General features: G+C 39.0%; 39 protein-coding genes and 2 long non-coding RNA genes across 63 annotated transcripts; 22 read left to right on the plus strand and 19 right to left on the minus strand.

The window, feature by feature from the left end:
* Positions 1-233: 233 nt before the first annotated feature.
* LOC130693070 (uncharacterized) lies at positions 234-1,539 on the minus strand. Its single transcript, XM_057516194.2, has 2 exons — positions 1,415-1,539; positions 234-1,344 (listed from the first exon to the last, which is right to left on the minus strand). The coding sequence occupies exons 1-2, from the start codon at positions 1,433-1,435 to the stop codon at positions 877-879; spliced, it is 489 nt and encodes a 162-aa protein (XP_057372177.1). The 5' UTR covers positions 1,436-1,539; the 3' UTR covers positions 234-876.
* A 4,293-nt stretch (positions 1,540-5,832) lies between these two features.
* Positions 5,833-12,968, plus strand: LOC130693067 (uncharacterized). The gene is made up of 3 exons (XM_057516191.2): positions 5,833-5,888; positions 5,957-6,537; positions 12,949-12,968. The coding sequence occupies exons 1-2, from the start codon at positions 5,865-5,867 to the stop codon at positions 6,521-6,523; spliced, it is 591 nt and encodes a 196-aa protein (XP_057372174.1). The 5' UTR covers positions 5,833-5,864; the 3' UTR covers positions 6,524-6,537; positions 12,949-12,968.
* Positions 9,697-12,379, plus strand: LOC130693057 (mucin-17-like). The gene is made up of 2 exons (XM_057516179.2): positions 9,697-9,835; positions 9,898-12,379. Exons 1-2 carry the CDS (start codon positions 9,809-9,811, stop codon positions 12,217-12,219), a joined length of 2,349 nt encoding a protein of 782 aa, XP_057372162.1. The 5' UTR covers positions 9,697-9,808; the 3' UTR covers positions 12,220-12,379.
* On the plus strand, positions 12,735-19,503 carry LOC130693049 (uncharacterized). Of its 4 annotated transcripts, none has more exons than XM_057516163.2 (12): positions 12,735-12,917; positions 12,983-13,594; positions 13,704-14,011; positions 14,092-14,689; positions 14,776-15,031; positions 15,109-15,474; positions 15,540-15,665; positions 15,725-15,951; positions 16,015-16,807; positions 16,872-16,985; positions 17,055-17,285; positions 17,387-19,503. In XM_057516163.2, the coding sequence occupies exons 4-12, from the start codon at positions 14,448-14,450 to the stop codon at positions 19,457-19,459; spliced, it is 4,428 nt and encodes a 1,475-aa protein (XP_057372146.1). In that variant the 5' UTR covers positions 12,735-12,917; positions 12,983-13,594; positions 13,704-14,011; positions 14,092-14,447; the 3' UTR covers positions 19,460-19,503. The 4 variants fall into 4 exon arrangements, with proteins under 4 accessions (XP_057372146.1, XP_059350589.1, XP_059350587.1 ...); XM_059494606.1 differs by having other exon boundaries at positions 14,092-14,385; positions 14,459-14,689; positions 16,872-17,285; XM_059494604.1 differs by having other exon boundaries at positions 16,872-17,285.
* Positions 19,504-30,455: 10,952 nt separating this feature from the next.
* LOC130693055 (echinoderm microtubule-associated protein-like 2) lies at positions 30,456-36,859 on the minus strand. Of its 3 annotated transcripts, XM_059494610.1 has the most exons (22): positions 36,465-36,859; positions 35,040-35,129; positions 34,918-34,973; positions 34,581-34,838; positions 34,348-34,507; positions 34,202-34,270; positions 33,999-34,055; positions 33,827-33,925; positions 33,536-33,645; positions 33,424-33,463; positions 33,255-33,327; positions 33,073-33,174; positions 32,905-33,009; positions 32,609-32,803; positions 32,492-32,537; positions 32,133-32,293; positions 31,869-31,985; positions 31,504-31,782; positions 31,324-31,440; positions 31,147-31,234; positions 30,824-31,050; positions 30,456-30,745 (listed from the first exon to the last, which is right to left on the minus strand). In XM_059494610.1, the coding sequence occupies exons 2-22, from the start codon at positions 35,126-35,128 to the stop codon at positions 30,617-30,619; spliced, it is 2,577 nt and encodes an 858-aa protein (XP_059350593.1). In that variant the 5' UTR covers position 35,129; positions 36,465-36,859; the 3' UTR covers positions 30,456-30,616. The 3 variants fall into 3 exon arrangements, with proteins under 3 accessions (XP_059350593.1, XP_059350594.1, XP_059350595.1); XM_059494611.1 differs by lacking the exon at positions 34,202-34,270; XM_059494612.1 differs by lacking the exons at positions 34,918-34,973; positions 35,040-35,129; positions 36,465-36,859 and having other exon boundaries at positions 34,348-34,502; positions 34,581-34,722.
* A 1,034-nt stretch (positions 36,860-37,893) lies between these two features.
* On the plus strand, positions 37,894-40,835 carry LOC130693058 (ATP-dependent RNA helicase SUV3 homolog, mitochondrial-like). 2 transcript variants are annotated; one of them, XM_057516180.2, is made up of 7 exons: positions 37,894-38,366; positions 38,433-38,655; positions 38,715-39,000; positions 39,069-40,029; positions 40,092-40,213; positions 40,283-40,472; positions 40,541-40,835. In XM_057516180.2, the coding sequence occupies exons 1-7, from the start codon at positions 38,105-38,107 to the stop codon at positions 40,789-40,791; spliced, it is 2,295 nt and encodes a 764-aa protein (XP_057372163.1). In that variant the 5' UTR covers positions 37,894-38,104; the 3' UTR covers positions 40,792-40,835. The 2 variants fall into 2 exon arrangements, with proteins under 2 accessions (XP_057372163.1, XP_057372164.1); XM_057516181.2 differs by having other exon boundaries at positions 38,209-38,370.
* A 215-nt stretch (positions 40,836-41,050) lies between these two features.
* LOC130693066 (large ribosomal subunit protein eL19-like) lies at positions 41,051-42,337 on the minus strand. The gene is made up of 4 exons (XM_057516190.2): positions 42,203-42,337; positions 41,753-41,859; positions 41,410-41,682; positions 41,051-41,351 (listed from the first exon to the last, which is right to left on the minus strand). The coding sequence occupies exons 1-4, from the start codon at positions 42,205-42,207 to the stop codon at positions 41,146-41,148; spliced, it is 591 nt and encodes a 196-aa protein (XP_057372173.1). The 5' UTR covers positions 42,208-42,337; the 3' UTR covers positions 41,051-41,145.
* A 1,756-nt stretch (positions 42,338-44,093) lies between these two features.
* LOC130693071 (WD repeat-containing protein 7-like) lies at positions 44,094-52,072 on the plus strand. Of its 2 annotated transcripts, XM_057516195.2 has the most exons (29): positions 44,094-44,281; positions 44,350-44,473; positions 44,677-44,783; positions 44,856-44,934; positions 45,001-45,169; positions 45,247-45,440; positions 45,569-45,714; positions 46,040-46,130; positions 46,191-46,365; positions 46,429-46,511; positions 46,571-46,709; positions 46,797-47,017; positions 47,085-47,280; positions 47,362-47,534; positions 47,627-47,786; positions 47,845-47,982; positions 48,095-48,163; positions 48,282-48,374; positions 48,702-48,935; positions 49,040-49,235; positions 49,366-49,588; positions 49,655-49,946; positions 50,011-50,211; positions 50,291-50,477; positions 50,623-50,740; positions 50,810-50,962; positions 51,190-51,372; positions 51,453-51,557; positions 51,726-52,072. In XM_057516195.2, the coding sequence occupies exons 1-29, from the start codon at positions 44,235-44,237 to the stop codon at positions 51,918-51,920; spliced, it is 4,491 nt and encodes a 1,496-aa protein (XP_057372178.1). In that variant the 5' UTR covers positions 44,094-44,234; the 3' UTR covers positions 51,921-52,072. The 2 variants fall into 2 exon arrangements, with proteins under 2 accessions (XP_057372178.1, XP_059350590.1); XM_059494607.1 differs by lacking the exon at positions 48,095-48,163 and having other exon boundaries at positions 44,095-44,281.
* An 81-nt stretch (positions 52,073-52,153) lies between these two features.
* Positions 52,154-53,036, plus strand: LOC130693068 (NADH dehydrogenase [ubiquinone] 1 alpha subcomplex subunit 8-like). Its single transcript, XM_057516192.2, has 3 exons — positions 52,154-52,371; positions 52,509-52,684; positions 52,747-53,036. Exons 1-3 carry the CDS (start codon positions 52,243-52,245, stop codon positions 52,961-52,963), a joined length of 522 nt encoding a protein of 173 aa, XP_057372175.1. The 5' UTR covers positions 52,154-52,242; the 3' UTR covers positions 52,964-53,036.
* A 5,039-nt stretch (positions 53,037-58,075) lies between these two features.
* Positions 58,076-62,063, plus strand: LOC130693064 (palmitoyltransferase ZDHHC18-B-like). Of its 2 annotated transcripts, none has more exons than XM_059494615.1 (10): positions 58,076-58,397; positions 58,693-58,842; positions 59,727-59,887; positions 60,086-60,244; positions 60,352-60,489; positions 60,575-60,729; positions 60,836-60,953; positions 61,009-61,067; positions 61,126-61,258; positions 61,664-62,063. In XM_059494615.1, the coding sequence occupies exons 2-10, from the start codon at positions 58,694-58,696 to the stop codon at positions 61,891-61,893; spliced, it is 1,302 nt and encodes a 433-aa protein (XP_059350598.1). In that variant the 5' UTR covers positions 58,076-58,397; position 58,693; the 3' UTR covers positions 61,894-62,063. The 2 variants fall into 2 exon arrangements, with proteins under 2 accessions (XP_059350598.1, XP_057372170.1); XM_057516187.2 differs by having other exon boundaries at positions 58,076-58,284.
* A 2,167-nt stretch (positions 62,064-64,230) lies between these two features.
* On the minus strand, positions 64,231-68,097 carry LOC130693051 (centrosomal protein of 131 kDa-like). Its single transcript, XM_057516170.2, has 9 exons — positions 67,755-68,097; positions 66,638-67,631; positions 66,217-66,531; positions 65,939-65,994; positions 65,569-65,857; positions 65,140-65,493; positions 64,962-65,069; positions 64,586-64,903; positions 64,231-64,498 (listed from the first exon to the last, which is right to left on the minus strand). Exons 1-9 carry the CDS (start codon positions 68,063-68,065, stop codon positions 64,361-64,363), a joined length of 2,883 nt encoding a protein of 960 aa, XP_057372153.1. The 5' UTR covers positions 68,066-68,097; the 3' UTR covers positions 64,231-64,360.
* A 1,895-nt stretch (positions 68,098-69,992) lies between these two features.
* LOC130693056 (uncharacterized) lies at positions 69,993-73,613 on the minus strand. Its single transcript, XM_057516178.2, has 9 exons — positions 72,601-73,613; positions 72,413-72,539; positions 72,184-72,349; positions 71,928-72,111; positions 71,662-71,785; positions 71,359-71,599; positions 71,137-71,293; positions 70,763-71,012; positions 69,993-70,677 (listed from the first exon to the last, which is right to left on the minus strand). Exons 1-9 carry the CDS (start codon positions 73,527-73,529, stop codon positions 70,408-70,410), a joined length of 2,448 nt encoding a protein of 815 aa, XP_057372161.1. The 5' UTR covers positions 73,530-73,613; the 3' UTR covers positions 69,993-70,407.
* Positions 73,614-74,354: 741 nt separating this feature from the next.
* LOC130693201 (ral GTPase-activating protein subunit beta-like) lies at positions 74,355-81,175 on the minus strand. Its single transcript, XM_057516323.2, has 25 exons — positions 81,025-81,175; positions 80,759-80,879; positions 80,545-80,660; positions 80,238-80,451; positions 79,837-80,001; positions 79,531-79,764; positions 79,307-79,467; positions 79,057-79,246; positions 78,576-79,000; positions 78,364-78,509; positions 78,208-78,289; positions 77,996-78,143; positions 77,632-77,904; positions 77,301-77,453; positions 77,012-77,232; positions 76,641-76,953; positions 76,370-76,583; positions 76,074-76,305; positions 75,841-76,008; positions 75,705-75,768; positions 75,384-75,539; positions 75,141-75,317; positions 74,798-74,942; positions 74,621-74,737; positions 74,355-74,547 (listed from the first exon to the last, which is right to left on the minus strand). Exons 1-25 carry the CDS (start codon positions 81,064-81,066, stop codon positions 74,424-74,426), a joined length of 4,401 nt encoding a protein of 1,466 aa, XP_057372306.1. The 5' UTR covers positions 81,067-81,175; the 3' UTR covers positions 74,355-74,423.
* Positions 81,176-81,910: 735 nt separating this feature from the next.
* LOC130693053 (uncharacterized) lies at positions 81,911-89,472 on the plus strand. Of its 2 annotated transcripts, XM_057516173.1 has the most exons (5): positions 81,911-82,171; positions 85,797-86,041; positions 86,201-86,592; positions 86,750-86,831; positions 86,892-89,472. In XM_057516173.1, the coding sequence occupies exons 2-5, from the start codon at positions 85,874-85,876 to the stop codon at positions 88,890-88,892; spliced, it is 2,643 nt and encodes an 880-aa protein (XP_057372156.1). In that variant the 5' UTR covers positions 81,911-82,171; positions 85,797-85,873; the 3' UTR covers positions 88,893-89,472. The 2 variants fall into 2 exon arrangements, with proteins under 2 accessions (XP_057372156.1, XP_057372155.1); XM_057516172.2 differs by lacking the exon at positions 81,911-82,171 and having other exon boundaries at positions 85,729-86,041.
* A 225-nt stretch (positions 89,473-89,697) lies between these two features.
* On the minus strand, positions 89,698-92,670 carry LOC130693063 (motile sperm domain-containing protein 2-like). 2 transcript variants are annotated; one of them, XM_057516186.2, is made up of 12 exons: positions 92,507-92,670; positions 92,237-92,392; positions 92,017-92,172; positions 91,809-91,961; positions 91,539-91,727; positions 91,425-91,474; positions 91,192-91,356; positions 91,063-91,141; positions 90,886-90,998; positions 90,661-90,810; positions 90,400-90,447; positions 89,698-90,332 (listed from the first exon to the last, which is right to left on the minus strand). In XM_057516186.2, exons 2-12 carry the CDS (start codon positions 92,307-92,309, stop codon positions 90,036-90,038), a joined length of 1,473 nt encoding a protein of 490 aa, XP_057372169.1. In that variant the 5' UTR covers positions 92,310-92,392; positions 92,507-92,670; the 3' UTR covers positions 89,698-90,035. The 2 variants fall into 2 exon arrangements, with proteins under 2 accessions (XP_057372169.1, XP_057372168.1); XM_057516185.1 differs by having other exon boundaries at positions 92,237-92,332; positions 92,507-92,669.
* A 564-nt stretch (positions 92,671-93,234) lies between these two features.
* LOC130693059 (double-strand-break repair protein rad21 homolog) lies at positions 93,235-96,886 on the plus strand. Its single transcript, XM_057516182.2, has 12 exons — positions 93,235-93,757; positions 93,820-94,049; positions 94,116-94,308; positions 94,362-94,500; positions 94,568-94,650; positions 94,721-95,081; positions 95,163-95,383; positions 95,481-95,619; positions 95,734-96,065; positions 96,163-96,297; positions 96,364-96,519; positions 96,580-96,886. Exons 1-12 carry the CDS (start codon positions 93,614-93,616, stop codon positions 96,703-96,705), a joined length of 2,259 nt encoding a protein of 752 aa, XP_057372165.1. The 5' UTR covers positions 93,235-93,613; the 3' UTR covers positions 96,706-96,886.
* Positions 96,887-97,269: 383 nt separating this feature from the next.
* On the minus strand, positions 97,270-101,432 carry LOC130693065 (trypsin-1-like). The gene is made up of 11 exons (XM_057516188.2): positions 100,882-101,432; positions 99,581-99,789; positions 99,127-99,245; positions 98,659-98,689; positions 98,477-98,591; positions 98,332-98,409; positions 98,230-98,271; positions 98,102-98,164; positions 97,935-98,047; positions 97,716-97,795; positions 97,270-97,539 (listed from the first exon to the last, which is right to left on the minus strand). The coding sequence occupies exons 1-11, from the start codon at positions 101,063-101,065 to the stop codon at positions 97,434-97,436; spliced, it is 1,140 nt and encodes a 379-aa protein (XP_057372171.1). The 5' UTR covers positions 101,066-101,432; the 3' UTR covers positions 97,270-97,433.
* Positions 101,433-102,683: 1,251 nt separating this feature from the next.
* Positions 102,684-105,018, plus strand: LOC130693695 (spliceosome-associated protein CWC27 homolog). The gene is made up of 12 exons (XM_057516879.2): positions 102,684-102,894; positions 102,968-103,133; positions 103,192-103,235; positions 103,302-103,338; positions 103,402-103,535; positions 103,619-103,648; positions 103,707-103,843; positions 103,914-104,069; positions 104,154-104,282; positions 104,341-104,537; positions 104,608-104,728; positions 104,816-105,018. The coding sequence occupies exons 1-12, from the start codon at positions 102,853-102,855 to the stop codon at positions 104,988-104,990; spliced, it is 1,368 nt and encodes a 455-aa protein (XP_057372862.1). The 5' UTR covers positions 102,684-102,852; the 3' UTR covers positions 104,991-105,018.
* Positions 103,843-148,029, minus strand: LOC130692893 (UTP--glucose-1-phosphate uridylyltransferase-like). 2 transcript variants are annotated; one of them, XM_059494613.1, is made up of 13 exons: positions 147,700-148,029; positions 147,507-147,635; positions 147,324-147,431; positions 147,055-147,237; positions 146,885-146,989; positions 146,714-146,828; positions 146,596-146,657; positions 146,296-146,448; positions 145,935-146,211; positions 145,710-145,876; positions 145,474-145,578; positions 145,298-145,405; positions 103,843-103,852 (listed from the first exon to the last, which is right to left on the minus strand). In XM_059494613.1, the coding sequence occupies exons 1-12, from the start codon at positions 147,727-147,729 to the stop codon at positions 145,298-145,300; spliced, it is 1,542 nt and encodes a 513-aa protein (XP_059350596.1). In that variant the 5' UTR covers positions 147,730-148,029; the 3' UTR covers positions 103,843-103,852. The 2 variants fall into 2 exon arrangements, with proteins under 2 accessions (XP_059350596.1, XP_057371970.1); XM_057515987.2 differs by lacking the exon at positions 103,843-103,852 and having other exon boundaries at positions 145,153-145,405.
* LOC132087855 (uncharacterized) lies at positions 109,528-110,143 on the minus strand. The gene is made up of 4 exons (XM_059494666.1): positions 110,083-110,143; positions 109,958-110,029; positions 109,760-109,899; positions 109,528-109,689 (listed from the first exon to the last, which is right to left on the minus strand). The coding sequence occupies exons 1-4, from the start codon at positions 110,108-110,110 to the stop codon at positions 109,534-109,536; spliced, it is 396 nt and encodes a 131-aa protein (XP_059350649.1). The 5' UTR covers positions 110,111-110,143; the 3' UTR covers positions 109,528-109,533.
* Positions 113,129-123,800, minus strand: LOC130693871 (CLIP-associating protein 1-like). Of its 3 annotated transcripts, none has more exons than XM_059494608.1 (25): positions 123,705-123,800; positions 123,411-123,594; positions 122,754-122,950; positions 122,422-122,527; positions 122,059-122,227; positions 121,810-121,986; positions 121,570-121,649; positions 119,343-119,383; positions 118,482-118,575; positions 118,145-118,308; positions 117,957-118,066; positions 117,753-117,879; positions 117,410-117,663; positions 116,894-117,297; positions 116,682-116,789; positions 116,366-116,597; positions 116,175-116,286; positions 116,004-116,108; positions 115,724-115,930; positions 115,467-115,630; positions 115,192-115,364; positions 114,924-115,126; positions 114,514-114,773; positions 113,895-114,426; positions 113,129-113,820 (listed from the first exon to the last, which is right to left on the minus strand). In XM_059494608.1, the coding sequence occupies exons 3-25, from the start codon at positions 122,928-122,930 to the stop codon at positions 113,455-113,457; spliced, it is 4,365 nt and encodes a 1,454-aa protein (XP_059350591.1). In that variant the 5' UTR covers positions 122,931-122,950; positions 123,411-123,594; positions 123,705-123,800; the 3' UTR covers positions 113,129-113,454. The 3 variants fall into 3 exon arrangements, with proteins under 3 accessions (XP_059350591.1, XP_057373070.1, XP_059350592.1); XM_057517087.2 differs by having other exon boundaries at positions 118,476-118,575; XM_059494609.1 differs by lacking the exons at positions 121,570-121,649; positions 121,810-121,986; positions 122,059-122,227; ... (2 more) ...; positions 123,411-123,594; positions 123,705-123,800 and adding an exon at positions 120,321-121,075 and having other exon boundaries at positions 118,476-118,575.
* On the plus strand, positions 124,002-125,967 carry LOC130692918 (5'-AMP-activated protein kinase subunit beta-1-like). The gene is given in 9 exon segments (XM_057516015.2): positions 124,002-124,148; positions 124,328-124,502; positions 124,569-124,765; positions 124,824-124,917; positions 124,992-125,027; positions 125,099-125,183; positions 125,270-125,343; positions 125,430-125,465; positions 125,524-125,967. Coding segments are annotated over 8 exon segments (837 nt in total). The 5' UTR covers positions 124,002-124,148; positions 124,328-124,334; the 3' UTR covers positions 125,671-125,967.
* LOC130692902 (cytochrome c1-like) lies at positions 128,924-138,539 on the plus strand. Of its 3 annotated transcripts, none has more exons than XM_057515997.2 (7): positions 128,924-129,067; positions 133,450-133,800; positions 133,871-134,074; positions 137,192-137,320; positions 137,431-137,598; positions 137,915-138,031; positions 138,100-138,539. In XM_057515997.2, the coding sequence occupies exons 2-7, from the start codon at positions 133,615-133,617 to the stop codon at positions 138,163-138,165; spliced, it is 870 nt and encodes a 289-aa protein (XP_057371980.1). In that variant the 5' UTR covers positions 128,924-129,067; positions 133,450-133,614; the 3' UTR covers positions 138,166-138,539. The 3 variants fall into 3 exon arrangements, with proteins under 3 accessions (XP_057371980.1, XP_059350605.1, XP_059350604.1); XM_059494622.1 differs by lacking the exon at positions 128,924-129,067 and adding an exon at positions 132,086-132,217; XM_059494621.1 differs by lacking the exon at positions 128,924-129,067 and adding an exon at positions 132,432-132,578.
* On the minus strand, positions 140,438-143,060 carry LOC130692900 (uncharacterized). The gene is made up of 8 exons (XM_057515995.2): positions 142,853-143,060; positions 142,578-142,664; positions 142,272-142,505; positions 141,934-142,185; positions 141,586-141,758; positions 141,104-141,159; positions 140,924-141,034; positions 140,438-140,828 (listed from the first exon to the last, which is right to left on the minus strand). Exons 1-8 carry the CDS (start codon positions 142,874-142,876, stop codon positions 140,713-140,715), a joined length of 1,053 nt encoding a protein of 350 aa, XP_057371978.1. The 5' UTR covers positions 142,877-143,060; the 3' UTR covers positions 140,438-140,712.
* A 195-nt stretch (positions 148,030-148,224) lies between the features above and the next one.
* Positions 148,225-151,729, plus strand: LOC130692889 (DDB1- and CUL4-associated factor 8-like). Of its 6 annotated transcripts, none has more exons than XM_057515978.2 (14): positions 148,225-148,383; positions 148,450-148,677; positions 148,772-148,883; positions 148,949-149,143; positions 149,202-149,265; positions 149,376-149,611; positions 149,689-149,869; positions 149,957-150,043; positions 150,106-150,162; positions 150,234-150,309; positions 150,381-150,457; positions 150,782-150,901; positions 151,358-151,477; positions 151,538-151,729. In XM_057515978.2, exons 2-14 carry the CDS (start codon positions 148,494-148,496, stop codon positions 151,703-151,705), a joined length of 1,677 nt encoding a protein of 558 aa, XP_057371961.1. In that variant the 5' UTR covers positions 148,225-148,383; positions 148,450-148,493; the 3' UTR covers positions 151,706-151,729. The 6 variants fall into 6 exon arrangements, with proteins under 6 accessions (XP_057371961.1, XP_057371962.1, XP_057371963.1 ...); XM_057515979.2 differs by having other exon boundaries at positions 151,541-151,729; XM_057515980.2 differs by having other exon boundaries at positions 151,544-151,729.
* Positions 151,730-152,278: 549 nt separating this feature from the next.
* Positions 152,279-161,299, plus strand: LOC130693200 (uncharacterized). Its single transcript, XM_057516321.2, is given in 7 exon segments — positions 152,279-152,471; positions 154,569-155,023; positions 155,145-158,001; positions 158,075-159,058; positions 159,169-159,171; positions 159,286-159,745; positions 159,747-161,299. Coding segments are annotated over 7 exon segments (6,024 nt in total). The 5' UTR covers positions 152,279-152,311; the 3' UTR covers positions 160,852-161,299.
* A 1,302-nt stretch (positions 161,300-162,601) lies between these two features.
* LOC130693199 (uncharacterized) lies at positions 162,602-166,545 on the minus strand. The gene is made up of 14 exons (XM_059494805.1): positions 166,461-166,545; positions 166,268-166,355; positions 166,121-166,201; positions 165,558-165,642; positions 165,291-165,492; positions 165,035-165,199; positions 164,874-164,958; positions 164,696-164,766; positions 164,394-164,605; positions 164,051-164,219; positions 163,775-163,848; positions 163,519-163,695; positions 163,380-163,445; positions 162,602-163,304 (listed from the first exon to the last, which is right to left on the minus strand). Exons 2-14 carry the CDS (start codon positions 166,353-166,355, stop codon positions 162,602-162,604), a joined length of 2,178 nt encoding a protein of 725 aa, XP_059350788.1. The 5' UTR covers positions 166,461-166,545.
* Positions 166,546-167,794: 1,249 nt separating this feature from the next.
* On the plus strand, positions 167,795-168,954 carry LOC130692909 (large ribosomal subunit protein mL40-like). Its single transcript, XM_057516003.1, has 5 exons — positions 167,795-167,929; positions 168,009-168,113; positions 168,190-168,360; positions 168,425-168,614; positions 168,672-168,954. Exons 1-5 carry the CDS (start codon positions 167,913-167,915, stop codon positions 168,783-168,785), a joined length of 597 nt encoding a protein of 198 aa, XP_057371986.1. The 5' UTR covers positions 167,795-167,912; the 3' UTR covers positions 168,786-168,954.
* A 3,028-nt stretch (positions 168,955-171,982) lies between these two features.
* Positions 171,983-174,501, plus strand: LOC130692915 (neuroparsin-A-like). Its single transcript, XM_057516011.2, has 3 exons — positions 171,983-172,247; positions 172,346-172,460; positions 174,158-174,501. The coding sequence occupies exons 1-3, from the start codon at positions 172,165-172,167 to the stop codon at positions 174,287-174,289; spliced, it is 330 nt and encodes a 109-aa protein (XP_057371994.1). The 5' UTR covers positions 171,983-172,164; the 3' UTR covers positions 174,290-174,501.
* Positions 174,502-175,310: 809 nt separating this feature from the next.
* On the plus strand, positions 175,311-177,592 carry LOC130692899 (replication factor C subunit 4-like). The gene is made up of 11 exons (XM_057515994.2): positions 175,311-175,508; positions 175,592-175,780; positions 175,848-176,024; positions 176,103-176,201; positions 176,265-176,323; positions 176,456-176,493; positions 176,668-176,767; positions 176,835-176,924; positions 177,012-177,115; positions 177,189-177,386; positions 177,476-177,592. The coding sequence occupies exons 2-11, from the start codon at positions 175,662-175,664 to the stop codon at positions 177,560-177,562; spliced, it is 1,071 nt and encodes a 356-aa protein (XP_057371977.1). The 5' UTR covers positions 175,311-175,508; positions 175,592-175,661; the 3' UTR covers positions 177,563-177,592.
* A 337-nt stretch (positions 177,593-177,929) lies between these two features.
* LOC130692903 (TIMELESS-interacting protein-like) lies at positions 177,930-179,237 on the plus strand. The gene is made up of 4 exons (XM_057515998.2): positions 177,930-178,315; positions 178,396-178,477; positions 178,538-178,736; positions 178,803-179,237. Exons 1-4 carry the CDS (start codon positions 178,198-178,200, stop codon positions 179,199-179,201), a joined length of 798 nt encoding a protein of 265 aa, XP_057371981.1. The 5' UTR covers positions 177,930-178,197; the 3' UTR covers positions 179,202-179,237.
* Positions 179,238-180,216: 979 nt separating this feature from the next.
* LOC130692907 (uracil phosphoribosyltransferase homolog) lies at positions 180,217-181,584 on the plus strand. Its single transcript, XM_057516001.2, has 6 exons — positions 180,217-180,434; positions 180,678-180,720; positions 180,780-180,929; positions 181,012-181,156; positions 181,308-181,438; positions 181,493-181,584. Exons 1-6 carry the CDS (start codon positions 180,331-180,333, stop codon positions 181,565-181,567), a joined length of 648 nt encoding a protein of 215 aa, XP_057371984.1. The 5' UTR covers positions 180,217-180,330; the 3' UTR covers positions 181,568-181,584.
* A 695-nt stretch (positions 181,585-182,279) lies between these two features.
* LOC130692914 (uncharacterized) lies at positions 182,280-182,672 on the plus strand. Its single transcript, XR_009420729.1, has 3 exons — positions 182,280-182,411; positions 182,465-182,536; positions 182,595-182,672. It is a non-coding gene; the product is annotated as an uncharacterized LOC130692914 (long non-coding RNA).
* Positions 182,673-182,826: 154 nt separating this feature from the next.
* On the plus strand, positions 182,827-184,103 carry LOC132087833 (uncharacterized). The gene is made up of 3 exons (XR_009420676.1): positions 182,827-182,989; positions 183,052-183,396; positions 183,500-184,103. It is a non-coding gene; the product is annotated as an uncharacterized LOC132087833 (long non-coding RNA).
* A 2,284-nt stretch (positions 184,104-186,387) lies between these two features.
* Positions 186,388-186,885, minus strand: LOC130692920 (uncharacterized). The gene is made up of 3 exons (XM_059494732.1): positions 186,819-186,885; positions 186,621-186,760; positions 186,388-186,550 (listed from the first exon to the last, which is right to left on the minus strand). Exons 1-3 carry the CDS (start codon positions 186,880-186,882, stop codon positions 186,395-186,397), a joined length of 360 nt encoding a protein of 119 aa, XP_059350715.1. The 5' UTR covers positions 186,883-186,885; the 3' UTR covers positions 186,388-186,394.
* A 356-nt stretch (positions 186,886-187,241) lies between these two features.
* Positions 187,242-202,417, minus strand: LOC130692883 (diacylglycerol kinase theta-like). Of its 2 annotated transcripts, XM_057515967.2 has the most exons (18): positions 201,919-202,417; positions 201,488-201,858; positions 199,053-199,132; positions 196,415-196,523; positions 195,992-196,212; positions 195,516-195,672; positions 193,838-193,969; positions 193,640-193,774; positions 193,397-193,514; positions 192,722-192,912; positions 192,390-192,602; positions 192,180-192,314; positions 191,731-192,090; positions 191,371-191,662; positions 191,106-191,261; positions 190,885-191,041; positions 190,695-190,802; positions 187,242-189,426 (listed from the first exon to the last, which is right to left on the minus strand). In XM_057515967.2, exons 2-18 carry the CDS (start codon positions 201,630-201,632, stop codon positions 189,232-189,234), a joined length of 2,904 nt encoding a protein of 967 aa, XP_057371950.1. In that variant the 5' UTR covers positions 201,633-201,858; positions 201,919-202,417; the 3' UTR covers positions 187,242-189,231. The 2 variants fall into 2 exon arrangements, with proteins under 2 accessions (XP_057371950.1, XP_057371949.1); XM_057515966.2 differs by having other exon boundaries at positions 201,488-202,417.
* A 403-nt stretch (positions 202,418-202,820) lies between these two features.
* LOC130692904 (tRNA-splicing endonuclease subunit Sen2-like) lies at positions 202,821-204,533 on the minus strand. Its single transcript, XM_057515999.1, has 6 exons — positions 204,199-204,533; positions 204,060-204,118; positions 203,831-203,983; positions 203,534-203,607; positions 203,337-203,473; positions 202,821-203,263 (listed from the first exon to the last, which is right to left on the minus strand). Exons 1-6 carry the CDS (start codon positions 204,349-204,351, stop codon positions 203,129-203,131), a joined length of 711 nt encoding a protein of 236 aa, XP_057371982.1. The 5' UTR covers positions 204,352-204,533; the 3' UTR covers positions 202,821-203,128.
* A 13,126-nt stretch (positions 204,534-217,659) lies between these two features.
* LOC130692894 (segmentation protein Runt-like) lies at positions 217,660-223,070 on the minus strand. The gene is made up of 4 exons (XM_057515988.2): positions 222,562-223,070; positions 221,878-221,991; positions 219,965-220,162; positions 217,660-218,935 (listed from the first exon to the last, which is right to left on the minus strand). The coding sequence occupies exons 1-4, from the start codon at positions 222,899-222,901 to the stop codon at positions 218,223-218,225; spliced, it is 1,365 nt and encodes a 454-aa protein (XP_057371971.1). The 5' UTR covers positions 222,902-223,070; the 3' UTR covers positions 217,660-218,222.
* A 16,231-nt stretch (positions 223,071-239,301) lies between these two features.
* LOC130692897 (uncharacterized) lies at positions 239,302-242,190 on the plus strand. Its single transcript, XM_057515991.2, has 4 exons — positions 239,302-239,930; positions 240,043-240,156; positions 240,258-240,398; positions 241,545-242,190. The coding sequence occupies exons 1-4, from the start codon at positions 239,480-239,482 to the stop codon at positions 242,051-242,053; spliced, it is 1,215 nt and encodes a 404-aa protein (XP_057371974.1). The 5' UTR covers positions 239,302-239,479; the 3' UTR covers positions 242,054-242,190.
* A 16,389-nt stretch (positions 242,191-258,579) lies between these two features.
* On the minus strand, positions 258,580-262,645 carry LOC130692896 (uncharacterized). 2 transcript variants are annotated; one of them, XM_059494368.1, is made up of 5 exons: positions 261,710-262,645; positions 261,444-261,557; positions 259,960-260,058; positions 259,653-259,826; positions 258,580-259,424 (listed from the first exon to the last, which is right to left on the minus strand). In XM_059494368.1, the coding sequence occupies exons 1-5, from the start codon at positions 262,074-262,076 to the stop codon at positions 258,946-258,948; spliced, it is 1,233 nt and encodes a 410-aa protein (XP_059350351.1). In that variant the 5' UTR covers positions 262,077-262,645; the 3' UTR covers positions 258,580-258,945. The 2 variants fall into 2 exon arrangements, with proteins under 2 accessions (XP_059350351.1, XP_057371973.1); XM_057515990.2 differs by having other exon boundaries at positions 259,960-260,061.
* Positions 262,646-268,418: 5,773 nt separating this feature from the next.
* Positions 268,419-270,916, minus strand: LOC130692887 (zinc finger protein ZFP2-like). Its single transcript, XM_057515970.2, has 8 exons — positions 270,543-270,916; positions 270,108-270,478; positions 269,957-270,037; positions 269,731-269,890; positions 269,458-269,622; positions 269,186-269,394; positions 268,963-269,099; positions 268,419-268,910 (listed from the first exon to the last, which is right to left on the minus strand). Exons 1-8 carry the CDS (start codon positions 270,833-270,835, stop codon positions 268,524-268,526), a joined length of 1,803 nt encoding a protein of 600 aa, XP_057371953.1. The 5' UTR covers positions 270,836-270,916; the 3' UTR covers positions 268,419-268,523.
* Between the last annotated feature and the right edge of the window lie 69 nt (positions 270,917-270,985).

Genomic DNA, 270,985 nt, shown 5'->3' on the forward strand with positions numbered 1-270,985 from the left:
AACAAAAACTGCTCCTCACAATAGCAAGGGGCATTGCGAAATCTCACGGGTTCAAACCCACATACAAGCACGACACGATTGTTCTCACAAACGCATTCATCTGAAATACACGTCGATACGTCCGTAACAGAGAATCCTATCTTCTACACTTTAGACAGGAGAACTGTTTAAAAACTGTAGGGGATTTTTTTCATATTTCTTTTTAGAATGTAACCAAGAAAATGATGAAGGTCTTTCGTCATAAGTGGTGTATTATTATAGAACAGGTACAGCTGGCAAAACAAGGCAAAACAGATATCGGATGAATCTCGGGGATGTATTTCGAGAGAAACTTTCACTTTTTACTTAATAAAAAAACCTCTTTTTTACGTGAAAAGAGAGCTTTTGTACTTCGTGTTCACCGAGTTCCATGACCATATATTATTCACTGCTTAATTGCTTCGTCCTCCACAGTTATCGATCTCATTTCTGTTCTTTCTTCGTGGAGGAGGCCAGAATACAAAAAGGAAAACTTCTAACGTTTTTTTTTAAGGCGTCTTAGTTTATGTAATAAAACGACGCTACACACCTCAAAGAAGAAATCCTCTCTAATATCCCGCGATCAAACAAGAAAAAGAGAAAGGCGTACCATTCAAAAACTATTTTTTTTTTTGAGGAGGAGGAGGGAAATGAAGCGCATCGTTTGCCAGGTGTCAAAAAATGGCTGCCGCGCTCTCACGTTTCCCTTCCCTTCAAAGAATCCCAGATGCTGGAACATCCGTCTGATTCTCCTCTTTCAAAAAAAAAAAAAAAAAAAAAGAGTCTTCTAAAGAAAAGGGTAAACCCACCACGTACATAAAAAAATTTTTTTTAGAAAATAAAAAAAAAGGGGTCCGACTACCACCAGCGTCTGTTTTCACGAGATTCGAACGAATCATTTTCATCGGAATGGCGCACGTTCCATCTGGTTTGTTGTTGTCGGACGGGAACAGCTGCTGGACGGTTCCACGCGTTGCTGCCCTGAAAGTTGTTAGTGACGGAGTGCCTCTGAGCCCGCGGTAAAACGGAGCGATGACGGAACCTGGACTCGGACGATTCGATCGAATTATCTTCGATGGAGTTGTCGAAATTGATCCTCCATCTGTTCTGTTGTTGCGCAGCTGCCGGCCAGCCCCATGCGTTGTTGCTTCTGGCCACTACCGGATTGAAGGCGGAGAACGAGGTGTGTGGCTTGTGAACATTGCGGCTGACGGACGGAGTGCTCTGCCTGAAACGGCTGGCCGACGCAGCATTACGGAAATAGTACGTGTTTTGCGCTCCGACGCCGCTATCCATCAGCATCACGGCCACACTTGAGACGACGAGCTTTAAAAAAAAACAAAAAAGATGATAAGTGAATTAAATGTTTTTAAAATAAAAATTAATATTAGTTTACCAAGGCAGAGTAGCTCAACATGTTGTAGGAGAAGTTCGCTTGGATTGAAATGCACAAGAGGAATGATGTCTTGGTCTTTGGTGGGCATCCATTTTTATAGGATGGTAGGAGCCCGACCGCCGAGACCTCGAAGCACAGCGACACGCAACCTGAAAATATCCTTGAACAAAGAAAACAAAGATTCTCACTCCAATGGCTCTCAACGTTCGGCAACTTCTTTGGCGGGGGCGTGTAGTTTGACATCGAACTCCTCTCTCTTTTTTCTTTTCTTAGCGTTTAGCGTTCCCCTTGAAAATGGTCCGACCTCCTCAAACGTCTTCATTTCTCGTTCATTTCTTGCTCCTTTTTAATTGAATAATCATCAAATATTCATCGAAATGAATAAAAGTCTGAATTTTTAATCGTTGCGTTAGTCGAGCGTGAAAAGCCAATCATGTCAATCTGCCATCCGCATCGATAAACCGCCGTTACGCACTTGCGATCTCGTTAAACGATCCCGATCCAAGCATTGAAACTTACCAGATGTTAAACTCAATCGACAGGTGCTGTTTTTTTTGTTTTTTTTGCATTCAATTCAACTGAAGAAGAAAACAATGAGTCGACGTTGACGGAATGCAATGATGAGTTTCCGTTCGTCTTTTAGTGCTTTCAAGGAAGTTTCCAATCTCGTGCGTTTCCCATTCGCACGATGGATGACCCGAATGCCGAGATGCATGACTACTCATCCTCTCAAGGCCGCGTGAAAAATATATATTTTTTTAAAATCATTTTAATGTCTCTCTTTCCATTGCGGCAATGCTACCGCATTTAAAAAGAGATTACGCCAAAGATCGTACAACATTTGTAGAACACGGTGGTTTTTGATTGCACCGCACAACGATTATGTCTTAAAATTTAAGGCGGCGCCATTTTAAAAAAATACAACTTCAAAACTGAGTTAGTTTAATACACCATTAATTTTTTTTTTTAACGGTTATCTTCAAGGTAGACGTGTGGGGTGATGATAAGTCAATAAGGTCATCCAGTTTCGCAATTGCGTCTAAAAATGGTAGCGAAACAAGTTGGGCACGAGGGGAGAAGGTACATTCCAATTAAAATTGTGCGTACGTGCCTAGTCGATAGCCCTGATGAGATGAGAATTTCATCATTTGAAAGGCGGCAGAGCCTTCCATCAAATAAGCCAGAGATTGTATGTATATATACAGCATATATTACGGTACAATTATTATCTGTACATGTTCAAAAAGGACGTCCTATATAATTAGGACCCCACCCGTCGTTTCAGCTCCACACGTACGCAAAGAAGAAGATTACATTTTTATTCAGGCCACTTTGAATATTCGTGAAAGTATTTCTTTGGGATATACTCAAAATTCTGCTGAATGACAGTCTATTTTACCTGTGTGTGTGTGTGTAATCCAGTTGGCACAACAAAGCCTGTTAACCGGTGTATGCATGTCCTGACATGACATATGCACTGGTCTAGACTGACACGTTCGGAACCTGTCTGAGATGACCTGAATCGAAAAAAAACCACAAGAAAACGATAAAAGGAGGGGAACGTATTAAAAAAGAGATGTGGTACGGATTTGAATGTGAGCGGAATGGGTTTCAATGGTTTTCTTTCTCTAACTCGAAAAGCTATTAAGAGAAAATGTGCTAAAGCTTAGGACACGTGTCGGCTTGTCGTGAAACAAAGGAAAACGTCAAACTTTCTTTCCCTAATGATTAATGTCTCCAAAACGGTTCATTGTGTGCGTCCATATTTGTGCATCTAATGACGACCTGTAAGAGGAAACAAAAAAAAAAAAACTTGCAGTCCCTTCCTTTTGTTCTGTCAGCTCTTTGACGTTAGAGCGGTAGGTGCCCCTATAGATATAGACTTTTGCTCAATCATGACAGCCGACTTGTTTTGGGATTACTTGCCGTTAAAAGTGAAATGCATTATCATCATTGCTGAATCAAATGCCAGAATTCAGGTCAATTGAAATTCAAATCAGACTTTCATGCTGTGTTCTCGAATGATATTTGCACAGAACCTCGAAATTCTTCTCCATTTTTTCATGGTTAGACCTTTGGTTCGGAGTTGACCAATGGGCTTCATCCGAGTGTTCTCACATATTTTTGCTCGTTGTCCTTACACACATCACTCGGGGGCATCCATCGAAGCTCCTTGGCCTTAGAGCATCCTTATTACATGGCGCTACCCTTTTAAACAACAAACGTATTTTTTTACATGAATTTTAATTGTATCCGATGACCTCGGATGGAAGATAACAGAGCTATACGAGTTAAGGATATGGAGGTGACATCCGAAGAAGATTGTGAAGGACATCCTGATGGTGGAGGGATGGCCGCATCCTAAAGGTGAGCAGTTCATCACGACTATTGTTATTCGTAACCGTCACGAATAGGGAAGGTCATAACCAATAAAATTATACACACTTAGATGTGAATATTAGATATTGTCAAAACAAATAGTTTTTGTTTCTTTGCAATCATTTCCGGATTATGTATGTTGCGGAAGGGAGAAGAAAAAAAAAAAAAGGACCAGTTGTAAGGACGGAAATTTAATGCGGAAGTGAAAGTGAATAAGGACAAAATTCAATGAAAACCAGATCCATAATTTATTACCTTGTTTTAATTGAAATGACCTCGTGTACTCAAAGAAAATTCTAATGTCGTGAAATACAAATAAACGATCATTGATTTAAGTGATTTCTCACGTTTTAAATTGTTTTGAAAAAAAAAACTCAAGCTAAAAAAGTGAGAGTTTATAACTTTGGCAATTATGGACGTGTTTTCCTCCTTCAGTCGTAAGGATGAGTTAAAGGCACGGCGGATGCCTGTCCGCCTTATTTTCACTAATGACTTGACGCATCGTCGCTAGTAGTGGACGAGGCCATGGTGTGCCCGTTGCCCAAGTCAAGACCTTTCACTTGCACTGCTGAGTATAGCAATTATGGTGAAATCAGTTGCTCTTCCTCCACCTTCAAAAATGAATAGCCATCACGAGAATGTGAAAAGCAAGTTTTATTTCACCAACTCCGTTTGAATGACAGTGATTGAACGCTCGCTCCCATTGCTTGTAATCAATTATCTTATGCGTACATACGGCTGTGTTCTATTTCGCTTGAACGTTTTGTTTATCTTGCAATTGTGAAAAGCTTTCGACCAACCTTCAACATGTCGTTTAAACTTTCAAGCGATGCTTCTGAAACGGCAGCTGAAAATGTATAGCGAATAGATCTTCATGATGTGAACTCTTCCCATATACGAATGTGAGTAGGGGAGGGTGGGCGTGGTTGGAACACAAAACTTATTTTTGTTCCGTACGATTACAAAAATCGTCCAAGTAAAGTAAAAAATATATAGATTTGTAGCCAGTTATCTCAGCTACATAACAGTATTTTTTTGGGTGGGTTCGGCAAAGTTTAATATGTGCTATGAGTAAAAAACCGGAGGTACCCCAAGTTGTTTCAATTGCCAATTCTACTCGGCAATTGAAACAGGGCGTCTGGGCAATTGAAACGTGGGTTTTACATAAGAGAGCTCCCGCGTTTTACGAAAAAACTAAAATGACGATATCTCAGAATCAGGGATACTCATTCATTGGAACAAGGTGTTCCAATTGCTCCGACCATGGGTCTTCTCGGAGTTTTAATTTTTATAGGTGATAAAGTTAAGCTAGAAAAAAATTAATGTGATCAACTTATAGCTTAATGAATGACGAATGATTGGAGACCTTTTTTAATGATTTTCTCCATCGTTTTCAGTGTGAAAACGAAAAAATTGTCTGCAAAAAAACAACAAATGGGCAGTCAAAAAACAATTTTCTGGGATAATTCGAAAACTTTTAAATTCTAAAGCCTCAAATTTTTTCTAAAAATGTAGAACCCTAATTCCCGTTAGTTCAAATTTTTTAAACAAAATCTCTTACATACTTTAAGTGGTAGAATTTTTGTTTCAATTGCCGCGTGTTCCAATTGCGCCCACCCTCCCCTATCCAGCCGAGTTTGAGGAACGTTGGACATTGATTCATCACACAGAAAAACAACGGACCAAAAGAAAAACAAGGAAACGCGCCTATGCTATTTAGCATGCTTACACACCGTGAAAATCCCCTTGTTTAATATTCAAAAATATTCACGACTATCAACGGTTTTCTCTTGTTCCTGGATATTATGGAAAGGACGTGCTGTGGCTTGTGCCTAGGTCATCGTTAATCATTTCGACAATTTAGCAATCGAGACCAAGACCACTAAAAGCTAGTTCGATAACCTTGCACGCTTGGTTTTGAATCCAAGGTGATTCCCCCCCGTGGCTTAGATTGAATGCTGCCGGATCTCATTGCTCGACCGGAATCAAATCGTATAAATACGTGCATACCCAGACAGCCAAAGTATTATTCACTCAACGTTTTGCAAAGCCACTGGAGCTACATACAAACATGTGCCGACTTACTTCAACAATGGTATACATCTAACAAACAAAACTATTGATCATTATGTTTTTGCAATTTGTTTCATTCTTTTTCCCAAGATTACCGGAGCCTTGGTGTTGGCAACGCTTTGGAAAGAAACCACTTCTTTCACCATCCATCGATTAAACGACGCCTCCCATCTTGACGATTCCCACGAAACGCTTTTCAACAGACAACACACATCAGGTGCAGCTGTAGGGTTGGCCAGTCTAGACGGCCAACTCAATCACAGCTCAGAGGAGGACGTCCACAGCTCATCGGCGGAACATCGATTAACTAAACGCAGCACTGTTCGTCAGTTAACACCGGAAGAATGGCAACTCATCGTCCAGCACGATCGTTTCGATTCTTCGGAAGAAGTGGACAGGCTCTTCCTCCAGGAAAACATCCAAACCAACGCCGATTTCCAAAGATTCTTGGCCAATCGACAGTGGACCAGAGATGTCAGCGACGAGTTGCAGGGAAGCTGGGAAGTGGAAGACGTCGAGCTGTTAAAGAAACTCTTTGGAGATGCTTGGGAGCCGGTCAAGGATAGAAGGTTCGATCACACGTCAGTCGAAGATCTGATGGAAGTTTGGCTCCATCAGAATAATGCGCAACGATTGCCGCGGGATGAAAGGCTTTAAGCTTCTATGTAGATGTAGTTTTGTTTTTTTTAAACATTTATCGACGTACCTGTTATATCCTATTTTGTAAAAATATGGTGTTGTGCTGTACATTCTCTTTATGCAAATACACAGATCTCCCGCGCCTTTCGATTCAAAATTTGACGTTCACGATTGTCGAGTTATCTGATTTATTCAAGAATGGGGGGGGGGGGGGATTTTCTTTTTCAAATAAATCTTGGATCCGATCTTTCTTTCTGGGCCAACGAAAGTTTTCTTTTGCCAAATAAGAAAAGAAGATGTGCCATAAAGGCAACACTTTGCCAATGCTAACTAGGTTGTTTTCACAACCAATTTTCGATTTTGCATATGAAAATTATGCCATTAAAAAGCCGTTATTGCTTTATTTATGTTCATGATCGGTGTTAGAAGGCCCTAACATTGACGAACGTCTGCAACGAGAAAATGTTTTTATAATATATTTCATTGGATTGGAATGCAAATGACGTTACGCGGCATGAAGTTGGCGAATGTTGAGAAAACAAAAGAGAAACACATATATTTCTTTCGGTATAATCGTTACGGTACAGACATTAGCTTTTCATCTACTAGCGGAACGGAATCAACTTACTTTTTATGCTTCAGGGCTATCGGTCAAAAGATTTATATGGGCCACCAACTATTGTGTGATTTTCATTGGAATTTGTATATGTTTCGTTGCGCAACCTTAGACAATTGTAACTAGTCATGGTGTAGCTACGTTGAAATGAAAACAAGACGGAAACAACGGACGTGTATGGAGGAAGGAGTGGCCAATGACGATCGAAATCTGAAAATTGTATTTTCAAATGATTCAGCTATTTCTTTTTGTATGATATTCCCTTCGCTGAATTTCATTAATTAAAAAATAGTTGAGGCCGTATACATTTTCCAAGGTTAAATATTGAATTAAAATGGATGGAATCAAATCGTGCCAGAATCTTCCTTTAAATCATGCATCGAACTGTACCTCTAAATAGCTGCAATCCGAATAGACCTATCCCATAAGTTTTAATTCGATTTGCATACGAAATGTGACGTAACAACGTAACAAAGTTGCCGAAAGAACTACAGGAAATCAAGTGGCTTTCGCTTTCGTTTTCAACCACAAGTTCCAGACATCAGAAACAGATGGCCGATGCTTTCGTACTTTCTCTGGAAGTGGGCGACAATAACAACCTAAACGTCAAACATGTCTCACGATCAATCAGCTGAAATTTACCTGAACGTGTCATACATTTAAAAAAAATTCGAGTGAAAGTGAGTGTGAAATAGAAGAATATGTTTATGGGTTTTTGAATCCATTATATCCTGCGTGAGTAGTCCATCACTTGCCTCGTTTGCATTCTAAATTGCATTAGAATTTGGCCGCATCAAACGGGACTGCTTGGTATTTGATTGAACTCAATTGAATCAAATTTGAAAAACAAAAATTTTGACGTTGGTGGCCTTGAATGCCTCGCGGCCATGCATCCAAAAATACGCGTGAAATAAAACGTGAGCCGATCGTTTGCGTCCTCGGCCGTTTTCCTCCCCGTTAAAAACCGTTCGTGATGTCGATAATAGGGACGTCCATTAAACGTCCCGTTGGAAGCTTCGATTAATATACGAACTTCACGAAACAGATGTAATCTCATTCCAAAAAGGATTTTTCGTCAACAACGTACAGTATCTAAACGGCCATCACAATCAGCCTGCCAAACTCAAATACCATAAAAACGATGATTAGTAAGATAGGGGCCGACATTGTAGCCTAAACAAGTTGGACACCGTGACCAGCGATAAGAACAACAACAGCCACAGTAAGTTTCGTGCATTTGGACAAGTTACTTATATCCGTCGATCAACTTACCTGTATGAATGGCAGCAAGTTGTCAGATGGACAACGCCCATTGCGCCACGTCTTGCATAATAAAATCGTACCTATATATTTTTGGCAAATGATCCGTGTCCTTTTTTATTCGTAAAAAAATTCGGCGTTATTGACTTTTCCTTGCCACTCCCAATACCTGAAATCTGCCAGAGGGTCTCAGTCCCGACCTTGTTCGTAAATTTTCTTTTCACGCCTTTTGTTTTTCAAACGGCGGCATTGAGGAAATAGTTAAAACACATTTATCGAGCATATTTTGCGCATCTTTTCGGCCGTGCTCCACTAACCCAGAAAAAATGTGCACGTGTTTATACAGCCTATAGGTGCGCTTCTACATGCTCACCTTTGACTCTATATACAAATCTCATTTATGTAGACTTGGATGGTTATTTGGCCAAAACGAAAGCTTTGCAGTTTCTATCCGATATTGTTTAGGTCACGGTGTTCCAGTTTCCCTTTCACTTTGTCTTGCCGCATTGGAAGCCAAACTTGTCCTCATTTCCACCGAAAAAAAAAAAATTCAAAACAAAACACGCATGTTTAAAAAGGTTTTAGGCTATGCATTATCGTTTTTTTTTTGAGGACGAAAAGAGTTGACCACTTGTACCAATAACATGTCGGATATCCTTAAAGGTGGGAAAAAATGTCTGTAAGCCAAAGGCAAGTCTGTCGTAAGGATGTACTGACTTACATTCCAGACAGCAAAAACACGTGTAATTTTGTATTCCTCAACAAGGGCGAGGTTCTGATTTCATATTTCACCCGCTTTCGAAGACCAGGTGATTTCCTTTTCGCTACACCTTTTGGAGAGCACACTGAAATGATATGCAGGCCAGGGATTTTTTTTAATGGTAATTAGAACACTCGACTATTGTAATTGGGTTTATCCATTAACTCACGAGTTTAGCATGAAATCATTGGCGGGGGCAAGTGTCAAGTGGGTCGATCAAACAATTATCGAAGAACAGGTAGCGTTCGAAAACGTACCTGACTTTCTTATGTCTCGTCATGTTTGATACCGAACGGTGTCAAGTTCGTCCACGACTATGTATGGAGAAAAAAAAAATAAGGTCTAACGTAACTCGTTTGCTCTTTTTAATGTCTTTATGGCGACTTCTTCGTTACGGAATCCTTTAAAACCTGTCGTAAAGTAAAAGAAAAAAAAAAAAGATTTCGAATTGGATGGCCAAGTCATTGTTCTGTTAAAGTTGTTGTGTGGAGTAAAAGCAAACCGACGTGGCAAATAGCCTTGCAGTAGCCCAAGGTCTTTTTTGATTTATTTGATTTCTCGGCATGGTAGTGTGTTCCAGCGAATCGCATATATAGGTGGTCCACCTGCGGACACTAGCGTTATTCTTCCAGTTTTTGCTAGAGTGACAACTACTAACACAGTCATCATGCGTCTTTTCAGCAGCATAATAATGGTATGCAAATCAAATGTAAATGCCAACACTCTCATCATTTTTGCACATTTTTTCCAAAACAGTGTCTTGTCGGAGTGATGCTTTTCGCGCCCAGTTACACCGATGCCAATGCATTCGCAGCCCGAAGAAACGGTGCAAAAACAGAAGTTGAAAGCACTTCGTCTGCGGCCGTGCCAGAAGAAGCACCGGCTGTTAATCCTAGCCAAACGACGTCGAGGGGTAAGATCAAGTTCCACATGAAGACGTTAGCCAATGTTGCAGAAGTTGCAGTTCGAAGACCACGAATTAATCGCGTACGATCGACCACCGTTCGCCCTAACATCGTGTTCAGAGATTCACTTGAACAGGACGTTTCCCTGGAAGATCTGAACATCAAACCGATCAAAACGATCATGAGGACATCTACCACCCCGAGACCCATTTTTGCAGATTCTCTGGAAAACGATGACATTGCCATTGTTTTGACAAAGCCGGTGGTCAATCGCAATCCAGTTGCTGCTACTCGATTTAATCGTTTCCGAACGACAACTGTCCCGACCTCCGTTACGAGAGATTCATTGGAACAAGATGATGACGCAATTGTTTTGGCACTGAAACCAGCTGAACAAACAAGTTTGCCGGTCCGAGGTCGTTTTAATCGCATCAACTCGGCTTCTAGAGTTTCTGTTGAGAAGAACGATGTATCTTTGGAAGATTTGATTGTCGTAGCCAAACCTGTGTTAAATGGAGCTCTGTCGGCATCGAGAACCAGAGGCAGGATCCAAATGAAGAGCTCACTTGATTCAATTTCACCTAGCACTAGCACTGAAGCTCCAACAACTCCAGTAGATGTTACCGAGAAAATCGACATTTCATTGGATGATTTGGAGAAGACGACGTTCGATATCCCAACAACAACGATGGTAGTTACAGAAGTTGAAACAGCTACCACTGACGAAACTGGAACTACACCGATGCCAACAATCCCAATTTCACTGCAGTCTGATGAACAAGACGATGTGTTGTTCATTACAGATAGAACGACAGTACCACCTGAACCAACCAACGATGCGATCGAAACAACGGCCACTGTTGTTCAATTAACCACTCAATCTGATGAGCAAATGGATTTCGAACGAGTAGAAAAACTGGCTGTAACACAGGACGTGACACAGTTGGATGATCAACTCAGCAATGCAGCCATGACGACCTTAGTTTCCCAGCAATCTGACGAGCGAGATGACTGGACCGTTTCTGTGCCAACGACCACAATGGCCCCAGCTGTAACTCGGTCTCCTCTGGTCTCAAAAGGACGAGGTCGATTGCAATCAGCCACACCCGTCAATCAATCACCCAAGAATCGAGTTAACCGTATACGATTGAATCCAGTCAAGAGTTCCATTTCCACAGATGACCAGCAAATTGGAGTGGTTGCAGAAACCCAAACGGCACCCCGTGCTCCGGTTTCTCGTAACCGATTCAGCCGAATCAGATCGACAACTGCCCGTACTCTGGTTTTGAGAGATTCCGTTGAACAAAACGACGTGTCCCTGGAAGATCTTGTTGTTGTTGTACCAACGACTCGCAGGCCACTCATGGGAAGTCGTTTCAGCCGATTCAGGACAACGACAGCCACTCCGGTTGCCGTAACGGTTGGTCAGGAAGCCCCCACACCAAAAAGCGAAGTATCTATGAACAGGAATCGATTTAGCCGTGTGAGATCGACAACAGCTCGAGTTCCAGTATCCTTGGATTCTATTGAAGACGACATCATTTTATTAACTAATGATTTTAGCAAAATGAAGGCTGGTCAAGTTGCATCGCAACAAACAACGTTGAACAGAGCAAAGGTGATGTCAACGAGCAATCTGGCAATCAACAGAGGTCGAGTTAATCGTAGAAGAACGACAACAACTGCCACACCAATTTTGAGACACTCTGCAGAGGACGTGTCATTGGAAGATGTTCTGAAGGAAGTCGGAAAGACTGGTGAACAACTGCCGGTCCAGCAGCCGGCCATCAGTATCGTCCCTGTCGATCTGGCTGTTACTTTGAGCGAAATTTCTAGACACTCGGACGAACGCGATGACATTGTAGATGTTGCAGTTGGGCCGATGGAAGCCATCGCGTTGGTCGTTGAAGATACTGATGCAGATGTCAGCGATGAAATCATAAGAACGACAACGCTAGATCCAGTTTCCAGCGAGTCTGGAGAAAAGGACGGCTTGACTTTAGTTTTGGTCGATGAAACCGATGTTCCAGCTGTACCGGTAGGATCTTTGCAGATGGTTAACTTGCCCGAGATAAACGACGAAACCTTGCTCGTCAAGGAGTCTGAGGAACTGCCGTTAAGGCAGATGACGAAGCGAGTCAGGATGATTAGAAAGCAAAAATCTCAGATGTAGTAATCTGGAATTTGAACTATAACCGTGTTTCTGTACATGTCTATGGCCTCGTCCTATTGTATACTATGATTCCCCATTATGCGTTTTGTTTAAGCAGAACATGTTTTTCAGTTTTTTTGTATGTGAGATGTCTTGTCACTATTACAAGTACTGCAGCCAAGTTACTCGCTCTTGTCTTTAAACGCGTTTTAGGGGCATTTCAATCGACGATGGGAAAGTTTTGATCATTTCAACCACTTTCGCTTGCTCCAAATGGCAAGTCAAACGTATTACCAGAAACCTTTAATCAACCATCGATATGACATTCTCCATCTTCGCCGCCCTTGATATCTGTGTCGGTGAAGGGGCGGATAAACTGAAGAGATTTGCACCACTTGGAAATTTGATGAACTTAAAACAAACATATCAAGCAGTTTTTGCATAAAAATAAAAAACTTACGATTTCCACCGCCAGGTGAATTCACGGGAAGTGATGGAGCTTAACGGTTGTATCAAACGTTGGTTGTGGTGGTGAATACTGTATTTTATTTCGCTTTCTCTTTGAACGATTTGGTTTAATTTTAATAATTCCTGAGATGTTGCTTAACACTAATCCCTTGGGTAGTCTTAGAATCCAGTTAGGAAACAGTTAGCTCATCCCCGTTAAACGGCTCTTACCATCGACTTACCATTGCATATTTTTGGTAATAGCCGGTTGGGTATGAATGATACTAGTGTGCACTGAGACAGTGTTTAACGTTTTTACTTTTTTATTACCATGTAGACTTCGGTTAATATCGCATGTACGTTATCAGTCCCATCATCCTCCTGCAATGAACATTTGGGATTAGTACCGAAACCGTAATACCATCTAGAGAGTTTCTGAATTCCTGTCAAGCCCATCTCTGGCTGTTGTAACTCACTGTGTCCTTCATCGGAGTTAATGGTTCTCATTAGTTTTCTAGGTAATGAAATTAGTCATGAAGGTTTGTAACTACAATTTTATCTTATGCAAGTGCATCAGTTCTGTATACAAATACTAGTTATTAGGTACCAAATTTTTTATTAATTTTTCTCAGCAGCTGCTCATCAAATTTTTCTATTGAGACCATTTGCCAAAATGTGGATTAATTTTGCTATTGACGTCAGCCCTGCAACCATCTTTTTATGGGTGCAAAGGATATCTAATGTGGATTCTACCATTGGCCACTTAACCTTGGCCATTGATCAGGTGACTGGCCTTGGCTACGTGGATCTTAGGTCACATAGTGGGAGTTCCACCTGGTGATGGTGGTCTTATACATTGAACTTTGGACGTTTGACACTGCACTTTGGACCGTGGACGTCTGTGCCGGCTAAAGCGTATATTCTTGCGTGGATCAACAAGGGCGTGAATGTAAACAGTTTTACGGTTTTAGTACTAACATAAATGTTTATCTTTCAGGTGTATGCATGTGTATCTTGCAGTGATAGATGATGTCAAATCAGAATTTTAATTCATGCAGGGAAGGTTCTTTGGCGGCCGTTTGGGTCAAACAGAAAAACATGATTGTGTTACAGAATCAGGTACGTTAATGATATTGTGAAAAGAAGATGGAAAAACTGATTGGCAATAGCACCCAACCCGTCGTACACGTTAGAAATCTTGGCAACTTTTACACGATCAACCGCCTTGAACTGTTGTCACTTTTTCGGTGTTTCCTGAAAGATTTGCCCAAATTGTTAAACGGCAAGTCGGACGCTGCTCTAAGTACCAACGTGTTGCATCCTTTGTCAAGGTGCCCATTTAGTATATACTTGATGGCGTTTCAAAGTAAGTCTAATTTCTTCACAACAAAATGTATTCTATTTCCGAAAACGGTTGAAAAACTTTTTTTTGTTCTCTGTTTTCAGGTAAACTTTTCGGTAAATATAATTATGATTAACGTTAGTAAGGCGCGTTTTGTGGAAGAATGAGTAAACTACGCAGAGAAGCTGAATTGGAAAATGTTTTATCCGTAAATGCGACGAACTAAGGGACAAACAGCCAATAAGAAAGGCGTTACACTATCTTTGTTTATCACCCATTCTTACGTAGGCGATTTATGTAGGGATTTCGTGATGAAATTCACACGGACATTCTGATAAGGAAACGATACGACTCGTTTGTTCTTTTCTTTCCCTTAAAAGCTTATCCTCTGGAGAAAAGTAGAAGTGTTTCTCTTACCGTTCTTACTTAAAAAACGCAAAAACTTTCTTTTCTGTTGAACATGACAAACAGGTGTGGTGCTGATTCCCCTTGTTTCGATGTTATTCAGCTCAGTTCACAATCTGACGGGAACAACGGAAACATTTTCTTTAGTGAACACCTTGGTGAAACATTCGCTATCAAGAAATTTGCGCTCAACTGCAATGACGTCAGCACAGGGGAGCAACATTGGGAAAAGTTAATTAAATTGCGTTATGACCATCTTGTCCAATATCACCAAAATGACATCCATCAAGACACCAGGTAACGATCTTTGTCCGTAATGTGTTAAATCGTTGTAGCTTGTTAAGAAACGACTTGGGATCTTTAAATCTAATGGCTTTTTGTAGGTACTTGGTCATGGAGTTGTGTCAGGGATCAATGCTGGACTATTGCCGTGGAAACCTGGATGAAAATGTAACATCGCTTATCAAAGGCATCGATATAATGTGGCAAATAACCTGTGGCGTAGAATTCTTGCATCGCTACCAAATTGATTGCGGAGATTTAAAGTTGGAAAATGTTTTATTTTGGAAAAGAAATCCAAAATCCAAACGAATTATCGTTAAAATCAGTGGTTACGGGTACAAGGATTGCCCATCTCAGGTATGTAGACTTTATCAACATTCCAGCCAAAGTAGTTTTCATGTCTTTTTTCGCATTAAATTCATTTTTGATTGAAGGATAACATGAAAACCCGGCTTGGTAGTTTGTACTATGCAGCTGCCACGAAGGAAGAAACCGTTCCAAATGAGCCTATTACGTTTGAAAGTTTAACTGAAATTGATGTTGAACATAGGGCACTCGCATTAGATTTGATTACATTTCCAACTAAGGCTGAATTGAGGGATTTGGATGTGGCTACGTTACTGCGTCATCCAGTTTTCATTCTTTTGATTGATGAAGGTCGATCGAGGCTAATCACGGAGCTGCAAAAGAATAATGAAATGCGTCGAATATGCAAGAATAAAGACGAACTGGAAAAATGGGAACGCTCTTTGGACAAGAGCAAGATCCCCCATGAAGAATTTGATGATTTAAAAGATATTGTAATCATTCGTGATTGTAAAAGGTCAAAGGAACCGTACCAAACTATGGTCTTGTTCATTTTCAGATGCTTTCGGATAACAGTGACATCACCAAACTGGTTGGTGAGGCTTTCAAAGTTACACCAATGTTATTTTCAAAATACATCTGGCACATCGCCATTAGTTTCAGAGTAAAAAAGGACCAAAATCAGGTAAGAAGAAATTGGCCATCCGATTTTAGTGCCGAGTTTTTCAACCATTTCAGTTTCAGAATCATTCCATTGAGATACAAGAATTCTTGGGGAAAGGACAGTACGCTAAAGTTTCAAAATGTAATTACACTGACGGTAATGGAAACACGTATCCGGCAGCATGTAAAAAATGCAGTCCTAAGCCTGACGCTATTGATGTGTTCAATCGAGAAGTCCAAACCCTTCGCCAACTGAATCATCTGTTCGTCATAAAATACCTGGATTTGGTAGAAAAACAATCCAAGAAGTATACTAGATATTAATTGCCTGTTGGTGTGATAGTTTTAACCCTTTATACTTTGCGGGACAGGTTTATCGTCATGGAGTTGTGCGAAGGGTCTTTAAAGGATTACGTTGAAGGAAAGCTGGAACGAATACCTAAACATTCGTTGGAAGATAAAATCCTTATAAGTCAGGTGGCTCTTGGTATTGCTTACATTCATAGCAAAGATATCATTCACAAAGATTTGAAACTTGCCAATATCTTGCTCTGGTGTCACCCATCAAATTCCAGTTTGGTTTTGTCCAAAATTGCTGATTTTGGATTCGCTAAAGGGCTGAAGCCGGATCAATCACAGTTTAGTGACACTACCCATCCTGGAACGGAAAAATACATGGCACCTGAGCTGCTCAACGCACAAGGCTCTGGATGTCCGGCATCTTTTGCTAGCGACGTTTATGCTTTTGGAATAATCATTGCACGGATAGTTAAGAAAGGTGATCATCCATTCGGTTCATGGTCCGTATGGCGAAAAGCGTCTATGGAGCACGGACTTCTTCCGCAGAATCTTCAAGACCTTAGCTGGGATTTAAAAGATTTGATTCTCAGATTAATAGACAACGATCCGGTCAAACGTCCTAAGATGGCCCTAGTATTGCGCCATCCTTATTTCGTCTTGACGAACGACAGGACCAAGAGATATTTTGTTCATCAGCTGTGGGCTGATACTGGTTTGCTTTCGCAAAGTGAAAAAATTAAGGTGCTTAAGAAAATATTCAGCAGTCAGAATTTGGAGGAATGGCACCGTGTTCTCTCTGATGAGAAGCAGTACACCACTGAAGAGATGGAAACAATGGGCAACACCCTTCAATTCTTCAGAAAAGTAAGTGTATGATTTGTTCCTTGCGTATATCCACATCATAATTGAATCAGTTTTAATGTTTCAGCTGAAACCGGACGTTCAAACAGAAACTGTTTATCCTGAGAAAGAATACACGCAAGACATCAAAGAAGTTATTACATCCGAGTACGATGCCATTGTTAGAAGCCAAATTGATCAGGTTTACTTCATTTGCTTTGTAACTAAACGTTCTTCGGTCAGTGTTTTACGTTTCCCGCACATCCTCCAGGTAAACTCAATTCACGGTATTTCCCGCTACAGTTTGGTGAAACTGATTCAGCGCTCACCAAAACTTCTTGTGCCGTATTTATGGTCACATTTGCACGACATCATTAGCCTTACTAAACCGTCGGGGTCATCAGCAAATGAGGAGCAGAATAATCAAAGGAAGGTGAGCACAGCTGGCCGTACGCGACGTCTGTCTAGCAAAACGGAACCTGTTGCGCGAAGGAATCGCCCGGTTTGTTTGCCTTTACTATTTATTTATTTATTTTTCAAGTTTATAATTTTTTTAATTGCTGGTTATTGTTTCATTAACTATAACTATATACCTGCACACAGATTGTTTCTGAAATTGAATGGAGCAGTTTGTTTTGTGAAGATGAGCTCGTTGACGGATTGTGGAATATGAAATATTTGGATCATTACAACAATTCCACAGAAACAGATCAAGAAATCATTGGATTGGTGGCAAACTGTAACATGACAGAACGCGTGTGGTCGGCGATATTAGACCAACCTGGAAGATATGCCCCATCCCTGCTCGGCAAGATAGTTCAAAGCACTGCTGATAACGGGCCTAAATTGACTCAAATGCTTTTGGAACGGCACGGAGATTTCAAAGAGCTACCGTTGCTATTGCACTTGGCAGCTTGTAATGAGGGTGACCGAGCTGCTGAAATAGTACAAGTTCTTTTGAAACATGGAATAAATCCAAACGCTGTGGACACGGTGGGATTGTATCCTATTCATTATGCAGCTGGCAATGAATCTCCTTCGGCCCCATTGATAACCAAGTTTCTTCTACAACACGGAGCAAATCAAAACGCCACATCGACACTTAATGGTTCCACGCCAGTTCTTTTAGCTGCCTCTAATCAAGGAGATTATTCCAGCGAAATTGTCAAACACATGCTCGACCGCTGGGGCACTCCTAATGCGAATGAGCTAGTAGAAGCTCTCAAATTAGCAGTGGTCAACAGTGGCGACTCTGCTTCGGCATTAGTGGATTTGTTGCTCGAAAGAAAAGGAAACGGAATGATACACAATAATGATGGAAAGACGCTAGCTCATATCGCGGTGTCGAACGAAGGGGTGCACGGTTCAAAAATAATGGAAGCAGTGCTTAAAAGTGGAGTAGAACCTAACAGTCGTGATAACGATCGACGTACACCCCTTCACTTGGCTGCTCTAAAACCAACCTCGAAAACATTTGCTATAGCTAAGGTCCTGCTAGAAAATGGTGGCGATCCTAATGCCATTGACGCAATTGGCAACACTCCAGTTCATTACGCAGCCGCCAACAAAGAAGAACATGCGTATGAAATGTTGAAACTTTTACTGAGCAACAGAGGAAATGACCAAATCAAAGGAAACGATGGGCTCACTCCTGTCCATCTGGCGCTGATCAACATGGGAATTTGCGGAGACAAAATGAGGAAATTAGTTGCCGTCAATGAAGAAAGCGCTAATGTTCGCCTCAACAGCTCTGGAGAAACGTTACTTCATCGTTTTGTACATGTCAGCAATGCTCAACTTAATATTGTTCAATCGATCCTCGACCATGGTGGAAATCCTAATGTAAGAGACAAACAGGGACGCTCACCTCTTCACGTCGCGATCCTAAACCACTCCCATACTGGGCAAACCATCTTACAGATGCTGCTTGAAAAAGGGGGTAATCCTAATCTTGCCGATAAAGAAAAAAGATTCACACCTGTACATTACGTGGCTGATAGCCCCGGAGAAAGGGCAGTTGAACTGATGACGATCCTCCTCGAAAACAAGGGAGATGCGAATACACGTGATAATGAAAAGATGACGCCAGTGCATCTGGCCGCCAGGAATTCGGGAATTTACGGGCCCGGACTCGTGAAAATTTTACTCGATCATGGAGGAAACCCAAATGCTGTTGACATCCATCGAAGGAACCCCCTGCATTGGGCCATAAACAATGAAAATGACGCAATTAGGGAAAAGACGATCTTGCTGCTGCTTGAGAAAGGCGGAAATCCTAATGCCGGTGACAAAGCCGGTCGCACACCGGTTTTTTATGTCGTTTGTGATAAACGTAGCAATTCGTTGAATGTATTGAAGCTTTTGGTAAAAAAAGGAGGAGACATTTTCCAGAATGATTGTCATGACATGAATCCAATCCTCCATGCCACTCGAACAGGAAGTAAAGAATACTGTTTGCCTGAAGTAAAAAAGTACCTCACGAAATTGGTTCGCAACACGAAAAATGTTCCGGAATCTAAATGGATGGACGGCCTTGGAAATATTCTTCCTAAATATCTAAAGGTTAATTTTGTCAAGCGAGTTCCGGTTGCGGTTGCAGTTGCATTTGCTATTATTTTTATATCGTTTTTATTATTGCTTTGGTATTCTTTATTTATGTATCTATTTATTTCGTAGTTCCTTGGGTGCTTAATTTGGAGAATCATGCGTGAAAAACTGTGCTGGATAAATATACTGGTTATGTAACATACTCCAACATATTACAGAACTTCACAAGAAGTCGTTTGTGTAATTTGTGTAATGGCATAAAAAGTAAACAAAAAAAAAGGTTGAAGAAACCGTACCTATTGCCAACTAATTTGCTGACAAGGAATTGTATAGAGCTCCACAGTCCTGACGTTATTCCAGTCGACAACAAGGAGGGAAGATTTGCTTCTTCAACGTCATAAAGCGCATTAGCGCGGATTCGGAGTAAACATCGGTTTGGCACTACATTCTGGTATTCGTTTTTAATGGCCTCGTTATTTAAAGATAGAAAACTTACGATTTCCACCGCCAGGTGAATTCACGGTTGGTTGTGTTTCGTTCCTACACCACCAGGTGAATCGTACAGTTGGCTGTGTCAAAGGTTGGTTGAGTTGTTGCGTATTGTACATTGTTTCGCTTTCTCTTTAAACGGTTTGGTTTTATTTTATAATAATTTCTCTGATGTTGCTTGACAATTAACCCTTCGGTTGTCGTAGAAGCCAATTAGGAAACAGTTGGTGAAAAAGTAAGTGCTGGAGTTGAAATGGAATCACATGACTGAATTTCCTTCTTCCCTCGGCTCGCGCCTTTCAGCTGATTCATTATTCTTTTCTCTCACGACGGCGCCAAAGGGTTTCAACAATCTGTCTTGCGTTTTATTTCGTGAAGTGGTTGTGGGTTTCTGATGGAGCATCAATAGTCGTGCAGGTATTTGGGTGTTATCCTAGTTTCACATAATCCAAAATATCTCCTTTTAAAACTATTAGTTTTACCTCTTTCTCTGTTTTGCTTAACTTCATCTGACTGCGCATGAGACTGAAAATGACGTAAGGAAATTCTGCTCTAGTGCAAAGCTGTGTATTTGTAGACAGAGAAGCTGGCATGGTAATTATGCTTTTAGCTGTTTAACCTATCTTAAGCTGGAGGGCTTGCTGCACCTTTTACATGTAAAGGTGGCTTTAATTGGTCCTCTGAATAAGCGTTGTCTTAAAAAATTGCTGGCTACAAATAGCTTGCCTTTCACCTAGCTTGTAGCACAGTGTGTAAGTGTTAAAAATGCAAAATAATATTTAAAAGTATATAAGATAACAAATATATAAGAGTGTTTCACACTGAGCAAAAAACCAATTTCAATAACATTTTTTAATAGTTTTTTTTACACATTTCAAATAAGTTGTACAAATATTATTTTTTATCACAGATTTTCAGAGATTTAAGACATTTCAAAATCGGTCATCATCCAATCAATATTAGAATTGCAGTTTGTAGTAAAAATCAAATTTAGCATTGTATTACAAACTCGTTTTCAAGACCAGTCTTGCCAACTAGAAATATGTTTTGTAATCTCAGGAATCATAATTTTTAGTAAGAAATTATTACTTTTATTGTTTGTCATTATTTTCTTTATTTTGATAGGAGCAAAAGAAAACCCTGGAAAAATGGATCTGATTAACGCCAAAAATTCCAGAGAAAGAATAATGAACTTAAATGTCATTACTCACGTTGCCAATGGTACATCATCTCCGATTTTTAGCATAAACGATGTGGCAGTCGTTGTTAGCTATGGAGTAATTATTTAGATGTTAAAGTGGCTCATTTTGGGGGACTTTGGGCAATTTTAGAAGTACAGTTCCGACTAAGCCATTAGATGGTAATCTTATGTATGTAGTTCATAACAAAGGTTCAGTAATTAATTAAGTAATGGAAAAATCCAAACTTTTCTATAAATCGGTACATTGCTTTTTAATGCAGGAATAGACCTAAACACAGCATAAGTGTTAGCAGTACAACTACTGTTGGCCAAAATTGATTTGGTTTGATGAGATTCCATTCTCGAGGATCTGCTACATGTGTAAGCATAGTCTTCATTAATAATTTAGATTTTGGTTCTTAACAAAAAAAAGCAATTTTAATGAAATTTAAAATTTCTCTTTCTTCAGCAAATTTCAGTGCGGCAGATAAGACAAACTGCTCAGTTTGATGCAGGCTTTTAAACATTCTATTTGACACTTATTACCGTATTAATTTGATATGTGAAGCATTTAGTCGCGAAGAGTTGTAGTTACATTTTTTTATCATATTAAATGAATCAGTACTCTGTATATATAAATACTGTGTGTTAGGTACGGACATTTTTATATGTTTTTTTTTCTTCTCAGGAGCTGCTCGTCAAATTTTTCTACTGGGACCGTTTGCCAAAACGTGGATTAACTTGGCAATTGGCCGCACGAGTCACAACCACCAAGGTTTTGGAATCAAGGATTAAAAGACAACCTCTTCGTACGTGAGTATATGACATTCAACCTGGATTCAACCGTTGGCCAATTGATCTTTGATTGATCAGGTGACTGGTCTTGGCTACGTGGTTCTTAAGTCACATAGGTGGAATGCAGAAAGACATAATTGTAAATCTTTGATATTTGAAACGTCCTAAGGTATGTTTTCATTCGCAATTGATCAAAGAATTTTCTTCGCATGTGCAGTTAACAGACCACAACAAAATTCGCAGTCATGAAGCCTAACCAAGGAAACTCCCGAAAGGTCTGCAAACACGCAACAGAGTAAGACGAGGCTTTGGATGTATTAATGTGCCGTTCGTCATTGATGTTTATGGAATAATCGGTATCGTGATGTCTTTGCTGCTGCTATTTCTGGTATTTTTGCGGTTATCATGTGTATAATGAGGTCTGTACTAGCATACTGCTGCGGTGACAAAATGTGATCATGCTCAATGCGTTATGTAAATTCTGAACAAACAGCAGAAGTTTCCGTTACGCCGCCGGGAATCTCCAACGAATGCGATATGTGCAGGTCCGGAAAAACTGGAAACGGTAATTTTCGAAATTGGATTGAACGTCTCTACCATCACGGACATCCCAGCTATCAATCAGGACATTCCCGAGGTGGTATAAGCTTGTGGGGAATGTTTTTACTCTTGTTGCAGAGGCGTGCAATCACACTTTGATTGTAAATAAGTTGTTTGCTTTGCCGTCAGATTCGCCGTCTGTATCCAAAGAGTTGCTTCGTGTGCTTAACCGCTTTCTTATTCTTTTCTCCTAGCGTTGATATTATTTTTGAATGTCAATGTTAGAAAGCCCGAAAAATGATGCCGTGTGCATGAATTGCCCTGGAGACGGTGAGTGTGAGTTGCATGAATTGCTCTTTATATGCCACTGTTTGAGTACGTAAATTGTTCGAAAGACAGTGATGCTTAAGTTAGGCGAATAATTCGTTAAATGTTGTAATTCTGCAATTCCTCGGTGTGTCGCAGAAATTCCTCGGTAGGCGTTGCTTAAGTTCTACGGTTCCTCGGAAGGTGGCGCTGCTTAAGTTCTACAGTTCTTCGGAAGGTGGCGCTGCATAAATTCAACGTTAATTGCACGAGTGATGGGAAGGTGGTGTTCATAAATAATTGCCAGAGATGTCATGGTGATTTAAACCAACATTCGGCAATTTAAACAGCCCATCGAATATTGCTTGAACTTGTTGCATAAGTTAGGTTTCTACAAGCGATCTAGTATGAAATCATTTTGAAAGTTTGGTAGCGTGAATATACACTGAAAGGAATATGGCTATAATCTCATAAGCAGGTTAGGCACTGCAATTTATTTGTGTTTTCTAATTCTTGGAAGTAAAAGGCAGGTACATATATCAGAATACCGATGTGATTCATTATTAATACGGCTCAGTTAAACTTACGTGATAGATGCCGTAAGTAGACATGACGTGCATGGAACGGCGATTTTTCGGCAGAAATGATGATGAACAATTGACAATCTAAGCAGGAATCTTTACATTAAATTACAATATGAGCTAACAGATCAAACTGTAGTACCTCAATAAGGCGACGGTATTAAAGTCTATGCGTGTTGATCGGCTATGGGAAAAGGTGGAGATACGGTCAAAACAGGATCCAACGACGACGAATAAACCATTGTTACATACCACGAAAAGAAGGTAGATAACTTACCGTTAATTTTCACATGAAATATCTTCTAACTATGGCAATCCGTTTTACATAAAAAAAAAAAAATTTCGCCAAAAAAAAAAAAAAATCACACTTTTTTCTTTTTTTCCGTTACGTAGCCATCTACCGCTCAGACTCGTTATTACTGGCGTAGGCAATTTCAGTCCATTGGATGCCATTCGCAGTTAGTTCAGTAGCGTGGATGGAGAATAACGCGTGGCTGGAGGAACAATTGAAAAATGGATAAGATAATACAACAAAAAAATGGTAAGTATAAACATTATTATATTGGTTTTCAATTATTAATTATTGTTTATTAGATCAAATTATGAAGCTGTAGGCCCAGTTATTGGAACAACACAAAATATTAGATAACAACAAAGCTAAGGATGGTAGGCCTAATACGTAATGATTCTATTTATTTGCTTTTATTCATTTGTGTTTTGTAGCTCAAATTTTGAGTCTACAAGCTCAGCTAGGGGAAAAGAACAAATTGGAACGGAACAGTTTCCAAACAGTGAAAGAGGTTTTTCCAAACTCATCCCTAACTGAACATGAGGATGAATTGGCATTAGGCAAACACAGTCAGGTACCTAAACTTTTCAAATAAGAATTCAAAATAAGTATAGAATTTTAACAAACAATTATTTATTGTTTAGTTATTCAGTCTACCACCTGACAGTGTGTTAAATTTAAATTCTGTTAGTGCTGCACTAAAAGAATTGTTAGTAATAAGTCCATGCAGCGAAGGAAGTGAACAATTGTGGGACCGTATTTGGGCTGAAAATGGGTGTGGTACAGAAACCCAGAAATAGCATGAGTTCAACATAAAACATGAATTAGGTACTTTTCGGTTTTTTGTCTATCGAAAAAGTATTTTTAATGCTATTATTTTGCATTCACAGAATTTTAGTGGGGGATCAAGTCAAGTCTGGAAGTGTTACAGGATGGAAGAGTGAGCCTACAGTTGAAAAACACTGAAAGTGCATTACCATTAAGGTATGAGGTAAAGTAATAGAGTATGCAAATTGTCTAATGAGAAGTACCATCTTGTGTGAATGAATCCTGTGTAACAGCAATCCTTTATAGTTCTGTCACAGCCTGAAGCCTCAAATAATTCTGCTTCTCTTGCTAAAGAACAACTTGTCCTTTACGTTCAGAATGTTGGTGAAGCTGGGTACTTAAATGGCCCTCAAGATGTTTCATTTCGTTGGCATTGCAGCGATGAACATCATACATGGACTTTTTAGGTATGAAAGGAATTTTCTTGAAAATTTTTTGAATTTATGACAAAGCATTTCTCCTGCTTTTTGCCAACCATGTCGAATCTATAAAAAAAATTTCATCCAATAGGAAAGGATTTTCATGTACTGGGAACACAACTATCAACAATGCAACATTCTAGGGGTGCTATTTTATCATTCAAGAGACTTATACAATGATTTTCATCTGCAATTTGTATGGCCTTTCCCAAGCTTCTGCCAGAAGTTGAATCTATAAGTCATGTAAGTCACATGAGCAACAATTGAGATGCTTAATGGTGTTGTTTTTCTTTTCTCAGCATAGGTTAATAGTAACATTGGATCTGAAAAGATTCTTGGTTGGGGCAAGACACTGAATAAATTGTAATGATTGAATGGATGACATGACATTTCAATACTTAATTTGGATTCCCGAGACGGTATCTTATATTTAAAAAATTGAAGTGCATATCTGGGCTCCCTTCTTTTCTGAAGCCCCGTTTCCCCTTGACTTATAATAAGCCCGTAGGGGGTCATGCCCCTACTGTACGGTATATATAAAAACAACATATACCGAGGTTTGGAGGGCTCTGGCCGGAAAGGGGACGTGGGGTGCCGCTTCGTCCGATGATGTGTTCACGGAGGGCGACGTGGCCGTCCACAAATCTGAACTAAAGGTTAATCGCTCCTGTAAAAATGTTCCAAATCTTCAGCTCTTCTTCCGGCTTCTCTTAGCCAATCACCGGGTAATCTCCCCGGTGGGTCAACAAGGCAGTGTCTCCCCCTGCCTGGGTTGACGGCAACTTTTGAAAGGGCTATTGTGCCTTTTTAAAGTTGCAAAAATAATTGTGATATGCAGAGAATTGTCAATAAAATTTTTTTATAAAATATTTTTTCTAAAATTTGTTTCATTCATTGTCTGTGTTCGCTGTGTTCATTCATTACATTTATCAACTTTGTTTTTTTTTCAATTTTATGTCTTGTTATCTCATTTTTATCACCTTTTTTTATTTAGTTGCTCATTCACGTTTATTATTTATACTTTGTTGGTAAGCATTGGGACACGTTCAATGGTAGGCATTGTTTCCACTGGTTTATCGTTCATCTGTAATCATTCAATTATTATCCAGGAATCGAACACTGAATGTTCGGCATACCGCGCCGATGCTATACCAATGAGCCATGAATCATATGAATGTTATGTTAGCTTTTTCTAGTCACTTGCGGACTTGCATTTACACTTTGAATAAAACTGAAATGCAATACTGCAATACTCTTTTCTACATTTAGATAGAGATCTTAATACATCCACTAAGGATTGAACCAAGGGTAACAGTTACCGCAGCTAAATGCTCTACCACAAAGCTATGGATCTCATGAAGGCAATAGAAAGATAAACATTTAGTTGTGAAAGACTGCATTAACATCCTAGACGATAATATATGATATGCGATAATAAAAAATTAATATATATCTCGTGGCTCAATGTTAGAGCATCGGCGTTGCACGCTGAATGTCTGGGGATCGATTCCCATACCAGTAAAACAATATACAAATACAAAATTACTTCAGAAAATATCCAGGTATTACACGTTGTTCCTTGTCTAAGTTCAAGAATTCAAAAAGTGTAATAAATAATAATTGAATACTTACAGATAAACGATACAACGGTGATAAAAACAATAAAGATGAATTGAGCAAGCTAAATAAAAAAAATAGATAAATGTAATATGTGAACAAAGCGAACACAGATAGTGAAAGAAACAAATTTTGCAAAAAACATTTTATAAAAAAAAAATTATTGACAATTCTTTGCACATTACAATTATTTTTGCAACTTTAAAAAGGCACAATAGCCCTTTCAAAAGTTGCCGTCAACCCAGGCAGGGGGAGACACTGCCTTGTTGACCCACCGGGGAGATTACCCGGTGATTGGCTAAGAGAAGCCGGAAGAAGAGCCGAAGATTTGGAACATTTTTACTGGAGCGATTAACCTTTAGTTCGGATTTGTGGGCAACCACGTCACCCTCCGTGAACACATCATCGGACGAAGCGGCACCCCCACGTCCCCTTTCCGGCCAGAGCCCTCCAAACCTCGGTATATGTTATTTTTATATATACCGTACAGTAGGGGCATGACCCCCTACGGGCTTATTAAGAGTCAAGGGGAAACGGGGCTACGGAAAGGAAGGGAGCCCAGATATGCACTTCATTTTTTTAAATATAAGATACCGTCTGGGGAATCCAAATTAAGTATTGAAATGTCATGTCATCCATTCAATCATTACAATTTATTCAGTGTCTTGCCCCAACCAAGAATCTTTTCAGATCCAATGTTACTATTAACCTATGCTGAGAAAAGAAAAACAACACCATTAAACATCTCAATTGTTGCTCATGTGAACTTACATGACTTATAGATTCAACTTCTGGCAGAAGCTTGGGAAAGGACATACAAATTGCAGATGAAAATCATTGTATAAGGCTCTGGAATGATAAAATAGCACCCCTAGAATGTTGCATTGTTGATAGTTGTGTTCCCAGTATGCTGAAAATCCTTTCCAATTGGATAAAATTTTTTTTTAGATTAGAAATGGTTGGCAAATAGCAGGAGAAATTCTTTGTCATAAATTCAAAAAATTTTGAAGAAAATCCTTTCATACCTAAAGAGTCCATGTATGATGTTCATCTCTGCAATGCCAACAAAATGAAACATCTTTAGGGCCATTTAAGTACCCAGCTTCACCAACACTCTGAACGTAAAGGACAAGGTGTTCTTTAGCAAGAGAAGCAGAATTATTTGAGGCTTCTAGCTGTGACAGAACTATAAAGGATTGCTGTTATACAGGATTCATTCACACAAGATGGTACTTCTCATTAGACAATGTGCATACTCTATTACTTTACCTCACACCTTAACGGCAACGCACTTTCAGTGTTTTTCAACTGTAGGCTCACTCTTCCATCCTGTAACACTTCCAGACTTGACTTGATCCCCCACTAAAATTCTGTGAATGCAAAATAATAGCATTAAAAATACTTTTTCGATAGACAAAAAACCGAAAAGTACCTAATCCATGTTTTATGTTGAACTTGTGCCATTTCTGGGTTTCTGTACCACACCCATTTTCAGCCCAAATACGGTCCCACAATTGTTCAGTTCCTTCACTGCATGAGCTTATTACTAACGATTCTTTTAGTGCAGCACTAACAGTATTTAAATTTAACACACTGTCAGTTGTTTGACTGATTAATTAAAGAATACAGTATTGTTTGTTTTAATTCTATACTTATTTTGAATTCTTATTTGAAAAGATTAGGTACCTGGCTGTGTTCGCCTAATGCCAACTCATCCTCACGTTCAGTTAGAGATGAGTTTTGAAAAACCTCCTTCACTGTTTGGAAAGTGTCCCATTCTAATTTGTTTATTTTCCAGTAACTGAGCATGTAGACTCAAAATTTGAGCTACAAAACACAAATGAATAAAAGCAAATAAATAGAATCATTACATATTAGGCCTTACCATCCTTAGCTTTGCTGTTATCTAATATTTTGTGTTGTTCCAATAATTGGGCCTGCAGCTTCATCATTTGATCTAATAAACAATAATTAATAATTGAAAACCAATATAATAATGTTTATACTTACCATTTTTTTGTTTTATTATCTTATCCATTTTTCAATTGATCCTCCAGCCAGACTTGCCGTCCGATTATTTCTTGAGCGATTATCGGTAGCCGTCGATAATCGCAAAAAAATGATCGGCAATCATTCGTCTGTTGAAAAAATTTGATCGGCGATTAAATTTTTTAGCGATTTTTTTTTATTTTTGACCGCCATCTTTACACACAAAAAAATAAAATATGCCATTGTTTAAATTGAAAAAAACTTTAAACAAGTGAAAATTTTAAAAAAAGCGTCTGCTACAAAAATGACAAAGATTGAGTGTTTTCATAATATTCTCAATCTAAAGTCGTTATTGTTCATAGATGTCGCTAAATAATCGAAAAATAATCGCGATTAAAAATTAATTTTTTTCCACTTTAATCGCCGATTTCGATTATTTTAAAATAATTTGATCGCCGATTAAAATTTTAATCGAAATCGCAATCGCGATTAATTTTCAATCGCGATTACGGCAGGTCTGCCTCCAGCCACGCGTTGTTCTCCAGCCACGCTACTCAATTAACTGCTAATGGGATACAATTAACTGAAATTGCTTACATGCCTGTAATAACGAAACCGACTGATAGATGGCTACGGGTAGAAAAAAGAGAAAAAAGTACGATTTTTTTTTTCCGCCATTTTTTTTTTTTTATGTAAAACGGATTGCCATAATTAATATTGGCCTTTTTTTTTTACTGCTACCGCCATCTAACGGTCACGTTTCTAGTTAATTCTCTACATAAACTGACCGAAAAATATTTTAAGGCCGACTATATAAGCCCGACTTTCTGTTTTTTACGGTTAATTCAAAAACTAAAAGCCTAATATAAAAATATACCACATTTTCGTGATCAGCGATCAATTTTGAATCGGAATAATGTAATTTTAATGAAATCTAAGATTTGACGAAAATTGAAAAAGCGAGAAGGCTATATAGCCTTCTTACTTTTTCACTTTTGGCCAAATTTTAAATTTGGCTTAAAATACATGATTTCGATGCAGAATTGAATGGGAAACACGGAAATCTAGTTTATTTTTCAATGGGCCTTATAGTTTTTCAAATAAACGAAGAAAACTACCGTGGGAATTTTCCCACGGCTTTCTCACTCTTGTCGAAATCCGAAAAAAATTAGTTTCATGGAATTGGATGAACTCGCCAGAATAATCAGCGTTCAACGCTGATTCAGAAATATCGCATTAGTTTTTCCGTTAGTGGTGTAGTTTCTGAATAAAATGCAATCAAAGTTATTTTAGTTTGTTTACCGTCGCCAGCGCCATCTGTTAAGCGAAATATCATGAAACAGATTTCTTTGTTGGAAGGTTCTCATTAACTTCAACTATATACCTGCATATAGATCACCTCAAATAAAATGGAGCAGTTTGTTTTGTGAAAAGGAACTCGTTGACGGATTGTGGAATGAGAAATATTTGGACCATTACAACAATTCCTCAAAAACAGATCAAGCAATCATTGGATTGGTGGCAAACTGTAACAGAACGCGAATGGTCGGCGATATTAGACCAGCTTGGAAGATATGCCCCATCCCTGCTCGGCGAGATAATTCAAAGCACTGCTGATAACGGGCCTAAACTGACTCAAATTCTTCTGGAACGGTACGGAGTCATTAAAGAGCTATCATTACCATTGCACTGGGCAGCTTTGAATGAGGGTGACCGAGCTGCTGAAATAGTGCAAGTTCTTTTGAAACACGGAGTAAATCCAAACGCTGTGAACACGGTGGGATTGTGTCCTATTCATTACGCAGCTGGCAATGAATATCCTTCGTCCCCAATGATAACCAAGGTTCTTCTAGAACACGGAGCAAATCAATACGACGGATCGACCCTTGATGGTTTCATGCCAGTTCTTTTAGCTGCCTCTAATCAAGGAGATTATTCCAGTGAAATTCTGAAACACACGCTCGACCGCTGGAGCACTCCTAATGCGAATGAACTAGCAGAAGCTCTCAAATTAGCAGTGCTCAACAGTGGCGACTCCGCTTCGGCATTAGTGGATTTGTTGCTGGAAAGAAAAGGCAACGGAATGATACACGATAATGATGAAATACAGCTACAAAATTAGTGCATTGGATATTATTTCTTTCAAGAATAAAAGATCTGTAAATTAACGTTAAAAATATAGCACAACAAACGTGGCAAGGCAATAAACTTCCCATTTCACCTTCACGTTCAAATTTCATACCCAGGATGACCCTACGAACTTTCTACAGTCCATTGAATTATTGATGAATCTCGGCCTCCAGCCGACAAAACTCGTGTATCATCTGATAAGAAACAAACGCACGAAATGTTGCTGTGTCCTTGGTAGGAATGGCAAGGCGACTGTTAATTTAAAAAAAAGAAAGCAACGTTGTCAATGTCATAATAAAAGGTGGAGAAAAGATAAAAACTGGGTTATACTTTGGGTTGAGATGAAGGATACGTGAATAACTTAAGGCGACCTCCATCATCTCCTGAGACTAAAAGTTTCCTGGAATGAGATGCGCAACATGAATTGACGTCAGTTCCCTCATTTCCTTCGGATAAAACTCCGAAAGAGGTGGGGCCAATTGGACACGTAACTGAGCCCCACTCCATATCTCGCATACTGGACGGTTGCGTTATTTGACGGCAAACTCCTGTATTCCCTAGAAAATGATTGTCGATGAGATAAAATTAGTGATTAGGCCTGCAATAATAGTCATCATATGAAGCCTCATGTCTCGCTTTCTATTTTTACTTACAATATAGTAATTCACAATCTCCAGAATTTGTTTGAAGATGTAAATTATCGCAGGCCCAATCCATTTGGCTGACAAATCCCGTGTGGCCCTGTCACAGCAATTTTAAAATATTTATTATCCACTGGTGTATGAAAGGCAGCAGGGAAAGAAACTACGAAGTATTAAATCATGGATTACCACGCATTTTCCCACTCTATAATATTTTCGATATTTATCCAAGACTTGGTAGATGTAGATTGATGCATCTTTGGATCCTATGGCCAACATCTTGCCATTTGGCGAAAATTTCGCTACCTAAATGGACACAACATGCATTACGATTAACAAAATTTAAAAAAGTAACATCAAATTAGTTACCTGAATTGGCTCAGTGCCATCCATATGCGTTGCATAGATATCTCGGGTCTGTGAATCCATGACAAACCATTTTCCAGAAGTGCTGGCAATAACAAGGACTTGGCCTTCAGGCGAAAAACAGGCTGACTGTATCGGGTCTCCGATATCTTTGCCCCAAATTATGGTACGACTCATGGTGTCCCACAGCTGAAGTCGTCCATCGTAGCCATAAGACAAAAACTGTGACTGTGAGGGATGAACGCACAAGCCCGTTGATTCCTCCGTATGACCAACCATTAACTGTAAATAGCAGCGGGTAATATTTTATTAATAAGGGCTCTCCTCATGTCAAACATTATTCGCGATTCTATCAGGTGATACCGTACAGGTGTAAATGGTATGTCAAAGCTGCCTCTCAATATGCAGTTCCGCGTCGTGCCGACTAAGATGTGCGATCCTTTTCCTTGAACGGCAACGCGCACATTTCCATACTTCTCCGGAATCTAAATTTTATTTCGTAAAAAGTAGGGAAAAATAAAACGAATAAGAAATCGCTGAAATTTCGAATATTCGGACGAAAGGTAATGAGAAGCCTAGACGGGAAGGGTAAGATAGGTCAAAAAAAAAGAAAAAAAGATTGCGGGTATTACTTCTGTAATGTATCCCGTCCTTCGATACGATGGCAAATCCCAGAGAACTAGTTGACCGTCTTTACCGCCTCCGGAGACAAGCCGCCCGTCTTTTAGGGTAAGCAAGCAGAAAACGGGTCCTTCGTGCGCGTTACGAATGGTTTTCTGAACCACATTTGATCCTAAATGAAGGAAAACGTTATCGTTTAGAAAGAATTATTAATAGATAGATAAGAATATTAATTGTCACACAATAAAGAGAACACAAAGGCATGAACGCATATGTAAAAATATTTTCCCTTTACTCTATTAAAGCAAGGGCGAAAAGGAAGCGAACTAAGTAGGAAATAATTTTGTTTTTGTATGTGTGTTTATATTACCTTTTAACCAAATTATGAGAGATCCATTGGAATCGCCGGTAATGCACTAGAGTGAAAAAACAAGAAATTCGAAATAAAACAATGGATATTCTAAAAATAGATAATTTTAGTACGTACGTCTCCGTTATCAGCGAATGCCAGGCAGGTAATATATTTTGGCTTATCACGTGATTCGAAGACGCCTAGCTTGCGGCCTAATGTACCATTTTCGAGGGACCAGAAACACACGTGTCCTTTTCCACTAGTAACAAAGGCGAAACGTTCTCTCGGAACGGGATTCCATTCAACTGCCACTACCAAATCCGAAGAGCACTACACGCATGATGACGACGTAAGTTACAAAAAAAGAAGATATCAGCAATGAATGGGCATATGACAATGGCCGAAATTATTTCAACTAGTATGAACAATACCCTTGTTTCCGCAATCCTTTGCCCTCTTTCCCCCTTTTGCCACTCCCACAAGGATAACGTTTGGTCTGGCGACTCATCTATAATCAGTAACATGCTGCCACCATCCTATAAAAGTAAAATCATTTAATACATGTATTAACTTTGAATACGAAATCGTAGAATATATACCGCTTTTGAAAATGCAACGCATGAAACAGCTTTGCTAAAGTCTCCTTGCCCAAGGACAAAAAGGGTTTGAAGGCTGACTGAATTCCATATCCGAACATGGGGCTAAAACAACCCGAACATGAAATGGTTCTAGGATAATGAATTTCCAAAAAAGGTAATTTGACGATGACGTGGAGACCTACCGTGCCTTCGTAAGGATCACGACCAGCTGTTTGGCCGGACGCAATCAATAACTTGTTGGGATGAACAGCTAAGCTGAATCATAGGGAGAGAAAATATTGACAAAAAAGGGCCGAAGCGAAAGTTACAGATTTTCTTATGAGATTAAAAAAATATAGGTGAAGGTAATACCATTTCACGTCGCCAGTATGGCCAAGATAAAATCGCTGTCCTAGAAATTGAACAGCAGTTAACACATAATGTAAACAAAAATTCACTGTAACATTGCTGTAAAATTCAGTACCGTGCTCTTCGGCGTCGAAAAGTACGACAATAGCCGCAATGCAGTAGACCAGTTCGCCGGTTGGAATAAGATACAAATTTGATCGGCAGTCCTTTCCGCGATATCCATAACTTCAAAACGATCAGAGTCAAGGCGAATAAAATGTGCTTGTTTTCTTAAACTTCAAATAATAACACTCTTATCGGATCGCGTGATTACGGTATAACAAGAAAGATATTGTTATGTAAATAATGGTTTAAGTTTAAAGGCTAATTATTCAGTAGGAATTATGTTTTCGTTTAAAAAGGATACACCCATTCCATTTTTAGTTTTGCATCCGGGAGTGGCAAAGTCTTCGACGACGAATATGTTTCCCGTTGTGCGCTGGGAATGTAAAGATTGATGTTGCGACCTACGTATAGCAATAAGCAAATAAGTTATCGCAAAAGTTGAAGTCTATAAAACGGATGGTGTGCAATAATTTCCTTTAAAGGGAAACTTGACGAAACCTTCGTCACTGCTGTAAACGGCACTGCGCGTCCTACAAACAATTGGAGATAGTGAGTTTTATTTTGATAAACCTTTGATAGGGAAAACATGTTGTCCAAAGTTTTAGTGCTTTAAGTTGTTAGTTAATCTACAAAATTTCGGGTTTCGCGTGAAATTGTAAAATTTGAAGCAACTTACCCATATCTCGTCATGTTTCCAACAGGATTTTTTGCGTTGAGGTTAAGCAACGAATTGGAATCTGATTTTCTATCACAAGGAAAGGGTTCAGACTAGGTTAAAAGAAGCTTGACTACGACAACATAAATGAAGATTTTAAAAATCACCTTGACATGAGACCGTTAGTGGGTACAAAGTCACTGGTTGAACTCCACCGTTTAGCGGTTTGCAAACTATTCGGTGTTGACACAAACGATGTTCGCATAGAAGAATTAGGCGTTCTGGTTCTACCGTGCCCAATATCGGAAATCAAACTGTTGAACTGTACTGATGAACGGAAAACAAACGTAGGGTCTATGTCACGAATGAAGACGCAAAGTTTTTCAGCGGGAGAGTATACCATGTTGTGGCCGTGATGTCGGAGACGGTGACGGTGCAGGCGACGCACTGCTAGAGCTTGGGCATTCGGACACTAGTGACCCATTTGACCGAGACATATTCGAATTCCGGCTGTGTGCGATTGGCGCATTAGCAGAGGATGATTGACGTCGTGACACGTCTCGTGGTATTTGAGATGAGATAGGCGTGTTGCAGTCTGTCAATGAGCTCACGCTTTGAGCCAAACGACGATGAACTGGTTCTTTGGACGGGCTGGGACCTAGAACAGTTAAAAACGAGATTTTGAAGTGAAATGCATCCTGTTTGCAATTAGACATAAATACAGGATGTTTACTAACCTCTCCGAGTTTCAATTGCACCAATTCGACGCAACGCGTCAGCCAAAGTGGAACGACTTGATAAATTAACAAGTTTTTAGACAAGGTGACACAATTTCATAGTAAAATGATTAATAACTTACAGGCACACCATTTCATCATTTTGGTCGTCTAGCCTCTTTTCTAAAGAATTTATACGATCACGGAGATCCTGATCGTTCTCCATCGCCATACTAAGCAAAAGGAAAGAAAAACAAATAATAGAATAAAAACAATTCCAACTGAGATCAAGTTTACAATGAATTCATATTTTTTTTTTTAAGGAAAGGCGGGTCAGAAGTCTCAGAACAGCAGAAACGTGCACACCAATTTGATTTTTGTTACGTAAAACTCAACAGCATGCTAAAAAAAACGAATAAGAAACTCCAACTTTCTCCCTGCTTTCGAGTATGATTTTAATGGAGGAAATCTGTTGTTGCATAAGTACCACCCTACGGTTGCAGGCATACACGTTGATGAATAAGAGGAAAAACTACTTTACAACCAAACAATGTTTAGACGAACACTTCAAGCTTTTTTCCCGCTCAAAAGAATTCGGAATTTACAAGTTTGTTCCTGATAGATCAGATCGGAAAAAATGTCTGTTGGGACTTCCCAACAGCCCTGGTTCGCCCCAATGACTTTGAATTCCATTGGGAAAGAGCCAGCAACCTTCCCACGCTCGCCCTGCCAGCTTCCCAAAGTAAACCAGAGGAGTTTTACGCAGGTTTTCTTCGACGCTTCAATGAACAGCCTCCCCCCAAAAAATTCGCAGTGAATTCTAACTTTATATTAATAGTAACAATCGAGATTCAAAATCCTTTGAGCGTGTTGTATACTGTCAGTACCTCCCTTTTACTTTTCACTTCCTAAACTAAACTGAAATATCCTCATTGCTCTGTTGGCACACCTGTTGCTCCCTTTTATTTAGGTCAACGGTTCGTTGACAATCGCTTGGTGAAGCCAAACGACTAATCGAATGCAACATGTTAGCAATTCAAGCCACAACCTAATGCAAATTTACTATCCATACTTCTAATCATGGTGCAACACTTAGTCTTATAGAAAATCTAGTTTCAAAGCAAAATCACATTTTTAAGAGTTAACTTTATACTTTTAAGACATTGTTTGCCTAATAACAATTGGTAGGCATTCCATGTTTAATTCTCAATAAAATGCGTCTTAAAAAATTAATTAAATCTACAACAGGTATCTGCAAACAGGTGAATACAAGAATGTACTAAAAATGAAAAGAATATATGATGATTCAAGTGTTAGTTATTAGTCTGCTAGAATCATACAGGTTCGTATTCTTTACAGCATCGTCAACAACACAATTTTCCAAAAAAATCGTTCTATAGGATAGAAAACCTGTCTTGCTTTACAATATAGAGAGAGAGGGAGAGAGAAAGAGAGAGAGAAAAGGTGTGCAGTTTAGATATAGCTTTATATGGTAAAGTAGTTAAATGATTGTCAACGAACATAGTGGTGTACTCGCTGTCGCTAACAATCACCGTGAATTGGCTCACCTTAAAAATCAAGCTGTCTGCTCAGTAATCCGTATTCACTGTTTCCAAAAAAGAGGCACAAATATTTCTGAAAAGGGAGACTATGTAGAGCATAACTGCTTCTCAAGACTAATGTACACTCTCTCTTGGATTCCGTCACTCCTCACAGCTCACTGCCGCAGCTACGGCGCACAGACATTGCCCACACTTTGAAGCTTACTAGATATAGATAGCCCGACGGATCCCTATCGCATTTGCCGGTACCGGCAACACCGGATTCAAAGAACTTTTTATTTTCCGATAGTTACACTAGTGGCTCCAATGGCGGCTCTTGCGCGAAACTATTGCCTTCTGGAAACAAGGAACAGGACGATCTTTTTCGTTAAAAAACGATAAGTGAACGGAAAATTTTAAATTCATGCATACACATGTACCAAAAGGCATTACAAATTTCAATTATTCTACTCTTGCTCTGCACGTTAAGATATATTTGATACCTCGAACTTTAAACTATCAGTCCGTTTCCGCTCATTTCTACAGGTGATAAGGTTTTCATCCAATTTTTGTACAAACTGAAGGCGCACTTACTCGTTTTTCAATAAAAATCCCCGCAAGCAGATCAAGGGATTTGAAACTATAACGACTGCTAGCGTATCTGTTATAGTTAAACAATGGAATATTGATCGTCTAGACATTGGGATAATAACTTGAAAAAAATACCGAAAAATACGTAAATGTATCTAAAGTAGTTTTGGACTAAGTACACGTACAAAACTTCGGTTGTTGACAATCAGGAGTGAAAGCTAATGTTCAATAAGATAACCATTGATATAACTACCGATACAACTAAAACCGAGAAGAGGGAAAATTTCAATCTGGCAAAGCTGAAAACCAAACTGATTGTGTAACGTCGTGCGGACCGTGCGGCCTACCAAACAAGATTGTTCGATTCATTCCCTTTTACATGTTCATGCGTAATAGCCACAGAAATTACGCACTTTGCCTACCTCGTACTCCACACTTTACATACCTCCACGTTGTAGTGCTTTTCCTGTTCTCCCCTGATCGATCAGGTCCGCTGTACTGTGATCAGAGCCATGGTTGATCATGAACCAGTTTAGAAAAACCAATATGATTTTGTCACGCCCACCACCATGTGTGGTGGATAGTACTATGATTTATCGCTACTTTATCCTTTCGTTTCATAGGATCATTTTTTGGAAGTTAATAGAGGAAAAAAGAAAATGAAATAAGCCTTGAATCGTGCGACTACTAAAGTGCTCACAACATGGTTTTATAATCCCAAATAAAAATCAACTGAATAAAAAAAGTATAGTCGGTGGTTGATCTAGCTTAGACTGTGTCCCAGCGGTGGTCGTAGAATAAGAGAAACAACGCAGAACCAACAGAAAATCTCAATCAAAGAATTCCCATTACAACTACGAGGAAGTATGGACTGAATGATTAGAAGCGAACCGCAGGGAATTCCCACGTTTACCTACTTTACCCTGCAGCAACTCATTCCACATTTTACTCAAACACTCCCTTCGGAAAATTCAAACATTATTTCTAAGCATGGTTCGAAGCCCGTTTTAGTCGGCTTGTTTACAAACTGAGATTGAAAAGTTGTCTCAGATTCAAATTACCTACATTAAATCACCATGTTTATGAATGGAATCGCAAAGTATTTTGGAAGACGGGTATTTTCCCATACCAATTACCATAGGATTATAAGACAGAAAAAAACGATGCCAACACTTTCACAATTAATAGTCCCGCAGCCTGTAAAATCTGGACCAGACGATTTAAATGTTGGAGCCGAATTAACTGGAAAACTAGATAAAGAAGAAGTGATGAAATGGTTGTCAAAATTTTATCAACGAAGAGAAATTAAAGCTGCTGCAATAGAGAATGGAATTGATAGTGTGTGAACAGGATTTTTCATTATTCTTTTTCCTTGATCAAAACTAACCTAAAAACTATTTTCAGATTATATTTACCATCAAACATATCTCAGCTTTAGGAAGTTCTGTCTTGAAATAGACAAGTTACCAGTTGATTTACATGTCACATTCAGTGATATTATAGCAGGAGCTTGTCATCTAGACAGCTTGCTGCCATACTTTATTCGGCATGCAAAACAAGTGTTTCCTCATCTTGAATGCCTTGATGACTTGAAGAAAATCTCTGACCTTAGGCTTCCGGCAAACTGGTAACTATGAAATTATTTTGTCAAAAAATTAATCGTGACAAGAATGTTTGTTCTATCAGGTACCCAGAAGCAAGGGCATTGACAAGAAAAATTGTATTTCATTCTGGCCCAACCAACAGTGGGAAAACTTATCATGCACTCGAACGTTTTTTTAGCTCAAAATCAGGGGTTTATTGTGGACCTTTGAAATTGCTAGCATCTGAAGTTTTTTATAAAAGCAATCATCGTGGTGTTCCCTGTGATTTAGTTACTGGAGAAGAAAGAAACTTTGCCAACATTAGTAAAACTCCTTCTTCCCATGTGTCATGCACTGTAGAAATGGTCTCAGTGAACACTCCATATGAGGTATGTTTTCAAGTGCTTTGCATAACTATATTTGGGTGTTGAACTTAACTATTGTTTTGGTTCCTAAGGTAGCTGTCATTGATGAAATTCAAATGCTGAAAGACCCTAGTCGAGGTTGGGCATGGACTAGAGCGTTATTAGGCATTGTTGCAGAGGAGGTACATGTTTGCGGTGAAGCTGCGGCGATTGATGTTGTAAAAGAGATTATCTTGAGTGCCAGTGAAGAAGTTGAACTGCGTCGGTACAAACGTCTTACTGAACTAATAATAGAAGAGTCTTCACTTGGAACTCTTGAGAAAATCAGACCCGGTGACTGTCTGGTATGTTTCAACAAACAAGATATATTCTGGGCTACACGACAAATCGAAGCTATGGGAAAAGAATGTGCTGTCATATATGGGAGTTTACCCCCTGGAACGAAATTGGCACAAGCCAAGAAATTTAATGATCCTGATCATTCTTGTAAAGTCTTGGTGGCGACCGATGCAATCGGAATGGGACTAAATTTAAATATTGGCCGCGTCATATTCAATTCCCTGATCAAACCTACAGTTAATGAAAAAGGAGAGAAGGAAATGGATACAATCACCACCTCCCAAGCTTTACAAATTGCGGGAAGAGCTGGTCGTTATGGGACTCAGTTTTCCACTGGTTATGTTACAACAATGAAGAATGAAGACTTACCCACTCTCAAGCGACTGTTATCTCAGCACCCAGAGCCTATCACCCAAGTTGGGTTGCATCCAACAGCTGAGCAAATTGAGCTCTATGCCTATCATTTGCCGCATGCGAACTTATCCAATTTGATAGATATATTTGTGAATCTGTCAACGGTTGACGATTCCCTTTATTTCATTTGCAATATTGATGATTTCAAATTCTTAGCTGACATGATTCAACATGTGCCTCTTCCTCTACGAGCGCGTTATGTGTTTTGCTGTGCACCAATCAATCGAAAAATACCATTCGTTTGCTCCATGTTTTTGAAGTTTGCACGTCAGTATAGCAGAAACGAAGTTCTTTCATTTGGTAAGATAATCTTATACTTGAAACATTATCATAGTTGTATATAACACTTCAACGTTTATCAGATTGGTTGGGTCGACAGATCGGCTTACCGTTTGCTTGTCCGAACACACTGTTAGATTTAGTTCACCTCGAATCGGTCTTCGATGTACTTGATCTTTATCTCTGGTTGAGTTATCGTTTCCAGGTTAGTTTATCGTTTCTAGTTTAAAAATGCAAAATCCTCTTTTTAAAATTTCTTTTTGTTGTTAAATAGGACTTGTTTCCGGACGCCAGTTTCGTTCGTGATATGCAAAAGGAACTTGACTGTTTAATTCAAGCAGGTGTGGCTCAACTTACACGGCTCTTGATCAATTCTGAAACTAAAGTCAGCAGTGGTACTAGCCAAGCAGTCGAGGCAGAAGAAAACCGATCTGCCCTTTTTGCAAAGAAACCCTCATATTCACGTAAAAAATGATGATCCCATTATCTTTTATTATACAACCATGTTGTAATTTTTTACTGAAACTTGTAGATGACCGCAATGCAATGGCCAGAGGTAACCCGCTGTCATCACATGGACGAATAGCCGATCGTTTGCTTTCCGAAGGTCTTTTAACACCTAAAATGTTGGAGGAATTGAAGAAAGAATGGCAGTTCCAGAAAGATTGTGAAAAAGAATCATTTGAGGCATCGGATCGTTTTGTACATAAGTCGAATCCTGTTAAGCACAGCAGGAACGACACGTTGAGTACTAGACGGTTAAGTAGAAAGCGTCGAACGTAGTGATGTTTGTCTGGTCATTTTAGGAATAAATGGTCAAATTGTGATGCGTTTTATTAATGTCAGTGAATATTACCCAAGTTTTAAAAAGTTTTCATCGTTGACGCAACAATGATTGTTGCTCGTGATCGGACAGTCAAATGTTAACAGAACGGAAAACCTCGACACCATTATTAACCGGAATAATTTCCGTAGCATTTTAACACCACATGACGTTTCCAAGTAATACAGTAAATCAGACGTTTCAGTCTAAAACAAAACGTAAAGGAAACCAACTGTATTGTTATCCGACATATTGACGTGCATCCATGTAAACAGAAAATCATATGGCAGATTCAACAATTGAACAGTTCAGTTTCACTTCTTGCCCTCTTCCTCTTTCTGGAAAGCCTGGATCAGCTCTTGCTTCTTAGCAGTGACGCGGTCTTCTCGTCGTTTACGAGCTTCCTTCACCTTCGTTCGTCGAGCTTCAGCTTGATCGCTTAACATCTTACTGCGAGCTTTCTCGGCCTTCTTCTTATGGATGAATTCCATCAATACACGTTTGTTCTTGAAAACGTTACCTAATAGCAAGATAACACATAAAACTAGCTCCAATTTTTGTTCAAAGCAAACACTCACCCTTTGACTTCATGTACAAGTTATGGTACAAATGCCGATCGATTTTCTTGGCTTCCCTGTATCGTTTAAGGAGACGACGCAACACTCGCATACGACGAATCCAGAGGAGCTTTTGGGGCATACGCGCGTTCGCAGTACCTTTCCTCTTACCAAAGCCACAATGTCTTCCTTTGCGGCGTGCTTCGGTGTTCTTACGGACACGTGCTCTCGAATGGACAGCAACTGGTTTCTTGATGATCAAACCATCCTTGATCAATTTACGAATGTTTTGTCCTAAAGATAATCAGTTCATATAATGAAACAATATAATGAAACAAATTAGGCAATTGGTTACTCCACTTACTTGAATTAGCATTTGCTATTTCATTAACTTCGTTGGGGTCAAGCCAAACTTTTCGTTTGCCACATTTCATAACCGAGGCAGAGAGCCTCTTCTGGAGACGTAGGTTGCTGCAACATGAAAGAGAACATGATTAGAACTTTTATCACAACACAACATGATAGACAATGCAAGGAAAGATTCAATAATGCAGTTTGAAAGCTTTTGCAGAATGGATGTCATGGCATCAACCAACGATTAACTACCACTTCCATCAAGAAAACAAAAATGGTACGAGTCCCCTTTTTGACGTACAAAGACTATACGTTAGCTCGTCGATCAATGCCGTTAAGCTCAAAATCCAGTAAAAAAACAAACAAAAATGTTTTCCACAAACACAGTGAGTAAGCATGGTACAAAAATACGATCAAGGGATAGAGAAAAAACTCATGTAATAGCTGTAAACTGCTTTACCTCATGGTGCCGACTCCACTCCTGGCACACCAACAGAAGAAGTGAATGAGAGGACAAAATGGTTGGCATGGGGAAGAAGGCAAAGCGGCAACGTTGCAACTTCCTCCATGATAAATTCACGATTTACTAAATTCTTACTAACATAATTAGGGAGGTGGTAAAGTGCAAAGAATTATACTTAGTTTTTAATGTAAAATATTCTGGAAATTTATTTGAAAACCGAAGATCATTGGCAGTACTAATTTGCAACAACATCGGAGAGAGCGTAGATCAATACAATGTCTGACAGTGTGGAAACAGACGAAAAATACAAAACTGGCTCTGTAGGGATAATTTTAATGTTCATTGAGAACGAATTTTTCGACAACGGAAAATGTTATATCTCCAAGAATGGACAAATGCAAGTAAGGTGTGAACGCAGTAATGGACAGAAATATAACATAAAGTATTCTCTTTTAGCAAAATCTTGCAAGTTAGTGCTGCCATCTTGGCACTAACATTAAACATGCAACATCTGAATTCTGGACTGTTTAGCTAAAACATCTGACAACCTAGACGCTGTTGGTACAAACTTGCCACCATAATTAAATAGTTTCTAATTCGAGGAACGACTAGAATATAGAGGATACCAGGAATGAGCATAATAATGCAGTCAAGAATTTCAGCTAAAAAAGTACTCCATTATAAGAAGAAACAATTCTGAAAGCAAAAACCAAATATTACTAGTCTATCGTTTAAATATACGGCCAACCCAGTGAAATTGTCTGTGACACATTAACATTGCCGCTCTCAGCATCACTATATTCTACCTGTACATAACATCGTGCAAATACAAGCTTGCCATTCGTTAATAAAAATATGCATTAATTTTTGTTTACCCATGTTACTCGAAATACCAGTCAACGTCGGTGTCATAACGTTTAAGAAACGTTGTTCGAATCTTTTTTTTTTTTTTTTCGATGTCCCAATGAGAATAATTTCCCCGATAGGCGATGGTACAGCGTCTTTCCTTCCTTCCTGGTCAAAAAGGAAATTTATTTTGCACGTAACAAATGACAATGTCACTAGGGAACCAAACAATGATATTGATGCAGCAGCGAAGAAGAGTTTTTAAGCAAAATGTATGCATTTATGTTTCTCTCTTAACAAACTGTTGTCCTAGCATTCTTTGACCTTTTGTTCTAAAAAGATGAATCGGTTTCTGAAAGTCACTCCACAAAGCTTTGAAATGCAATGATTACCGCGCAGTCAAGAAGGACCTCACAGTCAGCCAATTCGTCTCACCACGAAGTTGTCTAGTATGGAAGCTCCTATCAATCTGGACGTAACATTTTTACTTCTTGAAACAGCCATCTTTACGCCATAACTAATTATATACAACTTTCCGCCATTCTGAGTGTAGCGTTTAGAACAAACGAAGCATTCTTTTTCATTGTAATACCTGTCTCGTTCGGAGGTTTGCCTTTTTGAGAAATAAATTTCAACCCTAGGATCTTCTTGATTTACACTAGGGATGCATTCTTAAATCTTAATTAATCTAAATTCTTATAGTATCTAAACAGACCAAAAATTAAGTAAAATACACAGAAATTTTTTAAATATAATGCTATATCATGATATTCCCGTATTATCTTGAATTTCATTTGTTAAATCGGAAAGTTATCAAAGTAATAATTTTCTATAGGCACAGTTAGAAAATTTCTTAAGTTTTCATCAACTCCAAGGTAAAAAAACCATTTAAATAAATAAAAATAAATAAAATATGCGATTTGTTACTGGTGGTGAGGTTCAGCGCCTCAGGCCATAGTTATACTGTCAGTTGTGCTCGATCAGCTGTCAGCAAAACATCGATTATTATACAATCCTAGTGCTTGGGAAATCAAGAAACTAGTGCCGAAGGGGAAAAATAAATACTTGATTTTAGCCCGACTATTGAACTGAAAGTTTTAGCTAGCTTCACCATAAAATATAGTTTAGAGTTTATTTGTTTATTTTTTTAGTTGCATGTAATTCAATTTAGAAAGAAAACAACATGGCTGGGCCTGTGTCTCCTCATCTTGTTATTCCCATGATGTTATGGTAAAAAAAAAAATAAGACAGTATTAGTGTTCCGAAAAATCTGTCATAACACTGTGTTTCTTTATTAGGGGAGAGACACCACCATCTCATTGTATCTCAGCAATTCAAATATCTCATGACCATTGCACATTAGTGACTGGAAGTCATGACGGTCAACTATGTGTTTGGGCTATGGATCCCAAAACATACAAGGTACTTTACTGAGAATATTATTTCTCTGGAAGTTAATCCTGGAATGTATGTTAGATTGTTACTTTATTTATTGGCCAAAAGTAGTTTGACTGAATTTCCAAGGTGATAGGTTGCAATTGCTGGTGTATGCACTGTCAAGAGCAAGTTGCAAAATGTGGCCATCAAATTCATATGTTGCTACTAATTTTTAAAAACTGTTTCAGGCTACTCCGAAGTGTTTTTTGGTAGGTCACACAGCTCCAATTGTGTGTCTGGTAGCAGCAAAAAACACACTAGAAATGGAGTGTATTGTTAGCTCCTCTGAAAATGGGTTTGATACTTAGCTAATCAAATATTTTTTTTTTTTTTTCAGTATTTTAATGGTTTTTAAAATTTTATATAGAGAAATGTGTACATGGGATTTAATTGATGGCCAATGTATTGAATCTGTTAAGCTATATCAAATTCACTCCCATATCCAGGTAAAATACTTTGTCCATGATCTATTGAAAGATGCTTGCTCATTGTTTCTATACTGCTCAAAATAGTCATATTCCTTTGGAGGAACCGAAGATGCATCCCTGTTTTGTATTGGAAACTATCCGGAGATCCTTGTAATCGACCCATTTACGTTAGAAATAATAATGAACCTGACAAGTCGCGTGCATCCAGATTGGATGGCAGCGATTCATGTTTTACGCCCGACGCGAAGACAGGGTATACCTATTCCGGAGGTTTATTTTTAAACGAATCTTTGTCGCTAAAATTTATTGCCTTTCACATGTGTCATTCAGATGATGTCGTATTGGGGTTGACCACCAGCGGAGTCGTTAAGGTCTGGACGGTTGGCACCCAGGATTTGAACAGCTCAGGTGAACCTGTTTTGGAGCACGAGAGCAAACAAATTCGTTGTTTAAATGCAACGTCAATGACATGTTGCTTGTATAACCAAAGGACTGTTATTATTGTCAGTCCTAAAAATTGGCAGGTAAAAATTGATTATTCCTGACAAGGAAATTTGTCAATCTTATGCCTTCGGTATCTATTTTTAACAAACATCTCTATTAACACTATCGCGAACCATATTATTACTACTAATTTTTGTATGCACACAAGATTTATGATGCTGGTGATTTCTCGTTGCTATGCTCCATGTCATCAAAACAAGGCGAATCATGGGTTGGCGGAGATTTTTTGGCTACTGACCGGATTATTGTATGGAACACTAAAGGAACAGCCTTCGTGTACCGACTACCTACCAAGTAACTTTGTCTGCCCTTACTTTGTAAAGCTATTGAAACTAAGAAAAGTAAGACCATTGTCATGTTCACCGTACTTGGATATGTCTTAGTTCCTAATTGCTTTCACGAATACTCATTAGGATTGCTAATTTTGGATTCTCTAATGCACCCATGATAAATTATTTTTATTTTTTGGTTTCTCAGCAAACTCAAAGGACATGCATTGCGGTTAGTGTTCATATGATCTTTTCTCGTAAGCGTAGCTTTAAATGTAGCCAAATGTGGACTAGCAACACCAAAATTCATTCTGTTTAACAAAACTACAGTAATGTCTCTACATTTACAGTTGCGTGGTGGAGAGCAAGGACTTCCACAATAAATCTTCAGAAGAAGATTTGCCGTTCCTCTACTGCGTTCTGAAATTATCTGATGAGCAAGTAATGGCTATTTTCTTTTGTTTTTAAATTTATTCATCTAAATTTAAACTGCGAAAATAGAAACTTCCCTGCCCACCTTCCATCCGCTGTAGTTTGGTTGTCAAAGAGGACGGCCGTCTTGTCAAACTTTTGTTACGGGGTGATGCCAATGGTCACGTTTCCGTTTTCACCATTCCAGAGGTTACGGACAATCAATTGGAACAAATTCAGCAGCTTGACTTTGACAATCCGCCAAGTATTCTTTAATGATGCATAATTTCTGTTTTTCTGTTGACGTGATTTTATTTTTTAAACCAAGATATAACGTCTGAGTCATGCAGCAGTCTTTCTGATTCGTGGATGGCGATTCATCCGAAACCAATAGGAATCCTAAGCCACATGGTAAGCTAAATTATTTAAAAAAATAAGTCGCAATATTCACATTTATTTATTTGTTTCAGGATAGTACCATTCCTGTGACGTCTAGTTTATACATCACAACGCAAAATCGTCTCGTGTGCGGTAGAGCAGATGGCTCAATCGTTCTCCTTAATGGCATTGCAACGCTAAAGTTACTGCTACTTCAACAAACCTTTACTGGTACAATTGAAATCTTCTACTGGTTAAAATTAAAATTTTATAATCCGTCAATGGTCTACATTTGATGATGTTCATTTTTCGTTCCAGATATTCCAGATGTGCTCACACTTAATGGGCACACAGGCAGAGTGACTTGCTTGCTCTATCCGTATCAATTACACAATCGCTATGATCCAGCACAGCTAGTTTCCGGTGGCGCTGATTTTACGTTGTGCTTATGGAACATCTCGTCTGGAACGTTACTGCAAAAATTTTGCGTTCAGGTTGGAGAAATAGCGCAATTGCTTGTACCTCCAGCCAATTCTTCGGTAGCTTAAATGTCTTTCACGTGTCAAACGAACAAAGAACCAATGTATTATGGTTTGATCTTTTTAGCCGCGCATACTGCAGTGCATATGTAGCGTCGCTAAGGACCACTCTGTGTCCCTCATTAGTTTAAAGGAACGCAAGTGCGTTCTCCTTGCATCACGTCACCTCTTTCCGGTAACGTGCATCAAATGGCGTCCACTGGACGACTTTATGATGGTCGCCTGTGCAGATGGCACTCTCTACGTATGGCAAATGGAAACTGGTAACAAAGCAGTTCCACTTTGCTTATGGCTAAACGATCCAGACTCTTAGTATAAGTTATTGGAATTTTTATTATCAATAGGCCAACTCGATCGGGTAGTCCATGGCATGTCTGCGGAAGAAATACTAAATGCGTGTGATGAAAGTGTTTCTGTAATTCCCAGTTTTCAAGAAGGTGGACTTGCAAATCCTGCCATTCACTTTTTTCGGGGACTCAAGCATCGTAACATTTCTGCTATTCGTCACGCCGCACTTGTAAGTCAATTTTCTTGATGAAGAAAATTTGCATTCCCGGATTATGTTGTTTTAATAATTTCGTTTTTTTTAAATATTTTCTAACCAAAAAGAGAGGGCTTAATCAACTACAACACGCAAATGCATCAAACAATCAAGATTCTGGAGATCTTTCAAAAGATCGTGGTGTCCCTTTGAGTATACAAGGACTCCGTTCGCATTCGAGTGAGACAGAATTTCATGCTGTTTTCTTTGATGCCGAAGCGCTAGTTGGTAAGCCATTCAAAATTAGATTTATGTTTCCCTACGCTACTAATGCCCAAATATTTAGTCCAACTGTTACATGAGGAATACAGCTTGATGTCACCAAATACCCTGGAGACTCAAGGCCTGATCAACCAAAATGAATATCAAAAAGTTGCGGCACTAACTCATTCGGCTTCCCCTGATGCTCAAAAGAAAATCGCAGGTACTACTGACACGTTCTTTAGAATTTAATTGTTTAAATTTTTACTCCGAAAACTTTGCCGCTAACGTACCTCTATACTACTAATCACCCTCACCAAAAAAACGGAAACTAGATTTCCTTGGCAAAGTAAAGGACAAAGCTGGAGACATGGAAAGGCGTCTTAAAGACAAAGATAAACACGGTACTTGTTGTAGAAACTCTGCATCATGGCATTCTTTTTTTAGTCAATGTTAACAAGTAGAAAATTTTCCAGTAAAAAAATTCCATGAAATTTTATCGGTCATTTCATTCTTTTCTAGGTATTCTCGCAAAAGTTCGAGAAAGTGCGGAAAATATGCAACACAAAATCCAATCCAGGAATGATGGATTGAACGCCAAATATCCGGAGAGAGGTAACACTTTGTTTTTAGTTCTAGCGTTTTTGAAATTTTAAAACACTAAGCAGATACATAGGGAAATGTTTCATTTATCGAGTTAAAATGAATCTGTCAGCATTTTGGCTAGTAGAAGTATTAGTGGAGATCTTGGCTCTTGATCATAACCGGTTCTTCAAAGGTTATCAAGCCATTGGGTCGTTTCCTAGTTACGTGTCGGTAGTACCGTGGTGATAATATTTGTTTGGCTTATGTGAAGAATCTAGAAGAAAGAAGAATTTATTTCATTAATATGCTGCCAGATAAGAAAAAGTTTTTACTGTAATAGTTTTTTTTTAATATAAGGAACTGAAGACGAACGAGATGCTGCCAGTGTTGGAAGTAGCGGAAGTACACGTCAACGTCAAGTTCCCAATTCTTTGCCTGCTGATTGGAGTTTGACAATGGAAATAGCACAGCTCCTTCTTTCATTACTTCACGGTTGGACGTTGGACGAAGATTTGGATCAGGCGTGCCAGAGCCGATTGGGTCTTGCCAAACCCAAAAGCCCTATATGTTTTGGTCTTATATCGCGTTCTGGTACGATCATCTTTTTATTTAATTTTGTTCAAATAGTGTGCTTGTGTTTCTAGTATTTTTTTACAGTGAACGTTTAAATTATTTGAGGATAAATTATTGTTTAGGGCACATGATGCTGATGCTACCTACATGGCCTGCGGGCGAATCTGTCGAGCATTTCACAGCCCTAAGCCATTGGTCAATATCGAGTACCTTAACTACGAATCATCTGCTGGCTATTGTTGCATTATCGAATACCCTTATGTCTATGAATAGTACAGCTTTCAGCGAGGGAAAACTCGTTCGCCAATACCCTCCAAGGTATGAAAGCTTTCAATATTTTTAAGTAACTAAGTCTTCGTGATATATAATGCAGTTGAAATTGGTCTTCTACTCGAATTATGTTTAGTTACATTCCATACTGAAATGGTACAATTTGTGTCAACTTTAGGGATGCCAAGAGATCTGGTGACGACAGAAAGGCGGAAGAACCGTTTACTGTCCACGATGTGCAAACAAAACAAGGGTGGAGCTTAATGGCTACATTACACTGTGTCCTGTTGCCTGATAAAGTCTGCGAATTTCAACATCTACGCAACCGTTCTGGATTAGATACCTTCCGAAAGGCGCAAATAGAAATGCTTGCGCGTCGTTGGCAAGATCGCTGTTTAGAGGTATCTTCTACTTGTTGTCCAGTTTGGCATTTTTCACATTTTTTAACCGCCATGTTTATTCGTTAGATTAGGGAAGCAGCGCAAGCCCTTCTTCTCGCCGAATTAGAACGAATTGGCGTCGATGGCAGGAAAGCCGTGGTCGATCATTGGGCGACGTTTCTACCGACATACGCAGATCCCTTCACTATAGCAGGCCCATCGCACAGCGTTGGATTCAACGCGAATAATCTTACGGGATCTGGTAATCAGAATCTTTCTGTTCCTTCACAGCAGTGGGGCAATGACGGAGGATCGCCAGCCCGTTTAGCCGGAGAATATGAAGCGGAAGAGGATCATGATGACGAAGATGACGGTGAAGGTATAAATCTTGTCCCCATCATTTCCTTTCATGTTTTCAATCGATTGATTGCATATCATTATAGATGTCGCACTTCGTCGGCCAAGCCGTTCTATGGAGCTCAAACGGCGTCAGGCCACGTCGATAGTATTACTTGGTGTTATTGGAGCGGAATTTGGACAAGATGTCGGTGATAGCAAGAGAAAAAGTGAGACGGACCTGCGCAAAAGAAAGACTGTCGAAGGCTTTGGTCTAGGACCCAATCAAAATCTAGCAAGATTGACTAGTGCGTCCCCGCGTTTTTTTTTTAATTCAAAATGCTTATGTCGTGAAGTAACGTGATAATAAGTATATCCCTTTCTCAGGTAAAGCATTGACGTACCTGTTGTTGGCGCCAGCGTCACCAAAGTTACCTATGCATACGTCGTTACGTCGGGCAGCCATCGATTTGATTGGACGTGGTTTCACAGTGTGGGAACCGCATCTAGACGTTTCAAAAGTGCTGTTGTCCATGCTTGAACTCTGCTGTGAGGGCGACAAACTAATTCCCAGGTTAGATTTACCATACATCTGTATGGCGTCCTTGCTTACCCTGACGTCCCCATGTTTTTAAATTTTCCTTCTTGTGGTATTTTTATTTGAGAATGACATTATAGTAAACGTAAGTTCCTATACATTTCAATACTTTGCCGTACAGCATGAGTTACGGTCTTCCGCTTAGCCCGGCAGCAGATTCTTGCCGTACGTCACGCCATGCTCTTACACTTATAGCTACTGCCAGACCTGCCGCCTTCATCACAGCAATGGCACGAGAGGTACGACAATGTGATGGACGAAGTCAGGTATACAAAGTTATGCAATCTAACCAAATTCCATCGTTCTAGGTTGCAAGATACATCACTTTACAACAGAACGCTCAGACGTTAAATGTGAACCTTGCTAATACTACATTAGCAAGAGCTAAACCAGAGATACTAAGAGTAATTGAATTACTAATCGATAAAATGCAAGCTGATATCTCGGATCTTCTCGTAGAGGTAAGGTGTGCGATTGCTTAAATTGGAGTCGCCCTCAGTTGCTTGCCCATACCATACGAAATATGTCTGGTGTACAGTACGACGGGTGGGCGTACCCGTATTTGTTAAATGGTATTAGTCAATTAAGAATTTTGGGAATATTCTATTGTCAATCCTAGAAGTTGGTGCACATTTGTAGTTGACTAATATCCATAACATATATATTTTTTATGATAAACTTGGTATAGGTTACGGATATTGTTTTACATTGCGTGGACCATGGTCATTTGAAAGGTCGCTCGCTCTCCGAAGTATTCCCTTCCCTGTGCCGCTTTAGCCAGATCACACATTGTTCCTCCAGTCGTCGAATAGCTGTTGGTTCTCGAAATGGATCTCTCGCCTTGTACGAGCTCCGCGGACAGAAGTGCCAAGTAACACAGACTCTTTCACGTTTTTCCAATAAGGATATTTGACTCCGATTATTAACTCATTTGTCTTCATTTCCTTCTAGTACATACAAGCTCATAACGCTGAAATAACGGCTTGTGCGTTTTCTCCTGACGGTAAAAATTTGGCGTCATACTCTTCTACGGAGAACCGATTGTCGTTTTGGCAGGTAAACCATTTTATGTTGTCAAACTTATTTTTTATTTATTATTATTATTATTATCATTACTTTTATAATTTTGTTTTAAGTACATGGGCTGTGATTTATTATTGCTAGGTTGTCTTTTATAATTAAATGACAAGGTATTTCTATATTGTAAATTTTTTCTCATTTCAGCAAGCTGCAACGGGCGTCTTTGGATTGGGAGCTGTTCAAACACGCTGTGTGAAAACATACACCACTGATCCGTTACCTCCGTGTGTGCGATCTGGTAGTAGCATACCTTTGCGAATGGCCCGTCTTCAGTGGCATAGTGGGAAAACAGTTGCAATTATGCTCTCGGATGGATCAGAAACTCGCTATCATCTTTAGAAAACGTAAAGATTCAAATTGAAGGAATGAGTTTAAACGAACCAAGTTCGAATAGTCGTAACATTCCTTTCGGTCGTCATATTGGTGTTAATAGTAAATAGTTCAATGTTTCGAAAAGTTATTTGGATGTCTAATACATATTACACAATAAAGCGAAAAAACGTAAAAAAGTGAACACAAACATAATATGTTCAAAATCCTCACAGATGGCGTTTTCAAGTGGAAACAGCTGATAGCCAGCAGCTGATGAGTTTCGTACTCGCTTCTTGTTGGATATTATAGAAAATTGCAGTGAGAGTGTGGTATCCGCCGGACTTTAGTAATGGTTCTCACTAAGGATGTATCCCTTCCGAGTGAAGAAGATTTAACAGTTCAGGAGGTAGAAGTTAGCACACCCGGGTTAAGAGCTGCAGCATTTCATATGGGAAAAGCATGTGAAAATGCAAATAATGTAAGTGAATTCGATTGTTATGTACATGCTCACCACACATTTCTAAAATATGGTCAGGCTGAAACTTATTCTATCCATCCAAGCAGTGAATAATTGCAGGAAAAACAGTGTTTTCATTATGTGTAATTTATTCAAAGGAATTTATGCTTTGTCGCCAAGAATACAAGGACCCTCGCCAATGCTTGAATGAAGGAAAAGCTGTAACTGCCTGTTCGTTGGATTTCTTCAGAAAGATTAAAAAGAACTGTGCTCTGGAGTTCACACAGTTTGCCAATTGCTTGGACCGCTCCAGCACTGATTTTAGCTTTTCACCGTAAGGCCAATATAATATTGAACTTGCACATTATGTTATTTCTAAATTTTTATATTTACCAGGTGTCGTAAAACACAAGCTGTGTTTGACAAATGCATGCTTGACAACTTGAAAATGGAACGTCCTTATTTTGGCTACTTCTCTGAAGTTAAAGTTCATCACACAGAAAGACCAAGACCTGAAGGAGTAAAGAAGCCGGAATATCCTAATACGCCCGTACCCGTTCCCGAAGATTTACCCCTTTCACCAGCTAAATTTGGCAAGCGTGTGTTTTCTTAACGAAGCAATACGATCTCCGTATTGAAGGAAAAAGTAGGAAGACTTGTAATACATGAAAGTAATAATAGTTAAAGTGAAATGTTAATGTTGGCCATAATAAAGCCAATTGTAATTGACTACATAGTACTCATGTGGAGCCAGCAGCTAGGATATTTCACAATGAAGAGTTAGTTGTTCATCCATGTGCACTTGTTCGTCGATGATTCAGCTATTCGTTTTTGAAATATCATGGATTAAGACGGAGTAAAAGCAGCCCTTTGCTAAAGTCTTGAAATTGGCTTCCCAACAGATTTTTTCAGCAGTTGCTTCCTTCGCAACAACCGATTCTGATACCTGAAGTTCAGAAATAAAAAAATCCTTAGTGATCCCATAGCCTGTTAGCGGCTAACAAATAGTTAAGTAAGCGGATGTGTTCTGGATTTCTTAGTTTTTTTGTCTTACCATAGTTACCAAGCAATGTCGAAGTCGTAATGTTAAGTAGTAAATTACGAATTTGGCCGGCTCAGGAAAACTATTAGTATAGAACCTAGTTGTATTGTCATAAAAATTGTTAAAGAGGTTGCAGTGTTGAAGAATTGTTATAGGTTTTTGAAAAACTTAATAGGAAGTTCGTGTTGGCCTTGACGTAGTACATAAGATTGCTGACATTAAATTCGAATTCGATAGAAGGCTTTATGGCCTTCTCAAGTTCGAATCTCGTTCAAGTTTCAAATAACTGTAGTCAGAAATAAGAAACGCGGGGGCTAGAAAAAAAAAAGAAACTTGAGCCATAATTTTAGTCGACGTACGTGGAAAATCGGTTGTTTTCTCACATTCGACTTTTTGTGTCGTGAGCAGAGTCACGGTTTTCAGCTTGTACGAGATAGAATTGTGTTTAACTATAGTGGAACTCTTTTGTGGGAATGCAGCTTTGAAAACTGAAGGCATAGAAAAGAATGGAAAGGAAACAAAATATACTTTCTGAAGGCAATGTTTCTAAAACCCGCGAACGAAGAATTATAAGTATGTTTTCTTAATTCTCGATCCAACTCGTTAGGTTGAAGAAGAAAGTTGTTTAGAATAAAAGTATCACAGCTAGACGCCAGGATGCGAAAATATACTGAAAACTGTTTTTCTTTCAGAGACGTTCATCTAGTGTAAACAGGTTTGTTGCGCACAATTTCATACTGCTAAAACTGCTAAAACTTTTTTATTTTCACGTATGCTAGAAAGCAAACCTCTTACTTTAGTCCAACATGAGATCGTGCAAGTACAAGTGCACGATTTCCTATTGGTAAATTGGTTAGATTATACTCCAATTAATCTTACTAAATAATAAGAACTCTTGGAACTTTACATTTCATATTTGGAGTTTGATCAGGAATATAGGAGAAGAAGGGCAATTCCTGAAAATCAAGTTAGAGCATTTATATACCGTTTTATTAGTCGTAAACACGCAATTCGCATAGAATTTAACTGTACGCTTCTTTTATTTCGACATGTACTTATATTTTCATTGCCTGCGTGCATCATGTGCAACAACAGCGAGGCAACCACTAGTGCCGTTCAGACTTATGTGCCCGTAGAACGGACCATGGTTTGTTTAACCATTAATATGTGGCATTCTTACAACAATAGGCAACAATTACAACAATATCTAATCCCGGCATCTAATCGAATTAAAAGGAAACGATTACTTATGTAATATAATCGATGGCCCGTATACCAGCCAGGCTCCTATATCTAGGAAACGCCCATTGAGCTTTCTTTTACAAGATGGCGTTGCGTCTTCCGGATTGAACGCGTCCCGGCTCCGCAAGAAGAATGCAACTTGGTCTCGGTTACCCAGGCCAAACGGTTGGCTTCAATACCAGAGCTTACCGTTTGGTCTGGATGACTGAGACCAAGTTGGAAAATCGCGAATAATCTTGTCAAACCCGATCGCACGTTTTTCGGGTTGATCGGGGTGAGCGGGCCGATCATATCTGATCTGATTCTAGCCACACCACTGATTATAAAAGAAAATTGTTTTTCGTGACTTAAAAATCATTAAATAAAGAATAAAGAAAAAGTAGTAAAAGTAGTCGTCGCTACATTTCGTTGCGCTGTTGGCATTATATCACGTTTTCCGATCTTTAGTTTTATTTCTTATTACAATGAGAAAAATGATTTTCAGTAAAAGGGCATGTGTCTACATGAACACCAAAAATAAAAACAAGTGGAAGAAAAATTAGCATGAGGGTAAATTGATCTTTCCACTCGTCATCGAAAAATAGAAATGCGCAAAAGATCAAGATTGGGCGGATTAACTAAACGGTAGGGCTCGATAAATGTGGCGAGTTAAGAAACCAAATACATTTCAAATGTTTTTAAAAGAGCGATCACAACCTTTTGCGTCACATAAGGGAATATAAAAAGAATAGGTAAAAAAATTTCTCTGAGTATTCAATTTAATAAAAGTCTAGGAAAACTGAGTTTACGGTGATACTGTAACAGGCGCGAAAGCATATCTTGCAGATAAATCCAGAAAATCCACAACCATAGCAGTTGCGTATGAAGAGAAGACTCAGAAAACAAAGTATGCCTATGAAGAAATACTTTTTAATGACTTCCCGCTAAGAAGTATACATGTCTACCTCATGGGCGGAATATAAAAATTTTTCACGCTCAGTCTTTGATTTGATGAAAATTCACGTGGCGAGTGTTTATTCATAGCTTCGACGATATCAGCCGTGATACTTACACGATCGAGAATACTGTAAGGCACTCTCCCCGTGGGGTGAATGACCTTACGGAATTAAGACAAATAAAAGAAAGAACTCAGAGGCGTTTACCTACAATGCCGAATATAATTTCCTAGGGATAGGTAAAAGAATAATGGAATAACAGATACAAAAATGCGTAAATAAGCGGGGAAACTGGGAAAATAAAGAAGTGACCAATACAAGTCGGGCTTACCACGTTACACCGTAAAGAAGGGGAATATGAGATGGCGCAAATCGGAATGAATAAAGGAACAACATGTGGATAGTCAGGTTTTTTGTTGATAAAGGAAATCCAACACATATTAATAAAGTTGGTATAATTCATAATAAACACCAGGTTACATATAAAAGCATAAAGCGCGGAAACAAGGAAAACAAACACACTGCAAGATACTAATAATATAAATTATAGAAATTTAACTCCTGGGTTGACTTCTTCCTGGCCGATTACATGCAGGGCACACGTACTGTATCCACCAACCCGACGTCATCCATTCCGGCGGCGGTGGATGCCTATACTGCGTATCGAGATCCAAAATTTCTTGCAATCTTCTTATCGCCCCTGCCCAATTTCGGCTCTAAATTGCTCTACTTAGTTCTAGCCGGAGCACCATCGTCCGAATGTTTATGACGCACCGCCCAGATAGGATCTGGATGATGAATGTCGGGTTTCGGATCGACCTGAGGAACGTCCTGTGGGGGACCCGGATTTGGGTTGAGACCAGAAGGGCCCGCTACCGGTTCTTCCGGTTCATCCTGTCTAAGCCCGTGACTGTATGATGAGATCTTTCGGCATAGTGTGGCTGTGGATAACTTGATAAGTTTCTTTGCTTATTTAGAAAACTAAGGATGAAGTGATGTCGTTCTATTCGACAACGTTGGTTGTATAGTGGACTAGTGTTCCCTCGTCAGCTTTTCTCGAAATAAATTTTCCGGAATCGATAAGTAATTCCCATTTTCTTCGTCACTAATGACGTGTGTTATTTCCTTAATAGCTGTTTGTTCTTGATAACGTGAGGATTTCTTATTAGTTTGAGCCACGGAGTCGTTTTTAACTATGGTGGTTTTACATCTCATTGCAATATATATAACAATGCTCGTTGGCACGAGTTGTGCTACATCTAAGATGAAAAATATCTAATAAAAAATTGTCATCTTCAGTCACCCGTATAAAACATTCTTCTTGTGGAAAGAATGACTTTACGTTATTAAGACAAATTAATAATCATAATAATTAATAATAATGAACTCGGGAGGCGTTACCACAATGTCGAATATATTTTATTTATGGCAAAGTTGGGAACAGAAAATAAGAAATGGAGTTGTATGAAATCGGTCTTACCGTCTCACGCCGTGGCGAAGATGGAATTAAGATGACAATCGTTGTAAAGAAAAATACAGATAACGGGCTCGCCAGTCGCACAAGAAGCGATGAGAAGGCACTCACAAAAGTTATTAAAATATAAATTAAACTCATTAAACTTGTTGAATGGAACTGCACTGAAGAAAAGGGTAGAAGTAGAACTGGAACTGGAACTGGGCTAACTTTTGGGAAGAAAAGGGCATTCTTTTATAGATTTACATGGTTGAGGGAAACATAGCATTTCCGACACATGACTCCGGATACAAGTTATTGCGTGTCGCACACGTCGACATTTCATATTCACGGAAATGTATGGCGCGATGTTCTACGCATGTAACTCATCCAATCAGCAACAAGCAGGATGTAAAGTATAATATAAAAATAGAATTCAAGGAAACGTCAATGACACTTGAATTATTAGATCTATAAAATATACTTTAAGATAATGAGCAATAAACATAATACATAATTCGATTGTAAAGAAAACAAATAAACAAGGATATATATTAATAAAGGTATATTTTGGTGACTTCGTTACACCCGCTTGCGAAGAAAAACACGTCTAGAACTATTAAGAACAACGAGTAAACTGAGACTGTGTATTTCGCAGGATAAAATTCGATAAAAAGCTAACAAGTATCCTTTAAATTAATACTAAGCAAACAATTTCCAGAAAATCGACCTCTTTCGATTCTTCGAATTTTTATCACCCCCCGTGTTATGAGTCCGTGTAACTTTCTTTGCGTTTTCTTATCTGGCGTATTCTCCGACTTTCCTTGCCCAAATTCGAATCGGTCGCCTCACACATTCTCTGCTTGCAGGGAATTCGTCTGCTAATTATTAAAAGGAGAGAATTAGTCGCTAGATGCTGCTCCGAAGTATGTCATGGCGGCTTTAAGCCGGCTGTGTCCCATCTCCTTGCCTCTGGGTTCGACTCGCCTCCTGGTTCATGCTTCGTGAATCTGCGTAAAGTTGCTATGCAGCGCCATCTCAGCCAGTGGACGGTACCTCATATCATGTACGCATGACTGCTCTACGGTACTCTGGCTCATATGAACAATTTCTACTTTCTAGTCAATAGGGACTAGGGTACTAGTATAGTCCTATGGGAAAACACTACATGCTAAAGGTGTGCTTTCAAGATTTTGGATACTGGCGTACGTTATCGCCAACCGAGTGACAGAAGGACGGAAATTTGTGGATGGAAAACTTAGGTTACCTATTAAATTCGCTATGTTCGTTATCAGTTACTTTCCGTGCACACCTATATAATTGTAATTGTTTGAGTCTATATTCGTTGCATATATACGTCAACTATTGTTTTCAGGTGAAACATCCGTTTCCGTAAAAGTTAGCCTTTTTAGTTTATGATTTTTTTTCAGCGAGTCATTCCAAACATAGATTAGTGCTAGTAATATACATGTATTCTTAAAATATCGTTTCGTATATTGTGGACCAATTAAGAACTATTATTTGTTTGTTTTTTTTTCCTGATACTTAGGCTGTCATCATGTTTAGTAGTGGTGGTACCAAACTTAGATGCTGTTAATGAATTTTTTGTAAACAAAAACTGTTATTCTTAGTTGATTTACATCCTGGCACAATTGTTTTTTCTATTCAAGTATGCCTCATGCTACAAGAAAGTGGGAAATATATCCAGGACGCAACCGCTTTTGTTGTGAAGGAAGGATAATGATGGCAAAACAAGTTGGAATATTCTATGTTACAGTTGGATTAATAGTTGCTACGAGCTGCACATTCTTTGTATTTGAGTATGTTTCAATTTTTTAGACTCAATTTTTGTAGAAAGTCAGTTTCTGATTTTCTTAACTACTATTTTAACTCAGTAGGGTAACATACTGTAAGAAAAAAGGGAAAAGCCTTAATTTTCTTTAATCCGTTTTGTTACCAGGTTATGTCATCTTACCATTGTTTAGTACCTTTGTATATGTTTGTAGATAGCATAGCTGTTTCACTAATCAAGGCTGGATCTGACATTGTTCAAGCAGTATAATATCGTAACCAACTGCTGTGAATTCTACTACAGTCTTATGTTATGTGGAAGTATCATTCGTAGTAACAGGAGTTGACGGTTTTTGGAAGGGTATAGGAAAAATGCTTGGATTTTCCCTAGTTAAGAAATGTTTTTTCATTCTCCCTAAAGCAATGGAAAATTTACCCTGGCATTTCTTCCAATCCACTATAGTGAATAATGTACTAAACTAGCTAAACATTTAATCTACATGTAGCATAACTATGAAACTAGATCTGACTGTAAAATGGTGAAAGCAACAAATCTTATGGGAACCTCAGTCATGGATAACATTAGTTTTTTTTTTATTTGTGGAAGACAATTTAATGGACTGGTGTCATAGTAGTTATTATGGTTATGGGTATAATGTTAACATAAGGGATTTATTAAGTGTCATGAGCTTGATATTTGGTTTCATCGATTTTTTTTTTGTTATTGTTTTGTTTTTGTTTTTTGTGGGGGGGGGGGGAGGGGGCCGAACGCTAGGACGATTGTGTTGTACGATGGACAAGGGGTTTTATAAATCGCACTAGTAAATGAAGGATGAAATTATTGTCCTGACGTTCAACCATCAGTTACGTTTGCGTAGTGAAATAACTCATTCGATTTTGCTACTTTTGAAAGCTGTCCATTTTTAGCTGTTAAAATCACCCCAGCCATCCCTGCTGTGGGTGGTCTCCTGTTTACGTTTGTCTTAGCTACGTTGTTTCGAACATCATTCTCCGACCCTGGGGTTATTCCTCGAGCCACGCCGGATGAAGCAGCAGACATAGAAAAGCAGATTGGTAAAAGTGTTCTTCGTTGTTTTGTCTCTCCCTACATTTTCCGTACGTTATTCTATCTCCTTTTAGTGTACCTTCCTACTCATTATTTCATGATTTTCGATAATATTTGTAACTGTAAAAGCATGTTCGAATCACTTGTGTTACTTCCTACCTTTCATTAATTAATTTTACCTGTCTCTTTTCGAAAATCTAATGCAGAAGTCCCTAACAGTCCAAACAGTCCAACTTATCGTCCGCCTCCTCGGACAAAAGAAGTCGTTGTCTGTGGCCAAGTTGTCAAATTAAAGTTTTGTTTTACTTGTAAAATATTTCGTCCTCCAAGAGCGTCGCACTGTAGCATTTGCGACAATTGCGTAGGTGAGCATATCTTTTACTATATATTTGAGCTCGTGCCTTTTCGTGCACTTATATGCTGATATGTAGCATACTATCAGATCTAAAACAAAACATTCAAAAATTTTTAGACGGCTTTGATCATCATTGCCCCTGGATCGGAAACTGTGTCGGCCGCAGAAATTATCGCTATTTTTATTCGTTTATTGTCTCTCTAGCATTCATGTGCGTCTTCATTTTCGCATGTGCTATCACACATCTTGTATTATGTAAGATTGACGTTCACATTTATTTGTTTTTAAAATCTTTGCTAACATTTGTTTTCTTTTCCTTCTTCGGTCTAAAAAAAAAAAGTAACTAGAGATGACAAACCATTTCTAGATGCCATTAAGGAATCCCCTGCCAGTGTTCTTGTTGCGATAGTATGTTTCTTTAGCGTCTGGAGTGTATTGGGATTGGCCGGCTTCCACACATACTTAACGACTTCCAATCAAACTACCAATGAAGACGTATGATTATTTTATATCTATTATTTTGATGGTTTTATTAATAATATTTTGTTTGTTTCTTTGACCTTTTGCTAGTTACTAACTAATTTTTTTTTAATTTTCTCAGATTAAAGGTTCTTTCACTGGGAAAAGGGGGCAAGAAAAAGTTAACCCTTACAGCAAAGGCGGAGTTTGTGCGAACTGCTTTTTCATTTTATGTGGTCCGATGCCTCCCAGTTTTATAGGTATGTTGTCTGTATAGAACTACATATGCATTTATTTACTGTTCACATTTTACAGACAGACGTGGTTTTGTGACACCAGAGCATTCCATAGCACCACCAATCGATTCCGTTCCAGTAAGTTACATTAGAAAAATGTTTCCCCTTCTGCAATTGCATCTACTGTTCTCAACAGACAACATCTCCGGCCTCTGCCGTACCTATTCAAGGGAGCAGCGAAGTTCGGCTCCTGAGTAATGGGAAAGGACATGTCACGGTCAGCGTCTCCAATGCCGGACCGAGAAAACAAGCTATTGGCTCTATTCAGGGTAGGTCAAGACTTAAGTAAAAAGTCTATTCATTTTTCTTTTCGTTTTGTTATTGCTTAATGAATCTATTCGTCGTTTCAAGCATCCATTTCCAAAATCTAAGAAAAGGTAACACATTTACTAGGTTGAATCGAAAAAAAAAAAACTATACCATATTCAATGAATGACTAGTTCCCTGAACCACGAAATTTTTTTCTCAAGTGTGCCGCGTTGCCGTTTGCAAATTTCCTTCTATGTGGTTATTTCCTCATTATGTCATGTTTGATCTCCACTTTTATTTAATTTTCGGTTGTGTATGCTTTGGTTTGCCGTCCTATTCTTCTATTTTGAAAAGTGTATTAACTATTATTCGTAATTCTAACTCTTTTTTCTCTCTCTCTTCTAAAACAACAATTGCGCTTACAGAACCCAAACGTCCTGAAATTGATCCAGGAGTATCCCTTCAACCCTTGTCTACGCTGTCCGCCAGCAGTTTGCAGCTACTTCACGAAAGAACAATGATAAATACCGACTTGGACCTTGATTCCCTGGATGAATCGGCCTCTTCCAACCCGTTTCATTTGGAATCGGCCAGCGTGACCAGCAGCCAAACAGGACTGTTACATCCGCTTGTTCCTCGGTATAATGGTTTATAGCTAATAACCAGTCAATCGTCTATCATTTATGTGAACAGTTCGTACCCATCTTATTTTTCATTTGTGGTCACAACCATGACTCTTCGTCATTCCCTAAATCTGTGTATCGTTTAAACGCTATTCGTGTAAACTCCGTTGCTTTTGCGATCATGAGTAAATTGTTAATCAAATTTGTTTTGTCAAAAAAAAATATCGAAGTAGAGATTACTTGATGCGTAACACCTGGCGATATCAGCCAAGTTTGCTTACAAGTGTACACTTTATTATATCTAATCGGAGGATCGATGGGATCTTCTGCAAAAGGGAATCCTCGTGAAGGGCATAAAACTAAGCTTTTGTCAATTTTGTGTCGCCGTGTTTACTACTATAGTTGACCAGGGTATCTGAAACGGATTTCAGGTTTTATGCATGTTCATCGAGTTTTGAAAATCAAAAATTCCGTTTCATTTGTTGTAACATACAGAGCTTTTCAATGGTGGACAGAGCATTACTTCGCCAGCTACTTCCCACTAGAACCCAAGATGGAAACTAAACACGATTTTTGTCTTAAAATATAGTACGCTTCAGACGCAATATTACGCAGCACCAATTTTCAGTTTAGGAACGCCGGGGACTTGACATCGCATTCTAGTGAATAGTTACGTAGTCAAGTTTTCCCGAAAACCCCAAATATGAGCTGTTTGTTGCGCCCTAGCGTTGCTAACTTTATGTTTCCCTTTGCATTCGAGAAACATTTTAGTTTTATAAGGCTACAACACCTAACATAATGCAACGTAGAAAAGCTACCACTTTGAAAATAGCGATGGGGTATGGCAATCCGTTTTACCCAAAATAAAAAAATAAATATTGACCTTTTTTCTGTTTTATTGCTATCGCCATCTACCGGTCACGTTTCTAGTTAATTCTCTACATACACTAACCGAAAAATTTTTAAGCCCGACTACATAAGCCCGACTTCTCTCGGTCGGGCTTATAATTTTTTTCTCAAAAAACTGACACTCGTCGGAATTGGTTGAATATCACAGGATATACTCAAAATTTAATGCTGATTCTGGGAAAATTACTGTTTTTAAAATTAAGTTAATCATTTTTGAAATACACGGAATATTTAACGCAATGCTAGCGCGCCAGTATGCTACAGCGCTAGCGCGATACAGCAGAAAGTCGGGCTTATATTGTCGGGCTTAAAATTTTTTCCTATTAAAAACTAATATCATTAAATCTAGATAACTATATATGATTCTGATTCAAAATTTAACAAGGAACACGAAAATGAAATTTGTTTTTACGTAGAGTTTATGGTTTTTGGATAATCAAAGAAGCTTGATGTGTCACGCTAGCGCTATAGCGTACTGGCGCGCTAGTAATGGTTTCTATTCGCACACACACTAATTTTATATTTTAGATTACTCCAAAACTATAAGCTCTACGTAAAAAAAAATTCCATTTTCGTGTTCCTTGGTTAATTTTGAATCAGAATCATCTATAGTTATCTAGATTTAATGCTATTATTTTTTTAATAGGAAAAAAATTTAAACCCGGCGATATAAGCGCGGGTTTATTTTTTAAGCCAACTTTTACCGTTTTTTACGTTTTATTAAAAAACTCTGAGTCCCACGAGAAAACAACCCTCACATTCGTGATGCCCGTTCAATTCTGCATCGCAACCATGTATTTAAAGTGAAATCTAAAATTTTGCCAAAATTGAAAAAGTGAGAAGGCTATAGCCTTCCCACTTTTGTCAAAATCGGAAAAAAATCGAAATCTCTCGGAATGCGATGAAAATCCCACAGTATAACCCAATTTTAACGCTGATTCAGAAAAACCATTTGTTTTTTTTGTCAAGTAAGCCGTTTTTGAAATAATCGTAATTTAAAGATAACGTCGGGCTTATTTTTTTAGTCGGGCTCATTTTAATAAACCCAACTTCACCGTTTTTTACGTTTTACTAAAAAACTATGAGTCCCACGAGAAAACAACCCTCATATTCGTGATGCCCGTTCAATTCTGCATCGAAAACATGTATTTAAAGCGAAATCTAAAATTTTGCCAAAATTGAAAAAGTAAGAAGGCTATAGCCTTCTCACTTTTCCAATTTTCATCAAATCCTAGATTTCATTAAAAATTCATTATTCCGATTCGAAATTGATCGCTGATCACGAAAATGGGGTATATTTTTATATTAGGCCTTTACTTTGTTAATTAACCTTAAAAATCAGAAAGTCGGGCTTATTGACTCGGGCTTATTTAATCGGGCTTAAAACTTTTTTCGGTTAGTGTATCTAGAGAATTAACTAAAAACGTGACCGGTAGATGGCGACAGCAATAAAACAGAAATTATTTTTTATTTTTATTTTGGGTAAAACGGATTTCCATAATGGGCAAGAAGGACGGCGTTTTTAACGGTAAAGTTTGTTGAAATAAGACGCACGAAACATATAGGCATATCCTGGAACGCCAGTATTGCTCACTTTTTCCGTATAATCAAATCTCTTTGTTGCCGGTCTAATAATTCCTCCAGATGCTGACAACGGGAAATGGCAGTTTTAAGTTTTTCTTGCATCTGTGCCAATGCGTCATCTTTTTTCGCAACGGCTTGTTTAACCTGTAAAGAAAATTAACCGTTATTAGTAATAAACCAGTCAAGTGAATCATGGGGTTAAGTACACGTTGATGGTGGTACATGTCTTACCTTTTCGTGGATGTCGCCTAGCATTTGTTCATGCGTAGCGGACAGATTTGATATCTCTGAGATCTTTTTGTTTATTTCTATGCGGTGTTCGGATTTCAGCCGGCTACAATCTTCTTGGAGCTCCCTCTTTTCTTCGTTCAGTTTACAAAATTCATCGTCCAATTCCTTTTGTAATACCTTCCTTAGATCAGAACGCTCTGCAGAAAATTTTTCTAACGTTTGCTTAATATCTTTGTTTTCCTTTACGATTTGGAAAAGGGTCAGCCGTAAAGCAGCCAGTTCTTCATCACGATCGGTTAAGGTACGTCGCATTTCAACCTAGACATAGATGCAATTTTAGTATGACCTGTGCGCAACGAAAGGAATCCACAAATACCAGTTTGTTGCGCAATTCGAATTCAACTTGATCTAATCTACTTATTTCTTCTGCGTTTTTTTCCCTAACGCGCTCCAATTGTTCTTCCGACATTTTTCTCCATTGTTCCTAGGGAGGTGCATAAAATAATTAATTGTAAGCGTTTCATAAAAGCAAATGTTTCTGTCTGCAATCATACGTGTTGCCGTTTGAGCTCGTCCGCAAAATGAGAGTTCAATTTTTGTGCATCTTCGTCACGTTCTTTTCTTTGGGTTTCGAGGAGCCGCCTTTCACGTTCTTTAGAATCCATTTCCAAATGATGTTTTATAGCTCTAATTTCTTCTTGCTTTTCCTCTTCCCAATTTTTTCTCAGTTGAGCGAGGTGCTCAACATGTTGCTGCTTGAGCGTCCCGATTTCTGCTTGTAACAGCTGCTGAGCTGCAATGTTTTCTTTTCTACGTTTCTCTTCAAGACGACGCATTCTTTCATCATCCTGGGTTTTCATACGGGACTCCTCTTCACTCCAACGAGCCCTCTCCCGCTCGATCTCGATCTCATGAAAAATAAGAAAAAAAACTCTAACAATCATCCGAGTAAAAGGTGACCATCTGCGAACACTTATATTTACCTGCATTCGCTGGCATTTAGATGCGTGAATAGCCTCCATTTCGTCTAATTGTTTGTCATATTTTGCACGCATTATTTCACGTTCTTTGGCGCAGGCTTCTTCACGATCATTGTCCATTTTTTCTCGAAGCGCGTTTAGTTGTTGAGCAGTTTTGTTCAAGTGAGTCTGCTCAATTCGACTGATTTCTTCTTGATGAATAGAGCGCAGGCTCTGTAACTCGGTGTGGTGCTGACTCATAAGTCGCCGCAATTCCGGCTCTAGCCCTCTTGCCGTTGCTTCACGTATGTGTCTTGTTTGGGAGGACGTAAATCAATAACAATATATTATTTTATCAACCTCTTTAGGCATGTTTAAAACTTTTCGTGCTTACTCAGTACGATCAGCCAACCACTTCTCTTGGTGGGAGCGTTGATCTTTTCCCAACGCCTAGGAATTTTAAAACATATATTAGTGTCTTTTTGCTGTAAAATTTGTCCATTATCTTTAATTTTTACATCAAAATACCGCCATGTAACGGGTGCTGAATATTTGTGACTTAAAACGCAAAGGCTTAACCATAACTTATTGGTGCAAAGATTTGAATTTCAGCCGTTATTTTATGTATTTACTTATTTTTGTATGAACTTACTTTCAAAATGAATTGGTTACCTGCTTTAACCGACGGATTTCGGCATTATGCCTTTCGTCGCTCATTCTCTTTTCGTTTTCGATTTTGATAGTTTGCTGTCGCATTTCGGCGGCCAATGATTCACATTTTTCAGCTAACCTCTTCTTTTCCTCGACAAGCTGTTGAATAAACTGAAAGTTGCGACTCGTATTCGTCTCGTATTCCTCCTTTTGAGCTTTACAACGCAAGTTCAATTCACGCTTGGCTGTTTTCACATTGCGTGCCAAAAGTTCTCTTTGATGTTGGAGAGCTCGTTCCATAACCAAGATTTTATTGTCTTTATCCTCAACTAGCATCTGGGTAATGTGAAAAATGATCAAATTTAGTAGTTGTAATTTGATTCGACCAGTTCCTTAAGTGTGTTTGGTCAGATGAGTTACGTAACTAGTAATGATAAATTACCTGAAGGCTTAGGACCTCTTCGATTAGCTCAGCCATGCTCATGCCGTGCAACCTGGTGACACCTTCGCAACGGGGTCTTCTAAAACCTCCTTCAGCATTTGATTCTGTTTCGGAATTTATGGCAAGAAGTGGCGACCGTAAAACTGGTGTGTCACTGTTGGCATCGTCCAAAAAGTTTAATATTTCCGATAACACATTATTTTCCTTTTTAGTTGATTGGTCTTTCCTTGATTCTTCGTTTTTTGCTTCGGGCTCCTGCTTCCGCGTAACAATTTGAAACGATTGATTTACTGGCTTTTCGCTTCCACCTGATGGACTGCGAATACTACTCATCTCATCTACTGAATCGTCAATCAAATTTGATGCTCCGGAAACAGGTGCGAGATTGTCATCCGCGCTAACGTCGACCACAGCAGATGGTCGTTGAATATTATTGGTCTCTACGCATGGATTACAATTGACGTTTTGTAACGTCATAGGTTCAGGTGTAGGTGCAGTAGTACATTGTCTGTTATTTGGTTGTAATTGGTCATTGATCGCGTAAGACTCAGACCGATGTAACCTGGGATCGGCTTCAATTTTCGTGAGTGCATCGGGATGTTTATATTGCGTGCAATCCGAAGATTGTAATTGGCCTGGTTGTCTTGAATTGGTGGTGCATATTATTGGTTTTTTGAAGTTATGCGCTGGTTTTTCTTGTTCCAAAAAAACCGGGTCGTTAATATCTTGCAGTGAAGTGTCGGGCTCGAGGCGTTCGGGGCTGTCACTGGAAGCGCTGCTAAATACCGCAAATGACTGTTTATCTTCGAGACTGTATTCAGTAACCGTGTCGTAACTTCCAACAGTTGCCAGCTCACTATCGATGCTGCTAGACCACGATCGGCGACTGGTGTGCGGAGGTGGAATCCAGTCTCTTTGCGGCTTCGTTGAACGATCTTCTCGAGAAGATGAGCTACTTGTCGCTGGGCGATGCAAGGAAGAATAAGGGTTTCGTCTGGACACAAAAGGGAACAAAAACAATTGCAATATAGTGTGCACGTATTTACGTTTGGAACTGTCTAAGTGTGGTTTCATTGTTTTCGGAAGATGAATTAGGATATTTAAATTAAAGATTTACTTTGATACGAGGGCTGTTGCTGGTCGATCCGACAAAATCTTTCGCGTCGTCAACGTCTCGCGGCGGAGGGAAGCATGCAGACAATCCTCAGACTTGCAACTCGAAATCGGTAAAGGTTTGTCAATCGGAAGCGTCTCGTAGGCGCGGTTTGAGCCGATTCGAAAATTAATTTGCATATTTGAACCCTTCAAACCAAAATCCTGAGACGCATTTGTGAGGTGAACTTGTGACGTAGCTTTATGAATTTTTTTCTGTTTTGCCGGAAAACCGTTACTGTAAGTTTCATTTTTACTACGAAATTTGATAGGCATTTTGCAGAAACAAAGGTTCACTCACGAAAACTTTCAGGTTCAGTTTTACACTAAAATCAAAATAGATTTATATATGGGCACACTGTGAAAATACAACTGGCAGCAAACGAATACCCAACTAAAAGACCCACATTACGTTCCTGCTTGGTCAATACTGTTTTGTCACCATGGGGACAACCGAGACCACAAGTGAGGGTAGAGACGACGAGCCCTAACGAATGCCTTATCGACGCTATGACAATGAAGACGGGCGTTGCACTAGTCTGAATGAGCGTCGGAGGTCATGTATAAACTATGGCAATCCGTTTTACCCAAAATAAAAATAAAAAATACTGGCCATTTTTTCTGTTTTACTGCTAATTTCGTTTTCGTGTTCCTTGTTAAGTTTTGAATCAGAATCATATATAGTTATCTAGATTTAATGATATCATTTTTTAATAGGAAAAAATTTTAAGCCCGACAAAATCAGCCCGGCCTTCTGTTTTTTACGGTTAATTCAAAAATTAGAAGCCTAATATAAAAATATACCCCATTTTCGTGATCAGCGATCAATTTCGAATCGGAATAATGTATTTTAAATGAAATTTAGGATTTTAAGAAAATTGAAAAAGTGAGAAGGCTATAAGCCTTCTCACTTTTCCAATTTTGGCCAAATTTCAAATTTGGCTTAAAATACATGATTTCGATGTAGAATGGAATGCTGATCACGAATATAAAGTTTTTTTTTTAATTGGCCTTATAGTTTTTGAATTAAACAAAAAAAAAACAGAAGGCCGGGCTTATATTGTCGGGCTTAACATTTTGTCCTATTAACAAATAATATCATTAAATCTCGATAACTATACATAATTCCCATTCAAAATTAACAAGGAACACGAATATGGAATTTGTTTTTACGTAGAGTATGTAGTTTTGGAGTAATCTAAAATATAAAATTAGTGTGTGCGAATCGAAACCATTACTAGCGCGCCAGTACGCTACAGCGCTAGCATGACACATTAAACTTCTTTGATTATTCAAAAACCATGAACTCTACGTAAAAACAAATTTCATTTTCGTGTTCCTTGGTTAATCTTGAATCAGAATCATCTATAGTTATCTAGACTTAATGCTATTATTTTTTAATAGGAAAAAATTTTAAGCCCGACAATATAAGCCCGGGCTTATTTTTTAACCTAGCTTTTACCGTTTTACGTTTTATTCAAAAACTATGAGGCCCACTAGAAAACAACCCTCATATTCGGGATGCCCGTTCAATTCTGCATCGAAACCATGTATTTAAAGCAAAATCTAAAATTTTGCCAAACTTGAAAAAGTAAGAAGGCTATAGCCTTCTCACTTTTCCAATTTTCATCATATCCTAGATTTCATTAAAAATACATTATTCCGATTCGAAATTGATCGCTGATCACGAAAATGGGGTAAATTTTTATATTAGGCTTTTACTTTGTTAATTTACCGTAAAAAACAAAAAGTCGGGCTTAAAATTTTTTTCGGTCAGTGTATATGTAGAGAATTAACTAGAAACGTGGCCGATAGATGGCGATAGCAGTAAAACAGAAAAGGCCGAAAATATTTTTTTTTTCTGCGTAAAACGGATTGCCATAATTAACGCTGCGTTTCGCGTGAGGGGCACAGGTTTCGGTCAGCTCATTCGTTTTGTATTTTTAAGGTGCACGTCCGCGAGGGATGATTAGGAAGTGGCACGCAAGATTGCTATTTCGCGCTTGAATAGCAACTTCTGATGTAATTCTTTGCAATAAAATCATAATGCATTCTATTTCAATACCAAAGCGTGCACAGGAGGGAAAAAAGGTGCCACGAGAAGTTTTTATCACATGAAAGGGCACCCAAAGACCTTTGCTAGAAGATCGTGTGCGGCTTGAAGTAACCAATGTAATTTACGGGTAATTTGTTCGGCAGTTGCAGAGAATAAAAAGATCATAAATAGTTACATAAAAGTCTCGTTGAACATTGTACTTCTACGTCACATCCACAAGCCAAACAAGGTACAGCAAAGGCTTCTCACGAAACTAATAGAAACACAATTGGTCGCCAAACAAGACAACACCACCAGAGGAATGTCAAATTGAAAAGATTGATCAAAGTCTAGAAAAAAACTAACTTTATTTTTTTTGTTTGTTTCTTTTTCAACTAGGAATGTTTTGGACAAATGACAATAAGGAGATTCAAAAACTAGCTGCGGACGGATGACGCATTGTAAAGTTGAGAAAAATCTATAATGGACGGAATGGGTGTCACGTGTTAAAATCGAAAACGTTCATACAAACAACTGTAAAAAAAGGCACATTTCTCTTAAGAATCCACTACTCAAGTAGCTCCTATCGCGTGAAACATAATGTTACCATATTAGTGATAACAGCAAAAACAAAAATCATAATCCAAGTCGAGGTGTTTGTAGAGGCACTTGCAAGACGGCACTTGTACATGTCATATCGTGTTGCCTGGTTTGCCACTAAATTCAGAAACTCTGATTCGACTAGTTGTCCGTCGAAATAAGTTATGGCATCTTCGAAAGGGTACTCGTAGCCTTGTTTGCATTCACACTTGTAACCGCCAGTATCAAAGCCTCTTCCCAAAATTGGAACACACTAAAATTTGAACATATAGACATAGAAGAGTCAAAATGTAATGAAAATTCTGCGTTTAACCAAATCAAATGTAAAATGCACTTACATATGAAGTCTTGAGATCACACTTGTTGGTTTCTTTAAAAGCGTTAGGTGTATGATACTTGCCAGGGCACTGATTTATATCTAGAGTTTGCAGATCCATAGTTACGGTAACAACTCCTTTAAATTCTAACTTAGTTCGCAATGAATCCCAGCCAAAAAATGGGGCTGCATAAGTTGAAACCCATTTTTTAACGAAGCCGTTGCAATCGAAATAAGGGCGTGTCCAATATCCATGGCGGAGATCAGCAGCTCTAAAACAAAAAGAAATTGGATAAATAAAAACTGGAAACAGACGAGGCTATCCACTTTATCAATTCTTTGACTAATGAAATCAAATAACGTACACCTTCATAGTACTAGTCAAAGTTGCCTTACTTGTAAGATATCGGAAAATGTTCATATTTCTGGGTATGATCGGCATATTCTTCTGAACGGATGCGGATTTTCAGATAATACTTTTCCAGGTCATCAAAGTTGGTCGACCAACGTGATTTTAAATGTTGATACCAAGGTTTTTTGAGGTACAAATCGTCTGTTTACAGAAACGAAAAAAGTTCGCATCACAAATTCTCAGTATTTTGAAAGATACGGTAATACCAGTAGAATTCAGGCGAGCTAAATCTTCAAGTTTGAACTTTCGGGTGTTCAATTGTTCCTTGTAGGCGTAAGGAGCGAATAGAGTACGATTAGGAAACTTACGACGCTCCCAAAACGTTCCGGCAGCCCAGATTTTGGTATTTCCAAGTACAAGTGCTAAAGTTTCGGCCATTAACTGATCTTCAGTTAGAGGTCGATCAGGTAAACGATTGCCCGAAAATACTTCCGTCGAATCAACAACCTAGATATAAACAATTGTCAATTGAAATAAAAACCTTTTAAAGTGAAAACAAAATTCTCTACCTGCAAAAATGCGCTCAAAAAGTTTGCCAATCGTAGGGCCATACGAGCTTCATTTTCAAATTGTTGTTCTGCACCGAAACCGATGTCGCCATGCAAGATCAGATCGTCCGGTGAAAAAAGCGCTCTAAGACATTAAGAAAAAAAATATCACGATCCTGAACTGAAGTTCTAAGCAAGGCAAAAATCGAAAAAACAAACAATGGATGGATGGAAGAGAATCGAATAAAAAACGAAAAAAAGAGGCCGAAAAACTAACAAACACTTACCGATTATTGCAGTTATGTTCGTTGACCGACCGAATATAACTAATTATATGATCAATATTTTTCGCTTTCGTGTGTGTAGAATTTGGACCTTGGGTAGAATTCATGTAGTTGCTATTACGCTCCAAATACTGAAGGCGTAATAATGGTGACATCTTTCCCCATTGTACGGGCTGTTTTTGAATCCCTGTTTAAGATACAGGCCATACATTATTTGTACGAGAGCAGCTAAGAAATACATGAAAGTGTAATCACTTACATCCAATTTTATCGCAATGAAAATTTTCATTATGCTGTTCACTTGTGGCTCGTTCCAAAATTTCGCCGAGATAAGGTCGACGCACAGTATTAGGCAGTCGATGTCCAGGTTTACATCTACACTGATACCCACCTCGCCGGAATCCATATCCATGAATAGGTTCACACTATGAAAAATTCAAAGCAAAATTCTTCAAATTTGCTGAGCTACTTTTTTTTGGAAACTTTACCTCTGTTGTTTCTTTACACCTAGCAGTATCGGAAAATCGATTAGGGCCATCATTTCCCTGACCTTTAGGGCACTGGTTAATGTCTATTCTTTCAAAGTCCATTTCCATAACAGCTGCGGCGGTGTATCTATGATGATATAAATTATATTATAAAATGTTTGAATACGTTAACGAAAAACTATATTTACGTAGGGTATTCAATGTGGCGAAAACCAGTATGACGTGGAAATATGTCCGCGATTGGAACAACAGCTCCCACGATCCATTTGTTTGATCTTCCACAATCAAAGTAAGGCTGAGTCCATTTAAGTGGTCCGGGGACTTCATCAGCACCGGGCGGTCCATGGAATGTGAAAGTCTCATTTGTGTTGTTGGCGTATCGAATTTTCACTTGATAGGTTGTTTTTGTATCTTGTCTCCCATCCACTTGATCAGGAAGCCAAGCTTGGTACCATTTATTGATACGATAGTAGTCAGTGGTATAGTTTTCACTCTTGCTGTTTTTTGAGATGGCCCCAAGGTCACGAACATCAAACATGTTTAATGTAGAGTATCTTTCAAGATGAATAGGGTCATTGTAATCATCAGCTCTAAAAGTCCGTGGGGCAAATAAGGGGAGGGTTTTGTTAAAAAACGATCTGTATGATGAGGTATAAGACATGTTTGGACTGAAGTAAACTGCACTGCTATTTAGCCGTGGATTTGATGACACATCAGCAACAGTTGAAAGAAAGTAGTACATCATTCCAGGATCATATGTGTCATTGGTGGCAGGTCTAATAAAACGGGCTTGTAAAATGTAACTCCAAAAAAAAGCACGATTGAGTGCCATGTTGTGTAGATGCAACAGTGCTGTTCTATTGGGAAACACAGGATTAATGTTGATATCTTTAATATCAGGTAAATGAGAAACTGCATCTTCAGGCATGTGTAATTCGTTGACATTTTTAATGGGGCAATTTTCTGCGGTAACTGAATCCATTTGATATTTTAGAGCATCAAATTCATCACGAGACTGCCATTCGAACTGGCCGACAACACTATGTTCCCCAAGAATAGCAGCTAATATAAGTAAACATGTTAACTTGGGGAATCGCAAAATGGACTTTTGCCACATTTCGAAACTTAACTGACAAGCATGAACCACTGACAGTTTCAAAACGACACACCCTGCAGACGCTCACCAAATACCAGGACTAGCTAGTAGTAGTGTCTTTACAGTCTTTACAGTTAAAAAATGAATTTTCTCAGCAGAGTTGTCAAATGTTTTTGTTTTTGTTAACTCTATCTTGTTTATCCACAACATTGTTTAGCTTACACTTGAATAACTGATGTAATATTATATTTTGATGTTGCAGTAAAGTAAAATAATAAGGTGATGTCTAAAAGGCATTGTAAAAAATGCTTTGCTAAAATAGATTTTTACCTGACTGTTCTTCCAAAATCAAAATCCCTAGATTTCGTTAGCCCTCGAGGCCAGAACCCCCAGTACTAGTCAAGTATCTGCAAGTACCATGTCCTTTAGGTACCATGCAATGTAGTAGTGGTAGAGATTGGCCCGGCAATGATCTCTGCAAGAGAGAATGATAGAATCGCGTAGTCCTCGAATTGTTTAATCTTGCCACCTTGTATCTTGTACCTTGCGTGCCCTCTTATTTCGTTTGGCACTGGTAGCGACCACGGACGTTTTCCAATGGCGAAAAAAAGCGTACCAAAGATTAAAATTTCTGTTATTTATTGTTGTATTTTTTTCTCTTTAGGACACTTGCAACAGCATATGATTAGAAACTAATGGATACGTGTGCTTACATCCAACGTCACTGAGAAGAAACTGCGTGTGGAAGCCATAATTTGCGAAATTTTTATTTTAGTGTAACTTATTCATAGTAGCAATAGCTAAAGTTAGTGTGCATAGTACTTTCCAAAAGGATCCAAAATGTGGAAAAGTGAAGAAGTACACTTTATTTTTAATCTAATGACAGGATTTTCGAATAACATTTAAATAAAGATTTTAAGGTCCTACATCAGGACTGTAAAATAAGCTTGAATAAAACGATGGGACATCCATTTCCGACCGATACTTCGTCGCAATTTCTGATATTTTCAGTTTACGGCGAATGTGTGGAAGTTGGTAACTATTAATACGAGAAAAGGTTTAAGCTCATTATGTTACAGAAAGTGTTGAACATCACATAAGGCAATGACTACCTGTCATGATCCAGACGTCGGCGTTTTCCAGCATTCACGGTAGTCTGTCTTACAAGTGATCCGAGTGCACGACGAGACACTACCATTCCGTCAACCAACGGCGTAGCAAAATTTAACCTATAAGAACATAGAATAAATAGTCTAGCACAGATGAAGTTCATATAATTAAGTACTTACTTCGAATGAGGTCCTCGCAAATGAATACGGTATAATCCTGACTGCTGCGCATGAATAAAAATAATGAAGCAGTCGCCTACTAATTCTTCTGTTTTCACGTGTCCAACGTTATCACGGCCATTCCAAATCGTCTCCAGCAAGTCACCTTTATTCGAAAGATGTTACTTTGGTCAAGGATTAAATCAACTACTACACTTTCGTTAAGTTAATTATTATTTTTTGTGTGCACACAAATGTAAAAATATGCGAAAGTGAATATTCGTCATATAATTCATTATCAGATGAGAATTTCCAGATTCTGTAACAGTGAATGGTGACAGTTGAATCAAAAGTGAGGACTTACCAATTGGGAAATGATGGTGGTCCTCAAAGCTTTCACACCACACGACGACCGTTTTAACTTCCGAAATGGATAAACTAGCATTTTTGGTGACTCTTTTGGACGGGGATGTTTGTCTTTCTTCGGTTTTCAAATGATTTTCCAACGATTGACACGGCGTCGATGACTGGTGAAATGGTGCTAGTGCAAAATAATACGTTAAAGAAAATTGGTTTGAATTGAAAATTAGAAAGCAAATGTCAATACAAGATACTGATGATGTCAAAGACGAGTTTAAGGCCGGAACACCAAATAAGATTTCGGAAACTCCGTCAGCCCAGTAAAGGTATTGGAAATTTACTTGAAGACAATTTGTTTCGAAGTCTGTTCCTATCCTTTTTTCGAAGTCGGCTTTCACTTGTGCTGCGATGATCAAAATACATTTCATTATTAACGCGGAAAAATTTTATCAAATAACAATTGTAACAATTTTTTCGCTCTTTAACGATACATAGTTAACTTATGAAACAACGTAGTTTTTTTTTCTCGTTGATTAGTCTTATTTACGGTATCCATGACAAATCTTACCTTGAGACCATCCTAAAGTTTGCAGAAATTCCACAAAATGCGGATTCAATGATGAGGTCAACGTCTAGACCGCAAAAGAGAATTATTCGTATTAGAAAAACGAAAAGAGCAATCGAAACAGCAAGATTTTGCCTACCGTATTGGAGAGGATATCGTAACTGTCTTTTTGTCCTGACCGAACGTAAAACACACAAACTGTGTCATGACTACGGCTTCCCAATCGGTCGAGAGAATCCAAGTCTTCTGAAAAATGTGCAGAAGATGCATCTAATCCAATTAATGAACTTCCTCTAATGGAGTTTTCCTGAAAGATAATATAAAAGCAGATATTGAATAAAATATCATTCGTGTTAGGTATAACTAACGTACTTGAAGGCCCTCAACAGAAAGGAAGCCGATATGCGACAAGAATAGCCGGGCTGTTTGAAATTCGTTACAGAGCGGAGGAGATTGGCACTCCAGCTTAGCTCCAGTTTCTTCTTGAACTTCTGAATTTTTTGAAGTTACTGACCCATCGACCAATCTACCAAGTTTGTCTAATTCTGCCGCTATGCGATCGTCGATCATTAATGGCGTGTCCATACTAGGTAGTGTTTTATCTCTGCAATACATATTAAATCATTAATTCGGGCAGGTGATAAGGTTTTTGAAATGATGAATGTTACGCCAAACAACGCCGCACTCGATCCACAGATTCAGGAAAGTACTGCGGCTCAAAGGCGAATACCGGTCCAAAATCGTTCATTGGCAAGGGTCGCCCAGGATTGACCATATAGCTGTGAACTCCACACTTGTGTCGTGGTAAGTGACGTATCTGCGAAGCCCAAACTTGCCGGCCAAATTGATTGCGGATAAGGATTGTAACCATGGGGTCGGAGTCTAGAGATCATGGATATTTACATCGGTTTTATTTGAAGGATAATCGTGAATCCTTACCTAACGTTCTGCTAGGAGACTGCTCCAACACACCAAGTAGAATGGTTCCTTCTGATGCAGCAAAATATCGGAAATGCTGGGAAGCTGAGATGGGAGATTTACTGGAGTCAGTTTTCGGTACACATGATTTTTGCAACAGGTCTTCTTCATTTAAAAGGCAGGATAGAGAGTCAGTTCCAGTTGGGGAAGGAAAGTTACCAACTTGTTCCACCAAAGACGTTAGTAAAAATTCCGCAGCGTCACGAACCCGAAGAGATACAGGCTTCAAGTGTTTTTCATGTTTCAGCTGTAGAATTTCGCCAGCTTTCCCTGTCTGCAAATTCGGTTTAGTTCCATTTCCAGTTATTGTTATTATTTATTTATTTTTTTACCTGCGACTTTGACCCGGAGATTCCCAGTTCTATAACCTGAAGAATGAGATTCATGCATTCGGAGTCCGTTGCCAGATAAGGATGTGCGAACAACCACGAGGCACAACAATTAAAAGCTGCAACTATCGTAGAATGAAGGTCTTTGGAATGTGCCGGTGGTGGGCGAGAACACTGCACCGAAATATACTCGCAAAGAACGCGAATTACTCGACGACTTTCCCCTACATATTGCAAAAGTTTGTAGTATAATACAAACAAGGAAAACAAACGTTACAGAAAGAGAACCTACGTTGATCAGGAACTCGTAGCTTCGCCAAAATCTCCGCCATAAATGCAAGGAGTTCCAGTGCAGCAAGAGAAGTATTTAGATCTGCTTTCCATAATGCAAGAAGCTTGGAAGATACCAGATGGAAGGTGGCGTTCACCACACCATGGAAAGACCCTATCCCACAGCCAAACATTAAAAAAAAGAGAGAAAGAAAAAAAAATAAAAAAAAAAATAAATAAAAAACAAACTTATAAACCGAAATGGTTAATTTTAACTTGCGTTCCACGGAAGGTGTTTCTCTTTTTGATTATAAATTTAGCAAAGCTTCCACAATAGTTACAAAATACCTTACCTAGAGGAAATGTTAAAAGCGGTCCGGTGCAAGACATCCTGTCGGAGTATGACGCATCATGTTCAAGGTGAGAGTCGAATGTTATCTCACTTACACTGGGATACGAGTTAGAACTTGTGCTATGACAACTGTGGGTATCTGAAGTTGAAGACATCATGTTTGATGCACTATCAGCTTGCATCGGGGTAGGATAAGTGTTCGGCGCCAGCGATACTGTACTTTGCTCAGGCTGTTCAAATGCTGCCAAATCTTGGATTAGGCTGGCCAAACCACCTACAAGATGTTTAGATATATTACATGCAATACAAAAATGTTAAAGGATATGGTTATAAAAGTTAAATCCAGTTCCTCGAAAACAATATACCTAAAAGAAGATGACTATTCAAAGAATCTGTTTCCACTTGTAAAGCAGACAGCACAAGTTGCGTCAGGCGTGGGCGGATATTGGAAAAAACTGTCGGTAACGCATTGCGTTCACCAAGAGATCCAGCCAATTCTTTGATTGGTAATGACTAGAGAAAATTTGTTGTTACTTCGGCAAACGAATGACTGAACATTATTATAATTTAAGCCTACGTGAAAATGAAGAGGTGCGGCCAAGATTGATAAAAGCACATGGATAGAGGCCCGTCGTAGATCTACTCGGTTTACACTAGGTCTTTCAAGTTTAACACATATTTTGTACTTTTGAATGTAATAATGAGTAATTATGATTTAGCGAAGGTGCTTTACCTGATTTTGAGATCTTTGGCCAGCAAAATAACTTCCAAAGATTCTATAACTGATGGAATCAGCGTAAAAACGCCATCTAGGTTAACACGAAACAAATCAGCAGAATGCAACAAAATGCTTGCCATGGCTTCACCGATAAACTTTTCCTAAAATTTACGAAAGAAAACAACATAAATAATGAGCCATTCTAAAACAAGCGGGAGATTACGAACCTCTTTAATTTTTAGACCATTATTTATCACCAAGTAAAAGCGAGCAAGGTACTGCGGCAATATTTCTTCGTCTGTACTCTTTGAACAAAAAATGCGACAGAGAGCTCCTAATGCTTCTGCTCGGCCATTTTCGTATCCTTCTATTGCCGTACCCCCAATGGAAGTATCGGAAGGTAGCTCAACAACGGTAGCACTACGTGGACGATTTGATTGGAGTGATGATTCGCTTGTGACACTAACGCTTGATGCACGCGACCTGTCAGCCATGTGCAGACTTGAGGTGTTGGATTCAACGGCCGAAGTTTTAACACTGAATTGGGTCTCACAGTCAATCAGAGCTGCCTCAAACAGCCACGAACCGAACAGATGCAATAGAGAATTACATCGAGCTCTGTGGGACATCGCGTTTGACGGTAATGAAGCCCCTAAAACAGTTCTTGTTAATGACAAATTTTTGAAACATAGATTGTGGGTCACACACCAGCAAAATCAGTTGGAAGTGTCGAACGCCCCGAATTCCCACTAGATGTGGTACGATCCGTCCTTTCATGTGGGAAAACGGAAGAACGCAAGCCTAGGAATGCATCAACCAGTCCAGCAACCCCTTTCATTGCTTCTACAAAGATACTTGGTAATGAAAAAAGACATGGGTGCAGACTGGGATCTGAAAGCTAGAAAATAAAAAAAAATATAAATCTCTGCATATCAAGTAACAACAATTACATAAATACTTGAGAACTGATGATCGTATATTGCAAAAACTTGTGAGTCTGGCTTATTACGCTTGGACGTGCCAGTTGAACAGGATTGCCTATGCAGTGCAATAGTCTATACCAAGTTTGGGCCAAGACCTCACCGGATAATTGGGACGGAACTAGCATATATTCATCATCTACATTTGAGATAAAATGTAAATATAATTATTTCTTTATGAATAGATGATAAAACGGCTTACTTGTAGCGTATTTAAGAAATGCTGGACCGTACAACTCAGAAAGTAATCGCGAAGTTAAGGCCAAATTGATTCGATTCCATTGAGTGATCAAACTCGTGCGATGCCGCCAGGACTGGGCAAGTTCGGTTAAAGTTTTCCACATCCGAGGGGACGGAAAGCTCTTGGCACATGCATGAAGCCAAATCTCGAAAAGCACACTTAAAACGCGGTCACAAAGCTGATCGCCTATATCATCTGCAATAATAATTTTCAATTTACATTTTTTACTGTATGTTAAATAAAAAAACTGCTGACAATACCAATTACTTGGAACAGTAGGAGGAGCTAAAAGGACATCGTTGACGGTCAGAAGTAGCAAAAGAAGCGAATCCCATGTATCCTGGTCAATTATTGAGGAGTTTATAACAACCGATTGGATTGTTCGGAGGACTCTATGACAAAGAACAGCTTGGCGATTTATCAAATCCGGTGCTGGAATAGAACAAGTTTAAAAGAAAATATTAATAAGAAAGACAATAAGCGACGCAAGTCCAAATTAAGTAGCTGTGAATTAAGTTACTTTTTGGTTTGGACCTAATACTAATTTTTGTAAGTAAAATGATAATCATAATATTTAATGAAAAATAAATGAAAAATAATAAGTAATGAATAATGCAAAATAAGAAAAAATATAAAAATAAAGAAATGGTAATTAATCAATACATTACCTTCTCCAGGTCTAGGAATGAATATTTGAAATAGTTGATAAATAATTTTTCTGGAATAATGATTAGGTAGCTTTAACAATGGCAGGGGAACAGCCGACTTTGGTTGAGGCAGTAATGCTGAGAGCCACTCACAGTAAACATGAACACAATCCCGTATTGAATCATGTTCTGTTGTTGCTGTGTTAAGTGGTAAAGTTAATCCATAACCAATAACCTGATCAATATACACACAAAATTTAATGAGCAGGTGCTGATAAGCCTGGAAAACACTTTCAACTGTAAGAATTATAGATGGTAAAATGCTTACTTCCATGCACCAGTTGACTTCCCTGTCAGTAGTCAATTTTGCTGAATGAGGTGATGGATGGGTAATACCTATATTGGCTGCTATTGGCTGCACAACAAATGCAACTATTTGCTTGACTGGTTAGCAGTTTAAATATTGAAGAACAGTAATTGAAAAATTTATTTTGAAAAGTTAATATGTTCAAGAATCCCATTTCTGAATTAACCAAACATACGTGCATCAGGAGATAAAGGTAAAGATGTCAATACAGATCTATTTTCTATGTGGTTGCTTTGGTTGAAGAATGAAAAGGAGGACCAGTCGACATACATCTTTTCTTGATATACCTTGTCCTCCTAATGATAAGTTAAGAAAAAAATAGTAACTGGTGACACTTGATTCAACTCAAACTGCCCAAATAATAAACAAAGATTCTGACTTGAATAAAACTAGTTCGTAAAGTAAGTATTTTTTTCGGAATTATATGAATTTGTGCCAAACCTTTTGATTAGAATTCATGCGGTTCAAAACCCCAAGATTCATTTACATCAACATATTTTAAAGACATAAATTTGGTGAAAAATTGGACCAAACTACACTTTTTCCTCACGGAATTTCCTCTAAAGATTCTTGACGACTTGTTGGGAAGAACGAGAACGACTGGATTTTGATCTAGTACCAACTATTGCCACTGCAAGCGGTAGCTAACATTCACGCTGGGTTTGTTTTTCTCAATTTTATCGTTTGCATGCAAAATTCACCCAAAAACTTATGAGACGTTACCACTCGATCTTCCATGAGGATGTTGCTGTTTCATTTGATTGTTAACATTCTAGCAGTTAGGATATTTCACTGTGTTTTCCGATTTCGAAGTCTGGACGTAAAATGTTCTCTGTAGGTGACCGAACATCCGTCGTTTTCGGAAACCATAATGGGCTATTACAGCGGTGGTTGTTTGTCTTGGGCGGTATACAGGAGGGGAAAAAACTTTATGACGATGAGATTTTTTGCTATTTCCACCAAAATCGGAAGCTACTTCCTATGAATTTTCCTAAAGTTCTGTTATCTGCGGTCAGTGGTCGGCACTCAGGTCAGCGAGTTTCCGCACTGTTGAGTTAGCCATGCTTTGTGTTCTAGCAAGAGCTCATAGATGGCGTTTGCATTCTTCCAAAGTGGGAAAATTGCTCATTTTACAAATTTAAGGTATAGGAACCTTTAGTAAGCTTGTATTTTTTTAAAGCTTCTCTTAATTAGCCCCATAAAGTAAAATAACATAGAAAATCAACATCTTAGCTTTTGGTTTAGTAGTTAGTTAGAATCTACACCGAAGACACGAGCTCATGTACAAACTCTTCATTCCTTCGTAGTTGTTATTTCCTCCACAGTTGTCGTTCGACCGGCGAGCAAGCTAGTAAAGTTATTTGTTTACTGGAACTGGAATGAGAACCCGTGGAGTTACAGTACCTAGCTGAACGTGTGAAATTTTGTTGAATAGTCTAAATATTTCAGTATCAAATTTTTAATTCGACGAAGGATTAATATGAACAAACAACGTTCTGTAAGACTAGTGTTGCTTTTGGCACGTTTCGAAAGAAGTGATAACCACCAGTGAGAAAGTGTATGTGGCAAATTTCAACTGTCAATATTGGTACGTAAAACATTTCTATTTATTAGACTAAGGCAACTAGGTTACAAAAAAACAAAACACAGATGTAAGAGTCTGAATTGGCGTCAGTTCACAGGCTCATTGGAGCATTTTGTTTTTGTTTTTGCGTTTTGTTCAACACACAGAATACTAAACACCACACGCATTTTTTTTTTAAAATCATGATTGTAATTTTGTTTTTGGATTCTTTTGCAATTTTCTTTGTCTTCTTTGGTTTTTTTTCTGTCGTTTTTCAATGGGACATAGCAGTGTGTTAGAGTTTGTATTCTCGTAATGCTGCCTGTCCCATTTCCGTAGCCAAGCAATGAGTTGCTGCTCGCTACGTTCGTTCACCTCCCCATTTTTTAGACGTGCATGACCTAAAAATCCACATAGTGGAACTGTTCAAAACCAACCAGAAATACTAGTTGAACAAACGGTCAAGCATACAATCTATACAGAACATGGAGGGAGAATTTGGCTAGGCAAACCGTATGGAAGTATCCCCTTGTCATCGATATTACGCTATTTATCTATTACAATTCATTATAATTGAGAATAAGGAAAAACATGTAGGTCAATCTTTTTAGTAAGCATTTTCTTAACCTGGTAACTTTTGGCGTAGGAAATTTAAGAGATGAAAATGTCAAATCGTTTCGATTCCCAGTGTTAAGTATATCTCAATCTCTGCATGAAAAAAAAATGGCTTCTCTTAAATATTCCGATGGGTCGATTAATTGATCTAGCCGTTCGTCAGTCAACATGTGTGATAAAATAAAATTTCAAAAAGAGAAAAAAAAACAGGAGACATTTCAAAAAACGTATTAACGGCTAAAATAACGCAGGATGAGAATTTTTATCCAACCTGATCTAACCTCACAAAACAAATTCTACGAATGAAATGAAAAAAGGGAGGTTTTTGGTCGCCTCGATAGTGAACATAACATAATGCGGTTTCATTAGATACCGCTACCTTTCGTTGTGTACCGTACAAAAAAAATTCTCAGGTTTCGATGGTCAAACGCAATAAAACTGTTAGTTGAGCCACAGTACTTCGAGGTCCCTGTTGGAGTAAGTTTAGTTGGCGTAGCCTACCAAACGTGTTTTGAGAGTGAACTAAATATTAGCGTCTTGTTTATCGCCTCTTTCGTGAAGAAGAACTCAATAATTAAAACTAATTGCATTACTTTAACTCCATTAGCATTTCCGGCAGATAGTAAAGAAATGTAACCATTGAAATTGTACTAGACGAATCCGGCTTATCACCGGGATATGGTTCCAATTGTTTAATTTGATTGGGTTGATGAACATTCAAAGCATGTGATGAGTAATGGTAGGCATGCTCAGACATGCCACATTGAGTCCAAAAGGGGAAAAACCCTAGGCCATTAGAGCGTAGTGGGTTGTACCTTCTATTCCTGCGTTTGCAGCTGAAATGCTGACCCAAAAAAGTGGTAGATAGACATGCCTCAGAGCTATTCCGGGTTCTCTTTTTACCGCGCATAAAAGGCTGAAAAGCGGAGAAAGCGACAAGTTATTTATTTTCTCTACCAGTCGTATGGCTGATTCAGTCTACGGCATTCTACTTTACTGGAGATTTTAAAATGTTTTTAAATGAGTCACATCGCTCACCCTTAGATTCAATTGATGCCATACAGTAATCATGGCATCCAAGACTTGGATCAGGATAATGTTTTGGAGTTGAAGTTGCATCAGCTCATCTGTTCTAAACTTTTGAAAACAGTCCGGATGTTTCTTCAATTTGAATGTTCATACGTATTTTAGCAGAGGCAATTAGTTATTTGTACAGTTCCATTCTGATTTTATTCAAGGTTACTGATTCTGAAATTCTAATTCGCTTAGAATAAACTAAAACTAAATCTACGTGAGGTGTTCAAGGAAACTGCTCCTGAAACGTTCATTGATCAAAAAGAAAGGAGAACCTTACAGAGTTGTGCGATCACCCATGAAATGATCCAGATGACTTCAGCGTTCGATACAAAGATAAAAGACTGCAAAGCCATATCCTGAAATTGCGTAACAAACAAAAAACTCTTTAACTGTGCTTGCACAACAGATACCGAATTACAGCTGCTATAGGCTTTGTTTGTATATGTATGTGCACTCAGGCTGAAATTTGTTTAATTTTGATTTTAGTAACTGTGTGCCATCCGTTCGTCATTTCAATTTTCTTCTTGTTTCTTGCTCGATAGACTGTAGAAATTGCTTTGCGAATTATTCATCTTTAACACTTCCAAGTTTTAACGGTTTTAATGGATGCCACACACCAGGATAGCATCGTCTCTATGTTAGTACATCGAAAAGATGATTGGAGTGAAATAACGAACAACATTTTTCTAATACTGAGACTCTCATCCTGTCAAGTCATGTAAATTCCTTTAATTTGGCCAAAAATTATGAAGCGACAGTACCAACGCGCCAAAACTGTTTAAGAACATCCGCCATAGTTGGCCTAAGCATGCCTACAAAACAACTGGTTAAATCATGGGACGCAGTCGGGTGTACTGGGGGAATTCCGGTGAAAGTGAGTCCACGTGCAAGATGAAAGCGACCTGGACAGGGGGTAGGGAAGAAAGAGGGGTAGGATAAAAGCGAGACACACTAGAGTGCTTTGCTGACGTAGATACAGCAGGTAAAAGGAATTTTAAAAAGAGATCCCGGATCTTAACTTTTCCTCTCGATAACTTTTTTTTTTCCCTTTTTGTGTTTTCCCTCTCTTATTTCTTGGTGACCTCAATTTCTTTCCTATTAAGGTCTTGTGTTGTTTCAAGTTCTTTCTGTTTCACGTGGTGGTGCAATGCATTAAGACAATAGGGCTTGTCATGTGAAGACGCCCTACGAAGTGATATTATTAACCACAGTAGACTTGCACTTGCTGATGCAGCAATATTTTTTAAAAGTATCAAATCAATCCGTAGACAACCTCATCTGCACGGTAGGAATTATTTGGGTCACCAATTCCGCTTGCATCTCGTTCATTCTTAATCCCTGCCGGCAGGATCTATGACAGCGTGTGGTTTGGGCGCAATAAAGGTGATGCAATCATGGCATGACACTCTGTCAACCATGTCATTGGCTACCGCAAACTTCCGAGTGTTCGTAGAAACGACTTGTATTTCCTATTGATGTGTATTTAAAACCTCTGATATTCAGCTAAGAGGTAACCCAATATGGCACAGTTTCTTTAATGGGACGTCAATCGGGCCAAGTCGTCGATAAACAAAACCCAACAAACTGTACATTGTAGAAGACGAAACTAAAAGGGGAGGTGTTAGTTACTAGAGAGATTTCCTCTTGCAAGACATCCGGACGTTTAGAAAGTTTGTTTTGAGATGATGAAAGTAGGTCACCAGAAAATTCTTCGTTTCTTGAATCATTCCCCCCAGGCTACTTGCAGTGGGGCTCTTGTGTGTGACCCTCCCCTTTCTTTCATCTCTCAGCGGTTTGGATGTACGCGTTGTTAGAAGCCTCTATGGCCAGTAGCACACCGCTGGTTGAAAGCGAAGGTTCAGCTGTTTACCCCTCTGTTTTTGTGAGAAAGTGATACTTTCTTTTCCTGTGTTATTCCAGACTCGAGTTTGAAATCTTGTTTTCTTTCTTTGATTAGTTGAACACCCCAGCTGATTGCCAAGTGTCATCCTCGTCAAATTCAGCAGCTATTGGTGTATCGACTTTTTCTTCAAAATGCATGTCATTGTGGTGACGTTGCTGGTGAGTTGCGCGATCTCACCAGTTCTGGTGCAATCGGATGACATCATTATCGACGACGCGTCTCTACGGTCCTCCATCTTAAATGATATACAAGCCTACAACGCATCTTGTTTCCCAAAGGACACCTGCCGTACTGATAAGGTCAGTTTGTTCAACTCACTTGATCTCGATCTGCTTCTTTCAAACATGCTGGATTTGGTCTAAGAGCGACGACCTGTCCATTTTTTTTTCATGGAACATCGATGGCCTCTCTTGAGGAAAAAGAAGTATGGCTAAGTTTATTTTAAATTCTTTCTGTAGGTGAGCCGTATTAGCGATTCCCCTGACTGGTCAAAGCGGAACTGCCTTTGCGATGATTCTTGCGCTCATTTCGGGGACTGTTGTCCGGATTCAAAGCGGTTTGAGCTCAACCAACAACGTTTAGCTGGTGCTCGTTTCAGCTGCCTACACCTGAGGCAATACAATTTCAACTGGATTGTCAATAAATGCCCTAGAGATTGGAATGACCCAGAAGTAGCACTGGCCTGCGAAACTGAACCAGCCGAATGGCAAATTCATTTGGATCCCATTAGTCACATGCCCGTGACGAGCCAAGTTTCTGGTATCACGTACAGAAACTTGAACTGCGCCATGTGCCACCAAGATGTGCCAGGCACTCGAGGAAACAATCATCCGTCTTCCCTTCGTTTTTGGTACGTGTGAAAATGATTAGTACACAATTAGCAGAATTAGCAAAACCGAAGTGAGTCGTACACAGATGGAGTTCATTTGGATAACACGTGGTCGGCAGATGATGTAGTGAAACATGCCACAAGAGACATTGCTTTAAACACCCTTTTGTTTTCACAGGAATCCGAGATTAGAATGCAACTCGATCTTGGCCGGAAGCACAATTCTTCAATCGATGACAAAGGATGATCTCGCCTCAAAGGTAAATTTTCCGCACTCATTCATTACTTTTCAAAACGATACGACGTTGTTTCTTTTGCAGATTCAATGGGATAATGAACAAAAGATGTGGGGTCTTGTGGTCGACATCAACGGCAAAGGAGAACAATTTCATTCTTGCTTTGTTGATCCAGCCTTACCAGATGACCTACAGTCTTACTTACGACCATGCCAGCCTTCCGTGAACGACTGCCCTCCAGACTGGATGGATGACGACATTCGCAACAAGTGCTTGTCATACACGTCATTCGTCTATCGTCCGCAAGAAATCTACCGCAACATCCATTGCGCCTTTTGCAACAGTGCCCAGCTGCAAGAGTTGTCGTGCAATTCATCAGGCATCACCTTCCGCAAACTGCCCGATTCACGCGAATTTAATCCGTCCGCGTTCGCGCTCCTCTTCGATCTAAAGGACAACGACGGCAGTGGCATCGTAGGACAAGAAAAGAGTTGCGAAGATGGCCAACTCTACGATCCCTTTTCTCGAAAATGCCGTACAGTTTATTGTTCACAGCCTGGCACCGTCTACAGAGAAGGACGTTGCCTACAAGCGCCCGGCGTAGCGCCAGCAACCACATCCATCGCCGATGGCAATCGACCGGCCACCGATGGGGATGCTATCGTCTTCCCCGAGCACCCTAACGTGGGAGAATCTAATGGTCAATACACAGATGGACGACCTGATGTATCGGTGACTCAGCTACCTGAGCTTCCGTCCACCGTTGTCGATTCATCGTCAACTGGGTCGGCAGTCACGGACAGCGAAGCTGTTCAACCAACGTTGACGAATTTCACTTTGATACATCCAGTGAATATGACCGACAAGAAGCAGATGTCGGCAGAAGGCAATTTCACTTCCTGTCCTAAATTTCTTCTTTCCGAAGACGAAGTACAATGGCTGGACAACGGCACCCTCTACGTTCCCTCCCATGGTAAGCCCTACGATGAGGGTGACTACGAGAAAGATAAAAATGGTGGCGTTTGGATTTGTGCCGAAGGATTAACCATGGTGTCCAAGTTCGATCCGGTTCTCGGATGGGTAACTGTAGCTGGATTGGGTCTGTCTGAAGTATGCCTAGCTCTACATTTGATTGCGTTCGTCATCAGCCCCGATCTGCGCAATTTGTCTGGACGCAATTTGGCGTCGTTGTCTTTAGCCCTTTTTGCTGCGTATGGCTCTTTCATTGCGGCACAATTCGTCCCCACTGGCGGCAACATTTGTATCGGAATTGCTTTATCAACCTTCTACTTCTTTCTGGCCGCCTTTTGGTGGACTTCAGTCCTTGCTTGGGATGTATGGCGCACAATTAGATTGGCTACTGTTCAGCTAAGGTGCTCGTCTTCCGGCCAACAGTGGGGGAAATTTATTTGTTATTCCATGTATGCCTGGCTGTTGCCCGCGTTAATCGTAGCCGCAGCCGTGGTTGTCGAGTACGTTGATACGGACATCCTTTCGTGGATGCCAACAGAATATCGCCCCTTCTTTGGTCGGAATGTCTGCTGGTTCGGCCAACGCAAGGCCATTCTGATTTATTTCGCAGCTCCGCTAGCCGTTATCCTGTCCATCAACCTTTTGCTTTTTATCAGTTCGGCTCACATGATCCGTAGCACGACCGCCAAGTCTCCCACGTCCAGCAATCAGGCCAGTTCCCGTAAACAGCTTGGTTTATACGTCCGTCTTGCCCTTATCATGGGCCTCTCTTGGTTGGCTGGATTGATTGCTGGCGCTGCCGATTTTATGCCGTTATGGTACGTTTTCGTTGCTCTCTGCTCGCTCCAAGGCGTCTTCATTTTGTTGGCCTACACCTGCAATCCAAAGGTAGCTCGATCCATCCGCAACAGGGTTTTGGTTTGTCGAAAAACCAATAGCCGACAATCCACTTACCGTACAGCTCTCGTTGGAGGCTTTAGAAGCCAAGACCTCAAACGGCTGGGCAAGGGAGGCAAAGGCAAAGTCGAAGCCCGTGATTCGCACGATTCACAAGTTTCGCAGACGTCTCAAACTTCCCTGACGAAAACGACCTCGAACACAACAACTCCGTGAATAATAAAACATATTCGCATAAATTAGCATGCAAGAATGCTTTTTTATTTTTAATACTTCAAATGTACATTTTTAAAAAAAGTGGATTCCGTCCAACTTTATCCGTCCGGTTTGCGGATAATGTTATTTGGCTTCGGCGTTCACTAATGGACTTGGACTACAAAATACACAGAACACCCCTATTTCCCTACCCCGCCTTAATTTTCAGAATGACTGAAAATCAGTGTTTTACTTATGTAGTGTGATTATCCTAAAACTTTTGAGTCTCCTCTCTTTCTCTCCGTTTCACTAGTCTTTAGTTCTTTTCGTCGTCTGGATACGCATCTCCAGTGATCGTTTGTGACATATATAAATGCATGCGCCTTTTTCTTTTTGATATCTTGAGTGTGATATATATGTGGAATGTTTGTGTGATTGTACGTATTGTATGTGGATCCGAAGTGGCTTTACCAGGTCTCAATTTTCAATGTCTTATTCAAACAATTCGTGAATTCCTTCGTGTATCAGGATTCTTTTATTTTCACTATATAGTCTCAATCGAACAAACGGCTAACACAGTAATAGACTCACTTAAAGAAAATCTATAAAAATAAAGGTGTAAATACTCGTGATACACCTTTCGTTCGGCCCCGTTGTAATCGTGTGCTGCAATTTCTTAATGTCGTCTTATACAAGTTATTACACAGCTATTAGACACTCGGTACAAAACACGTGTTTCGTCTTGTCATTTAAAAACTATTAAGTTTAAGGTTAAACATTGGTATGACCTATTGGTTATACGGAACGTACTCAGTGTTGAGTCATATTTCATTGAAATATTTTATTTTTATTTCTTTTTCTAGTTAGTAGTTTACAACCCATACAAATGTAAATGAATAACCCGTTCAAAAAATAAACAAAGACCGTTCCCCGTTTGAATAAAGGTGGAAAAGGCTGTTCAACGATTAGCCTAAGGAGTAGATTCGCCATTGCGTAAATATACGTTAGGATCAATCTTAAATCCTCAAACAGAAAACATCGAAAGGAATTTAATTCGATAATCTATAATGGAAGAAACGAACAACGCTTTTTTAAAAAATATTTTTGCCGCGATAACAATTATTGATCTTAATATTGCGTTGCCCCAAAAACTCGGTAAGGCAGTTAGACACGGCAACTAAGGTTACCGGCATCTGGATCAGAATTGTAGAAATAGAAAGGCACTGCCAACGACAATATTATCAATATAAAAAGAAGAGTTCGTAAACTTTTCAACTGCTTCCTCAAGTTCTCTTGTTCGTCCAAAATTTTATTTAGCTGCGGGGCTATATCTTGCAATAGCTTGGCGGTCGCCGCGTTGTTCAAACCTGGCACGTTCCCTGCAAATTCATCGTCTTTGGCATCGCTTGGGGCTACGGAGCAACGCAAGCGATGCTGTTGTATGGTATTCTCGCTCGTTTTCTATAATAGATCATGAATAAAATTTGTAATGCCTTCAATGATTTGCTAGTTCGTATTGAATGTTTACCTTCCATACTTCGGACAACTGCACGTTTGTTAACGAGTCACTTTCGACCTGAATGACCAAGATTTTGAAAGGAACGAATAAATTTTATGAAAAGTGTTAAGAAAATAGTTGGCATGCGAGAATAAAAAATTGGCATTCAGCCATTACTGAGTGCAAAAAATTTTGTCAACCAATAGTTCTGTTTTATGCAACGGATATTAACATGGAATACTTGTTCACCGAGGAAGAAAGATGAACTACGAAGACGTAATAAGTTATTACCGTGCACGCCATAACCAAAAATTTGTCGCGGACGAGTTGAGATGCTGAATAACCGGACTGGATGTGGACTGTAACATTCAATGAACCACCCGTGCAAATAATTCCTGCGCTTGGCCGAACTCTGTACTTATCTGGAGATGTAGTTTTAATCTGAATTGAAAAGACAGCGATATCGAAAAAAATTAATACATAACAAAAAATTTGCAAGTATTATAAAGCAAATACCTTGTAAGCTACATTACAGTTAGCGGTGTTGTTCATGACTAACGTTCCCGTTGTTTCTCCATCCTCGCGCCTAAAAACGATTTCTTCGGCAGGTGCAAGTTGGAGATACTGACCTAAGAATTTATTTAATTTTTGAATTCAGATGAAACCTACATTGTCAAAACTGCTGAAATTTACCAGGGACTGGTTTTTTAACCGATTCTGAAGAATCGGTAGACGTAGTTTCATTTGATGTAGTGCCTTCTGCAAAGTGAACCTATTCAAATGTTCAATAATTTGTGCCTTCAAATTTAAACAGCTTGTTACCTTTTTCCGGGAATCGTCGAATTGCCCATTCAAATTTACAGGACCGGATGCGGGCAAAAATTCGGGTTCGAACACAAAATGATAATTAACCGGACCACCCCATTCTGCCAGTTGTTCACTAACTGGGACAAAATCTTTGAGGTCTGATCTTCCTACAAATTTGACCTATTGTTATAATAAAACCGATTATCATCAACACATTTCAACTGCTCTCTAAATGTGTTTGAGAATACCATATTCACAGACTTTGCAGGCATCCACGACTTGATTACTTTCCAAGCAGCTGCAAAACAATTGACAATGAAGTTCATATGATAACTCATAATTTAGTGTTTTAAAATGGTTACCATTCAAGATCCATGACATTTCAAAGATTATTATGTAATTCAGAAAATAAGGGTAATAATCTCTGAATAGCATGATTAAATACTGAACAAACTCCATGTCCATATTACTGAGTCCAGCACCTGTCATCTCAAAAAAGACAGAAATCTTGCCACCTTTTTCCTGCTTTTCTAGGCGATCAAACCAATATACTAAAAAAGTTGGGGTGAAGAGATTGAGTAAGCATTCAATATGTATAAAAAGCAAATTAGCTTGCTGTGTCAGGTAATTACCAAGAACTTTATGAATTTCTTCTGACTTGTAAGTTCCTTTGACACTAGACTTCACCTTAACAATAAACAGTGGTTTGCCATCCTTGTCCCTGCAATGGGGAAACATACCACCAGCACAAACAATTTGCTGATTTATGTTTGAATGGCTAATATCTATGAAGAGAAATATATGTAAAATCAAGTTAAGTTTAGTAGGCCAGTTTGTTACCATTTGCCCCAAATTTTTGTCTCCATTTTAAGGTTCCAAGTATCATATTAACTGCTTTTTCTTTATCAAGATCATGATGTAATAAGAAACGGCGAATCCAATCTTTATCATTTTTTAGTCTCTCAAGATCTTTAGGGTGAGCAATAGACTGTAAATCTGAAATTAAAATCATCACATTAGAAAAGTCCTTATCATAAAAGATAATTCAATTTTAAGTTACCTTGTTCTGGTGATTCAATTTTTTCTATGGCTCTTTGGCGAACCTCAAGGATGTCTTCTTCACTGGGTTCCATCGCGGAAGACGTTACGTCTGCTGCTAAAGCGAAGACCAAGTTAAATGAAAAAGTGACGTGTCGCAACTTTCACGATTTGATTTCTGTCATAAAAATGCGATAAAAGAAATCAATAGACACTTCAGTTTTACAGTTTGGACAACATTCCCTCATACAACAAATGAGAGGAAAGCTTATAAGGAACCCAAGAAACATACCTCACTTGTTTAAAAGTCACTTTCTTTTTACCACTTTCTAGTAAATTTCTTGTATTGTGGTTTTCCCCTTAGTCCACTGTAAGGACTATTAAGCGATGAGGCCTACCAACAAAACATTTGAGGTAGCAGGACCCAAAAGTCCAACAGGATGAAACAATAACCCTACTACGCTACTGCCTACTCTTTTAAAAGAAAAAGCTATTCATTGGTCTCAAAATTCAAAACAAGATGGCGCTGACAAGTGGTCGAGATTGAATTCCAACTGCTAGGATGTTACTCAACCTTTTACTAAATTCGCGTAATGTGCAAAAGACAGTTTATAGGGGATGGGGCTTCCGTAATACAAAATGGTTTCATTTCTAATCAGCAGAATACTTCAAGACTTTTCTGTTAATCATCTTTCCACTATTCTCCTGCTGGGGGAGCTGAATTGTCAAACGCATCTCAGTCAAAGTTGACTGATTGGAAACCAGGAAAAGGTTACATTTTCAATCAGCAGGATACATCAACTGTAGAGTATTTGCTTAAATTGGTTTAACGCATTTTTCAATTGACATCACAACGCACCACTTTTTCTGTATCGATAGCCTGAATAATGATCAAATCCGTTTTCAAAACAACTGTGCTTTGTTCGTAAAACGCCCACCAGGGACCTCTGGCAGAGATGGAAAACCTTACTCTTAAACCTCTGGCGTCTGGCCTGCATAATTTGGAATACAGTATGTGATCTTCCAACTTGACTGTTGACTGACGCCATTGACTCGTCTTTGTCGTTCGAAGCGTTAACGGTTTTCGTGAAAAGAAAAAGAATTCAATAATATTTTAGTTTATCGTGTCATGTGATTCACACTGTCATCCTCATTCTACACTATGAGAATGTGTTTGCATAGTCGGATTACGAAAGGCAGTGCTTAAATGAGAATTTATTCCTGTGAAACTTTTGACAACCAAAACATACCTTGGCGCCAATTCACTACTAGTTTTGGCGGGCAATTTTTTCTTACCTGTTGTTGATTATACCCGAAGTGTTTATCTGTATGAGCTTCTTCATCTCATTTTTTTGCTACAAGATACTTCACAAGGCTGTGTTAGCCAATATATTTCAAGATGTTTTATGCCCATTTTGTTCTTGCTAAGAAGGGCCCACTTGCCCGTATTTGGTTGGCGGCCCATTGGGATAAGAAACTAACTAAAGCTCATGTATTCGAAACAAATATTCAGAAGTCTGTGGAAGATATTTTGCATCCTAAGGTTTGATTTGATTTAAGTTTCTTTTATCACAGTGCTTAAAACTTGATTTTGTTTGTTTTAAGGTGAAAATTGCTTTAAGAACATCTGGTCATCTGCTTCTTGGTGTGGTCAGAATATACTCTCGCAAGGCCAAGTATCTGCTAGCTGATTGCAATGAAGCTTTTGTGAAGATTAAAATGGCTTTCAGACCTGGTATGGTGGATTTGCCTGAAGAAAATAGAGAAGCAGCTGTCCAAGCAATTACTTTGCCTGAAGTTTTTCATGATTTTGATGCAAATGTTCCAGACTTGAAGTAACTAATGGACTGTTTTCATTTATAAATTGTTACAGTAATTGGCAACTTGAATGATTTTCCCAGTGATGCTGAAATGCAAGCACAGTTTACCCTTAATCAGTCACGAGCTGAAGAAATAACAATGCGCGAGGACTACGGGTGTCAGTTACCACCGTTGAATCATGACGAAGAAGGCTTTGGTGATCTTGGATTCGGCGATTCGGGACCCTTAGAAATGATTCGTGATGGGTCGTCAATTGACCACTCACTAGAACCTGTAAATACCAATGTCCAGTTTCGTAGCTTCTACATCTAATATTTTCATTCTAGGGAAGCTTTTTCAGTGAAGTTCGTGATCGCAATGAATCTCGCCGGAATCGTCCGTCTACGTCCAATCGCCAACGATCCGAAACGGACACACCCCTAAGAGACGATGGTTTTGGCGGAAATCTTGGACATGATGAAATTGGTATAACATACGCGAAATAGTTACCTAGCTTTTGTCAATTCATAGCTACCATGATTTTCCGTGATAGGTGGAGGTCTTTTTGAAGGTGGTGGTCTGTTTGATGATGCCCCAATCGGCGACGTACCATCATTGAACGAACCGTCTGACCTCGTAATAAAAAACAATTCTAATAATTATTCTTACCAGTTTGTATTTACAACATTGGTTTTGCGTTTGGAAGGATATTAAAGTAGGAACGAAAAGTCGAGAAAATCTGGAAAGTGTCAATGGGCCCCATCAAGATTCTGACGATGACGGAATTGATGCTTACGGAGGACCACCATCCGTAGGGGGAAGTAGTTCATCATCACGACCCGCCAGTCCGTTTGGTGGTCCCGTATCTACCAGTATGAGTCACCCTCCGGTGTCACCCAGATCTCCCACACGTGCTTCTGGTGAAATTAATAACCTTGACCAAGGTACTGCCAGCATTCCGGAAGGCGATGATCAAGTACCAGGAGTTAATGCCGACCAAACTACACTTCTCCATAACGAAGAAGAAGGCTTTGCTCTCGCCCCTGTCGATACGACTACAGTCAAGGGTGTGTGAGCTTGCATAAAATTTTGTCCATGGATCAACGACTCATAAAATTACTGAACTTTAATGTTTGATTTATTATCAGGATGGGCTCGTCACAAACGCAAAAGGAAACTCATCGTTGACGAAGTTAAAAACATATCAGGAGAAGAAATGAAATCACAACTCTCAGATACATCCGACATTGTGACTACCCTGGATTTGGCCCCACCTACGAGAAGACTTATGCACTGGAAAGAAACCGGAGGAGTAGAAAAACTTTTTGCACTTCCCGGAAGGTCAATACCAGCCCGCTCATTGTTTAGGGTAATAATTCATAACTACTAGATTTTATTTTGAATTAGAATTCGCCGTTCTATCAAATACCAATAATGTTTTGTTATTTCTATTGAATTGTTTTCAGGATTACCAAAGGCACCTCACTAGCCAGCCAACAGAAAATGATGATTTCGGCCTAACGCCTGAGGTGGAAAAGGAAAATGTTCCGTTGGAAACAGTGCGCTCCACAGAGGTTGTCGAATCGTTTCGTCAAGACTTTCCAGGTACTGTATTAAATCCATTAAAGAAAAATCGTTATATCAGACTAGTGTGAAACTAATAGCCTTAACCGTGTATCCTTCCATGAAATGTAAATGGGATCTATTTTTCTGTTACAGAAGCGCCTACACCTCAACCTGTAAAACGCACAGTAGGACGTAAGCGAAAAGCTCCCGTTGACTTAGAGGCTGAGGCCGAGGAACATCAGAAACGAAGAGAAGTTCAATATCAGAGCTTACTGGCACCATCAACACAGTCATCTCCTGTTCCCACTGCCGTTCCGCCACCAGAAATGGGAGATCATTCATTTCCGCAATTTTCACTTCCCGCTTTACCTGATGTTCAGCCTACAGAGCCATTGCATACTCCCATCCAACCGGAACCAGTGGAATCTTCATTCGCAGAGGCCTCAAGAGCATTATCCGAAATGGAAAACATGGGATACGACCAGGTGTGTATTAACTTTCACTGTTTACTTTTTTTAATTTTTTTTTTTAATAACCACAGCATATTTCAAATTTGTATGTTCTTTGATATTCCCATTTCAGAATATGGGAAATCTCGGCTTAGATGTTACTGAATCTTTTACCAATTTGCCTCCACAAACGCCTGGAGCAATTTCAGAGCGTGCACCCCCCACGCCTTGGCATGACGATTACGAAATGGCACCATCAGTTGGTCCCGTAAGATTACACAAAACACTTTCGATTTAAGATAGTAAGATTCGACTGATACATAATATATTACAGTTAGATGAGCAGTTGGCAGATGAAACCTATGAGCAGTTTGAAGAGCGCGTTGTTAATAAGCGAGCTGCGGCAATGTATCACCTTGTGCGTGCGAAAATGCAGCTAAATGACACGATACCTTTCACGGAAATGGCTTTCCGGAACAACAAGAAACAAGTATGTGTGCAGAAACACGCACGTATCTTATCAGTGTATTTAAAAAATCATTTTCTGTAGGTTGCACAGAAGTTTTACTCTCTACTGGTCCTGAAGAAAAACCAGGTTCTTGAGTTATCACAACCCAAGTCCTACGCTGAAATCATGGTTACACAGGGGCCTAAATTTGATTCGCCGTCCTTGTGATGAAGATCGTTCAAACTAAACTGCGTTAAAGGTGTTCGAAAGATTATGTCGAAAACGTGCCGTGTCCTCATGTTTCTTTTTTCCAATGTTTTGATCAAGAATAGCTATTGTGCGTTTTAAATTCTCTGCCGTGTGGAATAATGACGCGTGAATAATTGTAATACAAAATCGTGGTTTCGAACTTGTTAGTTTGTAGGATGTTTAGGAATGTTTGACCGACATTGGGTTTACCAAGAATATGCATGATGATCACTAGAATGTGGATGGAAACGTGTAGTGTATATAAGCAACTTTCAGTCCACCACTTTGCTTAAAACGGGTGGGCGACAGCACGTAAGCCGATGGGCACGGATAGCGAGTGTATTAAATATCAAATAAAGAGTGGCTATACACCGCCCTGGACGGGCCCAAAGTTACGAGGCTATACTATAGTTCTCGATGGTACGACCCATCGCCATTCAAGTTCTGTTTCGGCGAGAAAATTTCTGTCCCACAATCCGTACAAAAACCTTGAATTGCGTGTGGTAAATCTCTCTATGTTAAGAACTTTTATTAAGGAGAAAGTTAAGGGGTAATTTTTACATTTATTGAAACAAGTACACATAACTGATTGATTTGAATGTATATAGGAAATACTGCATTCTCATCCCTTTGTTTTTGAATCCCAACGATTAACGAAAAAAAAAAAACATGACTTTCGAGTAAAATGTTAACCCGGAGCAGGTGTTCTAAACATCGTGGAAGCCTTCTCCACCTGAACGAAGTTTTCCACGAATCCAGGGAAGGTAATACGTAATCCTAGTAAAAACATCCGGAAATCCAGGTTTAGCACATCTAGAGAAATATAGCGAACATACCAATCAATTAACACTTCTAGTAGAAAAGCACATTAGCTACACAGTCTAAGTGTAATTGTTACAAGGTTCGAGAAGGTTAGATGGTCTAGCAAACATTGTTTCAATGTACATCACAGCTTGATCATAGAACTTTGCTGAAATTCAAAAATTCACCCTGAACCGAATGACGTAATGCCAGCAAGATACCATCGTCCATCAAGTAAGCTGCATTGTAATGGTCCGCCCGAATCTCCCTATTATAGATGTATAGAAAATTATCCATCCAGACGAGTTCACTTGTGAAAATGTTATGGAAATTCCATGGTCAGTCTTACTACTGTGCAGTTCAAGAAGTAGGACATACCAAAATCTCTAAACGGTCTTTTAGCTTACCACGCAGGTTCCCGAAGCTCCATCTGTTATAGGTCCGGCACAAAGATGGTAATCGTTTATTGGTATGTTGTAAATAGTCCCGTACACTTGTTTACAGTGTGAGTTGTCTACCACTTTAAGAAAATACATTTAAACTACTTGCTCTATTCAATTCGTAGGTTACATACCCGGCAACTCAGTTTGATGAAGAATATTCTCTAATTTATTCCCTTTTTTCGATTGTCCCCATCCTTAATAAATTTCAGTAGTTCATGGTAAAATGTTGTTAAATGAAGAAACTTGAAAACCTGCGTACCTGTGGCTATACATCTTACTCCTTGGAACGTGTCAACATTATCTGATAAGAATCTCTTTGATTATGTTTATCCAGGTATAAAGCATGAAATTTCTCTGTTACCTTCTGTTGGTAAGCAAATTGGACGAACACGATCAGTGGCATTTTGCAAACTTTCTGACTTTTGTAATTTCATTAAAGCTTTAAAATTTTATTAGAAAAAATTCAATTAAAACAACATACGTCAGGTTTCTTTTTAAACGCGTACCAATGTCATGATGATATTCTTTGAATCTTTCGTGGAGATAAATTTTGTCTATCATAATTCTTTGTTCGAAGCCATCCTCCGTCGCCCGGTCATGCTCGCCCACAACAGCTGTCCACTAGAAGATGTATATGTATGTCATTAACCATATTAAATAACCAACAATATACACAAATTTTGATTACCAGAGGACTGAACGGAAAATTGAATGCGTCACTAGAAAATGCAGAGGAACAAGGTTTAGTGATAAATATATGTATGATACAGATACAGACATTCATTATAATTATTGTTCAACAGAATTCTCATTTTACACATAATCTAATGATGTCTTTTTCCAGCCCCGTATACAATTAATAATATATCTATTTCAACAAGGATGTTTTCCATCGTCATCGTCAGGTAAAGCACCTTTAAAGGCTAAAGTAAACCGGACAGAAAAAATGAATCGGCATGTTTTTTGGCAGATCTTTGTTCTGTAACCTTTCTCTGTTGTGGTCAAGGTATTGCAACTTTTGCCTAAATTTTGTTTTCTTAAATATAATTGGCTTCCCAATCTGATGTCATTATTCCGAAAGTAGTCCACAACTGAATAACATTTTATCTTAGTACAATATATAATTGTAATAGTCATGGGCGGAGATTCAACCTACTTGGAAATGCAGTGTGCTGCTGTCAAGACCCAATAATCTCCATTCAATCCATTTAGTAAGACACCTCCACACCAATGCCCAACAAAGCCCAATTTAGGATGTAGTAGTTGCAAAGACACCTAGATGAAATTTAAGTTCTTACATTTATAAATAATCATTCAAATATATGAAACCAATAGCTTATGATAAATTACGTTACCGTTACTCTGTCCAGCTACTCAGAACAGAAATGTATACAAAAACGCTACCATTAAAAATACATGGAGTTGACAGTATATGCGCCTGAATAAGTATGTGATAACCTTCAACGTCTGAATTCACAGAAAATGTATCTACCCTCTAATACAAACTACAGGCGATGATTATACTTTATACTACCAGTATCTATTCCAAATACTTAACCGCCGTATTTCTATTTTAAGTGTAAGCATTCAAAACTCCAATAACTACTTACTTGCCAAGGCCATGCACCTGGTTTGCTCTGTTTCCCGTTAATGATGCGGGCATTTTGTGTCTCCCTTTCAAATTGTTCGTCGTGTTTATTACTTATTTTTTTAAATATCGATTTAAGCAAGTAATTTTTATGCCTTGGGCCTATATAGCTAACACCATCTTCAATGTCGCGTGGTCGTCGTTGCCTGTAGAACTTGCTGATCCCGCATTCTATAATAATTAGAGGAAACTTTAAATCATTGAAATCGGCGTTGTTTTAACTAGTGGCGCCTCAAAGTTATGATAAATTCTTTTACTATTATTGACAGCCAAATTTTCTAAGAAACAAGAATGTTCAGTTATAATGCTCAACTATAATAAATTTCATGACAATCTACTCCTTACGGGCAATGACTGGCGTACAAAACTTTTCCGCCATTCGTTCGAAAAGAAAATATTTTCTTTAAAAGATCTTTTGCAAATCGTCCATCCATTTGCCTGTCCCTTGTTATGCGTTTTACGGAAACTATGTTATTCAACCCATTTCTAGATCACCCCTTAAAAATTAGTAGCCTGCATTGGTCGACGATATTTCAAAGTTAAATAAATAAAATTAATAAATAAGTAAACGGAAAATGAAAAAAAAGAAAGGGCAATATATGATACTCAGAGTAGTATCTTAATGAAAAATTAGGGAAAGTGTTATTATCTAGCTACAAGCCAAAATAGTAGGTATCTGGGACCGGAACAATTTAGAGTGTGGTTAACGAGGGAACAAGGAATGGAAAACAGGTTCAATTAAGAAAACCAAAAAGAAAATAAGCATGTGAAAATTGTTAAATACCACAGTGATAATTCAAACGAATAAAAATAATCTATTGAAGAATGCGCAGAATACAGTAGGAATAAAAAACAAGTTATAACTTTCAATGTTGGGAGGAAAGTTATCAAACGCATCCCAAACAACTCCAACTCTCCTAACTTTGAATTACAGCAGAACCGGCTTAAGATTTAAAGAATCAGAAGTGGTAGTCAAAAAAGAATTATTTTTTCAAATTTTTCATAGCATATATTTGGGGTGAAGCCATAATGAATCATTTAAATTTGACGCCGGTCCGAACGCGCCAATAATTCGACAATAATTACTTTCCAAACAAAGTTAAGTAAGCCACCCTTCCCTTGGTCTATGCTCCCTGTTTTCATATATCTAAGCGGTTTTTATTTTGTCCCCCTTTTTTTGTTATGCAATTAACGAAATAAATATAATTAAAACAACTTCATATCGGCTTGGCTGCTAAATTATCAAATAAATTTATACAGTACCATTGGACGGCGCGGTATCAACGTTATCTAATGGGTGAAGAAAATCAAAACTTGGAAAGGTAAATGGTAAACTATCTTCAGGGAATTCCTTGGAAGAGTTTGCACAGCAAACATTGCCAATTTCGATGGAGAAGACAAGAAAAAGAGAAATCCATCGAACGAACACTTTTAACTCCGTTTCCATACTACCGACACTGGATTCGAATGATGATCGATGTTGCAAAGGATGTGGTCAAACTTCGTCGTTTTAAAACAATTCGATTTTTTTTAGTCTAAGCAAAATATTATTGCTAACAGTTAGTTCCACGATGATACCCAGGCAGCGTAGCCTCGTTCACTGAAGAGAGCACTAGGAGCGACGGCAAATAAAAGAATCTGTTGAAAAGATTTCACTGAATGGGGTTAACGGAAGAGCGGAAGCTGCTTGGCAACGCAGGTCTACCACTGAATGAAAAGCACTGCTGATTCATCTAAAGCTGATATTCTATTAAAGCATTTTTCGGCGACTGACGCTGCTTTATCAGGAAGTATTACAAACACGACTGAAAGCTTACTGCTTGCGTTTGGAATCCTATGACTATTCTACGACTATTTTCGGATTCATTAATCGTTACTTTTCTCTTCGTAATCCTTTCATTTGGTCTGCTCTCTCCACACTTTCTCGTGATTTCCGCAACAAGAAGGTTTTTACGTGAAATCGAGGACACAAAGCCTATAGAGCTCGTCGGTTCTTTTCAACCACCATGGAGAAACAGAAATAAAGTCGCAAACTAGGGTGTCCTGTTACTTTCTATTTACGTCGTTTACACACCAATTACGCTCTGTTAGGCTGTTAGGTTAGACAACGATCTTCGTTTCTAAATACTCACTGCTTCTTGTCAACCCTGTGTTCCATAACTCTAAGAATAAATTGATTTAAATTGGGATCACGCTGTACACGAATATGTGAATTTTGTTTGTTCAGTTTTTTTTAAGCTTTTGAAATACAAACAAACAGTGCAATATAATTTAATAGAGGTTATGCAAAAAAATTTGAAAAGGTTGTCAGATGGTTGGGTTTGGCGCCACTACGATCACCAAGCATATGATCGCTTTATGCGCATCACTTTCTTGTATATGCTATGTTTTCTCTGAAAGCTCTGAAAGTACGTCATGGAAGTATGTTTTGTCGTTTTCTTACGTGATAATGAGTCTCTTCGAACGGATAGAGAAAGCAGGTCACAGCTTGGTTGTTTGTGCTTTGTGGTCGTTTGCGTCATGCTTGCCTTCACTTATATGTTGCTCCTCAAATAATAAAAAAAGGAAAATAAAAACAAAAACAAAAGAAAAAAAAGGTTCCTAAAGAGAAAAAATTCGAAACGCTAAATATATCACTTGGGTTGTACCGGCATAAGACATCTACCAAAACTTCTAAAACTCTTCTTAGATTTTTCTCAAACCAAGGAGAGATTGGTCACTGATTAAAAAGTCGCATATCAGGCCAAGAAACTTTCGATTCTATAGGAGAAATATAAGGAATTTTTCTCCAAGTTCGTGAATTTTAAGCCAAGACTCAAGCGTGACTAAAAAATGCGAATTCAAGGGCCGAATCTACGCAATAATTATGGAATCAGCAGCCGATTTCTTTTAAAACCCCCCTAGAAAATAATATAATGTTAGCGCATTAAAAACTTCGTTCCGAAGTTTTAGATATCTAAAATTCGTGTGCTAAAATTGAAATGCGAACATTAAGCATTAGATGGCACTCGTAGAGAGTCCTGGCACACTTGGGTTTCGTATCTCCTTTTTCAGGCCTTGATCAAGAAACTGTAAAGAAAACAAACAGTAAAAACACAAAAAGGCACTGTCTATTTACAATCTTTGCTCTTCGTTTAACGATTTCGAACAAGTTATCACTAATAGCGTAAAGTTCAGAATACTAAATCGATAATAACAATCGATCAGTGTTAGCCGGTTTTATTCGCTCGAACGATGAGTAACATATACGTTCAAGAACCCCCAACAAACGGAAAAGTTAGTGTTGTTTCCGAAAACATGACATCAGTAATTGAAGGTGATATTAAAGAATGTTTTATTCCCCTTTCAGGTTGTTCTAACAACTTCTTTGGGAGAAATTGAAATTGAACTATGGAGTAAAGAATGCCCTAAAGCTTGTAGAAATTTTGTCCAGCTCTGCCTTGAGGAATTCTTCAATGGAACAATTTTTCATAGAGTAGTTCCTAATTTTATTGCTCAAGGAGGAGACCCTACTGGTAAGTTAGCAGTAGCTGTACATAATTTGGTTTCAAAAGTGATATATTTTTATGAAAGGCACTGGTCATGGTGGTGAAAGCATATATGGAGAACCATTTAAAGTAACAAAACATTTTGTTTCTGTTATTTTAATTGTTAATAAAAAATTTTTTAATTTTCCTTTTTAGAACGAAGTTCATTCCCGTCTGCGATTTGTTAGAAGAGGCAGGGAACTTAAGTACTTTTGTTTGATCTTTGCAAATGTTTCCTAACAATTATCATCAACAGGTCTAGTTGCTACTGCCAACACAGGAAATAATGACAATGAATCACAATTTTTTTTCACTTTGGGGGCTTGTCCTGAATTACAAAACAAACACACAATATTCGGGAGAGTTGGAGGAAACACTTTGTTTAACATGGTAAATTATCATTGTTGAAAGACAAAAAAAATTATAATGAATCAACTTAGAAATGATTCATTGAATAAATTGTATTTCCCCAGATTAAATTCAATGATCTGGATATTGATAATGTAAGTATTAGTTCATATTTACTTATCAGACACATGACTTATGATTCAACTCTTACAGGAGGAAAGACCAAGGCATCCTCCTAAGATACTTAAAACAGAGGTTATTAACAACCCATTTCCTGACATAGAACCAAGAATCAGCCAAAAGCAGGTTAAGGGGCCAGAAGAAACCAAACCCAAAGTTAAAAAAACAAAGTTAGTGAACTAAGTAGATTTACCTTGCCAAAATCATAGCATTCTTAACAATCTTTTCTTCATTCTGTAGAAATCTTAAACTGCTTTCCTTCGGAGATGAAGAGGAAGATGAAACTGATGCCCAGCCGGTTAAGACATTTAAAGGGAAATCCTCTCATGATCTAACAGATGATCCTAGGCTTAGTATCATTCCGGCAGTTAATATGGAGACTGGAATCGGAAAAAAGTAATAATGTTTAACTTATTGCCGTGATTAAGGTTAATTATCTTCCTAACTCAATTATTTAGAATAAACTTTTTTTTTTTACAGAAGTGAACAGAAGCAAATAGAATCGGAAGTTGAGAAAGTAGTTGTGCCCCAGAATGAACCTCAAGATTTTGCTGCAAATGCTGATGATGAGGTAGTCGACGAGAAGAAACAAGAAGCGCAAAACAGATTGTAAGAAATTAAAAACATAAGTGTATGCTCACTGCAACTAAAAAAAACTTTAATTTAGAAAAAAAATCAAAGAACAGATAAAGGATTTGAAGAGAGAAATGAAAAATCCTCGTGAAGATACAGAAGAAGAATTAACGAAGAAGCAAAAACTTGATGGTGATCATGTTAAGGATGAAGAAGAGAATGAAATACTAAAGAATTTTCATGAGCAGCACAAGAAATACGCAGTAGTGAAAACGACGCGTCGGGGGAAGGGTAACCGATTCTCTATTGTTAGCGGAACCTCACATTTCCACTAATCTTACCATCACATGGTCTACCGTAGGTGCTGATCGAGAGGCGGAAACACTTGCTTACCTTAAAAAATTTCAGGAAAAGCTTAGCGAAACGCGATTGAAGGAAACAAATGACAGCGTCGCCGACGAAGAATCGGATGACCACACTTGGTGAGAAAATTTCACTAGCCGCTAGGACAGCTGCAGTAATTAATATTGTAATTATTATTTTAATTTAATACTATATTTTTGCTGCAGGTTAAATCATACCTTAAAGTTCGAAGACAACAATCCTACGTTAGCCAGAGATGCCAACACAAAAGGAGATGATTGGTTTGAGATTTCCGATCCTCGTAATCCCCTAACCAAGCGAAGAAGAGAGGAGTCCAAGAAGATTTTGAAACAGAAAGGATCTACTACTAAAATGGTCTAAATTTTTGAATACAAAAACGTTACGTTTTCGCCTGTACTGAACGAATAGGTCATCTTCAAATATACGATCGTCATTTCGATATATTGACATTGCGTAAATAATAATACCACGAGCTGTCGAATATGGCAATCCGTTTTACCCAAAATTAAAACTAAAATTATTGGCCAGTTTTTCTGTTTTACTTCTACCGCCGAAAATAGTAAAACAGAAAAAAGGAAAATATATTTTTCTGTTTTACTGCTAACGCCATCTATAAGTCACATTTTATGGCAATCCGTTTTACCCAAAATAAAAAATACTATGGCAAATATGGCAATCCGTTTTGTATGGCAATCCGTTTTACATAAAAAAAAAAAAAAAAAAAAAAAAAAAAAAAAAAAAAAAAATCACACTTTTTTCTCTTTTTTCTACCCGTAGCCATCTACCAGTCGGTTTCGTTATTATAGGCAATATTGTAAGCAATTTGAGTTAATTGTATCCCATTAGCAGTTAATTGAGTAGCGTGGCTGGAGAAAAACTCGTGGCTGGAGGAACAATTTAAAAATGGATAAGATAATACAACAAAAGGATGGTAAGTATAAAGATTATTATATTGGTTTTCAATTATTAATTATTGTTTATTAGATCAAATTATGAAGCTGCAGGCCCAATTATTGGAACAACACAAAATATTGGATAACAGCAATGCTAAGGATGGTAAGGCCTAATACATAATGATTCTATTTATTTGCTTTTATTCATTTGTGTTTTGTAGCTCAAATTTTGAGTCTACAAGCTCAGCTAGGGGAAAAGAACAAATTGGAACGGAACCGTTTCCAAACAGTGAAGGAGGTTTTTCCAAACTCAAACCTAACTGAACGTGAGGATGAATTGGCATTAGGCCTAAACTTTTCAAATAAGAATTCAAAATAAGTATAGAATTTTAACAAACAATTATTTATTGTTTAGTTATTCAGTCTACCACCTGACAGTGTGTTAAAGTTAAATTCTGTTAGTGGTGCACTAAAAGAATTGTTAGTAATAAGTCCATGCAGCGAAGGAAGTGAACAATTGTGGGACCGTATTTGGGCTGAAAATGGGTGTGGTACGGAAACCCAGAAATAGCATGAGTTCAACATAAAACATGAATTAGGTACTTTTCGGTTTTTTGTCTATCAAAAAGTATTTTTAATGCTATTATTTTGCATTCACAGAATTTTAGTGGGGGATCAAGTCAAGTCTGGACGTGTTACAGGATGGAAGAGTGAGCCTACAGTTGAAAAACACTGAAAGTGCATTACCATTAAGGTATGAGGTAAAGTAATACAGTATGCAAATTGTCTAATGAGAAGTACCATCTTGTGTGAATGAATCCTGTATAACAGCAATCCTTTATAGTTCTGTCACAGCTAGAAGCCTCAAATAATTCTGCTTCTCTTGCTAAAGAACAACTTGTCCTTTACGCTCAGAGTGTTGGTGAAGCTGGGTACTTAAATGGCACTAAAGATGTTTCATTTCGTTGGCATTGCAGCGATGAACATCATACATGGACTTTTTAGGTATGAAAGAAATTTTCTTGAAAATTTTTTTAATTTATGACAAAGCATTTCTCCTGCTTTTTGCCAACCATGTCTAATCTAAAAAAAAATTTATCCAATAGGAAAGGATTTTCAGCATCCTGGGAACACAACTATCAACAATGCAACATTCTAGGGGTGTTATTTTATCATTCAAGAGCCTTATACAATGATTTTCATCTACAATTTGTATGGCCTTTCCCAAGCTTCTGCCAGAAGTTGAATCTATGAGTCATGTAAGTCACATGAGCAACAATTGAGATGCTTAATGGTGTTGTTTTTCTTTTCTCAGTGTAGGTTAATAGCAACATTGGATCTGAAAAAATTCTTGGTTGGGGCAAGACACTGAATAAATTGTAATGATTGGATGGATGACATGATATTTCTATATTTCTATACTTCATTCGGATTCCCGAGACGGTATTTGATATTTAAAAAATTGAAGTGCATATCTGGGCTCCCTTCCTTTCCGTAGCCCCGTTTCCCCTTGACTCGTAATAAGCCCGTAGGGGGTCATGCCCCTACTGTACGGTATATATAAAAACAACATATACCGAGGTTTGGAGGGCTCTGGCCGGAAAGGGGACGTGGGGTGCCGCTTCGTCCGATGATGTGTTCACGGAGGGTGACGTGGCTGCCCACAAATCCGAACTAAAGGTTAATCGCTCCTGTAAAAATGTTCCAAATCTTCAGCTCTTCTTCCGGCTTCTCTTAGCCAATCACCGGGTAATCTCCCCGGTGGGTCAACAAGGCAGTGTCTCCCCCTGCCTGGGTTGACGGCAACTTTTGAAAGGGCTATTGTGCCTTTTTAAAGTTGCAAAAATAATTGTAATGTGCAGAGAATTGTCAATAAAATTTTTTTTATAAAATATTTTTTGCAAATTCGTTTCTTTCATTGTCTGTATTCACACGTTACACTTTTTATATTTAGCTTGCTTATTTCACCTTTATTGTTTCTGTCACCTTTGATGGTAAGCATTGTTTCCATTGGTTTACCGTTTATCTGTAAGTATTATTTATTACACTCTTTGAATTCTTCAACTTAGATTCAAGGAACAATCTGGATATTTTATGCAGTAATTTTGTATTTTGTTTTACTCGTATGGGAACCGATCCCCAGACATTCAGCGTGCAACGCCGATGCTCTAACATTGAGCCACGAGATATATTTAAATTTTTTATTATCGCATATCATATGTTATCGTCTAGGATGTTTATGCAGTTTTTCACAACTATATGTTTATCTTTCTATTGCTTCCATAAGGTTCTTAGCTCTGTGGTAGAGCTTTTATCTGCGATACCTGTTACCCTGGGTTCAAACCTGAGTAGATGTGTAAAAATGTAGAAGAGTATATTGCAGAATTGCATTTCAGTTTTATTCTAAGTGTAAATGCAAGTCCACAAGTGACTAGAAAAAAAAGCCAACAAAATCATATGATTCGTGGCTCATTGGTAGAGCATCGGCGAGGTATGCCGAACATCCAGGGTTCGATCCCTGGATAATAATAGAATGCTTACAGATAAACGATAAACCAATGCCCGTCACCTTACCACCAAATGTGACAAAAACAAATAAATCAAAGCCAAAAAAAAAAAATTGATAAATGCAATATGTGAACAAAGCAAGCAAACACACACAATGAAAGAAACGAATTTTGCAAAAAATATTTTATAAAAAAAATTTTATTGACAATTCTCTGCACATTACAATTATTTTTGCAACTTTAAAAAGGCACAATAGCCCTTTCAAAAGTTGCCGTCAACCCAGGCAGGGGGAGACACTGCCTTGTTGACCCACCGGGGAGATTACCCGGTGATTGGCTAAGAGAAGCCGGAAGAAGAGCTGAAGATTTGGAACATTTTTACAGGAGCGATTAACCTTTAGTTCGGATTTGTGGGCAGCCACGTCACCCTCCGTGAACACATCATCGGACGAAGCGGCACCCCACGTCCCCTTTCCGGCCAGAGCCCTCCAAACCTCGGTATATGTTGTTTTTATATATACCGTACAGTAAGGGCATGACCCCCTACGGGCTTATTACGAGTCAAGGGGAAACGGGGCTTCAGAAAAGAAGGGAGCCCAGATATGCACTTCAATTTTTTAAATATCAAATACCGTCTGGGGAATCCGAATTAAGTATAGCAATGTCATGTCATCCATCCAATCAATACAATTTATTCAGTGTCTTGCCCCAACCAAGAATTTTTTCAGATCCAAATGTTACTATTAACCTATATTGAGAAAAGAAAAAGAACACAGTTAAACATATCAACTGTTGATCATGTAACTTACATGACTCATAGATTCAACTTCTGGTGGAAGCTTGGGGAAGGACATACAAATTGCAGATTAACATCATTGTATAAGGCTCTTGAATGATAAACTAGCACCTGTACAATGTTGCATTGTAGATAGTTGTGTTCCCAGTACATGAAAATCCTTTCCTATTGGATAAAATTTTTTTTGGTAGATTAGACCTGGTTGGCAAAAAGGAGGAGAAATTCTTCGTCATAAATTCAAAATTATTTGAAGAAAAATCCTTTCATACCTAAAGAGTCCATGTATGATGTTCATCTCTGCAATGGCAGCAAAATTAAAACATCTTTAGGGCCATTTAAGTACCCAGTTTCCCCAACACTCTGAACGTAAAGGACAAGTTGTTCTTTAGACAGAGAAGCAGAATTATTTTCTGAGGTTTCTAGCTGTGACAGAACTATAAAGGATTGCTGTTGTACTGGACTTATTAACACAAAATGGTACTTCTCATTAGACAATGTGCATTCTCTATTACTTTACCTCATACCTTAATGGTAATGCACTTTCAGTGTTTTTCAACTGTAGGCTCACTCTTCCATCCTGTAACACTTCCAGACTTGATTTGATCCCCCATTAAATTCTGTGAATGCAAAATAATAGCATTAAAAATACTTTTTCAATAGACATAAAACCGAAAAGTACCTAATCCATGTTTCTTGTTGAACTCGTGCTATTTCTTGGTTTCCGTACCACACCCATTTTCGGCCCAAATACGGTCCCACAATTGTTCACTTCCTTCACTGCATGGGCTTATTACTAACGATTCTTTTTGTGCAGCACTAACAGAATTTAAATTTAACACACTGTCAGGTGGTAGACTGAATAACTAAACAATAAATAATTGTTTGTTAAAATTCTATACTTATTTTGAATTCTTATTTGAAAAGTTTAGGTACCTGACTGTGTTCGCCTAATGCCAATTCATCCTCATGTTCAGTTAGGTTTGAGTTTGGAAAAACCTCCTTCACTGTTTGGAAACTGTTCCGTTCCAATTTGTTCTTTTCCCCTAGCTGAGCTTGTAGACTCAAACTTTGAGCTACAAAACACAAATGAATAAAAGCAAATAAATAGAATCATTATGTATTAGGCCTTACCATCCTTAGCTTTTCTGTTATCTAATATTTTGTGCTGTTGCAATAATTGAGCCTGCAGGTCCATAATTTGATCTAATAAACAATAATTAATAATTCAAAACAAATATAATAATGTTTAGACTTACCATCCTTTTGTTGTATTATCTTATCCATTTTTCAATTGTTCCTCCAGCCACGCGTTATTCTCCATCCACGCTACTGAACTAACTGCGAATGGCATCCAATGGACTGAAATTGCCTACGCCAGTAATAATGAGTCTGAGCGGTAGATGGCTACGTGTCGGAAAAAAAGAAAAAAGTGCGATTTTTTTTTTTTTCCGCCTTTTTTTTTTTTTTTTTATGTAAAACGGATTGCCATAATATTGCCATAGTATTTTTTATTTTTATTTTGAGTAAAACGGATTGCCATAAAATGTGACTAATAGATGGCGTTAGCAGTAAAACAGAAAAATATATTTGCCTTTTTTCTGTTTTACTATTTTCGCCATCTACCGGTGACGTTTTTAAATAGCCTTCTTACTTTTTAATTTTTGGCCAAATTTTAGATTTCGCTTTAAATATATGGTTTCGATGCAGAATTGAATGGGCATTACGAATATGAGGATTGTTTTCTCGTGGGACTCATAGTTTTTGAATAAAACGTAAAAAACGGTGAAGTGTGGTTAAAAAAATAAGCCCGACTTTATCTTTCGGGCTTAAAAATCTTTCCTGTTAAAATATAAGATCATTAAATCTAGAAAACTATAGATGCTTCTGATTCAAAATTAACCAAGGAACACGAAAATAAAATTTGTTTTTACGTAGAGTTTATAGTTTTGGAGTAATCTAAAATATAAAATTAGTGTCTGCGCATCGAAACCATTACTTGCGCGCCAGTACGCTACAGCGTTAGCGTGACACATCAAACTTCTTTGATTATTCAAAAACCATTTTGAATTTAAGGATCCTCCTACTACCAGAATATTTGTACTGCATCGCGCTAGCGCTGGATCGTACTGGCGCGCTAGCGTTTCGTCAACTATTCGCTGTATTTCAGAAACGATTAACCTAATGAAAAAAAATTACAATTTTCCCGGAATTAGCATTCAATTTTGAGCAGCCCGACTGATAAATAAGCCCGACTTTCGGCTGCATCGTGCTCCGAAAGTCGTTCATTCTGTCAGCAGAGCTGAGACTAGGTGAATACCATCACAGCAGGAGTTCGGATTTTATACCTCCTACGCCTCGCTTTATATTTAAAAGCTGAAAAAATGTGAGAAAGAGGAAATGAAAGCAAAAAGTTTTGACAATGTGGGTTTAACCAAACTTTTTGCCAAAATAAATTATTTGCTGGACGTTTAAATTGAAAACTTGTAAAGATAACGAAGGAAAATGGTAGACTAAAGAAAGTTACATTATTTAACATAGAACATTACCTACGTATTTTAATCCAGTATATTTTTACTTAACCATAATTGCAAGCGTAAATTCATTGTTCTGCTCCTGGTGTGGGTAGATGACATACTAACAACATTAGCTGCCAATTTACGATCCAATAGGGTAATAAAAACTAAAATTAATACGTAAGGGATCAGAAAAGAAAGCTTTTTGAACAGTGCACTGAGGCCTTAGCATTAAGCCGAAGTTCAGAGAAAATAGGCTTTCAAATGCGACAGGAATACGTGAGAGACAAAGAGGAAAGATAGTATACGCCTTTATTGCCGGAGATGATTCGATTATTCACACGAGATTGATCCCTGAAATAAGGTGGGACACATTTGTTTTTTGTTGTTGACGCTTCCAGTCTTTAGCACTTATGTGGTGCTAATCAGGTTAACTACAACAAATCCATATGTAAAAGTGAGCGGCATCACTTCGGTTCCCCACGTATAAAAGTGAATCGGGATACACTGGCATACCGCAGTCAGGTATCCGATAGCCAGCACCGCATTTGCATTCTCGTCCGTCTCCTTCTTCCCGAATAACTCCATGATGCGCCCCAGTTTAATGATCGTTATGGTCTGTTTCGTCTTCATTTTTACATTCTGGGGACAATTAGTCGAGGGCACTCGCAAGCTGCCGTTCAACGGTAGCATTTTCGGAAAACGTAGCAATCCAGGTATGTTATTATGTTTATCGTTACATTTATGTGATAATAAATAACTTTTAAAGCTTCATATATGATTACATAATATTTCAGATTAAGTGTATATAGTCTACGCATATAGTCTGCAAATTTGATTGTTGTTTTTGTGGCCTTTGCTGCAAATATTTTTGCACTCTGTTTGGCTCTGTTGGACTGGCAACTTCACCCAATGTTGCAATTATTTGCAGCTAACATTCCAACGATGATTTCTGTCAATCATGCAGGCACAGGCAAGCACGCTGCATCACCAAATTTCCAGCATCTTTGCGACGCGGCTATGAACGCGTGCAGTGACTGGCTACCTATTGGCTCCAAATAGCGCCGGGACGATACAGCTCTTTTTCATCAATCAAACGATACGCCGTACATAAAATAGTAACTGTTTTACCCTCATGAAGTTCCTCTTTAAAGATGGATGTACACTAATTAATAGGACGTGAATAAACATATAGTTCAATGTCCTTTTTTCTCCAAATCACTCGCTTATTCGTCGCTTGAATTAGCCTGATAAAATTTCATTGAGCTAGTCAAATTGATCGTTTATTTTTTTGCCACGAAAATGGGTTTAACTTTTAATAAGTGTATGCATAATTGCGTATAATATTATGGTATGTAAAAACAGATGAAATAAAAACCAAAGTTAGACGTACGTGTGCTTGAGGCTGCTAATTAAATCAATGACAGAAAACATATCGCGATCTGTTATACAACTAATGCGGCGGTACAATGCAAGGAAGATTAGCAAACGAAAGAATCAGCTCAGATGGGCATTCAGTTATTAATGCTAAAAAACATTTTGTTCACTAATAGAGAAGTATATCGTAGATATATCTAGTTAAGTATGGTTATCGTATGAACAGCTCACACAAAAGAGAAGACAAACTTGCATTTAATCGCATGTTAGTAGTATACTGACTGTTGCATGACATCCAACTTACAGTTTTTGGAGTTGCTAATGTTTGCCGTTATTTTTTTCCCAGAAGCTCAATTTGACAAAGCGTAATCATTTCCAACCATACCCATTATAAACCGTTAGACACGTTCACTAACATATTTCAATAGATGTATTAGTTTGAAAATTGGGAAGTCCATAGTAGTTCACTATTATTAGGAATGCATAATCGGATTAATTGCCAGAGAGCAGTCACAATTACTGAAGCTGTAAGTTGGTAAACTGCTTACAAAGAACGCGAAAGATGTTGCTACTTTTTTTATTGTCTTGTCTTTTATTGTCTTTTTTTGTTTATTTTTTTTCTGTAATAAGATCGAGAATAAGAATCAAATAATAAGATAAGCGGCTCACTAGATGGTCACGCGTATAAAACGAAAACGCCGTGAGAAGATGGACTGTGTCTGATCAATAGGTACGGGTCTACGTGGGACCGGCTCGTTGGATGTAAACGTTGATCAATTTCATTTTGCTGCTATTTAGTGATTCTAGGTACGGTTTCAATTCCTCGGGCGCTCGCTTGTAAATTTCAACGATACAGAAAACAGCTGCTTTGCGCACAATACTTTCGGCATGGTCGGTGGCACGCAAGAGTGCAGGCATCATTTCGGGTAGAATAGTCACCGTGTCTTCATGTGGGCGCTGCTCAACTAGTCGAGTCAATGTTTTGATCGCAGTATAGTTTTCAGGGTAATTATCACCAATCGCATGTTTTAAAATGCGAATAAGCTTGTTCAATGAAAGAACGGCAGCCAAAGTTTTGGCGCAACTTTCAGCCGAACGTACAACCTGAAGTTAAAAAGGATAAACAATGAAGTTTCTACGCAACGATACTTGATTACAAAAGAATTAAACCACTGTACCTCTCTCTCTTGGTCACGTTGTGCTCGAAAAATGTTGACAAGAATTAGGTCAGCGTAGTTCTCCATCTCTTCCAGCAACCTGGGCGTTGAAAGCATTGTTGCCCAAAGATTAAATACTTGGCGGCGTACAAAAGAGTCAGGATCTTCACGACATGAAACTAAATGTTTGAAAACTGGGCGGAAATTGTCTTCAATTAGGTTGCCTGCTCCCTGATGCATCAACTGTGTTAGCATCCTCATAGCATCCTTTCGTGATTCTGAATCTTCTTTTCCAAACAGTGCAAGGATTCGCTGCATTGTAGCTCTATCAGCTTGTTCCATTGGTGACATCAAAACATCGGTCCCAAGAGAATTAGGCATGGTTTTTTGACGTTTCTCTTCCAGTGGCAATGGCTTGGCTTCCCCTTTATTTTTTTCAAACGATAAATGCGAAAGCTGTGATATTCCAGAATCTTGTGATGTCGAATCTCGCTCTAAAGACGATTTTTCAAAGCTGTAATTCTGGATTTCTGCTGTAGTTTTTCTGATGGATCTTAAAATGAAATTGTTATTATTATACATTTGTCGTATAACGTGTTGAGGGCGATATTAAATAGGGAAAATTTGCTATTTAACATACTTATAAACTTCCTCTGGGTTATAATGCTCATTTTCGTCATTTTCCAATGACCTGGATGAAGAGATTTTGGAAAAATAAGTAGGCGTGGATGGTTGCTGGGAAGATGGGTTCGGTATTTGAAATTGCGATTGCGGGGTGACAGGTGATCTTAAAGGTGACGATCCAGCAACAACCGACGTGGGAGAATCTGACGCTCTGTTTAAACTAACATTATCCATAGTTCTGTTCAACTGAGATTGAATGATTTGTGACGCGCTGTCCTATGATGTTACAAGAGGACAAAGTATTAGCTTCGCGGAAAACCACGCCTGAATTCTAATTCCTTTCGGAATTGGAAAGGCATGTAGGGCATCTTTTACTTAATTAATTTAAATTTCATCTATTTAATTCAAAAATGTTTTAATCATTACCTGGCACACTTTTGGGAGGGTATTGAGGATTCGCGTCACTTCAGCGGGGTGTAAACTGAATAAAGTATAAAGCGCATCTTGCGAAGCCTTCCGCACTTCAGCAGATCTAATATCGCTAGTCCAAGCGACTACTTTTGCAACAGATGCTTCAACCAGTTGCGGAGACACTGAAGCGCCAACACCCGCCATGCCCATCATTAAACCTGGCATGATAGAAAACCAGCTCTGTAAATGAATTGAATTTTCATCGTTTTTCAAATTAACGCACCTGGCGATCCAGATTGCGACGTAACAGCCATCAAATCAGACGGTTGCATGTCGCGTACTAGAGCAGTCAAATAATTCAGCAAAGCAACTTTTACTCGAGAATTCGGTGTTTGTGTGTTGTCCATCATGAATCGCAACAATAACGCCATTTGTAGGGAATATGGAAAGCAGTATCTACAAGTTAAAAAAATAAAACACATATATATACTGATTGCAAGACGGGAAAAAAAGAGTAATAAATAAAATGAAAGATTAAGTTTAGCCATTCAAAATTACCGGACTAAGTCCAAGGTTTTCAGAGTTTTGGCTTGAACAGATCCCAAAAGGTCGGCACCTAATTTGTTGAGCAGGCGACTCATCAAGAAATACAAATTTTCATGCATGTCATCCTTATGAATCTCAATCAATACTGTTAATGCATCTAAAAACAGGCTGAAAACCTATAACGAACAAAACAAGAAAGAAAATTTTAGATATCACTCCAACCTCTTAATTTGAGAGAACATTTTTCATGGAAATAGAATAGTTCCTACTTTGGTATGGGCATCGGTGAACATTTTCCCAAGAATTTCTATCAGTTTACGTAATTCGTGCGATGGAATCAAATTGCCGGAGCGCAAGAAAGCTTGAAGTCCCATTAATCCCTCTTTTCGCTCTGACCAATGGGTACTGGAACACGCACTGATAATATCATAAATATCCTTGTGAGGCGATTCAAGCCAATTTTCACGAAAGTGGCGCTAAAAATATAGTCAATCAGATAAATAAATATTAGATTTGGCAATTGGATAGACAAAGCGATGACAGGCTTACATCGGAACGACGATTTACTGAATCCATGGAGCGTTCCGAACACACGCTCGAAGTTTCACTTTCATCGGAATGATCATCATATCCACCGACACGAGGAGGACGAGTCTTATGAAATAACAATCTGTTTTTTTAAATTCGTTTTTCTCAAAACAATGTAGATAAGAACTATACCAGCGCATCGGAGAGGGCAGATTCGGCTTCTCGGCTTTGCTGGAGAATTTTCTGAGCTAGCACCGGGCGACTAGGCGTACCTTTTTCGCTACACCCAGACTGCGAACGAACCCTAAAACCAAAAAGGTTTAACTTTGAATATCATAGTTCATCATAGTTGCTTTTGCCAACCAGGGAAATGTTAGTATTACCTGGTAGGCTTAGATAGCACTGAATGATTTCCACCACGATTGGGACTCGGTTCACGACTCGTATTACTACTTCGAGGTCCACGTGGTGGTGTGGCGTTAGCTACCATTCCACTACTGGACAAACGCCTTGGCCGACCTAGTGTTGAACTTTCTACATGTCGAACAGGTGTTCCAGACGGATCGTATGTCTTGTAAGAATATCTGGATGATGGCGAACCTGATCGGCTTCCGGCTATTTAACCATTTCAGAATACAAATGCAATTTTAGGAAAATGTGCTTTGAAAAGCCCTGGCCGAGTGTTGCCAAAATACATACGTTGAGACTGTGAAGATCCCGAAGTTCTTGAGCGAGTCCTAGAATTCCGATGATCAGGGGATGTAACGGAGCGAGGATCCGACGAATTGCTATCTTTTTTGGATGGTGCTGATTTTTTCGCCAATGAATTTGCATCGCCATCATTTATAGATGAAAAAAGAAATAAAATTTAAAACGAAAATTCGGAGATGTCAAATTTCAAAGTAACTTACGCAATGGAGCAACGTAACCTCCTCTAATGTTACGCACGGCTCGATTTGCCGCCTGCAAATCGATGGCACTATTTGAACGCATACCAGTAGGGACCGCTGATCCGTTAGCCGTGCCAGGTCGTGCACCGTAACTTGGCATGCCAACTTTTCTTGGCGGGATTCCAGGGAGTCTACTTAAATTCTCAGAAGAGCCAACTTTTAACCTTGGATGAACCGGAAGCGATGCAGGACCCGAGTTGGCATTTGTCGGTGGCCGAGCAAGTCCAGCTGATTGTAGTGAATGGCTTGAACTGGAATTAGAGAGGCTTGCCTCTCCATATAATAATTTCTGGTATGAGAGATCCAACGAGTGAAGTAATGCATCAGCTTGAGCAGGGAAATGGGAAGCAAATCCCCCGTAGGCCCTGAAAATGACGCGACAGAAAATGAGTTAAATAAATACGACGAATGATAATAAAATGAAGAAAGTTAAAACTTAAAAGCGGCAACACTAAAACAGAAATTAATGGCGCTTACTTTCTGGAAAATGCACGAGCATCCGGATCTGCATCTTTGATACCGTTGCTTACAGCACTCTGAATGAGGGCGACATGTTTTTCAAGAATGTGTGTGGGCCACGTATGCAGGAGTTGATCTAAAAATTCACACATGGCACGGCGGATATCCTTGGATTTGGAAGTCATGTGATTAGTTAAAATAGGGATCAATCGAGCACTGTGAGTGTGTGCAATGATGAAGCGAATACAAACAGTGCCAGCTGTAGCCATGATCTGTAACAGAAGCGTTATCCATTAGTACGATCTGATGCATCGATATCCAATAAGTACGCGCCAAGAAGAGAACAGGTAAAGCTTCTTACCTTTGCACTGTTTGGAATCAACAAAATTAATGGATTCAATAAAGCTTCCGCAAAATGGTCCAATTTATTTTGTAGCTGTTGTGACATATACGCGATTGACACGCATGCTTCTCGGACAACCTGTGATCTACGAGGAAAGAAGCGAAATTTCGTATTTAAAAGCAAACATTTTTTTTGTGTGTTTTCACAATATTTTTTTTTTACCTTAGATCTTTCACGCTGGTTACAAAAGCTGTTTCCAAAAGACGAATATGCTGAAACAACTCATCGTAGTTGGCTGCACCAGCTATCAGCAGAGACCGTATCTTTTTTAACTGCGATGCGAATAAAAAAAAAACGGGATGGTAAACTACAAATCCTGAAATGCACTGGGTGAAATCTGTTTTACTCACTGTTTCGGCACGTTTAGCCCAATCGTTATTAGGGTCTTGGATAATTGTTCTCATGCTGACCAGATGCTCTTCCATTTCTTTGGCTGAGTAGATCTGAATTTTGGGTACGTCTTCAAAGGCTCTCATGAATGTTTCTTCATCCATCCCGCCTCCTGCCGCCGGACCTAATAATACAGAATTAGCTGTACATCCCATAGATAATAAAAACAACCAAACACTACGTTTGAAAATTGTACACGGCAGGCGTATAATAGTACAAATACGAATAATTTTCTGCTCGATTAATTAGGTAATTAATCTTTTAAAGTAATAAAAAAAATACAATCAATACTTGTACCAGCAACAGATGATGTGACTCCTTTACTTAGGGGTGGCGCCATTAATTTCCGTACGGCGGGGGCACTGGTAGCTCTTTTGGAACCGGTCATTAACTGCATGTTATGAAATGAGATTTAGCATTGTGATTTTAGGACATTCGCTTTATCGTGAAAAAAAAAAAAAAAAAAAAAAAAAAAAACGCGAAAAGTATTCTTGGACAAGGGTAAGATGACCCCCATTTGATTTCCCTTTTATGGCGCAACTATGGAATATAATCTACACTCGTTTAAATTCTTCTAAAAATGCAATTCATATTTGGAATACAATAAAATAACTTAAATTCCCCAGGTAGAGATGCAAAACCTTCGTCAATAATATAAAAAGAAATAACTGGATTGTTGATTGGAATTCTTGATTAACATCCGCAATTTTATCCCTGTTAAAAATTCGAATTCTTGTTCTCTTTTTTTCCGCCCAAAACTAAATCTTTTACCAGTTTATCGCTTTTGAGAATTCAAAACGTTTTATCTCATGAATAACTCAGAATCGAGCACCCAAGGCAACGGAGCTTACAGCTTTCTAGTCGACGATAAAACGCACAAAAGCCAAAGCAATTTGGTCTTCACGCAAGAAAGTTATGATTTTGCATACTTGAGTGACGACTTTCATTCCCCATTTCCACCTATTGCATCCCTTCCGTCACCATTCACGACGAAATGTCGAATACAACAAAGAGAATGGCAAACACCATTATGTTACATTTGAAAAGGCAATCTTCTTTTCAAACGAGATGGATATTTTCCGTTTATGGTGAAGGAGGAACACCTACAAGGTTACGGCGAAAACTGCCAGACGTAACAAATGACAAAATGGAACTTACCAAAGAGCGGTCTGGTTCATCTTCCGTTGGTTTGGCAATACCTACAAACATAATTAGTTTAGAAATGATAAAGAAAAACATGTTATAACAATACATTAAGTACTTGACAACGTTACTCTAAGGGACTACCGATAGGAGTTCAATTATATCCCGCATTATTCGAAAAATGTTCGGTATCGCGCAATCAACACGAGTCGACGACTCATTAGTTACAAGTGATGTTTAGAGATTCGTAGCACGTTCGGGTTTTGCATTACCTTTTCAGGTTTGAAATCGAAATCATACGTACGTAAGCGAACACTCAGCCTTTCTCACTCGTTAATGTCGGGCGTATCCAGTACATTAATCTAAAACCTGTACGTGAGGAAATGACGAAGCTTCACGTGACCTTCACTGTAACTAAATCGGTGGAAGGAGCGGTGAACGGGAATGTTGTTCTCTATGATGAGTTCACCGTCGCACCCAAAGTTTTAAAACTTTCTCTTAGAGATAAAAAAAAAAATCAAATACTAACAAAGCATCGCCTGCAGCTGCACCATGACTTGGTATGCAGCATCACTGATGTTTTCCTCCCAGAGCTATCTTTACTGTTAGCAGCAGACTAACAACTAACGTTCCGTATCCCAAGCGGTATTATCACAGAAAATAACTTTTACCTTTCTGGCTGCATTAAAAGCCATTTGAAAGATGTGTGACGAAATACAAGAAAAAAAGATAAAAACTGCGGCGCCTATGACATTCTCTTTGGGAATAAACTATTCGATAAAAAAAAATGCAGACACGGCAGCCCTATTATCGATATTGTCCAAACAAACGGGAGATAAAAAGAGGCACCAGATAGGACGACCTAATCAGGTTGCTTTCCGTTATGAAAAGCAAATAACCCAAAAACGGTAATGTTAGCTCTTGTAAAGGGGAGCTCGCTTCACACGTTCGCAACACATTAATAGCAAGAATTGTTGAAAAAAAAATTTTTACCAGGGTGTTCAGCACTCAGTTGTCGGTTGTAACATGGAGGCAAGGACTTTGATTCAAGCAAATTGTCATAACGCATAATCCACTCGGTATCTGGGCCCCAATCAACATCCGAACGGGATAACGACCACTTTCGAAATCGAAGACTAGATTTTTGACTGCTGATAGGAGACAACCCGAATTGACGTTGAATATTAGCTTGGGCTAGGCGGTTCTGTGTTTCGTATGACATCTGTAACGAAAATTTTTTTATCGGTGTTGGCCTCCTGTCCGGTATCAAATAGGTAGGGAACCGTTCATCGCTGCCACTATCCAGGCTCTGATGTCGGACTAATACAGGAATTTTAGCACTTGCGATAGCGGTAGAAGACGGCTGTTCGTTCTTCGTGCAGTCTGTCGGTTGGTCTGATAATAAAGGGGCCATCTGACTAGTGTCCACACAGATAGGCTGTGATGTCGGAAATTTAATAATAGTTTCTGATGGTAATATTCCATTGAAGTCTATATCAACGTCACTTGTGGTTGAAGGCTGTGTTTTTGTTTCTGAGTCGCACATGGTGTTGTTTGACAGTTAAAAACTTCGATCTCCTGCACTGTTTCTAACGACGTAAATTAAGCACCGGTGAATTTTTCATCATTTCCGTCGACCTTTCGTCGAAAACGGAAAGAAACGATTGAGAAAGAAGACATCTTCTCTACACGGGGAAGAGCATTTGACTAGCAACCGCTGTCTGTGAGTTCTAGCAGTCGACTGAACGATTGGTCACCTGACCAGCAAAAGTGTTATGCTAAACTGTGCTGTGTAACGAGATAAGATGTCTTACTATTTTAATCAATTTTTCGGAGCCGCACAGCTTTGACTATTTCAAACACCCGTGTTTTTGCTTGCGTGGAATGCGAAATTCCATCTGGACAAAATGGCAATTTACCGGAAAACCAGCAACAAAGGAACTTAAATTCAACAACGCCATCTGTCGAGGTACAGTACTTACAGGAAATGGAAAATTGTAAAAAGTGCCCACGTCTTCACAAACAATTAAATCATTAAACCCTTAGATTGAAAACGGCCACTCTTCTCTAACGTTTGTTTGTTAGTAAAACGGAACTAACTTGTTACCAGTTCTTACTTTGGGAGGAAAACATAACAATTTAAATTGTTTTGCGAAGAATCAAAGCGCGAAGGAAAAAAAACAGTAGACTATTTAAGCGCGAGGATAGCCATTCTAAATAATGAATTGAAAAGTTGACTTACCATCAAGCGAAAGCACAGCAGTCGGTAGCATATCTCCCGCGTCCCGAACTTCATCAAATTTCGCGAGCAGTACGTTCAATCTATCAAACAGAAACATGTTCAGCTATATTAAAGAAAACCAAGGATCGTTATAAAAAAAAAAATTCCAACAGAATGGCATTGAACTTGTCAAAAGCGAACTCTTGAGAACGTTGACATATTGGCTTCTCATTGTAGGGTATTTCCAACTGACACACTTACTTGGCAGGTGGGACGTTTCCTCGCTTTTCTAAATCAGCGCGAACCTTTTCACCAACATGTCGGTAAATTTCAACTAAAGTCTGAAATGCTGCATCCCGAACAGCAGGCGTTGGATCGCTAAGACATTTCACTATGGATGGCACAAGCTTATTCAGCGACAGAGAGCAACTCCCATACCTTTAACACGTTGGTGATAGTAACGATTAAAATTTGAATGTTAGTAATTTTATATCTTTAATTGAAACTTACGAATTTAAGGTGATGACCAATATTTTGTGAATTTCTTCTCTTACTTTATTATTTCTATGAACAAAAGCAGAGAGTAAACGTTCCCATAAGAGCTGGGGCTGTATGCTCCATTCCATTAACTTTAAAATGAAATCTTCGGCTTTTTCACGAACCGAGTCCTTTGAATCGCCTAAAGTAAAAAATTTAAACCAGAAACTGTGATTACAAAACGCAATGAATGAAGAACGACATCTATATATACGCCTATTACATGGCAATATGCTAAAGCAAATAATCAAAATTACATTGTGAACGCCAAACTGACGAAAATTGTGTAAAAATAATGACGAGTAAACGATAACTGGATCATTATTGCGTGCATACCTAATCGATCAATCACGGCATGAAGAATCGTCTGAATATACGGCCGAAAGTCCTCTTTCAGCCTATTCACAAGAAGACTTAAAACTTCCAGCCCATTTTGACATACCTGCATGTAAAAAAATTCACTTGAATGCTGAGTTTTCATCCACACGCACATTCTGAGTAAAATGGTAATATTCACAATGTTATGATAATGTACGAGTTACCAACAGCAAAGCAGGTCAATTAAATAAATTAGGTTCTTATATTAATCTTTTTTATGACATGTGGTACATTAGATGTTAACTTATAAAAACACTTATAGTTGTTAATAAAAGAAGCAATAATATCACCTTAAAGTTGCTGTTGTTGATCCATGAAACAAGGCCATCAATAAACAAACCAATATCTTCACATTTTGGAGGGTTATCAGGTGAAGTAAGGTAGGTGATAATGTCATCACCAATCAAAATCTTTTTCCTAACATCAGTAGTCCCCAGTAATGGTAAAAATAAATCCAAGTTGGACATTTGTCTGGTGTTCTCAAATCCTATAACAGGAATAGAAGTTAAAAAAATTTTAAACAAATAAATAAATAAGCAATCCACGACAACCAAATTTCAGACAATAACATCTACTGCCATAAAAAATTTAGCATCTCATTACGTTTCTTTTCTTTCACTAGATAAAGAACTTAATAACTTACAGTTGAAGGAAGGCATATTTATCTTGATTCAGTTAGAATTTGTTTTGTAATATGCCACACCTGACAGTGCCAACAGAACATCAAAGCTTATAATTCATTTTTGACAGAATGATATACTACTTGCGCCTATTGGACAATTTAAGACAAAACGAATTGCCGTGAACAGTCCAACTGAACGAAGACAAAATGGTAATTCTATCGTTACGAGAAATACATCCAGTTGTGCGGTTTATTTCTTGTTGTGTAAAATGGCTCCAGTTCACCATTTTGTCTACGTTAAATTGTAGATTATGGAGATAAATACTTGCATCAATCTATAGTTTAAAACATCCAGCGAAGACGACGTAGTAAAGATAGATTTAGCCGTGAAGAAAGGTCGTTACAATTATGACGTCCAATCTCCAAACAATTTTCTGCTTAGATTGATGCGGCAAAAAGTGAAAATATCTCTGCTGTTTCGCTGCTAGTACACGTTCAATGTTGCCAAACTGTTTTAAAACACCAGAAAGACAACACTAATAAACATGGGAAGTTAACAATTACAAGACCATGAGAATGGTTCATGGGGTGCGCACAATAACAGTCATGGAATCCGTACCAGATTTTAACAAAGATCCCGATTTAAACGCTTATCGATAGAGTCATACAACTTTATTTGCAAATCACATGTAGTCCCCATCGAACGTCCCTCGCGGGCGTAACGCTATGGCACCTTTTCATCTAAAAAGAGTTTGGGTGACAGCGCCCGTGGTGACTATGTAGCGCAGCGGACCACAAGAGATCGGCCTTCAAGCTTCAACAATCCAGAACGTGCTATAACATCCTAAACAGTAACGCTAGAGGTCTCCGGATGTCGGTTATTTCTGCAAACCCCATCTTGATTATGAAAATATGTAGTATTGCATGCTACATAATAACAGCTTAGTGTAAAAAAATTTCTATAAAAATTTCTTTCTTATGATCAGTCTTGCAACGTTAATTGAAGAAGCAACCAATAACCAATTCGTTCGTGCGCAAAGTAAAACGTTTAAGTTTAAATCTGGTATTTGAATTTCTTCATTTTATGTTAATTCCTATAGATAGAGTGAACCCCTAAGGTGGTCAATCTTTTAGTCTTGGAATCTCCAGTATTCTTGTAGCCAATAATAAACTAGTTAGATGATTTAATACTTTGTTCTAATTATGTTTTTAAATAACCATTTTGATTTCCCAAAATCTTAGCTGAGCAATGGGACAAGCAAATAGTTCACGAGAACGTCATAAATCTGGAGAAATTCAACCTTGTTCTCCAGGTAAAGATGGACAAGCATTTGTTTTTGATAAGAAGCCAAACAAACTTCTGTATCAGACCTCTGGAGAAGATGAAGATTATCTTAACAGCCAAAGTATGTAACTGGTGCATTGAGCCTTTTCTTAATGCTTAATTTTACAACAACAATAAAAATTTCTCTTGTTTGCTTAGGGTTTTGAAATATCTGGCACACCAGGAAGTATAGATTACAATCATTCAGCACTAAATCCTTCCCATGAAGATAATTTTGGGATTGAAGAAAGCTCTCCTAAAGTTCTTCCGACTGTTTTCAAGTGGGATGGTGGTGGTAAACAAGTTTATATTACTGGTACCTTTTCAAACTGGAAAACAATCCCTATGGTTAAGAGGTAAGTGGCACTTACAGGTGGAAGAATGTCATGATAAAGTAGCAAATAATTTATACAGCCATGGAGATTTTGTGACAATTGTTGATCTACCTGAAGGAGAACACCAATACAAGTTTCTGGTTGATGGGGAGTGGATGCATGATCCAACTGAGGTAATAAATATAGATTCATAAAAAATCTAATTACTCTGGATGAAAGATGAGCTTTAAAAAAATTTCTCTTTTAGCCTGTTACAGATAATGGAATCGGATCGAAAAACAATGTACGTCATAAATTAATAGTCCACACACTTTCGATTAAATAATTTTTTATATTGCTGGTCATGTTTCATAGATTATTTCAGTAAAGAAATCGGATTTTGAAGTTTTCGATGCTTTGGATATAGACAGCAGTACTGTTTCAGGGTCTCAAGGTTCAGGTGAATAATAAGTTCCTAGACAACATGAAGCTTAAACGTCATATAATATGTATTTTTTAATGTGTTGTGGAACGGTCCAACGACAGAAGACTATGGTCAAGAAGTGCCGATACCTCGACCACAAGAAAAATTTACGCCTCCAATTCTACCGCCTCATTTGGTAAACACTATTTATTAAATAATGTTTGCCTTATTGTATAAGTTTTTCCGATACTTTTACTCATATGCAATCATCGAACGCATCAGCTTCAAGTTATCCTCAATAAAGATACCCCATTATCGGTGAGATTACTTTTCTACACTTACGGTGGACTTTCATGAGCATTTCTGTCCTTTGCAGTGCGAGCCTACCTTGCTACCGGAACCCAATCATGTTATGCTTTGTCATTTATACGCATTATCAATTAAAGATGGAGTGATGGTTCTTAGCGCGACTCATCGTTACCGAAAGAAATACGTAACCACGCTTCTTTATAAGCCCATTTAAGGAGGAAAAAGTTAAGTAATCGAATTCCAACTCGGTTATTCTCCTTGTGTAAATCAAACTGCGTGTGGCTAGATATCATGGTTCTTATTCATTTAGAGAGAAAAACTATTCAACTACTTCTACCTATGAAAATATGGTTGAAATGATGTCTTATTATTTACGATTAAGACATTAAAGAGCTTCTCAATTTAGCGCTTTATGTAGCTATTCGTCGTATAGTTTGTTCCGTTTTACCTAACCCCTGATAATACAGTCAGTCGGACTATCGCCATCTTGAATACATGTGTATACCTAAAATTTTCTTGATCGTGGAGTGAAATCTATTCATACCGTTTTGTTTAATGTCGTTGCACAGTTATTAATTAAAAACAAATATGGTTTATACGGTGCTGAAAAGAGCGCTGGGCATAAAATGCATTTAAAGTTGAAGGCACGACCTTTTGGTCGGGTCAAGTTGTGGAAAAACCTAAAGTTACTTGCTAACCAAACACTAAGAAATAATCTGTATTCGTCATGAGCTGATCGGTTTCACGAGGCTATTAAAAATGTTTCAACGCATGTTTTTCCCCCACATTGAAAGTTTCGTGATGCTTCAGCGTATCAACATGGTTCCATAAATTAGATCTGGGTTTATTTAAGCTAAAACTACAAAAAAAATGTGTCGTAAGAAATGGCCTAAACATTAAAAAAACACATGTCGCAGAAGTGAACACGTACGATAAGAGGAAAAAAAATTGCTAACTTTGCTATTAAAGTTTCATAAATAAATGTTGTTTAGTTCGGAAAGAAAAATCGTATTCAGCAAAAAAGCTATTAGTAATTTGAAATCATTTTTGAAATCAAATTTTTTCTTATTTAAGTCAGATTTCCTTGAAAAATTCAAAAACACGGAATCAGAAACATTTAACCTGTTGTGTCATATCTTAAAAATGAGCTAACAAGTGATAACAAGGAATACGAGTAAATATGGGACTAAAATTCACTGCAATGGTAATTGGGGACTCCCTATTCGTTAAGATATTTTCAATCAATCTGTCCGTTTACACATTGTTTACCTGAAGTATGGAAGATAGGTGGGCACATACCAATCGCGCTGTTAAGTAAATAATAGCTCAATGTTTAAATAAAGAACAGCGGAAGCTTATCTAGAAAAAGAATTCGTAAGCCAATTTCATTGATAATAATTTATGACTGTTTATTTATTTTAATACGCCGTGGGCCTTGGACAATTCCCAAAAGTGGAAAAATCGAGTAACGTAAGGCTTGTGGCGTATAATGATTATATGATTTTATATGATGTTGAATAATAATATATACGATTTTCTAAAGGATGTCATTGTTAAATAAGAACTGCATTCTCAGAACTATTTGGCCAGATAAAAGTTCAATATGACTCTTTATCAGTTCCGGTGTTTTGGCTGAGAAAGAAACTTTCGTTTTTAGGTTTCCCCACTTTAAGTTTACGGAAACTTCGCCCTTATGCAGCTTAGTCCCATACATAAAATATTAAAGCTGAAGGTAAAACCGATAACGGACGACTTTGTACTAAACTGAGGTCAACTGTTGAACTAACTCACAACGAACGATCCGGAAGCGCTGTTAATTCACGAATGGTTCCTTAGAAAACGATTGCAGCCATTCAAAGCTCCAAGCGGTCCCCTTCCTGGAAACTGCGTTAATTTTGTTTGCTGCTACGTGATAAGAAAAAACGAGGCTTACAGTGAAACAATTTCGAGAGCATATACTGAATAATTGTGCATAAATATGGAAATACATATAAAGCATTGAGGACATTTTACAAGAATCCATCTCATTACTAATACTTCATACCGTACAAATGCTCATTGCTTTTTCACACTAACCAAATTTGTTGCATTTCCGAATCTACGCTAACCTCTTGCTATTGTTTAGTTACTCGATGGTAAATTTGAAAATTGTCTCTGTCCACTTCGTTAAATTGCCTGCGTGTACAAAATTTAGGCCTCAAGGAGAACCAGCCGTGTATTTTACAGTACGTTTGGCTTCGCTGCATCCTACACAGCCTCTACCCACCGTAACCGTGTGATTCCAAAGCTTCTTAGGGAAAAAAGGCCATGAGGATTGGCACAGAATGTGTGGCAACAATTCCTTACCTAACGTTGCTTAACGCATTTAATTGCATTTCTGGCTGCTTCCATTTAAGGTCCGCTGTCTGTACGATGAGCTGTACACTTCATGCAGTGAAATCAGGAAAGATTAACTCAAATTCACTAACCTCTACCTCCCCTGACGCCGGTGAATTAATTCACAGACTTTTTTCGCATAAACTTATGAAAATTCAAATTTATTCGAAATCTAAAAGAGCAGCTAATGAAGTTTGTCGCAAATTTGAAGAGACAGGTAATTCAAATCCTTTCTGGAGTCGATGATTATTTTTTTTTTCAAACCACATTTAGCGAATAAAAAAATATCCATGTAAACAAAACATTTTACTATTGGAAAAAGCAAAAAAAAAAAAATGCCTATTCAATGAAAGGGCAACAAGTGAACGCGGTCGTAGCAAGTAGAACTTGGTTGCACGAAAGCCGCAAGCTGCACTTATAATGATTCTCGACCCATTACAATCGCGTCCCAAAACCTAAGAGATTAGTTAAAGCTTTTTGCCTGTCAGTCCGGACTATCCCTTTAGTAAACGGAAGAAAACCGTCGTATTTTTCAGTACTGAACATTGTTCATAGATTAACTGGTTGAAGAAGGGATAGGTGGGGAAATTTTATTGTGCCAAACGGCGTAAATCGCAAATGGCGTACCGCTGTTAGTGAAAAGTTGATACTTCAGAGCTTCACATTCTTAACATGACTCGTAATGAAAAAAGAAATTTTCCCTTTACGAAACGACCAAACTTTTCGTGTTAAAAGGAGATAGAAAAAAATAAAATGCGATCAGATGAATACTTTTTCTACGTTCCTTCGTTTATTTAAAATTATTATTGGAAAGCAAATTCTGTTTATTTTATAATTTTTCGTTGAAACACATTGGCATGTATGTCCACGAATCACTTCAATTCAACACATAGATCCACGAAGGGAAAAAAATTTTAACTTTGCAAACCAAATTAACTAAGCGCGATAAACTGAGTGAGTTGCTCGTACAATTTTCTATTGAAATAAAAAATATACATATATTTTTTACAAATAAAATTGTATACGAATATCAAATTTTTTTTTCATGATTCTATTTTAACCTTCTAGATGGCGTTCACGAACTGAACTGGAAGCGATACGCCAACCCTGAGCGCCAAAGCCGGCAAACGGCGGTACCAAGTACCAATTTAAGCGCTGGTAGGCTTGGCTTTGGCTTTGAGAGTCTTGTTGAAGTGGTTCTTGCGTGTTCAGTAATCGAAAGTTCCCTTGTCCCGGTAAGTTTTCAATCTATTTCACTTTACATTGTATTAAACTGCACATCGATGTATGTACTTAGTTTTTCAAAGATGTACGTTTCGAGAAATCAACATATTGTTCGAAAAGAAGTGTCGAAATCTTGCTATTGTTCCCTGCCAAAAAAGAAAAAAGGAAAAAAGGGGGGGGGGAGGGGGTATACACAGACAGTGAAGCAAGTCTATTGCCCGACAAGCATGGGTGCGTCACATCAGCAGATCGAGGGGAGTAAGAAAAACGGAAAGCACAAAATTGTTTAAAATTTTGCCAGTCTTTTGTTTAAATGGATGCCACCTCTTGCTCTTTAGCTAAAGAAATTTCAAATGATGTCGGTGGTTGACACTTTAGTTACATTTCTTTTTGCCCGTGCGTAACTTTTGACGTTTAGTCAAGTCTTACGTTTTAAACGTAAATGCAAAAAAAGTGTCCAAAATGGCTCCTTTACCTATCTAGCCTCGCGAAGTTGGGCAAAAATCGCTGATAACGGTAAGGTTTGATTTCGTTAGGACTTGACAGTTGATCAAGCGTGCTAGGAAAAGGTATTTAAAAGTCTCACGACTAGTTTTTTTTGCCGCCATATTTGACCTGTCACGTGCGCCACTGTTCGAAAGAAAAGGTTTGTCTTATTTATTCTTTACCAAAGCTTATAACAAGACGTAATTTGTGTGCGGGAATGACGGGCGTCATGCCATAATGTCATCTAGTTTTTGATGATAGCTATCATAACGTAAGCAAAGGTCGAAGAATACATAATGAAACAAACGAAAATCTCGGAACAAGTTGGAATTGCATTCCAAAGTTTTTTTTTTCTGTTCATTTTCTTTACAGTTTGTTTGAGTCTACGATTTCCTTTAGTGTTCCCCCTTCTTGAGCTAGATTTAGTTTTTATTTCAACCCCTACCCTTCAGGCTATAAGTATGGCGTCAAGAGCAAAGGAGGGGGGGGACGAATCGTTGGAAAATCGTAGCGCTAGGGGGAAATGTTGGGAGTGGGGGGGAGAGGCAGTTGGGTGGGGTCGCTAGACTAAACAGACGCCACCGGTATGCGCACAACAAAACTGACAACGCCGAAATGGATGTTTCGCGATTTCTTTTCTTGTAGCTGTTTTTCTCTAGTCGGTGGTTGTAGGCGTAGGGTTATTTAAAAGTTAATGAAGGAAGTAATCGTTTTGTTGATAAGATTCTTTTTTTTTCATGTCCCCGAGATAAGGCAAACATAATGCCCGAAATGCTTCAATGTCCCGCTATGTGTTGCTTTACTTGTCATAATTATCGGTATGAAGCTTGGACTGTATCTTATCTAGTACTATAGGCGTGTTGAAACGTTTCGGTCTTCTTTTTATGATAGCGTATCCTTGTTCACATGTAATTTACGTCAATGAAGCAATGTACGGAAAATGAGACAAATGATAAATATGTGAGGCTGTTGCTAAAGTTAACGGCGAATGGAAGTCAGAGAAACGATCAATACGGATACCGTGATCGTAACTCTTTCAAGAGAACCCATGTCTCTCTCCCCTCCCTCCCTGGTTGCCGTTGGAAGTGAGTAATCCCGTAACCATGTGGTGTGATGGTTGCCGTCTCGCACATGTTGCTCTCGGGTTTTTGTCTGTTTCAGAAGGGCCTGTCGGTTTGCAAACACCCTCTCACACAACCCCACGTTTTCTCTCTTGTCGTATCGATTTTTGTCACGCACACGCAGACTGGCTCTTCCAGATGGGGACGGCGTGTGCGTGCCGGGGGTTGGGGTGTAATACGCCAAACATTTGTTTCTCTCGCTAATTCTTTTCAATTTTTTTGACGTTGATTGTGCTATCTTTCCTGCTTGATACATTCTCAGGGCCGGTCTTAACCTTTGCCCGCCTTTCCCTTATGAGTCATCAACTTGCATGAGCGATGTAGATCGATTGTTAATCCTCCCACCCAAATTCATTTCTTAAAGAAATGTCTTTATTTGTTGGAACCGGATTCGAAGAGTTTTATTGAATCCTTTTATTTGTCTTAAATGACTTTCGTTTTGATATGCAACAATAGAAAGATGGGTTGGATATTTGATAGTAGCCTCTTCTCCAATAGTGGACATTTGCAATTGCGTCCTTGAAAATTAGCCTCAAGCTATTTGACCTTAAGGCGAAAAATCTTTCCTTGAAAAGAAAAGGGAAAAAAAACTAGCAGTATGTTCCTGTATCCCTGTGGGTCATCGTTCTCCATTAACTTTTTTTTTTTTTGCTAGCTGGACTTATCCGGCTATTAGGTAATCCTCTTTTAAGTTCGTAGTGGGAATTAAAAGAAAAGAACTTGTGAATCTATTACAATGTAGAAAGTGATATTTTAGTTTTGATTTCAATCCGGTTCCAAGGTTGTCGCGTTGTAGTTGACAATCTGTTCAATTGAACCATCATGCGGATTCAATTCAGCAGAATTGTTTGTCTTCCTCAAGGCCATCGTTTCTATTCTGCCGTCATGGTGATAGAAAAATATGACAAAAAAAAGGAGCCAGTTTGATGGGAATAAAGCTCAAACTATTATCTGCTTTTGAAATGGTGATTCAAGGCAATCATTCAATTCTGTCGCGTTGTAACGTATTTTTTGTTTTTTTTTATCGAAAACTGTGATAACATTGTGTCTTGTCATTCAAATTGAACTTGATGATGCTAAAATGTGTTTGCAAAAGAAAGGCAGAAGGTGAGACTAGACGAAATATCGTAGCAACAACCCTTATTATTTGGAAGGAAATGAATCAGCGAATCGCCCAAACAAAGTGGGTGGAGTAAAGGGGAGGCGTCGCTGTGTTGCCAGGTTTTTTGTTCTGATCTTTTTTCCCAGAGCATTCACCCCGCTGGCGGTGTTTTCAATGTTGGAAGGGGGAGAGAGAGACACTCACCCAGTCTTGTCGTTCACCTCAAACCATTCGGCATTGAAAGTCGCTTTGGTTTCTCAGTGGCATTCTGTTATTTTTTTTTCTTGTATTTTTTTTTTGTTTAATCTCTTCGTCTTTTTCAATCTCGTAGCGTCGGTGAGATTTGTGTGCCGCAGGCATAGTGTGTTCTATCGCTTCGTCTTGTGTAGAAAAAAAAGAATCTGGCCCGTGTCTCAACAATCGGTGTGGACCAATGCAGTTTCTCTGAAAAGGTGAATCTTATTAGGTGACACGTGACGAGAACCACGTCATGTGTTGTTAGTTTCTTCTTCATCAGACAGAACTCGAGGCGGTAAAAAGAACGGTTGAAAAACACTGACACCTGGCGGTATGTTTGTTAGTCGAGTTGGCCAGCAAATTGCATTTGCTACATCTGCCGCCTTTTTCCTCTATTCAGCGAAAGCGCGTCGGCTCCCCTGTAGCGTCGGTTGAGAGGTGGGGCATCCAGTCTTGCTTACTACACATTCGTTTCTTTTTTTTATTTTTCTGCCGAGTACGTGCGTGTGTTTTGTGTGATCGGCAGTCCGGATTCATTCAACTGTCGTATCAACTTCACTGTGGCAGTTTATTAGCGTAAGTCACTTGTCATCGCTGTTTAAGTAACGGCATCCACTTGAAATTTGTTTCCGTTACGTTGTAGACACGAGTGCACATTTTTTTTTCGTTTGCTTTAGAAATTTGTCCTTTCATCCGTTCGAGCCACGACGCAAAAAAAAAGCTCCTCGCGTTAGATGACAACCACGTAGAACGTGTCTGCTTTCGGTTGTGTCAGTGAATTTATCGTCCACCATTTTGTATTTGCTCCTTTATTTTGTAGGGCGATTTTTCAGTTTAGGCAGTGCTTTGTGGTTAGGGGTATAGGAAAGAAATGTCTTTTTTTATTAGTCAACGAGCAGGTGCATGTTGAACAGCAGCTCTGAATACGTTGACTCATCGTGATACGATTTCGACTGTGACGTGCATTGATGTCTTTAACAGCGCAGTCGCCATGTACGACTCAGTTACGAAAAATTTTATTTTTTCCACGTATTTGGTCCGACATACTGGTCGATAAGGATGGCCCAGTCCAAGTTCCTATTGGCTTGTATGCTTCATTTCCGTTTTGGGTATTTGGTCATCACCCACCGGATGCGGCCAGCACCACGTGGTTTTCATTCCTCTCCTTGTACTCGTCTTTCTTTAGCCTCTTTTCAAGTCGGGTTCATTGCTCCATGTCGGCTCCTCAGTAACACCAATGCACGCACGAGTTACCCAGAAAGTACTGATCGAGACCGTGTTCTGTTTTTTTATTTTTACTAGACTACGAACAAAAAAAAAAAGCCGATTCTCCCATCAACTTGTGTTTAGCTTTAGGCGTCAAGTCTACATCTGTAGCGAATCACTTTTGTGTCTTGTCTGTACAGGTTGTCTTGTGTTTCTAATTGTGTTTTTTCTTTTGCTGTAGGTAAAATTTGGAGTGACGACAGCGAGACGCCCGAGCGTGACGACGACACCAGTCGATTGAAAATACAAATTTTGGAAGAGCGTCCGTGCATCGTTAACCCTCATCTTTTAAGAATAAAAAAGAAACCGTCTTTCGTTAAACGAACAGAAGAAGAAAAAAACAAACATGGGTTTGAGACAGAGCAAGCGGTCGGTTGATATTTCCGGGTCACCTAAAAAGGAGGCACCTGCTGCCGTGGTTGAGAAAATTCCACAATCCAACGATGCCCCAAATCAGACAATAGAAAATACTGAAGAAGAGGTTAAGACTCCCATCAATGGCGAAGCCAAGACTACAGAGCCAGCTGATTTGGTAAATACAAACAATAATAAAACATCAATTGATTTTGTCTTTTGTTGTTACCAATTTGTTTTTCTAATAGGACAAGAGCATTCAAGAGGACGTCAAGGATAAAAGCGTGACGGAAGCAGCGAACGATAGCAAAGTCGAAGAATCTCCATCATCTCAAAAGGACGAGAAAAAAGAAAAGGTCAAGAAGAAGCGATCGTTCCGAACATTCAGCTTCTTAAGACGAGAGAAGAAAACGAAGGAAGAAAACAACAAAAATGGAGATGTTGCTAAAGAGGTAGGTCAAGATTTTCTCTTTTTTTTCACCCTTCTTAAAGCGTATGTCAATTCGAGCCTTTCCTGTCCGATTTCGGCATCCTCCGTTTCCATCTTCTCCGGTTTAACTTAAACTATTTGTTCCTTATTCTCCTACTGTAACTGGAGCAAGTGCCTTCCCCTTACTTGTCGAAGTAGATTGAACAAACGGCTTTACTGCACTCTTGAAGGATCAGGTTTCCGTTGTAAACATTTCGTTTTGAATGGCAGTTTAACAGCGTTTGACACAATATCCTTTACGTAGTAATGCCAAGGGTAACTTGTTTCTCTAAAGACGTTAGGCTACGAACTGACCAAAAGATGTCGCGAAAGGGTTTTTGCGCACACGTTTTTCCTTTTTTTTTTTTTTTTTTTGCGAAAAGAGTAAAGTATTGATTTATCGAGAGTATGCGAGGAAGTAGAAAGCGTGCGCTACTTGATGTATCGCGTGTCGAGAAATTGTCGAGATCAGTAAGGAGAGCAAAAGAAAAAGAGTGGGGGGATTGGACGAACGTGGGTAGCATTTACGACTTTGGCTAGACGCGTTTATTGATCGCGTTGCGGAGAAGAGTTAAGTTGTACTCTTGAGTTTAAACGTGCTCTTGTATCTTCGTCGCTATTGCCAAAATGATCTGTATGACGTTGTTGGCATATTATTCTTCTCGTGATTGCAATCACGCTTATTCACCCGTGCATTCCGTTGGATTGTGGCAACTTCCTTTCACATGGAATTTGGCATTTTTTGTTGTTTTTTGCACAATATGCGGTGCATTCCGCACCGTGATTGTCCCACCCACGTTTGTATGTTTCCAGTTATGGGCTCTGGTTAAGTCTGGTTGGGCGAATGAAGTTGATTGGCCGACCATGTGGTGCCATCTGCAATCGGTATTGTCTGCTGGGCCGAAGAGAGGGTCATTGCGATGCTCTCCTGCTAATCGTTTCGTTCACTTACTGCGTCAATCAATTAAGATCCGCATTAACTAACGTAACTAATGATTGTCTGCAATGAAGCAGTTTGGCTTTTACGTTCTTTTTCTTCTTCTCTCCAATTAGATCGAGTGAGTTCTTTTTCGGTGCAACGGCTATGGCTTTAATGCACCTGCAATGCAGGTGCACGAGGCAGTTTTTATTCATTTATTTTTGTATTTCGCCACTAGGTAGCTAAGGGACACGAATTCAAGCACCAATATGGTGATGAACTTTGGACATCTTAAAAAAAAACTTTCTTTTGGTCAAGGTGTAAAGAATGTTGGTTTTTAAGTTGTAGGCTTAAAAAGTCGAAACACGGGGCATTGTAACGGTTGATATGAATCAAACTAAGCAAAGTATCCCCTCTTATTTCAAAAGTCAATCCATAAAAGGAGGGCTAGAATAGAGGGAAAAAGAACCTTTCCTGATACGCGCCTGCTGTTTGTGGCATTTTGAAAAATATCGGTGTGCGCACAGGTGAAAGCGCCGACATTAGGAGAGAACTTGTTAGGAAATTGGAATGCAGCTGAAAATTCCTCTCGACGTCTCGTGTTGTCTATTATTTAAACAATAGATCCAAAGTTTTCGTAGCGATTTCCAGGCCACGTCCTTGGTTGAGAACGTCGTTCGAGGTTAGCCAAGACAAGTCTAGACATCTTCCATCGTTCAGTGAAATCGAAAACGAATTGTGACGCGGGCAAGAAGGGGGGGGGGAGAAAGCTTATACTATGTACGGATTATCGATTGCCGCGGTAGAGACAGAAAAAGAAATCGTGAGTTGATGCAAAAAATAAAAAAAGAAAGGAATGTGACATGGAAGTTTTTTGTTTTGTTTTTTTAGTTTGGGGGGTTGGGTTGGCTGACGTTGTCCATTGGTGTGACCAATCCGTTCGTTTGTTACGTCGGGTTCGGTTGAGTTGGACATGGCCAACGTCCGGCCGAATCATAAAAGGTAATTGAAAACGGCCTTGTGCGCAGTGAGGCCAGTGTTGCGGGATGTTAGAAAACGATGGCGGACTCGCACAGTCCCAATATGAATGAATATTTTTGCTTTTTTAAAAGCTTTCGGCGTGTGTGTTTTGTGCCGCGGGAGATGCGGTGGAATGCAACACTAGAACCAAGGCCACACTGCGCAGTTTATATTTGTATTTTCCTTTTTGAAATCGTTAGGGACGAGTCGAAAGAGGTTTTGTCCAGTTGGCCCACAGGCTAATAATCCGTACGCGTGTGTAGACATTGGAGCGGCCTGTATGTGTGTGAGCCACTTGACTCGGCCATACCAAACTTTAAGAGGCAGGAAAAGGGTGATGTGTCTATGGAGAGTTACTATACTCTACAACGACCGTTACGCTTTTGGAATGCTGAACGTCGCCATGTTGAAATGGGAACTCTGTCGTTTATCGTTAGAGGGGATGGGGGGGGGGAGACTAGTAGATGAGTTGTATCCCCATAAATAGACCCCGCGCTTGCAAGAGGAAAAAAGAAGTTTGAAAATAAAAATTGGTTTGACCACTTTAGACCATATCAGTCGGCAAATAGTTGCAGGCTGTTTTGCATGCCAGACGTGACGAATAAACATTAGTTGAGTGTTCTTTGCCGAATTTTGCGTTGCGAACAAGGTGGAAAATGTTGAACAGAAAAATGTCATCGAAAAATACGTTTAAACCTGGGGATTATAGACAAACGACTAACGGATGAGAAAAGGGTCAGGGCTACTCGGTTTAGCTTTTTTTTTTAAGGAGGGTATTCAGTGTGTGTGAGAGGCTTTGGTTCTATTCCGTACTACGCATTTTGAACACGGTATCGAGGTCTTTGAAACCGAGCTAAAGGCATGTGAGGATATACGTAACTACAAACCTTTAGAACACACCCCCTTTTCTTCCTCGCGTTGCATACAGCGACGCACATAGCGAACGCGACGCGTTCTCCGACTGCCAGTCGCTTGTCTCAGTCAGCATTCGACCTCTTGTACAAGCACTAGCTATTGCCATTCACTCCCTTCTTAATACCTACTTCGAAATGGAATCGGTAAAGTTTAAGTTCATTCAGCTATTCTTCAATGTCTCTCTTTTAAGATTTTGAATTCATTGTGTTTCGAGTACAAAATATTGAATTTCATTTCGTTGTTTAGCCTAAAACCGAAAATGCTGAACAAGTTGCCGATGTTGCACCCGTCGCCGCTGCCGAATCGACTTCCGTGGAAGAACCCGTTGCAGTCGCAGCTGAAGTTAGCTCCGAGGAAACGGCCGCTCCCGTCAAGGTATTTTTGGGCCTCATTAGCCAACCTGAATCGTATACCCCCTTTTGTGGTGCCAGCAAAAGATGTCACACGCTACTTCCTCATATTTATATTTTTCTTATTGAAATAAGGATGACTCTGCAGCCGTAGAAGAAGAGAAACAGGAAACCACACCTGATGTTGCCCCGGCTGCCGAGGAAGTCGCAACGCCAGCTGCTGAAGAGCCCAAACAGGAGGAAGCGGCAGCTCCAGTCGAAGAAGCTGTGGCATCTGAAGTTGAAACTCAACCCGCTCAACCAGTAAGTTTAAAAGAACAAGAAATAATAAAAAAACCAGACATGGGTTTTCGGGTGTGGTGAAAGACGGTCGCCCTCGAGTGGCGCAGTTTTTACTCGTCTGTCGCCATCTTGAGCATTTCACACCGCGCACCAAGGGCGTTTGCCTTTCTCAGAAAATTCCCAATCGATTCCGATGAATAATTTTCTACAATGTAAATTCGATCGAAAATTAGTCTTTGGTCTAAAGAGAAAATGGCGATGTGGGTGAAGAAATTGGGCAGCCTCGAACTGGGGTTTAAAATAATTGTAATTAAATGTATGAAAACTCTTCTTTTAGGAGGCAGAAGCTAGTGATCCAGCACCGGCTTCTGAAGAGGCTCCTGCTGAGGAAGTTGCCGTTGAAACAAATGAACAGGAATCTGCTCAGCCCATTATTGAAGCCGAGCCCGTCCAGGTACTGACTTGCAATAGTTTCATCTGTGTGTCTATCCTATTAACATTTGAATTTTCATTGAATCGTAGGAAAGCGAAAAGAAGACAGAAGTAGCTTCCGAAAACTCCGAAACGGTGCAAGCTAGCGAAGAATGAAGCTGTTCAACTTCACCGGATAGCGTTCATTTTAAACAAACAAAAAAAAAATAAATTTTACACATACTCCTCACCCTTTCCTCTCCCTACTCTGATATTTTGTTTCCTGATATTTGGTCAGTTTCTGTATCCCTGCCCTTCTCGATTCTTTTTCCCTTTCCACCACCTTTTGTATTACTTCCATTATTAGAGAATAGTTTGCCGCCGATTTTGCCAAGTGTTCTGCTTGAATGAAGGGAAGTATTAGGATTTTAAGAAGAGAAGTCCCTCTTTTTAAAACTGATTCGAGATCATCATCGTATGTGGGTTTTTTTTTTTTCTTTGGCTTCATTCGCCATTTTAATGGTAGAAATAAAGTCAGTTGTTTCTCGCAACACATTTAGCGCCCCCCTCTGATAACGTTCCGTGTTCGTAGTACTTCCATCTCCCTTTGCTCTGAGCTAATAATCCTATTTCCGTTCGAAAATTTATGATTTTTTCTCTTAATATTGTCGTGGTAACATACGTTTCGACAGATATCGAAGTAACGCAATCGGAACACTCTTGTGTGATATTGGTTATCAATTTCTCATGGTGCCGATGCCTAAAATTGAAAAAAAAAAAATGAAATTAAAAAAAAATTGCGCATCGTTGTAGCACCAGTGATGATGGGTGCTTTGAAAAGAAAAAAGAAGGCAGCTTTTTGTATCCGAGTAGAATGATAAGAAGAAAAAAAAAATCTTTTGATTTAAACGCTTTTGAATGAAGCTACCCGCCCCCCTCCCGCTCTCCGCATAATATTTTCTTTCTAAATGTCAGACAACACGGGTCGCTCGACCAAATGGCAAAATGTCCATACTCTCGCACATCTCGTTTTACGCTTGCAAATTGCTATCTACTATCTAAAGGAAATCTGCCTCTACGCTTCCATGGTTTTCATCTTTGCTCATCTTCAATACAGCCTTGGCTCGAACAGTATTTTCTCACAAAGGTTTGGGCTTCAGAACACGGAATTTATGTCTTCTATCGTCTACCTACCCATCCTTCTGAGAGACATAGGAACTACACTTCCACCCTTGAAAAGTCTTCACTTTCTTTTGTTTACTTGGCCTTTTTGTACCGCTTGTACCAACGTCTGCATAGCCAATACATTTTTTGTATATAAATAACTTTTTTGCCATTGCATCGATTTTCGTGTTTCCTACTAATTTGCTGGTTTTTACGATATGTGGTCGTTAGTTACAAGTCCATTATCTGAAGCTATTCTTACTTTTCCTTCATGTCGGCTTTATCGTCTGATTATTGCCAAGTCTTTCACAAAGTAAATTTTTATGCAACCATTTTTCTTTCGACCAATTGTGTTTGCCCTGGCCAATTTTTTTCCACGTGTCTCGGAATGTTGTTTGCCCAGGGGAAAGCGAATTTGCAGTTGATTCGGAGCAAAAGATATTTTTACAAACGGCAATTTCTGCTCAACGACCGCCTCGCGTGACAAAAAAGAACGTACGAAATCATTAATTTACGCCTTTCTTGTAGACGTCTCATGTTTTATCAATGAGAGATTTTTACAACTTAACCCAAACTTGTGCATTGTCCTTAACAAATCGCCATTTTTGTTTTGGAAATCGGGCGTTGCCTTTTCCACTCGACGAAAGAATTCTCGTAATTTTCAACCTGTTCTCTAATGTAAATATCACATTTTTTTCCTTATCCCGATGCAGGCGGACTGGCACGTCAGGTAATTTCCATATTACCTGCTAGCTTGATCGACAACGTTGTTGGAATACGTAGAAGGTGAGTCATCGTTTTGACGCAGCGATACCAGGCATTTTTGTTGTTGTTCTTCTCCTTGTGTATCTGCTTTCATTGATCCAATTTTCCTATTAGATTAGGACTAAGCGTTTGATTACGTTAATATTTGTTACAAATCTTGCATGACTCCTTGTCAAAGATAATGAAAAGCTTGAAAAGAACCACAGGTAGTTTCAGTTTGCAGCGAATCAATTGAAGACCTGTTCCACTCGCAGCGGCACGTTTCCACAACTCACGAAAGCAAATAATCGTGAAATGATATGGAAAACCAAAACAAACTTTCGGCACCTTTGGATAAATCACGGCATGGCCTAACCACGTGTCACTATTTATTTTTGTACAGCTTCTCTGTTGCTACTTGTGGGGCTGTGTCTAAATCGCAGCAATATCTAAAAGTGTTTGCGTAACACTTTCAAGTTGTGTACACGTTCCCTTAAGACGAAACTAACGGAGAGCTTAAAAATAGTAACGAGACATTCAATTTGATGAACTGAACTGTACCAGTACTTTATTGGATCGGGAAAAAAAAAGGGAGAATAGAAAAACATCGGAACGATAAATTAAATAAATTAAATTGAAGTCGAGATTAATTTAAAATGATACCCCCCTAAAAGGAAAACCGAATAGTGACCTCCCTTTAGCCGAATATGGCAAGTAAAAAATAAATAAATAAATAATTCTAAAATTGAAACGTCAAAAGAACTTGTCTTCTTGAAAACTTAACGGGAAAATGATTGTCAAAAGCAGAGTGCTTTTCTAATCGAACGCTGCCTCTGGCATCGGTAAATTATGATTGATCATGTCGCTGTTGTTGTTCATGTCTTCGTTAGCCACCGTGAGACGTGCTACACCTTCTTCAAGCGAGGTGAAACCTATATGGCATTTACAGAAAAATGTAATACATTTCCAATCAAATATTACGACGTGACCTTTTTCTGTATTTCAAAATGAATAAAAATTGTTTTACCTAGTTCCTCGGTGCTATTGTAAGAGATCCGTCGATCACGCCAGTTTGTTATATTTTCAGACCGCGAACTTGGTACGGATGACTCTCTCCTCAACGCCGGCCGTCCAGATCCTCGTTGGTGAATTTTTTTTAAATGTAAATTTAAAATAAGTCTGAATACAATTTTGAATTGGTAATTACTTCGCGTGACCGGTGAGGTAATTGAAGTTTCCGATTCGTTTGCATCAGATGCCACCCTGTTTTAAAAAAACATTCGTGAATATAATAAGGACATCATGTGCAGTTTTTCACTTAAAATGAAATTCCAAGTTAAATACTGAAACCAATTTAGAATTTGTTGATTGTGCACTGGTTGATAGTTTTACATATTCTAATCTAGAATCCCATTGGCATGATTTTAATTACTTTAAATTTCGTTTCCAATCGAAGTTTAATGACCCCGTTTCCTCATGGCCTTGACTATTAGGCAAAACGTCAAAACTTTCAATACATGTGAACTGTATGTTGCTTAGCTACGTTCAACCTGAGCTTCTTTTAGACTCTACGAATACGTATGGCTATTGTTTAACGTGAAAATATAAATAGAAAAAATGGGGAAAAGCTTGGCGCTAGTAATTAGACGAGAGACAACGGAAAAACAGATTTAAATAAACAAGAATTACGTTGCTGGTTTTTCGGGTTGGCGGTTACGCGTCGTGTTGTTTTCAGACGGTTTTTTGGCATCTTTGTAACAATTACGTTGATTGTTGCCTTGGTTAGGCCAAATGTCATTCTCTCTGGTTTCAGACGAAATCATTTGCTCGCTCATACGTCGGTTGCGCACATAATCGCGGCACTGCATACAACAATAATGAGTTAATGAAAGTATGGCCGGAAATAGAATTATTCTGCCGCAACTAGCGCTGCTTTCAAGTGTGGACTATCACTCAAATTTTACAGCCAATAAACTCGAAATAACTCTCGTTTAAAACTCGCGTGAAACGATTGTTATTTATGGTTGTGCTACTTACTGCCGAATATTTTCTGGGTGGCTGGTAATTTGCGAAACCGCAGTACTTTGACGACGTATCACTTGTCCATGATGAGTTGGATGTCGTTGAAGTCCTCCTAGAATTGTTGCTACTGCCAATACTCATTTCGCTACCCTGAGATGATGTGCTGTGCTTGCGACGCGCTGCTGGACTAATAGGCGAACAAAAGGCTCCCTCACGTAGCCGATCAGTTAAATAGGAAAACACTGGATCGGGTGGAGGCAAATCATTCTGCCAGGAGTTTAATGTATATTTTATCAATTTTTCAATTGCTGCGTTATATAAATTTATGAATTGATAAGGATGATTTGTCATACCTCTGATAGCCGTTGTGGACGAAAGTCAGTTGTTACAGGCACGCTAGGGAGTGTGACTGGCTTAATTCTGCGTGATTCTTTAGCCGCACGAGCATTTGCATTTGTTTCCTTTTGGCTTGTTTCGGTAGCCGTACTGCTATTTTTTTCTTCGTTCGCTGGAGTAACACGTGTCTTTGTACGTTGCGTGGCTTCTAAGCTGAAATTCTCAGCGTTCTTCTTATCATTCTCGATTTCCTGCGTGTGCCGCACAAAATGAATTGACTGATATGGCTAGAAAAAATAATGTATTTAATCAATAAAACTTACCTGATACCGTTGTGTTATAGAAGCGTTTTTCCGGCGCATTTCTTCTATTTTCTGATTGATGGCCGCTTCGCGCTCCTCTTTCGACATCTGTACCAATAGACATCAAATTAAAAACGTATTACTTTTATAAAACTGTTGGTCCTTGCACCGCTCCCATTCATTCGTGAATGATCTTATTTACATAATGCATTTCAAAAGAAACCAAATCAAGAAACAACAGGCGTTTAGGTGAAGCTACATTTTAAGGTATAACAAAAAAAATGGGATGAGATTACCTGTGGTGCTAATGCAACGTGCATGTTGGATGTCACTCTAATGGAAGAGGTCTTTCGTCGAGACGAGAGCGAGGATGTATTGTCACTGGGCCGTATCCCAACACGAAATGAAAGAGAAGTGAACAGTCCTTCGCCTATCTTCGTGTGACCCACTTTGCTGAGTGTTGATCGTGTGGTATTTACCTTCTCCAACTGAAACCAAGGTTATACAATGCACGGCAATGGGGCTCCGTCATCTCGGTTGCCAACATCCACGGTAATGGCGCACCACCTATGGCAGTCACGGCCACTGTGTAACACTCCACCCGTTCGGATTGAATTGTATTATTATAATCGTCGTAAAGGAAATTTCAATCCAAATGTAAACTGGAATGCAACATCAGTTTGATTTTCTGTTCATACATTTTTTTTGTTCGTCTGCTTATTTAAAAGCTCTAATTTCTAAAACCGTATCTCAGTTTCAATCAGGCCGGCATTGTTGTGTCGTGACTTTAGTGATATTATAACCAATAACGAATGTGTAATACAAAATGAGACCGTTGGTCTACCTTATCGTATCATTTCTCTATTCAATTCAAATAGGCTTATACTTTATTGTACGGATTTTAAATCACTTTGGTGTAAATTAAAAGCATTAAAGTAAAATATACTACTGAATAAAAATAGCATTTTTTAATTGGTCAGAGCTACCAATTGTACTGGCGCACGAACGTACGCTTTTGAACCGCTTGCAACTGTGGAAGAGATCGGAATGGCCTTGCGAGCAGTTCAGCATTGGCCCCGTTTCTTTAACCCATATTCCGGTCGGACCAAGTCGTTTTACTGGTTGAACGATATTTTGAAGGACTTTTGTGATACGAAACTAGTGGGTAATTTTGAAACTGATGGCTCATGTTTTGATCGTTTTCAAACTCAATGAGCAATGCATACGACAGCAAGCGTAAAAAATCGACCTGTACTATCGCTATGTCCTGTTGCAACAAACGCAATTGACATCTTCTTGGAAAAATCAATAGAGTAACTAATGTCGGCCTGCAAAACGAGGACAGCCCTGGGTTTTCAAAGATTGCCACATACTAAAGGCACCCACATGTGCAGTGCCTTTGTGGTCATAAAGACAAAGATGTTTAAGCGCTATGCATTTCGTTGGCGAAAGGGAATTACCGGAGTAGACGGATGGGTTAACAATCCAGCCTCTTCATTTTTTAATACTTCCTTCTCCCCACAAATCTTGGTACTGCTGTCGCCAATTGTCAGCGGCTTAACGATTGAGGGCGGGGGCTCCTATCTTTATGACCGTCATTTACCATAGGTTGTCGCGTCACGCGTCGGTCCCGTTGATGATGTCATCATTTTTGAGAATTCATGGAGAAAAAGAAAATGAGCAACAGGCCGAAACCCAACTTGCAACTTTCAAAATTAGTGTTACTCCTCTTTGTGTGCGACATGCATGCTGCGTGCATACGTAAAAAGCTTACGCTTCAATAGGTAATAGCACCTTGAAAATGTGAGGGAAAATCTCATTCCCAGTTTCCGTCGGTAAAAATGTTTTCGAATCAGGTCGTTCCATGATACATAAAATGGCGCCCTTGGAGACTTTCGCTTGTTGTCGCTGACGAGGCGGGCAGGAAATTCGGAGAAAAATACTCGCGAAATGAATTCAAAATATAAGCTAAGAGGGGTAAGTGGTTTATTGGCTTCATCGTCAAGAACATTGAATGGCCGGTATAATGATGCTGAAGAGATACCTGCGATTGGCTGGCACAGCTGGAGTCTTGGCCAAAAATTAAGAACGTCATTTGCTGACGCAGTACTAAAGGGATTCCTTTGATGTTTTCAATGCAAAATGGGTGTCATTTTTACTGTTGTCTTTAACGGTGTTTTCAGAGTCATCGTACCCCTACGTATTTACCTTGTCCTGGTCTACGCAAAAGCAAGCCTGTCAAAGGCAGTTAATCGACAAAAAAAAGGGGGTTCGAAACGAAAAATAAACAATAATGGTATCGGTAGCTTAAATAAACATTTACATAATTTACACCATGTTAAATCACATATAAATTTTAGCACAACCCTTGTTTAATTACCTGGAAAGAAAAGGAATTTATTACGATGCTGTAATTTTTACAGTATCAAGGCGGAACTTCCTTGATGAATTCCGACTTTCGGAGGGCTCCACCCGACGACGGAACTGATTTTTCAGGACGAATGTGCTAGCATGACTTAAGCGCCAAAATATGAAAGCCCTATGCAAAACTATTATACTGGTGTGAAGCATGAAATTTCTACAGGAAATGGCAGACAATGTTTAATAACTTTAATGAATATATTCCTTTTACCAGATAAGCAAAACTCTTGCTGCGTTTGCAATCCTAGCAAAGACTATCTAATTACAACAACCGTATACTCAACTATAACAACAACTCTCAAAACATTCATTAGTTAGACTTAATGATCCAATATGCGCAAGTTACCCGAGACAATTTTATTTTCCAAAATTGCTCCTGAAGGAATATCGATACGGTCTCCGTGATTAGCAATGATAATAACCGTCCCCTAAAGAAAATTATAATTATATCAAATAACAAGAAACCAAGCTTTCATAGCGGGACATTCGTAATTACCTTCAGAGAGACATGGCGTCCGAAAGTAACATCACCCGAAACAGTTAAGTGATCCAATTCTAGTAAATCAGGAATTGTGGCAAACCGCTTCAGAAATTCACGGACCTAAAAGACACCACATTGTTGGTAATACAGAACATTGTAATGGAACACGTGAGCGAACGTAGTTATAAAAATCATAATAAAAAACAAGATGAAATAGATTTAAAATACTTCACTAAAAAGTTTAGTCTCACCTTGGCAAAATGGTTTTCTCCCAACTTGATGAGCGGTGTTGATGGAAAACTCCTTAGCGCGCTCATCGAAAGGCTTCCATTCTTCAAATTGTACAGGTTGCTCATTACTAAAAGCAAATCGGAAGTCTTTTTCACAGGCAAGAAACGGCTACGAGGTACATTCAACCCTGTTTAACGAAGATGTTCCATCAGGCTGCTATGCATATACGTTCTATACTAACATACCTATCGATCCCTCAAAACACTTCATGGCAGCACCAACAGCAGTTTCTAGTTGGATAACGTTCATTCCGTTATCTAACGTTTTGGGATTGACTATAACTTCCATATCTAATGTGCCATTCTCGATAATTCGTTTGATAGAAGGCAATTTCACCCACAAATTGTTAGTATTGAAGAACTTAAATGTCTTGACTGACTTGAAATCTTCCACTTTCTCTTTAGGGACTTGAGCGATTTCCAACAAGCGTAGCTTATTTTCGTACTGAATCAAGGTACCACCCTAAACACCCGAGAGGAGAAAAGTAAACAAAGTTAGATAAAAAAAAAAAAAAAAAAAAATTATGATTCATTCTGTTTCATGTACCTTCACGTCAGCTCGTGTTTTATCGGTAACCTCCATCAGGAATTCCTTGGGCTTGCTGGAATTTTCCCCTGGGTTTAACAACATGTTGAGAATGTTTAAATCTACAGTTGCGCCCAAGTTGTCGATATTCGAGATGAAGCAGTATTCTCGTCCCTAAAGCATTAAAAACGGATCAACTCACACTATTTCTTAGGTACGAAAACGAAATAAATTTGTAGGTATAGGATTTGTGCGGCAATCCGAAACTTTGGAAAGATATAAGTCGAGAGATCGCACCAAAAAGATTACGCGCTTGATTACCTGTTTGATAAACTCTTCCAAAAGACCAGAATTGTAAAATGATTCGTAAAAATCACCGTGACCTAAGAAGAAAGATGTCAATACAAAGACGTTCCATGTACATCAATATTAAAATTACCAGGCGGATACCAAGCTTCCATGTCTGCTGAAGTGTTACAAGATCTTGCTATGGGCATTAGAGATTCCTTGTTGATTCGCGGATAATTACTTTGATTAAAAGTATGGATTTGGATCTTAAGGGGAAAAAAGATTATACATAATACAGTTTTAGACTCCTTAGACCACTTACTTCAAATTTTGTGTATTTCTGAATGACGAGTTGAGTTTCCTCATCTGTGTTGAACGAGTTCATCAAGACCAATGGAACATTTGCATTATATGTCTTGTTCAAACTCTGTATATGTTTCAGAATAATTAAAATATGGCTTAAATAGAAATGCATTCATGGTGCTTAGATACCTCAATTTGTTGGACAGTCAAATCAAGGAATGTAAGATCATTCCGCACAGAAATAACTGATTTAGGACCTTGACAGCCCATTGATGTTCCAAGTCCACCATTGAGCTTAATTACAACAAGTTTATCCAACATTCCTCGTATTTGAGTGAGTGGAGGAGTTGGTAGCGTTTCATAGTCACCCACCTTTGTGAAATATGGGGAAAAAAATAAGAGGCAAAAAACAACAAATATATTAAATGCAATGTTTGTATCACTGAAAGTTTACTTACTGATCCATCAGGAAGTTTTTCAATTTTTTCCCACTGAACAGATGAAGTTGGATCCAAGAGAAATCTAACAAATAAACGACGGAATCCAGCAAATTCTCTTTCGATTCTCTACAGAAAATATTACAATAGTAAAATAAATAAGTTTTAATGGTAACGGGCTGAAAGTTTGCTGTGATCTCCTACTTCATGGGTTGCTTCTGAACATGTTCGAATAAGTTTTTCAAGTTCAACTGCTAACTGAACTTGAGCATCTCTCTTTGTTAGTTCCTTAAATGCTGCAGAATCGGATCCTTGTCTTTGATGTCCGTACATCTGAAGAAAAACAAAAAACAAACACGTTACAACATAATAACTTTGATGTATAAAAACGTCTTACCGCCTTTTTTTCTAAGTGCAACGACGACATATTTTCTTTTGAAAAGCAAACACTAGCTTTACCAGCGTAGTATCGTAGCTGAACTAAAATGTCGATCCTTGATGTGCACTGCTAAAACGTCAACTTGTCAGATGGCAGGCAACCGTATCCCCTGAAACGATACTATCGGATCAGTAGATTAGTTTCCGTGAAGTGCAGATGTTCGCGGTTACGTTTCAAGGTCGTTTAAGGTTGGTATGGCAATACAAGGGCACTCGTTTTTCTTTTGCTCAGAGCGCCTATAGCGAGTTTTCAGCGCACCACATTTGCACGTGCTTATGCGGCCCATTTCGATTTCGAAAATTAACAGTTTAGGACATTAATGCCGTGGCCATTTCGAACTCCTACATACTAAGATTATTCACAAGCAAATTTATCCACCACAAACAAGTTTTGTATGGGAGTTAATATATAGGATTTTTGAGAGTCCCGCTCACCGAGAAATGAAACTGTGACTGGCCTAGTATTCCGGCCTGGGCGGAGTGACGACTGAGCGCTAGTGCGTCATAAACGTTTGCCGGGGCATTCGACTGTTCATCCTCATTCGTGAACAGCTGATTGACTGGTTGTATTATTCTTGTCTCTTGTGGAGATTCGCTTGAATGTCGTTTGCTCTAAACCAAGTCGTTGTGAAACTTTTATGGGGTTTGTCAGTTACGAGTATTAACAATTTGATCCTCAGGAATACATTATATTTATAAATAGTTCAAGGAATATAAGTACACTGTCGCAATACTTGGGTATTATATCTTAAAATGGACGATTCGAGGCAACATCTCACTGAATCGGAATCGTCTTCTACGGAATCGGACAGTCACCTGGAATCAATTAGAATCATGGATTTTGAGGACAGTCAAGATTCGACTTCTACAAACCAATCAACATCAAATACAACAGTTGATTCCCACAGACAAAATCCTGAACTGGAAGTTGATAGTGGTAACATTGTACCCATTGTTATTTGAGAGTTTATGACTTGATCTGTTTTGGTGAAATGAACTGCATTGCTTGTTTTTTTTAAATATATATAAAGATGGAACACCTTCTATTGGAAGCAGTGGGAACATGGATGATGAAACTTTCTGTGGAGTAGGAAAGCATAAACCAAAACATAAGTGGCATGCGCTCAAAGCTTTTACTCAACGGTTAGAACCATCACTCTTAGTTCAAAATTTTATTGTTAGACAATTATCATTACTTCATTCTTTAGGGGCCTTGGGATTTCTAGTCATAAGACCATGGACACTGTGTTTAATGCACACTGCTATGGATCTCTGCGGTTTGTCCAACGTTTAGAACTAGCTTCAAAAATGGATTGTCATAATGGGTGTGTGAATGCTCTTCACTTTAACTCAAGTGGTACAAGACTTGCTAGCGGATCAGATGACCTTAGCATCATTATCTGGTAATGTTTAGTAAACTGAAATATGTTATGGAAAGTTTTATATTGCTACATTGAATAGGGACTGGAGCCGAGCAGAACCGGTCCTGAATTATGACAGTGGACATCGAGGAAACGTGTTCCAGGTATTATAATTGTCTCGTGTAGCTACGTAGCATTTAAATTAATGTAATAGGTTTGCCCTGCAAATTTTAGTCTTTGTTTGAACTTTGAAATCTAACTGATTATTCAAAAGGCAAAATTTTTACCGTTATGCGGCGACACTCACATCGTTTCTTGTGCTCGAGACGGACATATAAGACTTGCAGAGTTGTCACCAAGCGGATCGTTTCATTCCACACGCAGGCTAGGCTTGCATCGCGGTCCCGCCCATAAATTAGCCATCCTTCCAGATACCCCTCACGTATTTTTAACGGCAGGAGAAGATGGAGTCGTTTTTGAAGTAGATGTCCGGCAAAGCAAACCTAACAAGTATTATTATTTTCTTTTTTTTTTTTTTTTCCATTGTAAATTATTTTCCTCGCTTTGACCCGTTCTTTTCCTCCAAGGTTACTTACAGTAAAACATAGCGAACGCAAAATAGCGCTCTACAGCATATCCGGCCATCCAATCGATACAAATGAATTCTGCGTTGGTGGCCGAGACCAATTTGTTCGTGTCTATGACAGACGTTACGTATCCACGGATGCTGAATCATCCCCGGTTAGCAAATCATGTCCTCGGCATTTGGTTAGTTCACTTAATACATTCTTGCAATAAGCGTTCCGATTACAGTAAAGAATGTTTACCGTGATTAAACGACCTTTTCGTTTTCAGGTCGATTCCTCAGTTCGCGCACATGTAACCAGCGCGGTTTACAACTTTAATGGGTCCGAGCTCTTAGCTAGCTACAATGATGAAGACGTAAATCTATAAATTTCAGTACAAACTTCATGGTCGCATAAATTTAATGGCACAAATTCTAGATATATTCCTTTTCGTCGAAATCTGTTGAAGGAGCAGATGCACTTCATCGTTACAGTGTATGTAGACCAATGGTCCAATGATCCAACTAAAGCACTACGTTAATATATGTAAATTTTTTTTAATGCAGGGACATAGGAACAATGCAACTGTTAAGGGAGTGAACTATTATGGACCTAGGAGTGAATTTGTCATATCAGGTTCAGGTATGGTCATTTTAAGACTTGTGTGTATATATTTCGAATCACCATTGGAAATCATCAATAATATTGTGTAGATTGTGGAAATATTTTCTTCTGGGACAGTTCTACAGAAGCGATCGTCCAGTGTATCCCCGGCGATGAAAATGGAGTGGTATGATTCCTTTTCTTTACTAAGATTTAAAACAATTGGTGCAGAATTGCGTAACGATGCTGAATGTGCTCTGTAGCTGCCATTCAATCTGTAAAAATTTGCTTGGAGGTGCAATGGCGAATGGTATTCGCTTCTCTTTTCGGTCCAGTAAAATGTCTGCTGCATTCGTATATGTATACGATACAGCGGTAATGAAAAGTTACGATTGCATTCATTCAAGTAAATGGTTAGAGACTATTATATCAAAAAGAACGTTATACGCTGTTTGTAGCTATTGTGTCTGAAATATGGCGTACTAAATTTTTATCATTCTTCCTGCTTTAGGTCAATTGCTTAGAGCCACACCCAAGCATTCCCGTCCTAGCAACAAGCGGGTTGGACGACGATGTGAAAATTTGGACTCCAAAGTGTTTCGATGAACCCCAATTATGGGAACTCAAAAAGGTATTTCATAATCTCTTTCGGCAGCATTCATCTCATATTTTGCTTTAATTCAGTGTGCACTTGCCGTATAAAGTCAGGGATGATTTAAATGAATTCTTTCATAATGGTAGTTTTATATCAATGTTGACATGCCTTTTTATCATTAGATAAGGGAACTAGATAGTTGTAACTGATTCGCCGAAAGGGTACTGAGCATTTTTATCTCAAGTTCTTGAAAGGAGCTCGAGGTTTTCAAAGTCCTATCAGTTATATCTTTTAAACAGATTTTTTGTTTTCCCCAAAGGTTCAATAGAATTATTTTGGTCATTCAACCCACCTTAGAAAAATTAAAGAAAATGGGAAAATGTCGATTTTGGCTATTGTCCAGTCGCAAAAATAACCATAATGTTCTTTTGTTTCTTTTTTTGTTTTTTTTTGTTTCTCTTCCTCTATGTGTTTTCTCATGCGTGTTGGTAGACGGTAAAAACAAACCAACAAGAAAGAGAAGAGGAACGACGCCGTGAGCCAGACACTATTTCGGGCGAACTTCTTTGGGTACTGTGGCGTCATGTTCGTAGAACCGAGAGGAGAAGACGGGTATAACATGAAATGTTCAAATAAATAATAAATCGAATTGAGCCTCTATTTTGTGTTTAGCAGCAGCAGCAGCAGCAACAGCAACAACAGCAGCAGCAGCAGCAGCAGCAGCATCAACGTACACCAAGTCAGGAGAGGAATGATGAAAATGTGTCGTCCAGTAGTGATGAATCCGACGTATCGGAAAGTGATGAAGGTCCGCGAGGAGTCCAATGTGCACCGTCATGAACTAAAGCAAAAAAATCATGCCTATATTGTTCTTCAAGTGGTATCACAGAGACAAGTTATTTCTATGAGAAGTACCCGGCAAATGAAATATTTGTTACTGTTGGAGTATTTCAAAAAAAAAAAAAAAAAAAAAAAAAAAAAAAGAGAGAGAAAGTAAGCCGTCTGTAATACCTATTTCCCTAAAACCGATTCCCTGTTCTACGTGCGTTAATACGTAAAAATTCGTTGTTATTGTAGGCGCCCCGATTGAAATATATCGCAGGAACCAAACATTGTTAACATTGTACACTACTAGCAGACGAAATTCTTCGTTATTTTCTCTTAAGGTTAGAAGGAGATAACCATTAACCATTTCATATTTTATAGAAATAAGTGCGTTCAATAATGTAGACAAAAACGTACGCGTTGCTAAGGATATCGTGGTTACAATGTTTCGTTGCGCAGTGCGTTGCGACCTATTCCTGAAGTAACCGTTTGTTCCTGAACGGTTTCCATGGCAACCCTAAGTTATAGACTGCATATCCCAGGCATGGTCAGGCCGGGTTTGTGTTCTTCAGACGCTCGCATCACTTAAAGACAAGTGCGACCTTTTTAATTGGAATTACAATGGAACAAGCAAATTTGCTCTGCCATAGAATGAAAATTCCGGAAACATTAGACCATCTGATGTACTGTTTAACGAAAGAAATTCTTTGTAAACAGCCTGATAACGTGTATGAATTTTCGACGAAATTTTTTCACCAGCTTGTGGAAGAAAGGGATGGACGTAAGTACCAAAAGCTCAATACCTTTTTACGAAAAAATGTGGGTTACTGCGTGTAAGAATGCTAAATCTGCTGCTACTTGGTTTATTGTTCGTTGTATGTGTTTTTAAAATACTTATTGACATGAGTATCCTACTGCAGCAAACTCTAAATGGCCAAAATTGCCTACAGTAGCTAAACAGTTGTCATTCGTTTGGAAAGAAACGTAGGAGGATCATTTGGGTTTTCAAAAGCGAAAAGCTGATCGTTGACGGTTTTCTTCTTAACTAACGGAAAAAACTATGCACATAAATTAAACTTCAATCCTCGGTTTTTACATTTCGTCTGCAGAGCCTTGAATTTTAAAAATCTAGGAAAAACAACAAATTAATATCGTTTTCGGGAGTCACTCTTTTTTGGTTTTCAGAGAATTGCAACGACTTGCTTTCATTCATTTTGCTGAAACAACAAGAGCATTGATAGAGTTAAGCGCAGCAGCCTTTCACGCAAAGTCATATCATAGGTGAAGGTTTTCTTATTCCATTTTTCACTGCGTGTGCTTTTAACATGCCTTGGCGGAAAGTGCCTATGATGCTGGTCAAAATTTTCTAGGTGCTCTTTTTGGATGCTTGCCATATGTATTTTTATCAATGCATAATGGAGGCCGACATAAATTTACTTGTTTTACTTGTATTTTGTCTGAAATATTGCTAAAAGTTCATCTTTGGTGCAGAGTGTGTAGGAATGTAAATGTAATTGACTAAAAATTTCTATTTTCGTTCGCCCTTACGGGTTTGATTTCTCGTTACACACAAAACGATTTTAGGATGTATATTTGCGATAATTAAGGCTATGGCGCGTAATGTTGCTGAATCCTTTGATGGCATTCCTTTCGTTGAAAGCTGGTGAGGCAGTAGGTGATCGGCAGTGGTCGAGAACGAACGTGGTAAACCAACTGGCAGTGTTTTATTGAGGTCTCGTTAAGCTAATAAAAAGGGGATATCGTGGACGTTTTCAGTGCTCCGCTCTACGTTTCGATTATTACTATGTTTTTAAAGATTTAAAAAAGCAAACATTGCTGAAACCGATCTGTTGTTAATTGCCAACGTTGTATGGGCTTATATGATGCCGACCACAGTGGCGACGGTGGTTAATGACGCACTAAAAACCTAATAACACCAGAATTTTTGGCACAATTCATCAAATGTTCGTCACTCACATTTCAGCTACGAAATTATACGGGAAGCAAATTTTATCCACTGAGGCGGTGACTTAACTAAGCCTGTGGTTCCAAATACCGTGTTCGTCAATTGACTTTATTCTATTAATAGAATCAGCGGTTCTTTTGTACCTGAAAATGGGGAGTGGTATATCTGTGTGTTGTAGATGTAAGTCGAATTCTTTTCTCGTCTCATTTTCTGCTTCGTGCGATAGTTGGTCGTAAGCAATGAAACAAGTTGTTTGTAAAACAATACCTATAAGTTTAAAAATATGTGATTATAATTGGCTAACGTCTCTATTTTTCGCACTGGCGGATTAGATCTACACGCTTGAAAACGTACGACAAACTACGCACAAAAATAAGTTGATTTTGGCAAATGTTTTTCTTTTGTTTACTGGAAAATGAAATCTTCGACGTTCAAGCATACTTGGACGCTTCGTTGCCGTTCTCCTGCTATATTTGTGCTTTGTTTATTCTTATGTAAAGTAAACTAAGTGCAAAATGAATGAAAAACATTTTGACTTCTATTAACAACCAAACGAGTCACGCCCATTTGCCCTACCAAAATGGCGATGTTGACATGATGCCCAAAGTACGCGAAATATAGGTGGATGCGAAATTTTATAGCTTTGTGCTATGTTGAAATCGAAGATGTGAATCTTGTACCTCAAGTAGGCCCAAGGGTAAAAAAAATTTTATTGATTACACAGAATTACAATCAAAATTTTTTGTTGCCTGCTGCAAATGTCGAAAGGCCTGCAAATAAACGAAAAAACCATTTTGATGTCTTAAGTTTACGTGCAACCTAAAAATCGATCTCTATTGTTAAATTGTTAACGATAAAGATACCGATCCAGTGAGCGCTGACATTTGAAATCGATATTCTTTTTTATTTCAGCTAACCGGACTCCATTCGTAGAATCACTCAGAAGCAAATCTTGTAAACCAAGTTCATTAAGCATTGTTGATGCAGGGACGGGCCTCAGAGATCTGCCGAATGAGGATGGTGAAATAATTGACGATTTCGAAAAAGAACTGGAACAGTTAAACGATGAGACACTCAGAGCGGAGGACATGTCCCCTCCGCCAACCTTGGACGACTCGGTGTCCGACAATGACACTTCGGTTACGAAGATTGCGGCCATTGTAACCTCGAAGGCGCGAGAATCACCACCAAACGCAACCTCTACGTCCATAAGCCGGGCGAACAGTAATGGTGCAATAGAAATCCGAAATAGCCCGGAAAATGCTGAAGAAGCCATAGAAGCCGTCGAAGCCATCAATGCGTTTGCTGATGAAACATTTAAAGAAGACGCTCTTGATGTAGATGCATTGCCGGATTCCGTTACGGAAGTAAGTAAAGTTATAATTTTCCCATACTTTTTTCCCTAATTAACGGGTTACAAGCTCAAATAGAATGACATTTAAAAGATTCTCTTCCGTTTCAACGTGGATGATATCAAACTTCTTACAGGTATTAGATGAAGGGCAACCTGAAGTGGCACAGTCCACCCCTGAAGAGCACGTAGAAGAACCAGAGATCACGACCACTCCAACTGAAGAGACCAATGATGACCCACATCTGTTAGCAGATTCTAATGGCATCGAAGAAACTGAGCATCTTGAACCACAGGAGATGGTCATCGAGGAAGAAGCTACGGAAAACGAATTACAAGAAAATATCGAAGACGACAAACCGCAAGAAATCGACGAAAATGAATTAGAAACAAATGGAACTGAGAACGATGTATTAAATGAAGAATTAGAGGAAAACGAACCAACACCTGTCGACATGGTGGACGCTATAGATTCGTCACTACTCCAAGCAGAAGAGGAAATGACAGTAAACGAGGAACTTCCGAATTCATCCCCATTGGACGATACAGAGGAACAAGAGGTTATAGCTGATGGCGTGGAAAATTCAGAGATTGTGGCGAATCACATTGAAGAATCAGAAAATGCAGAAATTGAACCTACAAATTTGGTGGAAAACACTGACGCACCTGAGGCCACCGATTTACCAACGGATGCAGATATGGAAGAGACCATCCAACTTGAACCAAGTGAGATGGTTGCAGAGGACGAAACCAACGAAAATGAATTGCAAGAGAATACCGATGAAGACAAACCTCAGGAAATTGATGCAAATGAATCAGAGATCGATGAAATTGAGAAAGATCAATCAAATGAAAACGCAGAGGAAAACGAACAAATACCTGCCGATATACTGGTTGATCCGCCAATGGCACAAGAAGAGGGAGAAACAGCAGATGTCGAGGAAGTTTTGAATTCGGTAACATTGGAAGATTGTTCCGAAGAAAGAGAAACGGAAGCTGAAAACGTGGAAAATCAAGAGGTTCTCACAGATCAGCTAGACGAATCAGATAATGCAGCAGACACACCAGCAGATTTGCTGGAACATAGCATTGACGAAGAGCAGCATGAAAGCAGCCATGTACCTGAAATGAATATTCGCGTGCCTCGTTCAACGGAATTTATTGATATGGAACAAGATTCCCCTGTTGAAATGAATGAAGATGATCATCTAGATATAGAAGAAGTCGGATCAAGTAGCGTTGTCAACATCGAAGATGAGTTATCTGTTGCACAAGAGCATGACGAGGAGGTTAAGCAGATCGAAAATTCAGATCTTGAGGAACACATTCAAGATGAAAACGAGGCAATTGAAGTTAGCGAAAACATGGAGGGAAATGACAATCATACTGAAGAAACTGAAACCGAAAAACTTGATGAATCGGAGGTTTTTGCAATTTCGGATCTCGTAGATGAACAGCCTAGTCAACTTGAAAATATTGAAGAGATTCTGCCTGAAGTTGAAAGTGAAGACGTGACAAACGAAACACCTGATGATAATAATCTTCATCAGGATGCGTCATTCACAGAAGAGCAGCCATTACTCAGCCCCGTAATTGAAGATAGCCCTTTTGAAGTAGAAAATACAGAGGAAAACGTTTGTCAAGCTTCAGAAGACAACGTATTGGCTGACGAAAACGCCGATCAAAACAATACGCTTGAGCAAGATGATGCATTAATCTTTGCGGAAAATGTAATGGACAGTGAATCGGCGATAATAGAGGAACCCGAAGCTGAGCTAAATGAAACAACAAGTCACGTAAGCTGTGATGATACACAAGAAAACGGCAATTTGCAAAGTGAATTGGACAATGAAAAACCCATTCCCGATTTGAAGGAAAATGGCATTTCAGACGAAGATTTTAATGAACTTGTGGGCGAGGGTGACAAAGAAGTGTCAAACGATGACGAGGAAGAGATATGGAATAAGTTACAGAAAGACTTGGAGTTGGAAGAAGAAGAACAGCGAAACCTAGCAGCAATAAAAATTCAATCAACATTCCGGGGATACAAGACCCGTAAAGAATTTAATGAAATGTCAGAAAATCAAAATGAGACTGAAGACGAAATAGATATTGTCAACGATATTGTCGAAAACGTTCCTGAAGATCAGCCTTCAGTTCTTTCACAAGAGGAAGAACCTTTAGAAAATAATGATGACGACAAAGAGTTAACAGGAGCTTTGGCTGGCGTAACAGAAAGTATTGCTACAATTGCTCTGATTTTAACTGATACTCCTCAACAAAACCCTCCGTTACTTTCTACAGGTGAAGATCATAATGATGATGAACTAGATGGCAACTTGGGAAGCGAGAATGTCATAGATGCGCTTGACGAATTTCTTTCTAATCAGAGAGAAGTAAATGATGTTACGGAAGAACCAATGTCAAATGGAGAAGAAATTCATGACGTTCAGCTCATTGAATCCTACGTGATTACATCATCAGTAACAGATAATTCTGCTAGTCCAGAAGCCACAACAAATTTGGAAAACAGTCAAGATAATGAATCGGTTTCGGTGAAGGATATTGATGATGGTGCCAATGAAACAAGCAATTCAGAAGCTGAAGCCGTAGCTTCTGATCCTGGTGTGGTTTTCGAGCTTTATGTGGAGTCGAACGAAACAACGAACGATGGCCTGTTGGAATCGTATTGTCCACAGAGAGAAGATCCGTCAAGAGAAAAACACGTAAAATATACAGAAAATAGCCCAACTGAAAACACCGGAATTGGCAGTGACGCAGCTGAATCTCTGGGTGAAATAACGCCATGTAACACAAACGGATCTATTCAGCAAAATCAGTTAGATCCTTGTCTGCTTGAAAGGGAGAATCTTGCAGCTATTAAAATTCAGGCAGGTTATCGCGGACACCAAGATCGTAAAAGAGTACAGAATTTAAAGCATCAAATAGCTGAAAATGTTTCCTCAACAGGAACTGACATAGACACACAAGAAGGTAAAGAAAACAATTTTCGTTTTGATTGTAAAATTTTTTTTCTGTTAAATGCAACATATTTTTTCAATATTAGAACTTAGAAATGCTGCTGCCACTAAAATTCAGGCTGGTTTCCGTGGACATCAAGATCGAAAACGAATCCACAAAGCAAAATGTCATACTACTGAGACTAGTGGAACTCTTCAAACGCATTTTAACGTTGTCGACGAAGAACGCCAGTTCAACCATTCTGGTCAACAAGTGCAACCAGATCCATGTTCAATGGAACTACAGAATGCGGCCGCAACGAAAATCCAGGCCGGCTTTCGGGGACATCAAGATCGAAAGCGGATAAAAAATTTAAAAGCCCCTACTATTGACCATAATGTGAACGATAAAGTCAAAAGCTGTGACGAAAGTCTCGTATGCGATGATGAGGAATGTTTCGAAGAATTGGGAACAAGCCCAAGTACGATGGATTTACAAAATGCTGCAGCAACTAAAATACAAGCTGGATTTCGCGGACACCAAGACCGTAAACGAGTTAAACATCTGCAGCATCGCATTGCGGAAAAGGATGTCAAAGAAAGTGATACGCTACAGTGTATGGATACCAATGATGCCCCCGAACAATCAAATGGTGAGCAAAGCAACGGAAACCTGTGCTTGACAGAAAGAGAAAACGCTGCAGCCACAACAATTCAAGCCGGTTTTCGTGGCCACCAAGCTCGGAAACAAGTAAAGGATTTGCAGCGTCCTTCCACTAGTAATGATGGTATTGAAAATGGTGAGTCGAAGTGTACGGATACTTTTCATGAGGCTAACCAACCGAATGTTAAACAAAGTCAACAAAATCTATGCTTGAAAGAACTGGAAAACGCTGCAGCGACTAAAATTCAAGCTGGCTTTCGTGGATACCGAGATCGCAAAAACGTAAAACATTTAAAAAAACCTGCCAAAACAAAGGATTTGATAAGCCATAGGGAAACAAATTTTGTAGAGGAAGATTGCTTGTTAGATGGCGACGAATTCATTCAAAACAGTGAAAGAAATGCACTTGAAAAAGAAAACATGAAATGCACACCAGGATAGAAAACGAAAAAAAAAATACAAGCTGGCAGCATCCCCGCAGCTTCAATTATGACGAGGAAGAAGCTAAAATACAAGCTGCAGCCACAAAAATTCAAGCTGGTTTTCGAGGACATCAAGATAGAAAACGAGTGAAAAATTTGAAGGAATCGATTAATAAAAGAAAATCGGCGACAGCTCAAATGACGAGGAAGAAGCTTAAATGATCAAAACAAGAAATTGAATTTGAACAAAAAAACAATGCAGCCACAAAAATACAAGCTGGTTTTCGAGGACATCAAGATAGAAAACGAGTGAAAAATTTGAAGGAATCGATTAATAAAAGTGAAATCATCCCCGGCGACAGCTTCAATTATGACGAGGAAGAAGCTTCACTTCTGGATTATGATCAATCAGCGGAAGAAATTGAATTTGAACAAAAAAACAATGCAGCCACAAAAATTCAAGCTGGTTTTCGAGGACATCAAGATAGAAAACGAGTGAAAAATTTGAAGGAATCGATTAATAAAAGTGAAATCATCCCCGGCGACAGCTTCAATTATGACGAGGAAGAAGCTTCACTTCTGGATTATGATCAATCGGCGGAAGAAATTGAATTTGAACAAAAAAACAGTGCAGCCACAAAAATTCAAGCTGGTTTTCGAGGACATCAAGATCGAAAACGGGTTAAAAAATTTGCAGCATCATATTGCTGAGCATGATAAGTCGGAATGTATGGATGACAATTTGGACCCTGACCAGTTAAACACCGAACGAAGTCATCAAAATGAATATTCAAATGAACTCGAAAACGCTGCAGCAACTAAAATCCAAGCCGGTTTTCGTGGATACCAAGATCGCAAAATCGTAAAAAATTTAAAACAAGAGGCAACATCAAATGAAACTAGCTTTACAAAAGAAAATGGCTTGTTTGATCGAGACGATATCATTCAGCATGGTGAACGAAACTCACTCGATGAAGAAAACATTGCAGCCACTAAAATACAAGCTGGATTTCGGGGACACCAAGACAGAAAACGGGTAAAACGTTTAAAAGATTCCACTAATAGAAACGAAACCATTGACAGCGACAACGCCAGTTATATCGAAGAAACCTCGGTCTTGGATCAATCCGCAGAGGCAACTCAACTCTACCTAGAAAACGATGCAGCTACAAAAATTCAAGCCGGTTTTCGCGGACACCGAGATCGGAAACGAGTAAAAAATTTACAGTACCGCGCTATTGAAAATGAAGTCGTCGATAGTGGTAGGGCGGAAGATACGTCTGATCCTGACCAGTCAAACATTGAACAAAGTCATAAAAATCTATGTGATGCAAATGAGCTGGAAAATGCAGCAGCAACTAAAATTCAAGCCGGTTTTCGCGGATATCAAGACCGAAAAAATGTAAACAATTTAAAAAAAGAGGCTGCAACGAAAGATTTGATCAACACAAAGGAACCAAACTTTATAGAGGATGATGTTGATGTTCAAGATAGTGAAAGAATTCTACTTGACCAGCAAAATTCTGCAGCAACCAAAATACAAGCTGGATTTCGAGGACAGCAAGACAGAAAACGGGTGAAGTATTTAAAAGACTCCGTAACTAGAAGCGAAATTATCGATAGTGAATGTTGTGACGAAGAAGCTCTGCTTTTGGATTATGATCCATCTGCAGAAGCATTGCAAATTGAACACCAAAACGCTGCAGCTACGAAAATTCAAGCCGGTTTTCGTGGACATCAAGATCGAAAACGAGTTAAAAATTTGAAAATTTCTGCTGATGTAAGTGAAACATTTTAACATATTGCGAAGTTAAGTATTGCGGTGGATTAATACGCGTCATGCGGCAAAACAAGTAGGAGGTAAACTTAGAATCAGCTGTGTAGGTTGCTTACCGTGCCAATATTTTAGTGGTTGAGGTCGCCAGTTCCGGCACAGTCATTCCATCGATTAATAGATCATGTCTGCTGACTATCTATAACGGCGCGGTTAAAGGTTCTTTGTTACTATATAATAAATTCATTTTAATGCAGAATAATATGTTTCAAATATTCGTACTCATACTAATATTCTAATCTTGCGGTAAGACATGTAGAAATTAAAATTTTTGACAGAATTCCTATGAATCTCAATCAACCTAACCGCGAAGAGAAATTTTTCGAATTGATATTAAACGCAGCTCTGTATAAGATTTGGGAGGCGACGGTGTTAAGGAATAAACATGAATACACATATAACGGTACCTTGATTGGTTTTTGGATACTTTTGGATACTATACTTTTTTCTCGGCTATTGTATAACATAATGAATTCCGGATCTCAAAGACGCGTACTAGAAATGATGGTATGGTAAAACAAAAATGTGCATAACAAGCGTTGTGTCAGACTTATTCGTCAGAGGCAGTGGATCGCATCCTCGGGATGAATTGGGCGAACTCCAAAATGTTTTAGTGCTCGAAGAGCCCGAAGTTGTAGAGCTGGTAGGGATGCAAACATTGGACCAGACTTGCCGCGCCGATCAATTTTCCGATCTCGATCGCCGATCCGATCAAACTCAAAAGTTTGACCGATATTCCAGACGTCTGGAATCGGGCCTTAAATTTCTATCGTGCCTACTTTTATATTTAAAATAACTCAAAAACCATGAGATCTACATAAAAACAAATTTCATATTCGTGATTCTTGTTAAATTTTGAATCAGAATCATATATAATTATATAGATTTAATGATATTGCTTTGTAATAGGAACAATTTTTAAGCCCGACAAAATAAGCCCAACAAAATAAGACCGACTTTCTGTTTTCTTTGTTTAATTCAAAAACTATAAGGGCAATTAAAAAAAATTTCGCTTGAAATACATGGTTTCGATGCAGAATAAACGAGCATCACGAATAGGAGGACTAAAAAAAAATAAGCATAAACTCTATAATCGTGATAAGCATTCAATTCTGCATCGAAATTTTCGTATTTTTGAATTTTCGCTTAGCTCACATGGTTTCGATGCAGAATTAAACGAGCATCACGAATAGGAGGACTGTTTTCTCGTGGGACTCATAGTTTTTGAATAAAACGCAAAAAACGGTAAAGGTTGGGTTAAAAAATAAGCCCGGGCTTATATTGTCGGGCTTAAAACTTTTTCCTATTAAAAAACAGTAGCATTAAATCTAAATACCTATCGATGATTCTGATTCAGTGTTTCAAGCCAAATTCGAGATTTGGCCGAAAATGAAAATATAATTATATAGATTTAATGATATTGCTTTGTAATAGGAACAATTTTTAAGCCCGACAAAATAAGCCCGACTAAGAAGGCATATAGATTGGACTACCGCCGATATGGTGCGATATGACATTGTACCTTCTCGCAGCCGTACCTTCTCCCAAATGTCATTTACTTGCCACATTACGTAAATTCTCCTTATCTTTTTAGCTACTTTGATACCACACATTTTTTTTGTTTAAAGCGCAATTTCGGAATAGAAACTCGATTGTACTTTACATAGGCAATAAACTACTCCGTGGACCATTTAAATAGATAAATAATGTGTGTTTATTTTTTTTCAAGTGAAAACATTCTCTTTATATGATGTTTGGCAACGCAAAACTTTTCACAGGCAAACAAAGAACCATGGAAGTTACAAGCGCAATGTCGAATCGACTCAAGGCGATTTTTAATTTTAATCATAACATCTCTGCTTTCGTTTTTAATTACGTAAACCGGTAGGGAATGGTCAAAGAAAGAATTAATTTGATCCCCTTTTTCTAGAAACTCATTGCAAATTCCTCTGCAATACAAATCAATGTACCTCTCCTCCCACTGAATATGATTTTTTCTTACGAAATTAAATAAACAAGTTTTTATCGCATAGGACGAGGGTTTCGTTTTTCTAAATGTGCTGTTGTCATCAGTATGGGCAACGAGTAAAATTAATAACTTTAAAAGGCAATAACAGCGGGTGATTATCGGATCAAAATGACGAAAGGCATCCTTTTCAGCAATAGGGAAAGACGGTTTCCAGCCACTAATTTCGATGCCAGAGAGTTGTCGATGTGGCACCAAAAATTGGTCTATTTTCACGTCCGGTGACTTGTTTGAATACAAAGGTGATGGCAAAGGTTGCGCAACGGCGTTGATTGCCGAGCGAATTACCGCGATTGTGATGTCGATACTTAATTTAAAAGAGGAGTTTTCGGTTCCTACAGGAGGCTTACCTCTGTACAGGCAATCTAGAGTAACGCATGTCTCTGAAAAGCTAAAAAGGTGGGGAAAAAATCTGTTTTAGTGTTAATGAAGTTTAGTCTAATGTTTAAGAATCGCAATTGGTTACCTTAAACTGCGGGAAAAAATGTGCATATCGTTCATCTGGTTCATAGCGTGCGCCATTAGCATGTAACTAATTATTTTAAAAAGAGAAAACGTTTTGTTAGGTATGAAATTTAGTTGGAAATTGCGCTCTAATATCATACAAATAATAAAGCAATTTGGCCGATGAAACACCACGGTCCGATTCAGTTTGAAATGCAACCGATGATTCATTTCCTGCCTGCTCAACAATACCACGCGTTTCGGCTTCTTTGAAATGGTTCAACACTAGCATAAAATCAAATTCGTCTGGCGAAAGAATTTTTGTGTTTTCTGCAGAGCTTAGCAAATTATTGCAAATGTTGGGGAAATCAGCATTGAAATAAAATTTAGAAACTGAGAAAAAATTTTTATCCATACCTTCCATACCGAACTATTTCACCTTCAAATCTATTGTCCAATACAGCTACTGTATCTAGTAGTTGACGCACGTACTAGAAATGGGTAACAACAAAAAAGAAATTCAAAAAAAAAAAAACCATAGTGAAGTATAAACAAGAAGGCTACAGCGCAACTTTCACCATTAAAACCTTTCACAAAATGAAATCACAAGGCTTTGATTGCAAATTAGTACAGTAGCTATATAGCCCTCATGAAATTTCACTAAGATTTTTGAAAAATATCACGATTCCTTACCTGTTCAGCAGCCTCGGAAACAGTGCACCATTGGCAATTATGTCCAGTGCAGGACTGGTGGGTGTGTTCACGTAAAAAATTTAGAAATATATTCATTTCCAAACTAGATTCATTTGTCCAGGCATCCTTGATGATACTCCAAGCGTTTCCAGTAGGTAGTTGAATAACACTATAGTTGTTTTTGAAAAATGTATGCACCAATTGAATCTCAGGAATCACGTGTAACAACAGAATGTGAAGTTCCGTACCTGTTTGTGTTGTTCGTTGCAATTTGCATCAGCAGCCATAAGGGTTAAAATTGTCAAAATTAACTCAACAACTTGTGTTTGCTTGTGTTTATTACGCATCTCGATTGGTGTTGGTAAACCCATAGTCGATTCGTCTAGGTATTGCGCCTTCTAAAGCATTCCTATTTATACCGCGTCGGGGTGAATGATGAGGGATTTTGCTATCCAGCTCGTCACGAAATCCCTTAGATAAAAAAGATTCCATCCGCCGGCAACAGAGGCATAGTGGAAAGGATTTAGAGAAAATCTTGTTTAAATGATCCACAACCTAGGATAACATTTAGAAAGAAATTAAAAAAACAAACAAATTCTATGTTGTGAAACTCGATTTTCTAATTAGTTCTGTTTTTGTACTTACATTTTGACCGAATGCATCAGTGATGCTTGTTTTTGTGTAAGGCAGAAGCAAACTAACAGTTTTTACACAACCTGTCGCGGTGTACAAACATCGTTTCAATAACTTGGAAGATATAGTATCATGGTAGTGATCAACACCATATCATCTATATCATAGCTTTTTTAAAAAATATACAAACCTAATTTGGCTGCGTAAACCATTGCCGTTGAACCATAATAATCAAGGCGATCAACCATAGATTGGCATTTGTCCAAAATTTTTTCCTAAAAACGATTGGCATACATGAGACATGGTTTGGTTAATGTCCAAATGGTATTGACAGATTTGAGATAATCGTACCATAACGCCATGTAAGTCCAAATCAATAGCATATTTACATAAAACATGCAGCAAGGTTTTGCCATTGGACGAGACTATGTCTACACGAGCCCCAGCATTGATAAACAGTTCAAAGATTGCGTTAAAGTCAACCGTTCGGCAGTATCGGCAAACTAAATGCAGTGCCTAAAAACAGGACAGTGAGTACAACGTGACAGTGTTCTCGTTATCCTACGATAAATTAACGGGAAAAGATCTGATATTGAATAATTCTTACAGTGTCATTTTTATTGGTTTGAGTATTAATATGAATATTATGCCTTATCAAGGTCGACATCACTCCATAAAGCTTCTCTGCAAAATTATACTTGCAAAGTTGATGAAGACAATTCCAGTTGTTTCTGGTAGTTGCATTGACGTTGATGTTACTACGCAATAAGGTATCGACTATGGAAGCTAACTGGGTCGTGCAGTTATATCTGCGTAAATCAAATTAAATGTTCGCATACAAAAGTGTTTCAAAAAAGATTCGGTCAACGAGTACCGACAAGCGAAGTGCAAAGCATTCCACCCAAAATCGTCCGTTAGATTTACGTCCGCGCCGTGGTCCAAGAGAATTCTTATTTTATCTAAAAACAAAATAAACTAAATGAATTTTGCCTCGTGTGCTATGCAGCTGTAATAATGCCTTATTACACAGGGTTTCTTCAGACGTTATCACCTTTGATAGCGTTTCAATTTTTTTTTGTACTTTATTTTTGGTTCGAAGGGAAAAAAGGCGTGTTCTACCAACGTAATTACACCAAGTTTCCAATTTTCACTACTTTGGCTATCAAATTTAAAAATGCTTTATGTAGTATGATTATTAATGAATTACGTTATCTGTGGTGAAATTCAGAGCGGAAGAGTTTTTTTTAACTAGCATTTTTGTCAACAAATTTCACAGTCAGTCGGTAAATGAAGCGAAATATTAGAAGAAATCACACATATCATTGTACGTCTCATATCATATCAGAATCTTAACGTGAAGTACTGATGTCCGATTTAGTAAGTATAACACTAGGTTATTATTCAACCTGGTTTTATTATTCAAGTTAATGAACTTACCAGTAACATCATTTTTCTTGTATTTCCAGCATACAATCATTAGTGGTGTTCGGCCTCCAAAGGTTTTTCCGTTCACATCAGCTAGTTTTCAGTTAATTAAACTTCTTGCAAGCAATAAAAAAATAAAACGAATTAAATTTTAAGAACCTCCTTGGTCAACCAAATCTTGGATTCGCCTGGCACAAACAGTTTCTGAATTGGAGTTTTCCCAAAGGGAAATCAACAGGTCCTCCATCTGCAACACGTAGATTCTGAAAACAATTTCACTGTACGTTATTCCATGAAATAATGGTTCACTTTCGCAAAAGCCGTGGTCGGATTACCTTTAAAAGCCTCCTACCGCTCTTTTTATTCGTTGAAAACTGTTTGCAAATAAGACACTTTCTAGGTTTACAGTTACAGCTTCCCAGCTTTCATCGAAAACTGACTAAAAACACGGACTTTGGCTGCTAAAGCTTTAAAATGGAGATAAATGATACCCGGTTAGATAACAGCTCACCTGGAATGGTATATAGAACAAAGGATGATTTGAACGTCAAGGAACTGAAGCTTATCGTAAACATGGTTAGTTTACGTTCAAATCACAAATGAACAGTTTGCTTAAACTAAATATGCCATGGTATTCTACTAAGTCATTTGCCGTCGGGCAAGTTCCCCACGGGTAGCAGTACTATTTTGCACAAAGCCTTTAAAATTTCGACTTTTCATTCCTAATGTTGTACAATTTCAATGCGCTTCCATTAGAACTTCAATGCACATTCAGATTTCGATAATGTTACATGTTGAATGCCTACACACTTCATGCAAAACATGATTTTATAGACATGTCTTTTGAGATGATCATCCAAAGATGATTTTTCAAGTTAATCGGATTGATATTGTGCGAGTTTAACAAGTTTATCTTTGAATTTGGATCAGTTTCCTGCTAGGAATTCTTTCAAAACTCTATTCCCTTGTGCTCATGGCCAACACGGATTGGCGCTACATTCAAGGGGGTATCGGCACAAATTTCGTATGCGTTTTTTTTATCATCGATGTTGTGCCAGGGAAATGGGTATTATCTTGTAGAGCAGATAACGATGCAGTGCCACGTCGAGTTTCTGTAAATAACGGGTGAACGATGAGCAATCCAGACGACTAACTCCAGATTCGGTCGCTTTTTTCATCACAGGAAATAGCGTTTTTGGGCTAAACTATGAAATAAAGAAGACAGCGAACTTACTTTTTAGGGCGTGGTTTCGTGCGTCGCCTGGCAACGGACTCTTGTTTTATGGCCATGTTATTCATTCCAATTATTAATTCCAAGCGTAGTCGAAATCAGCGTTGAAGTTTGATTATGACCTTTGACCTATGATGGGATGACTATTGACCTAACCGAGAAATAGGCTAGATGCAACAAGGCCGTTTTTTAAATGAACGTTATTGTCGTCCTAAATGACCCACATAAAACACCCAATTCAAAGATGGTGATTTCTAAGGTACCTAATACGTAGTCAAAGTTTGAAGTTTATAACATTTGGCCGATAGTTAAAACTATGTCGCAACTACACAATAGAAAATTCTAAAAAATTTACTGCCTCCCGTCTGACTCTGTGATTGTACCGGTACAGTAGATGAGTTACATGATGAGACACTGCTAGCACACCAAGCAGACTAACTTTCCAAAGAGTTGCCAATAGTTTCATTACAGTGAGTTGCTGTCTGCTTGGCCATTGTGTTTTTGTCCTATCTTTGCCTCTTTTTATTACTAGGATATTATTCAGGTAAAAAGTATCGATTTTCAAGAGCCGCTATGAACAGTTTAATAAGGTAACGTTCAATATCCGTATCCCTGTTCTGTAAGACCTAAAATGATTCTAATCAGTTTTCACCTCCGAAATCTATATAGAAAAATTTCAATGGCCATGCCACTAACGGAAAGCCTTATGTCGCAAAGGACAATTTGTACAAACATCCGCTTCCCGACTTTCCTACAAGTTTCTTCCCCGCTGCTGTAATTATTCAGATAGCTTTAGTACATAAAAAAATAGTTACCACCTTGCAGTTTATACGGGAGTTTTCACTTTTAGTGCAGAGCCTTTAAAAAAAAAGAAAAAAATGGATCCCCAAATTCTCAAAGCTAGAGAAGAACGAAGAAGAAAAAGGCTTGAAAAGTCCATTAAAAAACTTGAAAAAAACACTAAACAATTGAAACCTATAGAAGAAATTGAATGGCCTATTAGCCTACAAAAACAAAAATCGTAAGTAAATAATGTTGTAACAACAGTAATAATCAGTCAGTATACATTTTAATTTTTTTATTAGGTTACGTGAACGAACAGAAACTGTATCACAACCACAACAGGGGCAGGAGATTCTGAAAGCTTGGCGCAGTTATAAATACCAGCAATCTTTGCAGGAAATGAAAATGATTGACCGGATTTCCTCTTCACAGATGCAAGCTCTAGAGCAGTTAAGGGCTATCTCCGAAGATCTTTACATTAAAGCAATACAGGTGAGAGTACCATTACATATTATGATTCATTTAATTCCATGTATTACCTCAATTCAGATGGATGACTCATTGTTGCCTTTTACTGCTGTTGGACCTAGCAGCACACCTCCAATTGTTGGTTATGACATACTAGATGGAGAGTACATTGATGAAACACCTAAGTGGAAATAACATCAGCTGGTGATGAATCCCCTTAGTAACACTCTTTCCCATGTTATCCAATGGCATTAAGATCATTTTTTCTGTGAAATGGTGTCTTGAAATGAAATGGAAATTACCATTAGAATTCAATTTTGTATTTTGTTGTAGATTAACATTAATACATGGGAATTCCTTAGTATTTCTACATTCACGATTTACAGATTTAATTTCTAGTTTGTAGAAACTGTTGTCGGCGTGGGGCGAGGGAAATTTTTCAAATACTACTATTTAAAAAAATAAAGAATCATTGATTTAGTTTATTCTTTTTTGTCGAATAATTTAGTATTATTCTATTCCTTATTTTGTTCGTTTGGAACTCGATTTTTTTCATGTTAAAAGTTCAGACTTCCAATCAATTTTAAACGCGATTTTGAATAATTCTTTGTTTTCTCTTTCTTCATTCGCTAGGCGTCAACGCCGGTTGGCTAAAACCCATGAGGCTCGGAGTCCCGCCCTAAACAGTTAAGGCAACCCAGAAAACTAATTCCCCATCCGGGTAGATTGGGTCGGCTTTATTGGGTCAATTGGGCCCCGGTAGTACCTAAATGTTAAATTTCACCAAGTTGTTGCATTTCGGTCGAAATTTGATTCGGTAACTCAATATTTGTTATTTTCTTCAAAAACACGAATCAAATGCCCTTTTTTCGTTATTCTTTATTGCTATCCATCTCATTTTTTTTAAATCCTGTTTTCCTTATTCGATAGCAAACTGGTTAGCATCCTTCAAAAGTTATTGAAATGACGATAGAAAAAAAAGACGATCAAAATTTAATTGGTTATTCGAGACGGCATCACAGCGAGAAAACCGCTCAAGCAGTATCTTTATCGAAATTGCACGAAAGTTGACATGCCGACAGTAGCTCAACTACCGATATGCAAGACTGCTTATATTTACAAACTTTTGACCTACAAGGATAGATATCTTTTCTCTAATTTACATCTGTAGACGTTTTGTAAAACCTCGGACGGAGCTTGTTAATACATTAGCCAGCACGTACACGACGATTTTTTTTCTCCAGCTGTATTGCTCAACGAGCAAATTTCGAACTCTCAGGGCACGTAAGGGCAGTACGAGAGTTAGAATCATTTTGAACTGCAGAATAAAGCTTTGGGAAGAGTACAAACTGAAAGGTAACAAGTGGTTCACATGAATTTCCTATATAACTAAACATTGGGCGACAGCCATGTGCTTTCATTGTACTTTTATGGATGCTGGACTTTAGAAATCAACAGCACGTGTGTTGTTGACAAATATTCAAAGGTGTAACTGAACAGCAATACGTGGCGTGAGAATGAAAGTGGAACTTTTGCGCTCAATTTTTAGAAGGCAAATTTGATTTTGGTTGGCATCACGCTACATCACTTCACGTTGCTCTGTTTTTCTACTGTAACTTGCATCATCCAAAGGAAGGGAGACGCCAGAAGGGTTCTTACCAAATTAAAGCATGACAAACATAATGACGACAGCAATCTTCGCAATATCTATACGACTAATCAACGGCGATTTGGGGTCAAAATCTGCAAACCGCTGGAATCACCTTTCACATACATCTTCTATGCTAAAAATAACTAGCAAGGATTGTATTTCTTATGTATACATGTACTGTAGATATCGAACTGTAAGCTTTCCTTGTGGAGTAGGTTTGAATTTCCCGCTCACGTATTCAGCATCCAACTTGCCGATTACTTGCTAAAGAAGTCTTAAGAAGCGATAGAAGGTCAAAATTCCATTTTCCGCACGTACTCATAAGAGATGGATACATAGTTTTAGATAATGTTTGTTTCTTTCTGGTTTGCGTTGCCTGGTTACAGCCAAACGGATGCTGGTAAATGATAAATATGGTCAACGTTCTTCAAAATGTAAATGAAAATTCATCTTAAGGTTAATCTGAGTACACAGATAACATAAAATATTCTTTGCATTAGATTTCCTGTATTGCTTTGGATACTAACGAAAGGAAGATGGACGTAACCTAAAAGATGATTGTAGGATAGATTATACCCTTTCGATATATATTCTTACGTGGAGATTTCAATAAAAATACCTTGAAGTGTTCTGCCAAAATGACAGGGAATTTGCATTCGTGCCTTTGTCTTCTAACGGTGCAAGATAAAGGACGAGCCCCGGAAAGTCCAATAGGACACTTCCAGAAAAATCTCACGTTTCACGGTTGAATAACAACAGCTTTATACAGATGAATACTAACGGCAATTACTGTGGTTTATCGAATAGGGAACCTCCCCTGTGGCCTGATCAAACCATGCCACAAACCCTACATGTTTTGTATAAACATACCGAGTTGAAGCCATGGAGGATCCTTAAAGTGTACCTTTACTTCAAGTGGTTAGCCCCTAAGCATCTAAAAATCAATTGCTGTATCATTTAGTTCGATTGGACCTGTATGAATGTCACTACTTGTGCCACTTTTGTTATATTTCGTGAAAGATGATACGTTGCGTGTTGCGCTCACACAGTTTATCTTAAAAACTAAATGTCTGCGTTTTCCGCGCGTGAACTCCATGACTCTGGGAAGCATTATAAAAAAAGCCGAAAATCTTGTTAATTTTGAATAAAGCGCATTTTTCTATTAGCCATCAACTATAGCCTTCGGATTTTAAGCAAGTCCATAGTTCGTAAATTGCCGATAAAAAATCGTTTTTTGTGTTTGAAGTCATTAAGAGCAACATGAGCCTGCTGATTGATAAATTATGTTGATCCCGAGCAAAGGTCTCACTGAAGGTCTAACACACTGGCGTTGAATGGAATGTAGAACCAAATGGGAAGTACAAAATCTAACCCAGTGATTGTGGAGAACGCGACGTGGCAACTAGAAACTGAAAAGAGATACTTTGCAGTACTGGGAAACTGATGATTGAGAAATAGTATTGTGCAAACAAAAAATAGCATCTCAGAAGCAAAATATTAAAAAACATTCTGTCGTTGCTAACTGGTTTTTCTTAATCAAGGTGAACACAGAACACGACAAGGTTAACAACGCCAATAAAACGTCATCACACGGACAAGTGGTATTACCCAAATCCGTTTCGAAATTCTGTTAGTCATTTCGGCACGCGCACACCACGTGCCCCATCGGTCGACCCCCTAGATCATCGCAACGTTCATCTTAAACGGCAAATAAGCAAATGCCTGGTTAGCAACGACGTAACATTCAGTCGGTAACGTCACACTCTCAGCAGTTCGATTTAATAAGGCGAGCGCAATAGGAATCTGTGCGCTCACTCTTTTATCAGCTTTCAAGCTGACATCACGTCACATGCCAAGGCGTTCACTTTTTACATGAGACGGGGTTATACCTTTTAGCATCATAGGCGTACCGTTACACTTGTCATGCATCAGAAGAACACGCATCCTTTCAAAAGTGCCGTCTGGCCTTTTTTCATCTCTGCGTTTTTCATTGTTTTTGTTAGCCGGTAGGTCACTCAAATCTGCTATATTGTATATCGTGTTTTTAAGTTTAATATTCGTGGTGACTCGTTTTAAATCATTTTGTTTATTTGCGTATTTTTAGTGCCCATGGTGCTCCTCGGTGCACCGCTTGTGCCGACAAGAAGGACTGTTTGCCTCCCAAGAATTGCATTTATGGCGTAGTTAAAGACTATTGCGGCCGGGATATCTGTGCAAAAGTAAGGACAATTGATTTCTTTTTTCGGAATGTTATGGGTGTCATTGAGTTTATATCTTTTGCACTTCGACTCCGGTTGCCTGTGTTAGATTTAAGGGCAGGTTATTTCTCCAAGTTATTAGATTGTAGATAGACAAACATGGCTCTGTACATGGGAAGTCCTTACAAAGGGATATACTCCCATCAAGAAATCCCAATGGAATTCGTTACGTTTGGTGACGTGACTTATCACTTGGTATAGTTAGTTCACTTAAATCATGCACGTATGCCACGTATTTGAAGACGTCGTACAGTATTTAAACAGGTGTGTGAAACGATCGGGAAATTAAATATTTTTCTATTTACCGAGAAGGTGACGTTATATTTATTTTTTTGCATGTCTGAAAAGAGGGCACGCGACTAACTACCCTCATTTGATTTTTAAAACCACAAGTATCATGTAGGTCACATAGTTGCAATACTGGAATTTTCCAGGAGAGTAGTGTACGTATTATAGCAAACAACTAACGAACACGAAGTTCGCATCCAATTTCGCAGATCCGCTGTAATGCTAAAGTGAGGGGGGTTCCCCACTCAAATTTGAATGAGACGAAACAAGAATCTCTTAACTGCTTTGCGTGCATTTTTCCCAGCATGTTAACCAAAACATTGCTCTACGTATTTTGTGAATATGAATGGAAAACTGTTTTTTTAACTTACTGTTCACCAACCGCTTGGCCAGTCTATCGTTTTATATCAAGGGTTAGTGATAGAGTAACTTAAAACCTCTTTTGACGCTCGTGTTTGTTTGGGTACCAGACAAAACTCAAGTTGCTGTAGAAACCAGACAACCGTCTACGAGCTCAAATTCTTCCATCAGACAAGGCTAGCAAAATTACCACAAAATATAGCCAAAAACAAGTCAAAGTGTTTGAAAAAATAAAAAAAAAATTAACAAAAGAGGCTGGACTAACATTTCTTATTTTATTCAAAATGTTTCAACGGCTATATTTAGACGCCTAACCAATTAGGGTAATCAAAATGGGTTTGCTCATTTCGGTAACTGGCAATTTTGTTTGTCGTTATTTTAGGGACAAATTGCAATAGCATGAATGTACGATGTCTACTGTCTGGTATTGGGTACTATAAAACAAACTTTGTGTGATTTAGAACGTTAGGCAGCTTCTTCTGCTGTATCGCGCTAGCGCTGTAGCGTACTGGCGCGCTAGTATTGCGACAAATATTCGTTGTATTTCAAAAACGATTATCTTAATGAAAAAAATAGCAATTGTCCCGGAATCAGCATTCAATTTAGAGTATATGCTGTGACATTCAACCGATTGCGATGAGTTTTAGTTTTTTCCGAAAAAAAATAATAAAGCCCGACTTTTATCAGTCGAGCTTATTTATTTGGGCTTATATTTTTTTTCGGCAAAAACTAAAACTCACCGGAATTGGTTGAATATCACAGAATACACCCAAAATTGAATGCTGACTCAAGGAAAATTGCTATTTTTTTCATTAAGTTAATTGTTGTTGAAATATGACGAATATTTGACGCAATGCTAGCGCGCCAGTACACTACAGCGCTAGCGCGATGCAGCAGAAATATTTGGTTCATTGTATGTTGATCGGCTCTTTAAGGCTTATAGAACGCTAGGCAAAACGCCCTCCTTAATTCAATTTCACCTCCAATTAACTTTATATGTTTTGTTTCAGGGACCAGGTCATCGTTGTGGAGGAAAATGGAATAGTCTTGGGACGTGCGGAGAAGGACTTTTTTGTTCATGCAACAGGTGTGGAGGATGTTCCTTGATTACACTAGAATGCTTCAACCTAACATGCATTTAGCAATAAACCGCAAAAGCCAACCAAACCGTCAGCTACTCAGTTCCACCAAATATTACTCCGTCACCATTCTTGCAAACCGTCCTCGGATACTGTTCGCCTAGTAACGAGACATGTGATATAATATTTTTTTATTTTATCCACATTCTGCATTATGCTTGTTCTCTATTCTATAAGTAATATTATATCAAATAAAAAATTCAATTTCTTACTTGTGTCCTGTTCAGTTTTTTTTTGTTTGTTTTTCTTCTTCGTTTTTTCTTTAACCAGCATAATGGATATTTGTTTCATGGGCCACTTGAAACGGAGATGTGCATGTTAGACGTCGTGCTGTTGCAACTTATCATATCACATTTCATGATGTCACGTATATTTCACATATCATGATGTCACATATCCTGTCACATACATATGATTAACTATCAAATTAACTACGTAGCCAAGTGATTTCTACTTGGACGTAGCAAATAGTTAAATGCAATTAAAGAAAATCCAAATTGGCGGCAGTTGAAAAGAGTCGTCCAGATAAAATGGATAAAATAAAAACCTAGTTTTTGATTTTGCCACCGCATAACGTTTCCGATTGAGGCATACAGCTCAGACTTGAATTTTGACTTCTTAAAACCATTACACAACGGTGCTGCTTTTGTTATCAAAAAGGGGTTTTCCGATCGAATGAAAGATAAGCGTGATTTCGAATGAACCCAAACAGGTATTCCTTATTCTGATCTTTTTTGAATTTTTTTCTAATTTAAAATATGAAAAGAAAAAGTAAACATCCCGGGATCAACCAATCACAACATGTCACGAGTATAATGGCCTCTTCCAACGAAAAAATTTTCCATAGAAATTCCCTGGCGATCGATATCTAATTTTGATTATCTTATATCTTGATTTTTGTCTGGGAATTCCCAGTCAACGCAGGAAATCGGTAAAGCGTCCTTAGTTTGGTTTTCTGTTACCATCTTATGTGGGAAAAGCCCCTCAGTACTGGTCGGAGGCTAGTGCCAAATACAAGCAGTGTACGCTAGCGACATAGTGGCTATACGGCGATACCTCAACGTCAAAAAATAGATATTTGGCGTGACGGGCCGCCACAGTAACATCCATAAAAACGCGCGCCAGAATATTCCGACTAGCCATACCATCACAACAGTGTGCAGAATCTTGCAGTTTTGCTCATTCGGTTTTGTTGTGTAACAGACGTAAATTAGGCAGAGAGGTAAGAACTAAAAAGAGCAATAAAAATTGCTAGCTCAGAAAAAATTAAGTTTTAAAAAATTCCCACAACTATTTCCACTTTAGCAGAAAAAACCACATTACACCATCCCCAGACCGTGTTACTTAGCAAAGGAGCGAGTTTCTGACAACCAGAATGGATGCATTTTTAAAAACCGGAAAGCTCTCCAATCAACCGAAGGAAAGTGGAACATCCTCGGCTTCTGAGTCTCTACAACGGAAACGAGGTTCCTTAATACCTTGGGTGGAAAAATAGTAAAACAAGTTTTTGGTTTCAAAGCTTAAGACGAACAATTGTATGCAATGTGTATTTGTACCATAGCCGTCCTAGAACAATCAATGAAGTTTCATACCAAGAGGAAGTAGTTGCTGTACTTCAGAAATCCCTTCAAGGAGCTGATCTTCCTAATCTCCTGTTCTACGGTCCTCCTGGTACTGGTAAAACTAGCACAATATTGGCAGCTGCTAGGGAGCTGTTTGGTGACATTTACAAGGAGAGGTTGTAACTGACATTCCAGTCTCCTAATATTGTCTTCATAATTGTTTGTTTTCATTTGGATTTTTCATTTGTTTTTAGAGTTTTGGAACTGAATGCATCGGATGAACGAGGTATTCAAGTTGTAAGAGAAAAAGTAAAAAATTTCTCCCAGAGGACTGTTAGCTCAATGAGACCTGAGTGAGTTAACAAAGGAACAATTGCTGGAACAAATTTTATTATGTAATTTTTACCATTTCACAGTGGAAAACCATGCCCTCCTTTCAAAATCATTATTTTGGACGAAGCCGATTCCATGACAGGTGCGTTAACTTTTATTTAAAAAATCCTTTAAATAATTGCATAATGGTAAATAAATAAGTTTGCTTCTTTTCCTTGTATCAGAAATATTGTAAAATTTGGTTAAAGGGCCCATAATTTACGTTTTCTGATAGGTGCTGCACAGGCGGCTCTTCGTCGTACAATGGAAAAGGTGAACTTTTCTAAAGTTTTAATACTGTGAAATTTTTTTCCTTGCTGTAGCTTTCACTGCCATCTAAGAATTATTAAGTAGATGACTTAGGGCATTACCTTTATTTAGTTCTTTATAGAATTAGGTGGTGTTCTGATAAAAAAAACGTAACTAAATACTTATCGTTTTCTTTAGGAAACGAAATCTACGCGATTTTGCCTTATCTGCAACTATGTTAGCCGAATAATAGAACCGTTGACATCACGCTGCTCCAAGTTCCGGTTTAAACCATTGCGTATGATTCTGTAGAAACAGACCCGTTGAAAATGTATTAATAATTTATAAATTTAAACTGAAACTAGCTCGCGATATTCTGGTAAAAAGGTTGGGCGAAATATGTGAATTTGAAAGTATGGCTTGTACAGGAGAAGTTTTGGAAAGTTTGATTGAAGGTACGAAATATTTTCTCCATAAAAATCCTTTTGTACGTTTGATTACTTAATATTTCCTTTTATTGAAATCACTAACTGTGTTAATAGCATCTGAAGGAGACCTACGTAGAGCAATAACTTTTCTTCAATCAATCGCAAACGTGACAGTGGAAGCAGGCCCAACCATTGAAGATATTCATGAAATTACTGGCGTAAGAATTTTTAATGCCACTTATTTTTAAAATTTTCTATTACTTAATACGGTATCTGTTGATTGTTTTAAAGAGGGTACCGAACCACTGGATCGAAGGCTTACTGGAAAAATGTGCTACCGGATCATATGATACGATCCAATCATATATTTGCAAATTCTCGGCCGAAGGATTTTCAGTTTCTCAGCTTCTTAATCAGTTGCATGAACGAATCATCTTTTCAACCGAGTTTTCCGCAAAACAGAAGAACTTGATTTGTGAAAAAGTGGCGGTAAAATTAATTTAACTAAGAGAACTCAGTGTTACTTGCTTCTCACAGCCTGTTATAACGCTTCTGTTAATGCTTGGTGTTTGATTTAGATTTGCGATCATCGTTTGGCGGAAGGAGCTGATGAACAACTTCAGTTGTTGGATCTTAGCTGTACTATTATGATTTCTTATCAATAGATGTTTACAATAAACCAACTCTGGCGGCAATGTTTCATTAGAATTATTTGTAATTTTGATAACTTTTTATAATTCGAAAAAGAAATGCAACAAAAGTGTTTTTCTCTGCGCAGTTCCCCACAATGTTTTCCGGGTTATACGCTTTCAAAAGTACTCGATTTACTATTGATAATCCCCCATTTGCCATTACTGTATTGAATCGCAAGAAAAAGCCCCGCCCGTTTTGGGAGGGACAAGACCATTCCACGCTGTTGCTCCACGGTATACAGTCTCCTCCATAAATGTCGGAATCCACTCCTCCAAGGGCGGCAAAGTTTTTGTGCCGCTGCTATGTTTGCAAAACGTTGTTTTCTACCCTCGCCCAGCGGCTTACACAAAAAAGAGTAGGCTATTCCTCCATGCCGTTGCAGCTAAATTAACCGTAAATAAAAACTGCAGCGATCATAAAATTTTCCCGCCATTCGGAGAGGTTCAAGCTCGCATGTTTACAAGAGGCAAGTGGACCAGTACATGTTGTGCCGGAGCCCAGGTGTCTCGTGATTACCGCATCCCGTTGAACCGTTCAACTGTATTTATAATTGGAATTGGAATTTTGTGGCTGTACCATCGACAGGTTTTATTTTCATACCGCTACCATGAGTGATCTGGATAGTGGTGACGACATATTTGGAGAAACCAAAAACACCTCAAATTGGGATAAGGAAAAAGATCCAAACGGCTTGAACGAGGAAATAGATAAAACAGATGTTTCACGTAAGTCAATCATGCAAATGTATTTAAGCATTTCGTGTCGATTGCTTTTCATTCTGTTGTTCTTCAATCTATTTGATTAGATTCCAAAAGTGAAAAAAAGGACAACTCAACCAAAACAAGGAAACTTGTCAGAAACCCACAGTTAAAGCTTGACACAAGCAGGTAATACCAGTGCTATTATTATATTGTTTCAATATTATGTTACGTGCTGATTGTGAATAGAATTTGTGGTGAAAGAGGAATAAAAGCTGTCATGGCTGATTTTCGTACAGTAAAGCTGGGAGGAAAAGGATATGAAAAATCCGATCTTGAAACCATTCTCTCCAAAATGGAACATTGGGCTCATCGTTTGTTCCCAAAGCTACCCTTTGATGATTGTGTGGAGAGTGTAGCAAAACTAGGGAATACTAAACATGTACAGGTGATATTCTTCTAATTTTCTATGTTATAAGTCAGCTTAATAGTTGTTTTATTTTCACATGCCTAGGTGTATATGAAGAAATTTCGCATGGAAGAATCAGAAATTGAAGCAATGGTTGAGGAAAGTGTGATAAACACAGATTCACAGTTTGACAATATCATGGAACAGGCAACCAAAGAATGTAGTACCGTTTTTTCTCAACCTTCCCAGTCAGTCATGAGGACAACTGTAACTGAAGACCAGCAGTTGAGAATGGCTGAAAACAAAAGAAGGGCAGAAGAGAGAAGAAAATCAAAGTTGTTGCAAAACAGCTTGTTGTGTAGTGACCAGTGTCAAAGTGAAAAGTCCCCTTCAGAAGTGTTAACCACATCAGAACAGCCAAAGGATAATCATATTACTGAAATTGCTGAAGATAGCAGTGAACTCCTGGATGTTGATACATTTCTTGAAAATTTGCCTCAATAATTGTCACTCTTTTAAAATAAAAAAGGTAACTGCAAATGTTTGTGTGAAATTATCAAAAAAAGAAAAACTTTACTGTAGGTTTCTATCAAGGATTGGCTTGTGTTACGTAGACTCTGACACATAAGAAATCTGTGATGGGGATGATTTTTAACATTCTCTAGCCTGGAGCTATACCAGAAAGCCTCATCCTGTATGTAAAGTCCCTTAAACAACATCTGAACCTGCAAATTTTACGTTTGCTGATATGGAAGAAGGAACTATTTTTTAGGAGCAGTTGGTTTAAGGTTTTTCAAGCTATTCTTTGATATCTAGCACATTTTTTACCGTTGTTCCCAAAAGGCCAATATACCCCGTTTGAAGCCATTTTTTGCATTCGCCTACCCAAAGGTGCCTCCTAATGTATGCCTTGGGTTTGCGGGGTTCTACAAGAGAAAAGCACATGTCTGGATATTATGTAATGTTATACTATAGATATCTGAAAACCGATTCTGTTATAACCCAGATGTCAGTCTGTGGTGGTGTTGAAATGGAAATATGAAATCAAAAGATATGGACATCAACCAACTGTGAAAAGCGAGCACTCAGCTAATACCTTCAAGTGGAAATATTAGATTCGGTAACGAAACTTGACTTGAATGTGACTCGTGAAACTGTTTGTACAAAAATGACGAATTTGTACATGACGAATCCTGATTTTTCATAATACGGCGCAATTCTCCATCAACAAAGTGTGGTTGCACCTGATAGCCACTCGGTGGCTACAAGCAATCAGGCTAATCAAATTTCTAGTCTGTTTTTCTTTTACCTTTCCATGACCGTAAAAATACTAGATGACTATTTTGTAAAAATACACCGAATTTACGCAGCGTATGGAACTTTTGGTGTTGTTGGATACAGACATTATTTCCTTTGTATTTTGACCGCTGTTTAGAAATGGAACCTACAAGCACAGCGAAGTCCTTCAAGTGGGAAATCAGACGAATCAAGGATTCATCCGATACTCAGGTTGGCCAAGGTATCGAAGAGCGATAGCCTTGCGGTGACTAGTGTACCGCATTAGTGACACGGGACAAACATCCAGGATAAATAACAAAGAACTTGATAATTTTGATCCTTCCTTCATTAAGTAATGTCTGAGCTGAATTCAGTTGTTCATGAGGATTTTGGTCCGAATTTTCGCGTTCTCAAGAGGAATGACCAGACATGTGAACTACAGACAATAATTCGTGACAGGTGTTTATGTTTCTATCGTTTTTAGAAACTTTAACTGTTTAGTTTTCATAGGATTATAGTGGACTCTGTGTGAACTAAAAATAGTTTACAATTTGTTGCACAATTAAGAACTGTGCCACTTTTGTATGTCAGTACTGATAACCCATTTAAGAAGTTTCTTCAATTTCTACATTCAATATTCAAATTCTGCAATTTTTTCAGCCAACTAACAACTATTTATTGTTTCGTTCATAAATCTTATAGGAACACTAGTCGGAATGATTTCAAATTTTATGCTGACAGATTGGTACACAAAGCTTTCATTTAGATTTCTGGACATTCTCATCTCTAAAATTTTCTGTATAGATTCGTCTTGTGATTGAAGAAAGTTTGAACCAACTTCCTTACACACCTTGCACAGTTGTAACTCCCATAGGTTTTCCATATGATGGCTTGCAGTTTGAAAAGGGAAACTGTGGAGTATCAATTGTCAGAAGTGGAGAAGCAATGGAACAGGTATGTATGTCCAAAAGCTTATGAAGACATCTTTCCTATTTTTGTAAATTTTCTATTTTAATAGTTTGCCTTTCATTAAAAGGGACTTAGGGATTGCTGTAGATCAATGAGAATTGGGAAAATTTTGATCGACTCAGATCATGATACCCATGAAGCTAAAGTTGTTTATGCCAAGTTTCCTGAAGACATTGCCCAAAGAAAAGTTCTTCTTATGTATCCAATCATGAGTGAGTATTTAAATATTAATGGTATGCCTATTAGTAAAGTACTAGTAAAAACAGCCTATGTGGTTTGAAATTGGTGTTTGCATAATCCACCCTACTTTCGTGCTTTACCGGTTAAAAAATTCTAAGAGTAAATCTATATTCATCTTACCAGGCACCGGCAATACTGTCGTTAAAGCAGTTAGCGTTCTAAAGGACCATTCGGTGCTGGAGGAAAATATAGTCCTTGCTAACCTTTTCTGTACTCCACCAGCTACCCAAACAATAGTAACAGCCTTTCCTCAGGTAAATGTTGAGATACATCTAAATTTGAACAAACATTAATTTCTGTTCATATAGATGAAAATCTTGACTTCTGAAATTCATCCAGTTGCACCTAATCACTTTGGACAGAAATACTTTGGAACTGATTAAATACAATTTGACAAACACACTCGAACAGTCTGTTACAATTTTCTGTTGGTTAAGTAGCAAAGCAGTGTACACCAATACTTTTTACTTTTAGCCTTCTCACTTTTTCATTTTAGGCTAAATCCTAGATATGACATTAAATACATGGTAAGACATTATTTCTGGTGAGTTTCATCCAATTCCATGAGATGTTATATTTTGCTGATTTTGACAAAAGTGGAAAGGCTTATTGCCTTCCTACTTTTTCAATTTTGGCTAAAATTTAGAAATCCTTAAAATACATGATTTTGATAGAGAATTCAATGAGGATCATGAAAACCAATATAGTTTTTATGTGCGACTTATAGTTTTTTAGTTAGCCTAGTTTGATTGATATTTCCAGCATCGAAATCTATTTTTACGATATTTCTGTTAACAGATGGCGTTGGCGATAGTAAACAAACAAAAATCTCTTTAATTGCGTTTTATTCGGAAACTTCACCCCTAAATGAAAAACTAAGGCTATATTCTGAATCAGCGTTCAACACTGATTATTTCTGGTGAGTTTCATCCAATTCCATGAGATGTTATATTTTGCTGATTTTGACAAAAGTGGGAAGGCTATTATGGCAATCCGTTTTACATAAAAAAAAAAAAAAAAAAAAAAAATGGCGGAAAAAAAAAAAATCGCACTTTTTTCTCTTTTTTCTACCCGTAGCCATCTATCAGTCGGTTTCGTTATTACAGGCATGTAAGCAATTTGAGTTAATTGTATCCCATTAGCAGTTAATTGAGTAGCGTGGCTGGAGAACAACGCGTGGCTGGAGGAACAATTGAAAAATGGATAAGATAATAAAACAAAAAAATGGTAAGTATAAACATTATTGTATTGGTTTTCAATTATTAATTATTGTTTATTAGATCAAATTATGAAGCTGCAGGCCCAATTATTGGAACAACACAAAATATTAGATAACAGCAAAGCTAAGGATGGTAAGGCCTAATATGTAATGATTCTATTTATTTGCTTTTATTCATTTGTGTTTTGTAGCTCAAATTTTGAGTCTACAAGCTCAGCTAGGGGAAAAGAACAAATTGGAACAGAACAGTTTCCAAACAGTGAAGGAGGTTTTTCCAAACTCATCCCTTACTGAACATGAGGATGAATTGGCATTAGGCGAACACAGTCAGGTACCTAAACTTTTCAAATAAGAATTCAAAATAAGTATAGAATTTTAACAAACAATTATTTATTATTTAGTTATTCAGTCTACCACCTGACAGTGTGTTAAAGTTAAATTCTGTTAGTGCTGCATTAAAAGAATTGTTAGTAATAAGTCCATGCAGCGAAGGAAGTGAACAATTGTGGGACCGTATTTGGGCTGAAAAATGGGTGTGGTAAGGAAACCCAGAAATAGCACGAGTTCAACATAAAACATAAATTAGGTACTTTTCGGTTTTTTGTCTATCGAAAAAGTATTTTTAATGCTATTATTTTGCATTCACAGAATTTTAGTGGGGGATCAAGTCAAGTCTGGAAGTGTTACAGGATGGAAGAGTGAGCCTACAGTTGAAAAACACTGAAAGCGCATTACCATTAAGGTATGAGGTAAAGTAATAGAGTATGCAAATTGTCTAATGAGAAGTACCATCTTGTGTGAATGAATCCTGTGTAACAGCAATCCTTTATAGTTCTGTCACAGCTAGAAGCCTCAAATAATTCTGCTTCTCTTGCTAAAGAACAACTTGTCCTTTACGTTCAGAGTGTTGGTGAAGCTGGGTACTTAAATGGCCCTAAAGATGTTTCATTTCGTTGGCATTGCAGCAATGAACATCATACATGGACTTTTTAGGTATGAAAGGAATTTTCTTGAAAATTTTTTGAATTTATGACAAAGCATTTCTCCTGCTTTTTGCCAACCATGTCTAATCTAAAAAAAAAATTTTATCCAATAGGAAAGGATTTTCAGCATACTGGGAACACAACTATCAACAATGCAACATTCTAGGGGTGCTATTTTATCATTTAAGAGCCTTATACAATGATTTTCATCTGCAATTTGTATGGCCTTTCCCAAGCTTCTGCCAGCAATTGAATCTATAAGTCATGTAAGTCACATGAGCAACAATTGAGATGCTTAATGGTGTTTTTCTTTTCTCAGCATAGGTTAATAGTAACATTGGATCTGAAAAGATTCTTGGTTGGGGCAAGACACTGAATAAATTGTATTGATTGGATGGATGACATGACATTGCTATACTTAATTCGATTCCCCAGACGGTATTTGATATTAAAAAAATTGAAGTGCATATCTGGGCTCCCTTCTTTTCTGAAGCCCCGTTTCCCCTTGACTCATAATAAGCCCGTAGGGGGTCATGCCCCTACTGTACGGTATATATAAAAACAACATATACCGAGGTTTGGAGGGCTCTGGCCGGAAAGGGGACGTGGGGTGCCGCTTCGTCCGATGATGTGTTCACGGAGGGTGACGTGGCTGCCCACAAATCCGAACTAAAGGTTAATCGCTCCTGTAAAAATGTTCCAAATCTTCAGCTCTTCTTCCGGCTTCTCTTAGCCAATCACCGGGTAATCTCCCCGGTGGGTCAACAAGGCAGTGTCTCCCCCTGCCTGGGTTGACGGCAACTTTTGAAAGGGCTATTGTGCCTTTTTAAAGTTGCAAAAATAATTGTAATGTGCAGAAAATTGTCAATAAATTTTTTTTTATAAAATGTTTTTTGCAAAATTTTTTTCTTTCATTGTCTGTGTTCACACATTTGTTGTTTCGCTTTGTTCACACATTACATTTATCAACTTTTTTTTTTATTTAGCTTGCTCAATTCATTTTTATGGTTTTTGCCACCGTTGTATCGCTTATCTGTTAGTATTCAATTAGTATTTATTACACTTCTTGAATTCTTGAACTTAGACAAGGAACAACGTGTAATACCTGGATATTTTCTGAAGTAATTTTATACTTGTAGATTTTTTTACTGGTATGGGAATCGATCCCCAGACATTCAGCGTACAACGCCGATGCTCTAACATTGAGCCACGAGATATATCTATCATATTATATCTTTTATGGCATATCATATGTTATAGTCTAGGATGTTTATGTAGTCTTTCACAAGTATATATTTATCTTTTTATAGCTTTCAAAATGTTCATAGCTCTGTGGTAGAGCATTCAGCTGCGGTAACTGTTACCCTGGGTTCAAACCTTAATAGATGTATAAAGATCTACGTTTCAATTTTATTCAAAGTGTAAATGCAAGTCCGCAAGCGACTAGAAAAAAGCTAACCTGTCATCATATGATTCATGGCTCATTGGTATAGCATCGGCGCGGTATGCCGATCATCCAGGGTTCGATCCCTGAATAATAATAGAATGCTTACAGATAAACGATAAACCAATGGAAACAATGCTTACCATTAAAGGTGACAAAACAAATAAAGCATAGCAAAAAAAAAAAAAATTGATAAATGTAATGTATGAACACAGCTAACAAAGACAATGAAAGTAACACATTTTGCAAAAAATATTTTATAAAAAAAATTTTATTGACAATTCTCTGCACATTACAATTATCTTTGCAACTTTAAAAAGGCACAATAGCCCTTTCAAAAGTTGCCGTCAACCCAGGCAGGGGGAGACACTGCCTTGTTGACCCACCGGGGAGATTACCCGGTGATTGGCTAAGAGAAGCCGGAAGAAGAGCTGAAGATTTGGAACATTTTTACAGGAGCGATTAACCTTTAGTTCGGATTTGTGGGCAGCCACGTCACCCTCCGTGAACACATCATCGGACTAAGCGGCACCCCACGTCCCCTTTCCGGCCAGAGCCCTCCAAACCTCGGTATATGTTGTTTTTATATATACCGTACAGTAGGGGCATGACCCCCTACGGGCTTATTATGAGTCAAGGGGAAACGGGGCTTCAGAAAAGAAGGGAGCCCAGATATGCACTTCAATTTTTTAAATATCAAATACCGTCTGGGGAATCGAATTAAGTATAGCAATGTCATGTCATCCATCCAATCAATACAATTTATTCAATGTCTTGCCCCAACCAAGAATCTTTTCAGATCCAATGTTACTATTAACCTATGCTGAGAAAAGAAAAACACCATTAAGCATCTCAATTGTTGCTCATGTGACTTACATGACTTATAGATTCAATTTCTGGCAGAAGCTTGGGAAAGGCCATACAAATTGCAGATGAAAATCATTGTATAAGGCTCTTGAATGATAAAATTGCACCCCTAGAATGTTGCATTGTTGATAGTTGTGTTCCCAGTATGCTGAAAATCCTTTCCTATTGGATAATTTTTTTTTTAGATTAGACATGGTTGGCAAAAAGCAGAAGAAATGCTTTGTCATAAATTCAAAAAATTTTCAAGAAAATTCCTTTCATACCTAAAAGTCCATGTATGATGTTCATCGCTGCAATGCCAACGAAATGAAACATCTTTAGGGCCATTTAAGTACCCAGCTTCACCAACACTCTGAACGTAAAGGACAAGTTGTTCTTTAGCAAGAGAAGCAGAATTATTTGAGGCTTCTAGCTGTGACAGAACTATAAAGGATTGCTGTTACACAGGATTCATTCACACAAGATGGTACTTCTCATTAGACAATATGCATACTCTATTACTTTACCTCATACCTTAATGGTAATGCACTTTCAGTGTTTTTCAACTGTAGGCTCACTCTTCCATCCTGTAACACTTCCAGACTTGACTTGATCCCCCACTAAAATCCTGTGAATGCAAAATAATAGCACTAAAAATACTTTTTCAATAGACAAAAAACCGAAAAGTACCTAATTTATGTTTTATGTTGAACTCGTGCTATTTCTGGGTTTCCGTACCACACCCATTTTCAGCCCAAATACGGTCCCACAATTGTTCACTTCCTTCGCTGCATGGACTTATTACTAACAATTCTTTTAGTGCAGCACTAACAGAATTTAACTTTAACACACTGTCAGGTGGTAGACTGAATAACTAAACAATAAATAATTGTTTGTTAAAATTCTATACTTATTTTGAATTCTTATTTGAAAAGTTTAGGTACCTGACTGTGTTCGCCTAATGCCAATTCATCCTCATGTTCAGTTAGGGATGAGTTTGGAAAAACCTCCTTCACTGTTTGGAAACTGTTCTGTTCCAATTTGTTCTTTTCCCCTAGCTGAGCTTGTAGACTCAAAATTTGAGCTACAAAACACAAATGAATAAAAGCAAATAAATAGAATCATTACATATTAGGCCTTACCATCCTTAGCTTTGCTGTTATCTAATATTTTGTGTTGTTCCAATAATTGGGCCTGCAGCTTCATAATTTGATCTAATAAACAATAATTAATAATTGAAAACCAATATAATAATGTTTATACTTACCATTTTTTTGTTTTATTATCTTATCCATTTTTCAATTGTTCCTCCAGCCACGCGTTATTCTCTCCATCCACGCTACTGAACTAACTGCGAATGGCATCCAATGGACTTAAATTGCCTACGCCAGTAATAACGAGTCTGAGCGATAGATGGCTACCTGTCGGAAAAAAAGAAAAAAGTGTGATTTTTTTTTTTTTTTTGGCGAATTTTTTTTTTTTTTTGTGTAAAACGGATTGCCATATACCTGGGCAATCTGATTCATCCCCCGGAAACTGCTTTAAAATATTTCCAAAATATCACATGCAGTTATCAAAAACCTGTATTTTAATTCTTAAAAAGTTACAACAAATAAGAAAACAAACATTATTCTTGAAATATTATAATTGATTACAATATTTTCCGTAATTTTGACATCGCGTACAGTGATGAAGCTCACATATTCATTTATTTCATCAAATACCAAATATGTCTTCATCCATGACACAAATGGGGTATTCCTAGCGCTTAATCTACGACTGGTACAAAACAACGATTATTATGTATAAGTTATTCTGGAACAGGATCTGAATTAAAGCTATCTATGAAAACGTAATTAGTCGAAATTCAAATAGCCGACGAAACAAATATTAGAAAATGAAATAGTCTTGGGATCAATCATTTCTGACTTATCCGTTCGATGTGCCGACGAGGAAAATTTGCATCACGAGAACAACAATTTTGCAAAAAAGACGATTTCAAAAGGAACTAAGATAAACATCAGTAGGAATAGGCATAATCCAGTAACATACAGTAAATTTTTTAAAAATTGAATGCAGATGAAAACATATACATCACAAAGATTACCGAATAACAAACACATTTGTACCAGATTGATCAATAATAATAATAAATAGATTCGTGTTTATGCTTGTATTCAATTTCATTGAGTACTTTACGGTGTCGTCTCGTTCACCATGATCTTTTACAGAATGGCAAGCGGGATTTTTCATTTAACGGTTCAGACGAGGAACTACATCTGATAGAGCAGATTTCAGTTTCGAAGATTCTTTTTTCCCTGTGATTTTCTTTTCCTTGCTGTATTTTCGGTCAGGCGAAGGCAATTGATTATTTTTATTTATATAACAAACGTCTGAAAGTTCCATGCCCTTTTGTTTTTATTTTACGAAAAGCGAGATAATCGGCATTACGGATAATCCATTCAGAAACCTACTGGATTTCTTGTCTGAATAATAGTTTCATTACGAGGTTCAACGATTGGCGATGATCTCCGGTGAGCGTCAAACACCACCATATTGATAAGAGGAAACAACTTACGGGGCCCGAAAAACATTCAATAAAAACGTAGATATCAAACGACCAGGAATACAGGAAACATCTAATTACCTAGCGACAATTGAATATAGCATTGGACGAGAAGCTTAATAACTTTGTGACCCATAACACTATCAAGTATAAGACAACTCGGATTTATTTGACTAGACTATGTTCAGTAAAAACCTGGAAACCTTTGCTCCAAATCAAAGTGAAAAATTGGTTCCAGCTAACCAATTCGCTAACATCCCCATATTAAGGAGTTTCTTGTTGCAGACTTACAGCTTGAACTTCATTCGTTACCTTATAAGAAAATTTCCTGCACAGCAGATACATATATACGTTTTGTGTATATATATATGATATAAATAATCATAAATCAACAATAAAACAAGCATGCATCCATTGCAATCAAGTAACAGTCCTCAACATGGGCTAAAGTAACTCTTTTTTTGTTTTTGTTTTTTTGTTATTCTGAAATCTCTTCCGTCTTCATTTTTAAATTGAGTTGTTTTAAAAAATTTCTGTATGCTTTTATAATAGCTTAGGTAATGGAATGGGAAATTTCTTATATATGTTTTAAGACATACGCAACATAACTGCTATAAACGGAACATAAAAAAGGGTATACGTTGACTGCTAAAACTTTAAAGTAATTCACGAACCAGCAAGGAAAGAGGCATGGTACGATTTTACCTTTTTTTTTCTTTCAAAGAAAGCAGAGACAGGGGAAACTAGAGATCAAATAAATATATAAAGAGGAAAAACAATTGTGTGATTGGGATCAGTAGATCTACGTATGGTGCATGCTGGACAAGAACAAATTTTCATAGTTTTTTTTTATTTTTGAAAAAAATCTGTAGGGTTACCTATTGCCGACGATTTTGAGAGCCCACAGGAAGGTGGGTTGTGCCCCTCTCTTCCGTGATAGAAAGAAAATTTCAACACGTTGAGGTGAGATTGGCTTTGACCCCAAATTTTCACACGGTCGTTGAATAGATCTGCGTTTTGTTACCCGGGGTAGATTGAGATTCGTCGAAGCCACTGTTGTCCAACTCAGATGTTGCTGGAATCACCGCAGGGCAACGGATTTTACTGTTTCCAGCAGTATGATTGCTCGTCTGGCTCATCGCGCTGCTTGGGATATTTCCTTTCTTCTTTTTTAACATGGTAGCCTGTGAGTTCATTAAACATTTAATCAATCTGTTTACGTAGAAACTTTATACGCACTCTAAAATCGAACTTTATTTTTATTTTTACCACTCGAAAGAGTACGCTCTTTGAAAGTTCCTACAACACCGAAGAAACCTAATACTCCTAGTGATAGGGTAACCATGCTCCAATTAGCCAGGATAGATAAGCATTTAAAAACTAAAAAGACCTCACTACGGCGGTACGAAGTAGTCGGAATATGAAAATACTTTAACAGTCAGGTGGGAAAAGCCAAGCGAAGATTGAGGTATTGAACATGAATCGATGGTAAATTAGGAAGAACACGCGGGTGCGAATTGGCTCAAGATTTAATTGCGAAAAAGCGCTCAAAACTCCCATTTACGAACGCATAAACTTCTACTTTTCCAGCTAATTCCTACACTGGCAAGCGAAAATCAAGAAAAACGACCTTGGTATAGAAGAAAAAACCTATACTTCGAACGGTTTTTAATTTGATAGTTAAGCACAAATTAAATTGGCATCGATGTAAGCCATAACCAGTGGATAGAGGACGGAAACGCCCATGTAGTACACCTCATTTTCATGTCAATGAACCGCCTTGTTTGTCTGTTTTTGTGTATCGTTTGTTGTTTGTGTTCGGCGTGTTTGTCTCCATTTGTCTATAGTATCAGGACTCGAAATTTAAACAACCGATTTGGTCGCTCTCAGCTGGCTCCAATGATTTACTGTAGGACCATCTATTTAGTCTACACAGCCGATCATAAAAGCTGTTCAACGGGATCAAAACATCTAAATCCTTCCAGATCACATAAAGCTTTCTGTCGATTTCCGTTTCAACTTTTATTTACCGAATTAAGTCTTTAAACGAGGCCGGTCGACAGTTAAACACTAAATCCGCTAATATTTTACCATATCGTAATAACTCCGGACTAGTTGGCGCTAAGCAATATATCATACTCTAAGCTGGCAATCTCCGACACTTCTAATTGTCGCGAGGATTCTGCAACCAATTGGTGCGAGATTTTAAAATCAAACGGTCTTGTAAGATTGCCTCCCTCGAACATTGAGACAATTTTCGGGTAAGGGATCCTCCGCCCCCAGTTTCTTTTGAAATTCTCAGAATAAAAGACAAGGCATTGCTGAGAAATAATGTACGCCGAGAAATACTCTTATCAACGGATGAGTGTTAAAACCTGACCGCCCTGATATACGCGCAATTCTTTTTGGGTAGTAATTACAAAAGTTCTAGAAATTAAATACGTTTTTTTACCTTCAATGCTGATTTCAGCACAACTATTTCGCCAGCACATTGAATCCAAGGTTCACCGTCCACTTGAATTGGTAGTTCGCTGTTCATACGTATACGAATATGTCCACCCTGTTTGTTTTTTTTTTTTTTTTTTTTTAAAGAAAATGGGTGTTTCAATGTTTGAAGTTAGTTTATCATCTTTATGTTAGACCTGTGCAATCCTTATGGCAGAGCGTAGTCCCGACTGAATTTGACCCAAATGGAGGACGCCGGTAACGCCTACAACTTCGAGCATGCCATCCCAATGATTTGGCACTGAGAACTGGTCGTCACGTTCAAAGCCCCATGGGTTCGCACCCGATCCCCAGCTGAAAATCAAACACCAAGTTAACCAATCTTGAATTCATTCTTCCTTCCCTTGAACTATATTACCTTAAAATATTAAGAATGATGATTCCTTCAACAGGTGGTAGTTCCACGATTTTACCGTCTACTTCTAACCGGATTTCTTTGTGCATGTCTTTGCACATTTTGCGTCCCATCATTTTGCGTATGCCCATTTTAACATAAACGCCCTTGTTATGCAAGCTGGGAAAAAGAGAAACGAAATTATGTTCCAAAGAGGTGAAACGGATACCTCTTCGTGATACTTTATAAAACGATGCTTGAAAACATATGAATCCATGCAATCACTTACCGGCTATTGAACTTATTGGGATTTTCTTCTCGAGCATTATGAAAATCCAGGCAAAGATCGGCGTCGATTCCAATTCCAAAATAGTTGTTCATAACAAATATTTGGGTGTTGTCCTCGTTGGAAATGGCTGTCGATGTTGACATGACGCCACCTGTTCCACAGCCACCTTTACCGTCCTCAAATAGTTTCTCGTCCGATGGATGAAAAACCACGGTCCATCTATCAAGTCGAATTTCTTCGGCTTCTATGACATCTCGTAACAAATTAAGGGGATCTTCTCCTCCAGTATAACCTGAATAAACGAAATTTTGTTTTTATTAAAGGGTATTTTTTTTTGAATAGTTAACGTTGAAAAGGTACCTGATCCCCAGCGCAAGACGCGGGCCAAATCATTTCCGGTGCCAAGTGGAACAATTGCACAAGGAGGTGAGGAACATTCGCTGTCCTGACCTACATTGTCGAGGCACTGTAGGACCCATCCAATCGTACCATCGCCACCACACACCAGAATACGGTAATCCTTAACGTGGCGGAAGACGTAAAGGCCCGGCAAAGGGCCGCCGATGTCAAGATCATAAACTTGATATGGATTTAGGAGCTTACGAAAGCTCGTCACAAGCTCAAGGCCTTGGCAACCACCGGATTTAACGTTCACAAAAACCAGAAGAGGCTGCACTCCGGGAGGAATCAGTTGAGGTATTATGTTTGGCAACAGAGCGGCTATTGTAAAATAATTTTTAAAAAAACAAAACAAAAAAGAGGGTTAGATTTCATAAGTAAAAAGGTAGTAAACAAGTTTTTGTTGGTACCTGATAGGCTGCGTTCCTCGTACGTTGCATCTTTCAAAATATAGCAAGCCTGTATGGCATCATCGAAATTCTGATAGGTTAACACCATTGAACCATACTCATAATAAATTGGTCCGATAGAAGAGTATTTATTATCTGGATAAAAATTTGGAAAGGGTTTTTTAAATGAAAATATTCACGTTTGCAAAAATGAAGATAATGATCTACTACCTTTCCCTAGAATGTCCAGAAGGATCTTCTCATACTGACGCTGAGAAAGATTGAACGGCAAATTGCTAACAAACACAGCCAAGTTTTCACTGCATGGAACTTCTTTCGGTTGAAGGTAAAACCGAGTACGTTGCATCTGACGAAGGGATTCACGCCCGATCTGCTTCAGTGACTCCCAAGGAATTTCGTCTCGAGCAAGAACTCGTTCGGAAACTATTGATTTATCAATGCGAATTGTCGTCACAGATGGAATGCAAGAAAACAAGAAAAACAAATGGATAAATATAGAATTTGTTTAGAAAATTAGTTTAGTTAAATAAAAAATAGATTACCTCCTTTGTGCATGATGATTTCAGTAACAGAAAAATCTTCCGGGTTTGCAGATTCCAATCCGAAGAGGGGCAGCGATTCGCTGAGCAAACTAGCGGCGCTGGTACCACTGCTAACCGGTACAAGCTTGGGAGATTCAGACACTTGTAACCTTCCCGCATGAACGCGGACCCAACCGGAATCGGTTGATTCACTGGTTTATCAATATTGCAAAAGGAAGGCAAACAAAATTAAGAATCGCCATTAGCTTAAAGGTTTAATGCTGGGAAATCTCGAAACCATTCCCTTGTGCGTCTTTTCTCGCGGATCGTGTTACAGATATCAGGTGAACTTAAGCATGAACTGTCATATTAACTAAATGTTGTTAATCAAATACGTCGTAAATAATTCAAATTAAATGTCGGACATTTTAAAAACCGGTCTGTTCGGGTGGCAGTTTGGCTGACATAACAGACATTAATTAGAACATTAATGTCTGTTATGTCAGCCCTTGATTTACTAACATATTATCATAATATTAAATTTCATCAAAAGCGTTGCTACTCTGAAAGAGCTTGAATTTTAAACAAATGCAATGGATTTTAAGTCTCAATTTAGCATCTAGTAGGCAATTTCGGTCGAAGTTACTCCCCCTTGCCTCCAGATTGCAGAAAAAGTCAAACGATGGAAAATCCTACCGAAAACGAAGTAATAGGGCTGGCTTCCTCCCGTCCACTCGTGTCAGTAAAGGTATCGGGTAGGGCTCCTCAATTTCCTTCTCGGAATTTCCGCACAGATCTGTAAGATAATAGTCTCCTGTGAAATGAAAAAAAAAAAAAAACATTAGAAATGTTAAGGAAAGCCTAGAGCCGATTCTCTACGCTAACGCGATAATATCATTCATACATCAGTAAATAATAACAAGACACGTAGTTGATTACCAGGATCTCCTGTCAGGTGAAATGCCCACATAGCAGCTGCGACTAGTTGTTCAACACTGGTGTGTCGGGGAACGGAGATCAGTTTGTAGCTATGGTGGCGAAACGAAGCGATCCCATCGTACACTTTAATTAATTCTAAAAAGAGAATAAAAATAAATAATTGGAATTTTTAAAAATTCTGTTGAAGTCGAAATGAACCTTCATCCCGGTCGTCGCGCTCCCTTGATCGATCTCGTTCTCGGCTTTGACTATAATTATCATCACTTTCACGGAATGACTTATTGGCAGCTTCACCACCACCGCTGGAAAAATCTTCTGAAATGCTCCGGGCTAAGGCATGAAACAAGAAACAAAAAAGTCAAAGTTATAGTTAAAGTTATAATTGTTGAACAGTATAACTATTCGTAGCCATGGTGGTAAAAAGAAAAAATAAACTAAATGGCATCAAGATGAATGCCATTATTACACAGGTAAAATGTAACACGCACTCATATTACTGATACATATTAAAGATCAACAGCCTATTGTTGGGGTAACAGTAAAGTGGTTAACATGAGGCTGGAAGGTAAATTTTTATTTACTGCACTTCTATCATTTAATTTGCAATTTCATCCAAAATTAGGCTACTGCGTTGAATGCCGAGAGCTATTATGTTGCGTTATGAGATACCCATTATCGCATCGTTCATTATTCAATACTGTATTGCCTACTTGATTGTCACGTCATTATCATTGCAATTATTGAATCATAGGCCATCTGCATTCTAGTTTATTTATTGGCTGTTGCCATGGTTCCATGGAGTTCTGGCCAAGTGCTCTAGGTACTTCTTATATGTCAGCAGAAAAGAGGAGGCTCAAACGTAGCAGTATGAAATGCGTAATTAACTGTTTGATTAAGAACTATAATGCTACGCCATACGAATCCAAATGACTGCTGATTTTTGGAAATCAATTTATAAACTATTAGCAGTACCTGGGCGACAAGGCGTAAAATACGTTATGGGGAAAAAAGTTTATCCTTTGAACTTTTACATTGATGCGGAAAATGTAATCAAGCGATACGAAAGAAATTCAATTTAAGCTGCCTTTCTGGTATGTTACAAAAGAAAATGCTCCACCTACATAGTTGTGCACTGAAGACAACGTTTACTATGGGCTAAAGGGCAAGCGAAACTGATAGTTCGAGGAATTGATAATTCGTATTTGAAGATTCGTTGTTCTGCAGAATCAAATGGTTCCTCCGTACACGGGTTGGAAATAGAGAAAACTGAGAGCTGGTTTGTACAACCCTTCCTAATGTCATGTTTAGCTAAATTTACTTTGAAATAAAACATTACCCAATTAAAAATGTGACTCAAATATTCATGTAGAAGAGTAGCCAAACAAATGTTCCCATTAATCTTCTCAAGTGAAGTTTCTTTCGTACGAAATCAGGTGATTATCTTCTATTTGTATAGCTATTACCGAGCGTCCTGCTGATGAATTTGTGGAATCAATATTTCAAAAATGCACAACAGTAGTGACACGAATGTACGTTGCTTTATGTTTTTCTGTAACGATTGTTCAGCACGCATCATTTTCACGAACATCAGATTTTCCCGACTTTAAACTAAACTATTTGATTCTACAAGATACGATTCAATCCCTATATAAGAATGAAAATAAATATTCATTTTCATAATTAAATTAGGATGAATCTAACGCATCAACGTTATCAAATTTCGCTTATCCAACTTCAGTATTATAACGAGAAAAATATCACTTAGGGTGAAAAACACGTTTAACAGATTCAAGTTCGCCTACACCCAGTGAATCTTTTCTATGTATCGATAATTAATGACAAGCAAGGTAAACTCATTTAGCATTAAAGTACTTACGTGATGCTGTTTCTCTCCTCCTTGGCTGTGATCCTATCAGCGTTTCCAATGCGACTGTATGGCAGTTATTACTAACGGCGTGCGGTGGAAGAAGACTTGGCGCAAGGACCCCATAATTGCATTCGGGATTTACTGATTTGTAACACATGGAATGAACCTGCATAGACATGTAGGCAAAAGGAAAAAGCCGATTAGTTACTGAAATACTACCGGTATGCTGTTATAAACGAATTGGACGAATAATAAGTGATACACGTATGCCAAAAATATCGGATAAACGAGTATGGTTTTTGGCCTTTTTAAATTGGGGTTTTATGGCGGGACGATGTTTCTTGCGCGATTGGATATTTTTTGCCCCTACTCTATATTTTCTGGTAATAAATTAAAACTATGCAGGTAAATTCATTTGCTACAGCGTCTCACAAGAGTCAATATTTCTTTTTTTTTTTTTTTTTATGCATAAAAGGTTCATTTACCGCAAATCCACACCATTCACATTTCCATCCTGCAAGACATTCAGCACTCCAACACGATTTTCGGCAATATATACACTTCGCGCCAGTTGGCAAATTTCCCTCTCGCCAGTAGTGGGTAGGCCGAATATCCTCCAATGTCCACCCAGGTGTGTAGGTAGAAGCTTGGCGACAGTTTGGCAGGGCTCCATCTTGGCACTCGGCATGCACGTGATAGTCACAAACTAAGGAATAGAAAAAAAAATGTCCTGATTCAAGTGGGTTCATGAGGAATTAACATTTCGTTAAGATGAATGTTATAATTTCTCTTATTAAACATCTAACTCAGGTAATTTTTCTAAAATTTCATTCCAGGAAGCAGAATTTAAATTTGGTGATGGGACGAGAAAAGTTTATTTTTATTGTATTTTTTTTTTTACTTCTTACCTTCACACCGAAATGAATAGGTGTCATCCAGACGCTTTCGGCACACGTTACAAAACCGTCGCTTTTGACTGTGGTGGTTAGATTCTGCCCAAAAGTGCGCGACTGGTGTCTGAAAACAAGGACAAAAAAAAAAAAATAATTTACTGAAAGAATGCATTTGAATTGAGAGACGAACATCTTCGAAAAGGATGTGTCAGCTCAGCAGACATTAAATTCATTTCATTTCACAAAACATAGCATAACATGACACTGCTATTATGATAACTTTCACATTTTTCTGTTTTGTTGCTTTAAGAGGGAAAAACATGGTACTGTTCTCTATAAAAAGACCAAGAAGATGATGTGGTGCCTCTGGTTTGCTAGTCCTACAATACATAAACCTACCCTGTTTTGTCCCCAAAAATCTTGAACAGCATTTTACAACTAATCCTACCCCTTCTCCTCCCTGACAAAAAGAAAACAATTTTCAGAAACCTCCCAAGAAAGTTCGCTGTTCTGTATCACAATACCCCAGGAAAACCCTCAATCCTGGATGCTCTCAACATGCAAATTTTGTTGCCATGAAAATTTCTGGAAAAGCTACGTTTGACAGTCAGAGGGGAAATATCTTTTTGGGCAAGGTATGTACACATACGAAGGCATTTTCTAGCTTTTTGTATTTCTTACCTATTGATAACTTTTATGATCAGGTAACTCACATTTCTTTTGGTTTTTTTCTACCTTCTCTCGCCATTAACACACCAGAGCTGCGACGTGAAAAACTCCATATTCAAAAAATACTTTGACATATGCCTTCACTTTTTAAAAACTTGATACTGAATATGTTTTTTGCAAACATGAAACATGCATGACGTCCAGTTTCAGTATTACCATGACACTACCTATGTGCATCTTCTGGAAAGAATGTGTGTTAGATCCCCTAGGTGGCTCTTTAAGCGACATCCCGTCGAAAGATAGGAGACAGATGTAAATAAAGTATAAAACAGACAGGATATGGATACACTAGCAGACAAATAGAAAATGCTATTTACGTAGAAAGGCACAACCGGGATTCTATGACTGCTCCTGGTGACCCCAAGAGCTAATGAAAGTCCAAAAAGATTCGCAGGAAAAAAAAAAAAAAAAAGGAGACCATACTGAGCAATGTTAATAAAGAGGCAATGTTTCGGTCAAAACTATATTTTTGGTGTCTGCTTTTCTTTGAAACTTTGGAAACGTTCGCCATGATTTGCTTTGTTTAACCCTACATGTCTTTAAATCCACCCCCTCATAAACCTCGTCTCTTCATCGTTTTCGTAAATTAGCTTTTCGTGTAAAATGACAAGAAAAAAAACAACAACAGTGGGACGCTTAATCGAACAATCGACATGATTGTTGTAGCATGTAGAGATCCTACAGCTTAATTCACAGTTCAGGTAACCATAATTAGATTTTTTTGCGCCGCAATAAATCAGAGATCCAATTACGTTGATTATGTATCCTTACTTTTGAAATTTATTGAGCTGCCCTTTTTTCTCAAATATTTATAGGTAGGTCATTGCTTCCTCTCTTAGTATCGGTCACGACACGCGTGTAGCATGAAACTTTTCAGTCTGACAGACGTACATCCGTCTACTACCTAGCTACCATCCAACTGACTTGTGATTAATACTAAACATTCAACTAATCAGCTATCTAAATAAGTCTACATTTCGCCGATGAGGTTTGCTCGGCTATATCTTCTCCCCCGCTGTAGCACATTCCGTCTCGAAAAATTCTACATCAGGCTTCGAAAATCGTTGATCGATGAAGAAGTAGCAACAGCAGCCGCGCCGCCGCGAGGCTAAAGAGATGGATCCGCACGATGAACGACCCTCCCTTCCCCAGCAGAATCAGTGATTTGGTGTAGTTCACAGATCGATAACGCGGTAGACGAGAGAAAGAGAACGAGTTACCATGGCAACCCTTGGAAGGATACAGCTGAATCCTGCTACCTCTGAGAAAGCAAAGATTTTGACATGGAATATTTTCCGTCTGACAAAGATTGCCCGAATTGATTGCACAAGTACTCACGAAAATTGTCCGTTTAACTATGAAAACTTGAAATGTTAGTCATAATGGGTCGCAACTTAAAAGTTCTGCTGCTCAATCTCTTAAATTATTCGGCGAAAAATAATCTTTTGTAATGGAACGGTATAACACGGCAGCAATCAACGGCCTTGAATCAATACACTGACTTTTTGTCTCGGAATTATTCCTTAATTCGATACTATTTTTGGCTTAGAAAATTGAACACGATAATGAATTGCTGGAAGAAAAACCCCGACATGGTACGGTTTGCGCATTGATGCGATTGATGTATGCCATAACTCTTTTAGACACAAGCCATATTTTTTGATAAGGAGAACGTGGTTTTGCAAAACGAAAAATTTCAAGGAAATTGCGACGGTGATAAAGAATTTGAAAAAAGCAAATTATTACATTGCCTTGTGGGAAAAAATGCAACGAGAATCGTGAGGCTTATAAAACCATGGCCGCTATATATTATCATACCATGAAATAAGGAATAACAGTACTTTTTCAAAGCATTCAGTGATAATAATAATTTTAAACATTAACAACTAGATCAAATTAATTCCAAGCAGAAAACTTAGCCTACCTCGATAAGTGCCGTAGCGATGTGGATACATGGTGACACAACTCCCTTAAGGCAGCGATCGTGCACGACGAAATTGCAAACTGGAATCGTTAAGATACCATTAGATTTTGGGTTCTTTTCTGCGTTGCTTAGCCTAGATCAACGAACGATTCGCTAATAATTATGCTACTTCATCGTAATTTATTTATAGTTTTGTTAGCTGTTGCACCACGGCACTTACTCGAAGAATCGTGAGATATAAATCGAATCGAACTATAATATTTCTATATTATAAGTTGAAGAGACAGTTAAATTAAAACATCTAGCTAACAAAAGTACTCTTCTTTACTAAGTGTAAATTTACGGAGACCTATTATTCAGACAAAAAAAATCCACTTTAAATTCTTCTTCTTTCAAAGGTGTTTCTATGCGCCTCGTATACTTTTTCAGAGTCAAATACAAAGCTGCATTTTGTAAAACCTAGTTTTTGAATTATGATGGTTGCAGAATATTGACTGTATGGCCACAAGAATATGGTAAATGTTCCACAAAAAATGTCAGAAACATATGGCAATTTTGGCTTGGGTTATGTTCCGCGCAATTCATTCGAGCTATTTGCGTGAGTAAAATAAATGGCATAATAGTAGGTACAAAATAAACCTGAAATGTCCGTGCCGGATTTTTGGGCCTTTGTCAAGGTACACACCGCTACTGTCTATTTCTATTTAGAGATGATGACTTTTTCATGCAAGCTTCCAACTCCAGCTACACGCTTCTCCGTTCCATCAATAGTTGGCCGCAAATTATATTTGGAACACTTCTATCTAACGCAGCTGCACAGCCTTTTCTCCCATATTATGACCCTATGCCAGCTACAGGAACATGTTTTTCGGCGATGCTGCGTTAACGAAAAGAATGACGAAATCGCGGTTGACAACCGACTAGAAAAACAGTTCTCGAAAAAAAGAGAAAACTTCTTTTCTGACTAAAATGTTACAAACATTACAGAATTTCCGCTTCTCTCTTTGTACATCTCTCGGGATTTCTAGGTTCAAAGTTTTTCATTGAAAACAAAAAACCAAATTGAGTACTGTTTGAAAAACTTCAGTTTACAAATCCTAAGCGGGGTATCAAACCTAGTGAGCAAAAAAAAAAAAATGTGAAATTCAAAACATCGTACAATCGGGTTGACTAACTCTCGAACATGACAACGTTTAAAACGAAAATAGCACCCGTCGTTAAAGTTAGTCGTTAATAAGTAAATTCGTTGATAGCCTAGGCGAACAATTATTCTTGGTTTTAAAAATAAAAAATTTTAACCCACTGCTACAAATATTTCGGACATTATCAAACGGAAACAGAATAAAGGTTAAAGGAATACGAATTTCACTATCTCCTCGTTATTGGAAAATCAATTTGCAGCGACTGACTTCACGTATGTTTCGATCCTTTTCTATTTCACTACGAAGTCTTTTTTTGTGTACAGTTTAGCACGTCGAAAAACGTAAAAGACGCACAACTTTTGGCCGTCGAAAAATATCCATAATTATATTTGTCAAACTCGAAGCTCAGGTTGATGGTCTACTCGACGAGAAATGCAGGCTTTACGTTGCTTTCCAGATGAAAATCAATACATCCACCGCCTCTTCTTTTCTATACATCCCTTGCATTTCCCAAGTTCGCTCTTCTTGTTTATCTCTCCCCAGTTGACAGAACCTTCTATTCCTCTTTTTTTTTCGTCTTTGCGTCACCTTCATTTGTTTTTTAACTATTGTATTTTCCAGTTTTACTCAACATCTCCTTCTTTTTAGCTTTGCTAAATGCCTCTCACCAAAAACAGTCAATGACTAGCTAATGTCTATGTGCATAAAACAATTATTTTCATCCCTACACGTTTTTTTGTGTACGTCGATTAGACGCTTTAAAAAAATGGATAAACCATATTCAACCGATTAAGGTTTGGACCATAAACCTGTTCATCGTTCTATAAAACCGGTAAGGAAGGGAGAAGAGAAACCTACAAATGGCAATAAAATACACAACAGACTATTTCGGTATGTTATATACAGAAAAATAAACATCTGAAAACAAAAATTATTTGTCAATTCCTGTGTAGGCTACGAATTTATTTTGAATATTGCCATACGTATAGCATTAGGTTTCCTATAACTCTTGGGCGAATTTTCCAAAATGTTCGAAGAATATTTTGAGTTGACAACTCCAAATAGATTCCCTCAACTGTTATTTTGCTAGTGGAATCGATTACTCAAACTTATTATTACTATTTGATTTTTAAAATGTCACATCAAATATATGTACTTTAATCCAGAGTTCAACTTATTTTTAAGGAATCGCTGTTTTAATAAAAACGCTAGAATATATGTCCTCGTGGAAAACATAATGTGTGATTGCACAAAAAGATATCTAGAACGATTGAAAACGAAAATTTTAAATACCTTCACAAACGTATCCTTGTCCAAGAAGTCCCCATACCAAATCAGAACAATGGTGGCAATAAGATGGCTTGTGAAAATTTTTCTTCAGGAAGTAATGTCCATGACTCCCTGTTGTTGGCCATTGATCATCTCCGCCAGCTGCCATTTTTCTTGACAACTTGGCGGTGACAATATTTTCGGTTAACTTTATAAGACTGCGTTCAACGTCGCCGTTCGTTTAGTGTGGTGTAGGATGCATTATTTGCAGCACACGATGCATCAGACTCATTTGCAGGGTTCCGCCGAACAAAACACTTTTACTTAAGGGTGAACATTTAATGCTGAGACACGTAACAGAGTCGCCTTCCTCACATCCTTGTTGTTAACTTTTCCTGAATTATCGCTTTTTCATCAGTACCAACAATAATATATACTTGATTTTTTCCTCCAACCTTGACAACCTGGTTTCCTTAGTACAAAAGTCACTGCCAGCAATCACATTGCAGGTCCTCTCCGAGTTACAGTGTGATACTGCACCAAACCAGTCCAGAAATGGGTGGGTTACACAAGTATAGCAGTAACACTCTAAAGGCCCGTCTGGCTCATGCGACAGGCCGATTTCAAAACAAGACAAACCACACTGAGATGCGATATGAACGCCACACTTTCCGGTAGACTATCGTGCACTGAGAACGAAATATTAGGATTGGGTGTTCTTTGTTGAAACATAACCAAGACTAGTAGTTTCCTCTATTACGGGGAGTTTGTGAGGTAATCTCATTTTTCACTTGACGATGAAAGAAAAATAAAGTAGGTAGACACGGATCACGTTATCCCTAAAACACACCCTTTCTTATCTTTAGAGTTACTCTGTCTCTTGCATCCCAAAGTAATAAGCTCACGATTTTTATTCTCATGTCTATCACCCACACAATCTCAACAGGAACTGGAATATTGTGGGTATAGAACTACGGTCGAATAGCCGCAGATATGCCACCTGGTGGTAAGAGTAAATGTACAGTTATTGTCATAAATGTATGTTTCGTTTAGGATTAAAAAAAAAAATAATACGCGTCATAATTTATTTAGGGGGATACTTAGTCAACAACTCTGTGGTATTATTTACTAAAACAAATTCGGGGATGGTAAGACTGCTGGTATAGTATAGATGGCAACACATTGGTCCATGCTCCATGGGTTTTCTTTTTTTTACTTGTGTTTCTGCCCAGCGATCTCCACTACATCGATGGCGGACATGTTTGAAATCCAAGAATCACATCGGGCTGAACTAGAGAATGCTCGTTCGCTGCTTCCAGCATTTGTACACGAATATACCTCAACACAACATACGATCAATACCATAATAAATTTTCTGTATTTCTTGTACTTAAACATTACACATACCCACAAAAATGTATTGGGAAGTACTAGTAGATTACTAATCAGAAAAGATCAACATCATCCTTGGTCAAGTTAAAGGTAGATCACAGAGCATAGAGGGTTCTAAGATTATTACCCAGCACACTGATACATTTTATTATTGATTATCTGATTGATGTGAATATTTGATCCTTTAACTCCTTCATTGCTGCTACATTCATCCAGTCCCAGAGTTGCAACACTTACGTCATTCAACACACCTGATGGGGCTCATTTCATGAGCTAATCAATTATTCGTTCTTGGGCAGAAACCCATCGCTTCAAGACCACAACATTTAATTTCAAATGTCTAAGACATTCCGGAGTGGTTAACTTAGGTACAGGATGCATGGGCACCACATCACACAGTACAAGCTCCTGTCAAAAATAGCAAAAGTGTATTAATAAAACTATAGGAGGAAAAGAAATTTTACTTTTCAGTGCAAACTACCTTTGATACAGATTCTGTAATACGGTTTACAGTGGCAAGTTGTATCCAACTGTCAATACTTTCATTAGACATGTTCAGGTCACGCACTACTACTGAATAAGATGCATGATGAAACTCAGGTCCTTGTTTGTATAGGACTATATGAAAATGCATTCCATCATTATGAATCAAAAAAAAATTTAATAAACATAACATACTGAAATCTCCGCCAAACTTAAGACCCGATCGGACTACCCAACCAGACAATCGAAAATGTTGATAAGATAGATATCTATGATATGACAGTTGTCAGTAAAAACATTTGCAATAAAGCATGTGGCTAAACATTTTAATTAAAATAGTGTTAGTTAGTTAGACTAGCTTAAGGTTTAAAAATTTGCCTGCTGATTAGCTGTATAGAAAATATAGTGCAAAAAAAAAATCAAAACAAATTTTTAAAGCAGACGTTTGATGGGAGTAAACTAAATTTGCAATTGCAATAAATTTTTTCATACCGAGACAAAAAGTTGTTGGTAGTTTTCATAAACAAATCCCAGATTTCGTCCAGATTCAAGAATTTTTCTTCAAATTTTACTTGTAAACATCCAATGGCATAGCTTAGGAAAAATGCTTCTTCAACCATCAAGTTTGAAGTTTCGCTAACATCACTGGAAAATTAAGCATAATTAGTCATTGTGAAATGAAAATTACAATTGCTACAACTATTATCGGATATGTTTTTACTTCATAGATGATTCAAAATTTGGTAAGCTCCTTGAAAGATTTCCTTTCCCAAAACATCCCTAAATGCAAAATAGTTATTAAAATAGTTTTACATCATTTTAATGGGAACTAAACATTGTGTAGTAGACCAAGATCATACATAGGAATACAATAGCTGTTTTTGCTCCACATCTTCGATCTCCACACTGCAACCATTAAACCTTCCAACGATATAATAATTCGGCAGAGAACAAGGTGAATATCGTAAGGTACGAGCACCTTTCTTTCTTTTGAAGAAATTTTCTTTCGACATTTAAGCAGATAATAACTTTATTTCAGGACTCATCCATTTGTCATCACCGATTAGTTGTGGAATCACTTTAGGGAACCCGGTAAAATATGTACGGAGACAGAGGACGACAAACGTGTAACGATGTACCATGGAAATCTTTGTGGAAAAGCAAAATGCTGTTATGAAACGTGGACTTCTACTGTTTAATCTTCTTTCCAGAGAACAGGCGGGGCGCAAAAAGGGGCGCTAAACGTGAGTTTCCCATGTTTTACCGTAAGCTGACAACGTTAGATATTTATTATACAGTTGCTTACCAATTAAGGTGTAATATATATATAATAATCATTCATGTTCCTGTGCGTATCTTCAAAATATTTTCAATTAATTATATGATTTGTGGTACCTAATTAGAAGTTTTAAAAACTGCTGCATAATATTGTTTTATTATTTTTTCATTCATAAGTTCATGAAAGACAAGTCACAAACGTAGACGCCATCTATTGGCAATTATCGTACCCATGATTTGCCAACTGTATAGAATTTTTATGGGAAAATGTCTAAAAACAAGAAACCATTGAAATTCAAATTTTATTTATGGTGTTTTGCCAATCCATGAGCCATTTAGATTCTTACTACTATTTGTTTGCCCAATATTGAAAAAAGATTATTTTTTCTTATAACTGACTATTTTATTGATTATCTGACTCCCTAGACGTGTTTGAACATTCATACTTTTGGAGTAGCTAGGAGAAACTTTTTTCTTTGCTTGTTTCAAATTGTTCTTAATTAAATTTTCAATAAAAACTAATTGAACTTAGTGTGAATATAGGCACTAAACTGAAATTCGACGTTAAATTTTAGTGATGACTTGGTGTTTTGGAAAAAAAATGCAAGAAAACTTCGAGATTTCACACTTGCGGGGTTCACATCAGCGGTGCATTTGCAGATAAGCGCGTATGATAGAAAGAGATCTCATTCTGATCAAACTCAAAATTCGAAAATGGTTAAGCGTTCAACATGCTACTTCGCAGTGTCGACAGTTCTTGCAGTTAGCGGTTTAGTGGGGCTCATCGTGATGTTGGGGACCAGGGTAGAACCATGCCCCCACATTCAGTGTACTCCAGAAAACCCAGATCCTTCGATCCTCCAGTCCTCACCAGATTTGATTACAACTTCTCATCTCACTTCTCCTGGCAGCTCACCAGATATTCTGCTAGAAAGAAAAATTGCTTCCCTCACCAAAACCGAATTTTACGAATCAGATGTTAAAAATATCGACAACATTAACGTTCGGAAACCACGAGGAAGGATTATTTCTCGGACTAGTTCCTTGGAAAACGCTGATGACAAAAAAAGTGAACGACCTAATAGACACTTGGAAATCCAGTCTACGATCAACTTGGAAGTCGAAGAGAAACTGACAAGTCTGTTGACATCTATTGTTTCCCCCGATATCGATTACGCAGTAGGATGGTATATGTACAACAAGATGTCGATACTCCTTTCAGAACAAGGAATGGACGAGAATATCAAAACGAAAGTTCAGCAAATCCTAGAAAACATAATGGATCGACAAGACAACGACCAGGCCATTAAACTGCAAATAGTGAAACTCTTGTCAAGAATTGCTTCGCAAAACACCGAGGAGGCCCTAAAATGGAAAATACTCAAACTTCTCTTGAAAATAGTTTCACAAGACACAGAAACGAAAATGAAGTCAAAAATGATAACCATCCTTCAAGCTATTACCGACGAGAACAGATTCGAAAGAAAGCTGAAGTCCGCAAATTCTCTGTCTGCAATCGTTGACTACCACGCCATAGATGAAACAAGATCACAAATGGAAAATATACTTTCTATGGTAGTCTTCGATATTTCTCGTGAGGATGGAAGTCCGCGCGAGAAAGGAGACATGATGATCTTGTTCTCGAAAATACTTGGTGGTCTCAACGGACTGGAAATGGACGATAATCAAAAATTAAATATGATTAACGTTCTCTTCAGTGTTACTGATGAACAAAAATCACCTGAAGCGACCCCTGCCGAGAAACTAGACCTGTTGAATGTGTTCTCAAATATCCTTCATGAAACTAAAGCACTTGAATTGGACGTTGAACACAAATCAGAAATGATTAACGTACTCTCCAGTGTTGCACGTGAAGGAAACACACCAGATGCGGTACTACGTATGAAAACAGACATGACGAAAGCGTTCGTGAAAATACTTTATGGCCTCAGAGGATTGGAATTGAACCGTGATCAGAAATCAAAAATGATTGAAGTTCTCTCCAAATCAGAAATAATCAACGTACTCTCTAATATCGCAGGTGAAGGAAACACACCAGATACGGGGCTACGTATGAAGACAGACATGGCGAACATGTTGTCGAAAATACTTCGTGACCTCAGCGGATTGGAATTGGACCGGGATCAGAAATCAAAAATGATTAAAGTTCTCTCCGGTGTTATTCATGAAGAAAAATCACCTGAAGCGGGCCTTACCGAGAAAAAAGACATGCTGAATGTTTTCTCGAATATCCTTCTTGTCACTAAAGAACTTGAATTGGACGTTGAACACAAATCAGAAATGATTAACGTACTCTCCAGCGTTACCCGTGAAGCTAACACACCAGATGCGGGATTACGTATGAAATCAGATATGACGAAGGTGTTCTCGAAAATACTTCATGACCTAAACGAACTGGAATTGGACCATGATCAGAAATTGAAAATGACAAAAGTTTTCTCCAGTGTTACTGACCAAGAACAATCACCTGAAGCGGGCCCTGCAGAGAAAAAAGACATGCTGAATGTTCTCTTGAGTATCCTTCATGGCATTAAAGCACTTGAATTGGACGTTGAACACAAATCAGAAATGATCAACGTACTCTCTAATATTGCACGTGAAGGAAACACACCAGATGCGGGGCTACGTATGAAGACAGACATGGCGAACGTGTTGTCGAAAATACTTCATGACCTCAGCGGATTGGAATTGGACCGTGATCAAAAATTAAGAATGATTAAAGTTCTCTCCGGTGTTATTCATGAAGAAACATCACCTGAAGCGGGCCCTGCCGAGAAAAAAGACATGCTGATTGTTTTCTCGAATATCCTTCTTGGTATTAAAGAACTTGAATTGGACGTTGAACACAAATCAGAAATGATTAACCTACTCTTCAGGGTAACCAGTGAAGATAAAACACCAGATGCGGTATTACGTATGAAAACAGGCATGACGAAGGTGTTCTCGAAAATGCTTAATAACCTTAACGGACTGGAATTGGACCATGACCAGAGATCAGACATGATTAAAGTTCTCTCCAGTGTTACTTATGAAGAACAATCACCTGAAGCGGGCCCTGTCGAGAAAAAAGACATGCTGAATGTTTTCTCGAACATCCTTCATGGCATTAAAGCACTTGAATTGGACGTTGAACAAAAATCAGAAATGATTAACGTACTCTCCAATGTTGCCCGTGAAGAAAATGCACAAGATGCAGGACTACGTATAAAAACAGGCATGACGAACGTGTTCTCGAGAATACTTCGTACCGTCAACGGACTGGAAATGGACCATGATCAGAAATCAAAAATGATTCAAGTTATCTCCAGTGTTATTGACGAAGAAAGATCACCTGAAGCGGGCCCTGCCGAGAAAAAAGACATGCTGAATGTTTTCTCGAATATCCTTCGAGGCATTAAAGCACTTGAATTGGACGTTAAACACGAATCAGAGATGATTAGCAAAACCTTCAGTGTTGCCTTTGAAGAAAAAACACCAGATGCGGGACTACGCATGAAAACAGACATGACGAAGGTGTTATCGGAAATACTTCATGATCTCAGCGGACTGGAATTAGACGATTATCAGAAATCAGAAATGATCAACGTTTTCTCTAGTGCTACTGCTGAAGAAAAATCACCTGAAGCGGGCCCTGCCACGAAAGCAGACATGCTGAATGTTTTCTCGGATATCCTTCATGATATGCAAGCGCTTAACTTGGATGTTGAACAAAAATCAGTTATGATTTACATATTGCTCAGTGTTATCCGTGAAGATAGCACATCCATAGAAAGCCTTGCCGGGAAATCAGAAGTAACCGATGTATTCTCGAAAATGACTGCTGAAGTCAATGACGAAACCTCTAAGGAGGATAGTCTAGAGAATATACCAAACATGGCAGACGCGCTCGGGGACTTATACGATGAAGAAGGATCACTGGAGTCATCGTCACTTGACCTGCAGTTCAGCCAAATGATGGGAAAAATCTCTTTTTTCTATTCACTGCAAGATCCAGACGGTAAACTGAGAGTTCTACAGTTAATGTCAGAAACCTTCCGGATGAAGATTCCTATCCAGCCGACTGAAGAAGAATCAGAGTAAATCTTGTCTACACCTCTTACAACTTAACCTTTTTCTACTTTCGACCACAATTCAATAAAAATACTGTTTGTGTAATTTGGCCTGAATAAAATACAAAAAATTAAAAAAAAATGATTGTTATTCTATTTCATTATTAAGTAGCGATTAATAACACAGAGAGACCTCATGCACGAGGCGGATACAGGGTTCCCGTAGTTTAGCAAAGTAGAAATCCACCATGTAGTTTTCACTACACCAGGCTTACTGTCACTGTTCAATAGAAAATTTTGGCAAATTATATTTCCTCCTAGGTAATACTACACGGCAAACTCTGTGCACTAGTTTAGCATCTGTTTATCTAGTTAGCAAAATAAAGCCATATTATTGTTATAGTACACAATATTAGTTAGGGAAATCTTAAGTCAAATATAGGGCCGGAGTTCCTCTGTGAGGATGGAGGAGGAGGGACAATGGCCCTACACTTAACTTAAGATTAAGGTTACTATCATTGTCGCGGGGAGAAAGAAGAGTGATTAGCTCTTCACAGGAATGATTCACCAGGCACCCACTTTTAGAAAGATACGGAGGTACGCAGTCGGAACCAGGGTTAATTCGCGCAACAGTATAAAACGGTGATGCGGAACTCCGTTGGTCAAGTCCCCATCCGGGGAGCTCTCGGAGTTTACTAAGGGCTTACTGCGGTATACTAGCGAGCAACTACAGCAGCATTTTGGCGGACAGATATAATGGGCGGGTCGGCGGGCACAGATAGGGAGGGTTTCGAATTAATACTAAAGAGTAAAAAAACAAAATGCGTGGACCGACTGGCAGTCTAAAATGGCAAAAAAAGGCGTTAAAAATTTTTTCATGCCACCTATCCCCCGGCCCTGGACATGCTCAAAGTTACTAATACCATAAATAGTACAGTACACTTCAGATGCAGCCCATGTTTCAAAGCAACTGCGCTACGCATGCTTAGCTCCAGAGATGGCGTTGTGGCGGCTGTGTTCGAAATACGTAAGGAAGAAAGGGGGGCTAGTTGGCACGGGGGATGGTGGTAAATCCCGTTTTTCGCGGCCACCAATCAAATTGAAATCCTGGCAAAAAATATAATTTAAAATCTCAAAATATAATTCAAATGGATTGCCATGGCAACTCGGTAACACCATTACAGCTTCGAAAAACACATTTAAATAAGTAATTTTTCATTGCGACCAACATAAACATACGCTCATTCACATCAAGTAAGCCGCTGAATTTTCATACGAAGAACAGTCGATATTTCGTACATATAGCTGTAGCTGTTAAAGGCCCGTATCATTTCTGCGTTACATAATTAATCGCGCTAATCTGGCAGCATTGAAAACAAACGACTGCTCTTGTGTTGCTGTAACGTTATAGTCGTGTATAAGGTGACCAAACCTAGCTTTGCTGATTAATGATTGATTAAAAATCTGATTGGTCAGAGGCCATTGCATTGAGTATGCCAGCAGGCAGCAGCAGTCACATGCACAGTTCGAAGCGAACTGGATTTGTTGGCTGGCCATACCTCCAGATGGTTATCCTTTACTGGCTGTCTGCATTTGCATATATAGAATAGCTATGGATACAAGGCATTCGACAGATATATTTGATCGCGTTTGGCTTGACCGCTTTAGATGAGGGGACCTCGAACTGACCGATAAGGTAGACCAATGAGACATGTTTCGGTTGACGTGATGAATTGAGCATTGTCCCCTGTCGTACGTGAGCTTGTTCGACAGCTATTCGTTTCTTCGTATTATTTCTCTTCTCTGATACGGGCTAAACTTGTTTCTTTCTGTTTTCCATTTTCCCTTTTTTTTTTTCTTTTGCTTTCTGTCTCCCTCCTCTTAAATCGTGAAGCTCCTTTTTTGACCATTACTAGCCCAACCTTCTACCTCGTCGCGTAAGGAGTTCTGCACCAAGCCGCCATTGGAGACGATATGAATGAATAGAACATATAAATGCAGATAAATGCCAGATTGCTGCCGTGGCGTTGGGGTGATAACCTTGGTGGGTTGGAAAGACGAGTCATACCTTGAATACTAATCGTTCGTTGTCAACACCATACTATTTATCTTGCTTTTTTGTTTTTCTTTTTGTTTTTGTTGCTTTTCTTATTTATTTATATTTTTCTTGCTGTCCATCTCGTTAGTTAGTAGCTAACTTGGCTAGTTCTAACCCATTTCTAGTAGACCTCTCGTTCTTTTGTGTGTTTCTTTCCCATAAATTCAGCCATCTCGATTTTTCTTCGAAAACAATAACCCGTTCAATGACATCATTGTGTCTTTTCCATCAAGGAGAGAATTCTGACTCAGAAAAGTGGAAAGAAAAGGATCAACAAAAGAAAAAAAAAACAATATTTAACTAACTTTTTCACCAGAAAAGATTTTCAAATGTAATTACTTCTACCAACTACATTTTAACAACATGTTAGTTAGTCTTATATTAAAAACGTATTTAGATACAGGAAAAAATGATGGCATAGTACGATAGCGTTGTTAACTCAATCAATTTTGTCCACCTTTTGTAGAACCATCAGGCTCGTGGAGTTCTGTGAATTATCAAACATAATCGTTATGAGAGGCTAGCCAAGTTAATTTAGTACGCCAGGGACTTTTTAATTGCGTACAGGTCTGTTTTGCAACCAGAAATGTTTCGTAAACAAATTGGCTGTGTATACGTATTTTACAATATTATATTAGGTGCTAGTTAATGTTTTATTCTATTTTTTTTTTTTTTTTAATAATTAAAATTAATTTGACTACCAATGAAAATTTGAGATCGGTTTCCCAATTGAAGTTTTCCAAAGTTGAGTAATTGGTTTTGTCTTTTGCAGTTAGAGTTACAGGTAAAAGCACGCGTAGTGTAACCGTAGTTAGGTGTCCCAAGTTCCCGTGAAGGTCCTTCAAACTCCATATTTTTAAAAGTAAAAAGAAGCCAAAAAAAAAAAAAAAAAAAAAAAAAACACACAACTATCACAGTCTATTCTATCACCTTCACAGTTTCCCCTAGATGAAGCTAGAACTAATGAGCCGTGGTCGGTCGTCTCCTTTCTCTCTGCCTCCCATTCCAAATGTAGCGATGATGCATAGCAACGAGTGTGCGATGAAACTCGGTTGAGTTTTTATCTGATGGGACGGATACCAACTGGCTCCTTCATGCCGTTCTCTCTTGTTGTTCTGCTTCCCCATTCGTCTACGTCCACTTTCTTATACGAATCGGCTTGAAGTCTACAGAATAAAAAGAAAAAAACTGAAAAAGGAAGAAAAAAAAAAAAAAAAAAAAGAAACACAAAATGTCTGATTGTATCTTGCTGGCGTTTGTACTGAACTGGACCCACCTTTAATAGTTGGTATTTAGAAAAGTAGCGGGCCAACAGACTTTTATTTTTGTTTTTGGTGGTTGTAATCAGTAACCAGCACGGTGAAGCTATTTGTGTTGTTAGTCAAGAGAAATATCTCCTATAATCTTAGGAACGTGGAACCTTTTGAATTTTCAATGGTAGCAACGCACCACATTCAGTTCTAAGATAAAAAAAATTCGGATTTTCGTACGCGAGAATCCCTATTTCTCAGTCTTGCCTACCATTAGAGAAATAACAGATTTTTATGTAGACTATCTTACCCGGAAAAATTGAAGCTCATATTATTTTATTTTTTTTTTTTTTTCTTAGTTACTCGTACGAGACTCCCCTAAAGAACGTCATCCATTTAGCATTGTCTGCAGTCACGATTGCGTTAGACTTATTGTATTTGGGAAATACGCTCTACAATTTTTCAAAGTAGACAGCGTACTAGGCCTGCTATTATTTTGAGTTTTAATCCACATTTTCTTTATGTTTTAGTTATTGAAAACAGCCCGTTTTTAACACAATGTGTCATACAATTATGTCTTTTTTTGTCAGACAGTGATATTATTCCTTTATCCAGCAATGAATGAGTGTAAGGAATTTGGGCAAAGGACGATTTTGTTTCGTGGGCGTGGGGAAAAGGCAACAGACGTCACCGTTCTCGAGAGAATGTAACCATGTTGGCATTGCTATCTCTTTGAACTGGCTTCTGTATAAAAAATGCACTTAGTTCAATTCCATTCCTTGGTTCTTGCGGCTTTCACGCGTCTCGCTCACAAGGCTGCAGCTAAAATCCGCGTGATTCACCCGCTGGCCTGTTTCGTGTTGACATATAAGCTTGCATTCTGGGGCCGATAGCATTCGGTTTGTTCTTTCCCAATTATTAGTGGTTCCCTTTTATTCGTCTTGTTCCTCTACAGCTTCTTCCATTTTTTTTTTTTTTTTACATGGCGCTGGCCTCTGTTTGCTTGTTTCTTAAAATCTCAAAATAATCCGGTCGTTATTTATAGGAGCACTTGGATTAAATGAATAGCAGAACAAGAAATAACTTTGAATATTCAAATGTTGGAGAAAGCTTCCAGTCATTGTTAAATTGCCTTAATAGCAGAAGTCGTGACTAATAAATGTATTTAATAGCTAAACGCACAACTAACAGAGCCGGAGCGGGAAGGAGCCATTTTGAAAAGACTCTAATAATTTAAAAACAAACGGACAAAAAAGTTTCGGAAGAACGGTTGACCTTTCGTAAAACAAATTTTATTTAAATGTGAGGAAAGTAACATTTGTGGTGAAGAAATGCAATAAAGAGAGTTCGTTGGTTGGAGGAATTTCGGGCAGCTATATTTCCGGAGAAGAAAAAAAAAAAATAGAGGATAAACATTCCGCAAATCGAACGTAAACTGCGCCAACAATCTGGCCTCCATGCTATACCTCAATGGAAAAATCATGTCTCAAATCTCCAATAATTGGGGTGGCAGTTATACACACGGCTAAGTTGGCTGTAGCATCCGAGTTTGCTGCATTTCAACTGAATGGGCAACTCAACGCAAGGGCTTTGGAAGCACTCCGTTTCGAATTTCAGAGCTTGTTGTTTGTAAATGGGACAGGCGGATGGCGGATTAGCATGGGCTTCTAGTTGATCGTCTTGGCCATACGGCCTCTCTCTCTCTCCGTCCGTAACAATCCCCGATTTTGATCGGCCACAGCGTCCAATCAACATCCAGTCAGCATTCCTGTCAAGTTTGGTGCTAATCAATTCCACCACTCGGATAATTCCCTCTCGTTATCGTACGCCTCTCTGCTCCAACCTTTTTTTTTTTTTTTTTTTTTTTTACGGTGGACATTAGCAATGCCGCTCTGCATTTCCAATCATCTTTTCTACGTTATGAATCACAGTTTATGAAAGGCGAACTTGAAAAAAAAAAAGGGGGAGGAAACCAATTCAGAGAGGCTAACCTAACAGGGCCATATACATAGATGTAATGTAAATAATAGAGAGCGGTACGAGGAACTGACGAGATGTGAATAAAAGCTGGAAGAGGGAATAAAAAAGGAGAGAAAATATCTAATAATAAAATAACCCGTGTTGCTTTGCAATCGCGCCCCCTCCCTTCACCTCTCTTTTACTCACCATCGCTCTCCTCTCGTCATCTTTGCCGTCCTCTTCCGTATCCTCTTTCGGGAAGCCCTGATTTCCCCTTCCCATTCTTCCTCCTCTTTTTTTTTTTACGGTGACTATATTTAAAACCCCTGGCACCGCAGTTTTACCCCATACTACAGCATGTCTAACCTACCCGCTATATTCCATTTTGCCTCTCTCCCTCTCTCTCGTTCTCTTCACTTTCCCGTTTTTTTTTTGTGCCCCCCCCCCCTCCCCACCTCTCTTAGTACTGTCAAACTGTTCGACGCGTTTTCTATACTTTCTTTTTATATTCTAGATCCTTTCTTTTTTTTTTTTTATTTCCTTTTAAATAATATAACGATCGAAGCGCGGAGCTCCACAAAAACCCCAAGCCCCAAACCGTCGTCCCCCTCTCCCCCCTTCTCTGGATTCCTTATACAACTGTATCAGCCGCTCCATCTCGTTGCTCCTCTTTAGACGCATCCAGCATTTAAACGAACACGTATAGAGAGGAGACACAGCATATCGTATTCCACCTAGTTTTTTTGTTGTTGTTGTTGTCGCCCTTTGCTCTCTGTCTCCTTCTCTCGCCTTTCTCCATCAAATAGTACTCCACATTGCGCAACCTATCGTCGTTTGAGCGTCATAACTCGCGTCAGTACATCGATAGACGATTCTTACCTCTATTATGCAATCACGCAATTCCTACGCGACACATGCCGAACGTATGGGGAAGAACGCCCCATACACGTCCACGACTGGGCTTTCGAAAGCATCGATTTCGTACGATTATGTAGGTATGCAAATGGCGGTATTTCATGATGGCAGAGGATTGAGCTAGACTAACGGGTAGAATCGTTCGAAATCCCTTTTTCTGATTTGGTTTTGAGATTAAGAGAACAGGAATGGAATAGTCGAGATGGTTTTGGCAACCTCTTATTTTGTTTGATTCTTTTTTTTGTTCAACCAGATGTAGCATTTGCTTTTTATAGTGAATACATTATGCGTATAGCAAAAATATTCATGTTGCGAATGGGCAACAAAGTTCTCCCTGTCACACCTACCGTATCTAGCAAAACAAAAAAAAAATAGTTTCTAAACGTAGAAAATAAATGAGCTTTCTTATTTATTTAATTTTATATACAGTACATATACTGTATACGTATATTAAAAAAAAACAAAAAAGAAACGAATATATTGGATTCCATTATCAAGCTAGTGGACTGCTAGTTAGATAAAAAAAAAAAAAAAAAAAAAAAAAACTGTACCATCAACCTTTCGAGATTGACTGAAAACACAATAAGCAGAGGACGAAAGAAAAGACGACGATAATCATCTTTCGTCTGGCTGTTCTTTTGTCCAACGTTTCACCCACATAACCAGTGGTCGAGCTTGGCGTTCGAGGCGGCGTATCAGAGAGGGAGGGCTGAGGCAGCAAGAACATTTGACCAGTCAGGTCACGTCCGATCGCGCTGCGACAGACACACACACACAGGGCACGCATGCACGCACGCCTAGCCTGTAAATACACCCATACACAAGCATTTTTTTTTTTTTTTTTTTTTTTTTAAAGAAAGAGAAAGAAAAAATAAAATAAATATGTACAAATAAATAGAGGAAAAAGGCAGCAGTCAAAGTGGAAAGGAGAAGAGTCACAGATTTGTTGCTGTAGCCAACGAATCGACTTCATTTTTCATCTGCTCGTCGTCGGGCCAGTATTTGACGGCTCTTTGCTCCTCTTCTCTTTCGTTTCGTCTATCCGAAAAGAAACAAAAAAACAAACAGAAAATGTCAGAAGCATTGGCTTTTTGAAACTATTATACTGTCCGTTGCCTGTGTTGTTCTACCTGTGGGTCCTTGTTGAGGACAGCGACTAATGGCCCATCTAACCTATTGTAATGTTAAGAAATCTGTCACGAACTCACAGCACAGAAAGGTCGACGTGATTCGTGTTGCTTAAGCAGCAGAAGGGACCCAACGGCTGCTCAGCCTTGACCATCCACCACTCGTTTATTCACAGTGATTTAGTTAACGATTCATTCTGAACATAGACCTATCATAGGGAAATGTTTCGATAGGCTCCCTATAGACCTTCTGATAGCCCACAATCATTGGCCACATTATAACCATAGGGTCTGGCATTATTTTATATTTTTTTTTTTCAAAATTTTTAGCTAAAAAAGAAATTAGTTTAAAATCTACATAAAAAGAAGGCACATAAACATAGAGTTTAGACTTTTAGTCGTCGTTTATGATCGCAGAGTCTAAACCTAATGAGATTTAAAAAAAAAAAAAAAATGTGTTCTATAGTATTCATTGGTTTGTTTACGTTCACGTAGCTGCGGACCCGTCTAGCGGTCGCAGGGGAGCCATCGGGCCCAACAATCGAGAGGCTACTGTTCCAATCCAAACACAAGATTCGTATCAAATCGGTAGATCGGCTCCCGAAGGACGCAGAAAAATAGAGCGAGATTCGATCCACCAATGCTATACAAGTCCCATACGCACGTCAACACACCTAGAAACAATCGTCGTTCTCTCATGTAATGGCCTGGTGACCTTTAAACAAAGGAATCAAAAAAAAAAAAAAAAAAAAAAAAGAAATAATTAACAATGTGGGATGTGATCACATTTTTCCTTTGCGAGCAATTGAAAATTGCCAATAGAAAGGGGAATAAAATTCGAGGCGGCTTCGCTGTCAACTGTTTATCTACACAAGCGTTGCGATCTTTTGCCAAAGAAAAAGTAGCAATAAATAACGACTGAAAATCACTGTTGTCTTGTTTTGTTTTGTTTTGTTTTGTTTTGTTTTTTACGTAAAACGTAGATTGTTTGGACATGCTGAATTTAATTCAGCTGACAGCCATTGATGGATGCACAGTGTTCGTGAGATCGCAAGCATCGCCTTCAATAAGGGAATGATAGGTGTGCTTACGATAACTTGCCGAATCAGGGGATGCTATACGACGAGTCTAGTTTTAGACGCAAAACGTGTATACCTTGCCTAGTTGCGCCATTTCGAGCTTACGAATCTTGCCATTCGTTCTCCCCCGATTGTATGTTCACCTATTATTTCAAAACAATTTCCAACTTGACTCAATTTTGGCTGGGACAATCGAAGATTCGTTTATAACCTCCATATCCATTCAAGTTATACAAACAAGTTCTTGTCTAAGTTTTGATGCGCTTATTCGTAAACCTTCAGCACATCCGACACATCTTTAAAAATTGCGCCGTGTTCGCATTTCGAAGCCTCTCTCAGCCGCATTGGTTCGACTTCGATTCTTCTAGAAGTCAGGGACAGCAACGATGGCTGTCCGATAAAAAAAAAAAAAAAAAAAGCCCACGGGTATTTTCGCGTAGAAATTGATCGGATGAAGTGGCGTTTCATACCTTTTTACGATCCCCCTATCAATAATTCAATGCGCATGACGCACTCAAATAGTGGACAGTCTTTGGCACGAATGTATTTATTTTTCGCATTTCGTAAAGGGAATCAAATATGACAGGGCTTTCCATTGGTACGAGAAAAAAAAACAAACAAACAAACATTAGTAATCTAACTCTAACGCGAGCAGTGAACTTTGACGTGAAATATAAAGGGCAAAAAACCAAAGCAGAAATCATTTATTATCATTATAATTATAATTATTATTTTAAGTTCTGCCGGTTCTAGAAAATTCTTTTTACAAAGGGCTTGGTGGTCGACATTTTATAACTGGTTTGCTTTTTCATAATAAGCTTACGTCGTTCTGATACGCAATGAAAGAAGTGAAGACAAAAATCGCGTATAGTTTTTTGTTTTGTTTTGTTTTTCTAAACACAATGGCGAAACGGCGGCTCCAGCTGACAAGAGATTCGCTCTATGAAACCGACCGGTGTGTACAATTGAAGAAATTCAAAACAAAAACGATAGAACAATGAAGGGAAGCATTTTCTATAAGATTTTTGTTTTTTTTTTTGTTTGTTTTTTTTTTTTTAGTTTTTTTTTTTTCATTTGCATCTTTTTCAAATCCCGTTTCATATAGTTTTCAGTAAGGTCTCCAAACCGTTTTGGTTGGATTGACGATAGCCGTCGTGATTGAAACGGGTGCCGTCGCGATTTTGGCGTTGCTGCCGTGCGTGACGCCCGTCGGAGAAATGCTGGTGGACGACGGAGAACTCGGCTCACTCTTTGTGCTTTCTTGCGGCATGAGTGCCGGAGTGACCTGGTGGAATGCCGATTTCGTGACGCATACCGTCGACTCGGCCATTTTTTCTTTCAGCGCCGACGGTTTACGGTCGGACTCCGTCTTGCTCTTGCTGACGTCATGCTGTTGTTGTTGCTGCTGTTGTTGCTGACGCTGCTGCGATGCAACTGGCTGCGCTGCGTTGAGCGCTGTAGGCGACGCTTTGTTGTTGCTGAAGCCGTGAAGTGAGTTGATGAGCGACGTCAACGGGTGGGCCATGTGAGCTGGACCCAGTAGTCGGGGATTGATGTTCAAACTCAAATTGAAATTGGGGTTGAGACCGTTGAGACCGTTGACACCACCGGAGACTGGCAGGGCGGGTAACAGACTGGGCGGAGGAGTCGGTAGCGGCACCGTCGGTGAATAAGCCAATCCGGAAGGCGGATAGCCGGCTAAGGAGGGTACCATGCCGTGTGGCGGATGTGACGCCGAGTTGGGCAACGAGACGGGCTGGCTGGTGTTGGAAGGCCAGCTTAGTTCAGCTCTGTCTCCCACCGACGACGAATTGTTGACTCCTTTTGAGCACATTGAAAAGAGAGCACAACATGGTACATGAGCATTTGCTTCAATCAAAAAAACAAAACAAAAAATAAAGGCCAGTTCAGACGAACAAAAAGGAAAGACAATAGAACGCTCCTCCCATTTTTTTTTGTTTGTTTTTTTTCGTTTATACTTGATCGAGTATGAATCGGGAATGACATGAAAATAGAAACCTTGTAATATAACGCTTGACGACGTTTTTGGGTTTACCGCACATTAAGTTTAAGTATTCGTTTGCGCAACGGTTTTTTAGAAACATGTTAAAAATGTGCACGTAGTGGTCAACTTGAAAGCGGGAATTCTTTCAACAAGAAACGACTGTCTGATGTTTTTCGTCGAAGAAAGACGGACAAAATTCAAGTTACACCTGACAATTTGAAGTTCTAAATAACTTGTCGGTCACATCGCAGCAGTATTTCGATAAACTTAAAAAATAAGAATAAATAAAAATATATTTTACGAACTGCTATCGACAGCAATCGATTCTTTACGGCTAAACTGGGTGCTGAATTCGTTTTTATTACCATCGGTCATTTGAATTTAGGGAATTTTTCAGCTGCAAGGGCTCGCATTCCAGCTTTTGAAATTCTTGTTCATACGTTAGGCTCTTACGTAAAAAAGACTCGTAAACGGGGAAATAAAAAAAAAAAAAAAAAGAAACTACACGAAAAGATTAGAACTGCAGTAAGTCAAAAACATATTTGTTTTTGTTTTTTTTTTATTTAGAAGAATACAACTAAATCGCGTTGGCAACTGCCTGATGAATCATCACCCGAAAACCGTAACGATTTTTATACGACGCATATCATTTCTTTGATCGAAGCGATAACAATTTTATTGCTCTTTGTATCTGTCTCTGTTGCGCTTCGTTTTTTTTTTGTTTGTTTTGTTTTTTTCTAGGATGCTTTCCCTCCGGGGGCAATCGTTAGAAAGCATGCATAGAACATTTGACATAGTAGGCTTAGCAAAAGGTCTATAAGGTAAAACGTAGCTGTGAAAATTACCTTTAATGAGAGCCAGAGGGTCGGTCATTCGTCTCACGTGATGGTGATCCCACGGTGGTGGACACGGCAAATTGGCCAGGTTTCCCATATTGGCACCAAACTGACCGAACTGGGTCAAATTGGAAAGGTTAAAATAGGCCGGGTCGAGCCAAGGTGCCTGGAACAAGGAGAATGGCCCAAATGGTGACGGATGGCCTGCTGCAAATAATAAAAACAAAGTGATGCCTCAATCAGCAAATGGCCATAACCAATTGTTCCATTTTTTTTTTTTTTTTTTCTTTTTAAGGACGACGAGGGAGGGGAGGGGGAGATGCTGATTTTCTGGCAAATCATTTCAATTGCCCTATGGTTTGTTTTTTTTCACGGTTTTATTGAAAACTAATTTCTAATGACGTAGTGATGCTGTGAAAAAAAAAAAAAAAAAAAAAAAAATTCCAGCCCCATCTAAGATTTATAGTTTGTGAACAGCTGATTTTGCGCGGAGAACGCCAGCTGCAGCCTCGGAATGAAACGAAAATGATTGGGACTAAACAAGTGAGACGTTTATACCAGAAAGCTGTTTGCGTTTGCAATAGACGAGTCTCTACTGTTCATAGTAAATAAGCGTCTACCAATGCCCCCCCCCCTCTCCCTGCTTTTAGAAAAACAAACGACGCACGTTGTGTGTGTGTGTGTGTGTACATTCTCGTTACCTATATCGTTCAAACGACCCGATCCTCATGTATGCCTTGTTTTGTTTTTTGTTTTTTTCTTTTTGTTTTTTTACGTTTCATTTATTTTTCCAGCGTGATTTTTTTGTTGCGTGTGCGGCTGTGTGTCGGCGTCGATGTATGTGTGTTGTTTGGGGTCCACGCAACCAGAGTCTGGCAAGAAGCCCCGAAAAGGGGACGGCATGGCGGCCAGTTTTTTGAGGGGTGGATGGGAATGAAGCTGCATCTTTGTTTTTCGGCTTCTTTGAGGCTTAACCTTCCTCTAGAGAAAATAAACAACTAGAACCCCCCCCCCCTTCCCTCCCCCCCGCTTGACGGCAATTTTTTTCGGCCGACCATAAGAGACGGCATTTCGACGGGCAAAGTTTACAGCAACAAAAAAAAAAAAAAAAAATTAGGATGGGGGGGGGGGGGGGGGGGGGTTAAGGAAGGAAGAAAAAGAAAATCATATCAAGTAGTTGGATGCGTATACGTAAGCATCCTCTAGTAATCGCTTTGGCTGGTTTTGGGACGCAAAAGAAAATGCGCTACAGTTTTTAATGCAAGATGTGTCGCATGAATATTAAGACGGCAATAATTAGTCAAGCAAAAATAAAATAAGGAAAGGAGAGAGAAACATTGGAAATGGCCGTAAACATTACACTTTCTTTTTCTTTTTTCTTTTTGTTTTTTTCAAAAAGATAAACTGTATTTTCTGGGGGTAACGTCGGCAGCTGCGTAGTATTTCCGGTGGTATCCACCAGACACCATCAATCGATGAGGTCGGGGTCTGGCAACGAGAACAGCGTGGTCAACGATTTTTATTTTTATTTTATTTTATTTTATTTTTTTTTTTTTTGTGTCCTTCTTTCCTTTCCCCCACCCGTCGGGGACCTGACTTTGTTGAAAGTCTTCGTTTATAGATATTTGCTTATGCCCTAACATGTCCTTCTTCTTCAATACCGTTTTTTTTTAGCTGTTAACTCTTTTTTTTTTTTCATTTCTCCAATCCCGTGCGTCCTTAACCCTGTTGTATTTGCATGGACTGAACGGCCTTTCGGATGGCTGAAAAGACGGACGGCTCATGTGTCACGGGAAAACGGGCGAAAAGCCGAGTGCAAGAGGGTACGTTAAAGGGAGGTCATCTTAAGAGGTTGCGATCTATTCAATAAAACACACACACACACAAAGAAAGAAAGAATGAGAAGAAATGCGATAACTTACGTGACTTGGTGCGCGGTTCCCGGGGTCCGTCCACTGTCACTTTGATGGCTTTGTTGTAAGTGGTTACTTGCACCGGCGACGAACTGACGATGATCGACAGCGTGAAGCTTTTACCTACGAATCAAAACAAAAACCAGAATTTGATGATTTTAGGCCTTTTTTTTTTTTTTTTTTTCTCGATGATGATGTCTGCGAAGCTTTGCGCTCAATTTCCCAAACTTGTAACTTCATTTTTGCGAAAAAAAAAAAAAAAAAAAAAAAAATTGTTGGCATGCATCTGGCCGGGACAAACGCGGACCGTTCATTTCTGACTCGGGTGAAGCATCGCAGAGATGCTCTTGCGATGGTCAAATTCAATTTGCCAACCGTTCCGTTTTAAATGAACAGCCACATTCCGCAGTGGGCATTTTCGGGGGGCGACTAACGTTCAAATAGTTCTATAATATAGCGGACGGCGAAGTTTGCAACTGGGGAAATGCATTCGAACCACGAACGTATAAAATGGCATTCGTACTACACGATGAACCGCCGGACCATGAATCTGTTCTGTCGCAATATGCAAAATACACACCGTCCCGAAAAAAACAAAAACAAAATTCCTCACGTCACAAATGACGGACGGGGCAAACAAGAAAAAAAAAAAAAAAAAAAAAAAAAAAATGAATCAAAATGGGCTGAGTTTACCTCTTCCCGATCTGCCGACAAAACGGAGATCGCTGAATTTGGCCACTTGGTTCTTCATGACGGCCGTGTGATTGCGGAGTTCGCAACAGTAGTTTTCGTCGTTGCCGGCCCGAATGGCGACGACAGTGCCGTCGGCGATTTCTCCAAGGGCCACGACCCGAAAGGCGACGGGCAGTGATTTGTTGGATCGCCAATGTGTCGGAAGGGCCGTGCACAGAAAGTACGGGCTGCCCGTCTGGATGAGCTCGCCTTGGTGGTCGACCATAGTGTCGAAGGCCGACGATGAGGAGGATGACGACGGGTGTTGAGAGCGTTCCGGCATTAGAACTTTGGTTGACATCCGCTGGTCGAAATCGATCGGGAATGGACCCGACCAAGTAGCTAACCGAATGTCGTGTGGGAGGGGTGAGCAGGGTGAAAGAAGAAAAAAGGAAGGGGGGCCAGGGAGGTACGAATGCGAGCTGGACGAGAAATGGACTCAACAGCAGCGCAAATACACCCAAGAAAGAAAGAGGGGGGGGGGGGTGGGGTGGGGGGGTGGGAGAAGAGCTGAAGTGAAAGAAAACAAACAATCTGACCGATTCGGATCGTAGCCACAGTGCAACTCTGTCATAGCCCCCGTGATGGCACTATAAAATTCTCTCCCCTTTCAAACCCCGCTCTTCTTCTTCTTCTTCTTCTTCTTCTTCTTCTTCTTATTTTTTTTTGTTGTAGTTCTTCCCTTGTGGATTTTTGCTCTCGGCAGCGATTTTCACTTGTGTGATTTGTTTTGTTTTGTTTCCTCTTATCGTGTCTGCAGCTTTTAAAACCGAACAAGTTTTCCCTCCTTTTTTTTTTTTTATATTTTGGTTTGGGTATTTGTTCTTTTGTGTGTGTGTGTGTGTGTGTGTGTGTGTGTGTTTTTGCTCACTCTCTCTCTTCGTTCGGTTCCTCTCGGCTAGCCGTTTCTTGACTTCTCTTTGGCACTGGTCCAGAAGTTGTGGTGGTCGCCCACTCGGCTTGTTCGGCGGAAGATGCCTCCTTTTTTTCGATCGTACCCCCGAAAACGGGAGGAAGTATACATCCAACCCTCTCACCCAAAAAAAAAAAAAAAAAAAAAAAAAAAAAAAAATGTCTAGTCGTAAAAACTCGGCGCGGCACACAGATCGATGCGGAAATCACAACTGGGGTCTCGGCTCCTTTCCGCTGGTTTTTCTTTTCTTCCTTCTTCTCTCTCTCTCTCTCTCTCTCTCTCTCTATTTATTTTTTTTTTTTTTTCGTCGTTTATGGCCTCGGCTTTTTGCTCGCAACCCAAAAATCACTAAGGTCCGGTTCGTTGTTGGGTCTCTCTCTCTCTCTCTGTCTCCTTCACTCACTTCACTTTCTTTGGCTGTCAGTCTCTCTCTCTGTCTTTTTGCCGAGCGTGCCGAGGGGGAGGCCAGCCGCTGCTGCTCTTTCACAAAGATGCAAAAAAGGGAGAAACAAAAGTCCTTAGGCCACGCACTGAAGGCGTGACATTGTTGAACGCCGTGTCACTTTCCTCACTGCGAAAAATAATTTGATTGCAACTGTTCACTGATGATGAGCGCGCAGTATCCCGATGAAGAGCGGCGTTTTAAAAAATTTCAAACGTAATAAGAATTTTCCTCCAAAAAAAAAAAAAAATAAATAAATAAATAAATAAAAAGAAGAAAATAAAATAAAAACGAATAAAAAAAGAGAGAGGGGGGGGGGTGGTGGTGGTCTGTGGTGTTTTGCGACGCGTCTTAACAGCCGAGCTGCTGACAGCACACAAGAGCTGGAAACTCGGACGTGTGGAGAGTTGGGTAAAGGACGGCCAGAACTGGATGGTTGGCGGTGCCGACCAAGAGGAAAGGGGAGCCCCGATGTGAGAGGAAAAAGAAGGAAGGGGGGGAGGGGATGGAGGAGGAGGGCGTTGGCGGCGTTTACCAGTGGCAGTTTCGCGGGTGGGGGAGGAGGGATGAAAGAGGGGCGCTAACAGCAGCAGCAGCAGCAGCAGCAGCAAGCAAGCAAGAAGCGGTGGTAGCGGAGCAGCGAGAAAGTCAACCATACCAACCACAGTGGACGACCCCAGAAATCGCGGTCGTCGAGCGCGGGAAAGAGGATGGGAGAGAGAGAGAGAGAGAGAGAGAGAGAGACAAGAGGAGGAGGGGAAAATAGAAGGGAGGAAAGGAGGGAGGGGGGAGAAAGAAGAAGAGGAGGAGGAAGACTCATGACGAGCGAGACTGGGAGATTAAAGAAGCTCTCTGGCTCACCCCCCCCCCCTCGTGATGCCAACTGCCGCAGCTGCTGCACACACACGTATAGTCCCTCTCGGTTCTTTTTCTCCATTACGCTTCTTCGGCAAACCCTGCTAGTTTTCTTTTTTTTTTTTTTTTTCTTTTTTTTTTCCGACGCTTTTGGCCGCGCTCTCAACAACGTCTTTACATTCAAGTGATTGGTCGGCGCCGGCCACTGAAAGGGAGGAGCTACCGCAGTCGTGACATCATCATCTCTCATCGACTCTTTCATCGTGACGTCCAACCGCTTCGCTTTACCCGATGAGTTCTCCCTCTCTTTTTCTTTTCTTTTCTTTTTCATCTTGTTGTTGTTGTTCTTGATGATTTGATTTTTTTTTTTTTTTGGGGTTGTTTTCGGTTTCCCTTTGTCAACGCGTAAATTTCGTGTGCGTCTCAGTTGAACACGCGAATGGATACAGAGAGAGAGAGAGAGAGTGGCAAGCTAAACGAAGAACCGCGATCTCTCTCTCCTTTCGCATTGTGTGATGTACAGTTGCGAGTTGCCTTGCCCGCGACATCAACCAAACACAACAACAACAAAAGGGGGCACACACGCACACACACAAAAAAAAAAAGGAGAACAATGAACGGTAAGCATTCGAGGGTGGCTATTTATCTCTAGTCTTTCGGGAATTGAGCAATACAAGTATTTTATTTTTTTTTTTTTTTTTTGGACTACTCGTTAAGGCGGCTAACCCGCCTTCAACATTCTTTTTTTTTTTTTTTTATGTTGTTGTAGTTGGGGAGGGGGCGTCCCCATAGCTGCTAATCTGACGGTGACGACATGATGTACACACAGGAGTGGCATGGTATAGCCGTCGAGGTGCCTACATCTAAGTGCCACGCTTCACTTACGCTTTAGATATGGGGTCAGCTGCTACCCAGTGGCTCTTTGACCGTACGTAAATCAGAGCAGCAGCAGCAGCAGCAGCACCCAGTGGATTAAAGAAAGAAAAGGGAGAAACAAAAAAAAAAAAAAAAAAAAAGGGGGGTAGGGGGGAGCCCATCAGCGAGGCCAATTTAGATGTCGATAAATCATGGAAGCCCAGAGAAGAAGTGAGGGAAAAAAAAAACGAAAGGGAGAGATACTAGCTACAATGGAGTATATTTATACACACACACAGACACAGACACATACAGAGCACATAGGCCTATGTGTAGTGTGTGCGGATTCTGGGAGAGAATCTGGAAAAAAAAGGGAGCGATTCCAAAGGGCTGGGCCAATAGTGAGAAACGATATATAGACAGTATATATATATATATATATATATAGGGAACGTTGGGTTTGTATACATCAAGTCTGTGACGGCAAGGTCTTGACAGCTGGAGTGCCGGATGGGGAGGGCCACGGATGGAGGGGGGGGGGGCGCGTTCTTTTTCTAGATTTCTCTATATAACAGAGTACGCCTAACATCCCCCTCTTGATCTCTCTCTCCCCCCCCGTCCCTTCGTGTTTTCTACTGTTCAGCCCTTATTCGCGCACTCCCACTCCACCAGCCCTCCATCGTCCTTATTTGTTATATATCTATAATTCTATATAAACGCATAAAACGAAAAAAAAAGAAAAAAAAGAGGAACGAGAGAGGGGGATGAAGAGGACGCGAATGCGGCGTTACATCGGACCATTGTCCCCCCCCCCTTTCCTTCTATCCATCCGTGCTTTCCTAGTTTCTGTAGTAGTTGCTTCGCTAAAAAATAAAAAAAAGAAAGAATATAAGCCATACACGGAGCTCTATCACGTCATGGGCCTGGGCATATATATATATATATACACCAGAGATGCCACAGTGGCACATCCGAAGCCAACACACATATACAAGCTATTCAGCGTCTATAGGCTTTTATAGAGGGAAACACAGTTTCCCAGATCGAGCCCCCTCCCCTTCTTGATCGTCTTTCTCTTCAGCTCTTTTGCCATCTCCTTTTCATCGATAAACTTGCCGCATGGTTGAGCGGCTAGAGAGAGAGAGGCTAGACGCAAGCTCAGCATATATAGCAAACCCTCAAATAAGAAAGAAACCAACACAAAAAAAAAAAAAAAAAAAAAAAAAAAAAAAAAAAAACTTGCCAGACTAAACTAGGCTCGTTTTTTATATATATATATATATATGCGTGTGTTGAAAGGGCCAAAAAAGCATAGAGCACACAAAATAAAATGACCCTACCAATTTTCCGAGAGCTATTTGTGTGTGTGCAAGAGGCTAGAAGCGAAACGGCTGCACAGTTCCCTTTTTTTTTTTTTTTTTCTTCCTTTATATGCCATTGAGGAGACCATTGTCACATGTGGCTTGTATTTGGTATAGCCTCAAAAAAAAAAAAAAAAAAAAAAACTTCTAGGTTCGCTTTTCAATAGGTAGCACGCACCGGGCCTTTTTTTTTTTTTTCATTCAATGGAAGACGAAGAAGAAGAGGAGGCTATATACTGACCCAACACACACTGCACGCTGAGTACGCGCAGAGAGAGAGAGAGAGAGAGAGAGAGTAAAAGATACAAAACAAAAGTATTTCTTCATTCTGTTCGTTGTGTTTTGTACGTCTCTTTTTTAGGCCTTTGATCCTGACCGAGCGCGGAGTAGTGGTTTACTCGTTATTCCTGTCAAACCCATCACGACGCGGATTCTTACTTCAAAGCCCGCTCTTTTTGTCAGACTGACCTCTTACTTGTCCTTCTTTTTGCTTTTAGAAAAGAATTTTTTTCTATTTCCTTTTTTTTTTTTTTTTTTTTTTTTTTTGAGATCTTATTCTATCAGGTTTCACGGTTGGTTTCCCTCGACTACAAAGCCAGCGAGAGGCTGTGTTCGAAAAGAGACCAAATGGATAATATAAAGACGGCCCCGAAATTCCATCGTCTGCGCATTTCCATGAACCGTCGCATTCCAGCGGACGTTCCAACGCAACTGCATAAGAAAAGTCAACTCTTCATTTCACTCGATATGTTGGCCTTTTTTTTTTTTTGTCTTTTTGGCGGAGCAACACAATTCGCCACTCGTTTGATGTTCTGAAAAGGGCCAAACAGCACCGCCAATCCGGAAAGAGGTGGTTAAAAATCTTGGCACGTCCTTTGATCATCATCGCGTTGTTGTTAAACGTTTCATTATTCGATTTAAAACAGAAAAAAAAAAGGCAATTGAAAGCGTTGTCCTATAGACAGCCGCTAGATGACCACAAATAGTTTGCTCAATTTGAATAGCATCACGTGAATTTCGCGCTAGGCCTTTCATTTCCGAAGAAGAAACAGAGATTCAAATTTGATTAGGCCTAGATAATAAAACGATGAATAATGTAAAAAGGCAACGTTTTTTGTTTGGTTTTTAAAACGATTTATTCGGTCGATATAGAAGAGCCGTAACATTCCTTAACTCATTTTCTATTATCATACGTAATCGTTTGTAGTGTGTGCACGTGCAGCAGAGTTAGGAAGCTTCCTTTTCCACGGCATTTCCGTTGCTCGCACGCTGGTCATGTCAGGCCACACCGGAACTTGGGAGCACAGCGTTCAATGATAAAGAAAAGACAGGACGGACGGTTCTTATCAGGGCGAAAAAAAAAAATAAAAATAAAAAAAAATAAATAAATACAACGTCTTTCCTACACAGAAAAAAAAAAAAAAAAAAAAAAAAAAAAGAAGAAGTAGAAGTTGGAATAAAATCAAACGCTAAAAGAGGGAGGAGTCAGGGAGCCTTAAAAAAAAAAATCGGATGCGGATGCGAAGCAATATTTTTTTTTTTTCGTTATGCAGCAGCCTCCGAAAACGAAATCCTTGTCTGATGGCTTTTTTTTTTTTTTTTTTTTTTTTTTTTATGGCACGTGCGATAGGTAGGTATAAGACGAGTCACTGGTGATAAAGGCATATACATATTCGGAAACCCCTTTTTTTGGGGGGGGGGGGGGGGGGGGGAGCCCTTCTTCTCTCTGCTGGAGACTTGAGCGAGGCTCCGACACGTACACCTCATCCCAAACCAGCATGTAACGTCTACTACCTGCTGTTTGTTCAAACTACCATGAAGGTGCTTGTGTAAAAAAATAAAATAAAATAAAATAAAAGAAGAATTTTTTTTTTTTTTTTTTTTTTTTAGTCTTGTAGACGATCGCGGCTGCTGCGTAACTGCTTTATTTCAGGAGGCAAGGAGGCGGAGGAGGAGAGGAGCGAAGTTGGAGAAAAACCAAGACATTTACAGAGAAGAGGGGCGGGTCGGTAACTTTGTGTAGCAATCGAGTTATAAGGGTATAAAAACAACATTTGAAAAGAACCCCGAAATTCCCAAAATATTTACGCTTATAGCCCTCCCCCTCCTTAAGACACTTAAGGAAAAAAAAAAAAAAAAAAAAAAAAAGGTTCATGACTGGGCCGAAAGACGATCGAAAAAAATTCTGGGCTGCACTTCGTATGAAGCAAACGAGTCAATGACTTTATAACAAAAGGGGTGTGTAATAGATTTTTTTTTTTTTTTTATCGTAAAGGTGAAACCGAGTTTTGTCGTTGGAAAAAGGGCAATTCATGAAATAGGATGGAGCAAGAGGCGATTCAAGATGATCTCTGAAACGTTCATAGCCAATGCTGATGTTCTTTTTGAAAGACTAGACTATCTGCGGGGTAGATAATAGAGTTTAACCGTTGGCCAAAGCTCGTCTAGCGATGCTGACAGTTCATGAATTGATTGCGATTTTTCATTTCAGAACTAGCTCGAGTATTGGCAGCAATCGATGGTCATATCTGCGCTATAAATAAATGCTTTTTACCTTTCACTTTCTTTATCTTGTCGATGCTCATAAATTCTCTTCTTTTTTTTTCTTTTTTTTTTTTTGTAGGCGTATATATCTTGTGTGTGTGCGTGTGTGTGTTTCCTCTATGATAAACACGAGTTGTTAAAAAGTTGTTTTGGCCCGTGTCCGATCGCAGGTCTCCCATCTCCTCTCCATTCGGCGTCATAAACGGCATTTTTTTTTTTCTGGTCTGGCTAGCCATTTATTACCCCGTGCCTTGTCTGCCATTTTAGGGAAGGCTCAAATAAAAACTGAACACCGTTATAAAAAACAAAAAAAAAAAAACCCAGCAACCCAAAGAATTTTCTGCTTGCATTTCATCTTTTTTTTTTGTCTTCTATGTTTTTCTTTCTTTTCTTTTTTTTTCGGTTCGCATGTAACAAATCATCCACGAGTATGAGCTGTTCGTGTAAAGTCAGAAGAGTTTTATTAAGAAGCCTCGTGCCACCTTTAGTTTCATTTGGAATGTTCTGTTTTTATTTTTTTTATTTGTGTGGGGGTTTTGGGGGAGGCGGGGGGGGGGGTGTCTTCTTCTTTTGCTTCTTCGCGACGACTTATGTAGGCTTTTGAACACAATAGGATTTTTTTTTTTTTTTTGCTTTCCAAATAAAGAAAATCGAGTTTTAAACCAGTTTCCCTTTTTTTTTTTTTTTTTAAGGCACGAGGGTTACGGTGGCTAGTCTCCGTTGAAAAGTTGATGGTCCGTTTCGAAGAGAGACAGACAGTTAAAAAAAAAAAAAAAAGATAACTATTTTACATCGTATATAGATAGGCCTAAATTGATACACGCTTTCATTTCATGGCCTCTTTTCATTTCCATGCGTATCATGATGGTTTCAAAGAATAAATGAACACCCGTAGACTGATGTGTTGGTCAATCCGTGAAGTAGGCGTGGTATTAGTTCTGCTCGTCAAGGGTTCCTAACTCTCCATTGGTTGTATATAAAAATAAAATTAAAAAAAAAAAAAAAAAAAAAAAAAACCGCCCGTCTTTGGCTGCAGCTGCACACGGACTCGCATGACACAACAGGATTTCGCCACTCTTCCGTCTGTACATCGTCGTCCATGTAGATGTTGTGAATATAACACTCCCAGTTGGTATGTCATCTATTATCACTAGAGAATTGGAAAAGAGCACGCAATCAAGCTCCAGCTATACGTATCAAATGGGTGTGTCTTTTCGATGGTGATCTATTTTTGCCAAAGACATTTGATCGAATCATAATTGGGATTCGACCTGCAGCTCTTTTACGCACATTTTTTTTTTTCCGTGCGTGCGTGCGTATGTGTGTGTGTGTGTGTGCAGTAGATGAAAATGCTCTTATATAGAACTCCACCAGTGATGCTTTCAACCAATTTTGGTAGACCCAACTTGATTTACTCCCACACGTGCCGCACTTGCCTCTCCGCCGTTATTCGAATTATCCGAGATGAGACAATCTAAAAGGATATACAAAGCTGCGTACAATCCAGTACCAAAAAACGGCTCTTTCCTAAGAGAGTCTGTTGCCATTAGAAATCAAGAGGGGAAAAAAAGAAAATTATATGTCTATACCTGATGGTCTCTGTACCTAGAAGAAGCAAAATGAAATCGACTTTCACTTCTGGCCTCTCATTGGCTCCATGATTTTAGTACGCCGCATATTTTTACATCGTCCAGTAAATCAAGCTCCTCTGCCAGGCTCGTCAACGCATGCTTTCAGCATTTATTTAACGAAGTAAAAGCTGAATGGACATTATATACAGTCTATTTCTGAACTAAATTAAGACACACGACTTTTATGCGACGCATCGGCTCGTAAAAGAGCTTAAGAGCATATTCATCCTCGTTCATTATGAAAGCTTTGTCCCGTATTTTTCGCGAAATCTTACATAAAGCCTAGGGAAATTTATTTTGCCGTTGATGGTGGCCGAATGTAATCATTTTGACCGTGCCTCCTCCACTTGGCTATGCGCATTTCGGGTAATAATTTCCTTGGACAAGAATATAGCCTACTCGGTTCTATTCCCACTTCCTTTGCTTGTAACCAGAAGTGACCCAAGTAAAAGCAGCGGCATCGCAAAATGCTTCCGTTGTTTAATCCTTTGAAAAAAGAAAAAAATGTTTATACGCTTCCGTTTCATCTTTTCCCAGTCTTTTTTTTTTTCACCTGTCAAAGACGGGGCTCGCACCAGAACGAAATGGCCCGTAACACCGCACCTGTGGCTCGTTCATCTGCGCACTATTCAAATATGCAAATCACCACGAATTGGAAATGGATAATTGGTGAAAGGGCTGTACCAGATATATGTATATTCCTAAAAATGGAACAGCTGATGGCCTTCCTCAGTAGCTGTACGCGGCTGTGAACTACTGACAATTAAGGTCGTCGGCATGTACATAAAAGATAAAAGGGGGGTGGGGACTAAATAGTCAAAAGTGGGGCACCGTACGTAGTGGCATTAAGCGCGAATTAGGATGGCAATAGCTCTATACATGTTGCTCGCGGATTTCAAGCCTTTCATCCCCCCCATTCCGCCCTTTTCATTATCCCATCCGTTTCTTCCGATTCGCCTATCCAATTCGGTTCGTTTTTGGCACTTACTGTCAATATCGGTTTCAAAAATGAGGCTTTCCGTGAAATGTTGGCTGCATACTTGTGTATATAGACATTGTATCGTCGTTTGCCAATAATTATTTTATTTTTTTTTTTTTCAAAGCTGTTCATACCTTAGTATTTTAAAATGCTGAGGGGCGACCATAACTGTCACGGCCATCTGAGAATCCAATAAAAAAAAAAAAAACAAAGCCCACCAGAAAAATAGCGAAGAGAATTTAAAGAAAATGAATTAGGGGAGAAAGGCTATTATCGGCTCACTGTAAAAGGCCGTTTGAAAATTGTGCCCTTTCTCGCTTCGCCTCATAAAAGGATGCAGCTGTTTCTACAGTTGACAAACATGAAACAAAGATGTATATATATATATATATATATATATATATATTGTACATATAGATACACAGTAGTCATCTGCTAACGATCGGCGAAATAGCAATTATCCCTTTACTATGTGCATTCAAATTGGCAATAATGGCGTCGTAGGGGGTCATCTGAAGAACAACAACAAAAAAAAAAAAAATGGGAAAGAGCTAGTACTTAGTAAGCTTCTTATAATCAATTAAAGATGCTTTACTTGTGATGGTGGGAAAGAAGAATTGGCTATAGAATTTTACGGATCAACATGTTTCAATGTGGTGGGCTGTGCATGTGGAAAAAGAAATTCTCTTTTGAACTGGTGGTGGTCCGTATTAGAGATATCACTTTGATAAGACAAGATGGCGACTCTTTTTTTTTAAATTTTTTGTATTTTCTTTGTTGTTGTTTTTTAATATGATGGACTCGAAGAAATGTGCTGGTCCTGTTTATTTTATTATAATTTATTTTATTTTTTTCCAGGGGAAGAGAATGTGGCGCTTCCAGTTTTGACCATCTACATATAAGTAGACATTTTGGATTTTTGTCCAAATATGGGGAAAAAAAAGGCCATTGTTGTTATACGTTCCGAAATACCTGCGTTTCAAGAAGGGGGAAAAACGAATGCTTTAAAAGGCGGCATCATTCGTCCTCTCAAACGTATACTGCGTACCCCTGATTAGAATAAAGATAGCGACAATTTACAAGGCTTGTAGTGCCGTTGTCACGGAATACTTTCACGACCAATAGGAGGGAGGGGGGACACAAAAATAAATACAGTGGTTTAGGCCTATACACAACGCACGGCCCTAATAAGGTATTCTTGTCTTATAAAGAATTATTGGGAATGTGTGTTTTACATAATGTCACGAGACGATGAGTTATGACGAGAGATTCTCACATCCGGTATATATAGATCCATTAAAAACAACAAAAAACAAACAAACATAATAATCATAATATTTTTTTCCTTTTAAAGCGACAATCTTCTATCAACAGTCCGATGCAATTATGAAACACAAATGTTGTGTGTGTCCTTTCACAGCGTGTATTGCGATAAGATCCGTCTCTTTTTAAAATTTTGAGTGATACGTAGTGATTCGTTGAAAACCAAACTATTTAAATTTTTCGATTCTGGATGTTTCGGTTCTGGTTTTTGACGTGATTAATCGCGGTCAGCAAACTACATCTATGTTCAAGGGTTTGTTGTTTTTTTTTGTTTTTTTTTCATACATCACTTGTGACATCTTGTCGATGATTCCAAGTAAAAAGACCACCGCATGCAGATGAGCTACTTTAATAAAAATGTATGTGTTTAAAAATTTTTCAATTACGTTGTCAGATTTTTCTTATTTTTAACCGGTTCGTTTGTTGCATAAAAACGCCGTCGGTTTCCAGCGGAAACGATGCATTTCGGTAGGGGTAAAGAGATCTTAATGAGTTCTTAGGAAAAGCATTGTCTGTTTCTTTCGGTCATTCTAATAGCCAATGTCCGTTACAGCGTCAAGGGTTCAACGTTATAAGTCTAGACGTGGCCTATACTTAAAAGCTATGGCTCAATTTCAGCCATCATTTCTGACATTTAAGAGTTGATTTTGTCTTAGCGTGTCCCCTTTCCATTTCTTTAACACACACAACGGGGCGATTTCTGAAGGGAATCGGCGCTCCTACAAGATGTGTGCTTGCATAACTACCAGAAGTATTGTTAAGGCTAAGAAGATTAATATTTCGTACGTAAGAAGCGAAGAGCATTTCGGGAATATAGCGCTTCAAAATTAATAATGATATGCAAAGGAGAAATAAGTTTGACTGCTTACCATTGTTGAAGTGTCAACTATATGCCCCGTTTGTGACCCGACCCACTTTCCGTTATCACGTCAGGACAGGTCCCTCGGTTCACACAACTGCCGAGACTGAGCCAATTCGTTTTCCTATTATTGTCGCTGAATTAGTTCCCCCACCCCTCCTCTCTACCATCTTACCTCTTCTTTTTTTTTTCAGCTTTTCTAGTTTAGAAAGCATTCTCTTGGCTGCCTCCGTTTTTTTTTTCGTTTTTGAAATAACGGGAATTAGGGTTCTTTTTTAGAAAAAATTGGAGGCTCAGCCACAGAATGTGTCGCGTTCATTAAGTTTTTTGATTTAATTTTTTCCTAGCAAGTCTGGCAACAGTGTTCCCTACGCAGCGTATTAGCAGAGCTCATTTTGTGTTTTATTTCGTCTGCATTTGTCGGGTTTGCGCTTTTATTTAAAAGAAATTAAATTTTAAAAATTAAATTAAGGACATTAACAACAATTATGATGTAAGGCTGGACATGGCCCCAACGGTATATACAGCTTTACTATGTCTGCGCCCTAGCATTAGAAGGTCTAACTGCCTTGATATTTACAACTTCAGCGGAACGGTAGTTATTATATCCATCGGTGTATGTACGATTTTTTGGAGCTACCCGATTTCTTGTCGACCTTTAGAGACGGTGCATGATGGACACATTTAGGCGGAACCGTACCTAACATCTACACGTAGGTATGTACGTATATATTTCACTGAGAAAGGTAGACGATTGAGGTAGGGGGGGATCACCTTCCGTTCTGCCTTAATAACCGTGAATACAATCAGCGATGAATGTGCTTTTATGTATTGATGTCGTTCTTAAAGTTTTCTGCACCCGTAGAAATAAGGAAGTCAAAAGACAGGTGACCAACAATAGTTTTTCTTTTTTTTTTTTTTTTACAAGAGGGAGTAATAGATGGAAGATGCAGAAAGGTATTTCAAGAATTTTTATTTATGTGGGATTGTGTACAAGCCAAGATTGTGGCAATAATGTGGGATGACGAGCAGTTAATTTGGCTTCCATTTATGACTTAAAAAAATTCCAAATGACTTTGCTAGAAATCGATCAAGACGTCCAACAGCGTCCTTGTCTCAATGTCATCCACATTATTTTTCTGTTTACTAATTAAGCACAATAGAGTGCCGCGTATGCTTAGCTACCTTTCGCTTTCAAGAAACAAATAGAACAAAAAAAAAAATAAATAATAATAACAATAACCTTCTGCACATGCAAAAACAGGTTGAAGGAATTTGCGAGAACTTTAGAAATGGAGGTTGGCGCTGATCGCATGACAAGATTTGACAAACACGAAACACGAAACCGTTTAATCATGTCAATTAACCGCATGCACATAAGAATGAATAAGAAGAGGAGCTTGCATAAATTCCGCTCGAGAACAAAAAAGTGCGTTGCAAAAACAAAAGAGGAAAAAAGAATGAACTGAAAACGATCTCAACGAGCCGTTTTACACCAGATGTTAAAGCTCCGTGTTGCTTTGCCTACTGTTTATTTTCGGAAGCATCGCTGACGATGGCGAAGAGTAAATATTTTTTATGATAAAAAACGATCTCATTAGACGTATACCAACGAGACGCGAGAAAGGCGGTTGTCAGTGCATGTTAACTTTTTCTAAATGCGAGGCTCGTAATCGTCTTGAAAAAAAAAAAAAAACAGAAGAAAAGAAGAAAGAATAAGTCGTGCTATAAGAGGCTATATATGCCTTGCCATGTTTTCTCGTCACGAACCGCAATAAAACACTGAGCTTATGCAGACAACCCCTGATACGCCCTTAAATAGAACCGCCGCCATGATGGCGGCGGCGATGGCGCGACGAAAGGTGCATGTCGACTCTGTTATGACACTCGGAGCTGTTACACTTTTTTTTTTTTTTTTTTCTTCTTTCTTTCTTAACCCCTACGTCAAGTAACACTTTTTCTTGGCCCATCCCCATCCTCTGGTTGGTTAGCCATGTTTCTTTTTTTGTTTTTGTTTTTTAGGTCGCGATCGCGACTTCACCAGCTGCTAATTGAATCTTTTTGCGGTATCCTCTTGGCGCCTACGCTGAACGTATAAGCATGTATACGAGTCGGAGCTACTGATTGTTATGGACTGCGTCGAGCCCTTCCGTTGCTCGCTCATGGGTTCACGTCACCTGTATTCTTTTTAAGTTTCGTAGAAAAAAAAAAAAAAGAAAGAAAATAACAATAACCACAGACGACATGGAAAGGAAACATCATGGTTTTCAACCGCGACCAAAAGTTTTTCAACTTAGTTCGGCAATTGACCAGACAATGGTTGCGCCTTAATATACTTGATTGTATGGTGTAGAAGCCCAGTCAAGCAGTTCTTCTTCTTTTTTTTTTTAATTACTGGTTTTCTTGGTAAAATTTGAGACGTAGCTCTTCATGGAATTTTTCTTTCAGGGATGTGAAAAACAAAAATCAGCCATTTTTCGCCAAAGATTTGTATCAATTTGCCAGGAAATTATTTGTGAAACGTTGTAGATACAAAGACAAAGTGTGAAACCCAAACGTGTCATCATCAAACGCGTTGATGTCGCCGTGTATTAGACGTGATGCAGCGTATCGATCGACAATTGTACTTACATTATTTATTACCACCAACATAAAGGGGACGATTAACTGTGGGTGTGTTCTTCTAAGACAATAGCTGAAAAAAAAAGAAAGAAAGAATAATCATAAAGGTCCGTGTCGTAAAACAAACATTTCAACTTCCTCGCGTCGAGTTGTCGGTGGGAATCCTTCGCCGAGGTCTGTCTTGTCTCTTTTTCTCCTTCTCCTCATATTAAATTTCAATTTCTGGGTTCTCTTATTATTTTTTTTTTTTAAGTTGTCTGTCTGGGAGACTCGTTGTGTCTGTTTTTGGTGCTATTGTTACTGAAGCATTAAGGTCTTGCGTGTTGAATCCTAATGTAAGGGTTGGGAGCCGAAGCCGCTACCTAATGACAGCCTACTCGTCACTGCAAAACACACACGCGGAATGACGCGTTAGAGAAATCCCACTGAATCCGACTGCGGTCTATACTTAGCCGCCACTGTACACTTCTTACGGCCACCTTGCATGCCAAAACTCGGCCCAGCCAGAGATATATATATATATATATATACTATTCCCCCAACTTTGATGGCCAGTTTCGAAGACCAAAAACTTCGACTGGGCTGAACCACAAATTGACGCTCATTTTTGTTTCTTCTTCTTCTTTTTTTTTTTTCTTTCATTCTTTTTTAGCCAAGTCGGGGGTTTGTTCGTTGCCAACTACGTGTTCCTTCCCATTTCAAACCACGAAAGAAATGCGAGAGAGAAGCAAATGTTGAGTTTACCCACTGAAGTAACATTAGCTACCGTAATACATGCCTTCATAGTTAAGGTTTTTTTTTTTTTTTTTACGGTTCTAGTGACGGCAAAATATGTGTAGCCATCTATGGCCGCGTTTTTCTTAACCACGCGCCTGGTTAATATTTTCAGTATTTATTTATTTTTTTTTTTTCATTTTTCTTTCTTTCGTATTATGTTTATTTTGACTGCTGGTAGTTAGTTTTTCGTCTGAGCGTTAATATCGGTGGGCACCACTGAGTTACGTTGTAAATGTGTATAGGAAAAGTGTTGAACCACAGGTAGCTATAGTACGTGTTCCAGCCCATCAACTCCCAATTCTTCAAGTTTATCATTTTATCTTTATTCTATTTTCTAATACGATGTTCTCGGAGCGTATTGGAATGTTTCAAATAAACGTTTGATGCATACGCACGAAGTTATTCGAACAAACGTTTTTATAATTCGATTGTAATATTGGCACGTACAAGAGACGAACGTAATTTTTAAAAGAAATGTTGAATGATTCAAATTAATTTACTTATTGTTATAATACGATTTTTTTTAAATGTCGTTTGCCGTAGCTCGTGTTTATCGGTCTACTATTCGATATGTTTTCGTCGTTATGGCTTGCTGGCATATACTCTGAGGTTGTGTTGCCTTCCCTTGCTACCTGCCTCTTGTGTTTAAATTCGACCCTACGTGTAAGCTGGTTATTTTATTTTATTTTTTTTAACGTCCGTAACCCAAAAAATTGAGACCTGAGGTTATTTTTTATGGCGCCTCGACATTGTTTAGATATCACTCGGACTATCCAAAGAACCACTTTGCTTTACTATCACTTTTTTTTATATGAATATGAAATCCATATATATATATATATATATATACTGCTTTTGAGGGTTTGAAATATAATATTTGATACTTACACATCGACAGTTGTTTTGTGGGCTTTCAGGCATCTATGCAAAGCCTTATTGCCCCCAAAATTTGAAAGAAAAAAGGGACTGTAAGGTTACTATTTCTTTTTATTCCCTTTTCTTCTTCTTTTCCCTTTTTTTTTGTGAACTAGCTAGCCGACTTTTTACAAGCAAAAGCACAGCCATTAAAGTGTCTTGAAAAAAAAAAAAATAAAGGGCGAGAGAGTTTGCGCGCTGTCATAAAATGAATGGTTGGGATAGTAAACTGGCCGATAGTTCTGACTGATTACAGACCAAACGGTCTTTTTTTTTTCTATTTCGTTGATGAGTCGGTGACGGCGACACCAAGAGCAGCCCTATCAATATTCTCCATAACATGAGATATGACTTTAAGGGATGGAAACGATGAGCAAAGCACAGGGCCTTAGAAAGCTGCTTCTCGTGGTCTCGGGTATCTTAACAGAGGTTAGCCAGCCCCACCGACCTCCTTTTAGCGGGGGGTTCCAAAAAAAAAAAAACGTTGGAACCCTGTCCATACGCGAAGCAAGTGATTGGTCAGCTTTTTTTTTTTTTTACATACAGGCCCAAGGGTCAAATAGAGTTGGACGTTTTGCTATAGTAGTGTTGGGCCTTTAAAAGGCAAGCAATCCACAGGACACTTGTCTCATTTCGCCTCAAGAACTCCACTTTGCTTGGCTGCTCAAACGCTGGCAGTTGATCGATCGATTGTACTCAGTTCGTCCTTTTTTTTTCTATTTTTCTTGAATATTCATCCATCCGCACGTTGGGTCTAACGATTCTTCGAACTTGAGAAGCACAACACTTTCTACGGCAAAGTAATGGAGCTACTGTTAAGCCATCGACCTTCCCTTCACGACATCCACAATCAACCGGTTGGCAAGTGTTCTCTGTCGCCCGAAAAGCTACCGGATCGTGCACTGTGTACATCGTCTCAACACTCGTCAGCCGGCTTATCACCTGACTCTTCTTTGGATTCGTCCTACGATTTCTCGTGCTTCGGCCTGCCCAGCATGGACGCGGGTGAACTTGTAGCTACCGGTAGTCCCTGTGTTCTCGTTTCGCCATTGCCCAAACACTGGCGTTCCAATAAAACTTTGCCTGCTGCGTTCCGTGTTGTCATTCTGGGAGATGTTGAGGATGGCACGTTAGTGACCATTCGAGCCGGAAATGATGAAAATTGGAGTTCAGAACTGCGCAACTCCGTAGCTCAAGTGAAAAATCACGTCGCCAAGTTTAACGATCTTCGATTCGTCGGCAGATCTGGAAGAGGTCAGTAACAACAATAGACACTTCGCACTTTAGAAGAAGCATGGAACATCGATCAGATGCCGTTGTAAAGTGCTAATTGTTTTTCCTTTTGTTGTTGTTTTGAAAATTGTAGGTAAAAGTTTTACATTGACAATCACAGTCTGCACGACTCCGCCTCTAGTGGCAACGTACAACAAAGCCATCAAAGTAACTGTGGACGGCCCGCGAGAGCCTCGCAGTAAAACTCGTAAGTTTATTCGTTTTGCATTGTAGAAGGCACTGGTTCATGAAACCGATGCGTATATGTGGTGGTTACGTTAACTTTAGAATCTATTGAACGCATTGCAGGTCATCAATTGCAAGGCCTCGTATTAGGGCCACACCATCACCGACCTTTCCTTCCGTCAGCCTTCCCTCTACCACACGATGCTCATCTTGTTCTTCGAGGTCAAGATCCGATGGCCTTACGATTGCCTTCTTCGTATCATGGTAATTTCCCTTTCGCAATTGCGGGAGATGATATCATTATTTTGTCCAATTGCCATCTCTGGTTCGATCCGTAAATTCGTATTGAAAAAACACGCTGAGAAAGGTGTCGTTTTGGGTTGCTCTAGTTGCACCGCGACGAGTATGTGGTGCAATGTTCTTGTTTTGAAATACTTAAACGCATTGCTGCCACCCTAAATTAACAACATAAAGTGTCCATTTGAACAATTAGTTTTAGGGGATTTAATTTAGCGTTCCTTTTGAAGGGAAGCAAATATTAGGGAGTAAGGCCAACACAAAAAGTTGAACAAACACCTTTTTTTTTTACCCCATTTCTCTAATGTTCTTCGAAGATCACAGAACGTTAGACACAGCAACGAGAAATGTACAAAAGGATTCAGAGAAAGAAAAGAGGAAAGAATAGAGGCGCTAGCCTTGTCTCCTCCTCGTCTTCCCTCTTATGCGAGTTTACAGCAGCTACCTCCTGTCGAAAAATTAGCCTCTTCTCCTTGTCTCTCACACGTCCGCCCACTGTACAGAAAAAAGTGTCGGGTTCCAAAGAGAGAGAGAGAGAGAGAGAGAGGAACGAGTAGCAAATTTTCCGGATACTAAAGAGGCTTGCCTCTGGCAGATTTACGATGGGCTTTTTTGAAATTGTCTCGTTTTGGCCTATTACCCCAAGACCCTTTCAGCCTTGGGATCGAAATGCCATAAGCATCTTTGAAAACGCGCGGAGCTTGTAAGAGAGTGGCCCGACCGGCAATAATCGGGCGCCTCCCCGCTGACCGGAACCGTCCGCTCTGGCTCTCATCTTCTCGCACAGGGTTTTTTTCGAAACATCTTTGTCTTCTGTCACCCCCCTCAATGTCGTTTACGATCGTCCGTGGAGAAAGATTTTCTTATTCAGACCGTGTATAGTACTTTGTTTTCGTCTTCAACCAACTCTGGGGATAGTTTTCGGTTTTTAGTTACGCGTCAAGTAAGGGAGCATTTGAATGTGATTGGGTCCTTCAAATTTTTAAACGGTTGCAATGATATCCGGAAAACAATTTATTTTATGGGCATCGATAATACCTACTGACTTCATATCAACTAATTCATTGCATATCACAGCCATTAATTTGCTTATTTTGTGTATCAAATAAAAAGGTTACTCTTCTGGTTATGACACTGGGTTAAACGTAGCGACCGACGAACCTGCCTGGCCCTCCAACTACATGAGCTCTCGCTACCCAAAACTGGCATTCAACGACATTCTTACGGGCCCTTCAGCAGCCCACGAATCCAGTGCATACGGGAAACGAGACAGTCGGATGAATCCATTCGGTCTCTTGCTACCCACTGATGTAGGACACATGGCCAAGCCGTTCCCTCCGCTTCCATTCGCCGACCGCACGCCGATGAGCATTCAACAATTGCTGAAAAAGGCGGACGATATCACCAACTCTAACAACCTTTTGCTTAGCATTAACGCAAGCCCCTTTTCTGAGTCGCTCCTCTACCCTGGTGCCTCTGGTAAAAACAATGACGTTGAGCCCGCAGAGAAATCGTCCGCCACTTCGTTGTTAACCTTCCCAGTGGAGACGACTGCCACTTCGACGGGCCCAAAATTAAACGGCCGCAGTAATCAATCGGCTTCGGTATGGCGTCCCTACTAAGTGAACATGAACTTTCGATATATTTTTGTTTACTTTAATTTCACGTTACCCATCCACTTTGTAAATACTAGTCCGATATTTTATGTGTCACCGATTCAGCGTTATTGAAATGAAAATACACTTCTTTTATTCTCGCATTTCATTACGTTCCCTTCTGTCGTTTTAAACGTTTTCCTCTACATATCTATGACACGCTTTGTTCCAGTGACGTCGGGGGCGGCTACGTTTTAGTGCCTGCATTGGACAGCCTTATTTTCAGAGGTTCATTCATCTAATGGACATGTCTTTCAAGTCTCAGGAAGGGAAACATTTTCCTAGGTAAACAGTTGAAAGTACTGCACTCTAATTGGCAGCGGAAGGACTCCAGTCACCTTTGCAACACGAACTCTCAAAACGTTGATCATTTTGGTTTTTACAGTTCCAAATAGGCTCAGAGAGGGCCTCTAAATCACTGATTTCCTTTTTCAAGGTTCCTAAAGGCCAACTTATTACCGTTTTAGAAATGACAACGAAATTGACACGACAGTCGTGTAGCCTTTCAAATATATTCCACTTTTGTCTTCGACACATATGATTGACCTCTTCAACTTCCAGGGTAAATTAACTGCTTTGACCTCAAGCTATCAAACGGTGAGGAGAATGCTGCTACCAGGCACGCTCAGTTCTACGGAGGAAGAAAACGCATCGCGTTATGCAAACGGAAAGAAATCGGAGAACGAACGAACCAAGGTCTTATACGATAATTTTATGAAAGTTTAAAACATTTACCGTTCGTTTAAAGAGTCAGGTTCTTTGATAACATTGTTGATTCTACACGATCAGACACGAACTTCCAAGACTACCCTCACACTTAAGAGAATGAGGGAGGTTATGGAGCTACACCTCCAGATGAAAAGGCTTACGTTATTTCGTTCCCTTTTTAGGGAACAAGATCTTAAAGTTCGATTTTTCTAATGACAGCTTAATTGCATTAAATTGTTTTATACTGTTATAAAATCACGCCATCACAGCGAATATGGAAACAGGCTGGATTATATTCGCTAGTCCGTTAATGAGGAGAAGGGATTATTTTCTTTTGTTTTTTATATACTATGATTTTGCATGAAGTTTGGCTTACAGCAGACGTAACACTGATTTTCATAGCAAAATTTTATATGAATAAAAAAAAAGAATTGCTCAAGATGGGATGACTTAGAGGGTTAGGGCTGATCTTGTTTCTTCGATGAGCGAAAATTAGTTTTCGCCGTGATTTTCAGTATAGCTCTTTTAGCTTTGCGTCGCAAACGTCCAGCGCTGAGCCTTCCAAACTAGAACCAGCTAGAGTTCCGTATAATATCCTTTCAAGAAAATTGAAGCTTGCCCAAACGATTTTCACTGGTAAACACGAGGTATATGGCAATCCGTTTTACCCAAAATAAAAATAAAAAATATTGGCCTTTTTTCTTTTTTACTGCTATAGCCATCTACCGGTGACGTTTCCAGTTAATTCTCTACATACGCTGACCGAAAAATTTTTAAGCCCGACTAAATAAACCCGACTAAATAAGCCCGACTTTTCTCGGTCGGGCTTAAAAAATTTTTCTCAAAAAACTGACACTCACCGGAATTGGTTGAATATCACAGGGTATACTCAAAATTGAATGCTGATTCCGGGAAAATTGCATTTTTTAAAATTACGTTAATCATTTTTGGAAATACACGGAATATTTAACGCAATGCTAGCGCGCCAGTATGCTACAGCGCTAGCGCGATACAGCAGAAAGTCGGGCTTATATTGTCGGGCTTAAAATTTTTTCCTATTAAAAATTATATATCATTAAATCTTGATAACTATATACGATTCTGATTCAAAATTTAACAAGGAACACGAAAAAGAAATTTGTTGTTACGTAGAGATTGTAGTTTTTGAATAATCAAAGAAGTTTGATGTGTCACGCTAGCGCTGTAGCGTACTGGCGCACTAGTAATGGTTCCGATTTGCACCTAATTTTATATACTCAAAAACTATAGATTCTGCATAAAAACAACTTCCATTTTCGTGTTCCTTGGTCAATTTTGTATCAGAATAACATATAGTTATCTAGATTTAATGATATTATTTTTTAATAGGACAAAATTTTAAGCGCGACAAAATAAGACCGGCCTTGTGTTTTTTTGTTTAATTCAAAAACTATAAGTCCAATTAAAAAATAAACTTTGTATTCGTGATTAGCATTCCATTCTACATCGAAATCATGTGTTTTAAGCCAAATTTGAAATTTGGCCAAAAATGAAAAAGTGAGAAGGCTAATCAAATCAACGATTTCATTAAAAATACATTCTTCCGATTCGAAATTGATCGCTGATCACGAAAATGGGGTATATTTTTATATTAGGCTTCTAGTTTTTGAATTATCATTAAAAGAAGTTTGGTGTTTCACGCTAGCGCTGTAGCGTACTGGCGCGCTAGTAATGGTTTCGATGCGCAGACACACTAATTTTATATTTTAGATTACTCCAAAACTGTATGCTATACGTAAAAACAAATTCCATTTTCGTGTTCCTTGGTTAACTTTGAATGAGAATCATGCATAGTTATCGAGATTTAATGACATTATTTTTTTAATAGGAAAGATTTTTAAGCCCGAAAGATAAAATCGGGCTTATTTTTTAACCCAACTTTTTTTTTCGATCAGTGTATGTAGAGAATTAACTAGAAACGTGACCGGCAGATGGCGATAGCAGTAAAACAGAAAAAAAAGGCCAATATTTTTCATTTTTATTTTGGGTAAAACGGATTGCCATATAGGCAGCAATAAACGAGTCAGTCCTACGGCAAATGGTTATCTACTGGAAGAATTTTAAATTTCGCTAAAACTTTGATTTTGCATCTTTCAACGGCTTACGTGTGGCATCATACGACATTGTATGACACCGGTCCGTTGCCAGACTGACACAGGTTTTTAATGAGCTATATTTTTTTATTGAAGTGGTTTTGGAATTAAAGGAAAATTGGGGAATTTTAAAAACACCTATAGAAATTTACCGCCGAAAATCGAGAATCGCCCGCCAATTCGAATCTTAAGTTCATCATAAGTTTGCATTTTAAGAAATAAGTCAATCTTTTAAACAAAACTTTGGCACCCCATACACTTTGGCTGCAATGGCCAACTTTCAATAAATACTCAAAAGGGCGTGGATAACCGCCGAACCATTTGTTAAAATATTCAATTCTTGAAGTATATTTTGAAGTTTTCGCAAACTGTTTTCCTGGAGTTGCATCTCTTGCCACTGATCGACTTCTCGGTGGCTGTTAAAAACTTAGTTGCACGCTAATTTATTCATGCATCCGCCCTATTCCGAACACCTCTAATCACCAGGTCAGAGACGCCCTTGACTTCTGCAAGGCAAAACAGTGAAATCAAACCAACACAATTTGAAGTACTTCCTCTGCGGATGGCGATTCGGTCGCCTCCGGTATCAGCTACGTCATCTGCTCACCGTTGCAAGCTGAGAGCTATGCCCGTAATTGTGTTGCGTAGTTTGCTCCGGCATGTTAATGCATGTAATGTATCAAACCAGCCCAAACAACTCGTTTTCGCTAAGCAGCCCATGGTAAGACACAAACAGTCGAGAGATTATACTCTCAACGAAGTTCTGCACAGAGCCAACACCATTGCATAGCGGTTATGCACGTGTCATCAATATGACCTGATTGGCTACGCTATCAGCCCACTGTAACTCTATTAATTATTATCACACGGATAGAAGAGGGATCTTAAACGTCAGCGAGTGGGCATTACGTTTGCGAGGGCGCTGTTGGGTTGAATAACCAACTGTCATTGCCCCCATCCCCATGTTGGAATAATTGCGAAAAATAAAACATGTAATTTAAGCGTCCATGTACGTCATATCGTATGTTTGACCTCTTAATCACTATGTTTTGTTGGATTGCTTAGAATGTAGACAAACAAGCCGTAGGTTTCTAGGTGCATTTCCACAATGAGAAGGTGATTTGTCTGCTGTCACACTCGCGACAAAGAACAAAATAATTTTCATGAACTCCACCTCCGTTTATCGCGATTAGAAGTAAGCGCACTTTCCGTATAGTTGGCATTGTGATTCATTTGCACGTATTACATGATTTTTTTTTTTTTTTTCTAGGCCGGCTTACATTAAATATTTCGTGGCATATTGACATCGTCGTCGCTGGGGTGTCAACGAAGAAAGACAGCGATCCCTAGCTCATTTACACGAGACGTAGGGAAATGTATGCTAATGCCAGGAGCCTGTCAAGAAGGTCCCCCCCCCCCCACAGCGCCGACACCCTCGCCTCTCGATTTTTGCTCGAATACTTTTTTGAAAAGCCATTAGCATCACGGCCCTCTGTTCACTTCGAATTCTTAAATTATGGAGAGGGGCTAATGAGAAAAGTGCATCTTCGGTTGCGCACCCCTTTCCGCATTTATACTGAAACCAGTCAACGCGTTTTCTTTCCCTTATCCCACTCGCGACAGCAAGATATTTTATTTCGTTTGGCGTGGTTCCTTCGAGCTTCTTTTGCCCGTCTTCGTCCCACCACTTCTTCGTTCGGTTTTTTTTTTTCTTCTTCTTCTTCTCCCTACTGACATCTAATTAACTTGTGCTCCCCATTGCGCCAAGGCACGACACTGCGAGAGACGGAATTAAAAAATTCAATAGCCTCTTTTGCCTGTCATCAAAGAATGGCTTTATACGCATCCGTATATACATAATCAAATACGAAAAATTTTAAAAAAGAAAAAAAAAAAAAAGAAAAAAAAAAAAGGTAAGAACGTTACAAACCGGTTTGGCTGTTCCACTTCCCGTGCAGAGATGCTGAAACTTCCATCTTATTTATTTTCCACATCCGTATACATGAATAAAATCTTACAGATAGTTAATCATCAGTGTAAAAGAAAACTGACAAAGGTTTCTTCGTCAGAATGGACGCGTCTTCTCTACCGGATATGCAGCACATACACAAACGCATGGCTTTACGTATATATTCGTGTTACAATGCCTTTGGTCGCAAAATTGAGCGAAGCGCTATTATTATCATCCGGCTGTTTTCGGTGCCTAAACAACCGTGATGAAGAAACAAATATGAATTTCGGTCTACTCTGAACCCTGAGAAGGGGGGTTACCTAATTAGGGTTTCCAATGTCGAGTCTACCCAGGCAACAACTGGTTACGTACCACCGTTATATCTCCATTGTATTCTTTCTTGTTATGCTTAACCCGTGGCCATCCCCATCGATTGTTGGATCCGCCTCCACCTTTTCTGCCCATCATGTTGCGCCAATAGGTACAAGTGTATTAAAACTTTCTTCTACCCGATTCTCATTCACCTTTAATGCTGTTTCTTTTTTTTTTTTTTTTTTTTCTGTTTTTTGGCACATTAGTTTTATTTCAATCTTCCATTCGGAATGACAACAAAAAAGACAATTTTTATTAATTGTTAGGTTCTCGTCGATATCTGACATCTGTGAAGTTCGTATTCCTATCTAGTTTAGAAACCGGGACAGGCGCAGCGTCAAATAATGAGAGTCAAGTTTTCGAGCCAAGTTCTTGGTTATGTGGACTTTTATTCCGAACCCCGTTTAATTAGCGACGATAAAAATTGAATGCGTGAAAAGAGAAATCAATCCTCTTGCCGTTTCGTCTAGTTGACTAGTTCCCTGTTCAGTGATCCTCTTACGGCGATTTAGAAAGCGAGTTGGGCAAAAGTCGGCAGAAGGAGGCGCAAGGGCGGAGTTCAGAAACATGGCTAATTGTCCATCCTCTTTGTTGTTATCTGCTCACGTGGGGGCTATCCGTAACGAGGGGGTTATGTGCAGCAGTCGATCCCAATCGATCGAGTCCACCGGCAGAGTCCGCCGTGCCCGATGATATATATATATACTGTATATATACTGATGGTCATGATGCGGACTCGCATTGCATCGATCGCTGCTGACTTTCATATACCCACGCATGTATTTTCGACGACTGTGTTGTAGACACACACACACACACACACACACGCCTAGCAGAGGCATTAAAAAACGGAAAAGCACCTTCACACTCAAATTTAATATAAGGTGTAAAAAAAATAAATAAAAGGCTGCTGATGTAGAGCGCACACGACCAGAATTCGTTGGTGTTTAAATTGCACGTGGAATGCTGCATCGGAACGGTAGGGGTGAGAAAATAAAAAATGCAATTTGAATTTTTTTCTATCTGGCGTGACTGAGTGATCCTCTACTGATTTTCGGACAGCCGCCATTCCTTTCAGTGTCCCTCAGCTCGGAGCTTTTCTTTTCTTTTTTTTTTTTTTTTTTTTTTGACAGGAAAGAGAATCTTGATGAAGTGCTATAGGCTATGGGCTCTTCTTCCTCTCCTTGTCCTTTGCTTCCGCTTTCCACCGGATCACAAAAGAAAAAAGGCCTTTCGTTTTTTTCCTCGAGAATTTGAACACCTTTTTTAAAACACGATTTCCTTCCTACTCGTTCTCGTTTTTTTTTTTTTTTTTTATCTTTTTTAGAAGTCTGGACAAAGGAAAATTGAATGGAGAAGAACATCAAATTTGGACCTTTCTGCCTTTCTTTTTGAACTATTCAATCTTTGATTGCACCTTTGGTCAGCCACGCTGTCAAAGTGGAGCTCGGGCGTCGAATTTTATCCCCACTTCCGTACCGTGCGCAAGAACGGTGAACGTATTAAGCTACTCCAAAAAGGCAAAAGAAATCCCCAATAAAATTCCCTCTTGTTAGCCGGCAGTCGGCTGTCTCGTGCGACTCAAGTCCTAACAGTCCTTTATCATCGAGATCGATCCGAATAACAAAAAAAAAAAAAAAAAAAAAAAAAAGAGTCTTGAGTCAATAATGATGGCTTGTTGGTGCTTCAACAACCCTTCGCTCTCCAGCACGTGGGAATAACCTCACTTGTTGGTCAACTGAAGAATTTGTGTGTGTGTGTGTGTGTGTCAAGATTTCCTTCTTTCGGATAATCAAACATCATTTCGAACCATGGTGGTAATATCGTGCGTATTTACTCACCATGGAGTACGTTCACAATATAAATGTCGTGTGCAAGTGCGAAACTACTAACAGTGAAACGACGGTACGTTTCTATAGAAGCTTTCATCATTATTTCCTCTACCCCCTCCCCCCTTATTTTTCTTCTATTCTTCCATTCCCCATATTCGTTTTTTTTTTTTTTTTCATTTATTTATTTATTTTTTCAAAGGTAGGTCGTCATACGGTGCCCTGTACTTTGTTCGTATGTAGACACACACACACACACACACATACAAAAGAGTGAGGAGAAAAATATTTAGGTTGGTGAACAATTGCTAGTTGGTCTTGTGTTCCTATCGTCGGATATGACCTACGCCATCAGTCACGCAAAAGGAGGCCTGAGGTTAGCCTGGCGCGGTCAGCACTTTTGCATGTCAAGAGGAAATTAGGCGGCACACACACGAACCAGAATGCAACGCAACACAAGATATACACCACACATCGGCTTCTCTGGTCTCGCACACGGCCGGCAACACGCAACCAACGCACATAAAGGGCGTACACAAGTCCTTCACCGTAAAACAATCCGTCGCTAACGATCCCTCTACATCGAAGTAAAAACGATAAACAAAGTTAACGTTCACCTTTTTCAGATTACATGTTCATGGTCGATATTATTCTATTGACTGAAAATGGAGCCGCGCAGCGGGAAAAACAAAACATGTGAAAGGATTAAAATATGACATGAATTCAGGTTATTACAATCAATTCGAGTTAAAAAAAAAAAAAAAAAAAAAAAAAAGGAAGGAAGGAAGGAAGGAACTTATCCGTAGACAGAAGTATGAATCGTAAAGTGCACTCAGCGGAAATTTGAAGAAAAGATAGTGCCACATTTCAGCTGTCGACGTGTCCTTATAAACGAATTTCTCGGGAAATAAGCGTAGATGCCATTATAATTTCATAGCTGGTGTATTAACTAACGTTTGGCCAGTTTAACAAGCCAAAAACGCGGGTTTTCTGTGTCTAACTTTTTGTGAATTGAAAAAGAAAAGTTATCGGCAAGGAAGTTAAAGCGAAATTTCCATTCCTGCTTTACCGTACTCATGATATCGACACACATTAACTGAGACACGAAATTCTCAGTTTCATCATCTATCACAATAGTCAAGTAACGCTAAAAAAAACGCTGCAGAATCGAATAATATTCACCTTCAAAAAAAATAAAATAAAATAAAATTTAGCGCTCAGCTGCGTAAAAATAATGGCAATTGCAAGCGATGAAAGTAGGGCCCCCTATATAAGTTGCTGTCAAGTTTCTTGGTTTTTTTCATATTTCTTTGCTCTTTTCACACCCTTGTTCTCCCTACTGTCCGCTCCTTTATTCTCCGACGGCGCAGTTTAATATTGATGTCATCTTCCGGTCTCTTCCCCTTCGTGGATTCGAGATAGAGCCCAACTGGCCGAGTCCAAAGCCTGGAGGGTGAGAATAAGAAGAGGCCACAGTGTGTTTGACCGATGGTCATTCGAGCGTAAATTCAATTTGATATAACGTAGATCCACCAGCGCGACAAAAAAAAAAAGGAAACTTAAAAAAAAAAAAAAAAGATGGAAAAGACGCATAAGAGGAAGGAAAAAAAAAACTTCTCGGACTCGGTGGTTCGTTGACACCGCTGTCCGACAAAAATCAATGACTTCAACTGTCTCTTCTTTCTTCTTCTTTTTTTTTTTTTTTTTATGAATTCAGAATTTTTTTTTTTTTTTTTTGGATGGAACATTTCAAAAGACATAGCTCGTCCCCTTTTCTCTATGGCTATTTCTCTACATCACAATTTGGCGAACTATAGGCGTCGCTTCCAAAGACGTAATCAAGTTTTTTTTTTGATCAAATGAATCAACCGGAATTCCACGGTTTTCATTTAAAATTCGTTTATAATCGGGTGAGGGAAAAAGGGGGGTACATTCGTACCGTTAGGTGATCGCAATGAATATGGGTGAAGTGAAAAAAAAAAAAAAAAAGATGAAAAGGTCGTCCAACGATATAGAGAGTTAAGCTGTAGTGAACGACTAGAAATGATGGCGGGTGGATTGTGATTGGCCGGCGAGCGCTGGATATTGACATCCCGTTTGGCTTATGCTGTAAACACGCACACTGTGTTGACTGTCATGCCAATTACGCATCAGCATTGTTTGCTGCCCCCGGTTGTGTTTACTTGATCGTATACACGTGTGTTGCCCAAGAAAGTTGGTTATATGATCCATGTTATTGTTCGAATATTGACTTTGATGCTTTCTCAACGGCCGGCCTTTATTTTATAACGATGAATGTATTTGTGGTGATGTACTGTTGGCTCGCATCCCGCTTCTCTTATGTAAGTCAAACTTTGCCGCTCACGAAATGAACAGACATTAAAGCGAAATACGAAACCGTAGCCAATTTTCGTTCCAGCATGAAAAATTCCGTGACTGTACCGGGTCGTGCGGTTCGGTTCCAATCAGGCACTTGAATGCGGCCATCACGTTATACCCACACATCTTCAATCGGCGAGTTAATTTAGCTCGTTTTTTTACTTTTTTTTTTAACAATGTACTGTATTTTAAGAAATGAAATCTGTAGATGTTGACTTAACGTAATGTAACATAAAGACCGTGTCTCTGTGTGTGTTTCTCTGTTGTTGTTGTCGCACGCGTTTAAAACAACTGATCGGTTGATTGGCGATCGGACGGCGCATAAGGAAGTTACGATAATGGCATGCATCGTTATGTTCCGGGGACAAGTCGGCTGGACCTTTTCCATAAAAGAGGCTGATTGTCCGCCCTTTGCCTTGGATGGAAAAGTATAGCTGGAAAACGCTGGCGTTTTTCTATATTGGTTCAGAACGTGACGGACGCGGCAGGGCGAGGACAGGATGTCCTATTACTAAAACTCTCGATAACTTATACGATAATACCAAACACGTCAGCCAGAAGTGAGGGAATGAGGCGCTCGCTAAACGGATAGAGATGCGAGGACGCGAGGTAAAAAAAGAAAAGAAAAAAACTGAGGGCTAGAAAAATATTGTAAAGGAAATAAGAAGTCGGAAACAGAAAAGAAGGAAGAACGGGCAAAGCAAACTTAATTATCGCTTGCTTCCCCCCTTTTTTTTTTCGCCCCCTTGCCAGTTGTCTCTTCTTCTCCACCATCAGCCTTAGACTGCTGGGTTGGCGCAATTCGATTAAAGTTGGGCGCGAGCCCTTGGCTTATTGTCGGCCATGTATCTCGATTAAGGTCGCAGACATGAGGATAGGCAAGCTCAAGCTCTTTGTGAAAAGTCCGTCACTAAGAGACAAACGCCTTCCACTACGAAGTGAATTAGGTATATACCCTCCGGCTCAAATAAAAACCAAACGCCGGGCCCTCAGTATACACAGTCCTGGCTAATTTGTTACAGTCCCCACTTTGATTTACGAGCTGATGCTCAACGCACAAGCACCGGGAGAATTAAAAAAAAAAAAAAAAAAAGGAGTAAATCCAATGAGACCATCATTGCTTAAGCCTGTCGATTAAAGCACGTAGATGAAAAATGTTTTCGTTATAGGAATGAATTTTAGAACAATAAAAAAAAAAAAAGGGGGGAAATTGTGTTTGAGTTCGACGTGGCTGCAGTCTGGGTACTTTGTATTATTTTTCGGCCTTCTGTAGCAAACACTCTTCATTGTGGGCCTTTTCTCCGATGTTTGGATACCCCTCGAAATATATTCTGGCTTTTCGTTTTTGCTGCTGCGTCAGAAGATCATGCAAATGGCTAAATGTAGTCACGAGTGAGAAAACGGACAGCTGCTCGTGTGCCTTTTGGCTTGGTCGTCCCTACTCGCAAGCCATTGGCAGGAGCATAGCATCGCTACCGATTACCCGAGTTCCCGATGGTTCCAAATACAAAGTGACATTTGCCAGGCGGCTCATCCGAACTGTTTTTCTGTTTGTTTTTTTTTATTTTCAGCTCGTAGAATCTCCTTTGCAGTCACTTGACTTGTTTACTGAATAAAATATAACGGTTTAACGCTACGGTATACCCAATTGACATCCACCTTTGGGATGAGCAGCGTAGTCTGCGCTCTTTGAACCGCCCGCCGCCACTGATGTTCGAATTTCGTTTTACCTTTTTTGCATCCACGAAATGCGTGAGTACGTATCGAACGTTTCTAATTTGCACGTTCTACTGAGGAAATTGATTTACCCGATGAACGGCGCCCGTTTGCACCATTCGTTTGAATGAAACAACAGTTTAAAAGTATAGACAGACTTATTGTATAAAGCCGTGAGTTGGGCGGACTGACGTCACGCAAGGCGGCACTATTGTTCACCAAATGAAATAGAAAGGAAAAAAGTTTGTTGTTTGTGCGTACCGCGGTGAGTTGCAGGTACGCCACACTTGTGGGTTTAACTTGGCTCTCAAAAAGTTTGACAGGACACACTGGATAGTTGATGAAGGCTTCTTACGGTTTCCTTTTCAAAGGTTGTCACCTTTTCTTTGGCTCACCTTTCTATAGAATTCGAAAAAACCTCTACAACAGACAATTCGACCCTCCTAAATTCATGATGATGGCAACTCCGCAAGCCAAGCTTCGGCTTGGCTTCAAATGATTCAAACGGAAGCAAAACTTGAAAACATGGCAGGTGTAATACTTGCACATCTATATCTCGGCAAGTCAATACTCAGTTTCACCAGTTGGATATATATTTTTTGTTTGTCTGGCTACATATTTCATTGTTCTCTTATTGGCGATGATTTATTTATTACGGGGCCATTGCCGTATGGGCGTTGCTTGTCCGATAAAAAGCGTAACGAACTTCTTCGTAAAATAGAAGTATTTAGGTTTTATGTAGGCTACATCCGTGCTAGCACTCTTCCACGCTAGGCGTGCTGAAAATCCCATGCGCAACCGGCGATTAACTATTCAAACCCGACGGAAGAAATTAGTTGGCCGATGGTTGATCAGCGGCCACCGTTACCGTTTGCCAACACAAAATAACGTGAGCGAGTTAAAAGGCTTTGCATTCAAGTTTCTCGATAGCGCGAAACGTCCTAGCGAATGACGGTGGCAAAAAGCACAAAAAAAAATATTCCGACCCTTCTTAATAAATGAACGCAGCCTTTCGGCGTCTTCGCCTCTCACAGCAATTGGCATTAGATTTGTAGACAGGGCTGAACTCGTTCAGCGACGTTAATAGAGAATAAACCAACTGCGTGAAATAGGAGGCAGGGGAAGGGGGGGTGGGAATTTCGTTTTCTGTGGATGGATGATTTGAACGAATTGAAAAAGAGTAATTCGATGGTGATGGCGATGATGAAGATGTTCACAACTGTTGTCTCTGTTAGCCAAGCCTAATAGTCACCTACAATTACGTTCGCGTGACTATTGCTTTTTATTTTTTTTTTTTCTCGGCCTGTTCCCTTTCGATTTAGTGGATGCGCGTTCCATTCCTTTTCATTTCCTGATGGATTTATCAGGCCGAGTTACTCGTCTTTATTTTTTTCATTGGTCGCTATTTCCTCTGTTCTTTCAAGCGCCTTTCACGCCCTCTCGTTGGAGAGCAGTTGAAGCCACTTCAGCCATCGTTTCTCCCGACTAAACTCGGACTCGTGTTCATCCTTCATACGATTCATAGATCGGATGCCTGTTCACGCGCCCTTCTAAAAGACGGACACATTTTTTTTTTATTTCCCCACACGCGGCTGTTAATATTGAATTTCCGTCCCTTCGCCTCTCCGTTCCCCCCCCACCCCACTCTGTCCTCTTCTTTATATTTTGTCTCTTACTAGTTCCTCCTTTTTTTTTTTTCTAACACTCCCTGTCTCCCCCCATTGCGTCTTCTTATTTTGAGTCCACTAAAATATTTTTTCTTTTTTTTTTTTTTTTCGTCCGCTTCCTTTTTCTCGAACTGCCCATCCCTGTTCGGGCATGGTGACGAGCTAGCATATTTACTAGCGGAGAAAATATCTAGAATAGAAAGGTCTTAGGCTCGGACACCAAATGCGTAACCTTCTTGTACAAGTTATAAGCAAATAGTGAAGGAATATGGACGGATCTGAAATAACAATAACCAAACCGACAAAATAAAGATACAAAAAAAACGAACGAAATTTTTTACACAGCTCTTGACAGAGTCCAGTTACGAACAGCTGAATTGGAATTACGACAATTCCACGACCAAGGTTGATCGATAGAAGCTAGATCATACGAGCGTTTGACGTACAACTCAATCAATTGTGATGTTGGCTTTCGATAGTCGCTAGCTTATTGTGAGCCAACTGTACAGCCCTTGATCGCTCCAGTTGAGCAAATAAAAATGGGCTGACGTGTTGTAATCTTTCGTGCACCTTGGACACACCCACACTTGCAAGTGGAATCCATCAGTCGACCGCACGATAGAGCTTTGTGGGAAAGGTTAGCAATGTCAGTGCAGCAATCGATTCCTTTTTATATTAGGCATAGCTAGTGGTTCAGCTAAACAAAAATAAAAGCCCTAAAGGTCCACGTCGATCGGACTGTCCAAAATTCGATAGTCCAACGCGCGGAGTGAAAACTAATTACCTATAAGAAATGTCAAAAGCGATTGATATTCAAACAAATGACGTCAAGGTGCGAGCATCACAGGAAACTATGAAGACTAGAACTTCCTCCAACCCAAAAAATGGAACTGTACAGTTTTCCATCGTGGTGCGGAGGATGGAATAAGAAGGGGGGGGGGGGATGGTGGTAGGTGGAGAGCCACGGCTATAGTTGCACCCTGGCAACGGGATCATGATTCGTTCTTGTTGATAATTGGGATCCGCAATGCGCATATATACTTGGTCTATCTAACCTCGTTAGCTCGCCCCGCTCTTTTAACAAGTTGCGAACGTGGAAAACCCAACCGGAAGCTAATAAGATGCGGAGACGAAGTGGGGGGCAGGGGGAATGGCTGCCTGACTGGATGAAGGACACAATCGTTTTTTTTTTTTTTTTTTTTTTTCTTTCTTTTTCTTTTCTTTTTTTTTTTTTCTAGCAAGTTCAGCAACAGCTTTTGGCCGCTCGCGTCAATGCGGTCGCCTAGAGGACCAAGTTCAAAAGATGGGAGAGGTGCTCCTGAGAGTTTCACTCGGCTCTTTCTCCGACTAACGCAGACAGCCGACCACCGCTCTATGCAGTCGGCGTCGATACCGTATTTTTTTTACTCCTCTAGGTACTTCATCCAAATCAGCGATACCTGATCCCTCGACATGATTCGGCTTTCCCCTCGTTCCCACCCCCGCTCGCCATTATGTCCTACAGATCGTAGGCGTGCTTCGCTGTTCGATTGCAAGTTGCCCCGTTCGCTACACGTCAATTGATTTACTTGTAGAAAAGATTGTATATAGGATTGGGGGAAAATCTTTGATGGGGTAAAAGGACCAGAGCTGTGTGCCTCATCTTGATACGGCCGGGACAATTAACTTCGTTAGCCCTAGGGAACTCTTGAGTGTGTCATAACGATCGTGCTCGCTGTCCTGTTTTTAAATGAGCGCTTTCGTGCCATGGTCTTCGATGCCTAGTTACCTCGGTCATCGTCGCGGCACGAGCATATCTGTCGCACTCTTCAACCACGTCAACACTCAACGTCCGTCTCTTTCCTCTGTTACATCAGATCCCCTTTTTCTTCCTCATTAATGCGGACAACGTAATGAGTATGACATGATATCGCATTCCCCTGTTTATGTCACAGACGTCCAACACAAACACGCACGCATACCCGCACACACAGAAAGAAACGATGTTAGGTTTTTTTCGTTCGCTTTCACGACACATTCGTATGATTTCTTTCTTCATTTCTAAACGATGTTCCTTTTTAAGACGGGAAATGGCTAACGTTACGTAAATCACAAACTATATGGAAACTTATACGCTGGCCCGAAATCCGGACAGTATATCACAATATAGGCCCCCCCATCCTCGACAGTTGCCAGTAAGCCTCAACAAGTAATTCGAGCCTCCACGTCGGTGGTCCTGCTTTCCATGTAGCTCGCATGTTCAGCAATTAGGCCGTGAAACGGGACACTCACGGTCTCCTTCTTGCAAGAACATAACTGACATCATCATTAGGCCGATCATCCCGAAGTTCGGAAACGGTGGCACCATGTTACACAGTTTCAAAAGCAGTCGTTGGCCGATCTTGCAAAATCGTGTTTAACTCATGGCGATTTTACGGCCTACGCAAGGCATAACGCGTGCCTTATCTAAACATATTCCCGTGCATCAGTTCATCGCTGTAAGAACGTTTTGCGAAATTAAAAGACATTTTTCGTTACGATGCGGCCGTTTGCGATTATAAAACTCTGCTAGGTTTTTGGTGAATAGTTATTGGTTGTCTAACCTTTGTTCATCGAAAATGCATGAAAAGGGAATTGGGCGCTTTATTTCCCGTTTGGTATAATTTCTTGTTTCTTCAACTTCCCGCGATAGAATGAGGCGATTTCCAATTCAGGTTCGAAAACTATGCCAAAGAAAAAATTGACGCTGTTTAACAAGAAGAGGGGGAAGCTATAGCAGTTCAGAAGCGAAACTGGATTTGTTACATACCGTCATCGACCAACTCAAAACCCATAAGGTAAAATGCATTAATTGGATTGGTTTGGAAAATTCCCCGCTATTTACATAGCGCATTTGCATTTGAACAAGCCCTACTACAGCCTGTTCGGTTAGACTCTATACTGTTTGCAAAAAAAAAAAATGTATTATTTCGGGTTCACTAGCAGACTGTATATCCATCCAACTAAAGCATCTCAAATTACAAGGTATCACGTTCCGTTCTTTAGATTTGCATTTTTTTTTTGTACTATACGACACAAGCCCCGGAAAGAGTTGAAGACCTGTCAACCAAACTGGGTTCTAAATGTTTTCTGTTTCATATTTTAAATTGAAATAAATTCAGAATAATTGATCAAACTCGACCGCGTTTCAAGCGGAATGGTTCGTAATGGTCATTCTACGAATGTGTCCAGGATGTACGCTTTGATACGGCAACCACAAACGTATACATTCATTTTCATTTCACATCGTAAGGCCGTGTGAATGATGAGTGAGGGATCTTTTCCCTCAATTTATGTGTGTGTGTGTGTGTGTGTGTGTGTGTGTTTGCTAGAGGTAATACGTCACCGCTTTACCGCATGCGGTGGCCAAGGTAAAATCACGCTTTAAGTAGAAAATGAGCTGGACCACCGTTCAGCTGAGGTTTGGAGATGCGCTCTGTAAGTTGTGAACAGGTTACAAGTGTATCGTCCAAAACTGCCCTAGACTTTTATTTCCAACATCATTTCTGCGCTGACATGGTGGGAATCTCACTTCCAAGGTGCCCATTCGCCTCGGTACTCAAACGCGAGGAGAAGCGGAAACACAATGAAAGTGACAGACATCTTCACCTTCGTTTAATTCATTTTTTATTTCTGTTTTCCTGTTTGCTTTTTAGCGAGAAGGGGGTGTACTTTCCGTTAAGTTTCAGTGAATGTTAACTTCTCTTTTATTTCCCTCATTTGTTATATTTTCATCGGTCAAACAGTGGGAAGAAAAGGTGAGCTTGGTAGGAATGAAATAATCTGAAAAACCGTAAATTTCAAATGAATCGCTTTTCTTTTCTTTTTTTAAATCTAGGGAAACAGATGTTGACTATGAAACAACTAGATGGAATGACAGGGGGGGAAAAAGAAACGAACAGGAACACAATATCTTTACGAATATAACATTAACGGATGGGCATCATGCATCTGCCACATTTGTCTATAATTTTCCAGTGATACATTTCTTTCTTTTTTTTTCTTTCCCCATCTCTCTTTGCTTAGGCTTCCTTTTTTTTTTTTTAATATTTTCAAATATATTATTCCCTGTCCGATTTTCTTGGAATCAATATGGACGCCAGACTTCAGAGCGTTTGTTATCGACCTCTTTTTCCCGAGTGTCTTTCGTCGAAGAAGAGGCGGGCGATGAAACGTTGCTTTTCGGAGTGGCGGGGGGCGAGCGATGGGGAAACTTACTAGAAGTTAAAGCATTATCTCCGTGATCTGTTTGATCCGAGTCGGGATCGACGCTCAACACCGATTGTGACTGAGGATGGACACGTTGACTGTAGAGCTGCGAGTAGAGGAGAGAGGTGTGCAGCCACGGGTTGGCCAATAGGAATTGAGCGTTGTGATGCGGTAGGTTGGAAACAATTGATGACGGGATGGACGACACCGACGAAGACACCGTCGCCGTCGTATCTGTGCAGGCGTTCCGCTGAGTTCCATCTGCGCTAACTGCTTTCGACTCGAGAGAAATCGCGCGCCGATTCACCTCGTTGGCCCGTAATCCGTTCGCTCCTCCCACACTGGGCTCGCCGTGACCTGTGTAATAATCGCTTACGGTTTATGCCTTTTTTCGTTTCATTTTTCTATTTTTAAATGTCAGATGTGCTGCAAGAATCTGACTGGTGTATTCGGCACATTAGTTAGACGATTTGTCTGGACGTCTCAGCATGCGAATTGTAATGTCATAGGTCCCGGACAATCAAGCGTTTCTCAACAAGACGACACGGACGTATATGGAGATTTTGAATACACGCTTTTATTTACCTGGAGCTATAGAGCGATGCTGATTGAGCGAATCCCAGACTGATGGGTGAAGTAGTGGGTTGACATTGACGCCTGTCAAAGAACCCCAGTTCATCGGGAGGTTGGTTTGACCCAAAGCACGATAGGCTCCCCAGGCTGAGCTACTCAAATTAAAGTCAATCGGCGGTCCGAAACCTGAAAATCCAAACATTTTTTCCAATTGCTATTTTGGTTTACAAAAAGGCTTATGGTAAATTGTCTAAAGAAAATGAAGGACTAATGGGCGAAGTGATCGATTTAAAAATGCGATAGTGAAAAGACGTTTTACCTCTACAGCCTCCAGGTTGGCTTATTTTGAGGTTGAGAGAATCGAAGGTGTTGCCAATGAAACGGGAAGCCAAACTCAACGGTATGAAAGGAGAATGTCCTGCTAGGAATGCATAAACAAACCGGAATTCTCCCTCAGTATGTGTTTCGCCAAAGAAAATGCGGTAGTTCTATCTTAATTCAAATAATAACGTCATCGATTCTTACACTTGGCATTGCGATGTGGCTTACCGATCGCGAATCACAAGCCACACAATTCCCTATACTAAAATCTGTCAAAATTGTATGTGGCGTTTTTGTTTTTCATTGGTTGTTTGATCCCCTTCAGTATCAACGTTAGAAATATTTCCTCACACACAACAAAAAAAACAAAAACAAAAGTATTTGGTACTGAGAAACGTATATTTAAGGCGACTTTGCTGTGCGCTGAGTGAACTGTGGCGTGTTTGTGGATCTGTTTGAGGCCGGCGCAGCACAGGCGCGGTAAACGAGACATGGATCAAACGTTAAAAAAAAAATAAAAAAAATATGTATAATACTCGTACGGTATTGTTCAAGCTAAGAAGGTTTAATCAGCCCGTAAAGCCACTCGCCCCATCGTTCGCAACGTCCATTTTCGATCGTGAAGAAAGAAAACTGAAGGGAAGAAATCCCGGGCGTGCAACCTAATATAGGTACGGGCGTCAAGAAAAGCTTCACGGGCTTCGGCACACAACACAATAGTATTAGTGTGGTAAATAAGGTGAGGGATTGGTAACCAATACTCACGTTTATGAATCCTTACAAAAAAAAAACAAAAAACGAATGGAACACAGACATGGTGGAAATAGTTGATCGGAACGTCAGGGCGGCTATTGCTCTATAAGGGGTAGGGCAAGGCGGAACGTGTGGGACCCTTTACGGATGGATCATGTACAGAAAAAAAAAAAGGGAGTTATGATCAACTAACTACGCGTTGGAGCCCATGGGATCGTGGCAGGTTGTCGAGCACACGGCCAAATCTATTCAACTGTGTAAGACTTCCCTTTGCTTGTTCCAGCAGCTCAACCATGAGACGATGGTAAAACACAAACTTCCTACCCAACTGATAGAAACGGATTGGTAAGCGCATTACCACTCCCTATCACCTCACCTTCCACCCTCCCACGCGCCCTCCCAACCCAACAGCCCATCGCCTTTCCATCCTCTGTGTCATACCCTATGCCTCCGTGTGTTTGTTTGTTTTTTCTTATGCGCTTACTTCGTGATGTTTTAATCCTCTAGTTTCTTTTTTTTTTTTTTTTTTCATACTACGCCACCATCTGATATGGGTTGTTATGTCTCTTCAGATCAGCGGATTCTGTATACTATTATCTAGCGTGCATCTGAAATAAAAGTTCTTATTTTTTAAATATATCCCTCCTCGTCAAGCAGTGAGATCTTGGAATACATTAAACGGCATTTGAAACTAACAACTAAAAGATAAATCTATGAAGTTCGTCTTACGTGTTTTACTCCTCGGTTCCCGCGGTCCATCGACGGTCACTTTGATGGCTTTGGTGTAGGTAGCAACCTGAGGTGGAGACGAGTTGACTGTGATGGTAAGCGTAAAACTTTTCCCTGATCAATGCAACAATCAAAGAAAAATGAATCATTCAAATTAAGAAATTAGAAAAAGTGAGGCTATTGGTGACCGGACAAGGATCTATCCGGAGCTGACCAACCAATTTCAAATTTTAAATCACAAAAAGAAGGTGAATGAGTTCTTGTACCTCTTCCCGATCTCCCGATGAAACGGAGATCGTTAAATTTGGCTACATGGTTTTTCATGACGGCCGTGCCGTTGCGTAGTTCGGCACTCCAGTTTTCGTCGTTGCCCGCCCGTACTGTGACCAGCGTTCCGTCATCTATACTGCCTAGGCAGACGACGCGAAAAGCCGCCGGAAGAGTCTTATTGGAGCGCCAGTGGGTAGGTAGCGATGAGCACAAGACGCACGGGCTTCCGGTGCGCACCAACTCACCACCGATTCCGGGCAAACTCATACTCTGCGAGGATGGAATGGCCGACGACGGTCCGCAACCGGCCGAGCTGGAAGATGCCGGCCTATTAGCACCGCTGACACTGGTCAAAGACGTCATCCTCAAATTCGGCAGTCAATACAACTATGAATACTCAATAGTCAGACAAATAGTTCCGGAATTTGGGAAAAAAAAATGAGGAAGACTCTGGCTGATGTTATTGTTCGGCCTTCCGATTTTTTATTTGGCCTGGGTCCACCAATCAAATCTTCCCGGGTTTGAGATCCTCGAAGTAGAAAAACGAATCACGAATATTTACTAACGGACGTTTATAGGTGAAATGTTTTCTTCGCCAAACATCACTCGTCTACCAGTCGCAATTATCACGTAACGTCTGCTAATAATTGATGAATAAAAACTTTGGAACGTCTGCTCCTTCACTAAGCAAAATAATTGTCTTTAATCGGGATGGTTTCACTGGTTTAGACCGAGATTACAGTCCGGACGTACAGCTTGGTTGGTGCACTCGCTCACTTTGTCCTCAATCAATGAACTTTTGTCTAATGTGTTTCTTCGGGTAACGGGATAATCGGCTACCGTCGCCCGAAATCACCGCGTGAACTATTCAAATGTTTAGTCTGTCACGTTGTGCAGGGAATAAAAAACAATGGCAACTGTCGTTGCCAGTGTATGACGGTGGACTGGCGTGTAAGAAGGAGCCCTTTACGTGTCTGCTGACTGCTGCCCCGTTCACTTCTTGAGGCCTGAGGTCGGTTCGGTTGGCAAGAGGGCTGGTGCTGGTGGGTGGCTGACGAGGATACGGGCAAATGGCAGACGAGGAGGGGGGGGCTTTAAAAAACGACGAAGGGTTTGTGGACACCGGCTAGAAGCTTGTGGACGACCTCCTTCTCCCCGCGACGCCGCCCCTTTTCCCCCCTTAAAAAACAAAATAAAAAAATCCCCCTCCACCAAACGGAGAGATACGGCTGAACTCGAGCAGGTGGGTGGCTCCGGCTTTTTTGCCTCCAAATCAGCCATGGCTCTTCAGCCACTAAAATGTCTTATAACGAAACGGAGAAAAGCAGCTTGTTTAAAAATATATACATATATATGTAGCTTTATATTTGATATATAACAACTCACGTTGCTCCACCCTGTCTAACTTTTTGTGTGTGCGTGTGTGTTGTTGTTAATTGCTACTACTCCTACCCAGTTGTTCGCTCTCGTCTGCAGACGAAAGGTGTGTGACTTGTACTATTAAAACTCGTGTGTGCGTCTATGCTTCTTGCTCTTATCCGTTTCTTTTTGTTTTTGTTTTCAGTGTTAAAAAAAAGGGGGGGGGGGGAGGGGAAGGCGATGGCAGTTTACTTTCAGTATATAGGCTCCCTTGTTTGTGTATTCCCGGTTTTTTCGTGGTATGTAGCGAACGGTCGAGTTGCACATCATTATGAGTCCTCGAAATAGCCAAATGCAATGTAGATGGTAGACGGATGAAGAGAAGAGGGGTTCTCTGCTAGTTGGGCAAATCATGTAGAGGGGCGTGTTACACATCCAACCATGTGGGAATATAGGAAGAGGAGCAGTTTTCATCACGTCAGAATCGGACGTGGGGTTGTTAAGCGTTTTGTTTTGCAATGCTAAACGGACGGAATGATCCGTACGACTTGAGATGAGTGAACCCATTAAATAAAAAAGGTAACGATAATATGTGGCACGACGTTATATGTGCCTTTGTGACGAGTTGGCGGGCGATGCCACGCCTTTGACGGAAGCCAAGTTTTAAGGAAATGTTACCACACCTTTGCTCTTTCCGCTAGGGGATTTCCGTTTTCTCCTTAACCCCGCGTCAAACGCATTTTGCCTTCGTTTCGCTGATGAGTTAGCGAGTCGAGCCTTTTGTTTTTCCGGCAAACGCGAAGAATTTGGCTGGAGTTCTAACTGTGTCTGTTGTACAAATATGATTTGTCACGCTTCACTTATATAGCTCATTGAATGTTTTGCATGCGCAGCTAGAAGAAGGGTTGCACGAAGTTAAAAGATTAGCGGCACGAAGTCATTTGAAAATGTCTAACATCATCATCGTTTTTGTTTTTAAATTTTTCTTTGGCATTTTATTTCTTCTTTTTTTTTTTTGTTGAGGGAGATGAGAAGCGGGAAAGAGTAATTAATTTTGTGATTAAAAAAGAGGGGAGCAGAGACGAGGGGTGGGCGAGCCTGGAAGGAGGAAATGATGAAAAGATTGGAAGAGGGAAGAAAAAAAAAAAAAAGAAAAGAGTTTGTGTATACGAGGCAAGTAAAAAGCTGGGCGCAAGTTCTGAAGTCCAACGTGACGCTAATGCCTGTCTGCCCCGATAACGTTCCTTAATGAAGCTGCAAGATGAGAAGGTGAAATTTCATTGCCACCAAGAGGACCAAGTCTGCCCTCGGCGTTCTCTTTTTTTTTTCCTCTCCACTTTCCCCAATGTTTTCTCCCTTTAAAAAAAAAAAAACTTATTTCGTGCTTAAAGCTTTCCTCTCGTCTTCATCTTTTTCAATTCTGTTTGGAACACACACACGCACACACACACACACACAGACACACAGAGACCCGCACGTATGTACACACAGGCGCGCGCGCTTTTAATGTGAACGCCCGCTCTCTCTCTCTCTCTGCTGTATATACATCGGGCTCTTCAAGTTTTTAATTACAACGCCCACCTCAGCGAAGCGGTATAGCAAGAAGATTCTATTCACCCCATCCTTCCGTCCAACCTGGCTCTCTTCTCATGTCCAATTGTGTGCGATCTGCGTCTGTGTATTCTTTCCGCATAATGTCTCCCCGAAGAGACACACTGTGCAATATTCATTCGTTGCCCATGTTTCCTTGCTTATACAGTATATAAGGGTTTATCTTCTTCAGAAGGCCGAGCAAGACACCAATGACGATTGCAACAAATGAGTTGCTTTGCCGACACTGTCAGTCGGGCAGGGCTATATATTTTTTGCTTTGTTTTGTTTTTCAAACATCTTCTTTTGTGTAGAGGTATTCGAAGCTGACACTCGGTACGCTTGGTGTCGAATTGCCGGGAAGCCTCTGCTTCTAGTTGAGCTCTGTATGGAAAAGAGCGACGTTCTGCAATCTCTTTTGCTTAGCAGAAATGAGAATCTCGTTCTAATTTCAAACGGCTAGTGAAACCGTTTGTTTGCACGTTGCGTATCGGGTTGCTTTGATTTTAAGTTCGAACGCACTTCGCAAGCGGATTCGTCTTGTTTCTTTGACGGACTTCATGCCTCACTTACAAGCTGCACAACTATGTTCTGGTTGCTTAAGGGTTTCACTTGATTTGCCCGGTTTTGGGTCGTTTTCATTTTGCTGTGATGGAGTTATTGTCGAATTACAAAGAACATCGGTGCGGCAAACCATGGGCTGGATACACAAGAAAAAGGAGCCCACCGTGTTATAATTGTGTTTCACACAATTCAGGGAAAATGGGCGATCGACGTCGTTAATAAATCACGTCAGATTTTTATCATTTTATGTTGGCTGAATCCATTGCGTATTCAATAAGATAGAAATTTCTAACAATAAAACGGCTGCGTTTCATGGAAGCCAAATCAATACGAAAGACAACTGGTTAACTCTGATTTCAACTTTTCGTTTTCGCTTTTCTTTTTTCTTCTTTTCTTGAAAAGACGTCCCATAGTAGCAACCAAAGACGAGGAATGTGACAATTTCTCTTATTCAAGTGAGAACGGCAGAGAAGCATTTCCTACTTGACGCACGCGAAGAAGCCCTCAAACAGAAATGCTGTACATCTAAAAAGAAAAACCATGGAATCGCTTTGAAGTCTCTCAGTACCCACAGTCCACAAAGGACGAAAGCCACACTTTACATTCAATACCCTTTCCTCTCCAACTTGAGTGTAAAGGGACTTTTTTTTTTTTTTCTTTTTGAAGAGCCCCAAAAAATAGGGAGCTCGTCGTGGTACAAACAGCTGTGAATAACATAAGATATAGCGACAACAACGAAAACTGGTGACATAAAATAATATGACAACACAGAGCTTGGGCAGGGAAAAAAATGTACTAATATGATTATTGTAAGAAAAATACAAAATCACATTTGACAACCTTTTGGCAGAAGACTTTTCATTTCGCTTCGATGGGCGACTAAGGCACAATGGAGAAAGCAAAAAAAAAAAAAAAAAAAAAAAAAAATACTAATGCTTTGGAACCATGGTAGCTTTTCGGTGTTTCGTTTTTGTTTTCTTCTTTCTTATTACCATTTTCCTTTGGCCTCCCTCTTGAGTACTATTGGCTGCCAGTTATATTGGCTTCAAAGTAGTCTCAACAATAGAACACCAAAGAACAAAATAGCTGTTATGATCTTCATCTATGGCCATTTCTTCCGTTGTTTTCTTCTCTCTGTTCGCCTGTGCAAGGGAGCTAACTATTTTGCTCTTTGATCTGCATGTTTTTTTTCTCTTTTCCTTGTGAAGCGCTGAATCACACCATACCTCTTCTCTTTCCTTTGAAAGTTATCTTGCTTGGTATTTAGCGACGTACGCGCAATCGATGATGGTTTGATGGTATCGGGTACGACATCGCTGTAGGTGTTGTGGACAAATAACGCAGCCGTAATATACGGCTGCCATAGAAAACTATAAAAAGCGTGGTCAGAGAAAAAGAAAAGGGGAAAAAAAAATGAGAGAAAACACGACAACAAAAATTCGTTGTCAGTGTGTTTTATGTATGCGATGAGGGGCGATTCATTGAGTGCTGACGGGCATGATGCATGTCTGCCCTGTCTGTTCTGTTAGCTTTTCGCTTCGTTGCTAGTGATAGGGCTCGAGCTTTTCATTAGGTACTCGTGCGACTTTCCATGGACTTTCTATCAATAATGAAGTAGCTTCGCGAGCCCCTTGATGATGCCCGTTATATACACTAAGCTCAAACAAACTGAGCAAACCCCAGGGGTTGCATTCAGAGGACGCGGACGGCGCAGGGACCCCCGCCTCTAGGGTGTTACCCGATTACAAACCTCGCCCCGCTTCGTTATTCGTTCTCTTTTTCGTGCCTGGCCTCAATATGCGGAAAAGATGTAATTCATCTCGGCCAAACTTATCCAACTAAAAGGATCTGACGTCATAAAAGTGGGCTTTCATATGATCACGCTAAACAGTTTGAAGTCTGAATTTACTTCTCTTTCAAAGAAGGAAATCGTAATAATACACGTACCCCTCAGTTCTTTAAATGTGTCGTTCAATTCCAATTTTTGTTGTTGTATTTTTTAGCATTTTTTTTTTGTAACCTTCTTGTATGGGTAGATGTGCGAAGAATAGAAATATGTCAGAGCTTTGATCTTAGATAGAGATTGTGCTGGAAATACTTGCATTCCCGATATGAACCACGGTATGATAATTTTGCTACCATATTGTGTTAAATTTGTTAGTTTTGAAAATTTGTTCTTGCGAGAACTCAGTTGCACTCATTGGCGATAAAAGATAAAATTCGAGTTAGCCGTTGATGAAAGATTTTCACCTGGAAAATGTTTTTGGTTATAGCAACTGAAGTGCCAATTGACCTTTAATACTGAGAATCGTATTGTATTATATTGCTAAAACTAGCTATTTTATTTTTATGGCATACGGTGAAAAAAGCTGTTTAAACAAGTTAATGGGAACTTCGGCATAGATTTTGCATAAAAGGAGTTTCTGGCATTTGATTTTGAATTCCCCTCATGGTGTATTTTTGCATACATTTGGGAAGGTGATATGAATATTTTGTTGCGAAAATCCGTCAAGAAAAACTTCAGCACTTTTATAGCATTCATTTGAAATTTGGATTTGTCGACAGCTTCAGAGGTGATTCGATAGAAAAAACTATAGAGGCGTCACGTGTGTGTTCAAATCATTTGCATAGGCTTTTGTCATATAGCAACCGAAGTTTCAAAAGCTATTCACACTGAAGTGCTTTGTCAACTTAAAACAGCTTTCTATCTGTTTTCCATTCCATCCTTTTCCCAATCTATAAAAAAAGCAAGAAGCGAGAAACATCAAGGAGAAACTCTGAAACCACTCTTGATGGTTTAGCATTTCATTTATTCAAATAACTATATGCCAATTTTCGTGGCAGGAAGTTAGTCCAATGGCAACGAAAGTATTGTCTCAATCTTTCGTTTTGTTTTTCTTTGTTGACTAAAGATGGTAATGCACAGAGGTTAAAATAGATTTAAAGGTTTAGGTTTCAGTAATCGGTCAACCTACCATCGTCTAGCAAAAAGAGAAAATGAACTAATATTTCATATTCAAACCTTTCGTGATCCTGTACTCTCCTTCTCACCTAGCGATATTGTGTATGTATATGATACTTTTTATGATAAGTGAATAAGAGAATCACTCGACATTACATGACAATCAGCAATCACGCTGTACTAGAATAATACGTTAATAAATCTAACTTTATTAAACCAAGGAACAGCTTTTTTTACATCGTGTACATTGATTTTATCCATGGCTACATATCGCGATGTATCTGACAAAAAAGAAGCATATGGTAGATGATGGTTTAGATGTTCCACTGAATAGATTAGCATGTTTGATGATGATTGTTCAAATCCGGTTCAATGACAACCTCTAGCGACCATCGATTTGCTTCGTCTTGTCCCTCAGTACTCTCCATCCCATCACAGTTTTCATCGGTTGACTTAATGACGTGCAAAAGTGAAGGTGTAAAAATGAGCGTTCCTTCACCAATTTCGTCAACATCCTGCGTGATGATCAATTCTCCATCGTCATTCATGTGTGCTGTAACCGTGTTTCCTATTGCATCCGATACGGGTAGATCATCAACGTTTTCATGTTCCATGATGTGCGTGGCCAGTCGTTCAGCATTATAGAACCGTTTCTTGCAGACAGGACAGCGTTTTGTTTGCTTGCTGTGTGAATAACGGTGGGCAACAAATTTTCTCCGCGCCTGACAACGTACAACATGAAGGCTAATACAGGAGAAACACTGAAAGTTTTACCTGGAATGATTTGTTACATATGTCACATGTAAAGGGCCTGTCTCCGTCTGGTTTATCGTGAACAAGCATGTGTTCTTTGAGTGACCACTTCTGTCTAAATGCTACACCACATTTGTTACAGTCAAACGGCTTTTGCCCTGCAAAGAAAGGAAATCATGACGAAGATGAATAACCATCGAAGATTAGGAAAGCTTTCAGATGATGGAATATTGTTTTTCTTTACCTGTATGTATCAACTCGTGTGCATTTAAGTTTGCAAGGTAACGAAAGCTTTTCGTGCAAAAAGAACATTGATATGGAATCTTATTTTCTCTTTTATGAGATGCCTCGTGAACTTGCAGTGTTTTTTTCAGAGAAAATTTCTTGTGGCAAATGTTACACTCAAAACTCTTTTCTTCAACGTGCGTCATCTGGTGAGCTTTCAATAAATATCTAGGAGATACATAAGCCTATAGTACAAATAGATGGCAATAAAACATAGTACCTTCTAATTACTTATTGCTAAAGCCTCTAGCGCAAATATCACACAAAAACGGTTTTTCTTGCGATAATTTCTTTTTACTTCCGTTATCGTGGTGGATACGATGAAGGGCTAGCGCCTTACGATTCACAAAATTCCGCTTGCACACCTCGCAGTGAAATATTTCTTCTTCGAGAATTCTTTGTTAAGCATAAATTAATAAACAAGAAATATTAGCAGGGAAATTTGAGTAGAAAAGTAATCCCTTGCAACTAAGCATCCTAATAAAGAAAAAAATTTATTCTTACTCGCAACGATGTGCACGTAAACTCTTTCTTTGTTTAAAACGACGCTGACATTTGTCGCATGCGTATGGACGATCGTCAGAGTGAAGATTCATGTGCTCATTCAATGTAGATTTATGAGAAAAGGCACGATTGCACGTGCTACAGCTGAAGGGTTTCTCACCTATTGACGAACTTTCATTTAATGATCTGCGGAGAATTTTCTGTACGAAAGCAGAGATATTTCTACCTGTATGTACGCGGGAATGGGTTCTGAGAACGTTCAGGTGACGAAACGATTTTTGACAGACAGGGCAAACGTACGGACGATCTAAGAGAACGAACGAATTGTTTTAACGATAAACATTCACTGTACATGGCGAATGCTATCCGAAATTTACCACCACTGATGGTTTTATTTGCACAAGATTCAACTTGTTCTTCAGAAATGTCATTTTCTGAATCTGATTGGTTTGAAGGAGTTTTCTTTTTCCTGCTTTCCAGCACCATGGTGTTTTCACTAGCTATGTCTTTACTTGTCAGGTTTGTTTGTATTGGAGAATTTTGAAGATCAAAAGGTTGTTGAACTGAGTTTTTGAATAGTATTGCTTCAGCTGGTTTAGTTGTAATAATTTCATCTGAACACACCAATGAGTGTGTGCCTAAAATGCCCAACTCTTTAAGGCAGAATTCGAATTCTTCCATTAAAGCATGTGATGCACAAATTTCACCTGAATAAATGTAGTCTAACAAGAGCTTTAAATGGTTCTTCCTACAAACATAAAAAAGATTGATTTGATAAGATGACGAGCAATATTTTACAGGTTTGTCCATACTTGAATCCAGAGAATGATATGTAAACATCACTGTCATAGGAGGTTTCGAGGATTTCTGCTAAATATGGACTAGCAGCTGCTAATACTTCTTTATGAGCCGAAAGAGATGCAGTTAAAGAATCTTGAGTGTCATCATTTGCCAGAAAGAACACGTCTGTTTTGATTGCATTTTTTCTCGCTTCTTTAAGAAAATCGATGGCGTCGTCTTGAAATGTTTTGCATATCTTCAGGTAGAGTTCACCCTCTGAATTTTCAAAATCTCGTAGGTTTGATGAAGCTGAGGTGCACATCATAAACGGGAGAAAATTTTGAGGAAAAAAAAAACAAACAAAAAAGCAACGATAATTTTCCAAACAATAACTACGTTACGGCTAAATCGTTGTTCGGCTGCAAGAAAACACAAAGCTTTGAGTAACTGCCGATAGATGACGAGAAGAGAATCG

The sequence above is a fragment of the Daphnia carinata genome, chromosome 3, assembly GCF_022539665.2.
Source record: "Daphnia carinata strain CSIRO-1 chromosome 3, CSIRO_AGI_Dcar_HiC_V3, whole genome shotgun sequence".
NCBI lineage: Eukaryota > Metazoa > Arthropoda > Branchiopoda > Diplostraca > Daphniidae > Daphnia > Daphnia carinata.

Coding starts and splice junctions, on each gene's coding strand:
- LOC130693068 (XM_057516192.2), top strand. CDS start 52,243: ATGGTTCTCACTAAGGATGTATCCCTTCCGAGTGAAGAAGATTTAACA. Junction 52,372..52,508: donor CATGTGAAAATGCAAATAAT/GTAAGTGAATTC, acceptor ATTTATTCAAAG/GAATTTATGCTTTGTCGCCA. Junction 52,685..52,746: donor ACTGATTTTAGCTTTTCACC/GTAAGGCCAATA, acceptor TATATTTACCAG/GTGTCGTAAAACACAAGCTG.
- LOC130693201 (XM_057516323.2), bottom strand. CDS start 81,066: ATGAATCTTGGGGTTTTGAACCGCATGAATTCTAATCAAAAG. Junction 79,247..79,306: donor ATACGATCATCAGTTCTCAA/GTATTTATGTAA, acceptor TTTATTTTCTAG/CTTTCAGATCCCAGTCTGCA. Junction 76,306..76,369: donor CGAGTGCGGCGTTGTTTGGC/GTAACATTCATC, acceptor TATGTATTGCAG/AGATAAAACACTACCTAGTA.
- LOC130692889 (XM_057515978.2), top strand. CDS start 148,494: ATGGACGATTCGAGGCAACATCTCACTGAATCGGAATCGTCTTCTACG. Junction 149,612..149,688: donor CGGCAAAGCAAACCTAACAA/GTATTATTATTT, acceptor TTTTCCTCCAAG/GTTACTTACAGTAAAACATA. Junction 151,478..151,537: donor GAACCGAGAGGAGAAGACGG/GTATAACATGAA, acceptor TTTTGTGTTTAG/CAGCAGCAGCAGCAGCAACA.
- LOC130692897 (XM_057515991.2), top strand. CDS start 239,480: ATGGAGCTACTGTTAAGCCATCGACCTTCCCTTCACGACATCCACAAT. Junction 239,931..240,042: donor CGTCGGCAGATCTGGAAGAG/GTCAGTAACAAC, acceptor TGAAAATTGTAG/GTAAAAGTTTTACATTGACA. Junction 240,157..240,257: donor AGAGCCTCGCAGTAAAACTC/GTAAGTTTATTC, acceptor AACGCATTGCAG/GTCATCAATTGCAAGGCCTC.
- LOC130693053 (XM_057516173.1), top strand. CDS start 85,874: ATGCATGTCATTGTGGTGACGTTGCTGGTGAGTTGCGCGATCTCACCA. Junction 86,042..86,200: donor ACACCTGCCGTACTGATAAG/GTCAGTTTGTTC, acceptor TTCTTTCTGTAG/GTGAGCCGTATTAGCGATTC. Junction 86,593..86,749: donor CCGTCTTCCCTTCGTTTTTG/GTACGTGTGAAA, acceptor TTGTTTTCACAG/GAATCCGAGATTAGAATGCA.
- LOC130693057 (XM_057516179.2), top strand. CDS start 9,809: ATGCGTCTTTTCAGCAGCATAATAATG. Junction 9,836..9,897: donor TTTTCAGCAGCATAATAATG/GTATGCAAATCA, acceptor TTTCCAAAACAG/TGTCTTGTCGGAGTGATGCT.
- LOC130692894 (XM_057515988.2), bottom strand. CDS start 222,901: ATGTCAACCAAAGTTCTAATGCCGGAACGCTCTCAACACCCGTCGTCA. Junction 221,992..222,561: donor TGTCGGCAGATCGGGAAGAG/GTAAACTCAGCC, acceptor TTTGATTCGTAG/GTAAAAGCTTCACGCTGTCG. Junction 218,936..219,964: donor CCCTCTGGCTCTCATTAAAG/GTAATTTTCACA, acceptor TGTGCTCAAAAG/GAGTCAACAATTCGTCGTCG.
- LOC130693695 (XM_057516879.2), top strand. CDS start 102,853: ATGAGTAACATATACGTTCAAGAACCCCCAACAAACGGAAAA. Junction 103,134..103,191: donor TCAAGGAGGAGACCCTACTG/GTAAGTTAGCAG, acceptor TTTTTATGAAAG/GCACTGGTCATGGTGGTGAA. Junction 103,536..103,618: donor GAAACACTTTGTTTAACATG/GTAAATTATCAT, acceptor GTATTTCCCCAG/ATTAAATTCAATGATCTGGA.
- LOC130692903 (XM_057515998.2), top strand. CDS start 178,198: ATGAGTGATCTGGATAGTGGTGACGACATATTTGGAGAAACCAAAAAC. Junction 178,478..178,537: donor TTAAAGCTTGACACAAGCAG/GTAATACCAGTG, acceptor GATTGTGAATAG/AATTTGTGGTGAAAGAGGAA. Junction 178,737..178,802: donor GGAATACTAAACATGTACAG/GTGATATTCTTC, acceptor TCACATGCCTAG/GTGTATATGAAGAAATTTCG.
- LOC130693063 (XM_057516186.2), bottom strand. CDS start 92,309: ATGGAACCCAGTGAAGAAGACATCCTTGAGGTTCGCCAAAGAGCCATA. Junction 92,173..92,236: donor AATTGAATCACCAGAACAAG/GTAACTTAAAAT, acceptor TTTTAATTTCAG/ATTTACAGTCTATTGCTCAC. Junction 90,999..91,062: donor GGTTAAAAAACCAGTCCCTG/GTAAATTTCAGC, acceptor ATAAATTCTTAG/GTCAGTATCTCCAACTTGCA.
- LOC130692896 (XM_057515990.2), bottom strand. CDS start 262,076: ATGACGTCTTTGACCAGTGTCAGCGGTGCTAATAGGCCGGCATCTTCC. Junction 260,062..261,443: donor GGAACCGAGGAGTAAAACAC/GTAAGACGAACT, acceptor ATGCATTCCTAG/CAGGACATTCTCCTTTCATA. Junction 259,827..259,959: donor CCAACCTGGAGGCTGTAGAG/GTAAAACGTCTT, acceptor TTGGATTTTCAG/GTTTCGGACCGCCGATTGAC.
- LOC130693049 (XM_059494604.1), top strand. CDS start 14,448: ATGACAAACAGGTGTGGTGCTGATTCCCCTTGTTTCGATGTTATTCAG. Junction 14,690..14,775: donor GACATCCATCAAGACACCAG/GTAACGATCTTT, acceptor GGCTTTTTGTAG/GTACTTGGTCATGGAGTTGT. Junction 15,952..16,014: donor GTAGAAAAACAATCCAAGAA/GTATACTAGATA, acceptor TTTGCGGGACAG/GTTTATCGTCATGGAGTTGT.
- LOC130693066 (XM_057516190.2), bottom strand. Junction 41,683..41,752: donor AATAGCAAATGCTAATTCAA/GTAAGTGGAGTA, acceptor GATTATCTTTAG/GACAAAACATTCGTAAATTG. Junction 41,352..41,409: donor CTTGTACATGAAGTCAAAGG/GTGAGTGTTTGC, acceptor TCTTGCTATTAG/GTAACGTTTTCAAGAACAAA.
- LOC130693065 (XM_057516188.2), bottom strand. CDS start 101,065: ATGGAAACGGAGTTAAAAGTGTTCGTTCGATGGATTTCTCTTTTTCTT. Junction 98,048..98,101: donor TCATCAAACTGAGTTGCCGG/GTATGTAACCTA, acceptor ATTTTCTTAAAG/TGGTAGACAACTCACACTGT. Junction 97,540..97,715: donor ATTACGTCATTCGGTTCAGG/GTGAATTTTTGA, acceptor ATATTTCTCTAG/ATGTGCTAAACCTGGATTTC.
- LOC130692887 (XM_057515970.2), bottom strand. CDS start 270,835: ATGATGTGCACCTCAGCTTCATCAAACCTACGAGATTTTGAAAATTCA. Junction 269,891..269,956: donor CCATTCCCGCGTACATACAG/GTAGAAATATCT, acceptor GTTCGTCAATAG/GTGAGAAACCCTTCAGCTGT. Junction 269,100..269,185: donor ACACGAGTTGATACATACAG/GTAAAGAAAAAC, acceptor CTTTCTTTGCAG/GGCAAAAGCCGTTTGACTGT.
- LOC130693064 (XM_059494615.1), top strand. CDS start 58,694: ATGCCTCATGCTACAAGAAAGTGGGAAATATATCCAGGACGCAACCGC. Junction 60,245..60,351: donor CATTTGCGACAATTGCGTAG/GTGAGCATATCT, acceptor AAAAATTTTTAG/ACGGCTTTGATCATCATTGC. Junction 60,490..60,574: donor TATCACACATCTTGTATTAT/GTAAGATTGACG, acceptor AAAAAAAAAAAG/TAACTAGAGATGACAAACCA.
- LOC130693051 (XM_057516170.2), bottom strand. CDS start 68,065: ATGCCTATCAAATTTCGTAGTAAAAATGAAACTTACAGTAACGGTTTT. Junction 65,494..65,568: donor CTAAATGCCAGCGAATGCAG/GTAAATATAAGT, acceptor ATTTTTCATGAG/ATCGAGATCGAGCGGGAGAG. Junction 64,904..64,961: donor TCGAATTGCGCAACAAACTG/GTATTTGTGGAT, acceptor ATCTATGTCTAG/GTTGAAATGCGACGTACCTT.
- LOC130693055 (XM_059494610.1), bottom strand. CDS start 35,128: ATGGCGATGGAGAACGATCAGGATCTCCGTGATCGTATAAATTCTTTA. Junction 34,508..34,580: donor GACATCACGGCCACAACATG/GTATACTCTCCC, acceptor TCCGTTCATCAG/TACAGTTCAACAGTTTGATT. Junction 33,926..33,998: donor GTCAAGTTTCCCTTTAAAGG/AAATTATTGCAC, acceptor GCTATACGTAGG/TCGCAACATCAATCTTTACA.
- LOC130692920 (XM_059494732.1), bottom strand. CDS start 186,882: ATGAAGCTGCAGGCCCAATTATTGGAACAACACAAAATATTAGATAAC. Junction 186,761..186,818: donor TAACAGCAAAGCTAAGGATG/GTAAGGCCTAAT, acceptor TGTGTTTTGTAG/CTCAAATTTTGAGTCTACAA. Junction 186,551..186,620: donor CATTAGGCGAACACAGTCAG/GTACCTAAACTT, acceptor TTTATTGTTTAG/TTATTCAGTCTACCACCTGA.
- LOC130692904 (XM_057515999.1), bottom strand. CDS start 204,351: ATGTCGAAAGAAAATTTCTTCAAAAGAAAGAAAGGTGCTCGTACCTTA. Junction 204,119..204,198: donor AACAGCTATTGTATTCCTAT/GTATGATCTTGG, acceptor TTTTGCATTTAG/GGATGTTTTGGGAAAGGAAA. Junction 203,474..203,533: donor TAAGTTTGGCGGAGATTTCA/GTATGTTATGTT, acceptor ATTTTCATATAG/TCCTATACAAACAAGGACCT.
- LOC130693058 (XM_057516180.2), top strand. CDS start 38,105: ATGTTTATGAATGGAATCGCAAAGTATTTTGGAAGACGGGTATTTTCC. Junction 38,656..38,714: donor CTTAGGCTTCCGGCAAACTG/GTAACTATGAAA, acceptor TTGTTCTATCAG/GTACCCAGAAGCAAGGGCAT. Junction 40,473..40,540: donor AAAGAAACCCTCATATTCAC/GTAAAAAATGAT, acceptor TGAAACTTGTAG/ATGACCGCAATGCAATGGCC.
- LOC130692883 (XM_057515967.2), bottom strand. CDS start 201,632: ATGGCAGCTGGCGGAGATGATCAATGGCCAACAACAGGGAGTCATGGA. Junction 192,603..192,721: donor AATCATCATGCACAAAGGAG/GTAATCTATTTT, acceptor ATAAATCAATAG/TTTCCGAACGAGTTCTTGCT. Junction 190,803..190,884: donor CTGCCATAAGGATTGCACAG/GTCTAACATAAA, acceptor AAAAACAAACAG/GGTGGACATATTCGTATACG.
- LOC130693071 (XM_057516195.2), top strand. CDS start 44,235: ATGGCTGGGCCTGTGTCTCCTCATCTTGTTATTCCCATGATGTTATG. Junction 47,535..47,626: donor CTATTCGTCACGCCGCACTT/GTAAGTCAATTT, acceptor CTAACCAAAAAG/AGAGGGCTTAATCAACTACA. Junction 47,983..48,094: donor TGCTCAAAAGAAAATCGCAG/GTACTACTGACA, acceptor AACGGAAACTAG/ATTTCCTTGGCAAAGTAAAG.
- LOC132087855 (XM_059494666.1), bottom strand. CDS start 110,110: ATGGATAAGATAATACAACAAAAGGATG. Junction 110,030..110,082: donor GATAATACAACAAAAGGATG/GTAAGTCTAAAC, acceptor ATTGTTTATTAG/ATCAAATTATGGACCTGCAG. Junction 109,690..109,759: donor CATTAGGCGAACACAGTCAG/GTACCTAAACTT, acceptor TTTATTGTTTAG/TTATTCAGTCTACCACCTGA.
- LOC130693070 (XM_057516194.2), bottom strand. CDS start 1,435: ATGTTGAGCTACTCTGCCTTG. Junction 1,345..1,414: donor TGTTGAGCTACTCTGCCTTG/GTAAACTAATAT, acceptor TTTTTTTTAAAG/CTCGTCGTCTCAAGTGTGGC.
- LOC130693199 (XM_059494805.1), bottom strand. CDS start 166,355: ATGGAGGACCTGTTGATTTCCCTTTGGGAAAACTCCAATTCAGAAACT. Junction 163,849..164,050: donor TTTCCGAGGCTGCTGAACAG/GTAAGGAATCGT, acceptor ACCCATTTCTAG/TACGTGCGTCAACTACTAGA. Junction 163,305..163,379: donor ATTTTTTCCCGCAGTTTAAG/GTAACCAATTGC, acceptor CCACCTTTTTAG/CTTTTCAGAGACATGCGTTA.
- LOC130692902 (XM_057515997.2), top strand. CDS start 133,615: ATGGGTTTGAGACAGAGCAAGCGGTCGGTTGATATTTCCGGGTCACCT. Junction 134,075..137,191: donor ATGGAGATGTTGCTAAAGAG/GTAGGTCAAGAT, acceptor TTCGTTGTTTAG/CCTAAAACCGAAAATGCTGA. Junction 138,032..138,099: donor TTGAAGCCGAGCCCGTCCAG/GTACTGACTTGC, acceptor ATTGAATCGTAG/GAAAGCGAAAAGAAGACAGA.
- LOC130693871 (XM_057517087.2), bottom strand. CDS start 122,930: ATGTCCAACTTGGATTTATTTTTACCATTACTGGGGACTACTGATGTT. Junction 115,931..116,003: donor CAGTAAATCGTCGTTCCGAT/GTAAGCCTGTCA, acceptor CTATATTTTTAG/CGCCACTTTCGTGAAAATTG. Junction 115,127..115,191: donor GTCGCAATCTGGATCGCCAG/GTGCGTTAATTT, acceptor CTATCATGCCAG/GTTTAATGATGGGCATGGCG.
- LOC130692899 (XM_057515994.2), top strand. CDS start 175,662: ATGGATGCATTTTTAAAAACCGGAAAGCTCTCCAATCAACCGAAGGAA. Junction 176,025..176,102: donor GGTGACATTTACAAGGAGAG/GTTGTAACTGAC, acceptor ATTTGTTTTTAG/AGTTTTGGAACTGAATGCAT. Junction 177,116..177,188: donor ATATTCATGAAATTACTGGC/GTAAGAATTTTT, acceptor ATTGTTTTAAAG/AGGGTACCGAACCACTGGAT.
- LOC130692907 (XM_057516001.2), top strand. CDS start 180,331: ATGTCTGAGCTGAATTCAGTTGTTCATGAGGATTTTGGTCCGAATTTT. Junction 181,157..181,307: donor TCTTATGTATCCAATCATGA/GTGAGTATTTAA, acceptor TCATCTTACCAG/GCACCGGCAATACTGTCGTT. Junction 181,439..181,492: donor TAGTAACAGCCTTTCCTCAG/GTAAATGTTGAG, acceptor CTGTTCATATAG/ATGAAAATCTTGACTTCTGA.
- LOC130692909 (XM_057516003.1), top strand. Junction 168,114..168,189: donor CAAGTTTCTTCCCCGCTGCT/GTAATTATTCAG, acceptor TTTCACTTTTAG/TGCAGAGCCTTTAAAAAAAA. Junction 168,615..168,671: donor TTTACATTAAAGCAATACAG/GTGAGAGTACCA, acceptor ACCTCAATTCAG/ATGGATGACTCATTGTTGCC.
- LOC130692893 (XM_059494613.1), bottom strand. CDS start 147,729: ATGTCGTCGTTGCACTTAGAAAAAAAGGCG. Junction 146,990..147,054: donor TGACTGTCCAACAAATTGAG/GTATCTAAGCAC, acceptor AAACATATACAG/AGTTTGAACAAGACATATAA. Junction 145,579..145,709: donor GAGAAAACCATTTTGCCAAG/GTGAGACTAAAC, acceptor GGTGTCTTTTAG/GTCCGTGAATTTCTGAAGCG.
- LOC130693056 (XM_057516178.2), bottom strand. CDS start 73,529: ATGTGGCAAAAGTCCATTTTGCGATTCCCCAAGTTAACATGTTTACTT. Junction 71,786..71,927: donor GAACATAACTGCAATAATCG/GTAAGTGTTTGT, acceptor TTAATGTCTTAG/AGCGCTTTTTTCACCGGACG. Junction 71,294..71,358: donor AGCTCGCCTGAATTCTACTG/GTATTACCGTAT, acceptor TTCTGTAAACAG/ACGATTTGTACCTCAAAAAA.
- LOC130693067 (XM_057516191.2), top strand. CDS start 5,865: ATGTGCCGACTTACTTCAACAATG. Junction 5,889..5,956: donor GCCGACTTACTTCAACAATG/GTATACATCTAA, acceptor CTTTTTCCCAAG/ATTACCGGAGCCTTGGTGTT.
- LOC130693059 (XM_057516182.2), top strand. CDS start 93,614: ATGTTTTATGCCCATTTTGTTCTTGCTAAGAAGGGCCCACTTGCCCGT. Junction 94,651..94,720: donor TGAACGAACCGTCTGACCTC/GTAATAAAAAAC, acceptor TGCGTTTGGAAG/GATATTAAAGTAGGAACGAA. Junction 95,384..95,480: donor CAGCCCGCTCATTGTTTAGG/GTAATAATTCAT, acceptor AATTGTTTTCAG/GATTACCAAAGGCACCTCAC.
- LOC130692900 (XM_057515995.2), bottom strand. CDS start 142,876: ATGCACGTTGCATTAGCACCACAG. Junction 142,665..142,852: donor ACGTTGCATTAGCACCACAG/GTAATCTCATCC, acceptor CTATTGGTACAG/ATGTCGAAAGAGGAGCGCGA. Junction 142,506..142,577: donor CTATAACACAACGGTATCAG/GTAAGTTTTATT, acceptor CGGCACACGCAG/GAAATCGAGAATGATAAGAA.
- LOC130692915 (XM_057516011.2), top strand. CDS start 172,165: ATGCATCAGAAGAACACGCATCCTTTCAAAAGTGCCGTCTGGCCTTTT. Junction 172,248..172,345: donor TTCATTGTTTTTGTTAGCCG/GTAGGTCACTCA, acceptor GCGTATTTTTAG/TGCCCATGGTGCTCCTCGGT. Junction 172,461..174,157: donor GCCGGGATATCTGTGCAAAA/GTAAGGACAATT, acceptor GTTTTGTTTCAG/GGACCAGGTCATCGTTGTGG.